General features: G+C 41.4%; 10 protein-coding genes and 51 non-coding genes across 70 annotated transcripts; 18 read left to right on the top strand and 43 right to left on the bottom strand.

Moving 5' to 3' along the window:
• Positions 1-8,710: 8,710 nt before the first annotated feature.
• Positions 8,711-33,920, bottom strand: LOC140991940 (uncharacterized). The gene is made up of 58 exons (XM_073462113.1): positions 33,827-33,920; positions 27,247-27,462; positions 25,570-25,785; positions 24,277-24,468; positions 22,821-23,039; positions 22,507-22,731; positions 21,794-21,810; positions 21,663-21,695; positions 21,526-21,558; positions 21,111-21,164; positions 20,838-20,930; positions 20,665-20,739; positions 20,514-20,558; positions 20,280-20,333; positions 20,107-20,160; positions 19,502-19,555; positions 19,052-19,105; positions 18,878-18,931; positions 18,666-18,710; positions 18,522-18,575; positions 18,385-18,429; positions 18,223-18,276; positions 17,893-17,991; positions 17,763-17,807; positions 17,585-17,683; positions 17,413-17,466; positions 17,207-17,314; positions 17,060-17,113; positions 16,871-16,969; positions 16,578-16,631; positions 16,379-16,477; positions 16,190-16,243; positions 16,033-16,086; positions 15,882-15,935; positions 15,562-15,615; positions 15,338-15,382; positions 15,077-15,175; positions 14,878-14,985; positions 14,601-14,654; positions 14,323-14,376; positions 14,002-14,055; positions 13,847-13,900; positions 13,632-13,739; positions 12,840-12,893; positions 12,649-12,702; positions 12,296-12,457; positions 12,093-12,200; positions 11,705-11,812; positions 11,331-11,384; positions 11,101-11,208; positions 10,955-11,008; positions 10,736-10,843; positions 10,541-10,594; positions 10,344-10,451; positions 9,707-10,070; positions 9,397-9,587; positions 8,941-9,183; positions 8,711-8,857 (listed from the first exon to the last, which is right to left on the bottom strand). The coding sequence occupies exons 1-58, from the start codon at positions 33,918-33,920 to the stop codon at positions 8,711-8,713; spliced, it is 5,400 nt and encodes a 1,799-aa protein (XP_073318214.1).
• On the bottom strand, positions 27,825-27,897 carry trnar-ccu (transfer RNA arginine (anticodon CCU)). Its single transcript has one exon. It is a non-coding gene; the product is annotated as a tRNA-Arg (tRNA).
• Positions 33,921-37,835: 3,915 nt separating the features above from the next.
• On the top strand, positions 37,836-45,109 carry pjvk (pejvakin). 3 transcript variants are annotated; one of them, XM_073495395.1, is made up of 6 exons: positions 37,836-38,046; positions 38,778-38,973; positions 40,113-40,254; positions 40,407-40,524; positions 44,579-44,625; positions 44,771-45,109. In XM_073495395.1, the coding sequence occupies exons 1-6, from the start codon at positions 37,836-37,838 to the stop codon at positions 45,107-45,109; spliced, it is 1,053 nt and encodes a 350-aa protein (XP_073351496.1). The 3 variants fall into 3 exon arrangements, with proteins under 3 accessions (XP_073351496.1, XP_073351495.1, XP_073351497.1); XM_073495394.1 differs by having other exon boundaries at positions 44,579-44,722; positions 44,808-45,109; XM_073495396.1 differs by lacking the exon at positions 44,579-44,625 and having other exon boundaries at positions 44,808-45,109.
• On the top strand, positions 41,256-41,329 carry trnai-aau (transfer RNA isoleucine (anticodon AAU)). The gene has a single exon. It is a non-coding gene; the product is annotated as a tRNA-Ile (tRNA).
• trnar-ucg (transfer RNA arginine (anticodon UCG)) lies at positions 41,551-41,623 on the top strand. Its single transcript has one exon. It is a non-coding gene; the product is annotated as a tRNA-Arg (tRNA).
• Positions 41,862-41,935, top strand: trnai-aau (transfer RNA isoleucine (anticodon AAU)). Its single transcript has one exon. It is a non-coding gene; the product is annotated as a tRNA-Ile (tRNA).
• On the top strand, positions 42,153-42,225 carry trnar-ucg (transfer RNA arginine (anticodon UCG)). The gene has a single exon. It is a non-coding gene; the product is annotated as a tRNA-Arg (tRNA).
• trnai-aau (transfer RNA isoleucine (anticodon AAU)) lies at positions 42,543-42,616 on the top strand. Its single transcript has one exon. It is a non-coding gene; the product is annotated as a tRNA-Ile (tRNA).
• On the top strand, positions 42,832-42,904 carry trnar-ucg (transfer RNA arginine (anticodon UCG)). The gene has a single exon. It is a non-coding gene; the product is annotated as a tRNA-Arg (tRNA).
• On the top strand, positions 43,222-43,295 carry trnai-aau (transfer RNA isoleucine (anticodon AAU)). Its single transcript has one exon. It is a non-coding gene; the product is annotated as a tRNA-Ile (tRNA).
• Positions 43,514-43,586, top strand: trnar-ucg (transfer RNA arginine (anticodon UCG)). The gene has a single exon. It is a non-coding gene; the product is annotated as a tRNA-Arg (tRNA).
• On the top strand, positions 43,827-43,900 carry trnai-aau (transfer RNA isoleucine (anticodon AAU)). The gene has a single exon. It is a non-coding gene; the product is annotated as a tRNA-Ile (tRNA).
• trnar-ucg (transfer RNA arginine (anticodon UCG)) lies at positions 44,049-44,121 on the top strand. Its single transcript has one exon. It is a non-coding gene; the product is annotated as a tRNA-Arg (tRNA).
• On the top strand, positions 44,297-44,370 carry trnai-aau (transfer RNA isoleucine (anticodon AAU)). Its single transcript has one exon. It is a non-coding gene; the product is annotated as a tRNA-Ile (tRNA).
• A 1,071-nt stretch (positions 45,110-46,180) lies between the features above and the next one.
• On the top strand, positions 46,181-52,994 carry pwp2h (PWP2 small subunit processome component). The gene is made up of 21 exons (XM_073462609.1): positions 46,181-46,316; positions 46,816-46,928; positions 47,005-47,099; positions 47,191-47,290; positions 47,456-47,599; positions 47,963-48,098; positions 48,183-48,415; positions 48,936-49,079; positions 49,169-49,239; positions 49,319-49,455; positions 49,620-49,768; positions 49,864-50,011; positions 50,102-50,252; positions 50,359-50,539; positions 50,626-50,773; positions 50,858-50,966; positions 51,224-51,289; positions 52,024-52,242; positions 52,326-52,476; positions 52,561-52,635; positions 52,724-52,994. The coding sequence occupies exons 1-21, from the start codon at positions 46,299-46,301 to the stop codon at positions 52,893-52,895; spliced, it is 2,760 nt and encodes a 919-aa protein (XP_073318710.1). The 5' UTR covers positions 46,181-46,298; the 3' UTR covers positions 52,896-52,994.
• Positions 52,995-53,831: 837 nt separating this feature from the next.
• eed (embryonic ectoderm development) lies at positions 53,832-59,927 on the top strand. The gene is made up of 12 exons (XM_073462293.1): positions 53,832-53,969; positions 54,715-54,867; positions 54,963-55,055; positions 55,182-55,247; positions 55,619-55,744; positions 55,963-56,044; positions 57,282-57,373; positions 57,468-57,601; positions 57,684-57,789; positions 58,006-58,164; positions 58,352-58,425; positions 59,080-59,927. Exons 1-12 carry the CDS (start codon positions 53,850-53,852, stop codon positions 59,204-59,206), a joined length of 1,332 nt encoding a protein of 443 aa, XP_073318394.1. The 5' UTR covers positions 53,832-53,849; the 3' UTR covers positions 59,207-59,927.
• Positions 59,928-61,110: 1,183 nt separating this feature from the next.
• atp7b (ATPase copper transporting beta) lies at positions 61,111-77,264 on the top strand. Its single transcript, XM_073495448.1, has 21 exons — positions 61,111-61,318; positions 66,065-66,809; positions 68,626-68,850; positions 68,928-69,091; positions 69,169-69,330; positions 69,406-69,479; positions 70,251-70,434; positions 70,522-70,755; positions 71,243-71,334; positions 71,428-71,555; positions 71,659-71,813; positions 72,587-72,721; positions 72,808-73,002; positions 73,555-73,737; positions 73,822-74,005; positions 74,704-74,844; positions 75,081-75,223; positions 75,300-75,503; positions 75,577-75,694; positions 75,818-75,920; positions 76,777-77,264. Exons 1-21 carry the CDS (start codon positions 61,163-61,165, stop codon positions 77,030-77,032), a joined length of 3,981 nt encoding a protein of 1,326 aa, XP_073351549.1. The 5' UTR covers positions 61,111-61,162; the 3' UTR covers positions 77,033-77,264.
• trnar-ccu (transfer RNA arginine (anticodon CCU)) lies at positions 63,934-64,006 on the top strand. Its single transcript has one exon. It is a non-coding gene; the product is annotated as a tRNA-Arg (tRNA).
• On the bottom strand, positions 70,001-70,073 carry trnar-ccu (transfer RNA arginine (anticodon CCU)). The gene has a single exon. It is a non-coding gene; the product is annotated as a tRNA-Arg (tRNA).
• Positions 77,265-83,241: 5,977 nt separating the features above from the next.
• trnai-aau (transfer RNA isoleucine (anticodon AAU)) lies at positions 83,242-83,315 on the bottom strand. Its single transcript has one exon. It is a non-coding gene; the product is annotated as a tRNA-Ile (tRNA).
• Positions 83,316-83,631: 316 nt separating this feature from the next.
• Positions 83,632-83,704, bottom strand: trnar-ucg (transfer RNA arginine (anticodon UCG)). The gene has a single exon. It is a non-coding gene; the product is annotated as a tRNA-Arg (tRNA).
• Positions 83,705-83,933: 229 nt separating this feature from the next.
• On the bottom strand, positions 83,934-84,007 carry trnai-aau (transfer RNA isoleucine (anticodon AAU)). Its single transcript has one exon. It is a non-coding gene; the product is annotated as a tRNA-Ile (tRNA).
• A 316-nt stretch (positions 84,008-84,323) lies between these two features.
• Positions 84,324-84,396, bottom strand: trnar-ucg (transfer RNA arginine (anticodon UCG)). Its single transcript has one exon. It is a non-coding gene; the product is annotated as a tRNA-Arg (tRNA).
• Positions 84,397-84,614: 218 nt separating this feature from the next.
• Positions 84,615-84,688, bottom strand: trnai-aau (transfer RNA isoleucine (anticodon AAU)). The gene has a single exon. It is a non-coding gene; the product is annotated as a tRNA-Ile (tRNA).
• Positions 84,689-84,988: 300 nt separating this feature from the next.
• On the bottom strand, positions 84,989-85,061 carry trnar-ucg (transfer RNA arginine (anticodon UCG)). Its single transcript has one exon. It is a non-coding gene; the product is annotated as a tRNA-Arg (tRNA).
• Positions 85,062-85,278: 217 nt separating this feature from the next.
• Positions 85,279-85,352, bottom strand: trnai-aau (transfer RNA isoleucine (anticodon AAU)). The gene has a single exon. It is a non-coding gene; the product is annotated as a tRNA-Ile (tRNA).
• Positions 85,353-85,669: 317 nt separating this feature from the next.
• Positions 85,670-85,742, bottom strand: trnar-ucg (transfer RNA arginine (anticodon UCG)). The gene has a single exon. It is a non-coding gene; the product is annotated as a tRNA-Arg (tRNA).
• A 220-nt stretch (positions 85,743-85,962) lies between these two features.
• trnai-aau (transfer RNA isoleucine (anticodon AAU)) lies at positions 85,963-86,036 on the bottom strand. Its single transcript has one exon. It is a non-coding gene; the product is annotated as a tRNA-Ile (tRNA).
• Positions 86,037-86,337: 301 nt separating this feature from the next.
• Positions 86,338-86,410, bottom strand: trnar-ucg (transfer RNA arginine (anticodon UCG)). Its single transcript has one exon. It is a non-coding gene; the product is annotated as a tRNA-Arg (tRNA).
• A 229-nt stretch (positions 86,411-86,639) lies between these two features.
• On the bottom strand, positions 86,640-86,713 carry trnai-aau (transfer RNA isoleucine (anticodon AAU)). Its single transcript has one exon. It is a non-coding gene; the product is annotated as a tRNA-Ile (tRNA).
• Positions 86,714-87,029: 316 nt separating this feature from the next.
• On the bottom strand, positions 87,030-87,102 carry trnar-ucg (transfer RNA arginine (anticodon UCG)). The gene has a single exon. It is a non-coding gene; the product is annotated as a tRNA-Arg (tRNA).
• A 220-nt stretch (positions 87,103-87,322) lies between these two features.
• On the bottom strand, positions 87,323-87,396 carry trnai-aau (transfer RNA isoleucine (anticodon AAU)). Its single transcript has one exon. It is a non-coding gene; the product is annotated as a tRNA-Ile (tRNA).
• Positions 87,397-87,697: 301 nt separating this feature from the next.
• Positions 87,698-87,770, bottom strand: trnar-ucg (transfer RNA arginine (anticodon UCG)). Its single transcript has one exon. It is a non-coding gene; the product is annotated as a tRNA-Arg (tRNA).
• A 218-nt stretch (positions 87,771-87,988) lies between these two features.
• trnai-aau (transfer RNA isoleucine (anticodon AAU)) lies at positions 87,989-88,062 on the bottom strand. The gene has a single exon. It is a non-coding gene; the product is annotated as a tRNA-Ile (tRNA).
• Positions 88,063-88,378: 316 nt separating this feature from the next.
• On the bottom strand, positions 88,379-88,451 carry trnar-ucg (transfer RNA arginine (anticodon UCG)). The gene has a single exon. It is a non-coding gene; the product is annotated as a tRNA-Arg (tRNA).
• Positions 88,452-88,668: 217 nt separating this feature from the next.
• trnai-aau (transfer RNA isoleucine (anticodon AAU)) lies at positions 88,669-88,742 on the bottom strand. The gene has a single exon. It is a non-coding gene; the product is annotated as a tRNA-Ile (tRNA).
• Positions 88,743-89,059: 317 nt separating this feature from the next.
• trnar-ucg (transfer RNA arginine (anticodon UCG)) lies at positions 89,060-89,132 on the bottom strand. The gene has a single exon. It is a non-coding gene; the product is annotated as a tRNA-Arg (tRNA).
• A 220-nt stretch (positions 89,133-89,352) lies between these two features.
• Positions 89,353-89,426, bottom strand: trnai-aau (transfer RNA isoleucine (anticodon AAU)). The gene has a single exon. It is a non-coding gene; the product is annotated as a tRNA-Ile (tRNA).
• A 302-nt stretch (positions 89,427-89,728) lies between these two features.
• trnar-ucg (transfer RNA arginine (anticodon UCG)) lies at positions 89,729-89,801 on the bottom strand. Its single transcript has one exon. It is a non-coding gene; the product is annotated as a tRNA-Arg (tRNA).
• A 217-nt stretch (positions 89,802-90,018) lies between these two features.
• trnai-aau (transfer RNA isoleucine (anticodon AAU)) lies at positions 90,019-90,092 on the bottom strand. The gene has a single exon. It is a non-coding gene; the product is annotated as a tRNA-Ile (tRNA).
• Positions 90,093-90,409: 317 nt separating this feature from the next.
• Positions 90,410-90,482, bottom strand: trnar-ucg (transfer RNA arginine (anticodon UCG)). The gene has a single exon. It is a non-coding gene; the product is annotated as a tRNA-Arg (tRNA).
• A 217-nt stretch (positions 90,483-90,699) lies between these two features.
• trnai-aau (transfer RNA isoleucine (anticodon AAU)) lies at positions 90,700-90,773 on the bottom strand. The gene has a single exon. It is a non-coding gene; the product is annotated as a tRNA-Ile (tRNA).
• A 301-nt stretch (positions 90,774-91,074) lies between these two features.
• On the bottom strand, positions 91,075-91,147 carry trnar-ucg (transfer RNA arginine (anticodon UCG)). Its single transcript has one exon. It is a non-coding gene; the product is annotated as a tRNA-Arg (tRNA).
• Positions 91,148-91,364: 217 nt separating this feature from the next.
• Positions 91,365-91,438, bottom strand: trnai-aau (transfer RNA isoleucine (anticodon AAU)). Its single transcript has one exon. It is a non-coding gene; the product is annotated as a tRNA-Ile (tRNA).
• A 317-nt stretch (positions 91,439-91,755) lies between these two features.
• On the bottom strand, positions 91,756-91,828 carry trnar-ucg (transfer RNA arginine (anticodon UCG)). Its single transcript has one exon. It is a non-coding gene; the product is annotated as a tRNA-Arg (tRNA).
• A 220-nt stretch (positions 91,829-92,048) lies between these two features.
• On the bottom strand, positions 92,049-92,122 carry trnai-aau (transfer RNA isoleucine (anticodon AAU)). Its single transcript has one exon. It is a non-coding gene; the product is annotated as a tRNA-Ile (tRNA).
• Positions 92,123-92,430: 308 nt separating this feature from the next.
• On the bottom strand, positions 92,431-92,503 carry trnar-ucg (transfer RNA arginine (anticodon UCG)). Its single transcript has one exon. It is a non-coding gene; the product is annotated as a tRNA-Arg (tRNA).
• Positions 92,504-92,723: 220 nt separating this feature from the next.
• Positions 92,724-92,797, bottom strand: trnai-aau (transfer RNA isoleucine (anticodon AAU)). Its single transcript has one exon. It is a non-coding gene; the product is annotated as a tRNA-Ile (tRNA).
• A 301-nt stretch (positions 92,798-93,098) lies between these two features.
• On the bottom strand, positions 93,099-93,171 carry trnar-ucg (transfer RNA arginine (anticodon UCG)). The gene has a single exon. It is a non-coding gene; the product is annotated as a tRNA-Arg (tRNA).
• A 217-nt stretch (positions 93,172-93,388) lies between these two features.
• Positions 93,389-93,462, bottom strand: trnai-aau (transfer RNA isoleucine (anticodon AAU)). The gene has a single exon. It is a non-coding gene; the product is annotated as a tRNA-Ile (tRNA).
• Positions 93,463-93,779: 317 nt separating this feature from the next.
• On the bottom strand, positions 93,780-93,852 carry trnar-ucg (transfer RNA arginine (anticodon UCG)). The gene has a single exon. It is a non-coding gene; the product is annotated as a tRNA-Arg (tRNA).
• Positions 93,853-94,072: 220 nt separating this feature from the next.
• trnai-aau (transfer RNA isoleucine (anticodon AAU)) lies at positions 94,073-94,146 on the bottom strand. Its single transcript has one exon. It is a non-coding gene; the product is annotated as a tRNA-Ile (tRNA).
• A 308-nt stretch (positions 94,147-94,454) lies between these two features.
• trnar-ucg (transfer RNA arginine (anticodon UCG)) lies at positions 94,455-94,527 on the bottom strand. The gene has a single exon. It is a non-coding gene; the product is annotated as a tRNA-Arg (tRNA).
• A 220-nt stretch (positions 94,528-94,747) lies between these two features.
• On the bottom strand, positions 94,748-94,821 carry trnai-aau (transfer RNA isoleucine (anticodon AAU)). The gene has a single exon. It is a non-coding gene; the product is annotated as a tRNA-Ile (tRNA).
• A 316-nt stretch (positions 94,822-95,137) lies between these two features.
• On the bottom strand, positions 95,138-95,210 carry trnar-ucg (transfer RNA arginine (anticodon UCG)). Its single transcript has one exon. It is a non-coding gene; the product is annotated as a tRNA-Arg (tRNA).
• A 228-nt stretch (positions 95,211-95,438) lies between these two features.
• Positions 95,439-95,512, bottom strand: trnai-aau (transfer RNA isoleucine (anticodon AAU)). Its single transcript has one exon. It is a non-coding gene; the product is annotated as a tRNA-Ile (tRNA).
• Positions 95,513-99,897: 4,385 nt separating this feature from the next.
• On the top strand, positions 99,898-179,029 carry LOC140992085 (fibronectin type III domain-containing protein 4-like). 4 transcript variants are annotated; one of them, XM_073462328.1, is made up of 10 exons: positions 99,901-99,916; positions 119,803-119,860; positions 119,983-120,040; positions 121,924-122,052; positions 166,311-166,426; positions 172,365-172,466; positions 174,859-174,961; positions 176,371-176,460; positions 176,563-176,729; positions 178,723-179,029. In XM_073462328.1, the coding sequence occupies exons 5-10, from the start codon at positions 166,367-166,369 to the stop codon at positions 178,762-178,764; spliced, it is 564 nt and encodes a 187-aa protein (XP_073318429.1). In that variant the 5' UTR covers positions 99,901-99,916; positions 119,803-119,860; positions 119,983-120,040; positions 121,924-122,052; positions 166,311-166,366; the 3' UTR covers positions 178,765-179,029. The 4 variants fall into 4 exon arrangements, with proteins under 4 accessions (XP_073318430.1, XP_073318429.1, XP_073318428.1 ...); XM_073462329.1 differs by lacking the exon at positions 119,803-119,860 and having other exon boundaries at positions 99,898-99,916; XM_073462327.1 differs by lacking the exon at positions 99,901-99,916 and having other exon boundaries at positions 119,715-119,860.
• Positions 101,022-101,807, bottom strand: LOC140992404 (leucine-rich repeat-containing protein 3-like). Its single transcript, XM_073462711.1, has one exon. It carries the CDS (start codon positions 101,805-101,807, stop codon positions 101,022-101,024), a length of 786 nt encoding a protein of 261 aa, XP_073318812.1.
• On the bottom strand, positions 114,037-123,485 carry LOC140992083 (poly(rC)-binding protein 3-like). Of its 5 annotated transcripts, none has more exons than XM_073462322.1 (12): positions 123,411-123,485; positions 123,259-123,282; positions 123,123-123,155; positions 122,912-123,028; positions 122,269-122,400; positions 121,918-122,046; positions 120,250-120,393; positions 118,457-118,498; positions 116,406-116,484; positions 115,842-115,900; positions 115,122-115,291; positions 114,037-114,091 (listed from the first exon to the last, which is right to left on the bottom strand). In XM_073462322.1, exons 1-12 carry the CDS (start codon positions 123,483-123,485, stop codon positions 114,037-114,039), a joined length of 1,059 nt encoding a protein of 352 aa, XP_073318423.1. The 5 variants fall into 5 exon arrangements, with proteins under 5 accessions (XP_073318423.1, XP_073318424.1, XP_073318425.1 ...); XM_073462323.1 differs by having other exon boundaries at positions 115,842-115,897; XM_073462324.1 differs by having other exon boundaries at positions 115,842-115,894.
• A 10,832-nt stretch (positions 179,030-189,861) lies between the features above and the next one.
• On the bottom strand, positions 189,862-211,743 carry gpd2 (glycerol-3-phosphate dehydrogenase 2 (mitochondrial)). Its single transcript, XM_073462515.1, has 17 exons — positions 211,672-211,743; positions 207,134-207,243; positions 203,318-203,489; positions 202,879-203,003; positions 202,693-202,790; positions 201,743-201,906; positions 199,534-199,698; positions 199,263-199,407; positions 198,510-198,703; positions 198,193-198,327; positions 197,935-198,110; positions 196,807-196,938; positions 196,563-196,721; positions 195,776-195,888; positions 195,594-195,672; positions 195,392-195,490; positions 189,862-191,891 (listed from the first exon to the last, which is right to left on the bottom strand). Exons 2-17 carry the CDS (start codon positions 207,233-207,235, stop codon positions 191,766-191,768), a joined length of 2,184 nt encoding a protein of 727 aa, XP_073318616.1. The 5' UTR covers positions 207,236-207,243; positions 211,672-211,743; the 3' UTR covers positions 189,862-191,765.
• Positions 211,744-213,888: 2,145 nt separating this feature from the next.
• Positions 213,889-218,103, top strand: LOC140992198 (nuclear receptor subfamily 4 group A member 2-like). The gene is made up of 6 exons (XM_073462480.1): positions 213,889-214,704; positions 216,403-216,532; positions 216,613-216,770; positions 216,869-217,068; positions 217,280-217,458; positions 217,856-218,103. Exons 1-6 carry the CDS (start codon positions 213,889-213,891, stop codon positions 218,101-218,103), a joined length of 1,731 nt encoding a protein of 576 aa, XP_073318581.1.
• Positions 218,104-225,062: the final 6,959 nt, after the last annotated feature.

Here is a 225,062-nt window from a genome sequence, read left to right as displayed (position 1 = left end):
TTTTGTAACATATTTTTGTCAATAAAATCCAGACAATGCTTGTTTATACTGAAGTAATAATGCTGTAAATAAAAACAAGCTGTTTCAAACTGAGATCCAGCAAAAAAAAAAAAAAAGACGACTTGCTGTGTTTGTGTTGCTTTTCCTTAATGTCCCTGTTTCCCTCCAAGACAAATGAAAGAAAATATGTAAGAGTATTTTCTTTCCCACATTTAATTAAGGGTGGGATTTCCTCGTCTGACCTTAGAAAATGTCTCCCACTGAAATGAATATTGTTTCCAGACAAAGCAGGGCGTGTTGCTGTCTGTTCCTCGTCCAAAACATATATGCGACCAGGTACAATTAGGAAGTCCCGAAGGAAGAGCGCTATATCTATCACTGCAGTGCATCATCTATCAAACTGGAGAGCAGAGGAGCTGTAAAAGCACTTAACATGCTGCTTTTTTTCTTTCAAGTGTTAAGTGCATCCATCTGCATTCTTGGCGATCAAAAGCATGTGTGCGTTCGCGAGCGTGACCGTTCATGTCCGCGAGTAATATTTACGAGCTACTTGCATGACTTCCATAGTCATGACCTCAATCCACAAAGGACTTTTTTGGACAGTGCGTAGGGGCATCGACAGAAATCATGATCCCCGCCCCGTGTTTTATTTTCTGCTGAGCGCTAAACATCTGGCAAACTTTTAACTCGCATCCTGTTACATCAACATAAAAAAAGATGGTATCCTGTGTGGGTTTCTGACGCCGCACGTTTCCTTTTACAGAAATAATGTTGAATCTGATGTTTCAGTTGTTTACCTATCACAACACCACCCGGCAGATCCCCACCTCCCCTTTATTTACCTCAGTGGAAATCAGAGCAGTGGATGTATCGCAGGCTTCCTGTTTCTAAGAATACTTTGCCATTGAACTCTTGATCCGTCGCCTCTTGTGTGCTGGTAGCAAACACTTCCTCAGTCTCATGACTAACACTTGTTTACTGCCTTTAACTTCCGAATGCCTCCACTGAAACTTAAAGCAATTAGCCGATGTTTTGTGTTCTAGTCGTTAGCAGTTTCTGTGTATTCGGGGGACATTTCCTCAGAACCGGACGGACTGGAAACATAATGGGCCACATGTTTTCACAGTCGTCGTAAGTAATAATGCATTTGCTCGTCATGACCGCATAGTTTTAACTTAACTCATCTGAGAAACAGACTCTTATGAACTCATGAAACTCAATATTTCACTCTTCAGTATATTACTGACGACTCCGGATAGTTTTACGAGACATCAGATGACTTTATTCACACGGCGGCCATTTTCCTCCAACGTCATTGCTCAGGGTGGGAGGCTCAAACTCTGGGAAAATGTTATGCTGCTGCGTTCAATGTGGCATAAGTCAAATTCTTGTCATTTCATAGTTTACTGATTGCTCAGCGACTGAAAAGATGATGGACAGTGAAAATCTGGAGGCACATTCGGCCATATTTAAAGGTAAAACAACATATTTGAAAACTAGCTAGCTGATGTTAGCATTCAACAACTTCCAAGCTAACGTAACGGTTTGATTACATCCTGTGTGTTTCACCTCCAGCAAGACGTGCGTTGATATTTCTTTTAACAGTATCGTATCAAACGGTAATGTGGTTGAATGCTAACATTAGCTTTTGTCTAGTAGAAGCTAATCGGATATCTTCAGTTGCTGATCAATCAAGAGGGAGTTAAATGATAGCAAATTGTCAGATTTTCTATGTTTATACGACTTGTAACCCTAAACACAGCGGTACGACCTTTGCGCTTCCAACCCTGTGCATGACGTCTGAGGAAAATGGTCTATTGAGTTTGTTGACATCGTGTACGTGTGCTCCCATGTTTCACAAGTTTCAGTAAAAGAAGTATTAGCATAACAAGATGTTAATCAAACAACATGATTAGAGCACAGGTGTGTTTTGTCTGGTCACAATTAAAGGACACTCAGATGTTGCAAGTTTCGGGTCGACCCTTTTCACGGCAGACATTTTGACGTCCACATCCGGCTTCTTCACGTGCAAGATCGCCTGAGACCGACCACCCGGACACCTGACGCAATAGCTGGTTTGCAAATACAAAACAATCTGCACAAACTGTCAGAGGTGTCTCAGGGAAGCTCCGATGCGTCTTTGTTGTCCTCACTGAGAGGTTTTGACCAGATTACAGTTGAGTGTTGTCTTCACAGATGAATTTAGGTTTACACTGTACCGGGAAGATGGGTTGGCAAGTGCTTTCCTAATGACCAGTCCAAAGAGCACATGTGCACTTATCAAGCTGTTTAATCAGCATCTTGATATGCAACACCTGTCAGCTGGATTGCCTTAGCAAAGAAGAAGTGCTTAAAATCTGAGATATATGACTTCAATCTTTTATTTAAACTTGTTCATGAGTTGAGTGTAATTTCCAGTGTATTTCCACCCGACGTGCACCTGACGGAGCAGGGTGAATGACAAAGACCTGCCAGTAGTTTCCCCGAAGAAGGAAACTTTCCATTTCCGAAGAGCATCCTCCGAAAAATCCCTCCAACAAAACATGATGCACTTTACCTTCCCGGCAACAGCAGAGGTGGCATGTTAGGAATGCAAAGAGGGAAACAACCAACAGAAAACTAAAGCAAGAAGATGTCAGATCATCGTGACATTGTTTGCTTTACAGGTGACCAGAGAGTCTTTTACATTACAAAGACTTATTTGCACAGAAACATGACTCAAGATACTGATGAACTTGTTCTCTCTCGAAGGAAGAGTGACTCAAACTTAAAACAAAGCGCTGCAGCCGTTTCCCAGTAACTCCTCACAAATCTCCGCTGTCTGCAGAGACGTCTGGTTCAACCACTCTCACCACACACACATACCATACACACATCTGGCTCGTAGCGTGATCCGGCCACTTATGCATGGGGATGTCTCACTCTTGAGAACAATGGAATGAGTTCTTGGCCGTGCTCGAGGGTGTGGAGGGCGTACAGTACAGGGGTTGGGGTGAGCAATGTGGCCCGGCTGTATGGACGTGACCCGGGCCTGGGTGGGACCGCAGGAAGTCTGCCGCTCGCTGCACGGCCCTGTCAGCCCGCTGCAGGGTCATGAATTATCTGAGCGGCTCATCATCGCAGAGTGATGTCAACACTTGGTCGTCTGGTTGCCGTCTTTCCTTTGGTGTTTCTGGAGGGACGTCATGATCGAACGTGTGAATACATCATGTGGAGAGTTCATTTCCAGATTGCTGGGCCGGGGAGCTCAAGCACTTTATTTGTCCTTTGAAGCCGCGGGCCTCCAGAAATGTCAGCACCTTTCAGCCCAGCGGCGAGAAAAACTGCAGCTCTGATTAAAGGATTTAAAAGACAATCCAGTTTACAACAACTTGGGTTTTATTCCCGTAGAATTGGCCATGATTCACAGTAAATTGGTGATGATTGCACTCAGCAAAGTAATTTCTGACATCTGAGAACATTTCGACATCGCTTCAGTGTGGTCTGACTGAATAAGAAACCTTGGCTGACCTCCGGTGTGTTTTCAACCTTTAAAATATACTTCTTCTGCTTCTTTTTGAGGTTTATTACGATGCAGCCCACCCTGATCTGACTGAGAACTCAAAGATGCACCGTGGTAGCAACTTGCAAATCAAAATGTCGTCTTTTTTACTCTAAATGGGACGTTTGTGTACAAACTGAGCATCATGCTGTGTTGAAGAAGACTTGAAACTAGAGACTGAGACCATAAACTCATCAGGAAACTGTTTACTGAGGTGATAAATCATGTGAGAAGTCGGGTCATTTCCTCATAAGCTTACATACAATCTGACTTCTTTATGAAACCAGTAATCGACACCTGCAGGCCAATTCTAGGACTAAAAATCTAGCATGCTAACATGTGAAGCATGTCGAATGTTTGCCATGTTCATCTTCTTGGTTTAGCCTCATAGCATGCTACAATTGCTAATTAGCAAAGTAAAGCTGAGACAGACGGGATGTGATACATTATTTCAGAAATTCAAACCAAATTGTCAGACAAATTTAAGATTTGACCGCTTGAAAAGATAAGACATAACAAAAAGGTATACATGTGTGCCAAATGTCATGCCATCTGATATTTGTTGAGATGTTTTGGGAACTTTCTTACAAATAGGACCTTTAAACTTCATTAAACGTCAGGCGATCACCAAAGTTAGTAGTTTCTATCCTCTGGGAACCACGAATGTCTGGACCAAATTTCATGTCAATCCATCCAATAGTTGTTGAGTTATTCCAGTCTCGACCGAAGCCATGGACTGACTAAAAGGCTGAAACTATCATCCCTAAAGCCGTCGCTAGTGTGGATAAAAAATATTTGCACTGGCTGATGTTTCACCGGATCATCCAGAAACCTAATCACCGGTGTTCTGGTCCCGTTCCAAGATCTCAGCAATTAACTTGAGTACAATGTTTTTTTTCCTGAAGTACAGATAAACGCTGGCCAAATAACATCCACGATCCACAAACTGATACTCCTACGGTGCTTAAAATTCAGAAGAACTCAGCTGAAAATGTCTATTTGGTTGATTTAGTATGAAAGGTGTCAATCGAACTCTGGTGTGGACCGACGAACTGGGCTGAGCATCAAAGCGACAGTATTTGCTTCATCGGACTGAACTCAACAAAGTCCGCCTCGTGTGTGACACCGACCTCACCGGGTGGCGTGACCGACCACACGCAACAATCGTGATGTTATTTCGCTTCACAAGCACTTTTGTTCTGATCATTTTTTCACGCAGCAGAACGTCTAAGACGTCCCACCCTTCAAACGTCAGACATCTGAAATCAAACCCTTCAAAACATCTCGAACAATAACCTTATTACGCCTTTAAAGAGCCCAGTTCCTACACAGCAGGGCGGCGGGCCAGTGTCCACTTGTACGAGGTGCGCCGCCGCTCTCGTCTTCAGCGTCGTCCTGCCAACAGGAACTCCCTCTCTCTTCTCCCAGTTTCCTGCCATTGTTCTCTCCGCTGCCACCAGGCGCAGACTCCTCCCAGGATCTGGGAAAAGGTGGGATGTTAAAGCGGCCCGTTTCCTTTTCGATCAGCTTCGACCTCAGCCGGTGGAGGAGGGGTGTGTGTGTGTGTGTGTGTGTGTGTGTGAATACAGAGGCAGCAGCCATATGAAGAGCAGCTTTCAAGTGCAACTGAGTTTTTTTGTGTGTGTGTGTGTGTGTTAATTCTTTGTTAATGTGAGTAATACACCAAACCCCATTCAAATTTCTGTTGAAATTTAGTCATTAGAATTTCATCTTATTTTTCTCAGATTTTCAGGAGATGGAGATGATTTGAAAACTGCCAAAAAAATATATATATATAAAGTACCTCCACTAAGAGTTGGACAATAAAAATATAGTATATATATATACACTGTATACACTGTATTCTGTATGTCAGAACGCTGCCATTATCTTTTCCTAAAGTAGAGTAGAAAGCAGGGGAAGGCCTTCCAGACAGTTACAGGATAGGAGTCGAGTCTTAAAGGTGTTAACGTAAGAAAATATGGGCCAGAGCACCGCTAACTGCTGCTGACTGCTGCTGCTATTAGCTAGTAAGCTCAGTTAGCTGTGCAGATTGCAGTTCGGACTGGGAACGTGGGACCAAAGGAGCGTTAGTGTTTACACCTGTAAAAAGGCCAAGCACAGAGAAAATAGAAAGAAGCTCGAGAAAATATTGTTTCTGACCAGCAGCTAGTGTGCTAACCGTTAGCTTGCCAGCTATGGTAAACCTCTGAGTTGTCACTTTGCTTGTAGAACCAAATATTTATTATTATGAGCCATACTTTTGCAGGTCATTTTCACAATTTGGTTGAAGCAAGAGAGCAGAGGGAGTGTCTGAGTGATCAGGGCGAATGAGATACTGATCGGTTGACTGAGGAACGGCGGGAAAAGCAAACAGCAGCTGCTGAACTGGGTGGGTATAAAATGCAACGCAATGCAAATGAAATATATGTTTTTCAGGGAATCTAAGAAACACGTTCCCACCTCTCTCTCTTCCAACTTTCCTTTAATTGCGTGACTTCATCTCAGCCCTGTGTTTTCATGCCAGTGAACGTAATTCAGGCCAACAGTTCGATCCTTTCTCATGATCCTTTCCACAGTCTTCTTTAAGTGTTTTCGGAGGGGCGTCGGTGAGGTGGGGTTGGAGGGTGCACAGGAAGGAAAAGGAGTAGCTGGGAAACCTCATCGAGGCTCCTCGGCGAACAAGAGACACCCCAGTCAGGATCTGGGCGTCGCTGCTAAGTCATCTCAGGGTCGCAGACTCCCCGCGTTTTTTTTGGGTGAACGGGCACAAACACATCACGTGGAGCGCTCTGGTTTTAAAGGCACACCTGACTATAAAAGCAGGAGGAGATGAAAAGAAGAGAAAGAGGAGGATTTAGCCTTTGGGCTAATGTATTTCCTCAGGAAATGAGTAATGACTTCTTCCTCTCTGAGATGAGCAGGAGGCTAATTAAAGCTGAGCAGCCTGTTTCTGTCTGTGCATCGGCCTCTGACAACCAGCCTTGTATGTCTCTTTTTAACAATAATACCAAATATTTGTTTGTGTAGCCACGTTAGCAGCACGGTTTTAAGGACGGCAATCACAATCAGCCAGTCCAGTCAATTGAAATACCCCAATTTAACTGTGGGATGAAAATAATCTGGGTCATGTGATTGTGTTGTTTGTTGTTCTAGTTCTCAAAACATGTACATCACCTGGACAAACAGACACAATATTTCCTACACGAAGAAAAGAAATATCTTCATGTGTAACATTTGCCGAATTAACAAGAAGGCCCAAATACTTAAACATTTGTTATGGACAGGATTTTGCAATGTTAATAAAGTCTTTCCTGACTCAACAACTCACAAAATTGAGCGTTTTTTGAAGGGAGTCTGGGGACAAAGAAGTCGCCGTTTACTGTGTTTGAAAAATTTGACATGTTCGATAAAATCTTCTTCTATAAAGTCACTGTAAATGGTGAAAACAAAACATAAATAAGAATAACATGGTTTCTCTTTATTGAATCAGTAAAGAGTCTGGCTGTGATGTTCTGTGCGTGTTGTACACATCTGGCACTTATTGATCTAAATGTTATCCTTTCTTTCATTTTCTGAGAAGCTGCAAACAATAACTATACATCTAAAATCATTTTACTTGCAGGGAAAAAAGTACATTCTGGGGTTTGAAAGGAGGTGTAACAGTTATCTTGTGTCTTATGTAATTCAGTCTTTGTCTGGAGCAGCTTGCATATGAAAAGTTATTAGAAAAGGACAACAATGTGAAGTCAAACTGTACTGTAGAGGTACAGTTTGGATTCCTTCACCTCCACTCTTACCTAAAAACTTTCCATGCTCGAAATGAAAATAGCAGCCCCAGCTAAAAATGACCGCCTCGACAGATGTGCAGCGAGGCCCGGGCTGCAGGAAACGGCGAGAGTGTCACGTCTTTCAGCGAGCGCAGAGAGGAGAGGTCGACCCAGAAACATGTGCGAGGTGAACTTTGGCTCTTTTTCTTCCTGTAAGGACGCCTTCTCTCTCCCTCTCTCCGGCCCCTATTTTCATCTTGTTCGCTCACACACCCATAAACATGCTGTCACTACGTCTGTTCAGGCTGAAATTAGGCATTTGTGTTGCTTTTGTAAGCCTGTATGTTGTTATATTTCAGAAATAACAACCAATGCATCATAAATCCTAGTCTGAAATATAACTTAACTCTATGACTTGATTAATTTATCATAAAACACAGGATTTTTTTGGGTTTCAACCCCTAAAGCACTACTGTTTTTTCATTTAAAAGTCCACCTAATGAAGGACTTAACACAGATAACTGCTTTCACCTGGCAACCCAGGTGAAAGCAGTTAACTGTGATCTGATGACTGTAAGGAAAAGCATTGTCTCCCTCTAGTGGTGAGATGGTTCAGCTGCAGTCATTTTCCAAAGCAAATCTTGCTGTTCATGAGGGGAAACTGGGTGTTTATTCAACTTTTTCAACTTTTATGGCCTCGGTTTATTCCAAAGAAATACATTTATTCCACATCCATAGTCAACAACAAACAAATAATTTGCAATTTACAGTCATATGTTGCATTTACAGAAGTTTTTAAAAAGGAGATACAAAGGCTTTTTTTCTGTTGAAAGAGTAAATGAGTTCCTGCACAGAACTTAATAATTTACGTTCAAGCATGATGTTCATCTTTTATTCCATTAAAATTAAGAACTACAGTCATTGCTATGACAACTCTCGCCCTATCCAGGCCTCTGGACGTGCATTTACTAGGAAAAAAGCCAAATGAAACACTTTTATTTACTGAAATACACTTTAAATCTCTTAAAACTTTAATATTATTGGCCGTTTTTCCAGTTTATGCACGTTTACAATCCACCGATCCACCACAATCCACCCCAATCTAATTTTATTTAGCACCTTAGACTTTATTTTTTCCACCCACATGCATTTCCCTGTAGAGTACTGTGCTCTCGTTTGTAAAAGTATTGATTGCTAAATAAATTATGTTGCTGGCAGCCACAGCAAATACTTCGACAGCGTATGGGAAATGCAGCCACTTGTGAAGAATGGCAGCGATAAAAACATCTAACCTTCATCGACTTGTACGCTCACACAAAGAGGAGTCCATATACTATAATTTCTGGTGATGATGTTACTCCTCTAAAAAAGGGATATTTCTGTCCATCTTGTTTGTGTTTTATGAGAAGCACACAGGGCCGATGTCCAGGCCAAACTCCTGATCGGCCTTTCCAACATCCATGGGGGCCAAGTCCACCACGGGCAGCCTGGCTGGAGTTTGAGTCCTGTACTCAATCACTGTCTTGCCCCACGCTCCATTTGATGTCTGAGGGAAAAGAAAGCCATTAAGTCAGCAGAAGCATCTCCCGATCACTTTTCGTCAAATTTAAGTAATCTGTGTTGACTTACCGAGCAGCCATCCTCAACGACTGTGTATCGGAGGCGGGTGTTGCCCTGCGCTCTAAGCTCCTGGCCGTTGGAGCCTTTGAGGACCAGAGCTTTCTTCAGGCTGTTGCTCTTCCCTTCTTTGTAAGCCACGCTGTTCCTGCAGTTGTAGGTGATGGTCTGGTGCGACTCTTTGGACAAAAGCTGCAGAAGCTTCAGCTGAACCGCCACAGCGTTTGGTTGCTCCTCTTTATTTCCATATCGGAACTGAAATTAGATCAGTTTGACATGATTATACCCAGGGAAGGCTTGGATTCAACAAGTTTCTAGATCAGACACGTGACTCAGAGTCATTTGGTCAAGTCTTAAGCCAATACCAAGTCCACTTCTCTGTTCTACATGCTAACTTTTTAAATAAATAAACAAATCCAACCCAACAAAGATTTTTAAATTTCCGCAAAATGCCTCTTGAATTCTTACTCTGGTTCCACTGTTCATGTCGGCTCCAAACCACACAGGTTTGTTGGCGGTGGGAGTTGATTTCATCCACCAGGCTTTGCTGGGGAAGTTGGTTGGATTGGCAGAGATGCAAGTTTCCCCACTTTCCATGTTGCAGAAGACCTTGATGGCATCCTTTGTGCTTCCTTGGTTGGGATCAATCCAGTACTCGCCTGCATTGAAAGGTACAAGCAAAAAGCAACAACTTACATAAGTGGTACCAGTCTAAAAATCACTGAAAATAATCGTCTTGATAAAGAAGAAGAAAGAAGAGGAAAAATAGGACTCTCACCGCTCTGTTTCTGAGGATAGCACTGCTTGATGTCCTGGCAGGTTTTCGCAGGGTTCATCTTGCTGCCGTCAGGACTGCGGAGGTTTTGCAGATTTCCGCTGAGGGTCTTCAGTGTTGCGTGGACTCCAGTGTTTGCGCGCAGGACAGCCTCGTTCTTATTGGGAAGAGCTTCATCTTTGTTCATCTCTGGAGGTGGAGGAGGAGGATCAGCAGCCATTTCGTCATCGACGAATTCCACAGCATCCGGCATGCCACCACCATTCATGTCGTAGTCGTAAGAGGGAACGAAGAGGTCTTCCACAGCTGCGGTGGGGGGTCCTGGAGGGCCTGGAGGGCCGGGTGGTCCAGGTTCACCATGAGGACCCTGACCAGGAAAAAAGAGGAAAATTAAATATTTTGCTCAACTTAATTTTTGCTGTGATAGTGGTGGGAACACAAAATGGTAATTCACTTGAATATAATAAATATCTAAATTTTCAGGTCAGATTGACATGAACATTCATTCTCCTTGGAGGATTAACCCTTTCCATTTTGGACCCTACAAGAGATTTCCACTGCAGTCACCATACCTCTCTTAGGATAATACCAATAAGCTGATTGTTGAAATATAAAAAAGTAAAATGTTGTCTTGCGTCACCTGTTCTCCAAGTTCACCACTGGATCCTCTGCTTCCAGGAGCGCCCATTGGTCCAGGCTGACCGATGTTTCCTTCCTTTCCTGGTGGACCCAAAACTCCTGGAGGACCCTGTACGGTAAAACAGTGAGAGATTTATATCGTAAATTATGAAAAATCTTTATTGTATATTCTACCACACAGTGCTAGTATTTGCTTACCCTATGCCCAGCTGGTCCAACAATACCAACAGCTCCTGGCTCGCCTGTGGCGCCCTGAAATAGAAAAAGTATCCTTCAAAAAATGTCACATCCTAAGTTTGCCATGTCAATGTTGCACTCGCTGTTAAAAAAACATTTGTAATATCAGCATACACTAAATCAAAAACTGTTGCTGTTGCTAAACATTTTGCTTACAGTTGTTCCTGGCAGACCGTGGAGTCCGGTGAAACCTCTGTGTCCTTTCTGACCCCTCTCTCCTTGTTCTCCAGCCGCTCCTTTTCCTCCCTGTGGTCCTTGAGGGCCCTAAAATTAGACACAGGGCTACAACTCAACACACCACTGGAAACAAGCACCAATTTATTTTTAATTGTTATTTTAAAATGTAAAAGTAAAATGTTGTCATTTCATGCTTACCACTGTACCCCGTACTCCAGCTGCTCCTAGTGGTCCAGCGGGGCCTCTGGAACCCTAAAGTTAAAAAAAATACAGAGATATGACAGGTATTGATACATGATTGAAATTAAATTAAAATTTGTTATATTTCTGTTTCTGAAACTCACGTTGTCGCCTCTTTGTCCTGGACCGCCAGTCAGACCCACAGGACCCTCAGTACCTGGAGACCCTGGAGTACCTGCCATACCCTCTGGACCAGGATTGCCCCTGTCTCCCTGGAAATCAATGCACATACCTTTGGTTAGTACACACAACAATTAATAAAATTGAAAAGAATGGCACATCTAGTTCACAACTTAAAAAAACAACAACACACAAGCCATGTATTTGATCTTACCCTTTCTCCCACAAGACCATCTTTACCAGGAGGCCCCTCGGCTCCAGCGATACCCTGAATTAACACAGATAAAGACATGATAAACTTAACATGTGAGTCTGAGAATCAAAAAAAACTGTGCACATATAATGAGGCAAGCACAAAAAAACAGGGTAATTAAAAGCCAAAGTTTGTTATACACAAAGCTCTATCGTCTGCAAAGAAACATATAAACATATTGAGTGTCCATGAGCATTTGGAGAAATTAGTCAATTTCAAGTATTCAGTAAGTTTGTTTTTGGAGCTGATAGAAGAAATAAGCAGCATTGGTCATAAGTTAGTCCAGATAAAAACATTAGCTAAACACAATAAGGACTGAGATGGACTAGGCGAACCTCAGGCCCGGCGTCTCCTCTTGGCCCAGTGGCTCCTGGTAAACCGACTCCACCAGCAGGCCCTTGGCTGCCCTGAGTTCCAGGAGTTCCGTCTTTTCCTGGTGGGCCCTGACAAAAAAAAAATCCAGAGTTTAAATAATTGTACAACCAAATTTAGACAGTAAACAGTAATCAATATTGTCTTCGCTGCCTGTTAAGAAAGTCCCCAGACTCCATTAAAAAAATTGCTCAATTTTATGAGTTGTTGATTTTGGAGAAACTTTATAAACTTGTGAAACACTATCTATGATGAATTCTTAGTTATTTGGACCTTCTTGTAAATTTGGCAAATGCTTTACATAAACTTAATTATTTTTGTTAAGAACGTTAAACAAGTAAGAATACATACAGCAGGACCTGGCAGTCCCAGCATGCCTCTCTCTCCTCTGACTCCAGGTGTACCCACGATGCCTCGCTGTCCTGATGTGCCAGCAGGTCCCGGAGGCCCATCAGGCCCCTGACAGAGAAACACAAGAGGAGACAAGCATTTAAAACATCTCAGGATTTTTTTTGTGTACGGCAGCTGGAAGAGTAACACAGCCTTCATCTTACAGCGGGACCGTCCTCTCCAGAGTCTCCCTTCTCTCCAGGGCTCCCTGCTGGGCCTGGATGCCCCCTCTCTCCCTGATGTCCTAGAGCTCCGTTCTCTCCTCGAATACCAGAAGGGCCCTGCTTTCCTGGACCACCGATAGGCCCGTCTGCCCCAACAGCACCCTGAAACACACACAAATGATCTCTTCTGAGTACACATTTTGAGATTATAATCCATATTTAAATCCTGCCTGATGATTATCCATTTAAATTACTTTAATGCCTATTCATTCTACGGTTGTATTTTAATAATTGGGCCACATGATTTATCAGTATAAATGTAAATGTTAAGTTTTTTAATGCAATGAACTCACAAGAGCGCCAGCTGGTCCAATTCCTCCAGGCAACCCAGGGAAACCAGGAGAACCCTGCAAAAAGAAAACACTTCCAGTAATTATAATAGTACCTCTTGTATGGTTATTACATGTACAAAGAACTCTTGAATACCACTGTTGAAGTTATAAAGAAAGAAATTAACACTCATTGTAGTTGTTGGGTAACTCACCGTTTGACCCTGTGTTCCTCTGCCTCCTTTCAATCCAGCCACGCCAACAGGTCCCTAGAAACACAACACACAAATCGTTTTTGTCAACAAAATTTTTTCGAAAATTCACAACGAGAAGACTAAAACTAAACAAAAAGTAACCTTTGAAAACAAGAACTATGAGGAAATGCATTACACTTTTCTCTTGTTCTGAAATTGACCTATTTCACAACCATTAAATTTTGATGTATTTTGCATTCAGTAACATTATTTCTCGTCAGTAATTGTTATCTGATGTTTCTTGATGATGTCTTGCAGAAGAAAAAACTAATTATGGACTCAATTTCAATATTGAATCAATGAGAATTAGACAACAAGTGACACCAAAACAGGCAGGACTATGCTAACATGCAGGCTAGCATGCCGACATTTATATAAAAAAAAAGGTAAGTCAATGTATGGATATTTATATGACGTTTTTAGAGTTGGGTGTCTTCCTTATTGCTATTGGAAGAAATGAATACATTCCTATCATAGAGAATTAAGTTTTATGTGTTAGCCTAGTTTAGCTAGGTGATTTAGCTTCTTCTCTCAAGCTAATCCCAGAGATTCAACAATATTTTAGTAAACAGATGCATTAATCAGCCTCTGAATGATTTGCTGCTCTACACTGGAGGATGCGGTTAGTTGAGGTGATGCTAATGCTAATGCTAGGTAAATACGAAGAGGGAGTAACCATTTAAACTGTATACAACAAAGATGGCCTCAAAATTATTATTTTTTAAAAGTAGTCTCTTAATGTTTCGGATGTACCTGTGTTCCTGGTTTCCCAGCCATCCCCTGTGGTCCAGGTGCTCCTCCTTCTCCCTTCAGGCCTGGCTCACCTGTTTCACCTTTGACACCAGGCTGACCATCAACACCCTGGAAGAGAAAGAGATTTTTTTATTTATCAAGCCTTTATCGTTTTTTTCACTGGTATATACTGAACATGACTGCCGTGCTTTAGGTTGTCTTCAGTGGCCACTTACAGGAGTTCCAGCAAAGCCAGCAGCGCCAATTGGACCAAGCTCACCATTAGAACCCTGTTATATTCATCAGACAAAGATATAAACATTTTATTATGAAGAAATAAAGGTGCGGACATTAGAAGAAAAGTTAGTGTAAAATAAAATGTTCTACTGACAGGAATTCCTCTTGTGCCTCTGCGTCCTGTAGGTCCTTGTGGTCCGGTTTCACCCTGAAATAAAAGAAGAGGCAAGTCTTAAGAAGTTCTGAAAACATGACAAGGATTTTCTTACATGAAGGTCTCATTTTAAACTTGATCAACAAAGAACTTTAAAGGTTTTAAAGAGTTAGCTCAAGAGTTCATGGTCAAATCCAGTGCTCATTTAGATTTTAATTCAAAAGTTGACCAATATTTATGTGTTGTGCCCTATATACCCATGTTAAAAACCAATATAAAGACAGAATTAAGACATGCTATAATGTGTGAATTTGAGCTCACCTTCTCTCCGTTGGGTCCACCTGAACCAACAGGTCCAACAGGACCAGGAAGCCCCTTTTTATAAAATGAAGAAAATATGTTAGAATATTTAGATTGAGATAAGTTCACTCTGTCCTGAAGATTTGTGTGTGCTACATGTTGACCTATGGTTATTCAACAGTTGGAATATATGACTTAGGTTTAGTGCCACAGAACAAAACACTGGTAGAGCACATGCTTTCAAAGGTGAACTAAATCTGCAGTGTCAAATTTGTCCTGACCATCATGTTGTGACTCACCCGTGCACCATCAGCTCCGGCTTTACCCTCGGTTCCTTTCTCACCAACAGAGCCCTGTTAAAAGAGTTCAACTTCCTTTAGAACGCTGTTGAATTCCTTTCAAACATACAGGAAACTCCTCCTCTTTTAGTGATCGCCTACATTTCCCAGAATTACTTGAGACAACCCCAAAGAACTTAATGCATCAAACACATGCGAACAGCGAAATTTTATGACAGGAGAAATTGGTATCTCCACTTCTTTGCAGACAATATAATCATATTCTTCTCTAACTTACTCCATCTCCTTTCGGGCCTGAAGGTCCTGGTATTCCTCTCTCTCCTGGCATACCCTGAAGTCCTGGACCTCCTGGCTCTCCAACACCACCTGCTGGGCCAGGGTTACCCTAAAATGTACCACACACAGTAAATCATATTGTAAACATGCTACAAGTTGAAATATTGCAAAGGGTTTTGGTTCTGCAAGTGTTAATGTACCTTTGGCCCATCTGGTCCTGGTCCACCTGGACTACCTTTAGGTCCTGGCAGGCCATTGGGTCCAACTTCACCTCTCTCTCCTGGAGGGCCTCTCTCTCCCTGCGAGGACAATCAAAGGACAAAGATATGAAACAATTCCTTATTGGATGAAATAACAAAATGTATGACTTCTGGCTAAATGGTGATTTAAACACTGTGAATGATGGAAAATATTTGGCCATGAAAACTAAAAAAAATAATTACCAATACAAACTGACTTACCCTTGGACCTGTACCACCAGCAGTTCCAGCCTCTCCAGCAAGACCCTGGAAAAAACATATCACAATATAACCATATCCAAAATCTAAGAAAATATATATTCTCATATCACAATAACAATGTAATATTAATATATGCACAATAAGAATGAAACTGATTAGACATCATTGTACAATATATAATTTTTTTCCCCATTTATTTAATTTTTTGTGCTATTTTGTCGTACCTCATCGCCTGGCTTTCCTGACTCTCCTGGTGGACCTGGAAGTCCGGGCAAACCCTAAAAAATAAATACACAATTTTTATTTCATGCTTATTAAACACAATTTTCAGGTTTAGCCAGAGACAGAGGAAACAAGGAAATAAACATAGATAAATAAAAAAATAAAACAAATTATATAACACCTGAAATAACTCTGAATAGATGTTATTGAAATGCCTGTACAGCGAATATATTTCATATACCATGGACAGTGTAAAATAATATCAGTAAATATCAGAATTATGATAAAATGATAATAATAAATAATAATGGATGCAGTGTACCTGGAAACCATGCACTCCCTGTGGTCCCTGCTCTCCTCTCTTTCCAGCAGGACCCTAAAGAAAAGCAGACAGAACATATATAATATGATCTAAATGTGATGTTATCAAACTATGAATGATGATGATGATGATGATGATATCTGATACTTACAGCTGGACCGGTTGGACCGGCAGCGCCTTCCTCTCCGTCTTTTCCATTCACACCCTAGAAGACAGACACAGTATCTATCAGTATATTGATATAGTGTTGATAGATAGATAAATAATTTATGATTAAGTTTAAATTCTATCAATGGAAAGTGACTTGCCCTTTGACCTGGAGGCCCGGGGCTGCCGGCCTCTCCAATCTTTCCAGCATCACCCTGAAAATCAACAGGAACACAAAGACGTTAGCATCTTTTGTTATGAATTACTGTCAATCTGTGGCTTTTTTGCTTCTGTAAATCCCGTTAAATCACCCAATCACAGACTAAAAGTTGCACATATAATATACTGACAGCGAAGCCTTTTGGTCCCGGCAGGCCCATCTGTCCAGCTGGACCTCTTCCTCCGGTAGAGCCAGCTGGGCCTGGTTTGCCGTCCTCTCCTGCTAAGCCCTGGAAAGACCGAAAAAGAGATGAATGACTGAATTCTTACTTGGTTGTTTTGATGAAAAGGAATCTTTGATGAGTGATGTGATTAAAAAGTTCTGCGTACCATTGGTCCCAACTTTCCTTCTGCTCCCTGGGCGCCAATTAGTCCTGTCAGACCCTGTGAGATAAGACGCACAGTTACAGAACAACTTTAGTACCTTTGAAGTTGGATTTTCTCCTCAAAAGTATCTGTATAAATATTGCAAAGTAATCTTGAGCAATTCTCTCTTTATGTGATTTACGTCCTGTTTGTGAGGTTTCTTTCAGGTTCTGGTGAAGCTTCAGAAAACCTGCGCTTAATCATGTCTGAATTACTTCAAAGCAACAACATAGCAACATGTGAATGTCTTCTTTTACCCGAGCTCCGGTTAAACCTGGCTCTCCGTTACGTCCTGGATCTCCAGGTAAACCTTTGGCACCGGTCGACCCTGACAGTCCTCGTTCACCCTGGGCTCCCTGTTTGGACAAACACCAAATGTTTAAAAGCACAGAAAAGAACGTGCTCTGGATGGTGATCGCAGTAGTTTCAGAATTAAGTCAACTCACCTTCTGTCCTGGTAAACCATCTGCACCGGGGAAACCTCTGTTTCCTGGAGCTCCCTACAACAAATGAAGGAAAATGTGATGTTCTGACCCTGAGCTCATGAAACTTATGCTTAAAGTATTGCAAAGATGAAGTAAAAGTTGACTCACTGTCTCTCCTGGAGGTCCTTGAGGACCGATGGATCCAGCGTCACCACGAGGTCCTCGCTTCCCGTCCTCTCCCATTGGGCCCAGTGGACCTTGAGTTCCATGGTCACCCTAACACAATCAAACAATCAATAATCGACCACATAACAGTAAAATCTACTTTAAGTTTCTTTATTTCAGGATGTCAGGGGATTTTATTTCGAGCTTACTCTCTCTCCCTTGAATCCAGCTTCTCCTTTGAATCCAGAAACTCCACCATCACCCTGTAAAGGTCAGACAAAACATTAAAGCTCCCAGTGTGCAATTGAGTGCACCATCAGCCACAAAGTTACACACATATATTTAAAGAAAGAGGAAACTGGATGAAATGAGCGCTCGTACCACTTGTCCCTTTGGTCCTGGTGCTCCTGTGGTTCCCTGGGGGCCGGGGGGGCCTGCTGGGCCCAACAGCCCTGCTGGGCCCTGGACACCTGCGATACCCTGCAAAGGAGACGGATCAGTCAGATTTTCTAAAAAACAGACAAAAGTATGCTGAAAGTTGGTTTACAACAACACTTACACTTTGTCCACGGGCACCTGGAGCTCCATCAGTCCCTCCAGTACCCTGTTTAAAAAACAAATATTAGCTTATAGTAAATCCAAAAGCCGAACACACCAACAAAAGAGAGAATGATGTAATCGTAACACACCTGCTGTCCTGATGGTCCTGGTGGTCCTACGCGACCGCCCTCCCCTCTGGGTCCCTGTGGTCCTCCACTTCCTCTCACACCTGTCGGTCCAGCTTCACCCTGTAATGGACAACAGACTCACCTTAAATTCAAAAACTTTTAAAAATGATTTTCGAAATGATTTTTAAAACATGATTCTGTCAAGTCAAGACTGCATAAGAAAAACACTCATTTTAAGAGGAGACAAAACTTTCATCTTCATCTCAAATCTTTCATTTATTGCCAAAACTAATATTAATATTAAATTAAATATCTATCTTTATCTATCTAAACATCTATCAAAAACCTCACCTTCATTCCGGGGCCTCCAGGAAAACCTGGCATTCCCAAGATTCCCATTGGACCCTGTAGTTAAAGGACATGTTGTTAAATATTCAAAACAACATTTGAAGTCATTTCAGTTTGTTTTGTTCAGGATTCAACTTCAGTGTCTTTGTATTATCTGGTCCTTACCAGAGGACCTGGTTTGCCAACGTGACCCTCTGCACCACGTTTTCCCTGAAAGACGAAGAGAAAGAAAATCTCTCAGTCCTGAAACACCATTTTACATTTTTGCACCATTTTTTCACACAAATGTTTTGTTTTCTTACCACAGGACCAGTCGGTCCAGCTCTGCCTCTCTCTCCCTGCATCCCTGCTGGTCCCTGAAACAAAAACACAAGCAGGGTCAGTATCTGAGTGAATGAGTCTGTATGAAAAGTTCTGGTGGTGTGTTCACTGTATGTGTCGCCTACCAGTGGACCTGGAGCACCCATTCCACCGGGAGTACCAGATGTACCCTGAAAAACACAGAGAAACAGGCTCTATAGATCTGAAGTTGAGGTCTTTGCAGAAGACAGCAGCTTTACTCCTGGCTTTTATCTTCTTTTATCTTTTATCTTCTTTTAAGTTTTATCTGTTTTATCATCACCTTTGAGGATCATAAAGTCAGACGACAGATTCGTACCTTGGTTCCGACTGCTCCAGGTTCACCTCTTGGCCCAAGAAGACCAGCATGTCCCTGTTGGAGATTAACACAAGTCAGTACTTCATGTTTCTTACAAGATTATATAATTATATATAACTTCTTACATAAGTTTTGATCAAGTAACATGCATTGATAGGTATCAGTGTGACTTACCTTGTGTCCTTTCAGTCCTGGATGACCTGGAAGTCCTGGGAATCCTCTCGCACCCTGCATTCACGCAAATAATCAAATCAGTAATAATTACCAGTTTAAATTAGTTCTTGTTATGATTTCCTGTCATTCCCTGGATGGAGGTTAGTCCTTATCCTTTTTCAAGCTCTGACATTGAGCTTCCTGCTGCTGTTTCAGCCCAGAACCACTAGATGTCAGTGTGAACGCTTGTATCTGGTTATACTGGACTTGTTTTGTTTTTTAAGAGTGTACTGTCACCTTTTCTCCTTATTTTGTCATTTCAAAATAAATTTCACACTTTGCAAGTTATGTAGCAATGTATGCAAAATTAATTACACCCCCTCTGTTTCATCAGGGCTTGATTGTGTTGTTAAAATTAATAATATTACATTTCATGTTATTTTATATGAGCGCTGGGAGACGACTGCTTACCGCAGATCCTGGGTATCCTGGTTCTCCTGAAGCTCCTGCAGGTCCATGTCCTCCCTGAGCCGTAAAAAAGATAATGATTGATGAATCATAACAGATTATAAAAGTTATTGATTATGCAAACAGGAATCATTTACCCTTTTAACCATGATCACTCAGACAATTCATTGCAGTTACTGTAATGCTGATGCTAATAATAATGCTAAGGATAACAACTATATCAGGATACTACTGCTTCAGTATGCAATAATTAGAGCCAATTAGTGATGGTAAAGGCATTAAAAGTAGTAATACCACACTATAAAAATACTTTATTGTAATTTAAAGTTGTGCGTTCAGTATCTGAGTATTATCAGTGAAATGTACTTGAAACTGTAACAGAATAATATCTGATCTGATGGTGTTTTATCTCATATTTTCTCTGATTGAGTTCTGCAAACACAACTGGAAACAATAAGGCAGTAATACAATTTAAGAAAATAATTAAAACCATGTTGTTTTAGCACGGGAAGACTTATTGGAGTAGATGTATAAAGAGGTATAAAAATATCTAAAAAGTTGTAATTAGGTACAGTACTTGAATTAAAGAGAATCTGTCTTTGACTCACATCAAGTCCAGGTTTTCCCGGAGGCCCGTCTGGTCCTCGATGACCCGGCTCACCCTGAGAACAAACACAACTCACCGTCACAACTCACATATGATTTTCAAATTTAGGCTCTAATACATTTAAATCTAGCATTTATATAAAATATATAAATTGAGGAACGAAAATGTTCCTACCATTTGTCCTGGATCTCCAGGCTCTCCTGGAATTCCCTGACCACCAGGTGGACCCTGAACGGGGAGAAAACAATTATCAATCAGTCAGGAGGAATAATGATGGTAAAAACAATGTTTCTTGCTTTAAAAGCTACTAATTACGTCACTTTTTTGCACACAAAAAGACATTTTGTTAAGAGGGACGTCGTGCATTTCTACATTAAATCTTATCAAAGCCTTTAAATGTTTCCTTACTGCTGATCCAGGCGTCCCTGGAAGTCCTCGTGGTCCTGGTTCACCCTGAAACAAAATCAATCACACACTTTAAATTGTGTATAATAACAAACTTTCTAACTTTGCATACATGTAAAATATAAAGTTTAAGTGTTTTTGTTGCGGTGCTCACCCTGGATCCTGACACCATCCCGGCGAAACTAGACTTCTCATTGAAACCTGCAGCCATCTGAGACACTAAGTTGCCCTGAAATGATTCAAAAGACATTTCTCAAACACTTGTAGAGGAGCAGTTTGACTTTCTAACTTTCTGTTATAAGACAGTGCAGAAGTTTATTGACTCACCCCAGGGTGGCTGGGGTGGCCTGGGGGTCCTGCTTCTCCTGGGTTTCCTGGCACACCGGGCTCTCCGTCAACTCCTGGAGGCCCCGCAAAGCCCTGCAGGGGTTATAGGAATTATGATTAATGAGAGACAACACGTTCGTCTCTACTGGACTTGGCCATCGGACAGTAATTAATGTGTGTAGTTTATTTTTATACTGATGAATTTATATTAAATAAATTGGTGTCATCACCAGCAGTTAGCTTGTAGATTTAAAGTGTCAGCTTCAGACTTACCTTTCTGCCTTTAAAGCCTCTTGGTCCAGTTGGTCCCTGACCTCCTGGAGGACCCTGAACCACAAACATAAATATAAGAGATGATTAATATTTCATACATGATATTTCCTGTACACAACCATTAAAGCCACTGTCTTCATACTGCTGTAAAATAAACTTAAAGGTCCATAATTTTTTTGCACAGAACATTAAATGCATATTTTTTATTTTTCTACAAAGCAGGTTGGTAAACAACACTGACCTATACTGCAGTTATTACACTATATCAACCTCCTTCAGTTTTCAGTTCTCCTTCAGGTGTTTTTTTGAATCATAATTCATCTTTGGTGCCCTCTAGTGTCCAAGTTAGTGAATAGGAATTATTATAAGGTCTGTCATTAAAGCCTTCTGTCAGCTAAAAGCAGTAAAAACCCACCTGGGGTCCTGAATGTCCAGGTAGCCCCACCACCTGAGAGAAAAAAACAAAATAAGTGTTATAAGTGTATAAAATAGAAAAAGTCCTTAAATTCACACACAGTTTAATAATCAATTTAATTTAGTGAGATAACTTACATATGGGATATCGCCTGGCTCACCTTTCTCTCCCTATAAAAAACATATGAACAATATTTTTTAATTTAAAGAACAATAATTTGTGTATTTGTTTTAAATATAAATCCATGTCAGAATTAATCATAACTTACCTTGAAGCCCATGATTTCTTTGGGACACACACACAAAAAAAGAAAGTGAATTAGATATAAACTTAACAGTGATATACCCTCCTAAACATAAATAATTCCTGTAATTTTTCAGTATTCTACTTTAAACTACCTCATTCATCATTATCATGAACAATACTATACAAAAAGACTATTTAAATATGATTAAAGTGACAATTTAACAATTTTAAATCTTGTTTTTGCTGATTTTCAACTGAAACTTACAACCAAACAGGGCAATTACATACTGCTTTTCAGCCTGGTGACCTCTTAAATCACTTCATAATAAATTACAGTCAAATTAATTTAATTGTCTAGATAAGGTCCTTGTTTGGAAGGTACAGAACCGTGTACAGTAACGTCCCATGTTGACCTTTTAAATGACTTCATAATAAATTAACATAAAATTAACTTAAATGTCTAAATACGGTCCTCGTTTGGCAGGTAAACAATCACATCCAGTAACATCCCTTGTTGACCTTTTAAATCACTTCATAATAAATTATAGTAACAATTATATAAATTATTTATATATGGTCCTCGTTTGGCAGGTCAACAATCTGTTACGTCCCTTGTTGACCTTTTAAACCACTACATAATAAATTAACATAAAATCAAGTTAATAGTCTAAATACGGTCCCCGTTTGGCAGGTAAACAATCACATCCAGTAACGTCCCTTGTTTGTTCCTCTCACCTATCCGTCTGCCGGCGCTGGCGAAGCTGTCACACACGGGGCAGCACTCTCCCTCACGGGTGACGACCTTCTCGCAGTCTGCCACCAGTTCACACTGGACCTCGTCGCAGATGGCGACACCGTCATCGCAGACGCACACGCGACAAGGCTCTGGTTTCCAGATGTCGTTGTGGCTGTAGACCTGCTCGTCGACCGTGCAGCTTTCACTTATCTTCTCGTCAGCAGCTGAAACGGAGGACAGAAAAAGATTGAATACTTAAAAAAGTGGCACACGCTAGACCGCAAACGTGACAGGATTGTAACACAACAGTTACCTGTGTTGGGGTCCACGCTGGGAGTTGATGTTGAAGCTGTAGACAAGCACACGGGGCAACACTCGCCCTCTGGGATCACAGTTTTCTCACAGTCGCCGAGGTCCTCGCAAACCACCTTTTCACACACGGGAGTCCCCATATCGCACACACAGATCCGACACGGCTCCGGGTTCCACATGTCGTTGTTGGCGTAGACTTTTCCATTTTCTGTGCAGGTATCTTTGTGAAACAGGGGGATTAAATTAATATCTGATGGACTTAAGAAATGAATGTTAACAGTCAAAATGTATTCCTATTTTTTTGTTCACTTTTTTGCTTTCTTGCCAACAGTTTTGAGATGATTGACACCAACCACACTGATGTCTGTATGCTAAATCTGAAGTTATAAGGGAGGCTAGTTAGCTTAGCTTAACAAGATAAAAGCTGTTAATTGCTTTAATCTCTTATTTAGGCCTGGATACGATGGTGCCTGTCAGCCTTGCATCCAGCGCTAGGCTATCCCTTTCCTGTGTTTCCTGTCTTTATGCTAAGCTAAGCTAACTAGCTGCTGATTGTAGCTTCCAATTTAGCATACAGACGTTAGAGAGGTATTGATCTACTCATCTAACTCTTGGTAAACATTTTATTTTCTTTAAACACTAAATTTAAAATTCTTATAGCATTATCTAACATGCTAATCTTTCATGCTAGCCCCTATGTCGAGATTTGTTTTGTAGCGTTTAGCATCCTCCAAATGACTCTGATAGCAGATATTTTTGTTTGTTTTTTTGTTGTTTGACCACTAGGAGTTGCCAAAGTCACAAATATTAAAATCCAACACATAGGGGCTTTAAAAGGTCGACAATTTTGAAGAAAAAACTATGAATTTAAAAATGCATTTCCATATTTTGAGCCTTAATTTGTGCTGAAAGAGAAAGCAACTCATAATAAGTGCAAATAACATTAAATATGACAATTACCATCATCGAAAGTGCAATAAAAAACATGACACAGCAATTTCCCAGAGGAATACACATTATTTGGTAAATAAGCTACTTGCTCAACTTCCTTTTGCACAGCAGAAAAGTTGGTAGCGGCTTCATTATTTCCCAAAATGGCCGTCAAATGAAATCGCTACCAGAGTTTTTGCAGCACAAAAGCCGGTTGAGAAGTGATCTTATCTGGCAAAACTTCAATGTATTCCTTTTTGCAATCTGAGAATAAAGTCAAAGGGAAACTCCAAACACAATATTGTAGAAATAACATGAACATTTCAAGGTCGTGTGCACAAGATGGAGCCTGAAGACGAGAGCTTCAGGCTGGGAGGAAGATGATATAGAAGCACCAGCAGTCCTGACAACGATGGAAAGATCGTCTGACTGTTGGAGTCGAAACAAACACTGCGAGAGAAAAACCAGGATGCATCCGCAGGAGAAGATTTCGTAGATAAATGTGCAGGTTTACATTCCAGTTTTACCAGTTTGAGCGTCAGCCAAACACACTGGGCAGCACTCGCCCTCGGGGATCTCTGTGGTCTTGCAGTCACCTACATCCTCACACACCACGTCCTCACAAAACACCGACCCCATTTCACAAATACAGATTCGACACGGCTCGGGCTTCCATATCTGATTGTTGGAGAAGACTCTGCCGTCCGCTGTGCAGGAATCTTTGTGGGAAAGAACAGCAACTGACATCAGTGCCCAGAGTGGATCTCTGTCAGCTGGTAGTTGGTGTAAAACAACATTAAAAGGCATGAGACCAGGTGTTTATAGGTTTTTTATGTATTTCCTTGGTTATCGATTGAATGAATAGAAAAGGGGGCACTCTTTTCAGTCTTTTGCTCCAGTTTACTGTTTGCTAAACCCTTAATTGGGATCCTTAATCTGCTGAAATCCAATATAGCACACCTGGAAATTGAGATAAACGATCTGCAGCCGTGCAGCGATCGCACCAGGGGAATTTGTTTCGCTCTGGCATTAAAATAACTGAATCCCTGCAAACAGAAAAGGTAACTTCTGCTAGCTTGTTTACGTTTGCACTGTTAGAAACCAGGTAAAGGCTAGGGTAACTTGTCTTCTAGCTCAGAGGTTGGTGTTCACTGTAGAGACAGGGAATTTGAAAATGCTAGCACGTAGGTAGCGCCAGGGCACCTAATGGCGGGTTTATACCAACAGTCTGCATCTGGTGAGTCAGCCTTAATCCAATTTTAGCAAATTACACTGACAGGGTACAAAGACTTCCATGCAATGCACATCTAAACCATTTCTGATCTCACATGTATCGCAAACCTAGCTTAGTTTCTCGAAACCATTGGGGTGATCACCAACATCGTAATTCTGACTTTTCAATACCATAAGGATGTTTTGTACTGTCTGAAGGCCACAGGTCACAATTCACAATGGGTATTCAGAACATCATTTCAGTGAAAGCAGCTTAAAGTTTGTGCCAAATAGAATAAAAACTTGTATCACACATGTTACAACAACACAACTTTAGAAAATAGATGCCAAAGACAACAAGACAGGAAAAGATTTGGGATGAAACACAAAAATCGTAAAGAAATTGAAGGACTTTTGGGCAATAACCAGATGTTAAAAGGTAACAATGAAGAGCTATGATTGTCATTTATCTTTATTATCTGACAGTAACAACCACATAAAAAATCCACATAAATACCCTGAAGGCGGATTTATAAATGCGGATATTTATGGAACGTACAGACCCACATTTAAATCTCCTCCGCCAGGTTCAATAAAATATTTATTACCAGTTTTATTGTCCGTGCGAGGAGGCTGTGGTGCTGCAGTGGAGCACACAGGGCAACACTCGCCCTCGGGGGCCTCGGTTGTCTGGCAGTCCCTGAGCTCTTCACACACCACCTCCTCACACACCACAGTTCCCGTGTCGCACACACAGATCCGACACGGCTCTGGGCTCCATATCTGATTGTGGGAGTAGGTCTTTCCGTTTTCTGTGCAGGTATCTTCATGAGACAGAACAGCAACGGACGTCAGTATTGTTGGCTGAGACCCTTTCAGTTGGCAGTGCTGGTGAAGTCTGGACATCATTATGGGGTTTTCAATCGTGGAAACTATGGCGCTATCGCTCTATGTCTTGTATCAAATGATTTCTCCAAGGACCGCCAAGAAAAACTTAATTCTCTCTGTTCACAGCCACTTAAAACAGTAAATCCAGCTCTTAAAGTATCACAAGTTCCTCTTTTCTTACTGTAATAAACAAGAAGACTAGTCACAATAACAGCTGGTCTATTTTAGCTCTGCAATGGTCAAAGCTTCTGCTCCAGTGGCGCCGATCCAGAAGTTTAAAACCAAGACAAAACAATCATGATTCTTGTGGGTCTATAATTGCTAAAAAAACCTGTAAACACAGTGATGGGAAAACTGGTTTCCTCAGTGGAGTCTGTGGTGGAAGAGAGATGGCTAAAGTAACACTTGAACCACAGTTTATGACAGCGTATGGCACTCATGAGTCAACACTTGACCAGTGGCACCTTGACTTGGCGTCGACCGACCACACGGCACCCAGCTGTGTTTCCTGTTTAAAGACAAGACGTTTGGGTTTATAAACTTGGATGCAAAGCTCAGTGAGAGCAGGAATGATCCTTCTAGTTCAGGTCAGACTCAAAAATCAACTTTCGTACAAACAGGAGCTTGAAAAGACGGCGGCACCACTGGTCCTGGTGTCAGAATATGTCTTTTGTTGTCTTGTTTTTTGCTTGTATTTAAATCCCATTACCACAGAAATCATTTATGACTCCAGAGGAACATCACCTGTGTGTAAAGAACTCTCTCTGCACAACCACACAGGTACGTACCAACACCAGCACCACTTATACCACTCTGAACAAACAGGCCCAACCATGTGCCAAGACCATTATTAACAGTACAGACTCATCCTCACAGTAGCGATGCCCAACAAAGCAAGAAAAAACATGAATTTACTCATTCGTTTAGTCTAAAATGGAGGTGTTGAAGCAGATAGACAGTCTGGCTTCATACTCCTGAGAGATTTCGTGTCTTTACTTCATGAAGATACCTTAAAGAAAAAGTCCACTAAACATTTCTGGAGCTTTGCAGCAAAACAGCGTCAACTGAAGTAGCTTGAAACCTAAAAAATGGCTCCATACAGCTCATCCAGCGCCCATCTGTAGTTTATTTACACCCTTTCATGAAGACGAAATCTTAAGTATAGCTGCTAAAAGCTTTTGCACACAGCCCATCTGACTTTCCATCAGCATGTGGGTGACTACATAATGACTGGTTTGTCATTTTTGGGTGAACTATTCCTTTAAAATATCTTACAACAGACTACAAACAGTCTCCCTGACACTCCCTCATCATACTGATAGAAAAACCCCATAATGATGCCTCACACCAGCTGACAGAGACAGCTGAAGGTGTATCCAGTGTTCATTTCCATTTACCTGCAGCGTCAGTGTCTGTACCGAGAGTCGGTGCTGCTGTCGAGCACACGGGGCAACACTCGCCCTCCGGAGTCACAGCCGTCCGGCAGCCACTGAGCTCCTCACACACCTCGTCCTCACACACTACTGTCCCCGAGTCACACACGCAGACTCGACACGACTCGGGGCTCCATATCTGATTGTTGGAGTAGACCTGCCCGTTTTCTGCGCAGCTGTCTGAGTCAAGCAAGAGCAGCAACGGTAAACGGTGCACAAACACCTCGTTAAAATACTCCAGAGGTCATGAAACACCTTCTGTGTGTTGGAGACATTCGTAGGTATTAGTACATAAAACAGATTTATGGAAGGATGGAAGGAAAACTTCTTTATTTGTGGGTGTAAAAACAATCTAATCACAAGAAAACATGAAACATGATGTTCAAACTAACCAAACAAATTAAAACAGCATGAAAATCTAGCTGCAGTTCCCACTTTTGTCCATTAGGGTGCAGCCATACATAGCTATGCAGCCTGGCTTCATGCATGAACACCTATTGTTCTTGTAATAACAGCTGGATCAGGACAAAAACACTACACACCACCCCAGATGGGACTCGAACCCACAATCCCTGGCTTAGGAGGCCAGTGCCTTATCCATTAGGCCACTGGGGCTCTGTGATCTTTAAAATTTACCGTAAAAATCAGATTTATATTCAATTAAAGTTGTGATCATTAAAGATAATTATTCTCTCTGCATGGGAGTGGAAAGGTATTTTTAATGGGGACGATAGAGGGTCACCACTGACTTTATCTATGGAGTCACAGGAGGGCCAAAAAACTGAGTGGAAATAATTAATTAACATGGAAATATGGAGATAAATGAAGATGCATATAATTATTATTTTAATTATCTTATTTTTCTTTATTTGTGTAATCTTGTAGAGTCATAACTGAGGGAAAAGAGGGGAAAAAATAAGGAAAAATAAAGGGATAGCCTAAAAATAAAAATTACATAATATAAAAATTCATAGCAAATTTAAAATTATATAAAAAAAATATTTTATATACAAAAATAAATATGTAATTATATATATTTTTTAAATATATGAATGAATATATACAGAAATAAACATGTAAATAAAATGTGAAAATAGAAAAATGTTTTTTTTTTTTTGTTATTTGCATTTTTATTCCTAAACTTTTTACTAACTTTTTAATTCTTGTATTTATTCCTCTTCATATTACCACATTTTATTTTACAGATTTATTCTCTTTTAATGGCAAAATATTTAATTGCACATAAAAGTCCTGTATTGTAATTTAATTAAGTAAAAATAACTAAATAAAAGGAGATGCAGTAAAAGTAATATAATCTCATTATTACCAATATACTATACTTTTTATTTTGGCAGTTTCAGTACTCCATAAAGAAAAAGCTCATTTAAACTATTTCCTGTATCACAGTGAACAAGCTCAACATATATTTTCTTTAAAACCTTCTTTTGTACAATATAATAACTGTGCTTAGTTAAATTCCACCTCTGATAACTGTCATATAAAGTTAAAGAGTGCCAGCCTCGTCTCTCTCTTCAGTTCACGAGCTAAGTATTGTTTTCAGTTTTCACTGCGACAGACTTCAGATGAAGACGTGAAATTAAAAAGGCGTAAATTACACTGAGCCAATAAACCGAAGCTGCTGCCGACCCGACGGGGAAATTCCACAGATTTACTCTAAAACTGCTGCATCATGGGAAGTGTAGTATCCAGCTGTTTGGATTCAGAATATACATCAGCCTCTGCTGCTGCTGCTTCATTTTCATTTTCTTCTCTCACCAAACTTCATTCATTTTATTCAATATTTTACAGAGAAACATGAAACATGAGTCACAGTATTTATAGTGTGTTGTCCCTACAAATGGGCCTTTAAAACACACAGAACTCCATAAGAAAAACCACAAATTACAAACAATAATACAGTAATATAACCAGGCGTTGCAGTGCCTATATATTTCCATTTTCTGCTCCTTTATGCAAATATTGTACATTTTACTCCACTACATGTATTTGATATTGTTTAATTAACTTTGCAGATTCAGATACAAATTATGATGTCCCAGAAGTATCTAAAGGGGCAATATGTAAGCAAATGTTAAATTGAACTCCATCTTTGACAGCTGCCACATTAAAGTGATTAATGCATCATTAACATATGAATTAGTCTGAAATTGACCATTTCTTCAATTATTGTGATGCTAATGCTTTTGTACTCTTCTGACTGCAGGACTTTTACTTGTAACTGAGTATTTGTACTCTGTCACTCAGAGAACTCGATGTCCTCGAGTAAAGAAACACTTTCAGGCAAATTGCCACTGAGCTGCACTTGAGCAAGGCACCTCAATCAGTGACTAGACTGTGGTTGAGTCTGACAGCTCCTGGCTGTAAATGTGTCCATAAATGTGTCTGTACTGTAAGAAAGTATGTAATCATCTCTGTCTGTCTGACACTAGATGAGACGTATAGTTTTCACATTTGTAGACAACATTCATTTAATCTATACGTCATGTAATCAAGAGGCATGCAGAGATTTGCACCCAGAATCCTGTAATTTATTTGTTTTTTGGAGCAAATGCATGTTTATTGAGAAAAAAAGGGGAAAGCAAATGTTTCTGTCAAGTAAAAATGAGATTTTTAAACTCGATAACTTGCTTCAGCTGTTGTTAAACTCATTTAAGCACATTTCTTTGAGGAAAAAATGTGTTAAAAGGCATTAAAAATGTAATTAAGAGGGATATTTTTGTCAATATAGACCTTACTGGTGGGTATTTAAACCCTAAACCCTCTTTTGTCTGTCAGTATAAGTAAAAGTATAAGTAAAAATTGTAAAATCTAAAAAGAAAAGGGGAAAAAATCCAATATAGCCACCTGCTACGAGCTCTGCGAGCATATTTTAACTCAGGCCGTTTAGTGACGTCCTGCTGTAAGTACTAATTATGTGGTGGGGCCTCTCCCCGCGAGAGAGGCCCGTTTTCAAAAGCACAAGTTATTTCAGGGGAAACCACAGTGGCTGTATTATACGTTGGGCTCGGGTAGAACTTGTGGCTTCGCCTTTATTTGGGAGAGCAGAGCGGTGCCACACCCGGAGGCCCGACCCGCTTCACCCCGAGGAGCGACTCGCAGGCTCCGGCATGTAGGAAACTACTAAATCTATGAGCTGCAGGTTGTTTCTGCCCTTTTTTAAAGAAAAGCTCTTGTTTCTGATTTTCTACACAGAAGTTTTGCAGCAAACTCACAACCTACAGACTCCTTCGACCCAAAACTATATTTTGTAGGCATTTAAATGTGATTATAGCTTGGATTTAGAGCATGAGAGCAATTATCATCACTAAGTGAGGCCTTCGTTTTAAGTGGAAACTGTCCGTGCAGCTCTCTGACCTTGTGGTTTGCAGACGCCTAAAACCTCCTCAGCTCAGGTTTATTATAAAACAACAGTCCGCCCACGTAAACTGCACCCCAGGGGGTCCCAGGACGGGTCAAAAGATGATTAATAAGCATTTTTTATCAACTGTTTCACAGCCAAGTTATAAGAAAATCACAAAAAACACTAAATTATGTTTATTTTTTCTCTTTCTGTCAAGAAAACAACTTAAATTAGAGGTATTTTTTGCAGTTTTCTTACAGAATATGTGATACTTCCACCTCCTCAGGCCTAAATCCTTCACATGAAACTATTCAAGAGGAATCTTCTATTAATTGACACGTACGTTACATTTATAACGTCCACGGTAAGACAAGAATCACTGCAGTAATTCCCCGATTGATAGTCCATCAAATCCAATATTGTCTCATCTTATTTAACCCTGTAAGATACAAATAAACTGAAGTCTGCCTATTTTAGTTCCTCCCATCTAAAGTCATACAAACAAACACACTTTCTCATACTCCGAGCCAAGAACAGCACGCTAAACACCAAAATGGCCACTCATCGTCTTAACACGCTGACAGCCAAGGTCGTAAATCTCCGTTTCCTTCACAACAACAACCGACATGCTCGGCTCTGAAACAAACAAACCATCTGAATTCAGGTTTAAATGACACTCGGGACTCCCACAAGTGATGAGATGATTCATGGGACAGGAGAGCAGATAAAAGGTGAAGCTGCAGAAAGGTATGCTTGTTTAATCTTTACCATTTTTTGGTCAATTAGTGGATAATTTCACTTCCTGGACTGATTAATTACTCATGTTTCAACCAATATGTAACAGGTGATACATGCAGATTAATCTTAAAGTCTAATAAGCCAAAAAAACCTTTAAGAGAGAGTAAGATGAGAAGATTGATACCAGTTTCATGTCTTTACGATACTGCTAACAGCCTGTTAGCGTAGCTTAGCAAAATTACTGCAAGCAATGGGAAAATGTTAACGTTAGCTGAAGCTCTGCGAGTGTTATAGCATAATGCTAGCAGGTGGTTTTGTTACCATTTGTCAAAGCCAAGCTAACCACCCTTCTTCATTCTTTATGCTAAGCTAATTGTGAGGATGACATGAGCCCTTTTCTCACCGTTAGGGCTGTTTCCCACTTCTTTCTAGGAAGGCAAAGTCTTTTCATTTTTTTGATACCGTCTGAATCATGCCATGAATTAAACGTGTCCATCAATTTTAAAAATCATTTTTAAACTTGAGAAAGTCGCAGTTTGTCGCGCAAGTTACGTCTCATTTAACGCTCAACAAAACCATGTACAGTCGGTCCTGTGTGTGTTAGCTAGCGCGCTACATTGACTGATTTTCCTTTCACATAACTGCAGATAACGTGGACAGACTAGCTGCATGTTAGCAACGATGTAGTTTACCTACTCTTTTCACACAAAACTAAATGAGACTTAACTATCTTTACAATAAACTGTGACTGTATTAACTTGTAAAATTATCTTTTATTGACGAACATCATATGTGAAACTCATGGCACAGTTCAAGCAAGATTTAAAAAATGACGTGTCTCTTGCCATCAACCACGGTCCCGTGAAAGAAACCAGGAAAGGGCGGGACTTCGTCTCTTTATGCTAAGCTAACGACTGCTGGTGAAAGCTTCTTATTTAGCATTACAGGCAAGAAAGCGATATAGATCTTCTCACTGGTGGACGTAACTTGTTGAAGTGCCCGATCTTCACTCATGACTTCCTGTGCACTGGTGCTCCCACCGCATACAGTTGGTGCCCCTTTTATTTTTCTGCCCCTGGCCCTCAAACATCTGGAGTCCACCACTGGATCTCCTCAACAAACTCCTACATATTTCTTTACTTGTATTAAACTTATGACTGTTAATTAACTTTTTTTAATATGTCTTTTGTAATATGCCACTGTTGGATGAACAAGAGTAATTTTTCATTGCTTGAATCACACCTCTTCCTCAGTTTTTGGCCTGTAGTGACACACCTGTCGATCAAGAATGAGTTCAGCACTGAAAAGACACATAATCATTCCCAGAAACAGACACTACACATGTCATAACCTTTAAGTATCTCTGGACATCTGTAAGTCTTTCTTCTGTTGCTGCTTCACTGGAGGTGAACTTGGACGGAGGCGAGCGAAGGCATATTTCATATCCAGCATCCTTTCATTCTGGGTGTGTCTTGTCTGCCTCTGGCCCGAAGTCTGACCAAAATTAGTGGCCTGCTTTTGTCCGTCCCATCTGCGAGGCCACATCATTATAGCCGTGGCACCCAAAACCCCGTCATTCAGCCTCGACCTCGCACTGAAATAGCCCAGCCAGCCCTACGCATGCTTTAGTGAGCACTGCAGCCTGTAGGGGGGGGAAGATATTTTTGACCCAGGATCACATCCACTGGGACATTTTGTTTTAGTTCGGCCACATCTCCATCTGTGAGAAATCGTTTCAGTCTCGGCAGTGTGAGACCAATTTAGCTTCAAGGTTTCAAGGCGATCCATGCTCGCTTTCACTCTCCCCATCTCTGTTTGATTCCTGAAAGGTTTGCAGCTACTCTTAATCATCACTTAGCAGCGTCACGAACACGAAAGTGGTGCCTCGTTAGGGCGTAATAAACCTTTCTGGTCCAGGTTGTGGGTGTGATTTATACCTTTAGCTCCCAAAACCACAAGGCCAGTGTGGTCCAGTTGCTTGGTAGGCAGAGCAGTTTCACTTAAAACCTTAAAACACGAAAGAGATGAGCAACTTCCCAAACCCACTTCCTAAGAGAGATATCATAAACAAGGAATGGGAAACACAAACACACCTGCAAAAACACGTCACTTTCATAAGAAAATACAGATGGAAATGTTTTGTCAGGGCTTGGTAAGCCAACATAAATCTTTAAAAGGAGGAAAATCTGGAGGAAACATTGGTGTCAAGAGTTAAACATAAAACAAATGTGAAAAAAAGTAAGTTTTCCAGTTATTTAACGAACTGTTTATACATGTTTATTTCACCATAAACGCCCACAGAAACAGAAGCAAGCCAACGTATTTTTATGACCCCTTTTGTTTTTCCACTTTTTGCATAAACCTGTCAGCGACTCCAACATATCACGTATCAAAACCAATCAGAGGACAGCAGGAGAAAGTCAGATTTGTCCGGTTGTCACTCACCTTTCTTGGCATCTTCTTGGCAGGTCACGGCGATCACCTGAGCCAAGGCGATGACCAGGCAGACGGTAATCCTAGAGCGCAACGAGGGGTCCATGTCTGGATGCCAGACATGCAGCGTCCTCACAAGTCAGAGAGAGCCCGACCCCGAGCTACAGCATCCAGGCCGAAAAAATCCAAATATCCCTGAGTGGAACAGGCTCCTGGATGAGCGATTACTGCAAACTGAAACAAGCTCCCCTCCACCTCTCTCCCTCCTTCTCGCTCTCTCCTCCTCCTCCTCAATCATCTTTTTTTTCTTCTTCTTGCTTTATTTCAAGGCCAACCTCCTCCTCAGGGCTCCTGCAATTGCCTTGAAAGATGTAGCTAATTAAAGGCTGCATTAAATTTGTCCAACCGAAAGAGACTGATGAAAGAAGACGAGCTGGATGATGCTGCCGAGGAAAAGACTTTCTAAAAGTTGAGCCTCTCTTTTCAGGATATCCACATGTTGGGTTTACACGGTTTGCTCCACCTTGACTGCTTTGTGGTTCAAGAACAACGTCTGCTTGAGTTAAACAACCAAATGTTTCATGTCCATCCTCTCATTCTAGTAAAAGCTGCTTTAAACGGTCTTCTTTCAAATAAACAACGGATCAAATGAGTGTAATGTGACAAAACCTCCTCAGCCCCATTCATAAAAATCCAAGATGGCTGCTGCATTTATTAGCACTTCTGTCTAACTTTTGGCTAATTAAACCACCAAACTCAAAACAGCAAGTATATCTTGGTTTTCCAACTTGTTATACACAGGTATAATGTCATTCCTAGCACCTACTTCCAACTTCCAAGGGAAATGGAAAGCTCTCCTCAGCGCTACAGAGCATTTAACCTTTTGGCTAACTACTTTGGATTTACAGTCCAAAAATATTTGGTTAATTCTCACAGCACTCATCAACTTAGTTACCAGCAGTATGAAGGAACTGTTTTTGATTAAAAATATCTGACACCCTGTAAAATAACTGGCCTTGTGGTTTTGGGAGCGAAAGGTATAAATCACACCCACAACCTGGACCAGAAAGGTTTATTACGCCTTAACGAGGCACCACTTTCGTGTTCGTGACGCTGCTAAGTGATGATTAAGAGTAGCTGCAAACCTTTCAGGAATCAAACAGAGATGGGGAGAGTGAAAGCTAGCTTGGATCGCCTTGAAACCTTGAAGCTAAATTGGTCTCACACTGCCGAGACTGAAATGATTTCTCACAGACGGAGATGTGGCCGAAACAAAACACTTGTATGTGTAGCCTGTAGAAGCATTTTTCATTATTTTGAGGTACTAAGTCATAACGAGAAAGTTTGTCATTACTAAAAGTTTATGTACGGGACAAAAGTTTTCATACGGGACAAAAGTTTACGTATGGGTCAAAAACACTACAATGGGCAAGTCTACGGAGCTCAGCATTGATCTGAAACAAGTCAGGAAAGTCACTTGGAGCCATTTCAAAGTAGTTTCAGGTCCCAAGACCAACTGCACAACCAACTGTTTGTAAGTATAAGGTACATGGCACAGTTGTGTCACTGCCACGATCAGGAAGAAAACATGAACTATCACCTGCTGCTGACAGAAGAAAGGCCACGCTCCAGACTCGGCACCTTAAAGCTCGATGGAAGTTTGCTGCTTACCACTAAAACCACAATCTGTACAAGTAAACACACATGCTAACGTGTACGAACAAAACCTGTGCAGCATTATTCCAGCTTTGGAGATTTTTTCTATCTACCTGAAATGTGACTTGCTGACCTAAATCTGTTCCCTGCTCCAGCCTGAGCACTTTACAATGTGCATGTTAGTTCATCTGATGTGTTTTCCAGGGAGAAGCTCTGCCAGGAGCAGATCGTCGGTCCCTGAGGTGACGTCCCCGAGGTGGAGGACTAAACAAACATCACGACTTCTCTGCTGTTGTTTCCGACACTGTATTCTCAACAAGTGTTTTTCTTTGAGTTGAGCCGTAAAGCCCTCAAAGTCACATTTCTGTCAGTGTACGAGGTGGATTTCACTTGTTTCCTTTGCTGAACAACTTTGGTCAGGAAGTGTTTCAGGTGCTTGAAGAACAGACGGGTTTCCCATTACAGAGTCAGAACCACGAGGGAACAGAAACTGAAGCAGATGGGAAGACGGTTCCTCCGTCAGATGAGGGATCGGCTTCTGTACATTCATAGTTTTTACATGCAGTGTGATGAACTGGTGGTTACAGAAGATATCCTTTAACCAAAGGTCACGAGTGTCAAACAAAAACTGAAACAGCCGGTGTTTGTGTAGTTCCTCTTGAGATACTGAGCGTGTCTTTTTAGACTTTTATTAAAGCATTAGTACAAACTGTCAGGGGACGTACGCTGGTGTTTGACTCTATTCAATATCTTTTCTAATTATCATAGCTGCACTGTAAGCTCTGACCATCAACCATCTTTGCATTATTCTGTGTAAAAACTGTCCTCATTGATGAGTTGCATGCTGAAAGGTTTGGTAAAAAGGTGAGGAGCGAGCTTTATTTAACCAAAAACCAAGAAGTGCAAACACCAAAAAACAAAGTAGCGACGTAACACAAAGGCTAAACAAAGTACAACCAAAAGCAAAAGTTCAAACCAGTTAAAACAAAGTTAAAACAAGAAAACCAGAAACATACCGCTGGAGGGAACAGGCTTATAAACACACAGGGGCTGATTACCAATAAGATACAGGTGGACACAGGAAAAGGGCGGGAAATTCACACAAAGCAATGAGGGCAAAACTTCAAAGTAAAACAGGAAAATTACAGATTAACACGCAGAAACATGAGTTATGAGAAATATGAGTCATGATTTTAGTGGGAATGGTAATTTTTGCATCACACTATAATTAAAAAATTATAAAAATGACTTTTTGTCTGTCTGTACCAAACAAGCTTGTTCCTTTAGTCTGAAAAATATGATTTGTTGACACGTATTTTACATTTAACAAGAAAATTGGAGCTCCTGCAGTTCGATTATTGCACTTGGGAATATTGTGATTTCAGTATTATTTCAATTAATTGTTCTGCATTTGCATGAAACTCTAGAAAAGTTAACGATACTCCGAGTTTGACCTGCTGCAATTTGCACCAAGTGATACTGTGGATACTCGCTGATAACGTCGGTGAACCGAGGTTGGATAAACTGAGGTTTAACCCCTCGTGATGTACGATAGTTGTTCCTGAAATTTCAAAGAGCTGGCAAGACTGCATGTAAGTGTTAATTGCAGTGTGATGATTTTTTTTTAGATCCTTAAATCATGCCTCTTTTGGACCAAGCAGTAAAAAAATTACAGAGTGAAACGTATAGAAAACTAAAAACTGATCTCAGCTCGTTGAAAGCTTCTTACATGTGGCATTGAAATCCTTCCAACTCACAAGTTATTTTGGGATGTATAGACTAGACAGCAGCGTAACCACAGGAGAGATGGGCCCACGAGAGCATGCAGGACACACACACTGTGAGCGGAGGAAGGTGGACATTATCCAAACTAAAAAAAGGCTGCCATGAAAAAACATTAGATCTTACAAAAAAACCACAGAGACATCCCGAAAAAAAATAATCCAGAGCATTTTTCAGGCTTTGAGACAAAGGCTCGCAGCCAAAACAGATGTTTTAGTTGAAGGGAAACATGTCCAGAACGAGATATAGACTTTTAATCATAGTTCAAGCTTTAGTCGGCATGTACGCTGGTTAAAAGTGTAACACAATGCTCCTATAATTAGCTTTTTTCCACCCCATTTGCCATGTGACAGGAAGCTGCAGGCCGACAGCGACCTATCAGGTGAACACACACCTTGTCCCGTATTCAATTACAACTACCTGCATTATTTAACATTTCACGAGTCCGAAAGAACACACTCCCGAATTAGCTTCATCATTGTTCAGCAGCTCTGAGCTCATCACACGATGGTCCCGGCCCAGGTGACTTCTGAATAGAGGGAGATATTTTTCTACCTGGTTTGATACTCATGCATCGTTCGAAATGTTCGCAGCAGCCACCAAGAACTTTGTGAAGCAGGTGGGAGACACGGGGAGGTTGATCCCGGTACCGAGCCTGAGCGAGGCCGACCGATACCAGCCCCTCAGCCTGGTTATGAGGAAGAGGAAGAGGCATTTCTGGAAGAAGACCAAGTACGCCTCGACCCCCTTCTCACTGAAAGACATCCTGGTCGGGGAGAAAGAGATCACGGCAGGTACGGTGATGAAACAGACGTCGGATAAAGAGGATCAACCTGTACAAAACTTACATTTAAATGTAGCATTTTCTTAGTTTTTATCCCTTTAAGAAGCTTCAAGTCTGACAAATACGACCCAAGGTTTTTTTTATGGTTGCACCTTTCTATCAAATGGGAAATTAAAATCTAAATTGATTTGTATTCTTGGTTGTTTTGGGATTACCACTAGAATTTAAGTGACGTATATCCGTTTTACGTTTAATTCCTGTCATCTTTACAGTGACGTTAACGCCTCAAACCAACAAAAAATGTGTGTTTTTAGACTCTCACTAGCAAGGTTAGCCAGTAAGCTAGCCTAGCTGGCTACTAAAATGAAGTAAAGCACGAACAAGTTTATTGACAGTGATGTCAAAACTTTACTGCTCACTTTTGCAAAACAGTGTTTATCAGTTGCTTTAACTTTCAGCTCTTCCAAGCACCGAGTGAGCTACGTAACCTTAGCCAAGCTCTGAAAATCAGGCTAACGTTGGTGCTACACTGAGTGACGAGCTAACGTCAGTAATAGTTATCTAAGAGACTGAGGTGATTATCAAAAAATTGTAAACAAACAGTAAATGCTGTTAATATAGACAAAGCTAATGGTGACAGGTGAAGAAACTAAATTTAAGGACTAAGGAGGTAAACAGAAGCGTGGTACGAGAAAATGGGTTTGTTTAAGTGTTGACCGCAACCTTTCTCTCCTGAAACAGGAGTGTCTTCCTATCAGCTCCTCAACTACGAGGACAAATCAGACGTAGCCCTCAACGGTCGATTAGGAAACCAACTCATCAACGACGTGGGGTTCAACATCAGCGGGTCGGACTCTGTGGCCGTCAAAGTCTCCTTCGGCATCGTGACCAAACACGAGCTGGAGGTGCCCACCTTACTGCGAGAACTCAACTCCAGGTGACACCACATAATACATGTGCCAACAGCTGCTCAGTGTGCACTCTTATCTTCATCTGCTGGGAGTCAAAGCAACATCATATCCCTTAGGACAGATTAGATAAGTGCCATCTCTGCAATGTTTTATTAATAACCAAGTTAAATGATCTATTTTTGATTAATAATTTATCTTTTTGGAAAGAGAGATGTAGGTATAAGTATCTTAAGAGTGAGCAGTCATGAGCTCATTAATATATTTTATTATTTTCCTTAACAACAGCTATACGTTGATACCTGACCTCTGACCTCCTTGTGACAGAGGGAACGTGAGATGAGGGTTTCCCCGTTAGGATGAATAAATGATATGTTATTCTACGCTGGCACACATACAGGAGCTACATACATGAAGACAATGCAAGACAATAAATAGATATAGATCATCTATACAACACCTATAGATGTTATCTTCTTTGACATTAACAGGTGACAAACTTAAAGCTCTATAGTAGTTGTGTAGGAGATAACGTTTAGCTTAAATAATACATAATGACATATGGGCTCAGAAAAGTGAGTAAGTCCACCACTAGCATGTTAGCTTGTTAGTTTTCTTGCCAAGAGTTCAGTAAAAAGATTGTACCACTTTTACGTTTAACAGTTAGCTGAGCCAGTTAGCTGAGAAGCAGCTAGCCTGGTTCTGTTTGAAGCTAACAACATCCACTCTCTTTTTGTTTTGTAACGTGTTAGCGAGTTTAGAGGTGCCGGTACTTGCCTTCTGTTAGCTTAAGACAGCTAGCTTAGCTCTTGGCAGTGAAGCAGTATAAAGCTAACAAAAGCCACATAATGGCACCTCTAAATATCACTATTTAACACTGTCTATACTGGTGCATTTGTTTTAATTTGTTTAATCTGCAGCTACAAAAGCCAAATTGTAAAAACTTCCAATTTTGTGTAACCTGTTAGCGAGTTTAGAGGTGCTGGTACTCACCTTTTTTTTAGTTTTATTCAGCTAAGCTACCTGACAGCTGACTGTAGCCTCATTATTACCATACAGACCTCACAGTGTTATTTAATTTCTCATCTAACTTTTGTCTAGAGAGCTAACAAGCTAACGTTATTCCCAAAATGTCAAACTGCTCTTTTTCATGAGGATTTCTTTTCAGGAAAGTGGACCTGGATCACTGCCTGGTCCGTCAGTCCAAGGAGAGCAGACGCAGCGTACTTTGTGTTGTTGTGGAGAGCATCCGAACCACACGTCAGTGCTCTTTGACCGTCCACGCAGGGATGAGAGGCACGACAATGAGGGTAAACACACAAATAAACACTGTGTCACTTAGAGCGTTTTATTTTTGACATTATATTATGTGGTTTTTTGATGGTGGAGACACGACCACGTTTGTCCACAGGGGCCTCCAAAATCATAATATCCGTCACTTATTTTTCTGTTAATGCTTCAGTTTCAGATCGACGACGGCAGAAATCCCAAAGGTCGAGACAAGGCCATCGTCATCCCGGCTCACACCACCATCGCCTTCAGCATCTGTGAGCTGTTTGTTCGACTGGACGGACGCCTCGGTAAGACGGATACCAACATCATTAACCATGCTTTCACCTCATCGAACTTTACTTGTTCTGACTAAATCAAATTTTAGAGCTTAAGGTGCAGAAAATGTGCCAACACAAGTTGCATTTAGAGACACTGTGCTGCCATAAATCTTCATCTTTAACGGTCCTTGAAATCTAAGAAATTTGATGAACATCCACAAGAGTTTCCTACATTGTAAGAAAGCTTTCGAGGCTCAGAGAGTCCCTCAACGCTGCTGGGAAAAACTCCACAAATGACCAGTTTCCAGTTGTTTTTAAACCTCTCTCATTTCTACTTTATATCTCAGACACATCTGGTAAAATCAGATGTCTGTGTGTGGTGCTAATATACCTTGGGAATGTGGTAAAGATATCCTTCTGTTGCAAACATAAAAATGCTGAAATTAGAAACTGCACCTTTGAGTGAAATCGTTCTGCTTTCCAGAGTTTCGCTGACTTCGACTTTAATCCACTACAAACAAAGAGAGTGATTAAAGTCGACGGTGGCACTTAAAGGCTGAGGAGTGTGGTTATTGTGAAAATTTAAGGCTTGAATCCCTTTATGGTTGAGAGCTGTGCCACATGAAAAGCTGTGGGTGTATCAGTTGTGGTTCACACCTGAGGCTCCTCAAGCCGTACATCTCTTATCTTACATATGAGGAATAATAATACTACAACAACGTCTACACCCATGAAAGGGAGATGAAAAGATCTCAAAGCATGGCCGGTTAGCTCAGCTGGTTAGAGCGTGGTGCTAATAACGCCAAGGTCATGGGTTCGACCCCCATACTGGCCAGTAGTTTCAATTTAGCTGACATACGGTGTCAACACTGTGGAGACACCTCTGCTGCTGAGGAAGCTAGGAGGTGCTCCACAACTTCCCCTACACTGATGCCAGATCAATGTTGTCTCGGCATCCAAACGGACCCCTGGTTGATGATGAGATCTTGACAAGAATTATGTGACAACCATTAAGATGCTGGGCGAAAAAAAGAAGGAGAATACCAGCCAACAGGTGACCACGTGGCCTAATGGACAAGGCGTCTGACTTCGGATCAGAAGATTGAGGGTTCAAGTCCCTTCGTGGTTGGAATCTCCATTCTGACTTCATGCAACAAGGCAGATGGTGCCCAATTCAACCAAGGCCGCTTGCTAGAGTATCACCTTGAAAAGTGACAGTAGAGATCATTTTGTTTTGCACACAAAGGAGCTATGGAGACCTTCAAAATGAGCTCCACTTCCTCTCACAAAGTCCAAAATGGAGCCCTCATCTTTGCTTCTGTCGCAGACGAATTTTCAAAAATGTTGTCCAAGTGCCCTCAAAGCGTGGCCGGTTAGCTCAGTTGGCTAGAGCGTGGTGCTAATAACGCCAAGGTCATGGGTTCGACCCCCATACTGGCCAGTAGTTTCAATTTAGCTGACTTACGGTGTCAACACTGTGGAGACACCACTGCTGCTGAGGAAGCTAGGAGGTGCTCAACAACTTCCCCTACACTGATGCCAGATCAATGTTGACTCGGACTCCAGGTTCATGGTTGATGATGAGATCTTGACAAGAATTATGTGACAACCATTAAGATGCTGGGCGAAAAAAAGAAGGAGAATACCAGCCAACAGGTGACCACGTGGCCTAATGGACAAGGCGTCTGACTTCGGATCAGAAGATTGAGGGTTCGAGTCCCTTCGTGGTTTGAATCTCCATTCCGACTTCATGCAACAAGGCAGATGGTGCCCAATTCAACCAAGGGCACTTGCTAAAGTATCACCTTGAAAAGTGACAGTAGAGAACATTTTGTTTTGCACACAAAGGAGCTATGGAGACCTTCAAAAATGAGCTCCACTTCCTCTCACATGCAAAGCATGAGGTCTGCCATTTAAGCTAATTGCCCTCCACAGAAGCTAACCTGCAAGGCGGTCACACCAAACACAAAGTCCAAAATGGAGCCCTCATTGTTGCCTCTGTAGCGGACGAATTTTGAAAAAATGTTGTCCAAGTACCCTCAAAGTGTGGCCGGTTAGCTCAGCTGGTTAGAGCGTGGTGCTAATAACGCCAAGGTCATGGGTTCGACCCCCATACTGGCCAGTACCATCAATTTAGCTGACTTACGGTGTCAACACTGTGGAGACACCTCTGCTGCTGAGGAAGCTAGGAGGTGCTCAACAACTTCCCCTTCACTGATGCCAGATCAATGTTGACGGAACCCCTGGTTCATGGTAGATGATGGGTTCTTGACAAGAATTATGTGACAATCATTAAGATGCTGGGCGAAATAAGAAGGAGAATACCAGTCAATCAGTGACCACGTGGCCTAATGGACAAGGCGTCTGACTTCGGATCAGAAGATTGAGGGTCCGAGTCCCTTCGTGGTTTGAATCTCCATCCCGACTTCGTGCAACAAGGCTGATGGTGCCCAATTCAACCAAGGACACTTGCTAAAGTATCACCTTGAAATGTGACAGTGGCGAACATTTTGTTTTGCACACAAAGGAGCTATGGAGACCTTCAAAAATGAGCTCCACTTCCTCTCACATGCAAAGCATGAGGTCTACCATTTAAGCTAATTGCCCTCCACAGAAGCTAACCTGCAAGGCGGTCACACCAAACACAAAGTCCAAAATGGAGCCCTCATCGTTGCCTCTGTCGCGGACGAATTTTCAAAAAGTGTTGTCCAAGTCACCACAAAGCGTGGCCGGTTAGCTCAGCTGGTTAGAGCGTGGTGCTAATAACGCCAAGGTCATGGGTTCGACCCCCATACTGGCCACTAGTTTCAATTTAGCTGACTTACAGGTCAACACTGTGGAGACACCTCTGCTGCTGAGGAAGCTAGGAGGTGCTCAACAACTTCCCCTACACTGATGCCAGATCAATGTTGTCTCGGCATCCAAACGGACCCCTGGTTGATGATGATTCTTGACAAGAATTATGTGACAACCAGTAAGATGCTGGGCGAAAAAAGAAGGAGAATGCCAGTCAATCAGTGACCACGTGGCCTAATGGACAAGGCGTCTGACTTCGGATCAGAAGATTGAGGGTTCGAGTCCCTTCGTGGTTTGAATCTCCATCCCGACTTCATGCAACAAGGCAGATGGTGCCCAATTCAACCAAGGACACTTGCTAAAGTATCACCTTGAAAAGTGACAGTGGCGAACATTTTGTTTTGCACACAAAGGAGCTATGGAGACCTTCAAAAATGAGCTCCACTTCCTCTCACAAAGTCCAAAATGGAGCCCTCATCGTTGCCGCTGTCGCGGACGAATTTTCAAAAAGTGTTGTCCAAGTAACCTCAAAGTGTGGCCGGTTAGCTCAGTTGGTTAGAGCGTGGTGCTAATAACGCCAAGGTCATGGGTTCAACCCCCATACTGGCCAGACTGTAGCATCTCCATTGAATCACTTTGTTAAAAGTGCAAATCAGAGGTGTTTAAGACTGTTGAATTTCAGGTCTCAACAGCAAGCTTAAACCATGTCTACAGGTCTGTCAGACAGGCTGTGAATTGTAGAAGGCTTAAACTTACAAGACCACGTGGCCTAACGGATAAGGCGTCTGACTTCGGATCAGAAGATTGAGGGTTCGAGTCCCTTCGTGGTTGGAACATCTTACATGTTTGTTGTAATGCAAAGTAATACTTCCTCTTACTGCTGCAATGGTTCGTAGATAGAGCAGAGAATGTGGCTGTTAATGACTCTCCAATCGTGTCAATGCTTAACTTATATATGAGTTTTTTATACAGGGACCAATTATGTTAAAATAAAGGTTGAAAGCATGGCCGGTTAGCTCAGCTGGTTAGAGCGTGGTGCTAATAACGCCAAGGTCATGGGTTCAACCCCCATACTGGCCAGTATTTAGGGTGTGGCCATCATTGTATCAACCAGCAATCCTATATAGCTAGATTGAGAAAACTCAAGTTTCAGGTCTTATTTGGATGCTAAAGTTATGTCCACAGTATCTAAAAACTGTCCTGAAGTCAACATGATCTTCTTCAATCTTCAATCTTTGGTCAACACAAAACCTGTTTTCTGAACTGACATCTTCTTCTTCTGTCTCAGATATTTGTGTAGCTCCAGAGTCTCAGGGAGGGTTTGAGCGTGAGCAGATCAGGGAGCAGATCGGCGGCTTCATCGGCCACTTCTCGATGGGTCGACTGCGCCGCTTCCTGTCTGGAATCATCTACGGAAGCCCCTTCAGAACAGGTACTCCCACAACCTCTGCTACATCATGAAAACACCTCAACTCGCTACAATTTGCCCTTTTTTTTTCTTTTTCCAGCTACTCTAGAAAACCGGACGTTTGAGGAGCTCACCCACTCCGACACCTACATGGATGACATGGTGACCGACTACTACGAGAAAGCCGCCAGCATGACGGACGTGTCCACGGCCTACCTGAGGGAAAGCTCCCACACACGGGTCAACCTCCTCAAACACAACATCCCCAAGGGGCCCTGTGCGCTCTGTGGCATGGGAAACCAGAGGAGGGAGACTGTTTACGGCTGTGTCGAGTGCTCGACCGGCGGACAGAAATACGTCCGGCTGCACGTGGTGCCTTGTTTTGACCTCTGGCACAAAACGCTGAGGTGAAGAAGAGACGTGATGAGAAACTTTTGCTTTTTTTGGTGCGAGATACTACAAGTGTAAGTGTTTACCAAGCTGTTTCATGAGATGTATCTTCAAAATAAAAGTCATGAAAACTGGACTTTGTACTGAACCACTACACCTCAGCCAACACCTGACTGTTCCAGTAAAAGATGCAAAAATAAACTTGATGTTTTCTCTCACTTTTGGTGTAATGTGCAGTATCGTTTTCAGGTCATTGGCACCGACCCTCGTCTACACGTGCACTGTACTGTAGCTGTCAGGTGCTGAATTATTCAGCAGGGGTATTGGATGATAATGGGCCAGTGGGATCGTGTGAAGGCCTTCGGTGGCCTGGTTTAGTTTTGTTCCAAGTGTGTCATTTAGTTTGAGCAGGATTTGTTTGTTTTCACTGTGTCTCGTGTGGATATACAGGAGAAGTTATATATGCTAGTGAATAGCTCTTTCCACTTTTATTCCCTTTTCTACAGTAGCACATTTTTTTGCATTTTTGGCAACCACCATAAGAGAAAGGAGGGTGAAGCGAGGGGGATTTAGTTGGTTGCAATCTGAAATCACAATGCTAGATACCAATAAATCCTACACACAGGAACATTAATGTCACTTGGATAGCATCTAGCTTACTAACATTACCTAGCTTTAGCCACCACAAGCTAGCAGTCATGCCGGACCAAGAAAGGCAGTTTAGAAGTTGCACAGTCTGTAATTGCTGTTAAAAACTTTTAATTTAAGGTTATTACTTACTAAAACTACCGAAAAACATCTTTTGCGACGACAGGTTTAGCAAAAATTGAGCTACTTCACTTCTTGTGTGAACATCCTATGCTAAATGTAGCTTTTTATGCTAGCTACACACACATTTAGCTGGTGTAAATTACAGTAATAGTCCTACAAAATGACAATTTACACAAAAACATGTATTAACTTTGGTTTCTGTACCTTAGTTTGTCTTCAGTAAAGACTGTAGTGCCGTGCTGTCACCCTCCCTGCCGCCAGAGGGCGCAGTGGTTTGAGCTCAACTCACCTCAAACCGGATGTGTCAAGTGTCAACAAAATGCAAACACGTGTGGTGTAGCGGTGCAGGAAGAAGCATGTGTCGTATAACCTCTTTAAGGAGATATATAAAGAATTAAAAAGAAGATAAACGCGTGAATTTTAAGGATTACTCGCTGAAATGAAGTTTGCTTATCGGGTAAGTACGTCACTGCTAGCTTACTTGCTACTGTAGCACTGCTTAGCAACATCGATCTGCGGCTAGCGTATGAGAGAGAACGTCACACCAAACTTCATTCAAAAAGTGTTGAATATAATATGTCATCACGTGTCGTTTAAAGCCAAAAAGCCGCGGAGCACATTTATGACTATTTATTATAACATGTTTATATTCACACTCATGTTCGGCTAACATGTATGGCACCAAACTGCATTTCTTTACATCATTTTATCATTTTTAAATGGGCTAATCTCTAATTGTTTTCATTAAAATCATTCACATTTTAAGGACGTTTAACAGAATATGTCACGGTTCAGTTGTAAAGTGGTTGAATCATTGTATTTACTGTATGTACACCGACTCGTAAGCAAACCGCTGCAAAATACCCACATTTTTGAATGGAGTTCGGCGTGACGCTCCCTCCCCAGTTGAGAACAGGAGCTCATGAGTGCTATAAAATGTGTTATCTTTATTGTAGTTTTCCAATCTGCTCGGAGCTGTCTATCGTCAGGGAAATCTGAGTTTCTCCAAAGATGGTAACGCTGTAATCAGTCCGGTTGGAAACAGAGTGTCTATCTTCGACCTGAAAAAGTAAGTCATGATTAAATCTAAGTTTACTGTCATTAAAAAGCCAAAACATACTGATTTCTTTACGTCTGTCCTCCAGCAACACATCTGAGACTCTACCTGTCTCCACCACAAAAAACATAACATGTGTGGGTCTCTCACCTGATGGGAACTTGGCAATCGTGGTAGATGAAGGTGAGAAGTTTCTCTAATCTGCAGGATTTAAGTGTCCGATTTCCAAAAAACATCCAAAATCTTAATGTAATTCTGTGTTTGTGTCGAACAGATGGTGCAGCTTTGTTGGTCAGTCTCATCACCCGAGCGGTTCTTCATCATTTCCACTTTCACAAGCCCGTCAACAGCATCCGCTTCTCACCTGACGGCAGGTAATAAAGTCTCACTAACCTCTCAAAACAGTCCAGGATGACATTTTCCAATAATTTGTTTTGTCCAAAACCTCAAAGATGTTTAATTTACAGTCATTTATGACAAAGAAAAGCTGAAAATTGTCACTAAATTGAAATAACCTCAGGTGTATTTTTCCCGTTCAGGAAGTTTGTTGTCACGAAGGAGAACGTAGCTCTGATGTACCACGCTCCTGGAAAGAAGCGCGAGTTTAACGCCTTCGTGCTGGACAAGAGCTACTACGGTCCCTACGATGAAACCACCTGCATCGACTGGACGGACGACTCCAAGTGAGTACAATTCGCCCAATTTGTTTACATCGATCTGTCGCACCAAACTTCATTCAAAAATTGCTGGATTTAATATGTCATTACGTATCAGTAAAGGTAAAAATCATGTAGCATGTAAAAGACTTTTTGTTGTGGTGTGTTAGCATTCACATTTAAGTTCGGCTTACCAAACAACATTTGATTATGCATTGTTATCCTTTTAAAAGTGACCTGTTGTCAACTAAAATACACTAATGAAGGACCAGCGATTGGACATTTGTGTCTGGGTTTTTCTGCACAAGACTGTTAAATTCTCATATTTTCGAATGGAGTTTGGCATCGAAGAGCTTTCGGTTGCATTATTGTTGTGACATTTTCCTTCAGGTGCTTCGTTGTGGGCAGCAAAGACATGTCAACGTGGGTGTTTGGTGCAGAGCGCTGGGCTAACCTCATCTACTACTCCCTGGGTGGACACAAGGACGTCATCGTGGGCTGTTTCTTTGAGAAGGACAGCCTGGATGTGAGTTTAATTTTGGTTTCCACTACTGTGATTCAGGTTTTGCACAAGAAAAATTAAAAAGAGTGTTTTTTCCTGTGTTTTCAGTTGTACACGGTGAGCCAGGACGCGACGTTGTGTATCTGGGAGAGCGACACCGAGCTGGACGGCCTCGTCCTGACGAAGACCCGGGAGAAACCCAAGACCCCGATGCAGGGAGACGAAGAGGAGGAGGATGAGGAGGAAAGGATGGAGGGAGAGGAGGGGGAGGTCATCAGAGGGAAAGCTGAAGCTCCCAAAGGGGAGATGACCAAAAACGTTCGATACAAACAGAAGAGCAAGTAAGAGATGACGTACTTTCATTACATATCATAATAAGTTCTGGTTCTGATTTGTTGGAGGAAAGTTCTGTCTTGATTTTCATTCTGACCTCTCAGTCCGAGTCGTTCGTTACAGTCAGAAGTCCTTCCAAAAACCACCGTACTCCTGACACTCTGAGTGGCAGTCGTCCCGCTCTCCATTAAGCTTTTGGCTTCCCAAAGCTGCAGGTTTAAACGTCCCTTGGCTGCCATAAAATTGTAATAGCGGCATCAGCATTTGTAATGAGAATCAGCTGGTACTGAAGGTCTGAGCCAAAGTTCTTGTAGTAATTTTTTTCTTTTTAATTACACCGTCAAAGACGTCGTCCTCAACAAGGTGCAGCGTGGAGATAAAGACCAAATGATGACTGAAAATGCCGCCCAAGTGCCAAGTTTTAAGTCGATAATTAAGACATGAGCTTTAATTTTAAAATGCCTTTTGACTTCTGCAGCTAAACTTCAGTTATTTATTATTTATATATTATTTTTCCTGCTCTTGTAGACATTTCTTCAACAAGGAGGGGGACTTTAACAACCTGACAGCGGCCTCCTACCACAAGCCGACTCACATCCTCGTCACATGTTTCGCCTCAGGAATCTTCCACCTCCACGAGCTGCCAGAGTTTAACCTCATTCACTCGCTCAGGTGAGAGAAATGTTAACTTTCTGTTAAATATTTTTAAAAATCACTGTTTTCCCATTTAAATAAAACTATTTGAATGTTTCTCCTTCCAGTATTTCAGACCAGAGGATCACCTCAGCGTCTATAAACAGCTCTGGGGACTGGATCGGCTTTGGGTGCTCAGGTAAGAATTTCATTTGTGTATATTTATGTAGGTTATTCGTTTATTGTTGTTGTTTTCTTTAATGTGAGCGTTGTTTCAGGGATGGGTCAGCTGCTGGTGTGGGAGTGGCAGAGCGAGTCGTACGTCTTCAAGCAGCAGGGACACTTCAACAACATGGCCTCTCTGGCGTACTCGCCAGACGGACAGTACATCGCCACAGGAGGCGACGATGGAAAAGTGGGTGTTACGCACTTCACACTGCTGCATGTTTCACCGTTCATATGTAGAGAGAGGAAGAATTATCATTTCAGTGGCTTGATGGGAGGAAAAAGGAAATCAGATTTGTTGCTGTGACCTGAAGGCGTCCGTGTCAGAGATCATCCTGTGTTTTTCCTCCGCAGGTCAAAGTGTGGAACACCAACAGCGGCCTCTGCTTCGTCACCTTCACCGAACACACCAGCAGCGTCACCAGCGTCACCTTCACCTCGAGCGGCTTCGTCATCGTCAGCGCTTCTCTGGACGGCACGGTCAGAGCGTTCGACCTGCACAGGTGACTTATAGAGAAGAGACGAAGGCCGAGCAGCACCGGAGAATATAAATGTGTGTGAGTGTTGAACCGTTTGTGTGTGTTTGTGTGTATTACAGGTACAGAAACTTCAGGACGTTCACCTCGCCTCGGCCGGCGCAGTTCTCCTGCCTGGCAGTAGATGTCAGTGGAGAGCTGGTGAGCGCAGGAGCTCAGGACTCCTTTGAGATCTTCCTGTGGTCCATGCAGACGGGCCGACTGCTGGAGGTAGGATCAGAACTACATTTATTAGCATCAAAAATATATAAAGCTCCGGTGAAATATGATAAAAATGTTCTTCTTCCTGTGATCCACCAGGTCCTCGGGGGTCACGAGGGTCCGGTCAGCGGCCTGTGTTTCAGTCCGGTTCAGTCCATTCTGGCCAGCGCCTCGTGGGATCGCACCGTCCGACTGTGGGACATGTTGGACAGCTGGCAGGTCAAGGAAACACTTCCCCTCACCTCTGATGGTAAACGCACATCCTTACCTGATCTATTTGTTGATGTGACCTGAAGTTATTGAATTATTGAGCGTTAAGGAACAAAACTTAATGTGTTTTTGTGTTTTCCCCTCAGGTTTGTCGGTGACGTACCGCCCTGACGGTCAGGAGTTGGCTGTGGCCACTCTGAACGGTGAGATCTCTTTCTGGAACCCACAAACAGCCACACAGACCGGCTCGGTGGCCGGACGCCACGACCTGGAGACGGGTCGCAAAGAGACCGATAAAATCACAGCCAAGCAGTCGGCGAAGGGCAAGTGAGTGAGAGAACTGCAGTTACTTCCTTGGGTTTTATGTGATGACTCTCTGTGGGCATCGATTCAGGCTGTATTTCACGCTCCAGGTCCTTCACTTCGCTGTGCTACTCTGCGGACGGGGAGTCGATCCTGGCGGGAGGACAGTCCAAGTTCGTCTGCATCTACAACGTGAAGGAGCAGATGCTCATGAAGAAGTTTGAGATCTCCTGTAACCTGTCTTTTGATGCCATGGAGGTACGCTCTCGTCTTCAGCTCGGTCACCACCTGTAACTGCTGTCAGTCTGGGTCAGCTGTCTGATTCATGTTGTGGTCCTGCAGGAGTTCCTGGACCGACGGAAGATGACAGAGTTCGGCAGCCTGGCTCTGGTGGACGAAGGAGCTGGAGACGGAGACGGAGTCAACATCAGCCTCCCTGGAGTCAGGAGAGGTACGACGCTCACTTCAACACTCAGACCAGATGTTATCAAGTCTGAGAATACTTTATTTCTCCAAGTGGACATTAAAGAAACGTGCCGTGATGAGAACCAGGGCTGGATTTTTATTTTTTAATTTCATGCTAGAAGTACATTTGGTCACTCAGGAGACAAAAAGGTCTTGTTTCTTGATGACTTCCTGTCATGTTCCTCTGTTCTCTGACTTTATTCTCTGTAGTTCTTCATCCTTTCTTTCTGTGTATGTTCACAGGTGATATGAGTTCTCGACACTTCAAGCCAGAGATCAGAGTGACGTCTCTGCGCTTCTCTCCGACTGGTAGGTGACCCTTTTTCACTGCCATCCCAACATCAAAATGTTCACCTGAAGTATCTTTAGTACATTTATTCATTGTGAACTTGTGGTGTTGTCACATTAAACTGTTGTTAGCTGTTCAGTGCCAGTTAGTCCTGCGATCTGTTTAGCTCTGTTAGCTCTGTTAGCTTTGTTAGCTCCTATTAGGTGTTAGCTGGTTAGATCCATTGGTTGCTAACAGCTAACTAGCTCTTCTCCTGCTGATTTCAACAAGGATTTGTTCACAATGTAGAATGATCAGGTAAAAAAACAGAGTACGCCTCCCGTCAATGCTGAGTTTACTGTATCTTTTTGGATTTTAACATATTTGACTGTACCGGCATGAGAAGACGAACTCCGTTGTCGTCAACGCTCTGTTCAAGTTTGTCATTTACTAAGTGATAGTTGACCCGGAGGCGTCCCGGGGAAGATCTCTGTCCCAAACACATTTTTCCTTGTCACCAGGGTGGCGGGGTGCCATTAGTCTTGAGCCCTGTGACAGAATTTCAAGTGGATTTGGGCTTCTTGTCCCTGCACACAAGTTGGAAACATTGCTTTTAAAATTGGACAACTTTTTCTTACAGTTGTGGAAATAGTCAATAGTCCGTCATCACATCAACTTTAATACAGATCCACAGTCCCATATCATACTTTAATATAAACAGTTATAGTTTAAATGGAGGTCTGCGATGGTCTAAAGTGGATCCACCTCCTCTCAGGTCGCAGCTGGTCGGCCACCACCACCGAGGGCCTGCTGGTCTACTCCCTCGACGGCTCTCTGGTCTTCGACCCCTACGACCTTGACCTGGACGTGACGCCGGCCAGCATACGTAAGCAGCTGCGGCTAAAGGACTGGGCGTCGGCCATCGTCTTGGCGTTCAGACTTAACGAAAAAGCCCTCAAGCAGGAAGTTCTGGAGACGGTGCCACACGAGGAGAGTGAGTGAATCTCACAACACGCTCAATATAAAACTACCAGCTATGATTTAAATACGTGACTGATCTGGATTTTGTTGTTCCAGTTCCTGTAGTTTGCGCCTCTCTTCCCGACATCTACGTGGAGAAGCTTCTGGGCTTCGTGGCGGCGTGTTTGGAGAAGTCGGGTCACCTGCAGTTCTACATGACGTGGGCTCAGAACCTGCTCATGCTGCACGGACAGAAACTCAAGAACAGGTTTGCTCCCGCTCCCTTACGGCTGTTTATTCACCACGGTCTCAGTTTAATCGTGACTGACCTGATTATGTTTGCGTCCTGCAGGTCGGGAGCCATACTGCCGACGCTGCAGGCGCTGCAGAAGAGCATCCAGAGACACTTTGACAGCCTCTCCAAACTGTACGTCTCGACGTTTGACCTCAATGATCCCTCACAACCAACTTCAAACCAAACTTCTGATTATAAAATGTATATTTTCTTTGCTCAGGTGCGACTTTAACAAGTACAACATCCGTTACGCCGTGGCTCTGTCGAAGCAGAGGGGCATCAAGAGAGCAGCTGAGGAGGACGAGGGCGTGGAGGAGGACGATGATGATGATGAAGAGCTGTCCGAGGGGATGAGCGAGGCGTCCATTGAGGGAGCAGACATGATTCTGTAGCCTCAGAGAAGAACAATGGACTGTTAAAGCATATATGTTTGTACTTCAGAAAACATTTTGATTTGTAAAACTGTTTTTTAATTAAATTGTGTAAATGTGCATGTTTGTATCTTTATTTCACCTGCATTGAATGCTCGTCAGTGATTTATCTGCCATTATAAGGAGAATTACAAGACATCTTGGGCTCCAGCAAAGCCAAATTAATGTAAAATCAATATGGAGAGCTTTAAAATTAATTAATTGACGGACCTAGAGGTTGTTGTTCGTTCCAAGTGGACTTGAGGTTGAGCCGGGCTGCCAAAAAAAAATCCTACTTCCAGAGTCACTACTTCATGACTCCATGTGGTGTAAACTTCTTGTAAGATTGATTTACGTAGATTGAAAAGAGTTTATTGAGGCTTAGTTGTAACTTTCATTTAATCATTTTGACTCCACAACTGTTCTGTTTTCTTTCTTATGGCTGTTTTACATTGAAATGTCACCTCATACCCCCATGAAGAAGAAGAAGTAGCTTGATACTGTGCAGGTTGTAGTCATTGTTATTTACCAGAAGGTTGCTTCACAGACAGTATTTACTTAACATTTTCTGCATTTAATGCACCTTTGAAAATGACACTAAAGTCTATTTATTGCAGCGTCAACTGTCTCTGACCTGTGCATCTCCTAGATGGATCTGAACTGTGATTTCCAGGGATGCACCTCCTAAAAAGTGGTTCATTATTTAGTTTTTCATTCATAATCTTTGGCATAAAATGTAAAAAATAGTGTAAAATACTCATAAAGTTATTCAGATAAATATTAGAGTAAAATATAACAGAGCTAAGCAGCTGTGACGAGCAAATAAATTGAATTTTCCTCCTAAAAGTTGACTGAAATGAAGCAGAACCTGAATCGAACTACGTTACCCGGCAGTCCCCGCGGCGGCAGACCGGAAGAGGCGGAGTCTGAGCCAAAATGAGGGAAAATAAGAACATGTCCGAGTCCCCCTCTCAAGCGGGAAAAGAAATACCGGCGAAAAAACAGAAACTAAGCAGTGACGAGAACAGTAACCCCGATTTATCAGGAGACGAGAATGTAAGAAGCTGAAACATCTTGTTTGTTCCGGTGAAAACGACACATGAGGCGCTTCGAGCGAGTTAGCATCGTGCTAAAGTAGCCGGCCGGCTAAAGTGGTTAGCTAGCAGCTTTGTTCATCTGCACCGGCTAAATTCAAACAGCTGGTCCGATTTAGCTGTAATGACATCAGCTGGTCGTCGCTTTATTCTGTCCTAAATACACGACACGCAGACAGTCTCAGACTTTATTGTGTTCTTTCAGAAAATGTGTTTTCTTCACGCTCAGACCACCATTCACGTGTAACCTGGGGTTAGCGTTAGCAGCTAGCAAATAGATTGAAAGTGCGTTTATTCTTAATTAATTTATGATTACAGGGGCAGGAGTCAGCTTGAGAGATGATTAGATTGCGTTAAACAAATCATGGATGTCTTGTTATTGCTACCATAGAAGGAAAATGGTGTCAGAGACATTTTAGTATCTGTAGCTTACATTATTTACCTCCTGTTGGCACATACAAGCCACAAAAATGTGTTTTATTGGCTGTGATCTATGCCACAGCTGCTGTGTAGACACAGTGCTGTAAGGTTAGGGTGAACACAAGACAACACTGGAGAGGAAATGATTGTTTAGCCTGTAAAATACAAGTCAGATGGTTGATTATTTGTGCTTCTCCCACTCAGATGTTAATCAGCAAAGACTGACATGTCTGCAAGATAAATCCTGAACATGTTTACACATCACCTGTATCGACTTTCCCTCGCAGGATGATGCTGTCAGCGTCGAGAGTGGGACCAACGCAGAGCGTCCAGACACACCCACCAACACCGCCAACGCTCCGGGCAGAAAGAGCTGGGGAAAGGGCAAGTGGAAGTCCAAGAAGTGCAGATACTCTTTTAAATGTGTCAACAGTCTGAGGGTGAGTACAGACACCAGCGCTTGTCGAGTACAGTCGTATCTCACGCCTGAATATCCCAGCGTGTGTGAGATGACTTGTCGTAATGTTTTCTGCAGGAGGATCACGGTCAGCCGCTGTTTGGAGTTCAGTTTAACTGGCACAGTAAGGAGGGAGACCCGCTGGTGTTCGCCACAGTCGGGAGCAACAGGGTAAGTCATGATGATGGCTGCGTAAACGATGGGGATTGTATCTCTGTCTCTATCTATACACCAAAATGAGTGTTTAATGAGTTTTTTTCTGTGCATACTTAACGAGTGTTGTCTTGTCTTCACCAGGTAACTCTGTATGAATGTCACTCTCAGGGAGAAATAAGACTCCTGCAGTCTTATGTCGATGCAGACGTATCCTTTCACTTGTCTGAAAAGCTTTTAAAACTGTCTTTCCTCATTGTCCATTTGTTACTGAAGCACGGTGTCAAGTTCACATAGTAAGTCCAGCTGCTTTTGTCTCACACCCAGATGACAGAAAAACAAACATAGACATTCAAAGTTCAGGTTAATACGCACTGACTACCTACCAACCTTAGATTAAGGCCCCTAAATGCTTAATTTTTCAAGTAGAGCTGCACAATGATAGACAAAAGTTGTTGTGTATATGTAGTATGTTGAAGGAAAGAAATAATGACTCAACCTTCTTTTAGGAGTCAGAATTGTGTTTTCAAGTTCCCTGGTGCAGTTGTTGTTTTAATTTCCTTGACTAAACGTGAATAAAGGCAGACGAGAACTTCTATACGTGTGCTTGGACCTACGACACCAACACGAGCCACCCACTGTTGGCTGTAGCCGGGTCCCGAGGCATCATCCGGGTCATCAACCACATCACGATGCAGTGTATCAAGGTAAGGTTGATACTCTGTGGTTACATTCCTGAATAAGGACCGAAGATGTTAGTCAGAAAAATGCATTTCATTAGTTGTTTGATTCACAAACTGTTCACCAAGAACGATTCCCTGAACATGACTTAAGTTTTCCAGTGTGTTGAATTTACTTTTCTTCGCTGAGAATGAATAAAACAACATCATGTCTACAATTACAAACTGTTTGTTCTTATTTCCAGCATTATGTCGGTCATGGAAACGCCATCAATGAGCTCAAGTTTCATCCACGGGATCCAAATCTGCTTCTGTCTGTCAGCAAAGGTAAAAAAAAAAACTACAGTAACCTCCAAAATGCTACAATATTATTTAACAATGAGACAGAAACTGACAGTCAGAAGACAGTTCACCATGTTTGTTTGTTTGGAGGGTAAATACAAAAGCAGCGACACATGAAAAGTTCCTCTTTTGGATGTGATAAAATCGACTTTTATGGCTTTATAAACCTCATCCATGATTTGTGGCTGAAGCTCGTCTATAAAGTTTAAAACATGTAGGCTGCAGCAGGTGTGACCGTCAGGTGCTTCATAAATCCAAGTCTCTGGTTGCCCAGGTAACCGCAGACAGCCTGGCCTGCTTGCCAAGAGTCATGTGAACAGCAGCAGAGTTTAATCTTTTTATTAAACCAGGTGAATGTTGACTCGGCACGTTGAACGTTTTGTTAAACTCACACGTTGACACCATGAAGGTGAACAGCTGCCTCTCCTCGTCTTGTTAAAGGGCATCGTGATGTTCAGTGTTGGATCAGTGTGAAGGAGCTGCTGCCTCACTGTCACCACCAGCAGCTGCAAGTGATGCATTAATCAGACTGAAGTAAGAAAGCAATAGAGCGTCGCGTAACGGTGTAACAGCAGGAAAAGCTCAGATGTAGAGTCTGTTTGTCTACACACGTACAGCTGTCTTTAAAAACACACATTTTCCTCTAAGTTATAGCCACTAAAATGTAGAAACACCAATTGACTGGCTGGACATCGTCAGATATTTCTGATTTTGTGCGGGTCACATCTGATGGGTTCTGCGCATCAGTAACTCAGAATGTTCTTGAGACTTAAAAACACGTTTAACGTCTTCTGGATGTTTTCTGATGAGGTTTATTACCGGCTGCTTTCCACTGTTCCTGTTTTTTCACCGCGTTCGTGATGACAGACGTGAAACAAAAGGAGAAAAGCCAGAAAGGGAAACTCGTCCAATGTGAAATGAGTTAATTGCCTATTTTTAGCAGGTTTACTCGCGTTGCCATCTGTGTCTATCTGCCGTCTGATGCTCAGTAGGCTGTGTGCGGTGGGATTTTTAAGCTTTTTGAGGCCTCCTGTGGCTGGAAACGAGGCTTTAAGAGTGGTGAGACTGACCCAAAACAGTAAAGCTGTGGCCAGACAGCCAAACAATGAGCCAAAATATGAATTATAGCAGCTTCAGTCTTTGTCTGTAGAAGCTATAATCAAAGTGTTTTCTTTTCCTCTTCTTGTTTCAATGACTTGATGTTATTTACTTGTTTCCTCAGATCACGCCCTTCGTCTATGGAACATACAGACGGACACGTTAGTGGCCATATTTGGTGGAGTTGAAGGTCATCGAGATGAAGTCCTGAGTGCTGTGAGTGTCGTTAAATCGGATCCTCCGAGAGAAACAATAAACCTTAAACTATACCTGGATCTGAATGTTTTTCTTTTTTGTAATCCCTCTGCAGGATTTTGATCTCCTGGGTGAGAAGATAATGTCCTGTGGGATGGACCACTCCCTCAAACTCTGGAGAATCAACTCGGAGAGGATGCAGAAAGCCATTCGTGGCTCTTATGAGTACAATCCCTCCAAGACCAACAGGTGAACAAACAAACACTTTTTTACCTGTGTACACTCTCAGGCTGTCAGATCTTCAGTTTTTAACGCTTTGTTTTTTCTTCAGGCCGTTCGTCTCACAGAAAATTCACTTCCCCGACTTCTCAACACGAGACATCCACAGAAACTATGTGGACTGTGTGCGGTGGCTGGGAGACCTTATTCTTTCTAAGGCAAGTTGGTAATGAGTGTAGTGGCTTCAGCATAAACTGTCTTTTCTTTAAAGTTTCTGTACTTTGGATTTGACATTGTGGGTTGCAAAATGCGGAAAAGGGACCAGTATACTTTGAAAATATAAACCAAAATCAAACTTGTAAGAAAACTGCTTTTGAAATGAATAAGTTTAAGTCTAACACGCTGTCCTTTTTGTATTTGTCATTTCCCTGCAGTCCTGTGAAAACGCCATCGTCTGCTGGAAACCAGGGAAGATGGAGGACGACATCGATCACATTAAACCCAACGAATCAAATGTGACGATTCTGGGACGCTTCGATTACAGCCAGTGTGACATCTGGTACATGCGCTTCTCCATGGACTTCTGGCAGAAGGTAAAGTCATTTAACTTTCTCTTTGTATCTGCACGTATGATCATTTTACACCTCATTTAGTTTTTTAAAACAAATAAAACTTTGGCTGTATTTCTTGAGTATTTTCAGCTGCAGTCACGGTCCTAAAAGTGCAGCTTAGATCTGATCCTCTTGCTGACATTTTGTCTTCTATGCTGCTGGTTCACAGATGCTGGCTCTGGGTAACCAGGTGGGGAAGCTTTACGTGTGGGACCTTGAAGTTGAAGACCCTCACAAAGCAAAGTAAGTGAACAACCTGAAATCATAACGAATTAATCACTTTTAATCCCTGAAGACAGCCAGGACAACTCCTTCTGTTAAATTGCTGAAAATATGAATGTAGTTTGGTGCATGAATCATATCTGTTGTGTTATAAAACAGGTTTAAACATTAAATGACACTTCAGTGACCCCGGGAAATATGAGTGTAACGTCAGGCAAAATGAACTGTAAAACAGCTCGTCCCAGTTTGAGTTTGTTGACACACAGGGCGTAGACAAAATAACAGAAACACTAACACAATAAACGGTGAAGCTCGTAAAGTTTACTGGGGTCAGATCTTCAAATCAACCAATCAGCAGTCAAAAACCAAAATATAATCAGATTACGAGCTATAGAAGAGCTGGAACCAGACTAGGTTAACAAAACAAGCAATTTAAGGATGTTACCTCAGACCTTGAGAGGTGTTTTTAATTTAGTCTGACGATTTATAAACTAAACAAATAATCGGTAATCATAAAATTCCCCATCAGATTGATCTGTTTTCAAAGTAGTTGTAGTCAGAAGTCAAAAGAATAAACTTTACTGTGAATGAAAGCCTGAAAGTTAAGACAAGCGAAAACCTTATGAGGTTCCTGCTGTATCTGATAGATGACCGTTTCTCCTCTCTGCTCTCCAGGTGCACCACGCTGACCCTCCCCAAATGCACGTCGGCCATCCGGCAAACGAGCTTCAGCCGCGACAGCAGCATCCTGATCGCCGTGTGCGACGACGCGTCGATCTGGCGCTGGGATCGACAGCGCTGAACCGTTTCAGACTGAAGAGTTTTTTTGTTTTTGTTTGGTTTCCTGTTGCTTCCTCTTCCCAAACCTGCGGCCCCGTTGTACAGATCCACACTGCAAGAAATGTCCGTTTGAACATTTTAGTCTGTTGAGATGATTCCTTGTGTCGCTCAGGCAAAGGAGGTTGTTTTCATTTCCTGTTTGTCTGCCGGCAGGATTTGTGAAGAAAACACGAGCGGGGATCTTTTTAGTGTTATTTTTATTAGATTAACGTCTTTCATTCTTCGTTCCAAATTAACTGAGTTCATGTTTTAAATTAAATAACAGCTTGTTGGAGATGGCGGAGGTTAAGTGCCTTCTAGCTTCTATGCAGACTCATCAGAGGTTATTAGATCAATCACTCCTATTATCTGCAATCAGGGACGTTTTTCTGCTAATTCTCGACCAGATGAATCGTCTGTCGGCAGAGTTTTGTCGCTTGTTTTTCCCAAAAAGAAACCTTTTAAGATATAAAGGATGAAAATGACTTACGTTGGACTTTTCTTGCAGTGTTCCATGTTTTATATTCATTTGGTCACACTCAAAAAAAAAAATACGATTTTTGTCTGTTTTTTATTCATTTTGCTACATTCCTACGCTTCTTTTTTTAACGGCCTGTTGGTTTCGCTTCGACGCCTCCCTCCTCCTCCTCCTCCTCCTTCCACACAAACACAGTACACTCAATAAAATGTATTTTGTAAATATATATACTCAAGAGTCGGTTTGTTTGAAGTGATTTTTAGAAGAAGTTGTGCATACGTATAACCTTGCTTTTATCTTGGAAAATTTAGATTGAATCCCATAAAATAAATGTCTGCTACAGAGAGGGGACGGGGGGCTGTTTTGCATTTTTTAAGTGCTTGTATTTGAATTTATTTGAACTTTAATAAAACCTATTTTTCTACAGAAAGCATGATTTATTTCTGTATCTCTTTTTCAATTTAAAACATTAAAAACATTACAGAAGCCTCAACAAACCGCAGAGAAATCCAAGTATCAAACTTGGGTTTTATTTTGAAAATGTATGACGGGTATCGGGGTGTTATTTGGAAATGTATTTATTTTATCTTAAAACGTGCAATATTTGTACCACATGTTAAGCGTGGAGCATATCACTACGGTAACTGTTAACTGCTGTTAGCTAGATAGCTCAGTTAGCCATGAAGCTATCAGTCCAGACTTGTTGGCTTTACATCACAAGAGCTTTGGACTGGGGCTAGCTAGTTAGCATGCTAACTTCAGTAGATATCTCTGCAACACAATAAATATACGTCATAACATCGTAACTATTATTCCTTCACACTGCTGATAAACATTTTTAATTTATTTTCTTACATTTTCTACCATTTAAAGTATAGCATAGTATACTTCATCGTAGTCCGGACCACTAGCTGCACGGCTAACCGAGCTAACTGGCTAATGGCAGCTACAGTTAGCGGTTAATCTAATGTTGCCCTTTTTCTCATGTATGAGTATGAATTTGACAGGTGGCCATTTCCTAAATATTGCACCTTTAATAAAGCTTTTTTTTGTTATTTCTGTACCCTTGACTTTTATTTTGAAAAAAGAAATATTTCAACTCATATTATAAAAGTCTTCATGTGGTGCTTATAAATTAAATTATCTGGACTTTAACAAATCTCACTCTTCTCCAGAAAGCATGATTAATAATATAAATTAATTAATTATTAATATCATTAATTATTAATAACAGTAAATAGTGACTTTAGCTGTGAAGGGGACTTCCTGTGATGCTCACTGTTTGGCTCCAGCCTGCAGAGGTCACGTGACCGGCCTCTCCTCCTGTCATTAACCCGTGCAGCTCCAGATCTGTGCGCCCCGTGCGCTCCTCTTATCGGGAGCGCGTGCCCACCGCGGACTCTTGCCCTCGCGCGCGGACAGGTGAAGATAAAAGGCAGCCGGTGTGAGAGCAGCTCGAGCATGTTTTCTCCCAAGTCGCCCAAAAGTTTGTCCCGGTACGTGTCCGGGTCGAGTCCCGCCGCCGGGGAGCACATCTGCATGGTGGAGTGCGTCTGCGAGCCGGACTGCACCTGCACCGAGCACAGCGCGAGACACTGCGCAGCGCGAGACGTCAAGGTAAGGCCTCACCTGTCCCCCCCAACATCACGAGCCCTCGTCGTGGAGTTTTATTTTGAAAAGTTTTCTGCTGGAGTGAGTTTATTCTGGCAGCAGGTGGTTTAATGGAGACCTTGATCAGCCAGGTGATGGTTATCAATACATGCAGCAGGTCAGAGAGCTCAGGCTGGATGTACTCGATTACTTTTACTTGAAGTACTTTTACTCAAGTACTTAAGTATTTCAGTTTCGTGCTGCTTTATGTGACGATCCTGAGGTAAATATTCAAGTTTTTACTCAACTAGATGACATTTTTTGCATAAAAAACAACCATTTGATTATAAAATACCCATTTTTGCACATTAAACCACAAAAAGTAGTAAAAATTAGCTCATATTCAACGAGTATTACTACTTTTACTTAAGTATAGGACCTGAATGACTTTGATGATGAGAGAAATAATCATTTTGAGTATTTTTTTGTGGGAAAAAATGTTAAAATTATCCAGTTTCAGCTTCCAAAATGTATTTACTTTCTTCTTCAGTGGTGGTGATGTCAATATATTTAAGTTTTTACTCAACTAGACGACATCTTTTGCTTAAAAACTACCACCTGATTATAAAATATCATCTATTTTTGTACATTAAACTAGAAAAATGAGTAAAAATTAAAAAAATATTCAACTACCACTGTGAAGTGCTGCTCACATCATAAGTAACATCAGTAAAACATTCACATGGGCCATTTTCCTGCATTAAATGTACTTTTTTTTAATATTTAATGCACATTTATTATTTTTATGTTCCAGTATTGCTACTTTTCCTTAAGTTTAGCATCTGAATGATTCTGATGATGAGAAAAATAATTGTTTGTTGATCATTTCTTTGTGGAAAAAGTCCTCAAATATCTAATATTAAATGTACTTAAGTATCGAAAGTACAAGTAAAAGTAAATTATGAATACATTTATATTTATGTATAAACTGATCTGATATTCATCATTTTTCTGATGATCAAAATCAGTTTTTTAAATCTGATTTCCAATAAAACAAATTAATTTAAAAATGTTCCACTTTGACTCTGATGTAGCATGTAATCTGCAAAGTAACTAGTAACTAAAGTAATGAAATAAATGTAGTGGAGTAAGTAGTAGTTGTAATGTTTGCCTCCAAAGTGTAGTGGAGTACAAGTACCTCAAAATTGTGCAATACTTGAGTAAATGTACTTAGTTACCTTACATCACTGACAAGGAGGAGATTTAATCTTAACGTAAAATATTTTACTCTCAAGTAAAGTACAAGTACTTTTCCAGCACTGGAAACATGCAGTTTTCCGCTACACCAAACTCTGTTCATTTTTTCACACATTTTATTTTCTTTACATATTGTGAAACCCTGGATAGTCCCACCTCTTCAGGAACAGAGAGCATCACTCTTAGTTGAGCTGGCTACAACTCGTACACATACACAACCTGTTGGGAGGTTCACAGGTAGATCCCGCTTAGATTTAAGCTAAACAACACTTCCCCTCAAACATGTGTCACGCCTTTTGATTTTCTGCTGAGCCGATCCTGCGTTGGACAAACGTTTAATTGTCAGGTGCGAATAAAGAATCTGTATCATGTGTAACATGTAGCTCATGTTGCTCCGCAGGGTGAAAGCTCTGATTGTGTGTTTTCTGGATAAAAGCCAAATAAATGTAACGTAATCATGCAAGTCGTCGCCTCTCGGACGGTTTAGGATTAGACCGTATGAGACGTGAAACCAAACACCCGCTGATTGTTGCCAAGGTTACAGTTTGTATCATTTATTTTATAACTTTTATTACATTTATTCATGTGTCCAGTGTTGACATGAAGATTATTACAGTGGGTGGATTTGGTTGGTGCGACAGGTATCCAGCTGTTCACACCTGTTCCTTCCATCCTCAATGACACATGAATGAAAGCGACAGGGACTCGTGATGCAGGTAGGCATCATATTATTGTTATTAACTGTAAATAAAGTAACGTTAGTGATTAAAAAAGTCCTATTCATTAATATACAAAGAGTGTAACTACAAGCTGGAGTGATTTATAACTCAAAATCTGCATTTTGTTGTACTTTTGAGACAAAATAATACAATTTAATCTCATTTCCTGAACTGTTTTTTAGATTGGACTTGATTAGATTTATATATATGTCAGTTTTGTACAATATAAACACAATCTAATACACAGTCAGTACAAATATATATATAGTATATATACAGTATTAAAAGAAGCAGTAATATACGTATTATTACCTTTTATATACTTTTTTTTACTTTTAAATGAATCCTTAATTACAGGCCTGCACCTCTGTGTGACTTCCTGTTTCCACTCTTGGCTGTTAAAGTACCGTCGGGTCAGTCGGTCAGAGTTTACTGTGTGTAGATATCGGTACGCTGTGATGTCATAAAGACGCTGGAAATGTATGTTTCTGGGAAATGTTTGTCTAGATACACTGTGTCTGTGAGATTGTGTGTTGCACTTTGAACAGCTGAACAGTGCTCATGAACCCAGACGTCAACATGTCAGTTGCTCTACTCACTGTACTCACAGGTACAGCGTGTCATGTTTTAATAGTGAATATTAGGGTGATTACACCTGTTGATGTAGCCCCAGTGGCCTAATGGATAAGGCACTGGCCTCCTAAGCCAGGGATTGTGGGTTCGAGTCCCATCTGGGGTGGATTCTGTATTTATCATCCAGGATAAACTTTAATAAACCTGCAAATGGGTTAATATCTCCCAGTGGTTAAAAACAAGTGACCTACTCATCATATAGGCTGGTTTTTCAAAATAAAACCTGCCCAGATTTAGCCCTAACTTCTCTAGTCTATGTTTCACTTCACTCTCTGTTTCAGTCAGAAAACATGTCAATGAATGAAGTGGCTTTGGCTTATTAAAATATATTTTCTCACATAACTACAACTTGTAATCTATACTGACATTAGCTCATTATCAAGCCCCTATTTTTAGATAATCTTTTGTTTAATCTGAGATTTATGCTTGTTCTTGACATTGAAAAATGTTGATTATGTAAGTTTTATAATACTCTCTTAATAAGCTGTCTTAAATAGTGATTTGTCCACTAACAGAAATAAAAACAAAGATACTCTGTACTGTACCGTTACTGTGATAAGACTCAAAAATCTAATGTTTCAAGAATTTAACAGAACACAAATGGTATTTGGAGTACAGCTCTTCACTTCTCTGAGCAGCCAATGACTGTTGACGTTAAGCAGAGTCACAATGGGAGGATTACGTGGAGGGCGAGTCATGTGGTGTTTAGGCCCCAAACCTGCAATGCTGGGAGTTTCTCTGAATTTCAAGTTTATCAGTATCAACACCTTTTTTAAATTAAATTTGATCAGTATGTGGCTTAGATACTGATGTTTCTGATGAACTCTTATGTCAAGTTTTGGTGACCAGAGGTATGAGTAACAGGAACGGACCAGTCCAGTCTGCAGGCATGAAAAATGTCCGAGTCACAGGGGGATTAAAACTCTCGGCATGGGAAATTTTTACTTAAGCCACCGAGCTGAACTCTTATATGATAAGGATAATATAGACTCACAGAGGTGTTTCAGATTGAAAAATGAGGTCATAAATCCTGAATAAGGCTGTAAAGATTGTATTTACTTACCAGTAGTCTTCTGGTTATACCATAAACATTTGTATTTTTATGTCAAAGTTGTGTCAAGGATTAGACCATGGTCCAAACATTTACAGGATTATATAAAGATATACACAACATGGAATCTAAAGGGATCTGAGGCTTAAATTTCAAAATAAAAGTAAAAGTAAAGTCATATGCATGCAGTTAGGTTAGGTTTAGGAAATCATCATGGTTTGGGTTTAAAGCAACAACATTACTTTTGTAATTTTAGTTACAAACGTTACATAACTAACTTCCGTCGCGTTATGTGCGTGACGCCATTTAAGTACGTCAGTAAGTTGAAATAACCATCCGTCCCCGACCACCTCCTTATAAGGACTTTCCGGTCTTTATACTAGTCCTCCTGACTTCCTCCTTTGCTGCCGGAATGGTTACTCTTGCCACTAGAGGTCCCTGCCCAACAAGAAACGAAATATCGGTTGTAAGAAGCTGCTTTTACAGTCAACCTATATGGACGTCCTGACAATATGAAATGTATATATTTTAATACGGTGTTTCTTTTCTAATTGTTTTGTTGCAGTGATGGCAGGGACTGACTTTGTTTCCATGTCTACACCTCTTAGTTTTGGTTTTGGTGCTATGCTTCTTCTTTTTGCTTTATTATCCAATGTTATCTAGCTGTGGTGGTAATTTCTAAATCCCAAACCAAGCTTTACAGGCTGTTAGTCAAAATTGTAGCAGCATCTGACGAAACTTAACATTTTTGTGCTCATTTTGCTCTGTGTTGTATTGTCCTACTCTTATTGATCACTGACTAATCTCTGACCACACAACTTTTGGGATTTGTGTTCACTGAGAGCAGAGATTAGAGGACGGGGGGGTTGAAAAAGCCTGAATGGGGTCAAGTGGGAGCTTGTTGAGATTGAGTTGGATGGTGGTTGGCTTGAGGAACCCATCCATTCGTTCCACTTTATCCACTATATTTTTCATGTACTCAGGAAATGAAAACAGGGAGGCATGCTTATGTTGATGGTGCAGGAAATTAAAGCGTGTTTGAGTTCTGTGTTGTCTTTGTTCCTGAGCCAATACTGTAATGACTTTATGTAATACTTTCCTTTATCTCTCCAGAAAAATGGCTTTGACGTTGAGAAACACGGCCTTGACAACCTGGCCTACGAGTACGGGAGTCAGAGTGAACTCTACCCTCCATCGAAAGCTTCCTCCAGAGCGACCTTTAAGCTCCTGGGACTCACCCCTGAGCACCAGGTCCACGCCATCCAAAGCAAAATCTCCGGCCTGAATGGAGTCCTCGCCACCAGCTTGTCCTCAGCCAGCAGCCTGGCCAACGTGGACTATGATACCTCAGTTATCACGACCAAAGAGATCGTCTTGGAGCTCCAGACGATGGGATTCAATGTAGAGTCAGCAGTGCGGATCGCAGTGGACGGCATGCACTGCCAGTCCTGCGTGCAGTCCATCGAGGGACGCATTGGTCCTCTATCTGGGGTTTCACATATTCAGGTGTCGCTTCAAGACGCTGCAGCGCTGATTGTGTATCAACCTCTTCTAGTTACACAAGAAGAACTAAAAGACAAGATCGAGGACATGGGATTTGACGCCACTTTACTAACCGATGATCAGGGGGACGTATTTAACTCGTCAAGTCAGACTGTTACCATTTGGATCGTAGGGATGACTTGCAACTCCTGCGTTCAGTCCATAGAAGGGAGGATCTCTCAGACGACGGGAGTGCGGTCCATCGTGGTGTCACTGAAGGAGGAAAAGGGAACAATAACCTTTGACCCCAGTCTGACGGAGCCGGAGCAGCTCAGGGCGGCGATCGAGGACATGGGCTTTGACGCATCACTTGAAGGTAGGCACCAAGAAATAATGTTGACTTGTGATTAAATTTTGTTGGCTAAAGGTGCAAAAAAACAGCCAAAAGAGCCAGGCCAGCTGTTTCCTCCTGCTTTCCCTCCTCATGGTAAGCTAAGCTAATCAACCCTTGGCTTTTTGTTCAATTCTGCTTGTAGCTCAGATTTTGTTGTTCTTACCTCTATCCACTGCTCTGGAAGTAGTTTTTCCCCCCCTAAAAAAACATGTTTGATGTTGTAACTGACCATTGATCCAATGTCCAGCGTTCACTGCAAACAGACAAACTGGTCTTTTACTGCAGTTAGAAGTTATTTCTCAATCCACTCAACCTTCAGTGCACAGTTGTAGAAGGAAGGAGAGTTGATTTTTGAGTCTCAATCTCAGGTCGTCAAATACTGACGCTTTGGGTTAGAATCTCAGGCCAAAGTGTGTTTGACGACTCAACAATCAACTATCTTTCTCCAGAATCACCTTCCCTACCTTTAACCTTTCAGAGTACATTAGATAAGTAAGGTGATGTGATGGGAATGTGTCACTTGCAAGTGGTTCAGTTCAGGTTGCATTGAAATTTGGTTCCATGTGGATCCTGACCGGAGTCTACTCGTTCAATATGTTGGGATTAGCAACTGTGAAAACTCCCTGTTTACAGTCTAGAGAAGTGTTTAGCATCTGTACATCATGAGCAAAAACACTTTCCAGCCCAGAAATACAACTTCAGTCCTCTTAGCCAACAGGACGCCTCACCTTCACCTCACCTCACGGCTGTTTATGCCGGTCACCGTGGCAACCAGACAAGTATGCTCTCCGTCGGACGTGGAGGGCTCTTACGGCGGCCGGAGCTTTCTTGCTGGATTTAATGACGAAAACAGCTTGCCAAGACCTGGAATTAACTCAGGCAGATTAGGAGCAGAGTCTTTCATGTGCCTTTCAAGGTCGAGCTTCCTGCAGGTGGCTGAGATTTTAGGTTTAAAAGAAGAGAGAAGTGAAGCGTTTGGTCGCTTATGTTTAATTTCAAACCTTGAACTTTAAAGATATCTTATATCTTGGTTGGTTTCTGTTGCTTTACTTATATAAATGGAAAGTTCACGTTCCTGCAGGAAGAGTCTGGACTGGGAATGTGTCATCCCTCATGCTGCTAGGGACAACTCATGATGCCTTATTTACAATACGTCACCCAGTTGTCTTTGTTTGTTTACGCAGCACGGATCTGCCAGTCAATGAGGTTACGTAAAGTTCAGGACAAAGTAAAAGGACACTTCAGCCGAAAAGTAGATTGTGGATACTTTTAATATTGATCATAATCTATAACTGTCAGATTGCTGATCAGTCGTCATTAATCGTTAAAACTAAAGAAGTTAGCTGAATGAATAAAAAGACAAACTGACAAAGCAACAAAAAGGGCCAGAGCATAGCAGTTGGTGAGGTAAATCACGTTTTTTTAGGTGTAATTATCAATAACAGAATGAAGCTTTGTGTTTGCAAACACCACTGAGTTGCATTGTGGGTAATGTAGGCACCAGGTTTTCTAAAGGAAGAAGAGTGCTTGGGATATAAACGTGATATTTCTGGTTCTGCTGTATCGATTTCGATCATTTGTTTTTCAACTGTCTATAGTGAGTCCAACAGTCCCAACACCTGGCGCCTACATAACCCACGATGCAACTCAGCCACTGCAGTTTCCTCTGGAGCCACAAAAGGCTTTATACCACTTGTTTCACATATGCAGTAGGTCTCCAGAAGACCTGTAAACACACTTTAATGTGTAAACCTCTATCTTTTTTGCCGCCACTGACTTTGTTCCCTCTTCTCTACAGAACCTCCAAAGAGCGTCCAGAGTCAGGAGAAGTCCGGGCCTGTCAGTTCTGGACTTTCTGACCTTCTTAACTTGAAATCACAGAATAATGCAGGAGTCAACAATGGCACTCTATCACAACGTGCAACGAGCAACGTTAAAGTACAAAAATGTTTCATCTGCGTAACAGGAATGACATGTGCCTCCTGCGTGGCCAACATCGAGAGGAACCTCCTCAAACACAAGGGTAATAAAGTGCAATCGCCGTTACAATATTAGTTTTAGTTTACACGTTTAATGTCAGTGTTTGACTTTGACTTGTAGGAATCATCATGGTGTTGGTGTCACTGATGGCTGGAAAGGCGGAGGTGAAGTATGACTCAGAAGTTCTGAACGCTGCTGTGGTTACTCAGCTCATCGAAGACCTGGGCTTTGGTGCCAAACTGATAGAAGACAACGCGGTAGCACACGGGAAACTGGACCTCACTGTAAGTCCACACATGAAGCAACTTCTCTGTGTTATGATATAAAAAAGTCATGTTTTTCCTCTGGTTTTTATTTGCAGATAACAGGCATGACATGTGCATCCTGCGTCCACAACATCGAGTCCAAGCTCAACACAACCAAAGGGATCCTCGGGGCCTCGGTCGCCCTTGCAACCAAAAAAGCACAAGTCCAGTTTGATCCAGACGTGCTCGGAGCGCGAGATATCATCAAGATCATTCAGGTGACGATCGATTTTTATTTATATTTCCTTCCCTGCTGTAAATCTTTGACATCATGGTGTCATTTCTCGCTCCAGAGTCTTGGGTTCGAGGCCAGTCTGGCGAAGTCGGGCTACAAACACAACCTGGATCACACGGAAGAAATACGACAGCAAGTATCTGGTTTAAAATCCTCCTCATCAACAGAATAAGATCGCTCTTTAAGGAATACTTCACCTAAAAATGAAACCCCCTTGCCGATTGGAAAGTCAGGTGAAGTTTCGTAGTCCACAAAACATTTCTGGAGCTTCACAGCATTCATTTTTGGGTGAACTTATCCCTTACATTGTGTTTCTTCGGTCTCTATGACCAAGAATGTGCTGTCAGCATGTTGTTTTAGGCATCGCTGTGGCCTCCTTCCCTCGCTGTCAGAGCTGGTCAAGCGTTAACTTTCTAAAAGCTGCCATCCTGTGTGCTTTACTGAAAAAAATATGTTCTGTGGGAAGTTCATGACTTGCTGTCCTTTGGAAAAGATGCATGGAAATCCACAGTAAAGCAGCATAATCTTGGTGAGGGTAGTAGGTATTATTGGTGTTCTGTATCTAGCAATAGTGGCTGCATGAGGATTAAGCTAACATAACTGTTCAGGGCAGAGGAAGGTTAGAGGCCCAGCATGTCTCCTGTAATAGGAAACACCCCAGATGGGACTTGAACCCACAATCCCTGGCTTAGGAGGCCAGTGCCTTATCCATTAGGCCACTGGGGCTGCACATGATGTAGAAATACTGTTTAAAAGATGTTATTGTCTCTCTGAAGGGAAACTGTACTATGTTAAGTGCATGGCTCAGTTGCTTTTTTAACAAAAACACACATGGAAATCAATGTCAAAAGGAAATGAAAGGTATATATCGGTGTCGTCGTTCCATGTCTGGTTCCTCTCCAGGTGGAAGAACTCCTTCCTGCTCAGTCTTGTCTTCGGCCTGCCCGTCATGGGCCTCATGATCTACATGATGGTGATGGACAGTCAGCACCAGGAACATGGAGGCTCCATGCCCGAGGAGCAGAACCTGCTGCCCGGCCTGTCCCTCCTCAACCTGGCCTTCTTCCTGCTCTGTACACCTGTGCAGGTAAGGGAACACAGTATGTCCGACAAAGGGAGCTCTACGGTTTCTTTCTTTTCACGTCTTAGACTATGCAGTTCTTCCTCCCCTCAGATCTTCGGAGGCCGATACTTCTACATCCAGGCGTATCGCTCGTTAAAGCACCGCACAGCCAACATGGACGTGCTGATAGTGTTAGCCACCTCGATCGCCTACATCTACTCCTGTGTGGTCCTCATCGTAGCCATGGCCGAGAGAGCCAGCCAGAGCCCGATCACCTTCTTCGACACTCCACCTATGCTCTTTGTGTTCATCGCTCTGGGTCGATGGCTGGAGCACGTTGCAAAGGTAACAAAAGATCAATAAATAATAAAATATACTTTTGAAATCCTCACATGCTTTTATACACTTGTCATCTCGTTGCTGTTTGATGGTGTGACCTGAACCATAAACCTTAAACTGTTTGCAGATCACCCCGGATCATACAGGACAGTAGTTTAAATGTTATATCTGTAAATTGCTGGATTTGAAATCTCATTGGCTACATGATGCATCAGTCATCTTAAGGCTGGTGTGTGAGTGGATGAGGAGAGAGGAGAAAGAAGAGAGAGTGGGTCACTTGTCTATATGATCACTCGTTGGCTGTTGTAGGCTCTAGGGAGGACATATAATCATCTCTGGTGTCTTTTTACAGATAAAGGCATGAAAAAGCATCAGGATCCAAGTTATTTTTACCATTTTGTCGCCATTTAATCATTGAACACTGTAGAACAAAACAAAACACCCAGAGAAGAAGGTGTGTAACAGTGGGTGGTTGTTGTTTCTACATTTTTAGAGTAAAACCTCGGAGGCTTTGGCCAAATTAATGTCACTTCAAGCCACTGATGCCACCGTGGTCACTCTGGGACCGGACCACTCCATCATCAGGTGAGACACACGACATACAAGAATCAACATCAGCTGTGTAAAACAACAAAAACTGTCAAACTCACCGTTATCATACTAATGTGTGTGCCTCAGTGAGGAGCAGGTGGTGGTGGAGCTGGTCCAGCGGGGCGACATCGTCAAAGTCGTCCCAGGAGGAAAGTTCCCCGTGGATGGGAAAGTGATCGAGGGAAGCTCGATGGCGGATGAGTCCTTGATCACAGGTAGAATTTATACGCTACAATCAGCACATTCATGTTTCCTGATTCCTGGTTCTTGATTTCGATGTAAGGAATGAATTTAGGCGTCACCGCTTGTGTCCGTCAGGTGAGCCGATGCCTGTCAGTAAGAAGGTGGGCAGTTCGGTGATCGCCGGCTCCATCAACGCTCACGGTGCTCTGCTGGTGGAGGCGACTCATGTCGGCGCCGACACGACTCTGTCTCAGATAGTTAAACTGGTGGAAGAGGCCCAAACCTCCAAGGTAAGAACTTTATGGTCAGGTTTTCACAACTTAAATAAAGTTCTGGCTCAGGTGGACAGGATGAAACACAGGCTGTCCATCACTTGTTCTTACTCGTTTGTCACAAGACTTGATCTGAAATTAATCAGCGACAGAACCAAAAAGTTCTTCCAGAAATAAACTGGGACAAACATAATGTAAGTGTGAAGGATTCCTTGTTTTCTTTACAAGTCAAGATTTTCATGACTGAATACACAGAAGTTGCAGCTTTAACTGCAGAAAACACTCAATTTAGTCCTTTAATATTATATTTTTTTTAGCATTAAAAAACAGTTTCTTTTTAAAATAATAACAAAAATTCAGCCAATTATTTAACCTCAGTTTCAGACATTTTGAAAACAAGACAAAAAATAAGAAAATCCATTTTTTATATCTTTTTTTTTGTAAAGGACCGCAAGATCTCACATATATTTACTTTAGATTACTTCTGGTGATGTATTTATAGCACTCTTATGCACTTTTATGCTTTATAGTGAAGAAAAAGAGAGGGAAAAAACACAAAACAAAATAAACAAACACAACTCATACTTCTAACTAATTATAAATAAATTAAAGTTTATCTTAAAAAATCTATTGAGAAGTTGATTATTATTTCACCCTGCTTTGTAGCTTGTGAAACGCACATATGCACAAACAATTGAAATATGTAAAAATATATAAGTTTCTGTTGGAGTTGACCTTGTTTTCTTGCAGCATGCTCAGTTTTCCCTCCCGGGTGTTTTTTGTTTGTTCAGGCTCCGATCCAGCAGTTCGCCGACCGGCTCAGTGGATACTTTGTGCCCTTCATCGTGATCGTCTCACTGCTCACTCTGGTGGCCTGGCTCGCAATCGGCTTCGTCAACTTTGACATTGTGAGGGACAACTTCCCGGTGGGTGTGCACACAACTACTTACACACATTTTCAAAATAAAAGTTTAAGTATTTTAGTCTAATAACCCATTCTCCCTCCTCGCAGGGTTACAACCAGAACATCTCCAACGCGGAGGTCATCGTCCGCTTTGCCTTCCAGGCGTCCATCACAGTCCTGTCCATCGCCTGCCCCTGCTCTCTGGGGCTGGCGACCCCGACAGCTGTGATGGTGGGCACCGGGGTCGGAGCTCAGAACGGGATCCTCATCAAGGGAGGCGAGCCGCTGGAGATGGCCCACAAGGCAATGCTCTTTGCATCCTGTTTCATCCTGTGATATCCAATCTGTTTCTCTGTAACTAGTGACACCATGTGGCAACAGATGGTACTGCAGCGATGGTAGAAAGGTTATGAGGTTGCTTCTATTCACCTCCTCTTTGATACATGGCTGTATCTGCATGACATTTTCTGTACAGCAGTGGTTTTCAAACAGGGGTCCTTGGATGGGTTGTTATTCTCTGATCCTATAATCCTGCAGAAGGTCTCGGGTCTTCAGAGGTGTCTACAGCCTGAAATTGAGTAAATGTTTGTCTGCAGGCGAAAGAAACGTCTAAATCCAACACGTCAGGGTGGACGTGCTGGATTTAAGACACTCCAGTGAGATCAGAAGATTGAATTTAAACTTTTGTTTTGCTCCAGACGGACTTTTTATCATTCTAGTCAGACTTCACACATCTGATCCGATCACTAATTTGAATTGCTGAAGGATAAAAAGTCTTGAATTTGTATGATAAGAGTCAAAAATCTGCTTAAGAAGAAGACGGGGTCGTGACTCTGCTGCGTCTCTGTGCCTCAGATCCGTGTGGTGATGTTCGATAAGACCGGCACGATCACTAACGGCGTCCCGCGGGTCACTCGTGTGCTGGTGCTGTGGGAAGTGGCCCGCATGCCCCTGAGGAAGATCCTGGCGGTGGTCGGCACGGCGGAGGCCAGCAGCGAGCACCCGCTGGGGATCGCCGTCGCCAAACACTGCAAAGAGGTAACAGAGATCAGACACATGAGCAGCTACACGTCTGTGTTTGTATCCTCATGAAACCTTTGATAATGTGTGTGGACATAACAGGAGCTGGGCTCCGGCGTGCTGGGGTACTGCCAGGACTTCCAGGCGGTGCCCGGTTGTGGGATCAGCTGTCGGGTTTCCAACGTGGAACATCTGCTGCAGTCACAGAGCGACGAGCGCTTCCTGCTGCCGGGAGTCACCACCGACGAGAGCAGCCTCCTGTCTGCTGCCGAGCCCTCGCCTGCAGGTCTGACGGCGTCTGATCAGCTGTCTTTAAAAACATTAGCCGCTAATTATTCTCGTTAAAATCTTTCTTTCTCGGCGACTACGGTCTCTAAAAATGGCTTAATTGATTCTTAATTTACCCCTTAACACTTTAAACAACAATATATCAAGGAGTTATGACAAAGAACGTAATTTTAATATTAATTTTCAAATACAGAAACACTTTAATGATATTTTAAAAGATTCTTACTCAGTATTCACATATTTAATTAGAGCATATCTTCGATTTTAATGTTTTCAGGGAGTAAAAACCATCATTTACCAAATAAAAGTGCAAAAACACTGTCATTTATATCTTCGAAGGACATTTTTTTATTGGATTGTAATGTACGAAGACGTTTTAATGGATTATTAAATCTTAATTGTAAATTTAAGGCCCTTTTGAAGCATTTAATAAGACATCAAGACATCATAAGACATTAAACCATCTTGATAATTAGTTTTCCACCTTAATATCACATTATAATACCTAAGTTACGTCACTAATCATGTAAAAAGGAATTATAAGTTTAAATTAATGTTGAGCCTAAAAATCCTGCGTACAAATTAAAAATTATGATTTAGGATCTTTCTCCAGAGTTGCTGACGGCCAGAAACATCCAGAACACAGCAAAATCATATGAAAATACAGGCATTTTTACATTATTTCTCTTCTTCCAGCTGAGCCTTCGTCTTACTCCGTCCTGATCGGGAACAGAGAGTGGATGAGGAGGAACGGCCACCACATCGAGGCCGACGTCGACGCGGCCATGTCCAGCCACGAGACGAAAGGACAGACGGCGATCCTGGTGGCTATAGATGGTGAGGAACAAGAAACAACGCTCATATTTTATTTTTATTTATTTTAATCTTCTTTCATTTACTACAGAAGAGGATCAGAGCCACTGCACACAGTCTGTCGGCCACAGTTCTGACTTCACACTTAGAAATTTCACTTTTTTTATTTGTATTCTGACTTTAAACTCTGAATTTTGACCATTTTTTTCTCAGAATTTACAGCTGTAAACTCTAAACTTCTGTTTGTGTTTTGTGTGCAGGTGTGCTGTGTGCCATGTTAGCCATCGCGGACACAGTTAAAGCAGAGTCGGCGTTAGCGGTGCATACACTCGGCAGTATGGGCATCGAGGTGGTCATGATCACAGGAGACAACAGACGCACGGCTAAAGCCATCGCTGCACAGGTAAAACACACGTTTATGAAATATTGTTTCCCTTAAAAATATATTATACGTAATGAAATGTTTTATTTGAGCGCAGGTGGGGATCAGGAAGGTGTTGGCAGAGGTGCTGCCTTCACATAAAGTGGCCAAAGTGCAGGAGCTGCAGGAGAAAGGCCTGCGGGTGGCCATGGTGGGGGACGGAGTCAACGACTCGCCGGCCCTCGCTCGCGCCGACGTCGGCATCGCCATCGGCACGGGCACAGACGTGGCTATCGAGGCGGCCGACATCGTCCTGATCCGGGTAGGTGACGCCGACGCTGCGGCTGACGGCGCGTAGAGATAAACTGTCTGACCTGAAGCTGTTTACTCTGCAGAACGACCTGCTGGACGTGGTGGCGAGTATCGAGCTGTCGCAGAAGACGGTGCAGAGGATCAGGATCAACTTCGTCTTCGCTCTCATCTACAACCTCGTGGGGATACCCATCGCTGCAGGTGTGGAGGGATTATACACTCCTGAATCCTCTCTTTGCTGAGGAACATCTGTAAACATCTGTAGTGTGAAGTAAAGCTGGTCCAGACTGTTGTCCACACCGTCCTCTCCTCTGTTGGTTGCAGGTGTGTTCATGCCTGCTGGCCTCGTGCTTCAACCCTGGATGGGCTCTGCTGCGATGGCCGCCTCGTCTGTTTCTGTGGTTTTATCTTCTTTGCTGCTGAGAATGTGAGTGTCGGTGTACATTTCTGTCACTTTCCTTTTTTTCTCTTGGAGCAACGTTTTTGTTGTTGTTGTTTTCCAAAAAGGCAAAGAAACACCTCAATCAAATGTCTTTGATTGAGGTGTCTTTTTGATTGTTCTTTAATATTGCTGCTCTTTTTCAAATGCGACACTTCAAAATGCGCTTAAAAATACGTTTGTGTGTGGATCAGAAAACATCGAATGTAAACAGAAGATTATAAGAAAACTTCACAGGGCACCTTTATTTTGAAATCAAACAAAAATCCATCCTGTAAACAGAAACTGTAAATATTCTATACCAGAAATGTTGGTTACTATTTTTTATTATTCAACAAAAGCTTTGTTTTGTAAAAACATACTCAAGTTTGCGAAAAAAGTTTTTACGCTCGCTTGAGAAGGTTTTTTTGCCTTTTTCGGAAAAAGTTAATGCGTTTACGTTCTGATGTAATGAAAACAACTGATCAGCTGTTTGACTCTGAAAACAGAAGTTTTATGGGCAGTACATCTGGTTCAAGTCCAGCTCAGGACCTCCTCTTCCTCCTCTTCTTCTTCTTCTTCTTCTTCTTCTTCTTCTTCTTCTTCTTCTTCTTCCACTATCAACTAACTTGCTCTTTTTTTTCTGTTTCGCGACATTTCAGAAGTTAGTTTAAAGTTCACTGGTAGATGAAACAACACCGTGTGTGCTTTCTAAATTTTACCTTCCCTGGTGTATCCTGTGACTCTTCCTGCTGATGCTGCCTCAGTGTGTCCTCTCTCCTTCATTTCCTTTTATTACATTTTTCATTTCATCTCATCATATTATACCTCAGAGGTGAATATAATAACCTTCTGTTTCCTCCAGGTACAAGAAGACCTCGGTGGAGCTGTACGAGGTGCAAGCGCGAGGCCAGATGAGGAGCCTGCGGTCGTCGCAGATCAGCGCACATCTGGGTCTGGACTTACAGCGCCGGAGCCCAGCTCTCCCTCGGGAACAACTGGGCCAAAGTGGCGCCGTCACACCAGCCCTCTCTGGCCAGGGACCGTCCATCAACTCTGTCCAGGAGCAGCAGGACCGCTGCTCCCTCCTGGACCAGACTGCAGAGGACTGTAATGTGTAGTAACGAGGGGGAAAAGGGAAGAAAGACTCTGTGTGATATTTCTGTGTTTACTGGATGTAAATAGTTTAAAAGTGCTCTTATTTTGGCGGGAAAAGTCAAAACAATCTTTAGGAAAAGCTGCTAACAACCCAAAGTGAAGCTTTTACTGAAATCGTGTCATTTTGTTTTAATTCTCATGAAGTCACTGCTGTACAAAATGCACTTTTACAATAAAAACACAACTCAAAGTGAAGCCACACGTCGTCTGAGACTCTCAGGTTATCAATAATTCATGAGCTGATAGAGAAAAATCAACATTTTCTACCGAGGTGTGTTTGTGTCGGGAGAGAAAATGTTTTTATTTCCACGTCGCTGTGGTTCAGATTCGAATCTTTAAACAAAGTAAAGTGCTCGTCGTGTTATTTATAGAAGAGAAGAAGAAGAAGGAGTCAGACTTTCTGGATTCTCACATGTATTTTGAGCCGTGCCGAGGATAATTAATGGAGAATATTAATCAAATGATTAATCCGTGGACTCTAAAGTTAACCAGGAAGAATGTGTTTCACATTGTGTTGAGGTGAACAGATATAGAGGCTGCATGGATATAAATATGGCTGACCTTTTCTCTCTGTGAAAGCAGGAAATGACATTAACGTCATTAACTCCACCTGTGTGAGTTTAAAAGTTATTATCTCCCTGTGAAACTTCATATTCACGTTCGTGTTAAAGGATCATTGCACTCAAATTTGTTTATGCGACAATTTGCGTTGCTGTTCTTTAAACTCAAACTGCTACATGACACACAAACTGCTGTTTCCTTTAAAGGCGCAATATGTAAGAGTTGACCACCTGTTCGCTAGATATCGCTAGAGTAGCCTAACTGCTTGCAGTAGCTGTCGTTAGCTAGTTAGCTCAGTTAGCCGTGCAGCTAGCAGTCCAAACTGAGAGTTGGGTGAAGAGTGTTGGTGTTTACACTGTTGGCAGAGGAGCTTTAGTGCGGGACGGGTCGGGCTAGCTGGTTAGCATGCTAACTTCAAAAGGCTATAAGTGTTTTTCATACTGTGTTAATAATTTTGCCTAATTTTTAAATGTTTTTAACTTAAATTCTTACATATTGCACCTTTAATGTTTGATTAAACTGTCGTTCTTTTTACTAGATTAGATTTTTCTGAGAGCTCTTATTAAATATGATGCTTTGTCATAAATTAAACTACTCAATAGTTTTTACAAGTTCGGCCAAAACAGATTAATTAACTGGTTAATTGGCAGAATTAATTGGCTATTATTTTGATAATAAAAAACATTTCCTAGATCCAGATTTGTTTTTGGTTTAAAGGAGACATATTCTGCTCATTTTCAGGTTCATAATTTTATTTTGGGTCACTACTTGAACAGGTTTACATGCCTCAAAGCTAAAAACAAACAAACATCCATTTTAGCTCCTGTCTCTTTAAGGCCCGCCCTCATTAATAGCCAGTCTGCTCTGATTGGTCAGCTCACACAGGCCTGAGTCAGCTCCACGAACAACAACAGTGTAGCTGTGTTACACACAAATTATGCAAATATATGATGTGGTGACGTAGTGTGATGTCACAAAGTCAGGAAATTAAAGGCGGGACTTCTGACGAGGTGTTTAAGGAGCAGTGTTTCCTGTGGGAGAGATGAGCTTCTGTTGGTGCGGACTGACTTTTTTCACAATATGAAACACTGGAGGACAGGAAAAAAACGAAAAAGCATGATAGGTCTCTTTTAAATTATTCTCACTCATTCATGCTTTATTGGATGGCCTCACAAATCTTTGTGTTTCCTTGGTTGTGTTCTTCCTGAGAGACAGATTTAACTAATGACTTTACATTTTTCTCACATGTTGTTGATTACATCTCCTCTTTCAGTGTTGAAATTGTATGTCAATGTGTTTCATCACTGTGCAAACACATTTAAACTTAAGCTTAATAGGGTGTCAAAATGGGTTTTACAGCGCTGTTGTACAGGCACACATCTCCCGGGGGAGTCCTTTGCTTGCTCAGCTGTGCATCTGTAATCGTGCCGAGTTGATGCATTCAAGCCTCGTTCTCGGCCTGCAGCTGAGCGTGACTTCAGGCCGGAGGAAACACTCGCAGACACAGTCCGATGGTCTCAGAGCGATGCAGAGACGGTCGAAAAATGCCCTCTGACAGACGATGAGAAGGTGTTAGCTTCACTTATTTTATTTATTTTTCAGTTTTGAGCATATTTCTGAGATGGAAAAACACATTTGTCAGGAATCTGTGGTCCGTGCGCTTGACTTTGAAAAGCCTGAAAAGGTTTCATCAGCGTGAGAATGCAAATCCTGTGACAAGTTGACAAGTCAAAGAGGATCATGTCAAGTCCCCATCTAAGCTGTTAGGACGTCCAATTACAGCGCTGTAGGTGAGAGGACATTTACTGAGGACACATAATCAGATACATCTTTGAGGCTCTTCTTCATGAAGTGAGAAGTCATTTGAAAGTCGTTTCCTTCTGAATATTTTGTTGTACATGTGCTTTCTTTTGTCGTAATGCTACGACCCAGAGGATGGACGTATGTTTCCCTGACTTTATAAGTTCAGAAAGAAGACACAGTAATGCAGCTTTCAACATTTACACACACGACACACTGCCGGGGAGTTTGGAAACCTCCGAGTACAGTGAAGATTTTTCGGCAACGCAGCAAAGACAATCCTCTGATCCAAGAGCAGCAGAGGAGGAAAAGATTAAGTGTACTTACAGCAGGCCTGAGGGATGAAACACCCCACTGTGTGGACGTACACCTAGCTGTGATATAGTTGTTTTTAACTTTTCTTCCACAGATATAAACGAGCTCTTTGTTGTGCAGCTGCTGATAAATGACCTCCCCAGCTGCTGGTCAGGTAGCTGAGGGAACTAACCGGTTCAGGTCTGGACCGTCTGTGTGCTGAATCTTATTGGAACAATCCTTCAGAACACAAAGCATTAAAGTTAAACAGATAAAGAAACTTAAACCTAAAGGAAACTTTATGTGGAGGTTTGTAAACTTGCCTTAAACTTATCTGGAGAATGAGTATTTGAACAGTTTACTATCTACTACTCAGATTCCAGGTGTGATGTTTCCTGGATTCTTGCAGATTTAATAGCTTATGCAACCACAAATTAAACCCAGTAATTAAGTATGCCAGTGGTTCCCAACTGAGTGGTTCGTACCACACGTAGGCTCCCAAGATACATCGCAAGGGTCGGAAATGATTACATGGATAAGAGAGAAAAATGAGCTATGTTTCTGTTTATTGTTTCTGCCTTTTTCTCATGAAACACTGTTTACTTTCACTCTGCAGGGATCGAAACAAATTAAACCAGCAAGAGACGAACAAAATCACTCATGCTAAAATAAACAGTGCAACAGAGACTCACACGTTCCTCGGCAGCTCCCAAAAGAGGATTTCAAAACGTAATGTTACTGGTTGAGTAAACCTCAGGATCTCAAGCCGTGTTTTCAAAAGCTGAAACATGATGTTTTCTTAACCCTCAGTGAGTTTTGTGCCAGAAGCAACCACAGCGTGACGACATAGCTGCCGTCTGCAGATACATGCATTGCCATCGCGAACCCACAATCCCTGGCTTAGGAGGCCAGTGTCTTATCCATTAGGCTACTGGGGTGATATTATTTACTGATGAAAGCCTCATGGAGAGAAATGTCCACATACTTTTGGCCATAGAGTATCTTATCATTGCGTCCTCTCTCTAGTCAAACACACATGAATTTAAAAAACTGCATCTCTGAGGCTGCATCCTGAATAAAAAGTCATGTCAGAGCTGAACTCTTTCATTTCTTTTTATCTGACTGACTCATCACACACACACACACACACTACAAGTGCTTCATATCTTTGAGGATTCACGCTGAACCTCTGTCAGCGTGTTCATCCACCAACCCCTGTGCAACACAATGATAGTGAACGATTCCCTCCTCCTCTCTAAACTCAAACACTGCAGCTTCCTCTCAGGACTGCATCACAAATTGAACGACCGCTCGCCGGGAATCTCTCAACTTATTCTGTCGCAATGTGCCGTCACTGCTCGTCTTTCCTTTTTTCAGTTCTTAATTGCCTCACTCGCACATTAAAACAGGCCGAACGTGCTCAGAGAATGAACAACGCTCATTCACTCGTCTTTTGATGGTGCATCCCGAGTCTGAGGCCTGACTCATTGGCATGCACTCCATTTGCACTTTCGGAGAACAGACGGTCATCATGAGACATCACGCGCTCCATGAATATCCTCAAAACAGGAGTTTGTATTCATTGCAGGGTTTTTATTGTTCTTCCGCTCAGGTGTCATCTGTTCAACCCATTGTTGCTCTTCCTCAGAGACAATTTTGAAAATGGATGTCCTCAGAAAGCCGTGCCACATCTGTGTACGCGTGTTTGACGGGGAAAAGTTGTTGTTGTCACTGCAATTTATGTGAACAAATCTGAAAAATGTATCTCGTTACCTCAACGGACAACATGTAGTCATGTGGACGAGCCTGTGCTGAATATGAAAGTGGTCGTTAGCCGTTTAATCCAATTAAGGGAGACACATTTTCATGAGATCTTAATTGGATCAGGTGTGCCAGAGCAGAGCTGCTGCAGAAACACTGTCTGCTAGCATTGAAGACTTCACCAGGATAAACACCACATTAGCCTAAGTACTTTAATAAACTGGTCCCACAGAGTCACCTTAACCACCAAGTGATGACTGGACTGCCAGCTTTGAGCTGAAAAAGACATCTGACAAAGGGGTTTAGGTCGGTTTTAAAACTCCTGTTCAGTCATCAATGCCCTCGCTAACAGCTAATTAAAACTGGTATTGGTCATATATAGGAATGAAGTAAGTTGTTGGTTATCTGTTTGAGTATGAATTGAGTAAGCGTAAATGTGATGCTTAAAATGGTGCACAGTGCCTTGGTAGGCAGACGAAATAGAGGCATAATTTCTCCCTTGCCAACGTCTGACGTCATACAGATTCAGGCGACATCATGAAGGAACGTAACAGTCGGACTTCCCAGAAACTGATTGACTGTACTGGTGGGTGTGTGGAGGTAAGTCATATTTGTATTCATTACAACATATTTAGGGTGATCGCCACATGTGTAGCAGGTGAAGTGCCTCTTTCATAGTGTACGTGCTGAAAAAACAAAATGATACATATACCCCAGCTCAATTACATTAATTTACTTGAAATGTATTCCACCTGCTGAGAGGAGAAGATGAAATTAAATTCCTAGAGGATACAGATTTAGGTGTGCAGTCAGCATGCCATCGCCTCAGTTAGAGTAATATCCCCAGCTATACGTACTGTATATATTCAGCATTTTACTGATAAAAACAGCATCACGATTGTACCTATATTGCACTTAAATATTGTCCTTCCTCATTTAGAAAGTGATACATGTAAGTTATCCCTTAATGAAATTGTACTGAAAGAAAGAATGTGAGTGACAGACAGGTCAAGACTCAAGGGCACCTCAGTATAAATATCCTTCTCATTTGCTGTCTCTTCTGCAGGTGTTTGAACCTGAACAGTGATCCGTGAAGGTGCAGCGTCACGCATCAGCTCTGACCGATAAAGGTGAAGTGTGTGTGTATGTGTGCAAGTGGGTAAGCATTGTAAGAAGTCAGTGTGACAGAGACATATTTGTTTATTATGAATTGAGAGCAGGACTGGAACTGAGAGCAGATTCTCAAATGAACAGGAATTTAAACACAGATTTAGTTTCTGCTTTCACTTATATAGTAGTAAAATCTTAGGTTCGGCATTACCCTGGCTTTGATGTCATTTACAGAAAGCTTCAATTTTGATGTTCATTGTCCCAAATAAGATATAATCTTTCAGGCTTCTCCACGTTAACATCCGTCCATTCACAACTGAACAGATGTTCCTGTGTTGAAAACATATGTTTTATGTAATAAGTGCACTGATCATGTGCATGTATGCTGCTGAATTAACTTTAAATGATGTGACAGCTGCTTAAGTATTACTCAACTGCTGCTTTTTAAGGTGGCCCAATTGCAACCACTAGGGGCTTTCAACCCTCAATCTTCTGATCCAACCATGAACCTGGGGTCCCGTTTGGATGCCGAGTCAACATTGATCTGGCATCAGTGTAGGGGAAGTTGTTGAGCACCTCCTAGCTTCCTCAGCAGCAGAGGTGTCTCCACAGCGTTGACACCGTAAGTCAGCTAAATTGAAACTAGTGGCCAGTATGGGGGTCGAACCCATGACCTTGGCGTTATTAGCACCACGCTCTAACCAGCTGAGCTAACCGGCCATGCTTTGAGCTCACTTGGACAACTTTTTTTGAAAATTCGTACGCGACAGAAGCAAAGATGAGGGCTCCATTTTGGACTTTGTGTTTGGTGTGACCGCCTTGCAGGTTAGTTTCTGTTGAGGGCAATTAGCTTAAATGGTAGACCTCATGCTTTGCATGTGAGAGGAAGTGGAGCTCATTTTTGAAGGTCTCCATAGCTCCTTTGTGTGCAAAACAAAATGTTCTCTACTGTCACTTTTCAAGGTGATCTTCAGCAAACGGCCTTGGTTGAATTGGGCACCATCTGCCTTGTTGCTTGAAGTCGGAATGGAGATTCAAACCACGAAGGGACTCGAACCCTCAATCTTCTGATCCGAAGTCAGACGCCTTGTCCATTAGGCCACGTGGTCACCGCTTGCCTGGTATTCTCCTTCTTTTTTTCGCCCAGCATCTTAATGGTTGTCACATAATTCTTGTCAAGAAGTCATCATCAACCATGAACGTGGGGTCCCGTTTGGATGCCGAGTCAACATTGATCTGGCATCAGTGTAGGGGAAGTTGTTGAGCACCTCCTAGCTTCCTCAGCAGCAGAGGTGTCTCCACAGCGTTGACACCGTAAGTCAGCTAAATTGAAACTAGTGGCCAGTATGGGGGTCGAACCCATGACCTTGGCGTTATTAGCACCACGCTCTAACCAACTGAGCTAACCGGCCACGCTTTAAGGTCACTTGGACAACATTTTTTGAAAATTCGTCCGCGACAGAGGCAAAGATGAGGGCTCCATTTTGGACTTTGTGTTTGGTGTGACCGCCTTGCAGGTTAGTTTCTGTTGAGGGCAATTAGCTTAAATGGCAGACCTCATGCTTTACATGTGAGAGGAAGTGGATCTCATTTTTGAAGGTCTCCATAGCTCCTTTTTGTGCAAAACAAAATGTTCTCTATTGTCACTTTTCAAGGTGATCTTCAGCAAACGGCCTTGGTTGAATTGGGCACCATCTGCCTTGTTGCATGAAGTCGGAATGGAGATTCAAACCACGAAGGGACTCGAACCCTCAATCTTCTGATCCGAAGTCAGACGCCTTGTCCATTAGGCCACGTGGTCACCTGGTATTCTCCTTTTTTTCGCCCAGCATCTTAATGGTTGTCACATAATTCTTGTCAAGAGCTCATCATTCACCATGAACCTGGGGTCCGGTTTGGATGCCGAGTCAACATTGATCTGGCATCAGTGTAGGGGAGGTTGTTGAGCACCTCCTAGCTTCCTCAGCAGCAGAGGTGTCTCCACAGTGTTTACCTGTAAGTCAGCTAAATTGAAACTAGTGGCCAGTATGGGGGTCGAACCCATGACCTTGGCGTTATTAGCACCACGCTCTAACCAGCTGAGCTAACCGGCCACGCTTTGAGCTCACTTGGACAACATTTTTTGAAAATTAGTCCACGACAGAAGCAAAGATGAGGCTCCATTTTGGACTTTATGTTTGGTGTGACCGCCTTGCAGGTTAGTTTCTGTGGAGGGCAATTAGCTTAAAAAGCAGACCTCATGCTTTGCATGTGAGAGGAAGTGGAGCTCATTTTGAAGGTCTCCATAGCTCCTTTGTGTGCAAAACAAAATGTTCTCTACTGTCACTTTAGCAAGCGGCCTTGGTTGAATTGGGCACCGTCTGCCTTGTTGCATGAAGTCGGAATGGAGATTCCAACCACGAAGGGACTCGAACCCTCAATCTTCTGATCCGAAGTCAGACGCCTTGTCCATTAGGCCACGTGGTCACCTGTTGTCTGGTATCCTTCTTTTTTTCACCCAGCATCTTACTGGTTGTCACATAATTCTTGTCAAGAAATCATCATCAACCAGGGGTCCGTTTGGATGCCGAGTCAACATTGATCTGGCATCAGTGTAGGGGAGGTTGTTGAGCACCTCCTAGCTTCCTCAGCAGCAGAGGTGTCGCCACAGTGTTGACCTGTAAGTCAGCTAAATTGATAGTACTGGCCAGTATGGGGGTCGAACCCATGACCTTGGCGTTATTAGCACCACGCTCTAACCAGCTGAGCTAACCGGCCACGCTTTGAGCTCTCTTGGACAACTTTTTTTTGAAAATTCGTCCGCGACAGAAGCAAAGATGAGGGCTCCATTTTGGACTTTGTGTTTGGTGTGACCGCCTTGCAGGTTAGTTTCTGTTGAGGGCAATTAGCTTAAATGGTAGACCTCATGCTTTGCATGTGAGAGGAAGTGGAGCTCATTTTTGAAGGTCTCCATAGCTCCTTTGTGTGCAAAACAAAATGTTCTCTACTGTCACTTTTCAAGGTGATCTTCAGCAAGCAGCCTTGGTTGAATTGGGCACCATCTGCCTTGTTGCATGAAGTCGGAATGGAAATTCAAACCACGAAGGGACTCGAACCCTCAATCTTCTGATCCGAAGTCAGACGCCTTGTCCATTAGGCCACGTGGTCACCTGTTGTCTGGTATTCTCCTTCTTTTTTTCGCCCAGCATCTTACTGGTTGTCACATAATTCTTGTCATGAAATCATCATCAACCAGGGGTCCGTTTGGATGCCGAGACAACATTGATCTGGCATCAGTGTAGGGGAAGTTGTTGAGCACCTCCTAGCTTCCTCAGCAGCAGAGGTGTCTCCACAGTGTTGACCTGTAAGTCAGCTAAATTGAAACTAGTGGCCAGTATGGGGGTCGAACCCATGACCTTGGCGTTATTAGCACCACGCTCTAACCAGCTGAGCTAACCGGCCACGCTTTGAGCTCACTTGGACAACTTTTTTTGAAAATTAGTCCACGACACAAGCAAAGATGAGGGCTCCATTTTCGACTTTGTGTTTGGTGTGACCGCCTTGTAGGTTAGCTTCTGTGGAGGGCAATTAGCTTAAAAAGCAGACCTCATGCTTTGCATGTGAGAGGAAGTGGAGCTTATTTTGAAGGTCTCCATAGCTCCTTTGTGTGCAAAACAAAATGTTCTCTACTGTCACTTTAGCAAGCGGCCTTGGTTGAATTGGGCACCGTCTGCCTTGTTGCATGAAGTCGGAATGGAGGTTCCAACCACGAAGGGACTCGAACCCTCAATCTTCTGATCCGAAGTCAGACGCCTTGTCCATTAGGCCACGTGGTCACCGCTTGCCTGGTATTCTCCTTCTTTTTTTCGCCCAGCATCTTAATGGTTGTCACATAATTCTTGTCAAGAAGTCATCATCAACCATGAACGTGGGGTCCCGTTTGGATGCCGAGTCAACATTGATCTGGCATCAGTGTAGGGGAAGTTGTTGAGCACCTCCTAGCTTCCTCAGCAGCAGAGGTGTCTCCACAGCGTTGACACCGTAAGTCAGCTAAATTGAAACTACTGGCCAGTATGGGGGTCGAACCCATGACCTTGGCGTTATTAGCACCACGCTCTAACCAACTGAGCTAACCGGCCACGCTTTGAGCTCACTTGGACAACTTTTTTTGAAAATTCGTCCGCGACAGAGGCAAAGATGAGGGCTCCATTTTGGACTTTGTGTTTGGTGTGACCGCCTTGCAGGTTAGTTTCTGTTGAGGGCAATTAGCTTAAATGGTAGACCTCATGCTTTGCATGTGAGAGGAAGTGGAGCTCATTTTTGAAGGTCTCCATAGCTCCTTTGTGTGCAAAACAAAATGTTCTCTACTGTCACTTTTCAAGGTGATCTTCAGCAAGCAGCCTTGGTTGAATTGGGCACCATCTGCCTTGTTGCATGAAGTCGGAATGGAAATTCAAACCACGAAGGGACTCGAACCCTCAATCTTCTGATCCGAAGTCAGACGCCTTGTCCATTAGGCCACGTGGTCACCTGTTGTCTGGTATTCTCCTTCTCTTTTTCGCCCAGCATCTTACTGGTTGTCACATAATTCTTGTCATGAAATCATCATCAACCAGGGGTCCGTTTGGATGCCGAGACAACATTGATCTGGCATCAGTGTAGGGGAAGTTGTTGAGCACCTCCTAGCTTCCTCAGCAGCAGAGGTGTCTCCACAGTGTTGACCTGTAAGTCAGCTAAATTGAAACTAGTGGCCAGTATGGGGGTCGAACCCATGACCTTGGCGTTATTAGCACCACGCTCTAACCAGCTGAGCTAACCGGCCACGCTTTGAGCTCACTTGGACAACTTTTTTTGAAAATTAGTCCACGACAGAAGCAAAGATGAGGGCTCCATTTTCGACTTTGTGTTTGGTGTGACCGCCTTGTAGGTTAGCTTCTGTGGAGGGCAATTAGCTTAAAAAGCAGACCTCATGCTTTGCATGTGAGAGGAAGTGGAGCTTATTTTGAAGGTCTCCATAGCTCCTTTGTGTGCAAAACAAAATGTTCTCTACTGTCACTTTAGCAAGCGGCCTTGGTTGAATTGGGCACCGTCTGCCTTGTTGCATGAAGTCGGAATGGAGATTCCAACCACGAAGGGACTCGAACCCTCAATCTTCTGATCCGAAGTCAGACGCCTTGTCCATTAGGCCATGTGGTCACCTGTTGTCTGGTATCCTTCTTTTTTTCGCCCAGCATCTTACTGGTTGTCACATAATTCTTGTCAAGAAATCATCATCAACCAGGGGTCCGTTTGGATGCCGAGTCAACATTGATCTGGCATCAGTGTAGGGGAAGTTGTTGAGCACCTCCTAGCTTCCTCAGCAGCAGAGGTGTCTCCACAGCGTTGACACCGTAAGTCAGCTAAATTGAAACTACTGGCCAGTATGGGGGTCGAACCCATGACCTTGGCGTTATTAGCACCACGCTCTAACCAAATGAGCTAACCGGCCACGCTTTGAGCTCACTTGGACAACTTTTTTTGAAAATTCGTCCGCGACAGAGGCAAAGATGAGGGCTCCATTTTGGACTTTGTGTTTGGTGTGACCGCCTTGCAGGTTAGTTTCTGTTGAGGGCAATTAGCTTAAATGGTAGACCTCATGCTTTGCATGTGAGAGGAAGTGGAGCTCATTTTTGAAGGTCTCCATAGCTCCTTTGTGTGCAAAACAAAATGTTCTCTACTGTCACTTTTCAAGGTGATCTTCAGCAAGCTGCCTTGGTTGAATTGGGCACCATCTGCCTTGTTGCATGAAGTCGGAATGGAGATTCAAACCACGAAGGGACTCGAACCCTCAATCTTCTGATCCGAAGTCAGACGCCTTGTCCATTAGGCCACGTGGTCACCTGTTGTCTGGTATCCTTCTTTTTTTCGCCCAGCATCTTACTGGTTGTCACATAATTCTTGTCAAGAAATCATCATCAACCAGGGGTCCGTTTGGATGCCGAGTCAACATTGATCTGGCATCAGTGTAGGGGAGGTTGTTGAGCACCTCCTAGCTTCCTCAGCAGCAGAGGTGTCGCCACAGTGTTGACCTGTAAGTCAGCTAAATTGATAGTACTGGCCAGTATGGGGGTCTAACCCATGACCTTGGCGTTATTAGCACCACGCTCTAACCAGCTGAGCTAACCGGCCACGCTTTGAGCTCACTTGGACAACTTTTTTTTGAAAATTCGTCCGCGACAGAAGCAAAGATGAGGGCTCCATTTTGGACTTTGTGTTTGGTGTGACCGCCTTGCAGGTTAGTTTCTGTTGAGGGCAATTAGCTTAAATGGTAGACCTCATGCTTTGCATGTGAGAGGAAGTGGAGCTCATTTTTGAAGGTCTCCATAGCTCCTTTGTGTGCAAAACAAAATGTTCTCTACTGTCACTTTTCAAGGTGATCTTCAGCAAGCAGCCTTGGTTGAATTGGGCACCATCTGCCTTGTTGCATGAAGTCGGAATGGAAATTCAAACCACGAAGGGACTCGAACCCTCAATCTTCTGATCCGAAGTCAGACGCCTTGTCCATTAGGCCACGTGGTCACCTGTTGTCTGGTATTCTCCTTCTTTTTTTCGCCCAGCATCTTACTGGTTGTCACATAATTCTTGTCATGAAATCATCATCAACCAGGGGTCCGTTTGGATGCCGAGTCAACATTGATCTGGCATCAGTGTAGGGGAAGTTGTTGAGCACCTCCTAGCTTCCTCAGCAGCAGAGGTGTCGCCACAGTGTTGACCTGTAAGTCAGCTAAATTGATAGTACTGGCCAGTATGGGGGTCGAACCCATGACCTTGGCGTTATTAGCACCACGCTCTAACCAGCTGAGCTAACCGGCCACGCTTTGAGCTCACTTGGACAACTTTTTTTTGAAAATTCGTCCGCGACAGAAGCAAAGATGAGGGCTCCATTTTGGACTTTGTGTTTGGTGTGACCGCCTTGTAGGTTAGCTTCTGTGGAGGGCAATTAGCTTAAAAAGCAGACCTCATGCTTTGCATGTGAGAGGAAGTGGAGCTTATTTTGAAGGTCTCCATAGCTCCTTTGTGTGCAAAACAAAATGTTCTCTACTGTCACTTTAGCAAGCGGCCTTGGTTGAATTGGGCACCGTCTGCCTTGTTGCATGAAGTCGGAATGGAGATTCCAACCACGAAGGGACTGGAACCCTCAATCTTCTGATCCGAAGTCAGACGCCTTGTCCATTAGGCCACGTGGTCACCTGTTGTCTGGTATCCTTCTTTTTTTCACCCAGCATCTTACTGGTTGTCACATAATTCTTGTCAAGAAATCATCATCAACCAGGGGTCCGTTTGGATGCCGAGTCAACATTGATCTGGCATCAGTGTAGGGGAAGTTGTTGAGCACCTCCTAGCTTCCTCAGCAGCAGAGGTGTCTCCACAGTGTTGACCTGTAAGTCAGCTAAATTGATAGTACTGGCCAGTATGGGGGTCGAACCCATGACCTTGGCGTTATTAGCACCACGCTCTAACCAGCTGAGCTAACCGGCCACGCTTTGAGCTCACTTGGACAACTTTTTTTTGAAAATTCGTCCGCGACAGAAGCAAAGATGAGGGCTCCATTTTGGACTTTGTGTTTGGTGTGACCGCCTTGCAGGTTAGTTTCTGTTGAGGGCAATTAGCTTAAATGGTAGACCTCATGCTTTGCATGTGAGAGGAAGTGGAGCTCATTTTTGAAGGTCTCCATAGCTCCTTTGTGTGCAAAACAAAATGTTCTCTACTGTCACTTTTCAAGGTGATCTTCAGCAAGCTGCCTTGGTTGAATTGGGCACCATCTGCCTTGTTGCATGAAGTCGGAATGGAGATTCAAACCACGAAGGGACTCGAACCCTCAATCTTCTGATCCGAAGTCAGACGCCTTGTCCATTAGGCCACGTGGTCACTTGTTGTCTGGTATCCTTCTTTTTTTCGCCCAGCATCTTACTGGTTGTCACATAATTCTTGTCAAGAAATCATCATCAACCAGGGGTCCGTTTGGATGCCGAGTCAACATTGATCTGGCATCAGTGTAGGGGAGGTTGTTGAGCACCTCCTAGCTTCCTCAGCAGCAGAGGTGTCTCCACAGTGTTGACCTGTAAGTCAGCTAAATTGAAACTAGTGGCCAGTATGGGGGTCGAACCCATGACCTTGGCGTTATTAGCACCACGCTCTAACCAGCTGAGCTAACCGGCCACGCTTTGAGCTCACTTGGACAACTTTTTTTGAAAATTAGTCCACGACAGAAGCAAAGATGAGGGCTCCATTTTGGACTTTGTGTTTGGTGTGACCGCCTTGTAGGTTAGCTTCTGTGGAGGGCAATTAGCTTAAAAAGCAGACCTCATGCTTTGCATGTGAGAGGAAGTGGAGCTTATTTTGAAGGTCTCCATAGCTCCTTTGTGTGCAAAACAAAATGTTCTCTACTGTCACTTTAGCAAGCGGCCTTGGTTGAATTGGGCACCGTCTGCCTTGTTGCATGAAGTCGGAATGGAGATTCCAACCACGAAGGGACTCGAACCCTCAATCTTCTGATCCGAAGTCAGACGCCTTGTCCATTAGGCCACGTGGTCACCTGTTGTCTGGTATCCTTCTTTTTTTCGCCCAGCATCTTACTGGTTGTCACATAATTCTTGTCAAGAAATCATCATCAACCAGGGGTCCGTTTGGATGCCGAGTCAACATTGATCTGGCATCAGTGTAGGGGAAGTTGTTGAGCACCTCCTAGCTTCCTCAGCAGCAGAGGTGTCTCCACAGTGTTGACCTGTAAGTCAGCTAAATTGATAGTACTGGCCAGTATGGGGGTCGAACCCATGACCTTGGCGTTATTAGCACCACGCTCTAACCAGCTGAGCTAACCGGCCACGCTTTGAGCTCACTTGGACAACTTTTTTTTGAAAATTCGTCCGCGACAGAAGCAAAGATGAGGGCTCCATTTTGGACTTTGTGTTTGGTGTGACCGCCTTGCAGGTTAGTTTCTGTTGAGGGCAATTAGCTTAAATGGTAGACCTCATGCTTTGCATGTGAGAGGAAGTGGAGCTCATTTTTGAAGGTCTCCATAGCTCCTTTGTGTGCAAAACAAAATGTTCTCTACTGTCACTTTTCAAGGTGATCTTCAGCAAGCAGCCTTGGTTGAATTGGGCACCATCTGCCTTGTTGCATGAAGTCGGAATGGAAATTCAAACCACGAAGGGACTCGAACCCTCAATCTTCTGATCCGAAGTCAGACGCCTTGTCCATTAGGCCACGTGGTCACCTGTTGTCTGGTATTCTCCTTCTTTTTTTCGCCCAGCATCTTACTGGTTGTCACATAATTCTTGTCATGAAATCATCATCAACCAGGGGTCCGTTTGGATGCCGAGACAACATTGATCTGGCATCAGTGTAGGGGAAGTTGTTGAGCACCTCCTAGCTTCCTCAGCAGCAGAGGTGTCTCCACAGTGTTGACCTGTAAGTCAGCTAAATTGAAACTAGTGGCCAGTATGGGGGTCGAACCCATGACCTTGGCGTTATTAGCACCACGCTCTAACCAGCTGAGCTAACCGGCCACGCTTTGAGCTCACTTGGACAACTTTTTTTGAAAATTAGTCCACGACAGAAGCAAAGATGAGGGCTCCATTTTCGACTTTGTGTTTGGTGTGACCGCCTTGTAGGTTAGCTTCTGTGGAGGGCAATTAGCTTAAAAAGCAGACCTCATGCTTTGCATGTGAGAGGAAGTGGAGCTTATTTTGAAGGTCTCCATTGCTCCTTTGTGTGCAAAACAAAATGTTCTCACTTTTCAAGGTGACCTTCAGCAAACGGCCTTGGTTGAATTGGGCACCATCTGCCTTGTTGCATGAAGTCGGAATGGAGATTCAAACCACGAAGGGACTCGAACCCTCAATCTTCTGATCCGAAGTCAGACACCTTGTCCATTAGGCCACGTGGTCACCTGTTGTCTGGTATTCTCCTTCTTTTTTTCGCCCAGCATCTTACTGGTTGTCACATAATTCTTGTCAAGAAATCATCATCAACCAGGGGTCCGTTTGGATGCCGAGTCAACATTGATCTGGCATGAGTGTAGGGGAAGTTGTTGAGCACCTCCTAGCTTCCTCAGCAGCAGAGGTGTCGCCACAGTGTTGACCTGTAAGTCAGCTAAATTGATAGTACTGGCCAGTATGGGGGTCGAACCCATGACCTTGGCGTTATTAGCACCACGCTCTAACCAGCTGAGCTAACCGGCCACGCTTTGAGCTCACTTGGACAACTTTTTTTGAAAATTAGTCCACGACAGAAGCAAAGATGAGGGCTCCATTTTGGACTTTGTGTTTGGTGTGACCGCCTTGTAGGTTAGCTTCTGTGGAGGGCAATTAGCTTAAAAAGCAGACCTCATGCTTTGCATGTGAGAGGAAGTGGAGCTTATTTTGAAGGTCTCCATAGCTCCTTTGTGTGCAAAACAAAATGTTCTCTACTGTCACTTTAGCAAGCGGCCTTGGTTGAATTGGGCACCGTCTGCCTTGTTGCATGAAGTCGGAATGGAGATTCCAACCACGAAGGGACTCGAACCCTCAATCTTCTGATCCGAAGTCAGACGCCTTGTCCATTAGGCCACGTGGTCACCTGTTGTCTGGTATCCTTCTTTTTTTCGCCCAGCATCTTACTGGTTGTCACATAATTCTTGTCAAGAAATCATCATCAACCAGGGGTCCGTTTGGATGCCGAGTCAACATTGATCTGGCATCAGTGTAGGGGAAGTTGTTGAGCACCTCCTAGCTTCCTCAGCAGCAGAGGTGTCTCCACAGTGTTGACCTGTAAGTCAGCTAAATTGATAGTACTGGCCAGTATGGGGGTCGAACCCATGACCTTGGCGTTATTAGCACCACGCTCTAACCAGCTGAGCTAACCGGCCACGCTTTGAGCTCACTTGGACAACTTTTTTTTGAAAATTCGTCCGCGACAGAAGCAAAGATGAGGGCTCCATTTTGGACTTTGTGTTTGGTGTGACCGCCTTGCAGGTTAGTTTCTGTTGAGGGCAATTAGCTTAAATGGTAGACCTCATGCTTTGCATGTGAGAGGAAGTGGAGCTCATTTTTGAAGGTCTCCATAGCTCCTTTGTGTGCAAAACAAAATGTTCTCTACTGTCACTTTTCAAGGTGATCTTCAGCAAGCAGCCTTGGTTGAATTGGGCACCATCTGCCTTGTTGCATGAAGTCGGAATGGAAATTCAAACCACGAAGGGACTCGAACCCTCAATCTTCTGATCCGAAGTCAGACGCCTTGTCCATTAGGCCACGTGGTCACCTGTTGTCTGGTATTCTCCTTCTTTTTTTCGCCCAGCATCTTACTGGTTGTCACATAATTCTTGTCATGAAATCATCATCAACCAGGGGTCCGTTTGGATGCCGAGACAACATTGATCTGGCATCAGTGTAGGGGAAGTTGTTGAGCACCTCCTAGCTTCCTCAGCAGCAGAGGTGTCTCCACAGTGTTGACCTGTAAGTCAGCTAAATTGAAACTAGTGGCCAGTATGGGGGTCGAACCCATGACCTTGGCGTTATTAGCACCACGCTCTAACCAGCTGAGCTAACCGGCCACGCTTTGAGCTCACTTGGACAACTTTTTTTGAAAATTAGTCCACGACAGAAGCAAAGATGAGGGCTCCATTTTCGACTTTGTGTTTGGTGTGACCGCCTTGTAGGTTAGCTTCTGTGGAGGGCAATTAGCTTAAAAAGCAGACCTCATGCTTTGCATGTGAGAGGAAGTGGAGCTTATTTTGAAGGTCTCCATTGCTCCTTTGTGTGCAAAACAAAATGTTCTCACTTTTCAAGGTGACCTTCAGCAAACGGCCTTGGTTGAATTGGGCACCATCTGCCTTGTTGCATGAAGTCGGAATGGAGATTCAAACCACGAAGGGACTCGAACCCTCAATCTTCTGATCCGAAGTCAGACACCTTGTCCATTAGGCCACGTGGTCACCTGTTGTCTGGTATTCTCCTTCTTTTTTTCGCCCAGCATCTTACTGGTTGTCACATAATTCTTGTCAAGAAATCATCATCAACCAGGGGTCCGTTTGGATGCCGAGTCAACATTGATCTGGCATGAGTGTAGGGGAAGTTGTTGAGCACCTCCTAGCTTCCTCAGCAGCAGAGGTGTCGCCACAGTGTTGACCTGTAAGTCAGCTAAATTGATAGTACTGGCCAGTATGGGGGTCGAACCCATGACCTTGGCGTTATTAGCACCACGCTCTAACCAGCTGAGCTAACCGGCCACGCTTTGAGCTCACTTGGACAACTTTTTTTGAAAATTAGTCCACGACAGAAGCAAAGATGAGGGCTCCATTTTGGACTTTGTGTTTGGTGTGACCGCCTTGTAGGTTAGTTTCTGTTGAGGGCAATTAGCTTAAATGGTAGACCTCATGCTTTGCATGTGAGAGGAAGTGGATCTCATTTTTGAAGGTCTCCATAGCTCCTTTGTGTGCAAAACAAAATGTTCTCTACTGTCACTTTTCAAGGTGATCTTCAGCAAGCAGCCTTGGTTGAATTGGGCACCATCTGCCTTGTTGCATGAAGTTGGAATGGAGATTCAAACCACGAAGGGACTCGAACCCTCAATCTTCTGATCCGAAGTCAGACGCCTTGTCCATTAGGCCACGTGGTCACCTGTTGTCTGGTATTCTCCTTCTTTTTTTCGCCCATCATCTTACTGGTTGTCACATAATTCTTGTCAAGAACTCATCATCAACCATGAACCTGGGGTACCGTTTGGATGCCGAGTCAACATTGATCTGGCATCAGTGTAGGGGAAGTTGTTGAGCACCTCCTAGCTTCCTCAGCAGCAGAGGTGTCTCCACAGTGTTGACCTGTAAGTCAGCTAAATTGATAGTACTGGCCAGTATGGGGGTCAAACCCATGACCTTGGCGTTATTAGCACCACGCTCTAACCAACTGAGCTAACCGGCCATGCTTTGAGCTCACTTGGACAACATTTTTGAAAATTTGTCCGCGACAGAAGCAAAGATGATGGCTCCATTTTGGACTTTGTGTTTCATGTGACCACCCGAAGTTTTGAGAGTTGTTCATGATAAATCTTCCAATTGTATTCTATTGTTTTTTGTGTGACCACTTTGCAGCTTACAACTCGAATGATCGAAATGGTCTCCAAACATACCTCCTAAAAATATGTCCTTTAACTTTAACTTCCAAGGTAAAGTAGAATACACTATAAACATTCTTAATGTTGCTCTAACCATGACAGGATTCATGCTTCCCTACCACTTTTTCTGTCTCCAAGATTAACAAGCCAAAACCACAGACACAAGACATGTTTTGGTGATTCATAAAGAGTTTTAGCACATCTGTCGAGGAGCCAAATAGAACCTCTGTCGGCTCAACATTACTTAACATACGTCCCTGCAACAGAAATGATACGTTTTCAATTTAATTCATCACACTCAAGAATAACTTTACCTTAAAAATAGGCCTAAACCTGTCTGTGACAGGATAGAAACCAAAACTACTATGCATACACATTTGCTTCTTGACGTTTTCTATTTCCCTGAAGGTCACTGTTTATGGATGATGACAGTGGATGGCCTCCAGGCAATCTGCAAACATTGTAGTAAATCTCCATAAAGGAATCCTGTTCTCCTCTTAGTTTGAAGCTGACAAATATGAATCATAAATCAATGACACTACACTGGATTCAAGTAAATACTTCCATTAGGGGTTGACTCCACTGGTTGCAGAAAGAAGTCAGATTGTACAAAAGTCTATGAGAAAATGATCCTACTTCTCATTTTATTTGTTACCTCATTAAAACAGTTGACTAATGAGTTTATGGTCTCAATCGTTAAGTTTCCAGTTTTTCCAACACAGCATGATGCTCAGTTTGTACTTTAAGGTCTAATTTAGAGTGAAATAGATGAAATGCCAAAGTCGAGGCTTCAAAACGGTAGTCCTTAACCCAGTGGGTGACATCACAGTGGCAACGTACACTTACACAGTCTTTAATCTTTAATATACATTAAGAGTTTTGCTTGACCAGCAATATGGGCACCCAATTATTCAACAGCCTGGTGAAATCTAATTTGTGGTCAATTTGTGGAGCAAGTCATTTACAATATGAGAATGTTCCCTCTACGGCTTCTACACCACATTACTAGAGCTATGATTTTGAAGTATTAGTCCAAGACCAACATCAGGGGCAGTGATGACTTAAATGTTGGGAACTTGAAGCAATCGCACTTCACAAGGAAGCCGGTGTATTTGCAGTGTAGGTTTGAGGCGGAATAAGTCTAAATTGTGTATCAATGTTTACGTGACTATACAGTACCCTCATACAACCCCACTTCAAAACTCTGATCTAACCCTTAAAAGACAGACAAAATCAGCTGCCAGTGACTAGAAACTGTCTAGAGGCTTACCTTTTTGTAACTGTCTGAAATCAAAGACTCACTGTGTCAGAAATTACTTAGAAATTTGAGAGGTAGATGGTCTGAAGCACTGCCCAAGTGTAGAAGAAAGCACTTCTCCTGGTGCTTATGTAATGCTAACGAAGTGCCACTCGTTTCTCTGAACCTAAACTTAGAGAGAGACACACTGACCTCACCTCTATGCGGCTAATTAATAATATTCAATTCATTAGGATGTACGGCGCAGCCCTTGGGACTTGTAAGACAAAGTAATGTGGACTGTAATTAATGTTGTGACCGTCTGACAGGAGAGTTGGGTCAGATTACAAGGTCAGCATTAGACAGCAAAATATGTTAAGTGCTAAATTCTGGCAGAAGGATAGAAGCTTGAAGACAGGCCATAATGTTGTGTCCTTATAGAAAGCTTGCGAACTATTTAGAAATTGCAAAGAAAATGCTGAGCTTGTTCAGCTCCACATATTTGTGCGAGTAGACATTTTCTGTTTTGAACTTTAGCAAGAACTGCTTCAGGTCCAGGCTCAGTGTTTCTGTTCCAACCAATGAGACTCAACAAAAATTAAATATCTTTCCCCAGAATTGCTTACTCTCATCTTTAATGTCATTAAAATTGGGCCCGGAGGGATAATATGACCTGAGGGATTTCAATATGTCGGATATCAACAGATCAGGATAATGGAAACACTGCCAATGCAACCACTGCCCTTAAACCAGACCTTCAATCCTGGATCTCTCAGTAGTATCAGTTACCTGCTTCTTTGTTTGGCATTCGTAAAAAAAAGTTTCTGATGTTTAAACTCTTTGATTTTCTGTTATGATGAGCTATGAATGACGTGAATAAGATTATATAAGGTCACTCCAATCAACCCGATTTGAAATAATGAACTCTGCTTTCATTTTATTTGTATCTGTAATCATAATTTTGGTCAATCAGCTAATTGATTGATAATTGTGTACTTGTTAGGTAATTTAATTCATAACAAAACATAATATCAAGTAAAAACTACAAGTATTTCCCCCACAAGCATCTCAAATTTGTACTTAAGTAACTTTACTTAGTTACATTCGGCCAATTAATAATAATCTAGTAAGAGCCTGAGCAAGTTTACTGTTTGCTATTCCACAAACATCCATTATAAAAGTAATTCAATTTGAATTTATTTTTATGTAGAGTTGTTTTGATTTGCTTTAATTCCTAACATCTAATTTTTCATCAGTAACAGTTCACTGTCAGAGTCACCGTTAAGATGAACTGGCTGCTCTGCCACTTGAACAAATTGTTCTTTCACTGATAATATAAATGTTAGTGTAGCAGATTCAATTGTGACTTATTGTGTACAGTCCCCCTTTGAAAAGTGTTTGGACATCCCTGATATAGATGGATACTGTAGTGAGAACCAAATAGATCAGACACTGAAACGCCTCCACAAAGGCTCATTAGATTTATAGATTTGAACTGTTGGTGGCACGAAACTATTTCTGGGTTGCAAGACACGTATTAATACTCTGCCTCGCACAGATCTATGCAGCAGAAGATATATGGGCTCCATATTTGGAGCTGTGGGTATTTGTCAGTGTAATCTGGAGAGATAAATAACAGGATCTCATTGTGAGGAGTGGCTTGATAAAGGATGGTGTGAGTGGTTGAAAAGTTGTGTAAAGCCGTGGCATATTTATTGACTATGACAGTGTCCTTAAAAAACACAGAGTTTGACGCAGGATTCAATCGCTTTCTCCAACAAACATACACAGATTCATTATTTCCTGAAGGGGAAGAAATAGCAGGGCTCTGATAAATGTTAAGTTTTATTTGATTGTTCAAACAAGAGAGAAAGAAGTAAATAAAATACCGTCTTACGATAAGAAGTAGTGAGACAGACACAAGAGGACAGGAGCTCAGCACAACTAGAAAACTGACTTGAACAAACATAAAGGTGCAGCAGTCAAGATTTTAATTAAAATACGACCATTTTATTAAAATTAAATCAATAACAGGGGCTGTCACTGACAAAACCACTTACCGAGGAGACTGCCCAAAAAGAAAAACAATAGCTTCTGTCATTTTAGCAAATGGCCACAATCTGCCCGTTGAGTTATGACTTTTGTCAGTCTGGAGCAAACGAGGAAGTAGTGTGACATTGTTATAGATCCACAAAGTCCAAAAAGGTAAAGGGTTGATGCATGGCTCAAGGAGTTATTACCAAAACCATGACCTTTTCACAAACCTGACAAAGTAGTTTTGTTGTTTAACCTTCACTGAGTAGCAGCGATGCCGAACACTAACCAAACTGCGACCTTCTCAAAACGTTAATCACGTGTTAATTATTGTCGGCATTACAACAAAGATTAGTGACGTTTGTTGTAATGCTTGTTGTAATGGACGCTGGGTCGCTGTGGCATCAGGCTCAGTAGGGTTTTTCAGATGTCCTTCTCCCCAGCAACCTTTTTCCAGCTCCTCGGGGGGGATCCCAAGGTGTTCCCAGGCCAGATGAGATATATAAACCCTGCCTCTATGACTGAGCCCAGCCTCCCTACAGGCTTAATAAATCATGGCACACAGAGAGGAAAACATCAGATCTGAGTGATGAAGAGACTGTAACCTTCCTCAAGTTAATACATGAAACAAACATTTAAATCACATTTTCTACACCTTTCTTTTCACCATTTGACTCAAACTCTATCAAATACATCATCTCATTTCACCTCCTTTTTCTGCCATTGCTCAATGGCAGCAGACTGGGGAAAAAAAGCGCCACCTGCTGTTTGAAATTTGGTAGAAATTTGCCCTTTGTTTGGATGGAAGTGGCTCCATTCGCCCAAATTCATTTCAGGTGTTCGGCACAGGAAGTGAGAGGCTTTTGTACTGGGAGTTGACTAAAACGCTGCAGTTTGTTTTCACATGAACCGACCAAGTAGAAGAAGAAGTTCAGCTCCAGTGAGTGCACATATTGACAATTGACTGCATAATTGCAACAATACTTTATGAATGTGTGAATGTTTGTGATCCGTTCTCCTTTACAATGCCTCATCCGAAAGCTGCATGTCGGAATTTCACAAAACTACTTTCTACTATCTAGAGAGGAAGATTACGCGAGTGCAATTTATATAAACCTCTGAGCTGAGACAGGGTCATCTAATCGAAGCGTTCAGTGACAGGAATTGATTATTTGCACTCTCAAAAGTGACACTTATTACCTTCTGAGGCAAAACAATACGTGAGGTGACAATTGTTCAAGCGTGAAATGTTTTTCCTGGTGGCTGTTACACCTTAAATATAAGGTGTGCCAGAGGAGTTCAATGCCAACAAGTCTGCACTACTGGCTTAGATCCTTTGTGGATTATTAAACATACAAACTCTTCACATTAAGAAGCATACACAAGAGAATTTAACAGATGATACATCTAAATATTACTTTAGCTTTTACCTCTGTCTCTGCTACCCTCCACAAGTCCCCAGTGAGGCTTTACTTTTTTGAAATACATCATAAAACTTTACGTTCTCACATAAACATCCTTAAAAGTGATATTTTTCTACAAGTTATCCCTCTCTAAAACTGCTGGGATTATTTTTCAGGTAGCTAGTTTTCCCCGAACTCTGACTGACACTAAAGTGGCTCTCCAGTTCGCCTCACTGGGTGGATGAATTCACCGTGAACTCTTCAAACACATCATAAAATGCAAAAGTGTTTGGAGTTTTGGTGAAGTTTCCCCTCGGAGGTTCTTTTATGCATTACACATAGTGAGAAATAATGATCTGCCACCTTTTGTTATCATGGAAGGAGGGAAATCAAGACTGTTTTAAACCCTCTGGTCTCACATTCGAGGTTATTGTTAGTTTGATTTTGTAGCTTTAAAGAGTCTGGTGCTACTTTTTGCCCCGCACTTGATGGTGATTTTTAAGCCTCTTCCTTCTGTCTTTGTGCCTTCTGCAGTGTCTATCATAGAGTTTTATCGCTCGCTGCAAAGCTGTCAATGTTCTTTATATGCTGTAAACATATTGATTGGTACACTTTCATTTAAATTTATTGGTACAGCTGCAACTAGAACACGCTGCTGGCCGTGTCGTAGTCCTTGCTAATGTGTGAAGAGCTGGGCAGGGACTTGAGGTACTCCATGTGCCTCCTGGCATCCTCCTGGTTGTGTTTGATGTAGTAAATGATGTACGCAGTCACCATGGAGAACCAGCAGAACATGGCTACAAACATGGCCACATCTGTCGTCTTGTGGTGGAAATTGCAAAAGTTGATTCCTGAGTCCAGGACCTGGATGACCGGTTGTCCCACGTACTCCTCCTGCACCGATGTGTAGCAGCTCACCTCGTTCACCGTCTCGGGGTCGAGCCTCAGCTCCCTCAGCACCTCCTGCAAAGAGCACTCGCAGTGCCAGGGGTTGTGGGAGAGGCGGACACGGGCGTGGAGTTTGGCGAAGGTGTCCTTCGGGAGGCTGCTGAGGTGGTTGTTTGAAAGATCCATTGTCCGCAGGCTCTCGGAAATTCCTTGAAAGGCACCGACCTCCACGCTCTCGATGGCATTGTGAGATAAGTCCAGTTCTCTGAGGCGGTGGAGGTCCGTGAAGGCCTCCTTTGGGATGTGTCTGATCCGGTTAGATGACAGCAAGAGAACGACAGTGTCTTTCGGCAAGTTCACGGGGATGCTCTCCAAGTTGCGCGAGGTACACTGCACCACCACACCGTTCCTGTCCGAGCAGTGACAGATCTTAGGGCAAGCATACGCAGTCATAATCACCGACAGAAGCCAGAATGTTCCCACGAATGACAGAGGAAGACAGGAAGGAGGTTTTATGGATGACCTTTGAGAGGCCCCCATTAGCGAGTGCTCAGACTGAAATCAGCCCTGCGTTGCGTTGCGTTGGTGGGGGTCTTTTGCTTTACGTACCTGTAAGACATTAAATACAATCCAGCACGTCCAGTTTGAGTGAGGTCAGAGGCCGAAACACTGCACAGTGGTTTATGATCCTCAGGGACAAGGTTTTACAACCCTGGGAAGTTATCACAGGACTGTCCGCTTGAATGCATTTCTTTTGCTGACGCAGTGCCCTGCTGGATGACGTTGTATTATGTTCCAGCAAAAGTTGAGCCCAGTTCAACTTTCTTGGCAGATGACCCCTCTACGTTGGCATCACCGCTTCATCGCCGAGCTGGCCTCATTCACATGAACGAAGGGGCTGCTTTCCTTCACCCAGAGCTAAAGTCTGTCTGAACATGGGCACTTTCCAACATTCACTCGGACATTATCGTTTATCATTTACCTTGACAGTTAGGGAAAACCGAGTCCCGATCCAACACAAAAGGAGCAAATGTCCAAAGGTTTGCATACTAGCTAAATGAGATGTCAAAGTGCAGTGCAGCCGAGAAAGAGGAAGGCATATTTTTGACAGGCTGAATCATATCTGTGTGTCCAGGGTGGGAGGGCATGTGCTCACGAAAGAAACCTGCAATTGAGAAAAGAGACAGTGATAAGAAGATGGAGGTGAGATAAAGAAAATGTCAAGTCCTTGCAGAGAGTTCACATGTTGGACTTCCTTTGTTTGAGAGTCTTAGGTTGGTGCTTTGCTTTTCAAAACCACTGTTAAAACTTCTGATGGTGTGAATCGGCAGAACTCTTGCCATTGTTAATTTTGTGTTAACATCATCTCACAGCACATATTCAGTGAAATTCCTACACTTTTGTCTCTTTTCAGATGCCTTCCTCCTTTGAGAGGTAGCTCGTAAAGTTCAAGATTATCATAATAATAGCATGTTTCTACAGTACGGGTCCCTTCACTCAAAGTGCGTCCCTGTGAGAGAACGACAAGCCATTAAACAAGGTGTGAGCTCATCAACATGCAGCAGATGAACTTTGAAACAGTGATTTGTGATTAAATAAAAAAAAACCTGTCTGTACTCTATAAGATTTACAGTCGTGCATGTGAGAGCAGTGAAGGTCAGGACGTAAATTAAAACGACGTCAGAACACAATGCGTTCGGCTGGATGATAACGACACAAAGAAAAGCTGATAAGCAGCAAACAGCTTTTTGATCAGATGTTGAATGTCATGTTTTTGATTCCTCCAGGTGTCCTGGAATAAATATTGATAAGCTAAATGTCTCACTACATCAGAGTAGAAATATTAAAGAAAGTCGGATAGCCAATCACAATATATCAGAGAGGAGGAGATTTTATTGAAGAAAATGGGATGTTGCGTTAGTAAATCTACTTAATTTGACAATTAGGGAGATAAAACCACCTGGAGCTGAAACAGTCAGTCAATTCATCAATTAGTCCGTCACCAGAAGACTGAAACGCAACAATTTTGATTATGAATTGGTCGTTAAAGTTAATTTTTAAGCAAAAATGCCTGAATTTAACTGTTTCAAGTCTCCTTTGTGCCTCTAAATATGAATATTTGCTTGTTTTTTAAACCTCATGATGTTGTTGTGTTCTGGACTGTTAGTCGGACATAAAAATGTCACATTAGGCTCTTGGAAAACCACAATTTGGTCCATAGCCCAGACAATTAATTAACTAATCATCTAGAAAATAACCAGCAGCTTAATCGCCCCAAAAATGCCAGCATTTAACTGTTTCCAGCCTCCAGTCTGGATTGAAATATGAATATTTCCTTGTTTTCTTAGTCTTTTGAATAATTGAATATTGTTATATTTTAGACTGTAGGTTGAACATGAAGATGTCACATTAGGCTCTTGGAAAACCAAACTAATCAATCTAGTTGATGATCATCAGCTTGATCATAATGAAGAATGCTTTACTAATGCTTTAAGGATATTATTGAAAAATGAATTAATTAATTGGTTGTTGCCAAACTACTCTTAAAATAACTATAGCAAACCAATCTCCATTTGCCAATTTTGTTTTTTCCCTTTATTTAATGGGCTACATGCATGAAGATTCTCGGCTTTCACGCCTGATGTATTGACTTGTTTCAAGATAAACTCCGTCTTTGCAACAAAAAGAAGTATAAAAAGTGAGTTAGGGTTGTTATTTGAGAGTGCACCTACCTGACAGCTGCTTCACTCGGTCCGGCTCAGATCAGCATGCAGTCACAGGGGGGGGGAGATCCTTTTGTTAGATGAGACATCCTGGAAATAAATAACCACAAATCATCCTTAACAAATAAACGTCCCCGGCAGCAGCAGTGATATCCAGAGAATACAGCCTGTTCAAGAGTCTGGATCCAACTGTTAGATGGCAGTTTACAACGTCCTGTCAGCGCAGGGTTGCAGCAGCTGTGTGTCTGTCGGGGTGTGTGTGTGTGAGTGTGAGTGTGTGTGTGTGTGTGAGTGTGTGTGTGTGTGTGTGGATATGCGCAGCGGCGCAGCAGTGTGGTCGCGTCTCTCCTTCTTCTTTTCCCTCGATGAAATAAGATCCCTGCTAATGCTGTGAGTCACCAGGGTAACTTTATTAACAGTACACCATTTTCAGAGATAATCATCCAATCATGTCAATAAAATGTATTCATCCTCCCCATTATATTACAGCCTAATTATACAGAGGACTTGATTGAAAACACTGTCTTAGCAATTAACTCAGTTGCATATAAACGTCTTTTAGGAAACAGGGCTAGATTACTCAGTCATTTTGATAATCAGTATGAGTTTGAGGTGTAATTTACTTGATTATCTCCATTTTCTGCCACTTTACACAAATTTCAGAGTGACATCGGCTACTTTGTCGGCTACTCTACTACATTTATTTGCTTGCTGACTTACTAATTAGCCTACTTTGCTGATTAAGATTTTGCAGCCAAATTATAGGCTACTGTGATCAGCTTGGAAAACGATTCATTAAACTAACCATATTAAAAATATAATTATATTATATTATATATATATTGATTCTTTGAGAAAATGTTGCTGATAATGTAAAATATATCGTTCTAAAGTGGTTTTAGGGAGGCTGATGTTAGCTAACGTTAGCTTGCTTGCTAACCCAGACTAATTGCAAGCTAGCTAATGTAGCAAAATGGAGTCTAAATGTTATCACAAGGAAAATATGCTACATTCTAGCTACAAGGATTTTCAGACAGTTCCACATGTACCTTTGGAGGAATAGTTCAACATTTTGTAAGTACTTTTATTTGTTTTATTGCTGAAAGTTAGATGAGTCGGTAAATATGAAGCTACCCCCAACTGTGGATTAGTGTAGCTTAGCATACAGACTGGAAGCAGGGGGAAACAGCTAGCATGGCTCTGTCCAAAGGTGAAGTTGAAATCCACCTACCAGCACCTCTAAAGCTCACTAATTAGCATGTTTCATATGTCTTGAACAAAAGTATTAAATGACAATTTGCCGTTCAGCAGGAGGATTATGTGCTATTTCTTGCCAATATACAGTTGCCATGCAACCAGGGGAGACTTCAGGAAGGCACCGGTCCACATAACCTCCTGTAAAACAGCGTGTTGTTGTTTTTATACTCCAGTTTTTTTTTTTATGGATCAAAAAAACAAGATGTAATGTGTTAATTAGTGAGGTTTAGAGGGGCTGGCAACTGTTTTTCTTACCTTTGGACTGAGCCAAGCTAGCTCTTTCTTTATTTATGCGAAGTGAGAAAACTTTGGGCCTTTATTAACTTTTGATGGACACTTAACTTAATTTCAGGTGTTTGCTAGAATAAATGACTGACTGATTTCTTTGAAAAAAATATTTGATTGGATTGAAAATGAATTTTTTCGTTATGGCCTCATTGTGTGTTATACTGTTATCATCTACAGTATCTGTTCATTCCACTGCACCCACTGAGGTATCAAATTTAAATTTCATGCTCACTTGCACCGTTGAATGACATCTAAACCTCTTTTTTTTAAATGTATTTTAGGATATCTGCTCTGCCTCCCGTCGCACATTTAATGTAATTTTTATTTTCATCTGTGTCTAAATTAGTTTGATGTACATTCAAGGAAAGTTAACTTTAATGTGTAAGTGCAAAAACACCACACCGACGAGCCCTTAGAGGCATTTAAGGGGAAGAAAAAGGTAAAATTTAAAGAGCAGTATGTTAAACTGTATGCTGGTAGTCTTTTGGTACAAGATACTGCATATTAGGGTCCAGCCTCATCACTACAATCACTAAAATGACATAACTGAGGTAGAAAATAGGTGTTTGGAGAGTCTAAGTCCTCTGTAAGCATCCCTAAAAGTCCCTGAACCCCATTTTGGCAACCTACCGCCGCTTTATTCTCCTTGTGCTCCTGCCTGTGACTGATTGTTTGCCCTGCCTGCCTCTTTCTGTCATTCTTCATAAACATTGATTACAATTGTCCTGCCCTGATGGAGGACTTCAGTATGAAGCCCTTCATGCCCACACCGACAAAAAGACCTCTGAAGGCACTCCCAGCTGTATCGCTTTGACCTAAAGACCACCTGAATGCAGCCAGGGCTTTTCAAAGCATCTGCATGATTAAATGTGCAGAGTTCAGCCCTGTCAATTTTGCTGAAAGGCAGAATCATTGATTGTATGGACTGCTAAAGCATTTCAGCACGCACGAGTTTGCTTTATGGCGAGCGTATCCAAAATCACAAAGCGGACTCATAAATGACAAAACAGCCTCACGCTAGTGTTTCTCTTGCTCCTGGGTAATCGGGGCGATAGATTTACTCCACATTCGTTGGTGTTTAAACTACGTGAAACTTGCCAAGGCATTTGTTTAACACCCTCAGTCATCTTGTCAGACTCTTGGCAAGATTCCTGCGTGGTAAGCCATCTTAAATGAATTCATGCTCCTCACAATGATATGGAGCTGAGCCAATTTAGGGAACCTTTGTCGGGTAAGCGTCACACACTGAGTGATTCTGTCATAACATAATTCATATTTAGACATCATGTAATCAATACATTGCACCACAGTAGTGTTTCTTTATAACAAAGCTTTAGTTTTGACATCATCCTGTCCCATCTGCGTGTCATACCGGGTTTATTATGAATGACATTGTGAAGTCACGCACTGGAAGCTGCCCTACAGTATATACTGACCTCTCCAAAGCCACGCTCAGTACATGTGATTATGCTTTCCCGCTGCAGAGACTGTCTGACTTTGGATTTTTTGCTCACGAGGTAGGACACGGCATGTTGTACCACTGCGACCCGCCTGTCCAAACTGCTTCCTGTGACTCCTCGGTACCTCGGGACGTGTGCAGCAACTTTTACATTTGCACCTCGTCTCCCTCATTGCTTTGACATCACTCTGTTGCATTATAGAGAAGGTTGTCTGTAAGCAGCTTACAGCAATGCTGAGTGATGGCGTGGACCCACGCCAACTTTAATGCCAAGCCAACACAGGGGCAGAGAAGGCCTTTACATTTTGGACAGGCCCAGTCAGACAAACCCTTATTGAGCCCTTATTGGAGGTAAATTGACTTGAGGAGAGCTCAGTCCGATTCACAGTGTTAAGATCACTTGTTTTGCTGTTGTCCTCTTTTGTTTATCTGGGTTTCATCCCAAGATTTTGTCTTCCCTTGCCCCAGCGTATGGTTGGATACACTGGTGGACTCAAGGGGCATTCGGCCGACCCTGGTGCCCACATGGAAGAAAAAAAATGCAGCAAAAGATGTGGAGAAAACGTGATAAAGTGCCCTGTAGCACCACAAATTTCTGTGCGCTGTTTCCCCATGGCATACAGCTGGTGCCCCCCTGCTTTTTGTTTACGACCACTGGTCGGATATACCACAGCAACGGATAAATAAAAGTAATTGCATCTTTTTCAAGTGCACCAGATTATCTGATCATTGGCTAATGTCGAATGTCGGGTCAGATGTCGGGTCAGATTTACTGTAAGCCTCTGAGGTGATTAAGAAGTTGGTTGTCACATCATTTTATTATACTGGTATTAATAACTGGCTCCGGAGGGAGTTATTTTGGGCAGTCCAGTTCATTTTCTGCACAGAGAATATTAGATGGCTGGCAGCTGGAGCACTTCCAGGGCTTGAATGGAAATTAAACTCTCCTGGTTGAATCATTAGTACAAAGATGAGCAGAGTCAGAGGTCTAAAGACTGTACGTAAAAAAACACAAGCCCAGTATCTCAAGGAAATACAACCATATTGGGCATCCACAACTTGGAGACCACAATTAATGTCCCGTTACAGACCTGTAATTAATGTTGGCTTTTTTATGAACCATAACCTCAATCTTTCCCTAAACTTAACCACAGCCATCCACAGATGCTGTATTAGCACAGTCTCTTAATGTAGTCTGAGGGCTTTTGCAGAATCTTCGACAGGGTTGCCAAAGACGCATTTAATCATTAAGCTCACAGTTCTGTTGCTTGCACCACTAACAACAAGTAAAAAGCTCATGATTAGACTTTGAAGAGACATAATGAACCACTCAGCAGTTTAAATAACTTCACTTTCAGATTCTGGGTCAGCGTTAAACGTCTGGAACCGTCTTAAGGAGAGCTACTCAACTGTCTTTGTCAATAGATTTACAGATATCTCTTTTATAATGGTGGCCTGTGGAGAAAAAGCTTTCCTGTTGTTGCAGTTGGACACTGGAGCTGACTGGCTGTGCCATCGCCATTCATGCCATATCTGAATGGAGCAGTATTTTTAATTTGCAGCCGCTGAGGCTTATACACCTACAACAGAAAAACTCTGAACTGACATGTATTTATTCCTCCGTTGCGAGGCACTCCTTGACATTCTGCTATTTAATAGCATAATGAGAATAAATTTGTTATGACTGTGGCGTGGCAGGACTTGATATTCTCAGCCAGACTCGCAGCTGCAGGTGCAGCTCGTTAAACTCTGATACACGCTGCAAAGCTCTCCGCTGGGCCTCTGCCAATGGTTCCCACCTATCAACTTTTCAGGCAGCGTCTTGGCTCTCAGCAGAAAATTCTTAATCTACCCTTGAATCCAGCCCTGAACCCGGGAAGCATTATCTGTTTCGCTAAAACTTTTGGCGTCCATAAAGCGTACATTTCCTGGCATCGTCTTGTGCTCTGTTTTAAGCCGTCCGTGTTCTCCGAAGATAAACTCAGTGGTATTCTGGCAATTACACGTTTTCACAGCTCTGCCACACACCACATAATAAGACCAGCTTTCTGTCCTCGAGGATCTTCTCAGCCTTCGAACAAATCCAGACACGGAACATTTTATCCCCCAAAAGATCTCCTGAGATTGAGATGAAAAAAATCCTCCCGAAAGTTGTACTTTTCACCTGTTTAATGCTCCTTTAACTCTGGGTTAAAGTCGTATTAAAGGAAGAGAAAGTGCCTCTTTTGATTTATCTGCTGTTTGTCTTTCATAAGCAATGTTCTTGTAGGTATAAAGTCTAACAGCGCATAAGATGCTGTATCACGTGCTTTGAAGGGGAAAATAGGCTCAACATCCACTCTGGCAAAGCAATTTGCAGGTTCAAAGACGGGCCAGCTCATATCAAGATGTTGAAATGTTGAAACGAGTCTTTCACTGCAGAAGGGGGAGAGGGGCGAGGTAAAATGATTTGATAAAAGGCCACAGACAAATGATAGAATTGATTGAGGAATGTCTGGACCAGGTGGTCGTCCTGGCTGACCTTCAACTGTAGCTTTCTCAGAAAATGCATTTACAAGATTTGGGAAATGGGCTCAGGTCGTCTGAGTTAAAGGTTATTAGGTTTTTTTTGTCCATTCTGAGTCTTGAAACTTCAAAAACTTGAACTTTTGCAAAGTGAGAAAATTCTTTTATTGGTCACCATCTTGTTAAATTGTTTTAGTGTGCTGTGGTACAATCCTCAGTATTTATTAAAGTCAGGCTTAAAGAAGAAATACAGTCAGAATGTTGTGTACAACAGTATCAGACAGCCATTACCAATATGACTCGTCCATACATTTATACAACTGTACAGTTTATTTCTGTTGCTTTTTTTCTAAAATTGATTTGATGAATAATCCAACCGACTGTACTGCAGCTGTGAAAGTGGTGTGAGAGCAACCTATGATAAGAATAGTCATCCTTAGTCATTCTCTAATTAGGACAAATTCAAATTAAATTAGCGGAAATGGTCACAATTATAAGAAATTATAGTTATTCCTAATTTCACTGTGGAATAAGAGGTCCCCAAACCCTTGATTGATCACCAGTGCTCTAAACAATATGCATGTTCCAGCGCTTAATTGTATCACTGGTAATATTTAATTGCCTTTTTCTAAAATCTGATTTGAATCTTTGTTCCAGCAACAACTATTGCACAGCTATCATTTTAAAAGAAGGATAGATGAGATTCCCATTCAAACCCCATCATCTAATTACCATAATCACTTTGCCATACAATAATTAGCTGTATTCAATAACTATCTGAATGTCCCCGGGGGGATTTTTTGCTCGACTTGGACTCTTGTCAGCTCATGGTTCATCAGGTTTAATGTGTGTACAGGGGAAAGTGTAGAGATGATCTGAAGGCAATCATTTTCAGCAAAGAGAGACCCGAGAAAAACAAGTCACAGAAAGAAAAAATGAAACTTTATTTTGTTTTTATACTTACCAACACTTTGAAATTAAAACCTATGTAATTACTCACAACTAATATAGATCTGCACATAGCAAATAAATCAATCAAAAATAGTTACGAAGTTCTATCACTTTTTTTCCCCAAACTGCAATTACACACAAACAAAAGCTGAAAAACAAAAAAATAAAATAAAAATAAAACATGTCTAGTCATTCTTTTTTCCTGGTGTTGCTGCCACATTGAAAGTGGATCAAATTCAAAAAAAGCATTTTTCAACAAGCTCTACACAGCTCTCCTGTATCCATGCTAATAAGGAAATAACTGAATAAATAATTGCACATTGCACCCTATTATTGCATTAGTTGCAGTTTGTTTCAAAGTATACTCAGCCATATACACAAAATGTAAATACAGTTTTCAAACACTGAGTAACACATGAATATTGATGTTATTAAAATCACACTGCCATCACTTATAACTCAAAAGTCCTGCTGCAAATTCATATTGAACAAGATCTTTGTCAAATGCTAACTGTGCTAACAAGCATTAGCAATCCGTGTTTTGTTTTTAATTCTTACATATGTGTACTATTTTTTTTTAAGCATCGCAATGGTACACATGCACTGACAACAGTTAAAATACCCTTGAGGATGTTCTTTAATGGTGCAGTACTGTTTGGAAAGAATGGCCTCTTAGGTATCAGCTAACTGTTTCTAAAAAAAAAAGCAAGTTTGCCAAAAAAAAACGCAATTTCAGTTCATTTGACAAACATTCCCATTGAAGTACAAGCTATGACAACTCAAAAAATAAAAAGAAACACAAATTCATAATTTCAATGCTAGCACTACAACTCGAGTTCACATCAAAATGTAAGAATTATTGCAGAATAATCATTGACTATGCATGGTTCAGTATAGTGATACAGCATTTGGTCCATTTACATAATCACATTTATGTCATCAAAGCGCTTAAAGTTCAAGGAAAAGTTTGACGTTTTGGGAAATGTCAGGCTTATGTGTTTTCTTGCCGAGAGTTGTGGTGCAGAGTCGGAGCTGGGAATGATGTAGTAGCCAGGTTGACCACAGGTACAAAAGTTGGAAAAGTAGTTTTAGCCAGGGAAGCCATAATTAGCCATTGTTAGTGGTATTTTGACCAAAACAACAAGTCCACAGGTAGAAGTTGGACAGTACTGTGTGTAAGACTGATTTAATGACACAACAAATAAGACTGAAGTAGGAATAAACAGAATATTCTGCAGGAGCAGCCATTATGGATTATGGGTCGGGGTTGGTAAGGCGTGTCCGGTTGAAATTGCCGACTGGGAACTCGTAAATTCCGATTTCCCAGTTCAAATGGAACGCACCGTTACATGAGTAGATAAATGCCACTGTAATGTCCGCAAAATAAATTTGAAACTACAACCGGAAGACGACTAGCTTAACTGTTTAACGTTTGGCATAAAGACTTTGGGGAAACTGCTGGCTAACATTAAACAAACTAAATAAAACATTTACTTAGCTTCAGGTGCCAGTAAACTGATTTCTTAATCATTTCCACCGTTTCCTGGCTTTATGCGAAACTTCAGCTAACCAGCTGCTGGTGGTAGCTTCGAATTTACAGCAAATACACAAGAGTAGAATCAATCTTCTCGTCTAACTCTTGGCAAGATAGTAAATACTTACTAACTGTATTTCCCAAGATGTCAAACTTTTCCTCTAAGCTCAGCATAGGCTAACAAAAGTCATGGTATGTATGAAAAAGCAGAATGTTGCTGTGGTGGACAGTAGATAACGTGATTCGACAATAACATTCAACAGCTGTTTGTATGTGTCAGAACTTTTATGAGCTCAGCTGAAGCTCGGAAATGAGATGACTCAAGCTGTCCAATAGTATTTAGAGCATCTTTATGAGCAGAATATGTGAGGGATGGTTAAAATACTGAATCATACCAAATGTCATCCACACCTCCCTCTCAAATTAAATACAATACAACAAAACTAACTTAGCTTTAGTGTCATGATCAACAAAGAAAAAGTCATATGTGCATCAATACACCATAAATAATTACATGCTGGTTTTACTTAAAACCAGTGAAGCAGGAATTGTCATCCAACCTGTCCTTTTTTTTAAAAATAAAAACAATTAAGTTGCTGACAGAGTCGTGACAATAAAAAGACATTCAAACCTAATGCGTCAAATCAACCGTATGACAACAAAAAGAACATGACAAGATGAACAATCTTGAAAAAGAGACTGAGTGGTCACGTCCGCCCAGGCCCCGTGGGTTCCCCCCAATGAACCCCTGAACATTCCTTGGCCCAAAAAATACCATTTGGCTTCGTCCAAACGTTTAGGCCTCTTTGCCGTGAAGAGTCGGCTTCTTTCCCTCGTTTTCGCTCCCTCAAAGTCCCACTTAAAAAAACCCAAATTTATTTGCTAGCAGCCTAGCATCCAATTCCCGAGACAAGGGAAGGAAGCCGAAAGGTTTGGACGCAACACTTGGCTTTTAAGTCCAACTAATTCCTCCCGCATCAGAGGCAGTCCAGAGTAAAGTGTTGAATAGTCTATTGCATGAGCGCCGCGTAGTCGACTAATGTGCTAAGTCACAAAAGTCTTTGTACAAAACAAATACAGTAGAATAATAAGTTAGTGAACAATCATTTAAAATTTTCAGTTAGTGTTTTAGCCACTGATTTTTCACTAATTCCCATTCATGCATCTATATACTAATAATCGGTGTTGATAGAAGGAGGCTATGTCGGAAAGTTTTTCATTTGGGCAGGGAGTAGGACTAGACGTGAATGGCCAAAAATGCTGAAAAAGTTTGCGGAAAAAGAACAGGAGCGCAAAGATATAATAATAACATTTGAAGGAACACGTACACTGAACAGGTATACTCAAATACACAACGATACAACATTGAACACATGCAATATAAGCAATAATGTAAGTATAGGAAATTAACATGAGAAGGGAGGCTCTAGGAGTGATACCATTGGCTTAAAAGGGTCATGTGATGCAGCAAAGAGTCATGGGTAGAGATTGGATTTGTAAGTAGACAAAGATGCAATTTAGGACAAAAGCAGAACCGTCCAATTTTTTTTACTTTTCAAAATATATTATCAAAATTTGATAATTTGGCTACATCCCACCACACACTCTGCCGATAGCATCACTGAGCAGCTGTTATATGCAAATATCTACGTTCTACAAAAATGTTCAATCTTTTACTAGTACTTTTTATACTTTAAATGATGTTCTATGACGCAGCACTGACAGAGAGTGAAAGCAAGATAGAGAGAAAAAGAAGAAAGAAAGATTAACACAAGTTGTTCCTAATAAACATTCAACATGCTTCAACAGTTCTCTAAAAAACCTAATCAACAGAGAATTTCTTTTTTGATTTTTTTAAATATTTAATCTGGCTCTCTGAAATAAAAATGAGCGCCCAACCCTCCCTGACTTATAAACAACTTTTGAACCAGGGCGGGAAGGTGGTCAGGGGTTTTTTCGGAGAGCCAGAGCCAGAGTCCGAAGGGCTTCATCAGGGTTGTCTGCGGTAGTCAGTCATTGGAAAGGGCCAAACGGAGGAGCCAGTCAGGGATCTCAGGATGTGGTCATGGAAGATGGGTCATTCCACATGGCCGCCACGTCTCTGAACCTGAAGGAAGATCACAGGAAGGTAAGCAACAATTTGATCATATGAAGGAAAGCAATAATTTAATCATAGGAAGGAAAGCAACAATTTGATCATAGGAAGGTAAGCAACAATTTGATCATAGGAAAGAAAGCAACAATTTGATCGTAGGAAGGTAAGCAATAATTTAATCATAGGAAGGTAAGCAACAATTTAATCATAGGAAGGTAAGCAATAATTTGATCATAGGAAGGTAAGCAATAATTTGATCATAGGAAGGTAAGCAACAATTTGATCGTAGGAAGGTAAGCAACAATTTGATCATAGGAAGGAAAGCAATAATTTAATCATAGGAAGGTAAGCAACAATTTGATCGTGGGAAGGTAAGCAACAATTTGATCGTAGGAAGGTAAGCAACAATTTGATCATAGGAAGGTAAGCAACAATTTAATCGTAGGAAGGTAAGCAACAATTTGATCATAGGAAGGTAAGCAACAATTTAATCGTAGGAAGGTAAGCAACAATTTAATCATAGGAAGGAAAGCAATAATTTAATCATAGGAAGGAAAGCAATCATTTAATCATAGGAAGGTAAGCAACAATTTGATCGTAGGAAGGTAAGCCAAAATTTGATCATTGGAGGGTAAGCAACAATTTGATCGTAGGAAGGTAAGCCAAAATTTGATCATTGGAGGGTAAGCAACAATTTGTCTTGTTCTCATGGCAGAAGCTGCGTGAAACCCCAAATTTGGGGCATTCGTGATTTTTTCAATGTTTTACAAGAATAGTGGTATCAATCTTCTCTAAGCCAAAAGATCGAACTACAAGGTATGGATAAGGATAAACTTAAAACCTGGTGGAAAGCAATAAAACAAGAAAGAATGATAGAGATAAATGCAGACAAAAGTCTTGATGATGTTTTATATTAAAATGATAAACAAGTGCTTTCAAGAACTTTACTGAGAACAGCTATTTGGGCACTTTGCTCTTTCAAGACAAACATCAATGCCAGTTCTCAGTAAAAATAAGACTTTAACAGCTGTTGAGTTCTGACCTTGCATTGATGAGGTACTGGGCCAGGCTGATGTTGGCGGGGGTCCCTGTGATGGTGATCTGGCGCTCCGATGACCCTTCCATGGCGTTAGCAATTTTGATCTGCGCCCCAGACATCTGACGGATCTCGTTGATTTTGGTTCCCTGGCGTCCGATTATGCAGCCTATTAGCTGGGAAGAAAATGGGGGCGGGACTTAGGATGGCCAGCATACATTTGTATCTGAGGCTATACTAGACATGGACCTATAATAATGCATGTGAGTACAGGTCAGTCATTGTCAGCCTTTCAGCTATAACCTAAATACTTCTTGTTTGGTCCAACAAATCTTTTCCATTAAGGACATTCACTTTACAAAGCCAACTGGCTGCTGCAGAGAAGGAGATACCTAATACTCTAATCTCCCCGAAAATGGACAAGAAGGAGTACATAAATATGATCACAATGTCACATTCACTTTTATGGATTTTCTGAAAAGTGTCGTGTTTTATTTCTTCTAAGATACAGAATATTGGCAGTGGCAGTGACACATTAGGAGAAAGTGGCCACAAATGAAGAAATCTGCTGAATAAGTACGGCAGTATCTTTGCAATAGTCTCCACAACGTTATCTTTAAATAAAAATAATGGACGCCCCATCGGTTTTTGAATGGCAAATCTTCCATTCTGAATTAGAATGAATCTCTGCCAAGACATTTTGCACATGGTGACAAATGTACTCACATCATTGGGAATGGTGAGTTCATGAGTACTGGCCTGGTTACTGGCATCCAGACCTGCTGCTAAACACAGGAAGCAGACAGAGAGAGAGAGAGAGGAGGGAAGGAAGAGGACATAAAATAGAGTTTGGCACATTGAGGGAGCAGAATTGATGAACTGTAGTCCTGGAGGTTTTCCTTTCTCTGTCTATTGACCGCTAGGATTTCTGTGTCAATGGAAAGTCTGGCTCAGCCCTAAGCAGAGCCTTCATACGCTGTATAACTGTAATACACTGACCAAAAAACAACCTGAGGTATCATTTAAAACAGGAAACTAAGGGAAAAAACCAAAAAACAAAAGAAAACCTCAACATCAACAAGAGCAGACCACCAGCAGGCCATGTCAATGGCAGTGCACCACAGAGACCATTAGGAGGAGAACGACGAGAAGAAGAAAAAGAGAAAGGACAGAGACAGGAAAAAGAAGAGAAAGAGAAAAAAAAGGAGGAAGAGAATGTGTTTGTCTCTACAGGTAAAAACGAGAGAAGGAGCTTTGGTCAAGAGGGTCATCGTGTAGGTGGGTACGTACCGGGGAAGGCAGGGGTGGTCTGTCCGAGGGGGGTAAAGGGGGTTTGCTGCATAGCCAACTGGTGGAGCTTGCTCAACTGCTGAGGGGGGGAGGAGGAGGACAGCAGAGCTATGAGGTCATCGTTAAAAAACACACTCGCACTCGCTCGCGCAGACACTCGCACGCACACACACACACGCACAGGTCTGTCCGAAATGCTACAAGAGTAGAGAGAGGATCTGAGGACAACAACACAGACAGGTGAAGGACAAAGACCAAGAGAGAGAGAAGAAGAAAAAGCTCATAGAGGACTTGGCCTGAGATATGTGGCTTTTAACGAGCCTTGGGATTTTTATATCTATCGGGCCATATTAGCTTTTTTCTTTTTTTCTCACCAAAGCATTTCATATTCAGTTTTATCTTTAGCTTGGTTTCAGACCTCTGAGTTGCCAGGCAACATCTCTGATTTTTCCAGTCCTTGGTTGGAAATACAAACGAGCCTATCGGAGCTTTGTAGGCGGGATAAAGAATGGCGGTGTCATTTTCTTGTGCCAGAGCCTCGAAAACGCAGAGAATGGATGAGGTTGACATAGACGTAGAAGTTGTTTTTAAGTTGGCCTACGGAAATAACCTTTAAATTAAAGAGTATTTCTTTAATCGACATGATGAAGGTTATGTTTTTTCTCAAATGAAAGCTCGGTCAGATAAAAGACAGGTCTCAGATAATGGCCTGGCTGTAGATTTAGGGTTGATATCAGAAATTCGACAATATAGTCATGCTATTTTCAACAATTTGTTATTCTGGATTACTCATCTTTCGTGTTATTGTCCAATTTCAGTCCTTGCTGGTGTATGTGTCATAATGTCTCTGCCAAACTGTATTTTGTACTAACATAAAGAGCCAATAGATGGCAGTAGATAGATTTGGAGTACCTTACCAGAACTGTGGAAGTCACTGAATTTTGGACGTGAAAGAAGCTAATAACAACCTATATTTACATTTCTTGTTAGGTAGCGACCTCTAGTGGCTGTAATTGTTATTACAGCAGCAAAGAGGACATCAGGGAAAAACATATAAAGATCGAAAAAGACCGCTGTTTGTGTCTAGTGTGATCAACAAAAGTCAACTGTGAGTTATTTTAACTTTCTAACGTAATTAAGTTACATCACGTACATAACGTAAGTAACGTTTTATAAGGTACGCAGTTATTTTAACTCAAACCACAACGTTTTCCTAGTAGTTTAGGGAGGGACCTATATGTTGTTTTGGGAGTCACTGGCACTTCACCTATTTAGTCATTCAGGTATGAGGATATGTTGAAATAAAACCATTCCTCAAAATGAAAAAGGCAACATCAGCATGATGTTAAATTGAATAATGAAGTGAAAGCAAAATGTCAATGTAGTCGATGGATGGTGACATCCATAGTGACGTTGTTTTCTTGTTAGAATTAATGCAATTGCAAACACAGACTTTTTTAATTCAAGAAATGTCTTGTTCATCCTCTGGCTATTATTTTCCCAACAACATTGTAAATTAAATGCTTTCTGGCAAGTGACATTTAAGCTTTGAAAGTCAGATCCCCCGAGAACACACCAATAAAGATGAGTTTTCAAAAACGTTCCCAGCTCAGAACTTACTTTTTGCTAAGAAAGTAAAGCTTTCAAAGTAACACAGTGTCGACTGCAATCGAGTACCTATCAAGCAAGTTCCAGGTCCCAAGTTTATTTTATTGATTTATCATATTGAAGTAAAATGAAACCCACAGCTTCTCAGAAAAAGAAGGAAATCACCCTAAAACCTTTATATTTCCAGCCAGTTTCTGGGACCATCTTCAGGCCAAGCCCCATGAGGTTTAATGCCAAACAAAGGGCAGGGAGGCAAGAGTCAGAAAAGTTAGAAGATATAGGAATTACATATCAGAAAACAAACTGTATTAATATTAACAATTAATATTAATATGGGTGGAAAGAGAGTGAAGAGCCTGCGACTCAAAGAGAGAAAGTTTGGAAGCAGCGAGACAGAGCGATGGGGAGTGCAGTGCGGACTGCCTCCAGGGGTTAGCACTCACATCTGGATGTGGGATGGCGTACTGTCCTTGAATGGTATAAGCCTGCGAACATGAGAAGAAGAGCTTATTGTTATCACGTCACTGGAACATGGCCACAAAATCAAACATGATGTAACAAATCAATTTCTGAATTAAAGTAAAACTGCTCACTCAAGATTTAGCTTAAGAAAAATGACATTTCTATCAACCTAAGCACTACTTTTTATCTTCTCAGCTATATTTGTAGCAATATTACAAGACAGTCATGCACTATATAGACTCCCTGTCGTGTTCTCCAGCTATTCATCAATCAGATCCAGTTGAACTAAATCAATAAGGGACAGCTCAGACAGTGGGGAGGTGAAGGGAAGGGCGTGGAGAAAACCAGAGGAGCGGCCCTGAGAGGAGTAACGTGACTTGACCTATTGGATGTGTGGTTTATACGGGCCACAGAGGTCAGAACTGAGCTAAATCTCATTTCATCTGCCCAGACAGCAGCCGGAGCGGTTCTGTAACCAGAATGAATAACATGTCAAGTCTCCGCGTGAGGTCAGGTCAGAAATTGTCAGGTGGAAAACTAATAAAAGAGAGATTTAGGTATTTTGTTGCTTTCATTCGTGATTTAAAATCAACCAGACTCTAAAGGAAATATGTTATTTTCAGTTATTTTGTCAGCTTTCGGGTTACTTGATGAGAATATCGCTCTATTCTTTGTAAATGGATAACCCTATAGTGCTATAGGTGACATGAAGCAGATATAGAGCTGAGGAAATTAATCAGTCAGCTGATCAACATAGAGGTTAATCTAATAATCTAAATTATTGGTTAATTATTTAGTCATTTATCAACCAAAATGCCAAGATTTTGTTGAAGTTTACTGATTTTTCGGTGTCATATGTGATCGTAAACTGAATATTTTTACCTTTTAGACAAATTTAAGGTGTATTTTTCCAATTTTAAAGCTTCTAAAATTAATATGTAAGGGCAAAACTGGATGTTAAAGGTTAAAAATAAGCAGGTTGAAGAGCATTTTACCTGCCCTCTGACAATTTGTAGGCTAAAACATTGATAACTTGATAAAATAATCTTCAGATTAGTTGATAATGAAAATAACATGCAGCCACACTAAAGTCAAATATGAGAGTCATCTCCAGTCATTCACATCCAGTCCACTAGTTGCCCCTACTGAGTTTTCCTTCCTTTGCAGATCACCTGGATCAGCTGACTGTCTACATACCTGCTTCCCATTAGCCTTCACAGTCTAGCTGCTCTGTTCACCTGTTGCCGTCCTGCCTCTCTCTGTTTTGAACATCTTGCTTCATAAGTAAATTTACCTCAACTTGACATGATGTTATGTCTGCTTTCAGAGTCTAACAGATGTGTTAGCCCAGCTCTGGTCCTAAAATCAGGGTTGTTTCTGTCAAGGTAGGTTAGTTAGCAGTTTAGTATCAAGAGGTGTGTTTCAGGTGTGTTTTCTGTAATTAGACTTGAGTGTCTTTGATTCATTTTGTAAGTAAAGTCATGTTTTTATTGCTCTGTCCCTTTAGGACTGGCAAAGAGGAACAAACGGACGTTTTCACTGCCTCTGATCTCATCAATTAAAAGGTAAGTTGGCCGATTTCCCAAAAAACTTGGCACGTATGATCCAAATTCTCTGCTAACAATGAATTTATCCCAGTTCTGGCTCGGGTGGCTGCAGGTGATGGATGACAGTGAGGGCACAGTAAACAGCAGTGATGGTTTCATGCTAGTCAGGGGTGAGGGGGTGAGTGAGGAAGGGGGGAAAAGTGAGTAAAACCTGGTGCGACACTAACAGGCAGTGGCTGGTGCTGCAGTAAGAGGCTGAGGTTGGCTGTGGACGCCCCCAGTGGGTCTGCTCTTACCTGGCCACCTGAAAAAATGACAGGGGTGGAGGCAGGCTTGGGGCGGTAGGGGATGGTGGCACCTTTCGGTGGGGACTGAGGAGAGCAAAGGAGGAGGAGGAGAGAGTGGGGGGGAAAGAAGAAGAAGGGTGAGATGTGGAGAGAGTGTTAGAGCAGAGAGACGGAAACAGGAAGAGAGAAAAGAAAGAAAAAGAAGTTGCATAAAGTGAGACCGAGAGGGACAGTGCCTTAGGGAAGACAACCTGTGACACTCACACAAAAGTGCTCTTCACTGCGTGTTCATGCTGACAGAAAATGTCCAAAATCGTGGTTCAGTGCACAACTAAACTTAGATTTACCTGGAACATCACTTTCAACTGGATAATGATGACTCTACATACTGTGTGTTTAAATATCTGTTCAAGTCCAGAGTCTAGAGACTTACAGTCATGTCACATATGTCCTAGTATCCATGGCTGGTGCCACCATGAAGGCCCAATGGAGAACTGGCTGTGCAGATAATTAATTATTAACATTAATGCAAGAAAGAGAGAGACAAAGTGTGTAGCCCTTTGACCCAAAGCATTCAGATGTGTGTGTTGAGGATTCAGCTGAGGGACCTACAAGCCAGAACCGCTAGTTTCTGCTAAATTAGTTGGGAAGACAAATGTGTTTGCAGCAATATAACGAAGGGGTAGCTCTCCAGATTAGCACAACAAGACATCAAAACACACAAAACAAAAAGATGCATCGGTTATGAAATTATATTAGCAATTGATGGCACAGACATTGATCGTGTTAAATGGCATTTTATACATCAGTTTAAATTCCTAGCTGTGTTTGTAGGGGTGTAACGGGACTCAAACGTCACGGTTTGGTGTGTAAGATAATATTTGTTTCAACTACACTGAAAAAACAAACATTCAACAGTGGCTCATTGTCTATAATTCTCACTGTGAAACAGTTAAAGTTGCCATAAACTCAAAATCAATTTTTAAATGTTTTTTAAGCAGATTTTAAGCAATTCCTTTAAACGATAGTTGGCTCCAATAAACTTTGTCCAGTAAACGATGTTCGTACAAAAACACTTAAAACTTTATTCACTGATTTGAGTGAAACTTTTCTGGTTGCCCCTCTGATGTCGTCCGGTTGCTCTGCCTCAACTCCGGACAGATACCTTTACTTGATGCTAAAGCAACCGCTAACTATCGCTAACCGCGGCACAGAAGACGGGACCAAGACTTTGCGGTTTCAGAACCGTTACACCCCTAATGTTCAGAGATATAACCCTTAAGATTTCCATAGCATCAAACCCTGTTTTTGCTCGGTGCCGTTTTAATTGTTAGCTTCAGATTGACTTCATACACTCGAGGGATTCACAGGAAATGATGCAGCATTTCACCCAGTGAGAGTTTGGACAGAGGGTGAATAAAGGTGCTGCAAGAATGGACAGTATGAGAAAAATAATAATAAGCAAGTAAATATTCCACCAAAACTGAAATCTTAAGGATTATAAATGTAAAACAAACTTCTTTAGCTTCAGTTTCAATAACAGCATATCTTCAGTGTAAACACATTTCCTTAATTTCTTAATTTTCCCCCTCCCTTCCCTTTTTGTACCTCAAGCATCACCACACATATCTGTTTGACACACTGGATGATGGCTTCTGGGGCTCCTGAGATCGTCACTGCTCGCTCGGTGGAGTTGGGGAGCATGTCACCTGCGACCTGGACCTGAGCTCCTGTGGACTGAAGGTAAAAAACACACGTAAAGAAACATAAAAGCAGCAAAATCAAAACTACATAGACCATAATTACGGTATTTAGAAAGCAATAATGGGAACTATTGACGTATTCTCGTTGTTCAAATCCTTCCAAAACTTGAGCATTTCCTCTAAGTCTGGTAATATCTTGATTCATAAAGAGATCATCAGTATGGAGGAAGACTTCTTACAGTTCTTCGTACTCTACCTCTCTCATTTCTTTGATTTTGGAGCCTCCTTTGCCGATGAGGGAGCCACACTGGCTGGCCGGGACGACGAGCCTCAGGGTTACTGGGGGTTTACTGGTGGCCGGACTGTTGCTCATAGAGTTGATTATATCCTGAGGGGAGGGAAGAGCAGGTTTGATCAGATGAAGGCAGGATGTCTCTGGGTTTGGATCAACAACTCAGCAAAATATAACAAAGGTCTCGTCGTTTTTAGAGATTTTAATGCAGAAATGTTACGTGCATATATCTACCCGAGCACAGGTTTATCTGTAGTGTTGTGGAGACACTTTGGCTTCCTGGTCTGGCACCCAAATCAAAACACAGTACTGGCCCACTTTCAAAGGGTGCTGCAAGGTTAGATCAGCACATTTCTGTCCTACATAACAGGGCCAAGCCTGCTTTGTATTCAAGTCGCAAACGAGTCAGGACAGACACTAAAGCACAATGGAGGAATGTAACTAAGTACATTTACTGAGGGTACTTGTGTTTCCATTTCATGCCTCTACATTTAAAAACGTATTTTACAAAATATTGCACCTTTGATAACAAAAAAACGGTATCAGTATCGCCCCATGCTTCCTCCACTTGTGCATCAAAGTAGTGTTTACATGGTGAATGTTATACCTCTTCAAACTTGTAGGCGATCATGGCAAAGGCCTTAAAAATAGCATCTGTCGGCCCGGTGATGGTGACTATCCGCTCAGGGCAGTTCCCCTCTGAGATGTTGATTCGGGCACCGCTCTGTTGGGCACAAACAATGAACGATCGTGAGACAAAAACACATGAGGAGTGTTGGAGATGATTATAGTTTTTGCAGAAAGGTTTTTTTACGTACATCTTCACGCATTTTCTTCACAGTTTCTCCTTTCTGAAAGCAAAGCAAAGAAAAGTTATTGAGATGCTTTGTGTTTTATTCCTCACAGGCGTTCTGGTGCTTTACATGGTCTGCTTGTTGTGTTTGTGATAAATACCTTTCCTATGATGCTCCCGACCTCCTGCAGGAACACAAACAAACAGTGTTAAGTGTGTTTTGTGCCACAGGGGCCCATTTTCTCCTGACAGCTAATTGGAAATAAAAGCAGTGTTACAGAACAGGAAATTGAATTCAGTGTTGTTTTGGTACCTTGCCGTGCATCAGCAGCCTGATGGTGAGGGTCACATTCAGTCCACCTTCTGATTGGACCTTGATGGGCTCCATGTCGGGATTGGATGTGAAGGAAGGGGCGTGGTCACGTGAGAGAGGAGTTCAAGGGCCAACGCGAGTGTGATGGTGGAGTCAGCCAACCGGTCACCTGCCGGACAAAAGAGATAAAGACACGCCTGATGAGATCAGGGACTGAGCTGCGTGTCGGGGCTGTAGATGTGAGATTGAGGCGCTTTGGTACATTTCAGTGCTTTATTCAGGTGGTTTAATCTTGATACTCTGCTACCAGGTGACAAAAAGCAGGATGCAACTCTTATACAGTGAAAACAACCTCTCGTGATCACGTCTCTCTGGGTAAAATCGATTCATTATACTCTGTACGCAGTCAGTCTAATCCCCCAGTCCACTAGATGGCAGTAAAACTTCATGAAACAACACGGCTGAAATAAAAACTACCAGTCAAAAACATTCACTTGCTACTGGCCAGAAACCCGGTCCAAATGTTTTTGGCATTTTTCGATTCAGCAAACTACAGGATACGTTCAAATGTGTACATTTCATACGTATCCTATTAATTTTTGTATAGTAAGTGTCACATGGGTTTCAATATTTGTAAGTGTGAAACCGCTGAATGTCGTGACATTTTCCAGCCATGTTTGTGGCAACAGAGGCAGATATATTGAAGTTGATCTTTTCAAAGTTTCAAAGGTTCATTGAGTCATTTTACATCACCAGGGTTGTAGAAAAAAACTATTTTATAGGAGTAAAGAAGCTGTTCTGTAATCTTGTGGTATGACAGTGGGTACTTCTGTATCTTTTGCCTGATTGCAGCAGGTTAAGTAACCGACCAGGTGGTTTTTGTGCCAAAACCTAACCAGAATATAAACACAGCATTGTTACAAAATAAAATTGAGCCTAAGAGACATAAAGTTGGAACAACATCAGTTGGGTTGTGTGGTCAGCCCGAAGCAGATGGGTTACCACGAGGGAGAAGTCTATCATGGGAGTAAAGTAAATAAAAAAAAAAAAAAAAATAGAATAATTGTGGTTTGAAGCTGTTTTTCAAAGTGTCCTCATATCTGAAAAGACCAGAAATGAACAGTGTAAGCAGACTATTTGATTATCAGGAAATATTTTAAACCTGATTAGATGTTTATAGTCACATGTTGATCCATAACTGGTCAAGTTTTATGTGTTTAGGACAGCTGGAATACAGCACGCCTGAAGAGCTTCATGTTTTACAAAATGACAGATAAAATGGAATAAACAAGGATTCTGGATTATTCTGGATTTCGGGCCTCTGAAAGCTCCAGTTCACTGTAGAGTTTGTGCTCATTTTGGCCCATTTCCGATGCCAATACTAATATATTTGTATGTTTTTTACACTTTATTACAGAGCAGAACATAAAGTCTGTCTTGTAATGCCTTCTCTTATTGTGAAAGCCCACCAGCAGATGCAGACACACAAAGAAACGATTCATATGACGTCATTTCATCTGCCTGTTAATATATCGTAAGAAATGTTAATGTCAGGCTGATACTGATATTTCGTTTTAAAGCCTTTATTGGTCGACACTGTTGACGTGCTGATATTGTGCGTCCTTATCCTCAAGTGCTACCACAGAGCAAACCTGGGGTCTGGTAGTATTTCAGCACAGTAAATGTGCAGAAAGAACATCAAAAGGGGGTTAATTGGTTCCCAGCATCTGGATTTGGCCCCTGGGGGGAAAATCAAAAGAAGATAGAAGCCATTGTGGGTCGTGAAGCTGCTCCAACAATCATGGTCACAAAAAAAGAGCTGTGGTCCACACAGCCTGCTGCTGTACACAACAGTTGGCAATAAAAGCCATTGAAATGTAGGTCAGCATATGTCTCTTCAGTCGGGAGATGAGCCATCGAACGTCGAGCGCCATATTTATTTTTATCGAGCCCATTTCAGCTGGAACGCGTCTAATTCTGGCTGACAAGTGATGTAATGAGTCAAGACTTCAGTTAGGAGAGCGGCCACGAGAGGGCGCCGCAGTCCAGACGGTGGATCGGCACTGCAGTGTGAGGGCTGGGTGGATTGTAATCTGGTGCTCAGAAGGCACAAAACTTTTCTTTTTCTTAATTAAACAATCACCCAGCTTTAGTTAATGACTCTAAATGAAGTGAAAACCAACAAAACTGAAATCATTATTACAAAATTTGAATCAATTATCTTCTATTAGAAGGGAAATTAATTTAGAGAGTGAGAATGCAGTTTTTTAAGTGGAAACAATGATTGTAGACGATAAAAGTAACATCTGAAATGATGATAAATGAATATATTAAGTAAAAGATGAATAATTTAGGTGATTCACACCCGGAAATCAATCGTCTGGAGTCAGAAAATGTGAATTTAAGGGAATGAAGATGAGATTTTTCCTATTTTTGTTATTTAAATACAAGAAAAATAAAAATATTTATGATTTTTCTCCATTTTCCACAATTTTTGGCATAAAAATCACCATAAACCTTCACATCTAATACTGCAGCTACAGTCTGAGTTTGGTACAAATGATAAAACATTCAAAAGGAAACATCTACAGCTCTACATATGAGTCAAATCTTTTTTTTTTCTGACATTGCAGTCGTCGAAAAGACAATATGTGCAGAGAGCAGCTCCTGCAGCCGCTGACCTTGACTGAGGAGACAGATAAAGTCACAGTCTGCCAATCAGAGGCATTGTTGCTACGTGCAGACGGACTCTTCCTCCCTCGTGTGTCGCTAATTAGCTGATGGAAAAAGCAGTTATGGAAAGAAATGAGAAAAGAAAGAAAATCCATGAAATAATTGGAGTGATGGCGCAAAAGGTGGAGACACTCTGGCAGGTTATCAGGCTGACGGATTGTCTGCTGAACTGTTCGGCCTCGGTGTCACAGTGTCGAGGCTTCATCGCCGACACGAAGGGAGGAAAATTTAAGTCTCTCGAGCTCATGCACATGTTGAGCAGATCGGTGGTCCGCGGTTTACCTCATAAAAGCCCTGCTGCTGGATGACATGACAGGAAAACACTTGTGAACTTGTAAACATCCAGGAAATACTTTTAAAACAAGATGATAACGACATTAAAATGACAAAATACGAGTCAAGATCGGAAATATTCTCTTTTTTTCTTGACATCTGTTTCAACAAAGAAATCTTTCCGACCCGTTTTTTTTAATTTTTGGAGTTATACACACTTCGACTTTTGTACTTTTATGGATATTATATATTTTGTGCTGCAGAAAGAATGAAGTTATGTCTTATGTTATCTTAAGTTTTACTCTCTTATGTTCATTTTATGAGATATACAGGAAAAGCATAAAGTGTTCAGGGTCTCCAATAATCCGTTCATTGTTTTGTCTTTAAAAAGTGTACGAGGTGACGTCTCCCAGTGTCTCATTCTGTCTGACAAAGAGTCCTAAACCCAAATATATTCAGATTATTTTAATGTAAAACAAAGAAAAGCAGCAAATCGTCACATTGGAGATTGTTAATCGATTATCAAACATGTTGCTGATTAATTTTCTGTCAATCGATCGACAAACACGACTTGATTGGTCGGTAGGGTAGATGGACTAAAACTTTAAAAAGACGTCTTAACTGTTGTAAAAGAATATTTTGAGTGATTTTTACATTTTTAAAGGCGCCTTCTGTCTTTTTTTCCTGTAATTTGGGTTCCTGGCAGCGTCATACTTTATTAAACGAACAAAACGAGAAGTCAAACTTTAAGTTTAATTTGACTGACTTATTGTCTGAGCTCTAGTTGTTATGTTGTTCGTAGTTTTCAGATTTAGACCCACCGATATGTTAAAAATAACATTTTTCTGCACGAGTCCGACCGTAGGATCATCCAGCGGCACCAGACCTCCTCTAATCTACGCTGCATGCGGAGCTGCGAGCTGAGGGATGTGTTGGTCGGAGGCCAGGGGAGGTTCGAGAGATAAGGACAGGGATTCTGCTGCCAGCTGTCTCTCCAATCTCCCAGAGGAGACCAGATTACATAAAAAGCCTTAATCCGGGTTTAAGACCCAAGCCAGCGGTGCAGGTCCTCTCCAGGGGCAGAGAAAAAAAAACCCCTACAAGATTGACGACGGGATTCGAGCTAACGTTGATGAGAGATTTCACTACTGAGGAGACTTTTATTTCAAGATTTTGCTTTGAAACATTGACTTCCTGTCTCCACTCTTTCACAATAAAAAAAACAACATTCCCCGTGATTCAGACAGAAACTGTAGATTTAGGTCAACAGAATCGAGACTGTTGGACCCCAGAGATGAACGAGGTCAGCGTTAAGAGCTGAACAGTCGTCCTCCCCGACTGTATTTTGCTCATACATCCTGTAGCATAATAGAATTAGGTCAAGGCCCCGTGAATCATTTGCCCCGACGGGCGAAAACCTTCCAGCTAGTAGCCACTTCTTTTTTTATTTTAAGGTCTGAATTTCTTCCTCCCCAAAAGCTGCGTTTAAAAGCGACCAAACCTCCAACAAAACTCTCACATTTTTACCAGATTTGATGAGTGAAATCCTGCCCTGTGCATGCATCGATTTAGTAATTTCCCTCCCCTGTGTCTTTGTTAATCAGGCAGGAAGTTGGAGGGGGGAAATGAGAAGCACAGCGAGGGGATGGCAGGGAATTTTTCACGACATCTGACGGGGAAAGTGGGTCATGCTCGGTGTTGCAGCGCTGCTAGCCTCCTCCTCTATGGCGGCTATTGAATTAATCACGCTTTACGCTCGGCTGGACAACGCACTGCACAAAATGGCTACCCCCCTCCTCCTCCTCGCCTCCCATCTCTCCCTGCGTCTGCTCAGCGCTCGCCACAGAAAAGACTTGAGCATCGCTCTTGAAGAACTTGAATCTAAGGTCCCTCTTTTTTTATATCTCTCTTTATGTATCTTAACAATGAGGAGATGCTGCTGTTATGTGGAGCCACTGGGGTGTAAAGGATGCAAAAACACTCAGAAATGGATGAAAAAGCAAAGTTAAGGGGAGATATTCTGCTTGTGAAATTGCTTTTGTAGGAGAGGAAAGCTCTGAGAGGATATTGATCGTTAATGAACACTTCAAACCAATAAATCTGGATTACAAGTAGAAGGCAGGGAGACAGATGTAGAGGCTCATCTTCTTCTGCCCTGCACAGCAAAGTGACCATCAACATGCTTCAAACCCTTTGACCTGGAGCAGGAAACAACTGCAGTGTGCAACTCAAAATATTCAGTAAAAGCACAGCTTTGAGACACCTTTCCTTCATCATTTGTCAAGTTTTGGCAGTTGGCAAAATAAAATTTAAGTTTTAATCCCATTTTTGTAGATTTTCTAGTTATTTTTTTGTATTTTAAGAGTTAATTGATGGCCAAAGTCACTCTCTGGTGTCATCTTCTCTCTACTACCTTTGTGAATCCAGCCTCTAGTTGAGCATTTTATTCATAAATTCACATTTAGGGACATTTTTAAATATGTGTAGTGCTCAAGCTAGGCATAACACCTTTGGTAATCTGGATTGAAACACCAAACATGGGATACTTCTTGCAGATAATGACAATTTCTGCTTTCATTTCCACTTGATTCAGTCCGTTTTAATCCATTTTTACAGATTTTAGATTTAGAAAGCAGTTGATGTTTGTATTTCAAGAGGAAAATATGGATCAACCTCTGAATCCAACCTCTAATTGTACTTTTATTGAGTACTGGGAGTTTTGGGACATTTTTAAATACATTTAGTGCTCAAGCTAGACATGAAAGTTTGGGTATTTTGGACTGAAACAGCAAATATGAGATACTTTAGCCTTTTTTTAAAATCAACCAAGATTCAGTGATTCCATTAAATATTCATCCAGTAAACTTAGGCCATCATTTCACAGAAATATCGACTTAAACTCTTAAAAAAAGACATAAAAGTCAATTCTTTTGCATTTTCTGCAGCGTTTTTATGTCTAGGGACGTTCAAACAAGACGTATACGTTTTGGTATTTTGGACTGAAACTGCAAATATGGGATTCTTAATGTAGATAATGACATTTTGAAATAAACAAGATTCAGTGATTCCATCAGATCTTCTTTCGAGTAAGTTTAGGTGATAATAAGACAAAAACTACCAACTTAAAACCGAAGAAACAACTACAAAAAATGTAAAAGATTTATGAGAAGAGCACGGCCTGATATCTGATTTTTTTTTTAGGGTGTTACTCATTTAAAAATGTTGGTTTTTATATCATTATGTTGCCGTACAAGCAGCACATTGTCAATAAAACAGCTGACAGACAGAGAGAGAAAGAGAGAGACATCTGAAATCCTGTAAAGAAAATCATTAAATGGACGGCCGGCGGTCTAATCTAGGCCAAAGCTCCTGTCATCTGTTCCATCCTAATCCACATATCTACAGATATGTCATTATGACGTTTTGATATAAAACCCTTCATGACTGTACGAGCTGCGAGGCCGAGGATTCACCAAATGCATCTGCAGCCGAAGAGCAAAACTCTTCATTTATGGCAATGTTGAACAATAAATTGTCTTTGTCTTTTGCAAAGTAGAGTAAACTTACTACAGTTTGAATTTTAAGTGCAACAATCTGCTTGTTGGAATTTTATTTTGGTGGAAGTCGTCCTGGATTCCCTGTTTCTCGTGTGTGATGTTTTGCATTTCAACAAACACTCGAACAGTGATCAGACTTGCCCTTAAAAATAGTCCTAACGAATCCCAAACTAAGTCTATCTGCACTGTTCACATGCTGTTAAAGGAGACGTCCAAGTCTGAGCTCTTTGACCTTTTACAGCTAACTTTAAACGGCTGCATTCTCGATCTTTTAAAATGGTGCTGTAAATTTGAGCCTATTCTTTGAGAGATCAGGTCCCGTTTGGCAAAAAAACAACCAAAACAAAAACTGGCTGTTACTCAGTGACTCAGAAAGTTGACAAGGACACGTTTTGGTTAAAAGCAGCACAAGGGAAGGTCACTTACAGGGCAAACTGTGTGCAAATATCAAATAACTGACTTTTTAAGAGATTAAAAAGGTAAAAATGGATGCAGAATCCATTTCTAAATGTTTTTGAGCCTTTTAAATCTCGATCTCGGTATGTTTCGTAATGTTTCCAACCCATGAAAACATCAGATTATTTACTTATTCTCATTGGAGTAAAGCCAAACCATATGGAGCCTCCTGTAAATCCTCATGCAAGTATTAGGCAATGATTTGGTGCAGGAACAGAGGACTTCAAAATTGGACTGCAGATGTGTTCAGCCAATCAACTCAACCATAAGTAAAGGTTTATTTGTAATGTAGCCAATATGTCAGACCCACGGCCAGAGAGACCTCCTCACGTACGTGTTTGTGCTCCAATTACGGGCGAACAAAAGGGAAATTAGCGTGCATATAGGGCAGCAGAGGGGGAGCACAGAGGGTGACCTCGTTGATCCATATGTTTTCACGAGATCTGTTCAAAGCATCTCCGTTCCGCATGGACGAACTTCTCACTTTCAGGCCTCTTTCAACTCATGAAATTCAGTTAAGCGACCTCTCCGAGACAAAGTTTGTGACAGGGAATGCAACAGGAAGCAAAAGAATCACAAATAATTGCTCGCCCCTGTCAGGAATAGTAACTGTGGGCAGATCGAGTAGAAGAAATCGAGAGGAGTCCTGAGGATTTCGCCCTGGTATATGAGCAGCTCTTGTCTCGTCTGGCGCAGGCTTTTGTTGTATGTGGTGCGGTGCGGCGGAGCGGTGGAGGGGGGGCGTCTACCCCATCGGCCTTCCTATACGCCACTATGACAGTGCTCTCAAGAGCTGTCAGCCCACATCAGCAGCCCAGCATCCTGATAGCTCAGCCTAAATCACAATCAAAACTCCGGCCACCACAACCTCACCACAACCAGTCAAATCAGAGAACGCAAAGGGCAAAGAAGACCAACTATGACCAAGTAGCTTTAAAAGTACCTCAGAGTACTATGTGTCGGCTTAAAATAGTGCGAGTGTAGGGGGGTGGGGGGTTCCAGTGAGACTTTACAATGCAGGCACACCATGTTGTGCTGCGAATGCGGTGCTAAGAGCTGAGCGTTAAGTCGGCCATTTTAGATTTGCCACAATTTGTAATGTGAGATCACCGCTTGTCACAAAGTCATGGCTTCCATACGCCGAGGATTCGCCGTGCAGTCATGCAGAACAGGTCAGAAGCACGTCCCGTTTTCGTCGGTTTCCCCCTTTTTCGCCTTATTCTCGGTCATTTCTTCCAAACACCGACTGCTCTATTTTGGTTTCATCACATACCACCAGACTTTCACTGCCAAACGATGAGCTTTTTAGCCAAACAAAGGAGTTATTCATCGGCGTATTTCAACTCAAACAGCGCTTAGATTTGAGGTAACGACAAATGACATTTCTGGTTTATAAGGCCATTAGCAGCGCTAATATCAGTGTGACGATAATTGGAATAACGATCTTGTATCTACTCCACTTGCGGTATCAATCCTACAGTGAAAAAGATCAGCCCAGCTTCATAGTTAGCAGAAGATCAACAGCAGTTCCTTCAGTTATCATTCATTTGTTTCATGTTCTCATTCGGGGGTAATCCTTCAACATTAAAACCGCTCATGCTTGAATCTAAGCCAAGACAATGAACACCCAAACAATGATAATCAAGAGACCCCTGTGAGCAAAAATCGACTGACCATGAAATTGACAATTCTCTTGGGAAAACCAAAATATTTCCACTCTGCATGCAGAGAATAACTTCTGAAAATGTTAACTTGATCGACTTTGAATAACCAGATTAGATAACGAGTCAATAAGTGTCTCAGCTCATTATCAGGATGGTGATCATTTCTCGACTGTGGCTAAGTCGTCAAGTTAATTAATTATTGAATAGTGTTACCCAACTCTGCGTGGACCTGTATTTGATGCAAGTTTTCAACAGTTTCATGCTTTAGGAAGTCCAGAAACCATGTTCATTTTTTTCTCAAATAAAAAATAGATTATGCATTTGATTGCTCGAATTCAGGGAGAAAATGCTAAAGCACATCAAAGATTCACCAAATTGTTCCATAAAAAGAGAGTTTACCTTTATGTAGCGCAGGATACCGTAGATGACGACCACTTTCGGCGTTGCAAGATTAAAAATCGCAAAGGGAAAATGATTTTTTTCTTCCTTTCGCTCTGCCCAGAACAAACTCTGCCACCCGATTGGTCCGTACCACAGGGTCACATGAGCGACCAGAGAAACACGTGACCGTTCTCGAAATTATATGATGAAACGAATCCGACTGGCATCCTCAGTGAGCACAGTTTTTGTCACTGCGGTGCGATACTCTGTTTGCTGTACTGTTTGGTGTCAAGTGTAAATAGGCCGTATGATGAGGCGTAATCTGGGTGACCATCACCCACCGCCCTGTCAACCGCTTCCCCCCTTCACTCAGCTGCAACAAAAGGGGGGCATGCCCAGTGAGGCACGCGGGCATCGTGGGGGCATGTCTGGGGATGAGGTGGTCTGAATCAGAATTGTAGCCCTCGGGGGGCTCAGCTATCCCAGGGGAGGGTTGAGCACCCCTGAAATCCACCAAGCTACCGTCCTTGTTGTTGTTGATCACACAAAAATAACTCAGCTTCTTGATCAAATGATGTTCAAGCTTCTTGATCAAATTATGACCGAGCTTCTTGATCAAATAATTCATGTCTTAGATTTAAAACACTCAGGACAGTTGGGGAACTTTTTGGGCTTGATGCAACCAAACACCTCCAAGAAGTAGAGGTCAAACCAAACAAACACACACACTTAAACATGCACACAACCCCAACAGTGCACAAACACACCACCATGACATGCATATCCTCTCCAGCCTCACTGCTTTTTAATCTGCTTCTGTGCTTGTGTGAGTGTGTGTGTCGGTCTGTCAGTGTGTATGTGCAGAATTACAGAGCTTTGGAGGCATCCCATCCAGATTTTCCAATCCAGCACAAATCCAGCCCTCATGTCAGATGGACAGTTGTGTGCAGAGCTTAATCTGACATTATTAGGGTTTGACGGCAGCAGCAGAACGTTTAAGGGAGCTGCCAGGGGAAAGCAAACAGTGGGGTTGTGCTGTCTGGATTAGGGGCAATGCAGACAATGAGGAATGTGTTTTGCCTCATTGTCAATTGTTTTCATCTTGCACAGATGCTCTCCATACAAAATCCAGTCTTAGTCTTGCATCAAATCGGTAATGAGGCTCTCAGTGATTTTTGTACCTACACAAAATGGTAACCATGCCTTTACCTACCCACCCGACTGTAAAATGGCCCATGGGAGAAACTACAAATAGAGCATTAAATTTGCTCCACATTGAGTCATAAAAGGAAGAGTGTGTAGGGGTAAAATAGAGCACCACGTCAGAGGAAATCTGCTTTATATTCCAACGACACTGTTGGCTCACCTTCAAAAGCCAAAAACCAAGACTGGTGGCACTAGGAAAAAAAAAGTTTATATAACGTTCTTGTATAATTGAGTAAAGTCTAATCCTCGTTACTGCTAAATGCACTATGTCCTTTGAGAAATGACATTTAATCTGCCAAAAGTTGTTTGATGGAGCGGTATTAATGGCTTAAAGGGCCTTAATAAGCCATCTAAATGAAAAACAGAACAAATCGACAGTATTCGTGAGCTTCTATCAGGCGAAAACCTAAAAATAAATCCTGTTTGATAGTAGCGATCTAGCATTCTCGCTCTTAAATTTTTTAACAAATCACTTCTTGAGGTCAGAGGTCAATCTGCTTACCGGTTAAGATGTGGGGAAGCTCCTTATCAGGAGAAAGGAGGTGCAGTCTGGGAGTTGAGGACCAAGATGGCAGATTACGGGCACACTAAGGGCTGGGGCTGCTCCCAGGGCCCTATAAGTTGACTGACCCCCCGCCCATGGCCTCGAGCAAGGTGATGAACCCAGGCTGATCCACCAAGCACAGACCCCCACCCGTACCAGAGCCTGTCCTCAAAGCCACCCATGTGTCCTATCAGGGTGCCAGGGTCCTAATGGAGGCAGAAGGGCGTGAAGGAGAGAGTGAGGGAGATCACAGTGATAGTCAATCCAGCTGATTGTTGATGGAGTGTGGCGACAAAAGGGGGCTGAGTTGACCCCATTCGTACCCATTTAGTTGAAAAAAATGTGGAAACGTATAGAAATTCCCAAATTTTTATGGAATTTCTGGAATGTCATTAACATTTTAGATGTGTTTTCCATAGAACAAGAGTCTCGGAAACTAAAGTGAAGATAGTCAAGTACTATCAGACCATTTTACCAGTTTTACTGTAATTGTAGTTTCATACATTTGTCCTTAACTGACGTGTAAAGCCAGAAATTAATTATTTCAGCTAGAACCTAATGAAAAATTATAATTGGTTAAGTGATGGAATTGTGTGTGAGAAAGTGATGGGTCATATTGGCTTTGAGCTAATTCTGCCAGACTGCAATCGATGATTTTCCATGTAACCATTGACTGTCGGACAACTGGACCCCAGCCAACAAACGTGATAGTTATCAGTCCAACAACAATTCCTAAAAATAGCTTTTGCTTGGTTTTAGATCCTTTACATTCAGATAATTTGCCTGAATCACTGACAGATCAGCGGTATCATGATTACTGTTTCATCAACATCACTGATAGCTTTTGAAAATGTCTATCCTCGTATATAAATATAGTGTCTTGATATTTGATTATCTCTGCAAGCATAGTTTGGTTCTGTTTAAAAGAAAATATGTCAAAAGATTAAAAGAATATTGTAATAAAATCTGGCATACCACAAGGCAATGTTCTTGGCCCACTGCATTTCTGTGTCTATGACCTTTGGCATTAAACTTCCCTTCTATGCTGATGATAGTTAACATTATATTTCTGTTTAACTCATAGCCCTTTTCAGTCAAAGCAAACCAAGTGCTAGTGTTGGTTCAACCTGCAAACCTGTCAAGAATTGGTTTGCTTTTCCACTGAAGAGTCACATCATTCAGTCACTAAATATGTCTCCGATTTCTCAGCATTGTTAGGTACAACTATGGCGGACTACATCAACCCTTTACAAGTGTTGCTCCTGGGTTTGCACCCCTACTCGGACCACTGTTGCTTTGATTTGGGGTTTATAGTGAAAATCTTTAGTTTATTCACCCATGGATAAGTCAGAACTACGTACGCTAGCTCTGTTTTTTTATAAATGATGGTCATAAGCAGTTTTAATTGGTCCTTGGTCACGGTAACCCTGTCCCCAGCCCCTGATGTAAACCTTTTTTGGTTCTAGACCAGCAAAGTATTGGTGTCATCAGTTTTGGAGCCAGTTCTTTGACAGATCAATGACAGCTTAAACAAGCAGTCAGACCGAGATGCTGTGTTGGGTAGATATCAAAGACGCTAGTCAAACAATATAATACACAAAATAAGCACAGTAGTCAGACTAAAATCTTGTCAGATCTTGACTTGTGTTTTTTTTATTGTGAAAATGAAATTTGTGATGCAAAAATGATCATTCCAACTAATCCTGAATCATATCCCAATCATAATATTAGTCAAAATTATTGCAATATGATTTTGTTGTACCATATTGTGCAGACGTACCATACCTTTTATATTGGTATTGCCTTTAGCTGTTATGGCACTTTTTAATCAAACTGGTGATTCAAAATGTTTTACCCTAATATTTTTATTATGTTTTACCATTTCTATATTTTTCTCCAACTAGATGTGTTTGAATTTTTGTCTTTTTTTCTCATTGTAGGTGTAGTGCAGTGTAGTTTTGTTTTCATTATAATTTATTGTTTGATAATGTGGCTGTTTTAGAGCCTTTGGGGCTGTAAGTAAGATTAAGAACTGTTTAAATGCACTTAACTTGAGCCACAGAAAGCAATAATTCTTACTTTAAGGCTGTCCTCTTCATGAGCTTGGTGCCAGGAAATCTAATACAGACACAACACTAAGCATTTTACTCACTCTGCTGTGTCACAACCTACATTTCTGCATACAAAGCAGCAATAACATTTACCATTTGACACAGGCAGTCTGAATGAAAAAATGATTGTTTTTTGGTGCATTTCTTTCAGAACAGTAAAGCATTTTATTGTTTCCTTTCTTTCCATCTTTTACCCTAGTTTTCCAGAAGAAGAATATTTACTGTTTTTTTCATTTTCTTTTGCCCCAATATGTTATGTGAAAAAACCCATAATACTTCACACACAAGGTTGCATTTGAATTCCATATTCAACAGATAAGTGATGCAATAAATGATTAGAAAGAGCAGGCAGAGAAATAAAAACAGGTAACTGATAAGACGAGTTTGTCTCCTGTTGAAAATGTCAGAAAGTTTAATCTTGTATCTTCAGTGAATTTGTTCCTGCAGCCTGGCTGCTCAAATCTGTTGAATTACCTGTAAGGTACTGTCCTACATCCAATTTTTAGCCCGTTGGCCCTCTCAACTAACAACAAAACTCAATAAAAGCCAAAAGTAGAGAGTCTCAGAGAAAGATTTAGGGGTTCAGAAGGAGAATGCAGAAGTCTTGAGAAGAATGTCCTAATAACCTAAACTAAGGTAATAGGCAATATAGCCGAATTGTGAGATTGCCAAAGATTCACACCCTTAGTTCTGAGGGTATTTGGTGATAAATCAAAGTATTGGACAAATGGAATATGGCGCGAGAAGACAAGTGAGAGGGTCAGCAAAATTATGTTTTCACCTGTGTCCGTTTGTTGGCTGGTCTGGTTTGTTGGTTTTTGGTTGGTTTGTCAGCAGGATTACACAAAAACTACTGAACAGATTTCCACAACACTTGGATGGAGGATGGGTTTCTGTCCAGAATAGACCACATTAACTTTTGGTGCAGATCCAGATATTTTTTTCTCTTTTAAACACACACAGCTCTGCATATAACAGGATTCCTATATTCTTTGTTTTGTTGAGCATGTAGTAGGAAATTGTCGTACAAGCAGAATGTTAAAGGTAATAAACAAAAAGAAAGGAAGCTGTACTTGGACATAGATACATTTAATCTCAGATGAAAAGCAGCAGTCCTTTTGAACCCTCTTCCTCTTGATTGTCTAACCATCTTCTTTTATGTTAAGACTTTACGCCCGATAGCCATAACTGAAGCACTCTTGTGTCGTGGGAACAATAAACCTCCCGTAAGTGTTCAGCATGCTCTAAAAGCTTTGGCCCGTAACTCTAAAGCTGCTCCACACAAAGCAGCCCCATGTTCCTAATGGAAAATATCGCCTGACCCTATCTGCTCATGTGGTCAATGCAGCCAGTAATGGGTACACATCGCCTCCTGGCAAAAACCAATGATGAATAGACTTGCGTTTGGTGAGGAACTCTGACAGTGTCTGACTCCTCTGGGCTCAAACACTGTGTTCCTGCTTTGTTAGTGTACAAAAAGAAAGATACTGTACCACGTAGATGCACCATACTATACAAGTATTATTTGCGAGGAAGTTAAGTTTTTGCAGGGTCACGAAAGAAAACACATCACACACGAGGGAGAACGTATTACACATTGACGAGCAGACGGCACTGAGTCATGGAGGGATGCTGTATTTCCCTTCTTAATCCTACAAGCTGTCATCTGAAGGGGGGTGGATAAAATATTAACCTTGATTTTCCTATGGAGATTTTGAAAAGGAACAGAAAATAGGTTTATAAAAGTTGTTGGAGAACATTTTGAAAGTTCAGATATGAGTCTATTTCTATCTTTTGGACTCTATTTGCAGTGATTTGGTCCAGTGTTTTTAACTCCCACCAATGATTCAGTTACCTTTCTTAAAATAAGGAAAGACAAACTAAATATACTTTGAAGAAAATGCTGTCATATTAAACAGCTTTTACAAAAAATCTAATGAAAATGGAGGAAAACTAAATTACAGGAAAACATCAACATTTAAAAGAAAAGTCTTCCAATTGATCTCCTGTTTTCAAAGTTGATCGCAAATAAAAGAATATAATCCTTTTTATTTATTTCAACATTTGAACCTTTGTTGTAAATCCTAATCTTTTCCCATCATCTAAATGCTCTGCCTTCACGGATGAAATATCTAAAATCAGGCTCCATGCTATTAAAAGAAACACCAGTCATGTCAGACTTATGCCACCAAAAACAAACCCTTTCCTGGGTTATTTTCCCGATCAATCAATACATTTTTTGGTCTAAAAAATGGTGAAAAATGTCCGTTCTTATTGAGTTGTTTCAGCAAAAAAGCTATCGAGACCAGTTGTACACTACCAACTCACTACCAAATAGCACACAGACACGGTTAGCAATTAGCTGGAGAACATAGTGGAGCAAAAAGACAGATATTTCACCAAAGTAGTTGGTGGAGACCAAAAACGGAGCTAAAAGCGAATAAATATTGGACTTAAAACTGCTGGGTGTGTAAACAGGTAAATATTTGTCAAACCACAAGGTGATAAAATCTCAGTGTTGTGTTTACGGCTTGTTTCTTCTGCTGCCAAGTGACCAAAAAATTATTACAGGTTTCATACTCAAATTAAAAAATGTAAGTGAGTGCAAGTTGTTTTAGTAGATAGTTAATAGATTATGCTGGATTACAATGCAGTTAAATTGTGAAATTCACAATACGAGCATTTTCTAATAAAAACGGCACTTTTTTGCCATTAAAACTGTCGATTTTTCAACCAGCTTTGTATTCCTACAATTTCGGTAGTATATGCAAATACACAAAGGTAAACTTCTCATCATTTTGCCTACAGATTGTTCCTCTGCGTTCTATAAGCCCGCGTCGACAAACACAAACAGTATACCCTGATCTCCTGAGAGAGAGCTGCCGTTGTCGCTGACATTTTCAGTGTGTTTTGTCCCGACGTAGACACACAGAGGCGTTGAATCTTTCTCAGGGTGTCTGCTTCAATCCCAGGATTACCTTGGTGTTAATACAGGACAGAACATTGGTATTGAGTCACAACAACAAATACTGTACGACGGGAATCTATTTTAATCAACACAATGCATCGACACGTGGGCTCCCCTGGAACAATCCCGATAGGATTTAGACTCATGCCATGCGATGAGATCTGACATATTAAGATGCTGGGCACATACGGCTGTGAAATCAGATGAGGATGATGAGCAGGGCAACCATGTGCTGAACTATAGTGATATGAGCCAGGGGATTATGGGTACGGTAACTGCAGGGCAGGCGGAGCAAGAATACACATCTGGGATTGAGATGATTTCCTACACAGAGGTCTGATGATGATGATGATGATAAATCGATGGACAGATGGATGTATATGCAGGAAGGTACATGAACTCATAAGTGAATAGATAGATGAGAAAATGGATGACTGGTGCATTGCAGTGGCAGAGCAAACCATTTTCTTAGCCCATCCAAAGAGCGCAGTGATAGAAATTGGACCTGACCATGCCAGAGGCTGGAGACGAGACACACTCGCACACACATGGAGGAACATCACTGAACCTCAGAAGGACAGTTTCTGACTAGCAAAGTTAGAGGGCCCGCAACACAAACACTCGAGACAACCTCAGGGGCCTCGAGAAGAAGTGGAGTCGCCTGAAACAGCCAGACTGCATTTATTAAATATTTAACAGCTGCATACAAACAGTTTATCCGACATAAATAATGAAATGATGGAAAATGATTCTAACGTGAAACGACGATTCAAAAAAACACAACTTTTTAGAAAACACATTTCCGAAAACGGACATTTCACAAAAAACATTTCAGAAAACAGATATTTTAGAAAACACAGCAACATTTCAGGAAATAGACATTACAGAAAACATTTAATTTTACAAAACAACATTTCAGAAAACACAACATTTGGACGGCGCTGGATTGTAGTCCTGCCGCTGAGCTCGTCAGATTGTTTTTTAAAAAGAAAATCTTTTGGTAGTTTTTCCATCAAAGAAGCTGCAATTTATTTTGGAGGACGTAAACTTAACTTACTACAACAAGACACAAATAAATGGTTAAATGAATGCATGAATAGATTTATTAAGATTTGATTCAAATCACTTTATCATGTTTGCAGTCTGCCATAGTCTTCAAAATTATATGCATCTCTATAAATTTATAATTTGAGCGTCAGGAAAGGACAATTTTTCGCACAGGTGACTTTATTTTGGCGGTCTCAACAGCAATAATAATGAACAATCTTGGTTTGTAATGAATAGACAATTTGAGGACCGTCTTGATCTGTTAAACATGGAGAGAGTGCTGTGACGTGTTGGCTCGTATGTACTTACATCTTCATTGTGCTATCCTTATTCTCCACTAATGTCGTGCCATTTAACATTTTTCAGTTGTGTGCAACAATAACTCCCATCCTCTAGTACCACTCCCACATCTTAGACAAGGATCTCTTGATATCTGAAGGATATGATAGATGAAAATACAATAAAATAATAATAAAACCATTGCCAAGATACTTATAAGAAGCTGGAATCGTCAGGGTTTTTTTTTTTTTTGCAGAGCTCTGAATTTATAATGCCAAAAGAAAAGTGTTAACCCACTGGGTTTTTATAATTGAACGCAATCATTTTTGGCTGCAGTTCCTCCTTTTTTTTCACGATAACAGATGAAGTGCTGATACATCTCGTCCTCGTTGCTAATGATTCATGGTGTGCTGTTGCTAGGGACCATCTGTCAATCAAAACTGTTTTGAATGTGAGTGTTGGTACCTTTTGGATTTTATGTAGATTGCAGCCAACCACTGTACTTAATCATCATACAGGACACACATATACAACAATTTCTCTCTCTCTCTTTCTTTCTTTCATATTCTCTCATCCACACACACACACACACACACACACACACACACACACACACACACACACACACACACACACACACACACTGCCCGGCTGCCTCCTAGCTGAAGCTGCCAGTGCGGCAGAACCAGTTGCTTTGACAAAGGACACAAGTTCCCCTGGGTGTCAGTAGGACTGAAGCCTTCATGCCCTGAATATACTGGAAGTGTCTCTGTTTGCATGTGAGTGTGTGTTCAAGTGTCTCTATAGTGTATGCAAAGGGGCCGGGTGGTTATCCTACACTTGTGAGGACCGTATGCGCTCACAAGCATAGAGAGAGGCTGGTTAAATGACACATTCAGGGTTGAGGGCAGAGGCGAGGGTGAGCGTATGCAGCGAGTGTGATACATCATGTTTTCACGGATCACATATGTACGTTTTCAGATGGGATTTTAGTGGCATGTTCGGGCAGATTTAAGGATTTTTGATCGAAATCTATAAGAGAAAATCCTGGATTTAGGCATTAAACACAGATTTGAACAGATTTGAGAACGTTCTGATATAAGTGGAGTTTTAAACATGTACAGTTTAGTGCAAGATGGACATCCAGAGTCACTTGAGTGCCTGGTGGCATCATGGACACATTATGAGACACAAAGCTCACTTCACTTCTCCCTTTGAGAAGCAAAACACTGAAGGACAAGCAAAACTATTACAAATGTCATTTTGTGTTTCTTTGCAGCAGGATTGTGTCTCTTTGTGGTTGTCTTGTGTTTGTTTGTGGCTATTTCATGTCTTTTTGTTGCCATGTGCTCCTTTTATGTCTCTTTACAGTCAATTTATATCTCCTTGTGGTTGTTTCTTTGTGGTGAACACAGAGTCATTTGAGAGAGTTTATGACACTCAAATAATTTTTTATCTTTTTGGCCCAGTGAGCATCATCTCCTCCCTGTACAGCGCTGGTCTTGGCGCCTGATTGGTTTGTCACACAGTGTTGGCAGTACTGTGACATCCTGTTCCCTAAAATCTTTGAAGTTTTTTTTTGGTAGGTGGTATCACTGCCCACAATAAACTTGAATCTTTTCCTCTTTAAAGCGCTGCCAGCTTTCATACCTGTATCACCGTACATCCAACCCCCATCTTTGTTTGGTCTGTATGCAAAAAAATCTAAATCTGATTAATATATTCATCTACAAAACACACTAAATCCAAGTGATAACAAAATTGATTGAGACATGTGTTACATACCTGTAAAATTAAATCAGTACAGGACATACCAAGAAAACTGATTAAAAAGAACAGATTTATAAAAGAAAGTTAAAGGAAACTCTCTAAAATCACAGACGACACAAAAGAAACCAGTTGAGACGTGTCTGAGAGATCTGAGACGGAGCCAGACGTCCTGTGAATGAGGCTGAGACACTTAGTGCTTGCGTCTGTATGAAATTATAATGGGCTGCTCCATGCATTAATCAGGAGCTGAACATTGAGACAAAAGCCTCATTTGTTATTATCTGCCGACATGAAGTTTTGGACAGATTTTTATCTGATTAACTTCTCTTCCTTTTGTCTGGTGTATCAAACCTTCGCCGCTATTTTTTCCTTTCATTCGCCCCGATTATGTAAAAGCGTCTGCAGGATGGACGTGGCCACACATTTGCCGCTCACTAAAACTGACATTCCTCGTGGCTGCGGCACCATATGTGGAGCTGCTCACTTAGCCCATGCATGGCTGGCTCTCATCATTAGCAAAGAATTAAAGAAATCTAATTAATGCCTCGTAATTTCATTTCTCTTCGCCCTCGAGTGTAAAGATCCGGCAGTTTTCATGGCTGCACAGACGTGCGAAATACAAGAATTAACGGCAGATATAAGTGGGGAAACAATGAGACAAATCAAGAAAGTCGTGCCGGGACAGTCTTTGAATAAAAACATTGTCCATTAAACTGTGCAACCCAGCAGGGAACGTTTCTCATTTGCGATTCTTGCCGTCGTTGTCGTTCTGTGTTTGAATTTGCATAAAACATCTCAGAGGGATACTGTAAGGTAGCGTGAAGCGCTCAGCTGTGAGGAGCTGGGATGAACCCTGAAGCTCGGTGCTTTATAACCAGCACACATTTTCATTAATTTGTTTATAAAACTACTGTTTAACGAATGGTGCTCTACTGTATTAGTTTGACAGTTCAGGCTTTTGTGTTTGTGTTCATGTTCCTCAGAGGATGAATCCTATGGACTTGGGAGATCCTTTGACTTTTCCTCTTACGTCAATGTGAGGTTGACTTTTGTGGTTTTGAGTGAAATATCTTAACAACTATCGGATGGATTGACATTCATGATCCCCAGAGGATGAATCATCATGACTTTTGTGATCCGCTGACTTTTCTAATCGCCACCAGCAGGTCAAAGTTTTCATGTATAGGTATCCTCTGAGTATCATTACATCTTTAAGATGGATTTATACAGACATTCATGGTCACCAGAGGATGAATCCATGTGATGTAGGTGATCCAGTGACTTTTCCTCTCATGTCACCATTTGTGGTTTTGAGAGAATTTATCCCAACAGCTATTCGATAGATTGCCATGAAATTTCCAACATTCATGATCCCCAGAGGATGAATTATGGTGACTTTAGTGACTTTTCTAACACCACCAGCAGGTCAAAGTGTTCATGTACAGGTATCCTCTGAAATATCTAAAAATCTATGTAGTAGATTTGCACAAAGTTTTGTGCAGAATGCATGGTCACCAGGAGATGAATCTGTCTGACTTTGGTGATCCCACTGACTTTTCCTTGCGGTTGACATTTCGCCATGAGAATTTGCACTGAGTTCATGGTGCCCAAAGGATGAATCCTTCCCTCTTTGGTGATCTCCTGACTACCAGCCGGTCAAAATTTTCATTTATCCTCTAAAACATCTCTATACGATGGATTCATGCAGGATTCATGGTCCCGAGAGGAAAATTCTGTCTGACTTCAGTGATCCCTTGACTTTTCCTTTACCTTCACCATGAGAGATATTCATGTCCTCCTCAGGATGAATTGTACTTTGGTGATCCTGTAACCATTCCTCTTGTGCTGTCATCATGAGCACAGCCTTGCAGAGCTGCTAGCATGGCTGTAGATTCTCAGGGCCTTTCTCAAACCATCAGGTTAACAGTTAACGGACACACTCACAGCTGAATGAAGCAGCGATAAGCTGCAGGACGAACTTCCCTTTCTCTGGCAGAAACTGGAAGTGCTTTTTTGTAACCATGGTTTGGTATCAGCAACTTTTGGAAGCTGCAATTTTTGGTAAATATCGTGTTTTTCAGTCTGATGTTGAAGCTGATTGGTTTTTGAAACAGTCTCTGCAAAAACACAAGACAGAAATGAACATTTCTACCATTTTCTAAACTAGAGAAGGTGCATTTGATCTAAAAAACAATGCAACCTTTATGTTAATATTAAATGTCTATCTCAGTTTGATCAGTTTTATACGAGTAGTTGCAGGGAACTTATATTGTGCAGAGCGTCTTCCATGACAAACAGAAAACAGCTTTGCATGCGCACATTAAATTAGCATCAGTGTAGACTCGCCGCTGGAGGTTTTTTAAAACCCACTTTCGCTCCCTGCTAATTGGTTTGGGATGGCACTTAGCGTGGCAGACCCTCCACACGGACATGCAAACAGAGTGGAAGTGGTCAGGGAGGTGGTGTTGGAAGTGGTCTGAGAAAGGCCCTCAGTCGTGTTCTGGATCCATCTGTATTTTATTTCAGGTTTTTCTAAATGCACTCTTGATGTAGAGACTGTAATGTCCTCCAGTTTCCCCTTTTATGGGAATATATCTTGTGGTGTGAGGGGGTGGAGGCTGTTTTAAGAAGCTGCTGATGCACTTGGATGAGTGCCTTTCATGTAAAATGTAGTGGCGTGTTAGTTGGACATAAGAAATACTCCGAATAATCAGTCTCAGCCTGCAAAAACACATATCGGTTGATGAATGGTGCTTTAAGAAATGAAACCATAATAATAAACAGTAAACGTACCCTCTCAATTCACGCTATTTTTTTAATTCTTTCATTTAGTATATTGTGCTGCAGGCTCGTGCTGCTTGTGTGCATTTTGTAATCACTGCATCTCACTGTTTCCTTGTTTGGCTGTTAAATAATTTCACTCCAGCTGCACGCAGTTACCACCACTGAGGCAGAACGATCCCTGAGTGACGATCGCTCTTGTTTCAGAGCTTAATAAGGTTAAACAAAAGCCCAGACGAATCACACTGTACGTCTGCATGGTGATGTGGTTTGGCCTCGTTTCACTGGGCCTGGACTGGATGTGTGTGTGTGTGTGTGTGCTCGGCTGGAGGAAGACATGATCTGAAGTTGGTTGACTCATAATCTTGGCATTGCCAACGGACATGTGGCGTACTGTAGGCTGCTAGCTCCCCTTGGTGGAGAGAGTCGGTACACAGGCGTAAACACAAGTCCAGCAGTGCATCAGTTAGAGGCGTTAAAATCAATAAAACGTGTGATTATTATCAAATCACGTGACGTAAAAGGACAAAGTGCCTCATAAATAATCAAATCCTGTATGAAAAATGTTTAAGATAATAATATAAATCCAGAAATGAGACGTTAAAGCTTGGATTTTGAGCGAGACTTGAAATAAACACCAGAAAAAAATGAGTGCAGACTCAAATATCAAAGGTCCAAATGTCAGCCTGAAATTAATCAAAGAACTTCCATTCATAATTTATTCTGCATTGTGTCTCATTCAAAGCAGCAGCCAACCTTAATCCTTTTCACTCTGCATCTTGACTTCGGGCCTTTTTTTCTTTTCTTTTTTTTTTGTCGGAGCATCACAGAGCAGAAACACATTAGCATACTGGAATAAACAAGAGAGAGCGACACTTGATTTTTGCCAACAAGTCCTCCTGGGAGCGCGGAGCGAGTGGAAAGCTCATCAAGCCGAGCAGTAAAGTGGAACTTTAACAACAAAGCAAACTGCAGCTGTGATAAACTTCCATGATTCTGTGGTAATGATCAGAGTTTTCATGGTGGCAGTGAGACAGTTGGAAAGTTACATAGACGTTATTGGATATTGCAGTTTATTATTCATCCATTCATGCTGCATTCAAGTACGAATTTGAGGTACTTTACTCGAGTATTTCAACTATATATTCTACTCCACCACAGTTATGAGGCAAATATTGTATTTTCCACATCTGTCCGACGGTTTTTATTACTTTTCAGATCAGGTTTTTTCTCCAGGATGTAATGTTAGCAGTCAACGTTTTTCTGCAAACCACAGATACGTCCTGGCCACATTTCACATCAGGCAGTGGAGGGGATGGAGGTGACATTATCGCAAGCCAACAACTCCCTGAAAACTGCAGGTCCGCTCCAACTCTCACCTCTTTTAAATCAAGGCTGAAGACCTTTCTGTTTGCCTCTGCACTGTGACTTTCTAGTCTCGTCTCTTTTAAACCTTCTATTTTAGCTTATTTTCCTATTTCTTAACTTGTTTTAATGTTTTGTTTCTTGATGTCTTCCTGCTTGTTTTTAATGCATTTTAATCCAATTTTTAATGTCATTTGTATGCCCCTGTAAAGCACTTTGAGTTGCCTTGTGTCTGAATTGTGCTGTACAAATAAACTTGCCTTGCTGCTTAACTTCATAAACCCTCTGTTAGATTAGCTGGATAAAGCATTGTCACAAAGCTGAACACAGGCTGTTTTTCTGACTTTTTTATAGATTATCACAGGACATTTGATAATCTTCTAGAATATGATGCATCGCTGTAGATTTATCTAACCAACCGTATATAAAGTAGTTAACAAACACGGCTTTCTCTCCCTGCAATCCTCCTAAAACCACCAAAATATAGTCAAAATGAAATCATTACTGGAGGTGAAGTAATGTTCGACTTCCATCCTTTTTAAAATTCCTGTCAATTTGTTGTTTGTTTTTATTTCCATCAAGGACGTTCAGGTCCTGGGAGCACATGGTGATTAGCAACAGAGCAGTTTTTTATTAAGAAGGTAGGAGAGGCAAACAAAAGCATTCTGCTTCTGCCTCAGCCTCGTCAGTCACGACTGAATACAAAGACTGTTGACTTACTGTCCCTATTTATTGTATAATGTGTGATGACTGAATTAAAATACTACTACAACTCAATCTGCAGAATAAATGACAGCTAAGTACGTTTCTGTTAAACCACAGATGAGTCTGTTTAGGTTGAATTTTCTTTTTCTCTCTTGTCACAACGATTTATGCACAAAAACCACTTGGTAAGGCTTCAGAAAACATCATGGTTTGACTTAAAATATCTGTTTTGGTCGCCACAAAAACGGCTGGAAATATCCACAGGTAATAATACACCCAAGTACCCTTGAATGCAGGACTTTTTCTGGTAATGGAGTACTTTCACGGTGTGGTATCATTACCTTTACTTGAAGTGGAAATGAACAACTGTCACGCTCTGGTGTTTCCAAGTTTTAATTGTTTGTGCTGCAAAGACAACTGGTTCGATTTCTCTTTTCCCTCAAAGTATCAAAAACAGTAAAACAGATAAAAAACGTTGGAGATCGATCAGTGTGCCGACATTTAATAAAAGTGAATTTTTGGGGTAAAATAATCAGCGTTTAAAGGCTCAAAATAAACTGTTCACCACCTTTTTATATCTGTTTGACAGTGATGCTCTCTGGCCTCACACAGCAGAAACATCCTCTTCCCCTGCTCATGACTCAGCTCTTGCGGGGGGATCCCGAGGCGTTCCCACACCAGATGGGATATTTGGACCCTGCAGCATGTTCTTGATCTTCCCTGCGTTTGTCTTCTCCCAGTTGGTCCAAATAATCGCCACAGGGAGGCGCCCTGAGCAGATGTCTCCACCAGCTCAACTGTTTCAAGTCAACAAAAGAAAATACTGATTTCTATGTCTGCATAATTTATTTATTTCATAGATTTGTGACCCTGTAGACTTTTCAAACTAAGCTGTAAAGCTTCTCAGCTGCCTCGGTATTATTGGATTATTTCATACTCAGCTACAGTACAGGTCGATACTGTGTCTTTTCCTGTCAGTCAAAGTGATTAAAGTGTGGCAGAAAAGCCTCTCTAAAGAAACTTTGAGTCATTTGACAGTAAAACTTCTCAACACACACTCAAACTCAAGCTGTGCCCCAACCCAGCACTACTTATCCCATCAGGTTTTTAGGCGTGTAGCTTGTTACAAAATTAGACTAAAAGATCTTGTCATGCATCATAATCCATCCTGATTTTCTGAGCGTGCTGTTGCTGGTGACACCGAGCAGGAGAAGCTGCTCACAGCTGCAAACAATTAAAACAGATGACGGGCGGCGCTGAGGCAGCTGCAGGAAGATTACAGAAAACTACAACAATGAAATATTCAATCTGTAGAAAAAGGATCTAGTTTCATTTTGTGTGTAATTTGACATTATGTTCTGCAGTTTGATTTGTTTGCTGATTTCTTGGACAGTAACTGTGAAACATCTGAAATACTCAGATACAGTGGTCACACTTTGGCGACCCCAGGTGGCAGCAGCGTTACATTATTGCTTCATCCCAAGTCTTTACCACATAATAGCTGTATGGATCACTGAATGTACCCCAATATATAGTTCTGATGTTTATAGTAAACTGTTTTTGCAGTTAATATACGATAAATAAACACTGAACTGCCTTATACCAACAGGAAAATATACAACTTTGAGTTTTAAATGCAGTTTGTGAAACAAACAAGACGGCAACATAGTTCAGAAACAATTTAATTAAGATAAAAATGATTATAAGAACAGTTTATATAAACAGTTGACACTATTTAATTCAAACGTCACTGTGTGCATGAACACAAGATAAGATAAAACTTCAAGTGACAGAAAAATACAGAACGAGACAAAAATAGAAAAACAAAATAAACATATAGATATAACCATGATGGGTTATTGCACCCATTAACACTCATAATCTCCAGCTGTTGCTTTTATTTTGAAATATGCCGTATATTTCAGATGTTTTCAGAAGTTTGAGGGACTTTTTATTCCCCCTCATGAAACCTTTACTGTGTTTTTCAAGTTTTACATTTCTAACATGTAACAGACAACATTTCCTGACAAAGTCCATACAGACGTCTGACTGTCATTTGACGAGGATGAAGGTTTTGTCGCAGTTTCACTAAATAAAACAAGTGTACTTGATCATGAGAATCTTGCCTTTTCTACTTCAGCCCCCTTTGAAGGCCTCTGAGACGTTTGATGCCAGAAAATCGAAAGTATAAACTCACGCGGCGTTTGATCCTGAATCAATATGCGACGTCAGAAATGTCAAACTGTGTGACTTTGCAGAGGAATAACTAGTGCGCTGCTAAAAATGGGTAAAATAAATCAGAGGCTCAATCGAAAAGCTTCAACTAAAGATTAATGACGTGTGAAAGCTGTCGCTGCTGCCCCACAGGTTTTAAACGGGGACTTTTATTAAACAGCGGGTATTTTATTTTGACACCGTATCTGGGACAAATGCCAGTTTACACCATAGAAAGGGCTTTTGCAGAAGGTTGGGAGCCATGTCCTTTGTTTATAGAGTCAATCTTACAAGCAAGGTCAGTATGCTCTATTTTATAGATGCATGAGTGGCACAGCTCACGAGAAAAAATATAACGAGCAGAAAATAATAAGCTCTCTTGCTTTATAATGAAAATCTATAACCCTGCCTTGTTATGTCACTCTGGGGAACTATTTTACCTGTTTTATTGCAGCTTTTCTCCAATTACAGTTTTAGGCTTATAATACTTCAGTGGGTCTGTTACAATAATGATTCAGGGATTTGTGGTGGTGTTATCGTGCATCAATACGGTGTTTACAGTGTCTGTCTTCAGCTACGTTTACCTTCTGTGTCTCCTGAGGGGGTTTCGTATGGAAGTTCGTAACTGCTAGTGTGAAAAGAAATGTGACCCTGTAAGTCATTGTGATGAGAAGCATTCCTGAGATAATGACTTACTCATTATTTCAAGATACGTCATTCTTTAGAGATACTAAGTAATAATTTTGACATACTCAGTCATTATTTAGAGATATTAGTCATTATTTAGAATAATTAAGTCAGTAGTTCAGGATACTAAGTCATTATTTTGTGATGCTTACTCACAATTAGTTACAAAGTAATCATTTTGAGATGCTGAGTTGTCATTTAGAGAAACGAAATCAGACTTTGAGGTTACTAAGTCATCGTTTCAAGACTGTCATTATTTAGAGGCGGTAAATCATATTTCAAGATACTTAGTCGTTATTTCAGGATACTGAGACAATGTTTTGAGATATTAATTCACGATTTAAAATACAGGAATTCATTATTTAGAGATACAAAAACATCATATTTGGATACTGAGTCATTATTTTGATATACTAAGTCACTATTGTTACTATTACTTTGAGACGGTATCATTATTTTAAAATATTTAGTAATTCTTTGGGGAAACGTATGAATAATATTGAGATAGAGTCATTATCTCTAGATAGAGTCCTTATTTTCAAGATATTAAGATGTTACTTTGAGATATTAAGTCATTATTTTAGAAAACTAAGTCATTATTGTAAGATATTAAGTAATTTTGAGATACTAAGTCATTATTTTTCTCATTATAATGACTCACAAGATCTTTTTTCATCACATGGCAGAAATGGGCTTCCATAGTTTTAGGTTGTTTTGTCTCCTTCTTGCTATTTTCAGAATTTTTACAAAACAATCGATGGATTATTATAATTAGCAGATTACTCCAGAATGAAAATAATCATTATTTGCCGTCCTATAAAAAATCCATTTCATTTCAACCGACTGCAACCGTAAAATCCTGCTTTTGCATCAATGAGTCAGAATCAATTAAATATATCATACACAATAATATAACAGTTGCAGGGGATATTTAACTGCACTTCAATACTTTAAGTACATTTTCCGGATTAGACTTGCAGACCTTTACTTACAGTGCAGGGCTGATCTGGATGCTTCCACCACTGAGCTTGTGGAAAGCACAGAGAAATTGAAATTACACATTTTTCCAAGGTCAAAAAGATCATCAACTCTCAGTTCATGCTTCGTGGATTTTATGATGATTTTATTGTGTATTATGTGATTATTACAATCCGATCCTGTCAAGGTGAGTCTCGGTAATCAGATCGTATAATCAACAGTTTATTACTGACTGCATGCAGGTGATGAAATGCGCACCCCCACCCTCTCCATCCTTCCTCCTCCCTCCTCCTCCTCCTCCTCCATCCTCTGTGTAGTGACAGCAGGATCTGAACGTCAGTCTCGGTGCTGAGAGAAGCAGCGTGCAGCTCTCCAGTGTTTATGAGTGGCTGGCTGGCTGGAGGAGTTACCACGAAGCTCCTGCAGACAGACATTTTCTCATCCTCCGGGCTTCCCATAATCTGCCAGATTAATCCGGCGGACCACCTTTGCGCTCCGAGCCTCCTCCGTGCGCCTTAATCATCACCCTATTGTCTTCCTCTTTTATTTATTTAAATCCTCAATCAACGTCGATTTCTTCTCTTTTTTTTCCGCTGACATGACAGCAGACCTGCCTCAGAGCTGTCCGCGCTGCTGAACCTCCACCTGCCTGGCGGATTTAAGCGTCTCCAGCCGGCCATGACGCAAAATTGAGCCCGCAGGAGGACAGGGAGGAACTACCTGTTAGCTTCTCCGGGGCTGCGGGGATTATGCTGCGCGTCCACGAGAAGTGTCCTTCATTCATTCAGCCTCTGTGAGTCCGCAGCTGCATACCTACTGACCCACTTTGCGCAAGTTGGGGGGGAATAAAAAGCAGCGACGCAGCGCAGAGATGAGGATGGAGATGATGTGGAGGCAGTGGTGACCCTGCAGGGGGGGGGAAACTTCCAGTGAGCCACAGGAGAGTTAAAGAGGACACAAAGGGGAAGAGGGGAAGCTGAAGAGCCAGAGGTGTGTGCGTGTGAGCCCGGAGACAGAGAAGGTTATGACCGCGTCTCCTCACCTGGACCCCGGGCTGCTGCTGCTGCTGCTGGCCTGCTGGCAAACACCGGGGATGGTCGGAGCGAGTGAGTCTTGACTCAGTGTGTTTGTGTTTCTCATTGTCTGTGTTAATGTCAGAGTGGAGTCCGGAATGACTTTCCAGCTGCAAACAGCTGCTGTGATCAGATAAGGATGAGATCCTGCACGATTTAATGGTGCTTCAGTGGCATCACGTAAAAGCATGGCTTTAAAGGCAAATTCAACAAAACAGCTGAAGTTAGAGAATCAAACATGAGCACACATTCAAAACTGCATAAGAAAAATGCACAATTTATCTAATCAACATAGTAGACCAGACTATTATTGATAAAATCTTGTGTTCAATTTTTTGTTCTCTTTTCAATTTCCTCTCTCAAAAACGTGAGCACACATTCAAAACTACATAAGAAAAATGCACAATTTAGCTAATCAAAATACTGAGCCAGACAATAATCTAAAAAAATAAAAATCTGTGTTCATCAAAGTCCAGAATGACTTTCCAGCTGCAAACAGCTGCTGTGATCAGATAATGATGAGATTCAGATTGTGTCAAAGGTGCTTTACTGGCATCATGTACAAAATGTTTCTTGCTAAAAGCGAATTCAACAACCCAGCTGAAGTTAAAAAATTAAACATAACCACACATTCAAAACTACATAAGAAAAATGCACAATTTAGCTAATCAAAGAAGTAAACCAGACAATTATTGATAAAAACTTGTGTTAAATGTTTTTTGTTCATCTTTTCAACCTCCACTCTCAAAAACATGAGCACACATTCAAAACTGCATAAGAAAAATGCAGTATTTATCTAATCAAAATGGTAGACCAGACACTTTTCAATAACAATCTGTGTTAATGTAATGATATTGCATCAAAGTTAAGTCCAGAATGACTTTCAAGGTCCAAGCAGCGGATGTAATTCAGATAATGACACGATGGCGCACGTTTCCAAGGTGCTTGATCGGCATCCAATACCAAAATATTTATTTCTAAAAGCGAATTCAACAAACCAGCTGAAGTTAAAGAATCAAGCATGAGCACACATTCAAAACTACATAAGAAAAATGCAACATTTATCTCATGTTGCATCAAAGTGAGGTTCAGATGACTTTCCAGGTGTAGACAGCTGGAAAGATTTTGCACACATGCCAAACTTCATTAGAAAAATGCAACATTTATCTAGTCAGAATAGTAAACAAGATAATTATCAATAATATATCTGTGTTGTTTGTGTTTTTCTTTGACTTTTCAGCCACCTCCCTCAAAAAAAACAAATATAAGATGATTGATGAAAAGTGGAACAATCATTTCTGAACAGAAATGAGTCAATAAAAAGGCTGTAATGACTTTATGATTATAGGACAGAAAGGTCAGGTGATCATTCAGGTGTGTTATGAGGTGATAACATCCTGTAAATCTTACCAAGGTGACCTTTTTCTTCACATTACATGAATGTTTTTTCTTGTTTTGGTTTAGCTCATTCTTATTTTAAGACTTTGGCAGACCTTTTCCTATATTTTAGACAAAAAAGGGGAATTATCTTCATTTTCAGTGTTCACAGTGCTCGTCTTTTTCTTCCTGTGTGGACGTTTTGTCTTGTTTTCATCCTCATAAAACATTTTCTCAGTACACATGGAAAAAACTGCAGCAACATACAGTTTTCTGTACAGAAATGGCTAAAATGATTGTTGTTTTCTCTGCTCTCAGTGCAAACATGTCTTTTATCTTTGTACGTTTTCTCTGCATTGATTCATTTAACCCCGCTGGTGGTCCAGTCGGTACACACCCGCGCTGTGCAGCCAAACATGACTCAATTCTAGAAACCTTTATTTAAAATTCAGGTGGGGATCCCAATATTTCCACAGTATATGTCAAGCTGAAATCTTTATGGAACGTTCAAAAACACACCCTCAGGTCTTGGACTGAACATTTTTACTCAGTGTAAACATCACGTAGCTTCAATAAAGAGTCAGAATAAGCTGATACGATGCTTTTAACAACCTCGGCGCGACTAGAGGGTCAAATTGGACGTTAAGGGGCTAAAAGCTCATAAAGAGAGGTTCAAGTGCACGGCAGCAGCACAGCTTTACATCAACATGTTGCTCTGTCTGTGTGACTTTAGGTGAGTGGAGGGCTGTACCCTGTTTACGCCTTATATTTCAACTAGACAAACAGCTGTAGTAAAACTGTCAAAACCTTAATTGAATGTCTATCAGGGGATTGGGGATTTCAAAGCAATCTCTCTCTCTTGCTCTCTGGCCTGTTTAATTAGCTGTAGGAGGAATACAACAGCACTTAAATCATCCGAACCGCCGGTCACATCCCAGCTCTCGATGTCTCGATACAAAATTCAACCTTTGGCAAAACCAGATCCACGTGCGTCTGCTTGGCTGATCACCAAGAGGCGGCTAATCTGCGTTTACGAGGCTCCGTATTGATTCGGCCAATGAAGTGCGCTCTTATATTTCTCCACACGGCCTTCACCTTCTCAGGCTCAATGACATAACATCGCATCTTTACCAGAGCTCATTAACCACGCCGCATCCTGCTGCTCTTTGCCTCAGGTTTAATTGAGGATTTCCATTCATGAAAAGCAACCGTGAAGGCCTCTCTTGTTAAGCATTAGCATTAGTTAAAATCACTAGAAAATGTTGCCAAAGGCAGGAGGAACAGATTTAAGTAAACATATCTGACTTTAGAAGATCTTTATTTACTGGGAAACAGTGTTTTCCCAATAAGAACGAGGATTATTCAGCAGAACTGCTGGACAAAACTGAAACAACTCCAAATTTTGAATAATGTATGACCTCTACTTGGACCTCCACCACTGAGGTCCATTTAATAGCTGCTCTGGAGCTTTCAGTTGTCTGGAAGAAACCCAATCACCAGAATAAATCTTGGCAATGTACTGCAAACTATGGATATGTTGAGACTTTAACCTTATGTTAGGCTCAGTTTTCAGTTTTATATTGTTACAAGGCGGTTCTTTAAGTCCGGTTAGGTTAGAGGCAAAAAGCACTTTGTTAGGGTTAGGAAAAGATTGTGTCTTGGCTTAAAATACCTGATTCTGTCACCACAAACAAGGCTGGAAAATGTCCCCATATCTCGTCAAAAGTACCTGGTAACACAGCTGGAAAATGTCCCTAGTTTTGTGGAAAACATGCAGTTTTTCTGTCACTAACATGACTGAATAATGTCCCGAAGTCTCGTTAAAACTTTCTGCTTTTGTTGCCACTAACACAGTTGGAAAATGTCGCCTCATCTTGTCCAAACCATCCGGTTTTGTTGCCACTAACCCGGCTGGAAAATGTCCCACCATCTAGTCAAAAATCTCCTGTTTTGTTGCGACAAACACAAGTGGAAAAAGTCCTGAAGCCTCGTTAAATATATTAAGCTGTGTCACCACTAACACAGCTGGAAAATATCACGACATCTCATCAAAAATATCCAAACAAACACGGCTGCCATCCCACTTTTGACAGCTCGTATATGTCATGTGACACATTTTGTAGAAATGTATATATGACACACATCATTCTTTGCAAAGACGTAAAAAGGCCAGGATTTTTATTCTAGCGACCGGGATGTCAGGATCTAAAACCGACTCTTGATGCACAAGAAGACCTTTTTCCCCTTTTAAAGAGATTTCTTGGTAGCTTGTCCTTATCCAAATCGACGGTCTGAGGATAGAGTGTTGTAAGCTTTCCAGATTGTAAATCCCCCTGAGGCACTTCTTAAGATGTGATATTGGGCTATATAAATAAAACTGACTTGACTTGACAAGACAGATTTTCATCAGACCTGGTTGGACTCTGGGTTGTGTTTTGCCATGTTGCATCTCGTTGCTCCCAGCTGAAAAACCTTGGAACGAAATGAAAAGCTGTTCATTTTAAGACCAAAAAGTCTACATGGGCTTTTGGAGAGGAGCTCAAAGAAAGGAAGCTGAACATTTGCAGCACGTAGGGGGGGATAAAAATGCACCAACTGTGGCCACAGGAGGTCTTTATTTAAAAGGAGCAGGGCAAAGTGCTGCTTTGTTCATGCAGGGGAGGCTCTCCTTCTGCTCTGCTTCACATTACTGCTGTGCTCGCTGTTGATTGTCTTTATTTATTCTCTTTGCTCGCTCTGATTTTCTCCGCTAACCTGACGATTTGAATGATCCCTGTGTCTCTGGTTTTTGAGGTTTTTCTACCTGGGCTGTTTCAGTTTTGCAGGACAGCTTTCCTGCTGCTGCTCAGAAATTCAGCAGAACTCACTTTGATGGGTTCTGGTGGGACGTGACTAAACTTGACGGGCCGAATTCTCTGCTAATTGCTGACATTTGGGTCCAGTTCAACAATGTTGTTGCATAATGTGGTCGTTAATCAAAAAAACCGATAAGCAGCTTTCAGTTGACTCTCGGAAAGTTACACAAAGATTAAAAACCTTATCTATCATGTCCTGTCTTACCTTTATATCCTCACATAACACAATATATTACCAATATACAGCATTTCTTTGTTGAAAAATCATTTAAACGACCCACAGAGACCCAAACGACTGCAAAGAGACTCAAAATAACTACATAATTACATAAAATGGCCACAAAGAGATGCAAATCCACCACAAAGAGAGACAACACAACTGCAATGATGATGAAAAATTATTAAAAGAAGACATAATACACAACAGATAAGATTACCACAAAGATGCATAATGACAACAAACAGACGCTAAACAACTACTAAAAGAAAAGGAATGACTGCAAAGAGAGACTAAACCACCACAAAGATGCAGAGCAACTACAAAGAGATACAATGTGTCCACAAAGAGACATAGAACAACCACGAAAAGACGCAAAACAGCTACAAAGAGACAGAATGACAAAAACAAGAGACAAAACAACCACAAAGAGATGCATAACAACTACAGAGTCACAAATTGACCTCAAAAGGCACAAAATGACCCTTGAATGGAGGCAAAATGACCACAAAAAGACACTTAACAACTACAAAGAGACAGACAACTACAAACAGATGCAAGATGACCTCAAAAAGACACAAAATGACCTCAGAAAGAATTAAAATGACTACACAAGAGACCAAACGACCACAAAGACATGCAAAACAACCACAAAACTGTTTTGATTGCAACTCTTTCACGTGTCTTGTGTCCAGGTGGTTATTGTCTCACAGTCCGTCCTGATCATACTGTATCTTAATCAACATGCACAGGTTGTTACTGTATCTCAAGCACGTGCACACACACACACACACACATGCACCAACATCCATCCATCACAGAGAGTGCTGGGGAGCCATTAGCCAGATTAGGCTGTCTGCGTCTATCAGCAAACTGTTACTTTGCTGTGATTTACAGTCAACTGTCCGGGCCAGGTCGTACGTCAGGCGACTCTACTCCAGGAAAAACCATGTAAACAACGGCTGTCACGAGGCTTGTTGTTGTTGTTGCGAGGGGCTGCGGAGGAACGCAGGGTCGGATTTGACAAGACATGTACATTTGGTGAAAGCTCTTGTCCGTCTCGTGGTAAAACAAATGAGCAGAGCATTGTGTGGACAGATCAAACCTCTGTGTGTGTGAGCATCTGTTTTTATGAACTTCTGAGGCTTAAGTACGGACAGAAGGATGTGAGAAAGCCTCAGTAAACACATCCTGCCCGTCCCTCTTCTTCTCAGAATTAATTTACTTATTTCATGTTTGTGCTTCAGCCAGGATTAGGATTAGTGTTTTCAGTTCTGCAGCTGTAGCAAGATTAGTTCATTTGTTCCGAGCTCTGGTCCTTTTTTTCAGGAATTTTCCAGATAAGAGTCCTTGACAACTTGAAACAGGATTAAATAAGATGAGTCACAGCAGAGAGAATCACAATATTACACTGATGAAGGTAATTTAATTTAGTCTGTCAGTTGGACCACCACGTTTGATAGATTTTGACAGAATTTTGTGCAGACATTCAGGTTCCCCAGAGGATGAATCTCACTGACTTCTGTCATCCCCTGATATTTCATCTAGAAGAAAGAGCAGGCCAAAGTTTCCACTTATCCTGTGAAATAACTCAACATCTTTTAGATTGGTTTGGCTCAGGCGTTCATGGTTTGATTGGTTTGTTCGTTTGTTGGTTAGTTGTTTTGTTGGTTTGTTGGTTGGTTGGTTGGTTGTTTTGTTGGTTTGTTGGTTGGTTGGTTGCTTTGTTGGTTGGTTGGTTGTTTTGTTCGTTTGTTGGTTGGTTGGTTGGTTGGTTTGTTGGTTTGTTGGTTGGTTGGTTGGTTGGTTTGTTGGTTTGTTGGTTGGTTGGTTACTTTGTTGGTTGGTTGGTTGTTTTGTTGGTTTGTTGGTTGGTTGGTTGGTTGGTTTGTTGGTTTGTTGGTTGGTTGGTTACTTTGTTGGTTGGTTGGTTGTTTTGTTCGTTTGTTGGCTGGTTGGTTGGTTGGTTGGTTGTTTTGTTCGTTTGTTGGTTGGTTGGTTGGTTGGTTGTTTTGTTCGTTTGTTGGTTGGTTGGTTGGTTGTTTTGTTCGTTTGTTGGTTGGTTGGTTGGTTGTTTTGTTCGTTTGTTGGCTGGTTGGTTGTTTTGTTCGTTTGTTGGTTGGTTGGTTGGTTGTTTTGTTCGTTTGTTGGTTGGTTGGTTGGTTGTTTTGTTCGTTTGTTGGCTGGTTGGTTGTTTTGTTCGTTTGTTGGTTAGTTGTTTTGTTGGTTTGTTGGTTGGTTGGTTGGTTGGTTTGTTGGTTTGTTGGTTGGTTGGTTACTTTGTTGGTTGGTTGGTTGTTTTGTTCGTTTGTTGGCTGGTTGGTTGGTTGGTTGGTTGTTTTGTTCGTTTGTTGGTTGGTTGGTTGGTTGGTTGTTTTGTTCGTTTGTTGGTTGGTTGGTTGGTTGTTTTGTTCGTTTGTTGGTTGGTTGGTTGGTTGTTTTGTTCGTTTGTTGGCTGGTTGGTTGTTTTGTTCGTTTGTTGGTTGGTTGGTTGGTTGGTTGTTTTGTTGGTTTGTTGGTTGGTTGGTTGGTTGGTTGTTTTGTTCGTTTGTTGGTTGGTTGTTTTGTTCGTTTGTTGGCTGGTTGGTTGTTTTGTTCGTTTGTTGGTTGGTTGGTTGGTTGTTTTGTTCGTTTGTTGGTTGGTTGGTTGGTTGTTTTGTTCGTTTGTTGGTTGGTTGGTTGGTTGTTTTGTTCGTTTGTTGGCTGGTTGGTTGTTTTGTTCGTTTGTTGGTTGGTTGGTTGTTTTGTTGGTTCAGAGTGCCAGTTAGTTGGTCACTGTTTGATGGAAAAAAATGAGTCTGGACTCTTAATCATTGGCTAAGAGACATTTACTTTTATTGGGCTATTGTTTTGCTGCAAAAGAAAACCAAAATAGACACATTAAAATATATTTTCGGTGCATTTCAATGACATTAATATAAAATAAATCCTTAATCAGCATGCATAGGTTATTATAATATGATTTATGGAGTAACAAAGCTCTTTTAACAGAGTTTTTCTTTTACTAAGAGGATAAAGGGGAGTGTTAAATCTATGTTTTGTTACATTTTGTCTATATTGATGGCTAAAGCTTCCTGCAATGTTGAAAAAAAATTACCAATGGGCATAAATGATTAAGTTGGACAAATGAGCCTGAAACATGAAGGACAAACAAGGACATGTAAGGATTGTGTGTGTGTGTGTGTGCGTGTGTGTGTGTGTGTGTGTGTGTGTGTGCTCTTACAAGCACCTGAACTGCTATATTTCATCATTTAATCAATATCCACATTCGCCTCCTCCTCATACTCCCTGTTTTCCCTCCACCCTCTCTCCATCTCTTCTTCTACCATCCCTCCAACATTGATCTTCTCCTCCTCCCCCTCCTTCCATCCATCTCACTTTGCCCTTCGTGTGTCTTTCCTCTCACAACCAAAAGATTGAAAAATTCACTCGCCACCTCCTGATATCTGGCCGAGATAATTGCTCACCCTCCATCCTTCATTTTCCTGTCATATTCCTGTCGTCTTTCATCCCGTCGTCCTCTCATCTCCGCTGTTTTCCTCTCTCATCTCCATCTCTTTCCCTTCTGTCTTCCTGACTCTGTCTAAGCCTCCCCTCTCATCTCCTCTCCTGGTGTGTATAATGTAATTGCAGAAGTCTATTCTCCGTGTGTGCGCTCTGTTGCAGCGCTGGCAGATGAAAGCGGTTGGGATTTAGCAGCCGTAACGTGATGGGAGTTCAGGGGGATCTTGGCTGTCATTGGCAGAGACAAGGGAACATGGTTTTGAATGTGTTTTCCTCTGTGGAGTGTGTGTGTGAGTGTGTAGGTGGAGGATGGGATTTTCTGCCTGTTTTATTATATGTACATATGTTTGTTTTTTTGAATATCCTCAATTCTCTCGAAAGAAAAATTCCTGTTGCCTCTTATTACTACACGGTATTGCCAAAAGTATGTGGACACACATATGTAGACAATCCTTTAGGCAGTGAACTTGACTGAACTGCACAGACCTGACGCGACCTCTGCCGCATCCAACGCGTCGGCATGAACTAGAAAATCGGCTGTGAGGAGGATCTTATCACGCGGCATCATCGACCGACCTTGCAAGACAGAGTGCAAACAATTTTTTGCGTTCTGTTAGTGGGTGTTCAGATCAAAAACAGCCCAGCGTTACAGAAAAATGAATTAAAACAGATATGTGAAAGGCCCCAATGTCTCTACTTCATAGGAACAGGACATGCAGACTCTTTTTGCAATCATCTTACATTTGTTTGTAGTTGTTTTGCATCTTTTTGTAGTTCTGCAGGTCTTTTTGTGGTCATTTTGCACCTTTGTTCTGGTTTTACCTCTTATTTTAGTTTCTCTTTATGATTGCTGTGTCTCTCTGGAGCCTTTTTCTGTTTCTTTGTGGTCATTTTGCGTCTCCTCGTGTTCAGTCCAGTTATCGTTGTATAGTACATGTCTCTTTCAGTGTGGCGTTATGCAGGTGAAACCGAGGGGGCTCCTGACTGTTTAGGCCCCCTGGGCTTGTGCCTGTTGGGACCATTCAGTAATCCACCCGTCACCAGATAAGCAGCAGTGATACAGTGTTCGTTCATTCACTAAAGCTGCGTCTTGCCGCAGGACAACGTATTTAGATGCGGCAAAAGTTGAGCAAGGTTCCAACTTTTTGCTGCCGTGGTCTCTGAACTAGGGGATTTGTCTGAATGATTGTCTGTATAAAATATGAACAGTGCTTCTGGATCTGAGAACAGCCTTGAAAAACAGCTAAATAAAACCCAGATGGCGATTGCTGTAATGCCCAAACTCGAGGCTTCAAAACAGTGGTTGGACATTCACCTCACTTTGTGCAGCATAGGTGGATCCGTTTGTGGCATCTACTCGCATCCTCCATCGATGGTGTTTGCAATTATGCCATTAAAGTTCCAGTAAGGGCAAAATGTTAGTGTTGATTGTTTTTTTTACATGTCTTGATCCATATCTCACCTTTACGCCAGGATCAGGCCCCGAGCTGTTTTACAGGAGACACTTAACTATGCTGAAGCAAAAAGCACTCCACTAGCTGTTTCATGGGAACTTTAACAGACCGTAACATACTTGTGGGAAGTCTTCACTGAAGAGTGGAGCAGCATGTTAAATCCTGTGGTTTTATAATAAGGCTTTCAGCAATCAAATATGAGTGTGATGTTTGGGTGTCCACATAATTTTGGCCATTTATTGCAGAGTGTTATCTCATAAAAATTCAGCTATTAACACTGAATTTTGAGTCAGCAGAGTGTTTCTAAAGCCACCGTTTAGCAGAGACGTTTAATAATTATACAGAGAGGAATTTATCACAAACCAGCCGCTGTGGCCAATTTCTACACCCACACTATCAGGAAATAGACCAGAATGCATTGCAGCTGCAGGACATCTCAGCCACAAATGCTGCTTTTTTCTCAACTGGGAAAAAAAAACTCCCACTTTCTTGCTCTCGCCACACTTCCATTCAATCCACCTACACATGCTGAGTGCAACAGGTTCATAATCCTTCCCTGTGTGCAGTCACTGGGAATTCTGGGAAATGTAGGAAGGCACTCTCTCACAGATAACAGTGTTCTTTAAATGACTCTGGAGCAGTTTTTTGGCAGGCAGGCCAGCGTGTCCTGCAGGGAGCGGAGGAAGGCTGGTCTGTATAATGAGCTGTGGTTAGCTTGTTAGCCTGAGATAGGGCTTGACATTCACGGTCATACTCCACTGAGCCTCACTGGATGCTTACGATTTGAAATCACACTGAATTATTTTTTTTTAGTCTGCTGCCGAATGTTTGGAGGGTTTGTGTCAGCGCTGCCGCCTCCAGCAGCCTGGAAATGTTTGCAGTTTTCTTTGTTTTTACAGGAAGAGGGAGGAGATGTTGCTGTCGTTCTTGTTGTTGTCACTGCTCTAATCAAGGTGGCATTGTGTTTTCGAGTACTTCATACACAAACAACATTAGGCTGAGAAACAACACTATGAAGCTGTGACAGTTCTGATGAAATTTTTTAAAAAAGAAAGTGAAAATAAAGATTGTGAGAAGCCTGAACCTCTGCTTCGATTAGAAAAAGGAAATACTGTTCATTTATTGGCTGAGGAGGTGAGTCAAATATTCTACAATTTGAAAAAGCTAAGTTGGACCTAATGAGAAAAATAATCTATACCTCAAGTCGGTAAAACTTGAGGTATAGGCCTGAAAGCCACAAAGCATAAAGAAATGAAGATTTGCTAACAGAGGGGGTTTGACCTGTAGTATCCCCAGTAAACACACCAACCTCTTCAGCTGTTGCAGTCCCTCCCGAGTGGCCGGCTACTCCTCCTCCTGAGTGTCTCTAGGCTATAGAGAGCAGACAGGCCGGATTTCCGAATGGTGGGCAACATGGTGGTAAAACCCGCCTTGCCGAAACAAATGTTAGTCCTGCGTCCAAGTTTCGGTGTGGACAGAGGGGCGTCCCTCCCTCAAACCTCCACCCCAAAGACACAGCTGCGAGCCGAAGAGGTTGGTGTGTTTACTGGGGAAAAGTTAAGCTGGAAAACTGCCGTATCACCACCACAGCAAGGCATACACACCAGCGATGTATAAATGGTCATAATGGCGTAGCCTCTGCGTAGAGCATACAATCAGCAGTAGAGCAGAGAGGTCTAGCTAAAAGTAACGCATAAATGGTTGGAATAGTTTGATAAAAGTGCTAAAATGCAATGAAAGTGCCCTCTTGGATGCTCCTAGGGTGATAAAACATGGTGAAGTGCCCTCTAAGATACCTTCCCACTGGAGAAAACATGATTAAGTGCCCTCTTATCACAACTTTCTGAGCACTGGTGCTCCACCACATACAACTGGTGCACCTTTTCTAGTTTGTGTTGCCCCTGCCCATCAAACGTCCTGAGTCCACCACTGGGCTAAAGCAACAGATTTAGTCCGAGTGAAATCACAGTTTGCAAGTTAAGTGGAAAACCAAGTCAAGTTATCAAAACAGTGACTTGAGTTGACTCCGTATCTCTGGCTAAAAGCAAAGAATAACAGTTGAAATTGTTATAAAAGTACGTGAAAAACAGAAATAAATCATGCATAATGCAGATGCCTTAAATCACTAGCAGTAGGCTACATGAGGGTTCGTTGAAAAAGGGTGACAAAAAAAACCCCTTTTTTATCATCGTTGTCAGGCAACTGCTGCCATGGGAAACACACGGAGAGGGTTGCAGCTTTGACATTTTCAGTCTCCGCTATTATACCAAAAAACAGCGCTGTCATCTTCTGAAAAATGATCAGATAAGCACAATAGCTGCAGTGTCATTATTGTTCCTGTTTCCTCACGCAAGACGTGAAGAGAATATAAATCTCACTTTGACTTTATGATGCTATAATGCAGAACCTCAGCATTTTAATGCCCTGTTTTTAGCCTTGATGCCCTAATTGGCTGCTGTGGAGGCTGCTTCTCCCGTCTGATGGAGGTTTTTTTTTTATAATATGTATAAAAACCTGGTGCACAAGTGGAAACGCACAAAAACACAAGGACACACACTCTGCAGTGGGCACATACTAATGGCTTTCAGCAGCCAGAGATATTGATGAGAAACATGGAGGGCTATTCTCGTCCTGCACTAAAAGAAGAAGAAGAAAAGAAGAAGAAGAAGAAGAAGTTGGGGTGGATGACCTGAAGACATCAATATGAGCTCCTCACTCGCAGGAAAAACCCAGTTATTGATCCCATCACATGTCGTATCATCACCAGGAGGAGAGTCATGGACGGACGCCAGCTCCTCTTTTCTCCTCATTTCTGTCTTTATGTCTCATTTTTACTTTTTTGTGTCTTTATTTTTCAATCTTTCCGCCCTGCTTTCTCAGATTAATGTGTTTGTTTCTCTTTTTGTGGTTATTTTTTAGTCTTTTCTTTCTTTCTTGCTGTCTTTCTATCATATTGTGTCCATCTCTTTGCTGTCTTAATGTCTTTGTATCTTTCATTCTGTCCCATTTTGTCTTTTAGTCTTGTTTTTAGCGTTTTCTGTTTTTTGTCACTTTGTCTAGTTTCCCCTTTTTAGTTTATTGTCTCGTGTTTTGTTTTGTCTGTTTTTTTTCTTGTCTTTTTTTGTCTCATTTCAACCTTTTCTGTCTTTTCTTGTCTCTGTCTCTGTTTCAGTTTTTTAACGACTTGTCTTTCTTTTGGTCTCATTCTGCCTTTCTTTTACTTTTTTTGTTTCCGTCTTGTTTATTTTTTTCCGTTTTTTGTCAATTTCTTTCCTTTTTCTTCTTTTTCTTTCTTTTTTTAGTCTCTCATTTAATGTTTTCTGTTGTTTGGTTTCAGTTTTGTCTTTTTTGTTCTGACTCGTTCATTTTTTCTTTTTCTTGGTTTCTGTCTTTTTTTTCTTCCATCTTTTTTCACTTTTCTGTTATTTATGTTTTTCTTTCTGTGTTTGCATCTCTTAGTCGTCTTCTATGCCTTTTTACCTTTTTTCATATCTGCCGTTTTGTCTTGTCTTGTATTCTTGCTTTCTTTCTGTCCCTTTTTGTCTTTTTTTAAGCTTTCTTTCTTTCCTCTCCAGTTATTTATATTTTGTGGGAAAGGGTTTTGTCTTCCAGTTTCCCTGTTTCTCGTTTCCTCAGACTGTTATTTCTTCACTTTTCACTTCTCTCGTTCCATCTTGTCTTCCCTCACACTTCCAGCTGTTGTCGTCACAGAAACAGAAACACCAAGGAAACACTTTCCTCTCGTATTTCCCTCCCTCTCATTGGAGGTCACTGCATTCACTGATGATTGAGTGACAAAGAAAATCTCACACTCTCTCAGCGAACACCTCAGATTTCCCATCCATTTTGATCTGCCTCCAGAGGATCGTTAACACGAGCTGGAGTGAGTGGGTACAGTATGTGTCTCTTCACATGATCATGCATTTACATCTCGGCCATTAAGCCGACACTTCATCAGTCATCCTCACCAGTGTCCTGCTCAAGGACACCTGGACGGACGATTGATGATAAAAACACATGTGGACATGATGGAGACGTTTGTGTTCAGGACGTCCGACTAAGTGCTCTGCATTAAAGTACACAAGCAACAGGTGACGTGAAGAGAAATATGTAAAATAAAGAATAACGAAGAAGAAGAAGGTGGTTCAACTTGTTAAAACACTCATTAGCAGAGGCCAGCGGGCTCGTGTGCATTATTAATGTAACCATATTCATCTTTAATGTATCAACTGTGCTGAGGGGGATGAAAGGTAGAAATCTTTTATGATTTTCTTTGGAGATGTTACTCCTTGTTTTGATTTGCCTTGCAGGGTCATAACAATGTTTCTTTATTCTTTAGTCACAGTTTGAAAAGTAGTGTCTCCATCCTTTTATCTGTGCTGTTGGCTTTGTACGCAGAAACACTATGTGGCCAAAAGTATGTGGACACCCCCTGTTTAGGGGTCTTCTTCATGGTTTCAGTTAAGCCCAGGAGCAGGATGTTTAAGGTGTCCACATACTTTTGGCCACGTTGTGTATTGTTTTTAAACACTCCTCTCCCCAGCTGTTTCCTGTGCTGCAGCAGGACATGAGTCTCTCTAACACCATTTGAAGTGTGTTACTCTCTGTCCCTGACAAGTAATGGTGTGTGTGTGTGTGTGTGTGTGTGTGTGTGTGTGTGTGTGTGTGTGTGTGTGTGTGTGTGTGTGTGTGTGTTATCAGCTGTGCCAGCAGCCCCGGTGAACGTGTCGGTGACCCAGCTGAGGGCGCATTCGGCCATGGTGACCTGGAACGTCCCTCAGGGAGACACTGTCATTGGATACGCCATCTCACAGCAGGTACAGTGTCATCACTGTGTGTGTGTGTGTGTGTGTGTGTGAATATTAATTGTGAGCCCGCCAAATGAGCTCAAAGATCGATTTTTCTTAATTGCTTTAATCCTTAAAAAAGCTTGAGAAATAATTTGTCAGCCTGCTCATTAGGCTCAGTCAATCTGTCTGGCGTCACATTTACCCTGATCTCACCCTTTCCTCCCTCCGCGAGCTCGTTTGGTTGAAGGCCAATTAATTTTGCAGAGATACAAATTGAAGGGATTTTAAATTATGAACCGAATGCCCAGATGGATCGTTGCCATGCTCAGGGCAAGAAAACAGCTTTTCCAAAGTTGAATTATGTATTTTTTGTGATCGTCTTTATCTCTTGAGTAGTTTTTCTCCCCACTCCTGCGGTCCGCGGTGGTTTTTAAAGCGCTGCGTCATTCATGAGGCCAGTTTACAGTCAGCAGTCTGCCCGAAGACACTGACTCACTGAAGGGGTGTCTCCTTTACAAAAAACAACTTTGGATACGTCAGGAGGATCTGCTCGTAAAAGTCTCACTTGTTGAAAGGCTTGTTAATGTCGAGACCGGCTGCTGGTTGACAAAAGGTACTTTCAGAGGAAATAATAAAAACAATCTCCTGATTACAAAAGTGTCCGGCCAAAACAACACCTGGAAGTATCCAAATAAGAAAAGCAGGCAAAGATTGGTAATTAAATTAAATGTACTTTTTGTGAATGAAAGTGGAAACACACACCTGGTGGTTTTTATCTGACGTTAGCCAACACTTCACTGAAGGTGTAACTGCTACTATGTGTTCAACATGTGTTACTTTTGGCTAACTAAACTGTTTCAAACATCGACTTTTAGCCAACCATTTTAGCCATTTATCTGTTAATTTGAGCTAACTAGTTTCAAAAATTGACTTTTAGCTTACAGTTTCAATAATTTCTGTCACTTTTAACCAACTGTTTGAGCCACATTACTTTTCGCTAATTATTCAACAACTAATCTGTTACTTTAATGCTACTTTAAGCATTTCTGTTCATTTTAGCCGACTCTTTCAAACATTTACTTTTAGCTAGCTGTTAACTAACATTTATATTTTACTTTAAGCTAACAGTTTCAACCATTTATCTATTCAGGCTACTTTTAACATTTATCCATCAGTCTGCTGTTAGCTTTAGCCTCCATTTTTTTGTTACTTTTAGCCATTTATCTGTAAATTTGGGCTAAATAGTTTCAAAAATTGACTTTTAGCTTACAGTTTCAACCATTTCTGTTACTTTTAGCTGTTTCAAATCATTTTTGTCACTTTTAGCTAACTGTTTGAGCCATTTTCCATTACTTCTAGCTAACTGTCTCATTAATCCATTAGCCTACATTTAGCTTACTGTTAAAAACATCTATGTCTTTATCCAGCAGTCTCAATCTCAATTGCACATAGTGTCGAGGTGTTACTGACTCAATATGTGAAGCCTATAGTATATTTTTATGATCCAAGGCTTCTGTTTTCCAGATTTATTTGCACTAAATTTTTCAGTCCACCTTGGGAATAACAAAACATGTCGTAGTCGATTCTGCTCACATCTTGTCCGTCTCACGTCCACCAGGCTGCTAACTCAGCTTGGTTCATTCTAATCAGTTTCCACCACCCACAGTTTGGCAAAAGCAGAATCAGACATTAGCTGAGCTCTGAGTGGGAGTTGTCTCCATTAGTGGAAATTATTTGGCCGGGACTCGTCTCACAGGAGGAACATCCACGGCGGCGGCGATGCCAAACAACTCGTCTTTTTATTTATTATTTTTTTAAGTCTCCTCACGTCTGACTCAGAATCCATCAACCTCGTGGCATTTTCAAGAAAACAGACGACGGGGATGTAAAACATCTCCTGCCATAACCTCAGAAAGCACTTATGTAACAACCCTACTCAAATATTAAAGGGGAGGTGATGGGGGCAGGTAGGTGCAGCCGGTATCCATACAAGACGTTTCATTTACTGAGCTCCTCTTAGTCATCAAAAGGGAGAAAATGTACAAAAGGGCAAAACAGTCTTGGAGATGCAGTTATATAAAACATACTGGGCTCAACAATTAGCTGCAGGATCCGACGTCAGGCTGCACGAGGAGATTATTTCATATAGACGACCGTTCAGTAACAAGCTGAGCCTTGTGTTTGTGAAGGAGAAGCAGGACGAGTGAATCTGCTCAGACAAAGAGTTGCTTCACTCCATCTGAAGTTGTTCCAAATCCCCGAGCTCAGGCTGCTGAGATTCACACATTATGCAATCAAACACACTGACAGAGGAAGTAACCCAATTTTGCGATTGTATATCTGAGCTGCACAAACTCCCAATAATCCTTATTGCGATTCATAAATCTCAAACTGTCACTGAACACCGATTGTTGATTAGCGCGTAGGTGTGGGTGGACGTTGATCAAATAAATCCACGCTGCACCTGCAGATAGAGTTTAAAAACTGTGGGCGTGTTGTCAGGTGTCTTAACCTGGCACCAAAAGAAAACCTGAGCCGGTGACACAAACAGAGGTTTGTTTATCTGCTGCGCTCCGCTGATGAAATGCTGCCGACTTCTTCCTTGACCTAAAAATAGCTGCGAAACCCGAACTTTGTCTTCACCTGCAAAACTTCAGAAAAAGCCCTTTTTTCTTCGAGGCAACAGCTTGTCCATTAGCGACCGAGCTAAAGGCTAAATCTATCCAACGAAAAGGAAACTGACTGCGAGGCACCTTTTCTTTTCTGTGTAAAGGTCGAGTCAAGTCAGTTTTATTTGTATAACACGAGTAAAATCAATGTGCTTTACTGGAAAAAAACATAAAAAACACCACACAAATAAATACTTTACATGAATAAAATAACATTTCAGCCACTCATACAAGGGAAAGTTCCAGGAAAACCACTAAAATAATGAAATCGTCTCATTTCAGTTCACCTTCCGACACTACAACACAGTCTATGTCTGTGATTGCATCAAATATAATTGGCGTAATTTCCACTGGGGACGAGGAGGACGTCTGTTTCTGTCTCCCCCACTGTTCACTTTGATATAATCACTTTTCTCTTTGTGCCTGTGGCGTCACCCCCGACAGAGAAAGGGCAGATGTTTGTTGAAGAAGCACGTCAGTCGGCAAAAAAATGAAACGTTGGCTTTAATTGTCACCAGGTGCTCACAACAACTGGACTTTTAAAGGGAAATTGTTGTGTTTCTTTCAGTACATGATCACCGCGGCCTAAATAATTAACAATAACGATATTATCGCGACAACGCTCTGTCAGATTCATCATTCATGCGTGTTTTGTCTCTTTTTTGGATATAAATTATGCTCAAAATGTACAAAAGCATCCAAAAAACAATTCAGTTAATGACTCTTCCTGCTTTATGGCGGATGGCAACGAGCCTGAAGGTCGATTACCTCCATCGACTATGACAAAGCAAGACCGGAAACAAAACAGAAATGATTTATTTATCATATGTGCATTATTAACACAATAATCAATACAATCCCACCATGATTATCATTAAGTACACTAATAATACAGATGTAAACAAGTGCCTTTCTGCCTGATTAAGGTTTTTTTTGCTGTACAGGAACTTCCTTCCTTCGTCTCTTCCTTAAATCTGGTGGATTTGGAGTTTTTTGCTCCTAAATCAGAATCTGGCCAAATCACAGCTGAGTCAGTGTTATTGATTGAAGCCCCTTTAACCCCCCTCCTGTAGAGATTTTGTACATTATGGTCTTTCAGTGCAATAAAACGTCCTCACTGAGCCGTTGCTTCCAGGGCTGCCAGAGGAGAAGACACCACTTTGACTCTGCTCAGTCTCTGGTGATTCAGACATCTGGAGAGCCTCGAGCGTCCTGCCAGCCGTCTATTTATTGACTCTACCTCGGCTTTTCTGAACTTAACAGCCACATTTACTTTGCGGGGAACTTGTGTCTCATTCTTAACTAGACTTCAACGCCCACCATTGACTGGAGCGCAGGCTCTTAGTGGAACAGGCTGTTTTCAAAGATAAATGGTGTTCTCGGCAGTTGTTAACCCATTTTACATTTTCTCCTCTCTTTGAGAACAAAGTTGTCTGAGTGCGACAGCAAGTGAGATCACTTGGATGGTTCAGGCATTTTGACCTATAAACATCATTATGGACTCGACTGAACATCCTCTGTTGAAGGACTTTGATCAATACCAATCAGGACGTCTGAAAACCTCCGAAACTAAAAGACTCCTTTGTTGCTGATGTGATTTTTAGAATTGCTTTTTTCGAAATTCTGTCTGGAAATAGCTTTTAAAGTTGATTTAATCAATACTTTTAAATAAACAATGGATCAAATCACTACTTCTAAATGAAAGTGGTTGCTCTCAGTGATGAAAACAGACAATTATATCTGCCCTCAGATCTTCTAAAGCATTATAGCATCTTTCAGTTTGTTATTATTTGGTTTTGCAGCCACAACTTTACTGTTTTCGAGTCATTTTGGCTGCTGTTTTCTGCTAAAAACCTAAAAAGGAGTTGGTGGAGACCAAAAGAGAGCAAAAAGAGACTGAATGTTGAACTCCAAATGAATGATAATGTAGCTTCGTAACTGCACGATGGGGAATGAAGCAACTGTTTACTCACAATTTTGCCATATCAACTTAAAAGTGATGATTTTATTTCACAGCTTGTTTCTGCTGCCCCCAAGTGGCCAAAACATTGGTGAATGCAGGTTTTAAGAACGGGACAGTATTTGTCGCTATGGTAAAATAATTGAATTGTCTTCACACAGTTAGCAACTAGCTGGTAAAGATAGATAACTTAATATTTTTGGTGGTGGAGACCAAAAATGGAGCTAAAAGACATTGAATATTGGACTAATATTGATCAGATGGACACAAACTCGACTCCAATTAAATGATAACGGCTCTCATCATGTTGCAGCTACAAACTGCTGGACCAGTAAGTAAGCAACTGTTTGCTTACAAGTTCACCACATCAACTTAAATGTGGTGATATGTCAATATTAGTGAAAGTGGCCAAAATATTAGCGATTGCAGGTTTTAAGAACAGGGCAGTGTTTGCATATGTGGTTAAAATTATTTAATAAATCAATAAAAATAAGTTAGCAACTAGCTGGTGAACATAGTGGCAGCTAAAAAAGCTAGATATTGCTCTCAGGAGATGGTGGAGACCAAAAACAGAGCAAAAAGAGAGTGAATGTTGGACTTAACATTCATCAAATGAAGGACAATCATTTTCTAACTGTTTGCTAAATAAATTATGTAGTTAAAAGGCGCAAAGTGAATGTTACAGCTTGTTTTCGTTGCCACCAAGCGGCTAAAACTTCAGGTTATTGGAGATTATGTAGATGTTTCCTCATGTGTGATAGTTTTTAATTAATGTGTCTCATTGTTTTGCGTTTTGCCTCATATGGTACGATGTCAGTAAATAGCGAGCTTTCGTATTTGCTTATCCACGAACTCAAATTGAAATATTTATACATGAACTCTGTCTCAAAAGCTGCTTTCCGACACCAGCAGAGTATCTGTGCCTGTACATGTGTTCCTCTGTTTCTTCCTAACGTTAATTGCTGGTGTTACCTTGCCTGCAGACCTAATTTCCCCCGGTGGGACAGTAAGTGTATGAGCTGAATTTATATGAGGTGAAGCAGCTCGTTGCAGCAGGGATTTTACTTGCATTCATAATCTCCGTCTTGAAATAGTGAAGTAATGACGAGTCAATTCAACAAATTAATTCCACAGTTAGTGAGGATATCTTAACCCTTTAACGGCCTCGGGGAAGTCATTACACCCCTTCTTCTCCGTCCAGGTTTGTGGGAATGATCTGACAGCGCAGAGTAGTCAACAATCACGATGATCAATACCCAAGATTTCATTTAAATGCTAAGTGTGTGCATGAGTGTGCATATTCACGTGTTTATATCGCTTTTTTGTGTGTCTCCAGAGGCAGGACGGCCTGATGCAGCGCTCCATCCGAGAGGTGAACACATCCAGCCGCTGGTGTGTGTTGTGGGACCTGGACGAGGACACACACTACAGCGTCCAGGTGGGAATGAACACACAAACACACACCTTTTACCGCTTAAAAAGCTGCTTCGCTGTGTTTAGTTCAGGGTAATTCGTCGTCATGATCAAACAGAAGCAAAAATTAGAGTAAGTCTGACACTAAACACCAGATGTATTGATTATTTGTTGCCATAATGCAGATTTATAAGCTGTAAATTATGAGATGTAAAGTAATTAACGGTTAATTAGGCATAAAAGTTAGTATAAAATAAAATGCACTGTTGGATTAAAGACAAAAACACAAAGTTCTTCTTCTTAATGGCTCGTAACTAATTAAGCTATAAAGCACGAGGAAATTATTTACTGAATCACTAAGAAAAAACATTAGAAAGAACATTTGACCTTTTATAAACAGCTCTGGGAAATTATCATAATTATAATTAACTGATTTAAAGGTAGTGCCACTTGAAGCTGCTGTAAGTGATATATTTTTATTTAATTAAGTGTTAAATAGCTCTGTTTTCCAACAGTAATCACTGTTATAGAGTGTTTTTTCAGTAACCCATGTCTCTCATGCAGTAAAAGAGAAAATACATTTTCTGGTATCCCTGCCCACTTTATCATGTGTTGGTCATCCAACAGATCAGCCTACTTGATGAAGGTTGGACGACCAACACATGGTGTGTGATCAAGCTGATGAATAGCTCTCCAGGTAAAGTGCATGCCTCATTAAGACGGCTGAGGTTGAGACCCTCCCTGTAGCTTACAAAACATGGCACATGTTTCAGAAAAGAAACTTTGGCCTTCATGAAAACTTTATTTTTAATCCCCAGACGTTCTTTAGACGTCTGTGACTTAAGTTGACAAGAAGTCTAAAACTACGTTGTAAAAACATAAATTTTGAACCCAGACGAACGTTCATTCTGACGTCTGTCGGATATGTTTCTGCTCAGTTGGATGAAATCTTCATAAGGAAATGAAACAGTAACTCAACAAAGCATATTGTGGCTTTTTTGATTTCCTCGTCATGGAGGCAGCTCAGTTGTCGTTACATAACGAGGCATTTAAGTCACTTGATAACAGGCGGTGGTGTGTTGAGGAAAATCATGCAACGTTTTCGAAATCTCTGGAAAAAGGTGGACATGAGTTGACTTCTCTGTAGTTTTTTTTTTGTCAAACTTGAAAAACAGAAAATGCAAACATAGTGCTGTCCACAGATGCAAATAATCATCAACTCCACTGATGATTAATTGCTTTATAGACATGATAATTAACTCCCTCTCAGTGTTTAATTAACGCACCCTGGTCTCACTTTTTTACGGCGCAGCTATTAGTTATAACAGCTCCAGCTTCAATCAAAGGCCGGCCTGCTCCTCTCTGAAGGAGGAGTATCTAATGCGACTCCATTATCATGACTCTATTAAACTTTTTATAATCCATTATGGCTTAATAGACTGATACAGATTGTCCTTCAGCCGGAGGACTCGGTTAAATATGCTCGTCAGCAGACGGCTGTCCTGCAGAAGTGTCATTGAGCAACGCACTGATGCCTCGCCAGCACCAGCAGCTCAGAGACTTGGACTTTTATCACCTCTGACCTTCGTGTAGAGGAAAGGGAGTTAAAACGAAGGATTTCCCTGTGGAGTTTGGTGAAGTCTCATCATTATCCAGAGTTAGTGGACGGATTAGGGGGTTTTTGCTCCAAGGACAGTTTGCAGAGATCAAACTTCCAATTAGGGAAGACTTTTTGGGGGACAAACCTCGCCTAATTCAAGGACTTATTTCGCGATAATTAACTTTTTCATTGTACCGCACTTCTGCTGAGAATGACTTGCAACTAACTCTACAGGAAACTTTGTGTTTCAAACTTTAAGGTTCAGTGCGTAGGCGCAGACAGCCGAGTCAGACACCTCTTGTGGATCTAATTGCGCCTCTGTGATGAATCTCTCTCCCTGTGTGATTGTCGAACTGTTATAAAACTCCTCTGTAGCTGCTGGAAAAATCTCAATATTCTAGTTGAATGAGAAACACCATCAAACTTTAAGTATAGTGTCATTTTTTGGACGGATCTGAGCTCTGCTTGGTTGCACAAAATGTCCCAAAGAAAGCCCCCGAATGAGTCTTAAGCTCAAATCTATATTCCCTCTTTCATCCCCAAAGCTTTCAGTCTGCGGTTACACTTACAGTCCTGTTCGTCCTCCAACGGTCATCCAGGATCGCGGCCAAAAAACCAAAGCACCATTTGCTCGCTAAATATACCCTGGCGAGCCAGTTTCTTGTCGTCGTTACATAACGCCATCCCCCGGTAGTGTCAGCTGGGAACAGTGCTAACAGAGCGATGTGTCTGAATGCTTCAGTGTATGAGGAGTTCACGTCACGCTTTCACCTCTCCATTCAGAACTCCATTTACCTTTTTCATGTTTTTTCTTTAGGTGCAGTCCGTCGGGCCTCACGGTGACAGCCAGCCCAGCCGCGCCGTCCACTTCAGGACCCTGGAGAGGAGCGACCATTATCCAGCCGGAGTCCTCGACCACCGTAAATAAACGCACACACAGACACACACACAGAAACTTGCTTTTTATTCAAAACAGATTCAGAAAATATCCCCTTAATAACATTCACTGGCACCATGAGTCACAATTTATCACTTAAAATGCACATTTTTAACAAGAACAAGCAGGAAAAGTAAGAATAAAATAATCAAAAGGGGGAAAAATACATATTTATGTGCCAGTTAAACTGCTTCTCTGCTGAGCTTCATCAATAATACTTCCCCTGTGTTACTTTCAACTGAAAGAGACAAAACAAACTTTAACAAAGTGAAAACAATTGTTTCACACGTACTTGCTTTCCTGCTGAGAGCCAGAAGTAAGAAGATCGTTACCACTTTCACGTCTGTCAGCTAAATTTGAAGCTACTCCCAGGTTAGCTTAGCTTAGCATACAGACTGGAAACAGAGGGAGACAGCTAGCTTGGATGTGTCTGAAGATAAAACCTCTACAGCTCACTGATTATCACATTATATTTAATTTGTTTATAAAGAAATGTGGCTGTCCGATCAAGAACAATCAACCGTATGTAAACAGGAAGTCACTGTAGCGTCACAAGCTAGCAAAAATTCCAAAATTATTAAGTTTTAAAGGCGCAAAAAAAATGTATTTTGTAAATGTAGGTGTTTTCTGCATACATGGAGAATTATGTTTATCAGTAATTAGTTTTTATAGGCTACATTTATGCTCTTTAAACAGGTCATATATTAGCAAGCTAATGTTAGCTTAACAGGTAAAGCAACACAACGTAACTAAGTCTTTAACATCGTTGTGACGTAATGAGTTTTGTTTGTAGTTAGCAGCTACGTTACAGACCTGGGATTTGTGTTTACGACAGTGATGTTCCACTCGGAAACTGTAGGGGGCGCCAAATCACACAAACTGACAATTTCTACATAATGTTGCTTTAAAAAGTGTGTTGTTTTTAAACACGATCTGCGGCACTCAATTATTTTATGCAAAAAACCTCCAGATGTGATCGAACTAAATATCACACAGAACCAGAAATGTGAAAACTAGCGGAGATATGATTTCTTTTTAGATTAATGATTGTTATTAATTAATTTAACTGTGAAACATTCTGCAACAATTATGGAAATGAAAACATCCTCAGGGTCTCTGGATGTTCGGACAGAGATGTTTAAAAAATTCATAACATAAAAAGGATTTTCGGATTTTTCACATTAGTTTGAAGTTTCAACGTGAAATTTTGCGAGATAATTCACGAAAGTGACAAAGAAAAGTTGTGATTTCTGTCTGAGCTGGCTTGGACTGACTCATCTGTATTTATATTTGTTTTTTTTAGCAGCTAGTTGAGCTCCAAAGCGAGATTTCTGACATATTTCTGTCCTTGTTAATAAAGTTTGACCACGCTGGAACTTTATTTCTCCTCAGATGAACCGGCGATGGAGGGTCTGGGCATGACTCCACACTTACAGACAGGAGAGCTGCTCATTATCACCACTGTGCTGCTGCTGTGGGCAGGTCAGCCTCCGTGTGTGTGTGTGTGTGTGTGTCTGCATGATTGTGTGCGTTAACAAGAAGATGGCTGACTTTGTTGTTTACTCTCTTCCCCTCTCCACGAAGCCGTCATCGCCCTCTTCTGCCGACAGTACGACATCATCAAAGACAACGACTCCAGCAGCACCAAGGAGAAAGCCAAGAGGCCGCTGGTCCGAGCCGCCTCCTACTACAACAACGCTTCGGCCGGCAGCTCGCCCATCTACCACAACGGAGCCATCCGCAGCAGCAGGGTGACTAACTTCTCCTCCGTCTCCCTCAAACTTTCTTCTTCGTTATAATGCATGCTCGTTCCTGGCTTGCCAGGAGTACTTTGTTTCTTCTGAAGAGCCTTTGTAGCTGCATCACACATCTCCTAGCAACCAGAGCTGCTCCATCACGGCTAAATATAAAACAACCAGGCTGGAAACAGAGCTGCACACACACGCTTGTTGTTGCTGCTGCTGCTGCTGCTGCTGCCGTGCATGTCTTCAGTGACACGCTCACTCACATCAGTTAACTCCCAACAAGTTGTGAGCGAGCAGCGACTCGTTAAGACACGAACGCAGCTCAGAATGAGAGGAAACGAGCTAAAAGCATTCAGACGCATCAGCGGGGGAAAACTTCACAGTCAGCACAGCACTCATGTTCACAGTTAACACTCATTATCTTAAGATGGTGAATCGCCACTTATTAAAATCAATAAGTTGAATGAGGAACCTGCAGAATGAACTCCAGGATTTATTTTATAATCTAAAACACTTGGAAATGAAGCAAAGACAACACTTCTTGAAAGGAAAGTATCATTAATGAACAGCTTTAACAGCTTTCGAGCTTTAATCAGGGAAAATGTTGCATAAATATTTACAAAGCTTACACAGATTAATCATACGATTGCTTCTTGAACAGTTTCCAGGGTCATCAGGTGGATTTATTTTAATTTAGCTTTTGTATTTGTGCTAAAATCACATCAGTGCAACTAACTAAGGATTATTTCATCATTAATTCATCTACTGTTTGCTTTCCTAGATAATAATAGTCTGTAAAATGTAAGAACATGGTGTGAAGAGGTCACTTTTTATTTAATTTGCTTGTTATTATATCAGATGTAAAACAGACGTGTTGGCAGAATAAGAAGATGTTCACATTTAAGAAGCAGAAACCAGATGTTTTCTTTACTTTAACGATTATTTAATTATCAAAATTGTTCTAATGTGGTCAGTTGCAAGAGTTCGAACCCCTAAAAGTCCAGTTTTTCTCGTATACTGTTGTTATTTTTAATTAACTTTGAGGTTTCAGTCCCAACTGTCAGACAGTCTTTGTTTTCTTCTGTATCAGCTGGTTCCAACTCTTCAAAATAGGATTTGTATTGATGTTTTGTGCATCACATTACCCCGAATCCAGCCAGACATATTTGGTGTCTTTGCAAAGTTTGGCATCTTCTCTTGAATTTTAGATAAAGTTTTGTTAGTTTGAAGACAGTTTGGCCGCACACCATGAGCTTGTAATGACTTAAGCGTACTTGCCAACTTCGAGACCTCAAAAATAGGGAGGTTCTTGGTGGAGATTCAAGGACTGTTTTCATTCTGCTGACATTCAAAGAATAAAACTAACAAAAGAAGTAAAATGCAACGTCATTTTCTTTAATTCTCAGGAAACAATGTAGAAGAAGTCTCCGTCGAGTGTGAATGTGTAAATGTTTGGCAGAAAAGTCATGTTTTTCATCGGGTAAATGGGGACGGTTAGGAAGTTAAATGAAATGTTTAAACAGTGTGATAATTTTAAAAATGTTTCTCGCGAAACCCAATAAAATCTGGTTGTTTTGGCACCAGCGGCCTCGGGGCAGAGATAAGATCAGAACAACAACACAACATGATTAACTAAATGCCTGGTTGCCTCGATAACAATAAGTGCCTCATCATCCGCTCCACAGGAGGAATAATTTAAGAAATCTGACATTTTTCTAGAAAAACTGACTGCAATTAAGCGGGAAAGTCACCCGAGCCTGACCCCGGCCCGGTGGGAGCAGGCAGATTTGTGCAGTAAATGTCACATCGATGAGTTCATAAATCTTTAACGCTCGTCATTCATGTATCGACTGCATATCTTCACGTGGCGCTGCATGTGAGCGTGTCCCACACACCGGCTCCCTGCATGAGTCACGTCCGTATATGTGACCCTCTGTGTTTATGACTCATGTGTTTATGAACACAGCAGCTCCCTGCTCACTGTTTCCTTCTCCTCCAGCTCCACAGAGCCTCCTCCTCCATCAGCATCATCAGAGTCTGAGTTCGAGGCTCGGCGGGAACTTAAAGCTCGGGACGGGGCGGAGACGGTGAGCGACGTTTGCCTGAGGAGCTTCAGTGGATTACCGTGACAAATGGAGAATTTATAGACCTGGTGGAAAGTCTAATTTATTGTAAAATATGGGCAGAGAGAGGAGCACTCCATGCAAATTGAATTCAAATGAAACTGAGGAGTCACATTGTGGAGAAAAAGTGGAGGACTACTGCTCTCTAGTGGCAGAAGACTGGAGCTGCAACATGCTGGTGGACTCTTGTGGCGCAGCTTTCCAGAACTGTGAATGAGCTGATCTGAACATGGAGGAGTTCAGCCAATAAGGACTCATGTTGAACTGCTTCCTGTTGTTTTGTTTTGTTTTCTCCTCTCCTCTCTGAGGCTGTGATCAGACACGGTGTCAACATCCGTCCTGCGTGATCCCATCACAAGTGGACAGACCAGGTGGCATTAACACGCGTGTCGATGCAAAAGAAATAAACATCTTCATGTTTAACATTTGCCGAATTTACAAGAAGCCTCAATTAATTTAGAAATTGTCATAGAGGGCTTTTCACAATGTTTATAAAGTCTCTCCTAACTCAACAACTCACAAAATTGAAAGATTTTTAGAGGGAGTCTGGGGACGTTCTCCACAGATTGACAACAAGTAGCTTATATTGGTTACAGTTTACTGTTTTACACTAATTTCATAAATCACTTGAACAATGTGTTCAAACAGCTGCTAAATGCATCCTGGGTGCACTCACACCTGTACTTGTATCCAGTATAAGCTACTTTGTGTTTCCCATGGAGTAAGTCCCAAGACTCCCTTTAAAAATCACTAAATTTTGTAAATTGTTAAGCTAGAAGAAACTTTATAAACTTTGTGAAACACTGTTGATGACACATACGAAATCCTTCATGCCTTCTTGTAAATTCGGCATCAGATGCGACACATTCAGTTGCTTCTTTCCTTGTGGGAAGAGTCTGTTTGTTGCAGCATTGCTGTACCAGCCTGTCTGCTTCTGTGTCTGGAGTGCGTCTCACCTTGAACTCACTGTTTCAGCTGATTTCATCATGCGTTGATGGTAAACATGTCAGATTTTACAGATACAGTAAACAGTAACCAATATGGCGTACTTCTTGGTCGACAGTAGAGAAAGCCCCCAGACTCCCTTTAAAAAACACTCCATTTTGTGAGCAGTTGAGTAGGAGATACTTTATAAATGTTGTTAAACACTGTTGATGACAAATTCGTAATTATTTAGGGCTTCTTGTGAATTCGGCAAAGGTTATACACGAAGATATTTCTTTCTTTGTGTAAAAAACATTGTGTCCGTTCGCCCCAGTGATGTTTATTTGCAGTGTTAATGCCAGGTGTGAGCTGTCCACTTGTGGGTCCAGGTCTGAACGGGACCTGAATCTCTGATGAGACTAATTGTGAATATTTGCCAGCATGCCGAGTCACGTCCGCCTCGAACTAACGAATCATTTCATCAGGTTGATATTTGTTGCCGGGCAGATTCATGACGTTAACACATGAATGACATCTGTGTGCGTTTCTTTACATTCTTACTATTTCTTGCAGTTTATATGTTTAACTTTCACGTCATTATCATTAATTAGATGTATTTTACTAACATCAAGTGTATTATATGTAATTAAAATATGTATATAAGTAAAATTGAAAATATAATTAAATTAAGTGTAATTCAAACACATAATTGAATGTATAACTGTGTGACATTTACACTGTAAACTCTCATTATCAGTTTAATTAAACTCATAATTTGATCATGTAGTCAGACATGTTTAGTCACTTTATATTGTCATCAAACATCTTAAAATAATGACTAATTACTAAAACATCCAGTTAATTGTTTAACTAATAACATTGAATTCTATTAAACAAATTTACTCAATTTAACTAATCTAATATTTTTAGGTTGTCTTTAGGTGAACTTTCTTTTCTGACGCTGCTGATATTCAAGCAACTAATGAAGAAATTTAATCAAAGTACTAATTTTGTAGGCTCGAACTCGTGCTGGAATGTAAAAAGTACTTTTACTTGAATATTAACATGTTATTCAACTTTAAAGCTCCACTCCATCACATCTCAGAGGCACATATTGTCCGCTTCACTGCACTAATTTGTCTGACAAGCTTCACTTTTCAGATTACATTTTTTTTAATCCCTTCTGTCCAAGTGGAAAAAAATGGTCTACAAGTGTGTTCATGGCTTTGGGTTAGGACTTTTTGAATTGTTTCTTTATGTGTTGAGAAACTTCTCCTCCTTCTTCAGCTAAATAAACACTTTAAAACCCCTCCTGGCTTGAAAATGCATCGTCACAGTCAAGACTACAGTCCACGGAAGATGGTTACTGAAAAAAATGTTTTGGGTTCTGACTTTTGTTTTTCACAATTCTGTCTTTTTTCCTCAATTTCTGACTTAAATCTCAAAATTTAAGTAAAAAAAAGTCAAAGTTCAAAGTTTCCCAGAGCTCAAAGTGACGCCTTTAAACTTCTTCTTTTGTCCAAAAACCCAAAGACTCTTCATTAACTGTCATAAATGACGAAGAAAAGCAGCAAATCCTCACGTTAAAGACGCTGGAACCAACAAACGTTTGACATCTTTACTTGAAAGCTCAACATCGCAGCAGTTCACTGATAAAAAACGACATTCAAACCTTTAAAAACCCCAAGTTGTAAAACGTTCAGATGAACTGGAAGGAAGTGAATCTTCAATAAGAATCTCAGCCAGCGTCTTTCTTCCTCGGCTGCCCACACAGACGGAGATCCTAAAACTGCATCGATCAATACTTCCTGAATGAGGCGTCACGTCCGCCCCCTCACATCTGTCCTGCTGTGTCTCCTGTCAGAGCTCAGATCTCATCCTCCTGCTTCTTCTGAGAATAAATGAACGGGATGTGAGAGAGATGTCGTCCTCGAGATGAGCAGTCTGCTCACACACACGATGTGATTTATGGTGTTTTAGCACTGACAGCTCTTTCTTCAATGTAAACCAGACTTTTTCCATTAAAGAATACAGAATTTTGCATCATTTTTGCACCATTGTTACATCTGTGTACAAAGAACTGGAAACACTCGAGCAGATGGATAAAGAAAATGCAAGTCTGGGTCATAATGGACTGTTTTCAATTTCACTGCAGTTTTTTGTTTTCCGTCTTTCGTCGTTTTGAAACTGAGCAGAAAGATGAAGTGTCTGATTATAATTTCTGAGTCTGTATCCTCCAGTTTCAATAAAACTAAAAGGACTGCTGTGGTGGCTGTATTACAGTAGTGAAGTGATAAACTGTGTGCAGCAGTGCATTAGGAGGATTAACTGATAACCTGGAGATCAATGTGTGTGTGTGTGTGTGTGGACGTAAATCTTGACTGGGTGCGAGTCGATATCTGTGCACACACACATGAAAACAACCTTTTCATTTCTGAAACAGGAGATTTATAGATTTATAACATGTTATGATTTAAGATACGTGGTTTGGACAACAGATGGCGCCTCAGCTCCGTCAGTGCAGCTTGTGTCTGTTGGTGTGTGTGATAATATCATCAGACGAAGGTCCAGCACAATATCCTCCTTTGTTTGTACAAAATTAGCACACTTACAAATAATCACATGATTGTGGTGAGTAGAAAATTAGGAAAACACGTTGGTGGGACTCAGAGGGACGGATTGTGATTTGGGGGATTTCACATATCTTGAAGGAATAGTTTGACATTTTGGAAAATACACTTAGATTATTCATCTTTTTGCTGAGACTTTATTTTTTTATATTAGTGTTATTGTTAATTAGTGTCAAACCTGTTATCATTATTCTTTGTCTTGCTTATATTTGTCGGGCGCACCTGCTCTACATTTTGGAGCTACGGTTCCCATAATGTGGAGGCTAAACAGGAAGTTGTCATGTCAGTGATTTATCTTAAGTTGTTTTATTTTCATACATCTCAAAAAGTTGACACTGATTAAAGTATGCCGAATCATGTACGAGCAGTCACAGTCTGCAGTACGCCCACGTAAGTAGAGACAACTATCACAGAAATACTTTGATATTAAACAAGACTTAAAAGTGAGAAGATTCTCAGGCAAGTCTGGCAGTAATAAGGAGCGTCTTTTATCTTTGGTGTCTAAGAATTTTTAGACATTTATTCATGATGGTCATCAAAGATAATGATATTCTCTGGAAGTGTAAGTCACAGTGAATATAAAAATGTGTGTCTCGTGTCAGATTTTACTGAAGAAGCACCAGTTTTTAAAGCTGATCCCAGATAATCTGCTGCTGGCTTTAACTAGCTTGCAACGTTACAGATGTACGGAAGCACTGAGGGGCAAGTGAGGACATTGTTTTTTTACTTCTGGTGATCCATTTTATGTCTGATTGAAATTGTTCCTTGAATTTTTCTGTTCAATCTGAAAAATCCCTTGAAATTCTTTACATTTTTTGAGGATTTTCTTTTTTGAATTTAATGAAATGATCCAGGAAAGCACGCTTGCATCAGCACATGAATAATATTTATTCAGCTCAGCGCGGCTCCATATTTTCCCACTTCATCATCACCCGGTCCACAATGAAGGAAATGTTGTTTCCCTGCAGGTGGAGGTGATCAGCAGGAAAACGTGAGCACAAAGCCTTTATAATGCGGCCTGTCGCTGCAGTGGATAACATATTCATATTTCATAAATGAATTCATATGTTTCAGCTTCATTTGAATAAAGCCAAATGTCAGCGTTCACCCCACAGTGAACATGAGCTGCAGCTTCAGGGCTCCCGGGGTCAAAGGTCACAGGAAGGACTCCCAGATCAGACACTGCGGGCGCTCTTCGACCTTCAGAGCTGAGAGTGAAATATGTTTCTGCTGTGTTCGTCTTTGTTTTTGTCTTTCTTCCGTCTTTCAGGCAGGAAGACAAAAGGCAGGAAAGGAAGGAATCCTCAGCGAGCGAGGTGATGTAAAGGGCAGGTCACCCTCGCCGTCATGCTGAAATATCACAGCTCGCCCGGGGCGCGTCATCGTCTCTGATGCTCCGAGGGAGTTTGTGACAAGTCGCGGGTAATATTGAGGGAAAAGAGGGAGAGCGGCTGCCAACGAGGAGCCGCCAGGGAACAAGATCGATGAAGAGCTTTTGACTGAATCATCGACTGTGGGTAAATCCACTGCTTTAATGTTGTGCTGCCGTTACAGTCTCCTTTGGAAGGAGTGTTCGGAGGATCTCATTCTGAGTTAATGAGTTTTTAATCCCACGTATATAACAGCACCCTTGGCCGTGACATTTAAAGAAGTCATTAAGTGGTGATGCAGGGGGGCAAATCGAGTCTCCTGTACAGAGAAACCACAGTTTGGTGCACTTTTACTCAAAGTGCTGCGCAGTAATACGACATTTGAGACCAGGTTAGAGAAGCCCCAGCACCTCGAGTCACACCTGAAGTCTTCCATATTGATGATCAGATAGCTCAGGATGTTAGACGTCTGCTCAGGTGTATCAAAGATGTCTGAGTCTTGCTCAAATGTAAAAACAAAGGTGAAAAGTTAAAAGAAAACAAGAAGTACCTCTGGTCATGTTTGATGTCCTGATCAGAAGGTCTGCGATTGAAGGTTTGAGCCTTCTGAGTCCAACACAATGAGGAAGGAAGGAATATCTCAAAATGTTAAAGGTCTAGCGTTGAAGTTTTAAGGATGTGGGTTCGGTTCCTCTCTTGCCTAAAAGAAAAAGTGAAAAGCTCAAATAGTTTGTTAGAAGGATGATCGCAAACACTGAGGAAGGAATCTTATTGTGAATTTGAAGTCCAACACTAAGAAGAAGAATCAAAACCTCCAGTGAACTTTATATGCAACTTAACTTCTTTGTTGTTTAGCTCAAACTGTTGAGGCAATGGCTGGAGTTTTATTGGATGTGGGTTCAATCCTTGCTTGTGTCTTTGAATTTTAAAGTCGAAAGAAAAAGTCCAACACCAAGAAGAGTCCAAAGCTTCAAGAAACATTTGGAGGAGTCCTTGATCGAGTAGCTCAGGATGTTAGACCTCTAGTTGTAGATTTTTAGGGTGTGTGTTTGATCCTTACTCAAACTTTTGAGATTGAAGTCTAAAAGTAAAGGTCAAATATTTAAGAATTACATTAAAATTAAGTCAGATTAAATAGCTCAGTGTGTTAGCAGGCTGATCAGAAGTTCTGAGAATGCTGGTTCAATCCTTGTGAGGCTAAATATATTTTGAAGGTCAGGTTACTGAAGGAAACAGTGAAAACCTCTGAGAAACAGAAAACACCACATGAACAAGTAGCTCAGCTTGTAAGAGGATTGCTTAGAGCTTTGGAGATGGCGGGTTTGATCCTCATTGGAGATTATTCTTTTTCCTTTGGTTTCACTTCACAAAAAACAAAAAAATTATCTGAATTCAAAAATAAAATCTTCATATTTCCCTTCAATATTTAAGAAATTGAGGTTCAAGGACTTTTGACGTCCAACACATAAAGTCAAGAAGAAACAAGAAGAAGAAGTGAAGAGGACTTTGTTTGAGTCCTGCCTCTTGTCAGGACCTGGAGCATCAGAAACGATCCTGGTGGATAGAGGGCTGTGAAGCAGGTCTTCATGGGAGAGAAAACCTCAAACAGCTATTGTCATGATCCTCATCATGGCAGCCCTCCCTTCTCCCTTTTTGTGTGTGTTGTCATTCCCTGTCTGTTCTGTGTGTGTGTGTGTGTGTGTGTGTGTGTGTGTGTGCATGTGGGCGTGGTCTCCCTCCACAGGCAGCTCCAGGTGTATCCACTCCAGTAATCAACCTTCTATAAAGACTCTGGATTCCCTCCTGCTCGTCGCCAGATCGTTTCAACAGTACACGTGGTTGTTTGCTTCCCGGCTCCTCTGTGTTTTGTGCTTTTTGTGTCCTGTTGTTAGCTTGTGAGGCTAATACTACTGTGTTTTTTCCACCCCGCCTTAGACTGCTGGCCTTGTGTTCACCCGTTTGCTTCTGCCCTTTCTGCTCTTTAAAATGTTACAAGAAATAGGCCAGAAAAAATTCTGGGAATAAAAAAAAATCTTCATATTCCCCCCATTTCAGAACAATGATGGAAATAAAATCAGATAATCAAAGATTGTAGAGCATAAAATATAATAAAAATAGGTAACAATAATATGAAGGAAAACACCAATAAGAGGAAAACAGATGATGTAATCAAGAAGAGTACTTGCACAGATAAAAAGCTTTTATTATGAAATCACAAAACACGTTTCTCTTCAAAGAGTCGGAGCTGATGACTCTCAGATCTCCCAACAGATTTCTCTCATTGAAGTGAATGAGTCAGTTTGCAGATCTCAGTGTGAAAGGAGGCTTTGTTGACGGGCAGAAACACAACATGTCTCGATGTGAGCAGCTCTTCATGAAAACTGTGCTTCATTTTCACTGCGTAGGAGGAATCAGAGCGACTGCCGTCACCAAACACACTGTAGCTGCTGTCCGTGTCCATCTCATTCAGATGTTTGGTCTCGTTTGGCGCCAGTTGGACACATTTTTGAGACAAACGGCCTCTGTTTTACAGAGAAATGATGTTAATGTTCCTCTTCTCCCTCTTCTGGTTTGGGTTGATTGGCAGGTGTCCATTGAAGCGCAGCTGAAAGAGCTTCCTGTCCTCACAAAGCCAGTGAGAGACGCAGGTAAATGTCAGCACACCTTTCACAATGGTTTTTGTTCGACCGGAGGAGGTTCAAGAGTGGCCCAGAAAGGGCTGAGCTATTATTTCAGACCATTTTATTTCTCTTTCCCTTCACTTTCACAGGGCTCTTCAGTCATCTCAGAGTATGCGACAGAATCAATTTTGGACTTCCTGTTTCAATAACAACCTCTTTATTTAATGATTTTCACCTCCAATTAGTCTTAAAAACACAAATATCACCAAATAATGAAGACTAAAATCAGTCCTGCCCTCTCCTGTATCAATATTTGAACTTTTACGTGCCTGCAGGAGGTCGATGTGATTAATTTCTCAGTTAATTATTATTTTATTTACCGTAATTATGAGCTGAATAAATGAGGGGTTCGTCGAGTTGATGTGTGGTCCCAGCCCAGAAACACTCGAGCTCACAGGCTCATGAAGGTCTGAACACAGAGTGTGAACAAGGCCGGATTATCAGAAATCAAACTCGTAACAAAGTTTGTTTTTTTTCAGGAGATTTCATTTTTCTTGTTTTTCCTTTTAACCCCATAGTTTAAAAAATTCTTAACATTTTAGTTGTAGTTAAGTTGAATTTGTGGGTTTCCTGTTTCTCAGTAGCTTCCAGGCTTCAAAACGGCACTGCGTACGCAGAAAAATGCACCGGAAATTAAACAGAAATTCAGATTTTCAAGAGACCAATAAAACATTTCCTGTGGATGTTCACATGTTCGGAGTTCAGAGTCCTCCAGGCTGCCAAAACAAAGACAAATGTGATGCATTCGCACCAGAATTCCCTTTGGATTAAGGAGAAGAACTGGAGGAAGACAGCGGTCGACCCCTCCCATCTTCATCATCCTCACACTTTTCAATTAGTGTGCAGGCAGACACCTCAGCTCGCGTCTTAATCCTCCGGAGAGAGGAAAAAAAGAGCATCAGCGGTCATATGCCGACCAGATTTGTCCCATTATTCATTACAATTAATTGCTCCCCTGTTCTGTCGGCCTTTTCCCAGGAAGACGTCGCAGTGCGGACGACTCTGTAATATGAGCGAGGACTTAAAGCTGTCATTCAAATCTCAGCGTGACCTTTAGGAGGAAAAAAGGCTGTTTTTCACCCAGTTTGGAGGCAGACGGTGGAGGAAGTTTAATGTGTGTGTGCTTCTGTCTTTGTGAGAAACAATCTGAGCGAGTGCAACCGGAGCCGACACACTGACGGGTAACACTAAACATGAAACTGAATCCTTCTGAACTCCACCTGCAGCTTTATATGTAGATAAACTGTTAGTACATGAATCTACAGCAGCTGTTGTTTCCACTCTGAACAACAGAGGTCAGCAGAGAGGCCGACACAGTGGTCAGGTTATTTAAGACGAGGTGAGGACTTCTTTTGTCTCATTTCTGCATTAAAATGTCATAAAAAGACCCTGAGAAATGTGAAGAGCTCCGTTTGCTGATGAAGATCTGTTGATGTGTGACAGCAAAGATACAGTTAGCTTAGCTTAGCATAAGGGCTTGAAACAGCTGCGTTTGGAGGCAACAAAACTGACCTACAAGCACCTCTAAAGCTCAGACATTGTAACAGTGACAGAGAACGGCGAGCTGTTTCCCTTTTTTCCAGTCTTTATGCTAATGTAATGCTAAGTTATGCTAGCTGTACCTCCATTTTTAACGTAGGCCTACAGACATGAGAGTAAGAGTGGGAATCACAGAGTAACTCACGATACAAGACGATTTACAATATGTTACGTTAAGAAAAAGAAAAGAAAGAGCAAAGAAAAAAGAGAGAGAATAGAGAAAAAAGAGAAAGAATAGAAAAAAGAAAAAAATTGAAAAAGAAAAGAAAAATTAAAGAAAAAAGAAAAGAAAAAATAGAAAAAGAAAAAACAAAAGAAAAACAAAACAAAGCCTAAAATTTGATGATGTTGGTTTACAATGAGGACAACATAGATGATGTTAATTAATCATTTGGAGTGAAAGTAAATGCTTTTCACTTTTTCCCAGATCCCAAAGTGACGTCTTGTTTTGTTTAACTGTCCGAAACTCAAAGATTCAGTTCACACGGACACAAAACAAACCTGAAGCTGCAACAAGCAAAAGTCTGAAAATGATGCCTGAACGATGACATAACGATTAATGAGTCATCAAAAAAGTTGATTAATTCTTGATTAACTCTTTTATAATTGACTTATTTTAGCAGTGAGGCCGTAACATAAGATGATTTTTGAAGTGATTTGAAGAGTAAACATCAAATTAAAAATAAAAACGGACTCTTCATGTGAACTCGTCCTCGTCTCTCCTGTCCTGTTCTCAGGCCGTCACATGACGTCTCTCTGCTGATGTGACGCCACGTATGAATGACACGAGAAGAAACACACAAACCAAACAAAGCTCTGAGAGCAACCAGATACATTTAATTAGATAATGACTTTGTGTTTTTCTTACAGCCGCAGCGATCTGATTCTCTTTGAGCCGGGATGAAGCTGAAATTTCATCCACGCAGCACAATCAAACATCGGGATGCGACTTAAATCCATGTGGATTTAAGTCGCGCTTGCCCACGAGCGATCGCTGGCAGTCTGAAGGGTCGTCAGCGTCGAGGGAGTGTAGCCGAACCTCCTGTGACCACACACTGACACACACACTGACACACACACAGACACACACACAGACACACACTGACACACACACAGACACACACTGACACACACACTGACACACACACCTCAGTAACAGGTACAGTGTTGGGAGGAAGAAGTTGAAGAAGAAGTCCGTAGAAAACATCTGACGAAGGCCACGGTTTCAATATTTTGTTTTAATGCCTTTAACAAGAAATCACAAGTTAATGATTTTGTTGCTGTAATTTAGCTTTTCATTTTTTGGAGATTACTTTAATGTTCTCGGGAGGTTACTGTATTTTACTTTTAGGTTATTGTAATTATGAGGGGGGTGGACGTCACTTAATGTTTTTTTTGCAGCCATCTCCGGCACAAGAAGAAGTTCTGTCTCATCGTATCTCAAGATGAAACATTAAGAAAATAATTGCAAACATGGCCGCTCTCAGCTTCCGTACAAATGTTACGTCAGACTCCGGCTTTGACCACTACCCTTTCAAAATAAGTGTCCTTTTGTTTTTTCTACACCTACCCTTTCAAAATAAGTGTCCTTTTGGACCACTACCCTTTCAAAATAAGTGTCCTTTTTGACCACTACCCTTTCATAATAAGTGTCCTTTTGGACACATACACCAACAAAATAAGTGTCCTTTTTGACCACTACCATTTCAAAATAAGTGTCCTTTTGGATCACTACCCTTTCAAAATAAAAGTAATTTTTGACTTGCAATTACCAAACTAAAATGATCAGTTGAAACTCAGTTTCTGGTCGTTAATCCCTTCAACAATACGGCTTTCACCAGACCCCTGTTGTAAAAAAAAAAGACATACAATCCATTTTAAATATTCATCTTTATATAACAACTGTTATTTAAATATCTTTACATTCTTAACATAATTTCCTGTTTTGTTTAACATGGAGTGTGGCGTTATGAAAATGTCTTAGGCACATCGAGGCACATATCATACATTCATGCCTTCCTTTTCACTCGATATCCGAAGATCAAACATGCGTAAATGTCTCGTTTCTGTCACATAAACAATGAAGCTAACAGCATGCAGGATTAAATACGATCATTTTGTGCGTTAATACAGCTTTTAAATCAGATCTGTCGACCACAAGCACAGAAACAAAAGAAATATCTCCACTTCAAACACACGTTAAGAAAAATAAAGATTTTGCTTTACATTATTAAGAGATAGTTAACATTTAGCATGCGCTCCACCTAATAATCTACTCAAACATCATAGTCCCTCATAATCATCTTTCTAAATCTATAATCTCTGTTTCTGACTGTAAACAGCTGCAGTGACACGAGACGAAAGGAATAAATAATTTAACATAAAGCAGTGATTTAAAAGCAGCTTCCTCAGTAACGCTAAAGCTGGAGACCTCATCATGTAAACGTCAGTATCGGTAGTGGCAGGTAGTCCAAGAGATGGAAAACACCGTGGACAGTAGGAAGATTTCTCCTGGACTTTACCAGAAAACAACAACGTCAGAAACATCTCAGTGTTTTAAGAACCGTTAAAAATCACCTGACTAGTGCTTGTAACATGCAAAGATCAGAAACAACACATGTAAATGCCCGGTAAGGCTTTAATCTAGGGTCCATTAATATTATTTTTTATTTCGGAGGAAGTTTCCTGGAAAGAATTGGTGATTTCTTACTAATTAAAGTAAAATAAACAAAGTTTCTCATTCATTTACTGCTGGAAACTTTATTTTTTATTTAAATTAAGTTGTTTTCTTGCTGAGAGAAGAAAATCCATATCAGTGTCATGTCTATATGGTCTCGACAGCAGCTGGTTAGCTTAGCTTAGCATAAAGATTGGAGACAGTTAGCCTGTCTCTGTCCGAAGGCAACAAAATCAGCTTCCCAGCACCTCTAAAGCTCGCTTAATTAACACGTTATAGATGTTTCAATTTCAAGTATAAAACATTTTTATAGTGTGGTTTACAACGTTTAAGCTTCGCACTTTGATTATTTATTATCATATATAACAGTTAAAACACAGAACTACTTTAAAATGTATTAAACATTGTCCTCTGAGTGACAAACAGTCAAAAGTCTTCACGTACACTTGCTTTTCAGTGCTTTTTTGAGGAAAAGTGAGCAAAAAGTGAAGTGAATTTGGAAAAAATGCTCTTAACTATTAAAATTAATCATTACGGGGACAAAACTGTCACTATTTTCACTACATTTTGTATCAAATCACATCGTTTCTTTCAAGGAAACTATAAAATAATGGACCCGTAAAATAAAGCCGAACGCTCAGTTGCCATTTTTAAAAAGCTGCATCACATTGAGGACAATCTTTCCCCAACAATCAGTTTAAAAAAGGAGTGTTTGACGAGGATGAATGTGAGGATTAAAATATCAAAGAGTTTTGTTAAAAGACAGTATATAAAACAGATACATTGTGTGCTGTAATATCAGAGGCACCTGAAGTCGAGAAGCAATCACTCCACTGAGACAAAGACAGACAAACAGACTTCATGAGAAAACAAACCTCAGCCTCCGTCATCAGATCCCATTTCACCCAAAAAACACTCAGGAGTGACGCTGGTCTGCACTTGATTTGGCCAAATTCATCCCGCCGCATCCTTGATTGCATTATTGTCATTCAAATAGCGCCATTTGCATTTGAGACCCTTTTGTTTTTTTTGTCATCACCACCTTTAAAAAAAAACGACCAGGAGGTTCTTCTCGGCATCCCTGAAAGATCCTCGGGCTCAGACGCCGCCTCCGCTCCGGTCCACCGTCACCGGCCCTCTGTTATCCAGAGTTTCCTCCGCCGACTTCATCAGGATGGCCAGGCGGCTGTCAGACACTTGGCCCTTCTTCACGGCGCTCATCAGCTGCACGGGAAAACAGAACGGTGTGTGAGATAACAAGGCCGAGGTTGCAGGACGATGAAAATACCCACAATTCAAGGCTTCAGAACCGTCCAAGCACCTTCACATCCCAGAACTTTAAGAGGCAGAACGTGCGTAACGTATGTGTTAAAGCTGAACGAGGAGGGCTTATTAATAATTCTCTACAGACTCTCTTTATCTTGTCGTGTGTGTTTATACATTTCTTTAGGATGTGGAAAGTATTATTCTATATTTTTCTTATTCAAGACCAAAACCAACAATATACATCACTATATATGTTCTGTATACGTACGTATAGTAAAGCCTGACCAATATATCAGTTGTCCGATATCGGCTTTTCACAGATTTCAGCCTGTTTGTCGCCCGATATGAAAACTCTGTAGAAAAAGATGCTTCAGATTTAATTTACAATCACTGACTTCCCCGTGAAGTTTAATGTTTAACTGTAAAACATCCTGCGTCCCTTATATTTCTTTGCAAATGTTTGACATTTGAAGGAACACTGCAGAGAAATGTGTTTAAAATCAGCCGATACATCAATATATTTGATTTGTTTGCATGTTTATTAATTTAACTTTTGTCCTGTACTGCGCTCTCTGCTGTCACTGTTTCAATCAGTGAATAAGTTAATTTATTTTTGTTTGTTTTTAGTTTTGTCATTCTGTTGTTTTTTGTGCATTTTTACCCTCCTGACCTCGTGTAATAAATAAATAAAATAAAATAAAATAAAATAGATAAATAAATAAACATGTTAGTCTTGATGTTTCTGGACTTCCTTGTTTCTGGCACTCAGCCCCAAACCCATTTATTCTTATTGAAGATTTAAAAATAAAAAATAAAAACATTTCTGGCAGAAGATATTCAAGACGATCATTAATGACTCCAGTGTTATTGTGCTGCAAACAAACTAGCTGGTACAACGTCTAAAGGTAAATGTTGTGTATTATTACAATTATGGGTGTAATTATCCTTTGCAAGCAATCCTTTACTATTATTATTATTACTATTATTATTATTATTATTATATTATTACTTTATTTTTCTATCAACCAAATCACAATGATTGCTTGGGAGAGAAAACAATGTTCTGGTGACACTTTATAATAACATAGTTAATAAATAGTAAGTTCATAGTTAATATAAACTAAAGTTAATAGTTATTTCACTGTTAACATTCTTTATAGACTATTTATTAAGCATGTACAAAATGTTGGAAATGTTTTATTTAACTTTAAAATAAAAAAAGCTTAATAAATGATTTATAAAGCAGTAAAATAACTATTAACTAAAGTTAAATTAACTTTAAATTAACCATTTAGTAATGACAGCTAATATAAAGTGTAACCATCATTAAAAGTGTTGGTTTTGGTCTTTTCATCAGGTTTTGTCGACAATAAGACAAAAATAAATAACATCACCACTTTTATCCTTCAAGTTCACAATATATGAAGTTTCCTCGTGCAGCTTTTACACTTGTTGGATGTTTTTAGTGAGTTTAATCCCTTCAGCCATCGTCGTCTTTCTTCACCACACGAGCTTTTTGTTATTTTGTGAGAGGAGGCCCGATCCTTACAGGGCTTGTTTCCCCATCAGCGCCGCACTGTACACTACCTGTTTGTTGTCCCTAAGTGGTCCACGTGCAGGTCGGACAAACACAAGCAGAAACACACATTCAGCATCAATACACACGACATGAAGCAAAACACTTGACACTGACGCAGATTCAGTCCTGTGTTTCGTCCGCAGAGGAGTCGACACACTAATGAAGACTAAATCATCGACTGCCATCAAGCTGCTGCGTAACGACTCTTTTCTGGACTCCGGTGGGATCCCGGACACACTTCAGGCCTCATTAAACAGAGTCTCCGTCCTAATTAACTCCGTCTGAGACTTCACACCTTCTGTCAGCAGCAGCGGACGTTCACTGTTCTCACATCTCAGGTGGAAGGACGTCTTTTTTTAACGATAACTTGTGTCGCAGCTTTAGTGACCGTTACTGTGGTTCTTCTTACCTCAAATTCAAGAGAAAACAAGCAAATTTAAGAGCTTAAAGATTTAATATCTTGTCTTTGTACTGTTGACTAGTAAACCATTTAATTCTATCATCATTTATGCTCTAAACACTCCCAATCTGGGTTGTTTTAATGCTTTTACTGTAACTATTTCCTGAGATGAATTCAGATTTAGACGTGCATCCCTTTGCACCTCGCTCGATCTGTTTCTGATCACTGTATACGTGTCGACTATTCTAATTTCCTGGCAGTTTTGTGTAGGAAAATCCTTTAAATGCCTCTTTTAATCTTCAGTAACTACCTTCATTGTACTTTACTCTTTATTCTGCACCAGCTCAGGGAGATGCTTCGCTGTGAATAAATATCTACAATATAAAAACAGTCAAAATTCAAAATATAGGATGAAATATGTGTATAAAATTAGACTTTTAAGCCAAGTTTTGTAACAATTTCTGAACCGTGACAAGACAGGCGACTGGAAACAAGAACATGGCCACACAAGAAAAAATTCTGAAGGTAAAAAACGAGAAGAAATAATTGTGTAATGGTTCGTTGTTCCCCTGAGCTTCTATTATCTGCTTCATGTCATCAGTGCTGTTCGTCCTGCAGACTCTGACAGAGGTGTGAGGCATTAACGCTTCCTCTCATCAGCTGCAGACACTTTTTACAGTCATTTCTGCCAAAAAAAGAACATTTTTCCAATGCAAATCAAGATGTTTCAGGCTTTTATGAAAACCAAATTATTATCTTCAAGAAAAAACATGAATTTCTATTGGAAAAAAGTTGCAATCAGCATATTTTCCATTTGTTTTAGAGGTTTTAGAGACTTAATTACTGATAAAACGCTGACTTGATGAGTAGAATTCAACAAAGAATTAATTAGCCGGTAATAAATGCAAGATTTTTCTCTTGATTTTAGGAAAATAAGGTTTTAACACTTAATAATTGGCTGCAAAAAGAGAGTTTTCTTCATATTGTATCCGCTCTTGCAAGGATTTATTAATTAAATGTGTTCAGTGGAGCCCAAGAGGAGTCGCTGGATATTTGATTTTAGTTAACTGTGTTTAATTCTTCCTCAGAGGTGCATTTTGTCAGCTTATATGAAAGAGCATCAACCTTTTCTTTTAAATTCACAGCCACGATTCAGATTTCCTAAACATTTCTGCATTTCTAAAAGTTCAGTTCTCTCTTATTGTATTTACAAAAAGCTTGAGGTAAAAGTGTGATACACATTTTAGAGATAAGCTTTAAAAGAAAATGTAAAAAAAAGAGTGGAAAAGTGGAAAATATTGTTCAAAAATGTAATAAAATACTGTTTTTACTTGAACTGTAGCCGACCAGGCGCCACAGTTCAACACATAAGCCTGTGTGACGTCAGCGCTGCAGTAAAAGTGAAATATCTGCAGGAATAATCAGTTATTATTAGATGTTTTCATGTTGCTCACTGATCTCTGTCCGCGTGTTACGTACCTGCAAGAACTCATCAATTTCAACTTGTCCGTTCTTGTTGAGGTCCACCTCGTTAAGGATTTCATGGAGAGAGTTTTCATCAATCTGGACGTTGATGCTCTGCGGAGACAAAAAACAGGAGAACAGGTCGATAACGTGTAATGAAGACAAGTGTGTGAAGATGAAAGACAAGACGGAAAAAATAAAGAGACGGACGACTCACGTCCAAAACTTGCTGCACGTCCACAGTGGTGATGAATCCTTTGCTCTCTTTGTCAAACTTGTGGAAACGCTTCTTGTACCTGTCGCACAGAGAAGAGAGAGTTTACCTACAGAAACATCTTCTCAGATAACAAAAGATTGTCTGTTACTCCGTTTCATAGAGAAAGGAGGTGTAATGGTTACCTGACTACTTCCTGGTAGTCCAGGTTGATCTCAGACGTCTTGGTCAGCTGCTCAGAGCGAGACCTGTAGCCCATCTCGTGGTACAAAAACTTCCTGGCTCCTTCGAGCTCCGCCTGAATCAAACATGAACAGCGGAAATCAAGAGTGATTTCACAGTAATCTTTATCTTTCAGCCCGAAAACATGTCTCGAAGGCAAGTATACAGCCATTATATTCTGTGACAACTATTATGTTTTATATTCTTGTAGTTTTCACGCTGTCGACTGAAGAAAGAGAGCTGAAATGAAACATCTGTGTGATGCGTGGTCATTATTTCATCGGACCAAAACAGGAACATTCATTAATAAAAGGCAGATGTTTTTGTGAACACGTTCACCTGAGCCGAGTTAAGACTCCGGTGTTGCCGCTTGACAATAACGGCTCAAAATAGTGAGAGTTCAGTTTCATCTCTTTCATACACAAACAGAAGCTTCTGCTCTGAAGGGATAAAGGGTGTGGACCTTTCCATTGTGCACTTACTGAAAAAGAAACTGCAGGGAATTCAAAAAAACCCCACAAAGGATTAAAGCAGGATGCAAAACAGAGCAGGTTTACTGGGGCAGGGAGGAGAGTTACACAAACACGTGAAATAAAAGTGTAAAAATGTGTAAAAACATAACTTTTTTGACAGATTTTCTTCAGGAAAAAATGTAGGTAACGCTCATTTGAAGTGTTACCTGGCTAACCGAGCAAACTAGCTACAGGGAGGAAGTTCCAATTAATTATGAGATAAACCGTTCAGTCGTACCGTCCTCCTCTCCTGACTCCAGTCCAGCTCTTTGCCCATGATTTGCACGATGCGAGGCAGCGCTTCGTCGGCTGCCTGCACGTTCAAGAAGCCCAGGCGAGTTCGCCGGGCGATGACATCGATGGCTGTGCAGGCGTACTCCTTGATCGCGTACAAAACCTGAGAAAAGAAGACTCACGTGAGGCTAAATCTGGAGCGTTTAAGCTTTGAGAGTCTTGACTATTTGCAGGAACTCCGGCTGTACCTCGGCCTCGATGTAAGGGAATTCCCCCACCAGACGTTTCCCAACGATCGGCCACCTCTGCCCGGTGACCTGAGCCATCTTGGCAACATCGAACGCCTTTCCTCCGTACGTTGAAGCCAGGTGCTGAGCGACCTGTGAACAGAGGAAAATACATTCAATTCAACAGAAAACCAGCTTTAATATATACTTAGTATAGTAATACACATGTTCAAGTATAAAATCACAGGGTTCACAGTCTACATCGTAGCGGTGGCGGCTGCTCTTCACATGATCGATCTCTTAAACGATCAGCGTTAGCGCCGCTTTGTCGTTGAGGTGTCACATGTTTACAGAAGACGAGAGGCCTGTTTGCTATTCAGATCATTGGCTCTCCGATCATGTGAAAGGGCAAACGCTGTCCAAATATCAACAGTGACCTTTGAGGAATATTCCAGAGAACAGCAGAACGCCTCTAATGAGGAGTAAGTGGACCGGAGACGCTCGGCGAACGACTACTTTTTCTTCATGAAACAATGTTCTATCGGATTTAATGGAAACGCGCAGGCTAATTATTGGAAAGATGGCGTGTAGCTGATGTAAATCAATGTGCCCTTACTTCATGCCGTTGATAAATCGCGCCGCGTACAGTGCATTTCAGCGCGCGTCCGGTCTTTGTGTAGCAGAAATGTCAGCATTGTTACAGCAGCGGCTTTAATGTCAGCGCCACTGAAGGAGACGCTGAATGTGTCTGTGTGAGGAGGATTTCACAGCTTTGTTAGGAGGTGAATGTGAGTCTGCTCCTGTGTACAGTACAGAGCTAAAGGTCTGAGTCTGCTGCGTCTAGACATGCAGGAGAGACTTTTGGAGACATTTTGGAGAAGAAGCATCTCTGAGGCTCACACGTTGTATCGTTAACAGAAATGTAAAAATGATTGGACAAAGAAGTTTCTACGTTGAGTTGAGTTGGTGAAACAAACAAGCATTTTTTAGATATTCTGAGGTTTTTTGGTTGTTTTTAAATCTTGTTTTTTTATTGTTTCTTTCACAAAAATGTACACAGCAACCAAGACCCAAAAAAAACTACAGTTTTCTACCTCTAGCTGTTTGTAACTCATCACTAGTGAACCAGAAAGACTGAGAGTGTTTTACCTCCTTCTCCAGGCCGTAGTCCTGCACCAGGCGGATGTAGAGCGTCGGCGTCCAGCCTTTAGCTCCCTCCAGCATCAGACCGACAGTCTTGCATGTCTCTGCTGAGATGCCATGAGCTTTGACGGCTGCGTCCAGAGTCTCCTCAGCCATGGACCTGTAGGTGGTCCACTTCCCACCTGGACACACAAAATAAACACTTTAACACGATTAACACGCAGCTTTTTAAACTCAGAGGCTGAATCCTGGAGGCTAACTGACCGGCGATGGTGACCAGTCCGCTGTCGCTGATGCTGACGATGTGGTTCCTGCAGATGGACTGAGTGTCCTTGGAGTTGGGGTCGGTCACCAGGGGCCGGATGCCGCTCCACGCTGCCAACACGTCTCCTCGGCGCACTGAAGACGACACAAACCCAAGATTCAAGACTCAGACACGGGTGGCATTGATAAGATTTTAAGGTGACTAGATCTTGATTTTGAATGAGTTTTTCTGACGTCTGGAAACTCCAGTGTTTATATACATTTAAATGTCATCCATCAATAGTAACTTATAAATATGTGACCACAGTCTCCCGTACCTTCCACGTCAGGGCTGAGGTAGTTGCGGACTTCACTCAGGATGAAGTTGATGTCGTCCTCCCCCGGGATTGGGTGTGCCGTCACATTAGTGGGCGTGTCGGTCGTCCCTGCGATGGTCATCTTCTCCCAGGGCAGGAAGAAGATGACACGACCGTCGCTTGTCGCTGGATCGAGCAGACCCATGTTGTCAGGACTGAAATACATGTAATCGTTTTATTATTACCTCTAATGTCTGACTGTCTTTATTGTCTCGGTGTGAGGACGAGTGGGAGGTGTTTTAGAGAAGTAAAAGAAAGCACAAAGAAACGAAGCGAAAGACAAATTGAGGAGTTGGAGAGGAAGCACAAATGGAAAAATCAGAGATATGTGGGAGGAAGAGGAGGTGGCGAGGGGGCAGATAGCGGCGGGAGGAAGAGAATTAGGTGGTTGGCATTTCTGCCGCTGTTCAAAGGGCTCGCGCTCCCTCGGGTTTCACTCAATAAGCTTTCGCTGAACTTTAAAAACCCCCGACTTCAACAGAACCGCTGTATTGCTGCGCTGTATCTTAACCAGAGAAGATTGTACCGTGCGCGATGGTATAGGTCAGGTAACAGTTTAGCCAGCTTAGAATTTACACATTAGAATGAGACAACGCTGTTAATGCATTTTGAAACACGGGAAACTTTGAGAGAAGTCAAACATCGCTTATACAAACATGAACGGCCAATTTAAAGTCGGCGTGTGAGTGTGTGTGTGTGTGTGTGTGTGAGCACCTGTAGTAACCGGGGATGACGATGTGGACGCCGGCGCTCGGTTGGCAGATGTTTTGCGTCTCCTGGTTGTCCATCTTCCTCAGCGAGTCTGTGAACGGGCCGGTGGCGTTGATCACAACCTTGGCCTTCACGTCAAACTCCTTTCCTGTGAGAGAGGAAGATGATGATGATGATGATGGGAGTTTGATCAAAGAAGCAACGATTAATCACAAACAACAACAACTAATCGTTTAATTCAAGAAAATCACGACATTTTCAGGAGTTGTCTCACCTGTGATAACGTCCCTGCAGCGAGCTCCACACACCCTCTCCTTGCCGGTCTCCGTGTCTTTTGTCTTCAGCAGGTGGACGACCTCGGTGTAGTTGGCAACGGCGGCGCCGTAGCGGGCGGCAGTGATGCCGATGGCCAGGTTCATACGGGCGTCGTTGTGCTGCCCTGAAGGAGAAAGAGAAGAAGAACAGAAACAAACTCAAACAAATCTGGACGGACAGTCTATCAGGTTTGATATCGGATTAGGGTTGATTGAATTAAAGGGGACTGTTGGGCCTTGGCGGAGGTATACGCTCTACTGAATGCCTCTCTCGTTGTTGGATTTGTTTGAGAGACTGAGAGAAGGTCCTTGTGCAGTTTTGGAGAAAATGCAAGAAGAGTCAATGTTTTATTATGAAGATATTTTCCATTAAGGTGTAACTGAAGCTGCATGTAATCTGATAAACTGCCTCCAGTGATGACACTCAGTTGCATTGTGGGTAATGTAGGAGGAAGAAAAAAGAATATGTTGAATAAAAAACATTATATCTCTGGTTCAACTGTATTTATTCTGATCATTTGTTTTTAAACGGTCCCAAAACCTGGTGCCTACATTACCCACAATGCAACTGAGCCACTGAGTGACATCCCTGGAGGCAATTTATCAGATTACATGCAGCTTCTTCTGGAGCCACAAAAGGCTTTATACTATTTTTGTCACGTATGCAGAAGTACTCCTGAAGACACTTTAATCTTACCCTTAAATGATCTGTTTTGTCTATGGACTTCTGTGTATAACAAAGCATTTTTGACAGACGTGTTGTTCCTACATAAAACTACTCTCGTGTCACTGAGTAGCATTCAGGGCTTATAAACAACAACACCAGCCAATTCAAAAGAAGAGGACAGGCCGTCACATTTGCTGTGTGTGTGTGTGTGTTGTCGGTGGCAGCAGCAGTAACCACGACAGCGGGAGAAAAAGCTGCTGCTCAGCCGGTCCGACCGTCGACGACGCTCCTCTGCGCTCCACACCGCCGGGAGAGAAGGTCAGATTTCGAAATGTCACCGGCGTGATTGTTCCAGACGGCATAATTGGAGAAAAAGATGCCCCACCCCTCCACCATCCCGGCCCTGCCTCCCCCCCCAACCTTCCTCCCCCTCAGAGCAGATGACGGTGAGGGAGGGGGTGGAAATCAAACATATGCTGCTTTGCACCAAGGAATAGGTCTCCTTCCGTTTCTCCAGCCTGCAGTAAATCCAGTTATAACTGAAGATTAGACGAGTACAACGCCTCCAAAACAGGCTGCTGAGTGGATACATTTTATTTAATTAAAACAACTAATAAACAACATTTGTACGACTAATTTTGGGATTTAATTTTTCAGGTTAAATCCTTTAAAAAGACGTTATATTTGGCAGTAATATATGCAGATGTATCTGATATCTTGACTTAGAAATAAAAAGCATCTTTAAGCAGCATCAGCTCTAAAATAAACAGCAGCCGTTGTCACAGACATGACGAGCTGACGCTCAGTGAAGCCTACAGTAACAGACACATCACCCGCAGACACAAATTTGTTATTTTCGGTGGCGGAGAGGAAAAGGACGCCCGCGGCACCAGCGCTCCTCACACTCAGCTGGACACTCAGCATATGTTTGGTTCTCCTCCGTACTCATCCAGGGAACACGCAACCTTTACCGCCACGGGGCAGAGAGGGCATCCTACCAGCCTGTCAACACGTTTTGTTAGGGACCAGTGGAGATGTGAAGGCCACGGGGCAAGATTTACTTCTGAGGCCTCATCTGGGCGCCTTAATCATGCAGCTTCTGCACAATTTATACAAGATTACAATGTATTCACAACTAGAATTCACTTGAGAAATTAAGAGTTTTTTCAATTTTGCATTGTTTGACAGGCAAAGTGCTCATTGATCCCTCAAAAACAAGCTATCAGACTCGTGACGGGCTGCTGAGGAAATGTGAAATCTTTAATAAACTGGCTGCAGATTCAGTGTAAAGGAACAAAAAGTCAAACAGTGGTTAAAGGGCAGGAGCGACCAGCCTGACTCAGCTGCCTTCATCATGTTTACACAAAATAACGAGGTGAGTAATGAATCAACAGACGAAGCGTGCCTTTAAGATACTGTCCACACATGCCAGCGTCCGTGTGAAAATATTTAAAGCAAAGCAGAAGAAAAAAAACCTCTGCAGGCAAAAATCTTTGACTCACCGTCGTAGTAGACGATGGCTCCCACCAGCTTGTCCTTCTTCAGCATGGGGAACAGCTCCAAGGCCTTGGTCTTACTGAGGACATAGCTGCTCTTCAGGCACTGGATCCCGGCCACCACGTCGTACATCTTGATCCCGGCCCAGTAGTAAGGCAACTGCCACCATCTTAGAAATGAACACAGTGATCAGAGTTAGGTTGAAGGTCCAAACTCATCATTTTGACCCATTAACTACAATTTTTGGGTCAATTTCAGGTCGTCAACAAACATTACAAGCTGGTGTTCATTTTCTGTCCAGATTAAAATGAATAAAACACTTTTATTTTGTTGGCATTTCTGCAAACAACAGGTACGTTAAAGATGAGACAGCTAGAAACCACAGTTTGAGACCAATCTCTACTGTTTCAACTGACAAAACCAGGTTTTTTTAGCGAGATGTCGGGACATTTTCTAGCTATTGTGGCAACAAAGCAGAGTATCGTTAATGAGATGCAGGGACATTTTGCTGCCGTGTTTGTAGCTACAAAACTGCTCATTTTTAACGAGGTGTCGGGACATATTTCAGCTGATTTTGTGACAACAAAACCGGATATTTTTGACAAGACGTTGGGAAGTTTTACAGTCTTATTTCTGGCAACAAAGCAGGTATTTTTAATGAGACATCAGGACATTTTCAGGCTGTCATTGTGTCATCAAACAGTATTTTTAGATGTCAGGACATTTTCTGTCCGTCTTCGTGGCAACAAAACTGTGTATTTTTAATGAGACATCAGGACATTTTCAAGCTGTTTTTGTGGCAACAAAATCAGATATTTAATGCCAAAACATGATCTTTAACTAACCCTAACCAAGGGTTTTTTGTGCCGTAAGCACAGCGTCAACATGTCCGTGGTCTACAGAAACAGACAATGGACAAAGTCTTTTCCGTATAATATGACTCTGTGACACTCACTTGTAAACAGGAAGCATGATAGGTAGCGGTGCGGACAGGTGAGGTGCAATCTCCAGGAGGTTGGCTCGCTCATGGAGGGCCTCTTTCACCATCATGTACTGTTCAGGTGGAGAGAACGAGATAAGATGAGGATGAAGAAGAGCAACAGATTAGAATAAAAAAATAACAGGAGGATGAGGAGGAAACCTGTTCGTAGTCCAGCTGCATGATGGCCTTCTGGAGATAACGGACTCCACCGTGGATCAGCTTTGTACTCCGACTGCTCGTCCCTGAGGAGAAATCGCTTCTCTCCACGAGGGCAGTCTTTAGGTCTGGGGGACAAAATGACAAAGGATGACTCAGTACTGGACTGAAAATTAATCTTTTCTTTTTTTTTATAATTGATTAATGTTATGTTCATCCTCTCAAACATGGACATTTCCTGCTGTACTCTGTTTTATCTCATATTAAACTGAATATTTCTGGATTTTGTAAGACATAATCTTGGACTCTGAGGAGCCAGGCACCATTATAAACTGTTATCATTAGGCGTTTCCCTCCTTCGCTCATGACTCACTGAGCTCACTTACAGAGCCTGAAACCTGTTACCTCCCGTGAGAGGAGTTGTAAGTGAGAGTGATCTTACTGCGTGTGACAGCGTCTAAGGCACATCCTACACCTGTGGCTCCTCCTCCGACCACCAGCACGTCGAACTCCTCGGTGTTCTGCAGCGCCGCGAGCTGCGCCTGCCGGGAGGGAAGCTCGTCCGCGAAGGGCGCCTTCAGCTCGGCTTCTGCCGCCACGTGAGCTAACCGAGCCTGATGTGACACAAACACAAACGCTGTCGACGCCTCGTAAAGACTCATTTGTGCTCCCTCGTCGTGCAAAACTAAAGTCTCTCTGTTAATGTTTCTATTTAAGCTCTATGTTAACAGAAGATGCAGCAACACTTCCCTTCAGGTGCGTTCTGAAACATTATAAGCGCACTGCAGACACATTCCCAGTGTAATGTGTTCATGCATTATTCCTGCATTACAATCACCTCATACAATCACATGTGACATAATGCATAATGACTCGCAATCACTTTAATACATTATGGATTTCAGGTGAATGTGTGATGAGGTTACGATGCAGACGTACGCTTGTATTCTGGCTTGTCCTTTACATTATTGTATTGTGCATTAATTACTTTATTATTTAAAAAGTTTAATCTAGCCTGAACAATGCTGATTTTTCAAAGCGGATTGATTTGAAATTAAAAATATATATTTTTAAAACGAGATATGTTGCTGATATTCATTATTTTACATTTTGCTTTAGATTTGATTTGGATTTCGACGTTGAGATTCATAATCTACATTTATCTGACGCCTTTAAAGACTTGTTGTGCATTAAACTATCTGTAATATAAAAAGTAGTTCATACTCGCTAAAACATGACAAGGCTGCTTACACACTGATGCATTTAGGGCTGCAATTAACGATTATTTTAATCACCAATTAATCTGTTGATTATTTTCTCGACTCATCGATAAATTGGTTGGTCTATGAAATGTCAGAAAATGGTGAAAAGTGTTGTCAGTTTTTGTCAAAACCACAAAATATTCACATTTAGGAAGCTGGAATCAGATAATTTTGACAATTTTTTCCTTACTAAGTTACTCAAACAGATTAATTGATTATCAAAGTAGGTTAATATCGATTGGTAGTTGAAGCTGCACCAGTAATAACCTGCAAAATAAGCAATTTTGATACTTTAAGTATATTTTTTTGATACTTTTACATAGTAGAGAGTGAATGCAGGACTTCTACTCATGATAGAGTAAGTTGTATTTATGCTAATGCAACTTTTATTTACTAATAAACAATCTGAATACTTCTACCACAGCCAGGTGTTGTTGTAAAGCATTGTTGACAAGCTCTTCTTCCTAGTAAAGTGAGATAAAGATGTGCTTATGATGTCTCATTTTCACCTTCAGTTTCTAAGTGTTGCTGAAAAAAAAAAACAAAGCAAAAAACAAACAAAAAAAAATCAACATATTCTTGAAGTGATTAGCAAGCAAAGGTTTGCTGAGGGTGACTGTCTGCTGCTGCAACATGCTGCTCAGCGCCGCAAAAAATACCCACAAAACAACCTCACATTCAGCCACTGAACATCACTTACATCCACTGTTTGATTAGCAAAATAATTAATTTACAGAGATAAAATAAAAAAAAAAGCCCAGCTCACCCTCTGATGTGAGGATGTGGGATTTCACTTCTAATGAAATATTTATTCATTTTTTTTCTTTTTTCTATTTAGCAGGCTGAAGCTAAATGATTGCATCAAGCGGCTTTGAAGCAGACGTGGCATTTGACTTGCAAATAGAAGAAGCAGGCGTTTGTAATTTAGCTCTGCGACCGCAAACAAGACGATGATATAATCATTGTCTATTTTTGATGATGCACGCCAGACAAACACCGCCGCAGAATTAAGAGCCAAGCGTTGCCCCCCGTAATCAAGTTAAGTCAGTCAATGGCGCCACGAGGCCCATGCTAATAGCCAATCGGCCGCTGTCTTGAAAAACTTCTCCAAGCCATATGCCCTTGCTAAAGGAGACAAGACGGACATTCATCTCATCAGCATTGCAATTACTGGGATTAGAGAGGCATGCATGATTACAAACTATTGTGAAAATAATTATATTTCATCAGGGGCGACTTCTTGCTTACCAATCCGTGCTTGGTTGGGAAGACGACGGTGGGGCGAGAGAAGACATTATCGCGCCGGGACACAAAACAAAGTTCACATTAGGGTTGTACAGTCACATGAAGTCTGGTATGTAGATGTGAGGCACTGCCGAAAATAGGCCCGAGTCAGGTCAGAGGTCAGTCGGGGGAAACACAGCTGCTGCGGCCGTCTCAAATGGAGTCGGACCTTCAAGGAGTGTTTCAAGGCCGGCAGAGCTGCCGGAGCCGCCAGTCAGGAGGTGAGACGTTAACTGACCTCAGGTACCAGTTTAACTCGGCCTATTGTTCTCAGTTTCTTCATTCCTCACATTTATCATGCAGTCCATCTACAGTGTCAAGCAGCTAAACATCACGTCGAGTCAACAACAAGAATGAGACAATGTGGCCTGCAGATAAACACACATATTACAATATATCAAACAACTAAATGCATCTAACACATGTTTTCCCTTTGATTATGAGGCTTAGATGCACAATAAGCCAAATTCCAGATCTAATGAGTAGTATTTTGGGTTATGCTCTCTAACTTTTCCAACTTTTCGTACACCAGTCTTGTAACAATAATGGTCCAAAAGTGTGTGAAAATGCACATTTTCTTGGGGGAGGACCCTGACGTGCACCTAAGCCTTGTAAAATGTCCTGTAAATTATGATTTTATTGTAAATGTGTCACAATAATTGGGGACTTAACACAGAAGATGTTTTTTTCTGTATTCATTAATTGAATTTGGCTAGGAATTAGTTAAAGGAGACCAACACTGTTTTTTTGTACTCGGCTGTAAACATGGAAACGTTTACTTCTGCTGTAAAGTTGGACATTTCAACTTCTGCAGTGTTTCAGCCCCAGAGCTTTTCCGCTTGATCTGTACACAAAGTTTAAACCAACAATTTGCTGTTTTATTGGGGCCGTTTTACTACTCGACTGGGATCTGTGACTTCCTGGCGTCTATACTGGCTGCCTGGCAACTAGTTCCAGTCTTTGTGCTAAGCTAAGTTAGCCTGCTGCAGGTGTAGCTCCATATTTAGCAAAAAAACATGAGTGGGAGCAATTTCCTCATCTTACTCTCAGCAAGAAAGGGAGAAACGTATTCCCAAGATGTAGAACTTTGTCTGAGAGCAAACACTTGACTTTATGACTTTATTTTGAAGGTCCAAACAGTGAAACAGCCACAACTCCTCTCAGAAAACGCTGTCAGTCAATTATTGAACCATGAAGTGGAAGAAGAACAAATGGAGGAGGTTAGTTTCAGAGGAGTTTCTCCACAGTGTGAAAACCTGCTGGTAAAAAAGAAATCTGTTAGTTTTATCCTCGTTTTAAAGCAGTTCAGGATCCAGTGCCGGCGTTCCTGTGAGTGAACCGATGCCTCCTGCACGGCAGCAGGAAATCACCAGATAAACAAATAAAACACACCTTGGAGACCTTAACAGCACATTCCAACATCTAGACAAGACATGCCCCGAGAGGTAGTCCCTCCCTGCTTACTGTACACTTTTTTCAAGCAACTATAGATGGATTTGAAATGAAAACTCACTCTTTTTACACCTAAAACACGAGTATTTAAAGTTTATCCCTGAATTTTGCCTGCAGAAGTGGAGGCAGCTCAAAAAGCAGGCCGGCGAACAAAATATTGACATTTCAGTCAAATGCTGCAAAACAGGAATTATTGAAAGCAACAAGAAGCAACAAGAAGCAAAAAGCAAACATCTGATGGAGCGTCACAAAATCCTTACCTGCGTCTTCCTGTACTCGATCAGCTGCGACAGGCCGAACACGGCGGCCACCGCCCCGCCGCCTATGATCGCCGTCCGTTTCAGAGCCTTCCTGAACGCCATCGTCGGCCCTGTGGAGAAAGTGAAGCGCGGTGAGGAGACGCTGCAGGGTTGTAAGACTCTGACATGACAGGTGATCATGTGAAGGAGGCAGAGGGAGTTAAGTACAGGAGGGGGGATGGGAGGATCCAAAAAGCTGCAAGTCAGGCTGAGAGGAGGAAAGTTCACGTGGAGAGGAATGAGGACAAACTTTCATTTTGTCCAGAGATGCTTTAATTTTTATCAATCTGTCAAATAAAACATCAGAATAAAGTGAAAACTCCAACGTGATGTCTTCAGATGTCTGTTTTGTCCGACCAACGTTCCAAAAAAACAATTCAGAATTAAATAAAAGCAAATATTTGGCATATTTGCTTGAAAAACAACTTTTTTCTGACCCTCAGGCGGTTATCGCTCATTACGTCATCTTGGTCTTTCCTGTTTTCTGTCATCACGAAGTGTTTCCATTTTTAAAGACGCAACTGGTAACTTGTGTTGGGAGTTTGTGATTATTTTGACATTTAAACACGACATCAGACTCATTGATTAGTTGGGAAAAGAAAACTAATTGACAGATTCATCAATATTGAAACTAAATGTTAGCCGCAAAATCATTATGTTTGTTCAACTCTGCAGCACATTACACTTTGACTTTCACTGGACTTTGAGATGCATGTAAATAACTGGTAACATAAAATTACTTTTATAAAGTCTCAGACAAGAAACTGAAGATAATCATCCTGCAGTGTTCAGGGACTGTTTCATACAAAACAACGCAGTATAATCTTGGATTTCAAGAAATATATCAAAAAATGTCCTCGTTCCAGTCATGTTTAGTCTCAGTTATGTGTCTTTATTTTGTTTGTTTGACAGTCGGACATCTCGCAGCCCAAATTATGTTCTCTTAAAATGCAGTCCGGTCCCTCAGTGTTACTTTTTGACTCAATGGCCTCAAATTCTCAGACGAGCAGCTGCTTTGCCAAATAAAGTGCATTCCTAACACGTCATCCTGTCAGTAAACAGCAGCCTCACGTAGTTTATTCCTCTGGTTGAAGCTGAGGATGTTGTTCATTGGATCATATATTTCTCTGAAAAGAGGTAACTTTTTACTTTTATTTTTCTCCTCTGTTATGATTAGAAACCTTCTGTTTACTCTCTGAGAGAAATATGGGATTACACCTGTCTGTCAGTGGAAAACACAGAGGATAATATGATAATAAATGCCTGTGACTTGATTTGGAAAGGTCAGATGTAGACGAAAATTCATATGGAAGTCTGAAACAACCAATTACATCTTTTTAAAAACAACAAACATCTGTCTGAGTTCACAGTAAAGAAAAAAACACCAAATTTCAACTTGCATTTTCCTTAAATTTTGGTAAATTCATCAGTTTTATACAAAACAAATGTAAAATTTTAACTTTAAATGAGCCGGACTGAAAATGTAGGTTCTCCTGAATCAAATGACGTACGCCACTTCATGCTGACTGCTAGAAATAAAGAACGCTTATTTCAAGGACTGCAATATAAAGCATTGTATTTTGGTTTCTGCATATTTTTCAATAATAATACAATTCTACTTATTTGAAATTAGGGCTGCAACTAACCGATTAACTGCCTAATCAGTTTTCTTATCCATTAGTCTGCCAAATAATTACTGTCTCGGTTACGGTTTGGTCTATAAAATGTCAGAAAACTGTGAGAAATTGTCTGATCAACACTCCAAAACTTAAAATTATTCAGTTTATGCTCATGTTTTACAAAGAAAACCGGAAATCTAAACATTTGAGAAGGTAAAATAAGGATTTTCTGGTATTTTTGCTTCAAAAAATGACATAAATTATTGAATATATCACATATTTTGCTGATAATTCGTCAACTAATTGTTTTAGAAGTTCCCAAGTTGGGGCATTATAACAAAACTTTAGCAAACAACTCATCTTAATATCGTTGATATGACTGAAAACAGCGGATGGTATCTTACACATGGCCAGATCATGTTTAAAACCAACATGACAATTAACTATTTGCAGCTTATTATGAAGCAACTGTTCGGATACTGTTTCCAACATTTTCATAACGACCCTGAGCTCCAGAACGAGCAGAACACGACACCATCAGGGGCGAGGGGCCTCGCAGCTCCCCAGAAAAGTGTTCGCTACTTTGACTGGAGGTTTCCAGGGAGCGACATACGCTGGAGCAGATTCTAATGCATTTTAATAAAACACTGCCGCAGATGGCACAAATGTCAACAACCAGTTCGGTTGTAATAAATGACCTATCATGACATCCTGTCGGCAAGTATGAGCACCAAAAATCAGCCTCGGACCAAATTATAAATTATAACATGTCACTTTTGTACACGTAGGAAAAGTCTGACTTAAAGCGCAGCTCGGTTAAAGCAAGTTCGTCCCTTTATTACCGGTTATAAAGTTATAAAGAGTGTGACTGTAACTGCAATCTATCGTTACACAACTGCATATGTTAGATACTAAAGCTGTGAGCTGCAGTATGTAATATAATTATAGCCCTCAGTGAGTATAATTGTGACAGAGGGTTTAACGTCCCAAGATAGGTTTAAAGTTCAACTGAGGTCTGTTCGACACTGACGAGGATCAAAAAACCTCCAACAGAAATGATCAAAATATTGGCTAATAATATGAAATATATACGTTCTGTCAGGGGTTAATATCAAACCCACTGATTTTCAAACTTACACAGAAATGTTGCCAGTTTTAGACAATAGTCCTAGTACCTGAATTTCAGTCTACTTTTTTCAGTTCCTTAAGTCTCACAAGTAATATCAAGATGTTTGTCTTTAAAAACATCCTTTTTTTATTAAACAAAAGTGGTGTCGTCTGACTGATAATGAATTTCTGAGGCCGATACTGATATCTGACAGATTTGATAACGATATATCAGTCCATAGTTATAACACAGGACATAAACAACCTTGAGACGGATTACATTTCTTCTGCAACTGCGACAAAGATCCATACTACGTATAAACGTATAAGTTGTCCAATATGTCCCAAAATATATAAACTTTTGAGATTATAATGCAGAAAAGGATACTTAAGGTTTAGCAAACAATGTGTGTATATCCGATATATCGAAACCTTTGCTCAAATACAACGGTCCAAAATGTTTTAAACAAATCCGGAAACCTTGCATCAAACAAGTAAGCGTGAATAAAAACATATGTTTTGCACTGATATATGTATCTGGAGGTTTTCCTATCAGTCTATCAGCCAACAACATGACATTGACAGATAACAGTGAGCGCCTGACTGGCTCGTGACATCGCTGCCACCAAGTACTGAAGGTCAAACTTTATAATAACCATCAGTGATTAATGGTTAATTAACAGTAATTGAACTGAAGTACTGTTTATCAGTTGCAACTTTACGACAAACATTGTCTTAATAAACGGTTTATTAAAGATAGGATGATTTTTTAAAGATTTCTTGGTTTCTCTGGCACGACAGGTGGAATAAATAACAACAAACTTAAAATAAACAACCACAAAAACCATCAGTATCAGTATCGGCACTGAATTTCTCAACAGGTGCATCTATAATAGGTTTTTTTTGTCCATAACTCCAATCAATATCCATCCCTCCTCTGATGTATTGGCCTCTATACCACCGGCGTTCACACCTTCTCACAAGCTGCTCATTACTGAACACTACAAAAGGCCAAATATGACAATAATTAGCCCCGAGGAAGCTTCCTGACATGATGGATGTAGTTTATCCAGCTGAACCACCAAACTGACATAACCAGCAACATTTCACCATCCCTCCCTCCTCATGATGGTGCTTACACCAGCCTGCACACTCATTATGAGTCAGCAGAGGCGAGGGGGGCTTCCTGCCTGAAACACAGACACATGGCGAAGTCCATTGACATTTTTGCTATTTTAAGGCCTGTGTATTTCCAGAGAAAACTCGGGAATCCCGCTCGCAGTGCTGACAAAAACCCCTCGCTTTCAACAGCAGGTGGTGGTATACTGATGTGTGATGACAGGTATTTACTATGTTGTTCCACACCTGGCTACAAAAGAGGAAGTCAGCGTTACCTTCACTCATCTTACTGTGGATTAAAATGTCAGCCTGGTTTGGTCTTTGAGGAAAAGCAGAAATAAGCTTCGTCTTAGCGGCGGGAATAAGCCCTTCATGTCATATTAAAGGCGGCTCGCACACCTGACAGGAAGAGGTTCACCTCGGAGGACGTTTTTTAGATATTCACACGGTTTTAAATGACACAAACACACATTAACAGGGCTTGTCCTTCGCCACAGCAGCTGAGGTGAAGGAGTTTCTCACTAGCAAAGCTCGCAGATGTTACTCCTCCTCGTTTTTTGGCTGTATGCCAATCAAACACAGGGTTAAACACACGTCAGGCAGATTAAAAGTATCCGGAAAACACTCGCTGACACAACAGACATTCCCACTTACAGGCTTTCTTGTTTTGAGGCTGGGTGAGAGTCGCTCGGGGCGATGCAGGGAGGCGACCGAGGACATCGGCTGTTGTCCGAACCGCAGCCTGTGTTTGACAGCTACAACCAGGAAGCGGAGCGGCCGTGAGCGGCACGGCGGAGAGCCAATCGGAGCGCAGAGCGCGGGTGAGCTCGGCCAATGGCGTTCGAGTGGAGGCGGTGACACGTTGGTGACGTAAAGAGGAGGGGAAGATTGCACAACACCGGTCTTCCCTCCATCCTACTGCTCTTTCTCCTCCTCCTCCATCCTCCTCCTTCTCCTCCTCTTTCTCCTCCTCCTCCCTTCTCCCTCCTTCTCCTCCTCCATCCTCCTCCTCCTCCTCCTCTTTCTCCTCCTCCTCCCTTCTCCCTCCTTCTCCTTCTCCCTCCTTCTCCTCCTCCTCCATCTTCCTCTTTCTCCTCCAACCTTCTCCTCCTTCACGTCCATCCTCATCCTCCTCTTTCCTCCTCGTCATCCTCCAACCTTCTCCTCCTCCTCTTCCTCCTTCATCCTTCTCCTTCTCCTCCTCCAACCTTCTCCTCCTTCTCCTCCATCCTCATCTTCCTCTTTCCTCCTCCTCCTCTTTCTCCTCCTTTTCCCTCCTTCTCCTCCTCCATCCTACTCCTCCTCCTCCATCCTTCTCCTCCTCTTTCTCCTCCTTTTCCCTCCTTCTCCTCCTCCCTCCTTCTCCTCCATCCTCCTCCTCCATCCTTCTCCTCCTTCTCTTTCTCCTTCTCCACCATCCTCCTCCTCCTCCGACCTTCTCCTGCTCCTTCTCCTCCTTTTCCCTCCTTCTCCTCCTCCCTCCTTCTCCTCCATCCTCCTCCTCCCTCCTTCTCTTTCTCCTTCTCCACCATCCTCCTCCTCCTCTTTCCTCCTCCTCCTCCTCCTCCAACCTTCTCCTCCTTCTCCTCCTCCTCTTCCTCCTCCTTGGAGAAAATTATTATCAACTCTCCTGGTAGTCCTCCTAGCTGCACGGCTAACTGAGCTAACATGCTAACAGCAGCCACAGTCATTGCTGTATAAAAGGAACACTGTTAGCAGCAGTTAGCAGTGATGTGCTGCCCCTGTTTGTTTGGAGTTCAAGGTGGCCAATTTTTACAAGTCGCACCTTTAAAATTTTTTTAAAATTAACTACAATTATCAACTAAACTAATAAAAGTATCGACGGTATATCAAAGACGACTTTGTATCAAGCTCCAGAAATGTTTCACCCGACTTTCCATCAACATGAGGGCGAGGAGCCTAAATAAGGACTGAATTTTCATTTTTGTGTAAACTTTTTCTTTAACTAATTTTTCTCCTATAAAAATTCAACAATGGGTGAACTGTTCCTTTGAAGAACAGCTGATGAACATGATCTTTATCTTTGAGTCTTATTCCCAATAAACGCTAAAATGTATCAGTTTCTCTGTGAAACCTCAAGTTGAACAGAAAATGCTTGAAAATTGCAATAAAATTCCTGACATATGATGCAAGAAAACTGCAAGAAAGTGGGCCACGAGCATTATTTCCAAATTACACACCAGTCAATGGCTCCCACACACACACAGAGGGACACACACACCAGCCCGCCCCTCTGTGGCTTGTGCGTAATGTGGTTTGGCACACTGGTGCGCAGCACGTAAACAAAAGCACATTGTCGGTGTCACTGGCAGCCAGTCCTGCAGTCCGAGAGTGGGAGAAGTGAACAGTCATTTCCTTTGCTCTGCAGACAGAGTGGACTTTTCTTTTCTGGTCACAGCAGCTAAAGCTTTAACAGATCCTGAGAACAACACTCCAGCAAATATGGGATTACTTGTCACTGTTCTCCTGCACTGGATAGAAGTCTGAGGTAGAGTATATTTGACTTTTCTTGATTAATTCATGAAGACATTAATGGATAAATGTCAGTGAAAAGCTTGCAAGTGATGCTCTGATGTTTTTGTTTCATACCAGGCAAAGTCGAGCGGATAATAGCATACTGTAGAAGATAATACGACTAAAGCTTTAAGGTAATAATCTATTTAAAGTCTGGTGTTTTAAGGTCGTGTTTGTGGGAGTTTCTTCCCAACGAGCGCGTCATTTGTTTCCAAATGACTTTTTTCAAATAATCATGAGCGAAATTACAAAGAAAACCTTTTAAATGAATGTTTATTGTGCTTGCCTACTCTATCCACTTCAGACTGACTCATTTTCTCCATGTTTCCAGGGGCCATGCCGTGTGTCCAGACCCAGTGCGGCTCCTCTCCACAAGGCGCCAGCCCGGCCTCTCAGAGCGCCGGCGGAGAGCGCAGCTGCGACTTCCTCACCCCGGAGTTTGTCAAGTTCAGCATGGACCTCACCAACAGCGAAATCTCGGCTGCGACATCTGGTCCCAGTTTTGCCACTTTGGGGGACTCTTACGGCTCCTGCTACGACGTGAAGCCGCCGTGTCTCTTCCAGATGCCGGTGCAAGGGGAGCTTCCGTGCGTAAAGATGGAGGATGCGCACCGGTATCAGCCGAACCAGCATCATCAACCCGAGGAGCTGCTCTCCTCCCCGGGCTCTGTTTATTATTACCGCTCTCCTTCACCACACGCACCCAACTTCCAGACTCCACCGGGGCACTTATGGGAGGATTCCGGCTCTCTGTACAGTTTTCGACAGGACTATTTAGCCGCAGCGCACAGGAAAAACACTCTCTCCAGATTCTCGCTGTTTTCGCTCAAACACGCGCAGCAGCAGAGCTTCTCCACCTGCCAGATGAAATTTGACGGGTCTCTCCACGTGTCCATGAACCTGGACGCAGCTGGGGCGCACCAGCCGCTGGACGGCTCCGGGGTTTTGGGCTCCAGCGCGCTCGGGAAGCAGCCCGGAGTGGGGTTTCCTCACCCGCTCCAGCTCGGTCACCACTTCGTGGACTACCAGACGTCGTCAGGTGCCAGCAGAGCAGCGCTGAGCACGGAGGGGCTGTGCGCGGTGTGCGGTGATAACGCAGCATGCCAGCACTACGGAGTGCGCACCTGCGAGGGCTGCAAGGGTTTCTTCAAGGTTTGTTCTGGGTGACACTTTATTTTAACGCTTCAACTTGGATATCTGGAGGCAGCTGATGTAATAAACATAATTAATACGTGTGAAAGTGTCAATCAAAAAGGACAAAAACAGTGCTCTTATCCTGCTTTTATGAAAATCTGAAGGAAAATCTGAAGGATATATTCACATTTTTCTGTCCACGCATAGAGAAGACTTCACAGCCACACTGTCTCCTAATAAAATACTAATTCCAGTAATAAGCTATAATATAAAAATCCTTCTGGGACCCCTGACTGGCCTCCTAAATTGGTCATTACGCTTCAGATGCACGTTTTGATCTCTTGACACGCGCGTGTTAGGGCCAAATGTCCTGTATGAAAACGGCCACCAACGTGCCGTGAATATAAACCTCCCCTTCTCCTCTCTGAGGGAGATTCCCGGGGGCGATTCTCCAAATTATGACTGACCACGACCCTGTATTTACCCAGACTGCCCTGTCCGCCGGCTGAATGCCTTATACCGCCTCAGATGGCCCACAGGAGCAGGAGAGCTGCTGTTTGATTATCATTTTCAAGAGAGCATTTAAGAGTTTTTACTTTGGTGTAACAAAATGGGTCTTAAAGATGCCATGTTGAACCATTTTCTGAAGGACTGTTCAAGACCTTTTCAAAAAGGTTCAGCGAGCCAGATCAGACAATCTCTCATAGACCCGTAGAAAGCACCCCTGTTGTCAGATCAATTCAACACCATGATATTGGTTCTGTATAGACCAATACTGTGCTCTAAAACCCAGATGGTTCTTGTTTGACAGCGGCACACAGTCGGAGAGGTTTTCAGAGCATAGTGAAACATTTAAGATATAATACTCGACCACAGGATCTCCTGCCTTTTTGTGCAAATAAAATGTCATACCATAGAACCCTTAAAAGAACAGGTGTTCATGTCTTACAGTTCATTTCGTATCGCATTGCACTGTATCGTATCGTACCGATCTTAGCGTATTGTATTGCATCAAGTGATGGTGTCGTACCGTATCGCACAGCATCCAATCGCATCGCAGCAAATCGTACTGTACCGTATCGATCTTAGCGCATTGTATTGTATTGTATTATACCTTACTGTATCATACCGTATTGCACCATAACGTACCGCACAGCATCCCATCACATCGTATCGTACCGTATCAATCGGATTGTATCATATCATATCGTACTATACCATATTGATCTTAAGGTATTGTATTGTACCATATCGCATCATACCATATTGCACCGTATCGTACCGTACTGCATCCCATCGCATCGCATCAAACCGAATCGTGTCGTATCGTACTATACCATCTCGATCTCAACGTTCTGTATTGTATTGTATGGTACCGAATTGCATCGTATCATATCGTATCAATCGTGTTGCATTGTATCGCGCCGTACTGTATCGTACCATATATTATCGTATTGTTTTCTACGGTTTCTGATAGTGGATTATATTTGGAGAGGTTGGTTGGAGGTGGAGAAGAAGACATTTAAGATGTAACACTACATCACATAATTTTAGGTCTCTGTGTCAGTAAAGGTTCATACCATAGAACTCAAAATCAGGTGTTTTAATCGTATCGTAATGCATTGTCAGCCTGCAAAGCACTATCCAAAACGCAGGTATTACATTTCTAAGCTTTGTTCTGAGAAGTATTTATATCTGTTTTTCTACTCCATGCAGCGCACTGTACAAAAAAATGCCAAATATGTGTGTTTGGCTGCCAAAAGCTGCCCTGTGGACAAACGCAGGAGGAACCGATGTCAATACTGTCGCTTCCAGAAGTGCCTTGTAGTGGGAATGGTTAAAGAAGGTAAACCAATACACCTTAAAGACTTGTTTTGAAAATGACAGTCGGGGTCAGTTCAACTGATATCTCCTCATGCTCTGCAGTGGTGAGGACAGACAGTCTGAAAGGTCGAAGGGGTCGCCTGCCATCCAAACCGAAAGCTGTTTCGGACTCGTCTTCACCTGGCGGCACCCTTCTGAGCGCCCTCATCAAGGCACACGTGGAATCGAATCCTCCACCTTCTCTTCTTGACTGCTTTAAAGTAAGAAATGTGGGCATAGTGTCAATGCTTTACCAGTGAGGAGTAATGTGCTGTAATTCATGTATTTTCTTTTCTGCTCATTGGTGACCTATTATCAGTTCAAGGAGAGTCCTGGAAGCCTGCTAGAAGACGACGCTCAGCACGTTCGGCAGTTTTACGACCTCCTGACCAGATCGATGGAGGTGATTCGAGGTTGGGCACAGAAAATCCCGGGTTTCACCTCCTTACCCAAACACGACCAAGACCTCCTCTTCTACTCGGCTTTCCTGGAGCTCTTTGTTTTACGACTGTCGTACAGGTAAAGAAAACACAAAGGGACTTTTTCCCAGCTTATTTGGACGATGCACCTCAGGTCGGAGGTCTGTCCATAGCATGTAGATATGTTTGTCGATGGATTGGCCTTTAAACACAACAACACTCAGGAATGGAAATCTCTGCATCAATTCTGTGTGTCAAAGTGTAACCAGGCCGTTTATATCCACCTCTAACAAGCTGTCATACTCTTTCAGATCCAGCCCAGAGGAGGGGAAGCTGATCTTCTGCGACGGCTCGGTGTGGCACCGGCTCCAGTGCCTGCGGGGCTTTGGGGAGTGGATTGACAGCATCGTTGAATTCTCCGCTAATTTGCAGAGGATGAACCTGGATGTGTCCACCTTCTCCTGCATATGCACCCTCGCCCTGGTCAACGGTGAGACGCTCAAAAACACTTATGCTCTCACGTCGTTGTTTCTGTCTATATCTATTTATAGCAGTACTTCCTAGTTCTTGTCCAGGATTAGGAAATTAAAAATATCCCACATTTATTCACATATCTGCAGCTTCATGTTGCAATCAAGTTGTGCAGAGAGATGCAGCTTTAAGTAAGACGAAGTAACCTTTTCTTGGCTGTAAACCACGTAATGTTTAAGGGCCAGACATCATATAGGACACATCAGAACTGAGTGCTCCTGAAGGTAAATCTGGGTGAGGAGGCCACCATGGAAAGGCTGGAGAGTTGGCCTATCAGAGATTATTTGGATTAGAAACAAATATTGATTTTAACTTCTGATGTTTGTGTGAAATGTGATTTTTTCTGGACGCTGCAGAGCGACACGGCCTGAAGGAGCCGAAGAAGGTGGAGGAGCTGCAGAACAACATCGTCAAGTGTCTGAAGGAGGGCGATGGAGGCTCTCACTGTTGGTCGAACCATCTGTCCAGACTTTTAGAAAAACTGCGTGAACTCCGCACTCTGTGCATCCAGGGCCTGCAGAGGATCTTCTACCTGAAGCTGGAGGATCTGGTGCCGCCGCCCGCCATCATAGATAAGTTATTCCTCGACACGCTGCCATTTTAGAGACACGAGAGGACACACATGGGGGACGTTTCTTTCTCATCCACTTGTTTTGTTTTAATCTCAGGAGTCGTTCCTGACAGTTTGACGTCTGTGCACTGCATAAAAAACATTTTTCCTCAAAACAAATCAAATAATGGAAGAATTGTGACGACTTATCTGTAAAATCCTCCTTAATATCAACCAACATTTGAACAGTGTCGGGGACTTTTTCACTGTGCTGATTACAGGAGGATCAAAAGGACCAATTTTATTGCTCATTTATATTCCTACTTTATTTTATTTTTTATATGTTCAACAGGTTAAAGAGCCTGTTTAACTCCATTTGACATTTTTTCTGCCTCTCACTCTGTATACAGGCGGTTTTGATAGGGTTTTCTTAACACATATTAGTGATTAATATATTAATATTCATTAGACTGTTGTGTTCTCAGAGTGCTAAACTGTCATTGTCCATGTTTTAATAAATAAATGACCCTTATTACTGCTGGAATTTATTTATTTATTTTATTAATTTATTTGTTTTATTTTATTTTTGAGACAGAAAATAGAAAGAAGACTTTTGAAAATGATGTCATCCATCATAAATATCAATTAAAACTTGTTCATTTTTACTTTTATAAAATGCAGATCTGGAGACATGTAATTATTTTACAGTTAAATGAAACATTGGTAAGATTGAATGCAGGTTGTAGTTTTATAGGCAACACTTTTTAAAATGTCTGCTGTGTTTTAAAACATGGTGAGATAAAAAGTTAAAGATATTTCTCCTTATAACAAACCTTGTTTTATATTGAGGTATATACTGAAACAATGCAGATAATTTCATTTAATTCAGGCCTGTGTGTGATTTATTTTATTCTGCCAGCTCATAGCTGTCGGTAGAGATTGTTCTGTCTGTTCAGGTCATGTAGGCTTATTATTATTTCTTATATTTAACCTTTCATGCCTCCATTTCAACCTTCAAGTTTGAGGATTGTGTCCCAATCAGCAGGTCGCAGATCCACGAAGACAAAATGCACCAAGTGCCTCTGAAATAACTGTTAAACCCTCTTCTTTTCTTAAAAACCCAGACAGGTAAAATGTTTGGTTTTTTTTGTATTGTTTTTTCCAACTAAATAAGGTGTTAGAAATATTTTTTACAGACATTTTTCTTGTAGATTTCTTTTCCACTTCACTCCAGTGGACGTTCTGCACCTCAGGATATATTCTGCCTATTTAGATTCTGCCTTATTTTGTGTGTTTGTTTGTTTTTATTAAGAATATTCATATAATTTACGCTTAAATAGTTTCATCAAACAGCAAGATTGAATAGACGGATGTTATTTTTATCAGATATTCTGTCACTGAAATTTGTAAACTGTGATTTTGTCCTGTTTCTTCCATCTTTATTCCCTGTTTAAAGTTTTTCTTCGCTCAAATCGAGGGCCGAGGATGTGATTCTGATTATGGGCTATCAAAATAAAATTGATTTGATTAAGATGTTATCTGAATATATTGTCCAAAAGGCAGAACATACCCTGTGGTGCACAACGTCCACTGGAGCTGACGGATGTATTTCCAGTCACAGAAAAAAATAACATTAAAATCTGAAAAAATAATTTTTAAAATCTGTTTAGTTAAAAAAAAAACGTGTTTCTCTGCTTCAAAATAACACATATTAAAAAAGAGTACTTTGTGATTTAATAATTCGTGCATGAAAGGGTTAAGTATACCTAATCCAATACGTCTGCAGCAGATAGACGTTAAGTAAAACACTATATAATCTGTATTTAAGAAGGTGAGGTTAATATCTGATTTTTTAAGGGAGACCTGAGTATAAAATAATACAAGATACATGAAAACAATTCAATTAATTTCATAAAAATGATTAAAAATAGTAAATAACAGACTAGTTCAGCATGAGATGTTTTCACTTTTTGCTGTTTTTGAAAATTCACACAGGCAAATGAGTAAAAATCTTTTTTATTCTGTATTTTTTGCATTTTTAGCAAAAAGAAATACAAGAAAGACCAAGTTTGGGGAGAAATTGACAAATTCTGCTGTAAAACCAGCCATAATCTACATATTTGCAGGTGTAAATCAAGGTCAAAGGTGAAGTTAACCCTCAATATGTCACAGAGAGGCAGCTGACAGATGCGTTCATACATCCTCGTGCAAGACGTGAAGTAAAAAGACGGAGTAAGAAGTGTGTGTGTTAAAATGGCCGCTGGCTGCCTGACATTTCTGCAGCCCTGTGGTTAGACGTGGCATTAAAGAAGTCTGATTCTGCTGCTGTTAGTCAGGAGAAAAGTCTACAAGATGTACGTGAACACACAGCTGCTGATCAGTGAGGCAAATGTGGCGAGAGCTCGTCAGTATGTCGAGAAATAAAACCATTAATTTTGTCTCTAAAAGACCTCCAGTGAACAAACAAATCCTTACGAGTCAAATAATCAGATCACCCGGGAGAAATTAAATCGTTCTGAATCATCCTCGTCCTCGCCTGCAACAATGTGACATGTTTTTTCTTCTCCCTGGCAGAAAGAATTGATTTCGTGGTTCGAGAAAGGTCTTGTATAAAAAAAGGAGAAAAAAAAAGATGATGTTCCCGAGAAGGTTTTAATGGGCCGGCAGATCAATAAATAGTGGAGGTTGTTCGATGCTCCGGCGTGGCGGGCGGAGATAGAAATGAATCGATGGCGGTATCGGAGAAAAGTCCAATTTATTCTGACGATGATGGTGATTGACAGGTAGAGAGGGAGTATAATATAATATCAGATGTTTCACAGCAGGATTACAGTGCCAGCTCCTAGAGCTACTCTATAGGTATGGATATTACCAGAATGTGATAAGGTCACTGCTAAACTCCAGTGTATTTGAAGATGATGTATAAAATACTTTTACTTTTGGTATTTTAAATATATTTTGATGTTTTTTTTTGGATGTTGGACCTTTACGTAGTAGTTCTACATTGTGGTATTGCTACTTTAATGTACTTAAAGCAACATTATGTAACTTTTTTACTTTAAAATATCAGCTTAAAACTCATTTTGATAGTTCAGCAGCAAAAGCTCACCTTAACACCGCCTTTATGTTCACACTGAACCGAGCAGCACCGGTATAACACTGCTCCAGTCTGTCAGTTCTTACAGCAGACCAGAACCAAAAGAGGCGAGACGGTAGACATCATTACGTTGAGATCTGTGCGGGTTTTTTTTTACGCGTTTCTACTTGTAACCACGGCTAAACAGGTAGTTTCTATCCATCCATAAAGAAATGCATTTCCTTGCGTTGGACACGAGGGGCATTATCCGTATATTTATGGATCTACGCACACCGGTCACATACGTACGTGGAAATGAGCCGTAAATCTAAAAATGTGTCCGCCTACTGTTTATAATCATATGGATGTGTTATTTAGTGTTGTGATTGAGATCCTGACCCAACATGCAGCGTGGAAAGTGACAAACAGAAGTTTTTTGCTCACGTCATCACCATCAGTGAATAGTGGACCCTGTCTGGCTCTCACTCCCAGTCGGGAGGGTTAAACGCCGCGGTGACTTTTCCTCATTCATTTTGGTGATTTCTATTTAAGCTGCCAGAGACAGTAACTACAACAACACAAAAGCAGAAGACAAAGTTTTCACTCGAAATCGCATCACATGACCGTCACCAGTCAATCTCGCTGCCGGGAACAGAAGCTGTTTTTCTGGCGGGGTTTGACGAAGAGTCGGCAGGACGGACAGGATGAAAGCGACTTTTCCACGAATAAATTCTGCATTTTTTCCTCATATAAGTTGCCAAAGACACTACCTGCTGCCACACAGAGAGCTGAGGTCACGCTCCTTGAGAATTTATACGTAGAAAAGTGCCATTTTGTTTAAAAAATGACATTTAATTTACCTAGTTCCTCGTTTAAATGATGAAACAACACACTTGAAGACTTGAAGACAAACTGTAATGGATATTTTGACTGTTTTCTGACACTTCACAAGACATAATCAGAAAAAATATTCAAAGCAATAATTTAAATTGTATTCCCTGATTTAGGAAGGTGTAAAATTAGGTTGAGATGTGGTTATCATTTTCAAAAGAGCTGCTGGTTGCAATATTACAGGACTTACACCTCTGTTATTAAGAGTTTTTAAACGTATGGACTCCCCTACTGTCTTTAATGGTCTGGGCTAGTTCCAACGAAGGGATATCTTAACGTTACAGCAAAAAAAAATACGATTTTAGACATTAATGTGCTCCCATCCCCCATCCAACACCTTAAGGATGAACTGGAGTGGTGTCCACATACTTCTGGCCATGTAGTGTACAGTCAAGTCATTATAATATGTGTGTGCTACATGGAAAGACACATTTTGGTCCCCTATACGCCATAGAAATATAACAGTGACAATAAATTAAGTGCGAATGATTCACCATTCAGAACTCCATAAGGAATATTCAAGATTTTAGAAATAACTCCCAAAACAGGACCATCTTCACCCCTGAGAGGTTTTACCGATTGTCTCAATCAACAGCTCAACTTGCAGCAGTAACAGGTTGTTTTTTTCGGGGGCACCCTGAAGCCTCGTGGCCCTCCCTCGGGCCGGTTTGAGGAGCATCAAGTATTTTTTATCTCGAGAGCACAACTTGTGGGATTTTTCAGAGGCTCTGACCGCCGACTTTGATCTCTGCATCCATCCAGCTTCAATACAGCTTAACCCTTATCACCAGCCGCCCAGAGACCGGCAGCATCAAGACGGATTTACAGGCAGGGACACCCGGTTACTTTCAACATGTAATCCATTACAGATTATAACAGATTACTGAGCAGATGCTCCATTATTTGTTTTAATTATAACTGAGACAGACCTGTAACTTTTGATTGATCCATTCTTGGGAAGACAAGATCAAATCCTTTAAATTTCAACATCCACTGTAAAAACATCCAAACCTTCTCTTTGATGATGGATAATAACAATAAACTGTTATAATAAATTGAGGTTTAACTTTTTTAAAGCAAAAATGCAATATCCAACTTGAATTAACCATAATTTAAACCACTTTTTGAGACCCACAGACAACACTTGATCAATAAAACCAGCATTTTTTTTAAATAAAACAACCCCGTGCAACCAGAATTAGTTCAGTTTTAATACTAACGCTGTTTTTTTATCATCATTTATTTAAAATTATTATTTTAAAAAATATGACTAAATATGACTCAAAACAATATTAACTATGAGACAATATTAACTTCCCAACTGAGATTTACAAGTCATTGTGCAAAGAAATCAATTTACAGTATTTATTTATGGCAATATTGGATATGGAGAAGTATCTTGAATTCCTCAGTGTAATTTCTAGAAAACGTACTGCTATGATCTGAGACAATTCACTTTTAATTAACCCAACACCCTCATTACAAGCACCTGTGTTTTCACAATAACTAATAATTATTAAGAGCACAGAGATCTCAAGCAAACTGGACTTTAATCCACCATTATTCTCTAAAACAACAAACTTGGTTGTGGAAACAAAAAACGTCTAACTCTTTTACAAACTCAAATTTGTGAACTAGGCCGACATTTTTGTTCACAACTGAATTAAAACAACTCTAGGTAAAGAAAAATAGTTGATGGTTGAGTCATCAAATACTGACACTTTGAGTTTGGCGTCCCTACGTGACGTCTGTACTGAACTACAATGTTTTCTTGTACGTCTATTGCTGCTACGCTAACGGTCATGTTGTTTTGGGAATGGTGATACTGTATACATCGTTTTAGGTTTTTCACTGGCATCGATGTATTCAATCGTTTAGGTACAAGGATGTGTTAAAAAACTCATAAGCACCATAAAACTGAGGTGAAAACCAAACTGCGATGACTGCTAGTAGCTAGTTTTCAAGCTAGCTAAAGCTATTTAACGCACTCCTTGTGTTTCCGCTAATGAAAAAACTACTTGTGATGTGATGTCATGCGGTTACGCCACCTTTAAATCACATATTCAGTTTAAATAAAGTTTAATTTATGAAGATAACGAGCTGTTTCTTTATGAATCTCTGTATTTGTATGTCAGCAAACAGACCACTGCACTATAAAGGCTTTCTCTAAGAGCTTTGTTTGTTTAAGAAAGCTATCAGTGGGTTTTGTATTAGAACAGATTAGTATTATGTCAGGATGAAGGGTCCTCCTCTAAATCTTCCTGTCATCGACAACAACAGATTTATAATAATTGGAAGGGATTAGAGTTCCTTATTTTTGAGGCTAAATCCTTCAGGGAGTCCCTGAAATTAGCATTCTCTGCTAACAGCTAGCCGTCGTCCAAACACTTGAATCAGTGGATTGGATTATTTCAGCTGTGAGGCGGAGAAAGAGTAAACAGAGGATCCCAGGTGAGGCAACGAGAAGCTTTAAAACCCAAAGATGAGATCATTTATTAACAGGAAGTTGGGAACAGGGATTTACTGCATCACGTAAGGAGAATAATCCAGAACCAGCTTGATTAATGAAAATGTTGCAGAAGTTTACCTTCATGATTACCTTGAAGCTTCATTTTAAGTTTTAAAGAACAGCGCCCTCTTCTTGTTTTGAGCTGTAACACAACCCAACAGATCACAGTTTTGATTTTTATGTCTCAAATCCGACCGACACAACAATTTCCAGTGTTGATGGCTGATTTTGAACAATGCCGTGTAATGTTACACTCATAATTTACGGATGAATATTTCAAATTTGTGGCTTTAATGTTCTGTAATCTGTAACAATCCTCTTTAGGGTCAGAAAACACCCAACTGAAACCTTTAGAAAACCCTTTTTTAAAAATATTTTTTGGTATTTGAACCTGCAAAACTCTGTCCAAGTGTGTTTACATGCTGCTTTTTCTCCTTGATTTGACTAAATGACTTAAGATGGAGACTTATTCAACTCGAGCTGCTGCAACAGGACGAAGAAAAGCTGCCAAACTGTCAGCAGAAGTGAGCTGAAGAA

The sequence above is a fragment of the Pagrus major genome, chromosome 24 (genome assembly GCF_040436345.1).
Source record: "Pagrus major chromosome 24, Pma_NU_1.0".
Lineage (NCBI taxonomy): Eukaryota > Metazoa > Chordata > Actinopteri > Spariformes > Sparidae > Pagrus > Pagrus major.
The sequence above is the reverse complement of the archived record's forward strand: the minus strand, read 5'-3'. Positions and strand labels throughout refer to the sequence as shown.

Bases quoted from the DNA above. Each gene is read 5' to 3' on its own strand.
- LOC140991940 (XM_073462113.1), bottom strand. From the start codon at position 33,920: ATGGACCCCTCGTTGCGCTCTAGGATTACCGTCTGCCTGGTCATCGCC. The intron at 16,087-16,189 runs GCAAGTCACTTT...TCTGTCTTCTAG, and splicing joins CCGGGCCTCCAGGTCAAAGG to GGTGTGAATGGAAAAGACGG. The intron at 14,377-14,600 runs GTGAGTCACAAC...TTTTATAAAAAG, and splicing joins CCGGAGCTGATGGTGCACGG to GGGCTTCCTGGTCCTGTTGG.
- pjvk (XM_073495394.1), top strand. From the start codon at position 37,836: ATGTTCGCAGCAGCCACCAAGAACTTTGTGAAGCAGGTGGGAGACACG. The intron at 38,047-38,777 runs GTACGGTGATGA...CTCCTGAAACAG, and splicing joins GGAGAAAGAGATCACGGCAG to GAGTGTCTTCCTATCAGCTC. The intron at 40,525-44,578 runs GTAAGACGGATA...CTTCTGTCTCAG, and splicing joins TCGACTGGACGGACGCCTCG to ATATTTGTGTAGCTCCAGAG.
- pwp2h (XM_073462609.1), top strand. The intron at 47,100-47,190 runs GTGAGAAGTTTC...TGTGTCGAACAG, and splicing joins GGCAATCGTGGTAGATGAAG to ATGGTGCAGCTTTGTTGGTC. The intron at 47,600-47,962 runs GTGAGTACAATT...ATTTTCCTTCAG, and splicing joins GACTGGACGGACGACTCCAA to GTGCTTCGTTGTGGGCAGCA.
- eed (XM_073462293.1), top strand. From the start codon at position 53,850: ATGAGGGAAAATAAGAACATGTCCGAGTCCCCCTCTCAAGCGGGAAAA. The intron at 55,248-55,618 runs GTATCCTTTCAC...ACGTGAATAAAG, and splicing joins AGTCTTATGTCGATGCAGAC to GCAGACGAGAACTTCTATAC. The intron at 58,426-59,079 runs GTAAGTGAACAA...TCTGCTCTCCAG, and splicing joins GAAGACCCTCACAAAGCAAA to GTGCACCACGCTGACCCTCC.
- atp7b (XM_073495448.1), top strand. From the start codon at position 61,163: ATGTTTTCTCCCAAGTCGCCCAAAAGTTTGTCCCGGTACGTGTCCGGG. The intron at 71,556-71,658 runs GTAGAATTTATA...TGTGTCCGTCAG, and splicing joins GGATGAGTCCTTGATCACAG to GTGAGCCGATGCCTGTCAGT. The intron at 75,224-75,299 runs GTAAAACACACG...ATTTGAGCGCAG, and splicing joins CTAAAGCCATCGCTGCACAG to GTGGGGATCAGGAAGGTGTT.
- LOC140992404 (XM_073462711.1), bottom strand. From the start codon at position 101,807: ATGGGGGCCTCTCAAAGGTCATCCATAAAACCTCCTTCCTGTCTTCCT.
- LOC140992083 (XM_073462322.1), bottom strand. From the start codon at position 123,485: ATGGAGCCCATCAAGGTCCAATCAGAAGGTGGACTGAATGTGACCCTC. The intron at 123,156-123,258 runs GTATTTATCACA...CTTTGCTTTCAG, and splicing joins TCGGGAGCATCATAGGAAAG to AAAGGAGAAACTGTGAAGAA. The intron at 115,901-116,405 runs GTACGTACCCAC...TCCTGTGTTTAG, and splicing joins GACCACCCCTGCCTTCCCCG to CAGCAGGTCTGGATGCCAGT.
- LOC140992085 (XM_073462329.1), top strand. From the start codon at position 166,367: ATGGTGACCTGGAACGTCCCTCAGGGAGACACTGTCATTGGATACGCC. The intron at 174,962-176,370 runs GTAAATAAACGC...ATTTCTCCTCAG, and splicing joins AGCCGGAGTCCTCGACCACC to ATGAACCGGCGATGGAGGGT. The intron at 176,730-178,722 runs GTGACTAACTTC...CTTCTCCTCCAG, and splicing joins GAGCCATCCGCAGCAGCAGG to CTCCACAGAGCCTCCTCCTC.
- gpd2 (XM_073462515.1), bottom strand. From the start codon at position 207,235: ATGGCGTTCAGGAAGGCTCTGAAACGGACGGCGATCATAGGCGGCGGG. The intron at 203,004-203,317 runs GTAAGATCACTC...TTTGTCCCCCAG, and splicing joins CTTAGACGCTGTCACACGCA to ACCTAAAGACTGCCCTCGTG. The intron at 198,328-198,509 runs GTACGGGAGACT...TGTCGTCTTCAG, and splicing joins CCTCAGCCCTGACGTGGAAG to TGCGCCGAGGAGACGTGTTG.
- LOC140992198 (XM_073462480.1), top strand. From the start codon at position 213,889: ATGCCGTGTGTCCAGACCCAGTGCGGCTCCTCTCCACAAGGCGCCAGC. The intron at 216,771-216,868 runs GTAAGAAATGTG...ACCTATTATCAG, and splicing joins CTCTTCTTGACTGCTTTAAA to TTCAAGGAGAGTCCTGGAAG. The intron at 217,069-217,279 runs GTAAAGAAAACA...ATACTCTTTCAG, and splicing joins GTTTTACGACTGTCGTACAG to ATCCAGCCCAGAGGAGGGGA.